Source organism: Canis aureus, chromosome 22 (genome assembly GCF_053574225.1).
Source record: "Canis aureus isolate CA01 chromosome 22, VMU_Caureus_v.1.0, whole genome shotgun sequence".
NCBI classification, from domain to species: domain Eukaryota; kingdom Metazoa; phylum Chordata; class Mammalia; order Carnivora; family Canidae; genus Canis; species Canis aureus.
The window spans coordinates 17,112,990-17,380,980 of record NC_135632.1 but is presented as its reverse complement, the minus strand read 5'-3'; the positions used below and the strand labels follow the sequence as shown (position 1 = coordinate 17,380,980).

The following is a 267,991-nucleotide window of genomic DNA, read 5'->3' as shown; positions in this document are numbered from 1 at the left end:
TTGCTGCATCCCAAAGGTTTTGAACAGCTGTATTTTCATTTTCATTTGTTTCCATGAATTTTTAAAATTATTCTTTAATTTCCTGATTGACCCATTCATCCTCAGTAGGATGCTCTTTAGCTTCCATGTATTTGAGTTCTTTCCAAATTTCCTTTTGTGATTGAATTCAAATTTCAAAGTATTATGGTCTGAAAATATTCAGGGAATGATCTTAATCTTTTGGTACCAGTTGAGATTGGTGACCCAGTATGTGATCTATTCTGGAGAATATTCTGTGTGCACTCAAGAAGAATGAGTTTTCTGTTACTTGAGGATGAAACACTCTGAATATATCTGTGAAGTCCATCTAGTCCAGTGTGTCATTCAAAGCCCTTGTTTCCTTTTGATCTTCTGTTTCAATAATCTGTCCATTGCAGTGAGTGGGATGTTAAAGTCCCCTACTGTGGAACCCTCTTGCACTGTTGGTGGGAATGTGAACTGGTACAGCCACTCTGGAAAACTGTGTGGAAGTTCCTCAAAGAGTTAAAAATAGAACAGCCCTATGACCTAGCAATTGCACTACTGGGGATTTACCCCAAAGATACAGATGCAGTGAAACACTGGAACACCTGCACCCCAATGTTTATAGCAGCAATGTCCACAATAGCCAAACTGTGGAAGGAGCCTCGGTGTCCATTGAAAGATGAATGGATAAAGAAGATGTGGTCTATGTATACAATGGACTATTACTCAGCCATTAGAAATGACGGATACCCACCATTTGCTTCGAGGTGGATGGAACTGGAGGGCATTATGCTGAGTGAAGTAAGTCAATTGGAGAAGGACAAACGTTATGTGGTCTCATTCATTTGGGGAATGTAAAAAATAGTGAAAGGGATTAAAGGGAAAAGGAGAGAAAATGAGTTGGAAAAATCAAAGAGGGTGACAGAACATGAGAGACACCTAACTCTGGGAAACGAACAAGGGTTAGTGGAAGGGGAGGTGGGCAGGGGGATGGGGTGACTGGGTGATGGGCACTGAGGGGGGCACTTGACAGGATGAGGACTGGGTGTTATACTATAAGTTGGCAAATCGAACTCCAATAAAAATATTTAAAAAAGAAAAAAATAAAGTCCCCTCTGTTACTGTGTTATTATCAATGTGCTTCTTTAATTTTGTTATTAATTGGCTTATATTTATTGGCTGCTTAATCCAAGTTAATTAACTGGCTCCCAAGTTAGGGGTATAAATATTTACAGGTGTGAGATCTTGTTGCATAGAGCCTTTAATTATGATAAAGTGTCCTTATTCATCTCTTATTACTATCTTTGATTTAAAATGTAATTTTGTCTGATATAGAGATTGGTACCCCAGCTTTCTTTTGATGGCCATTAGCACGATAAATCATTTTCCAGCCTCTCACATTCAATCTGGAGGTGTTTTTAGGTCTAAAATGAGTCTCTTGCAGACAGCATATCAATGGGTTTTGCTTTTTTTAAAAAATCCAATCTGATACCCTGTGTCTTTTGACTGGGATATTTAGCCTATTTATATTCAGAATTACTACTGATAGATATTAATTTAGTGCCATTATGTTATCTGTAAAGTCACTCTTTCTAAATATTGTCTCTGTTCCTTTCTGGTCTATGTTCCTTTTGGGCTCTCTCTTTACTTAAAGGATCCCTTTTAATAATTATTGCAGAGCTGGTTTAGTGATCACAAACTCTTAGTTCCTGTTTGCCCTGGAAGCTTTTTATCTCTCCTTTTATTTTGAATGACAGCCTAGCTGGATAAAGTATTGTCAGCTGCATATTTTTCTCATTTAGCACCCTGAATATGTCATGCCAGTCCTTTGTGGCCTGCCAGTCTCTGTGGATAGATGCTGCCAGTCTAATGTTTCTACCCTTGTAGGTTACAGACCTCTTGTCCTGAGCTACTTTCAGGATCTTCTGTTTTTCTCTGAGATTTACAAGTTTCACTATTATATGTCAGGGTGTTGATCTATTTTTATTGATTTTGAGGGAGGTTCCTTGTGCCTTCTGGGCTTGAATGCCTGTTTCCTTTTCCAGATTAGGGAGGTTCTCCACTATAATTTGCTCCAATGTATCTTTTACCTCCCCTTTCCTCTTCTGGGATCCCAATTATTCTAATATTGTCTTGCCTTATGGTGTCATTTATCTCTCTAATTCACTCCTTGTAATACAGTAGTTGTTTATCTCTTTTTCTCAGCTTCTTTATTTTCCATCATCTTGTCTTCTATATCACTAATTCTTTCTTCTGCGTCATTTATCCTAGCAGTTAAAGCCTCCATTTTTATTGCATCTCATTAATAGCTTTTTATTTTTGACTTGATTAGATTTTAGTTCCTCTATTTCTCCAGAAAAAGGATTCTATAAGTGTCTTTTTTATGTCTCTCTATGCTTTTTTTTTCTATCCCATCTAGTATATTTATAATCATTATTCTGAACTCTAGTTCTGACATCTTAGTTATATTCATACTGATAAAGTTCCTGACAGTCAATACTTCCTCCTGTTCTCTTTTTGAGTTTTTTCCATGTTCCATTCTTGTGAAAGTGGTCACTTTCTATTTGGAGAGTTGCAGCAGTTCTTTTCTTAGATCTCTAGTTGAGTTCACAGGTATTCAGAATGATTTGTCATTTATCTATCTAAGCTGAATTCTTGGGGCCAGAAAAAACTAAGATCTCCACTCTTCTGCTATCTTGGAAAGTCCCCAATTTCTATTTATTTTTTTATCTATTTCTTTTTTTACAGCTTTAAAAAAACATTTATTTATTTATTTTAGAGAGAAAGAGAGTGCACACAGCAGGGAGAGGGGCAAAAGGAGAGGGAGAAGGAGAGAAATCCTCAAGCAGGCTCCCCACGGAGCATCAAGCCTGACTTGGGGCTTGATCTAAGGAATCTGAGACCACGACCTGAGCTGAAATCAAGAGTCAGATGCTTAATAGACTGAGCCACCTAGGCACCCCTGAGATGATTATTTTTAATTCTTTGTGAAATAATTCATAGGTCTCCATTTCTTCAGGGTCAGTTACTGAAACTTTATGTTTCCTTTTTGTGGTTGTGTTTGCCTGATTCTTTATACTTCTAGCCTTGCATTAGTGTCTGTACATTTGGAAAATCAGAAACCTCTTTACAGATTGGTTTTGCCAGGTAAAGACCTTCTCCTACTAAGTCCAGACTGATGGAAATGAGTCTGAACTGTAGTCAAATAATGTTAGATCTGGGTCATAAGGCTGATTTTAAGGTCTGCAGTTTGGCTCACAGTCAGTGGGCCCATTCCTGGAGTCACTGATGGACATAGTTCCTCCTGGGCCTCTTGGTGGATGTGGTTGGTGGAAGCACTCTAAGCAAGTGGATTTGGAGCTGAGTGCCCAGAGGGCTGGAGCAGCTTTTGAATCTGCAGCTGGTACCACACTTTAGTCAGTGGGCCTCTAACTGGTGCTTGTCTTCTCAAAGAGGCCTTACTTGGTCTTGGACTCTACCAGGTTTCACAATCTCCTACCTGGTCCCAAGGCTCCCACAAAGGCCCTTTTGCTCATGAATGGCTGCCAAGCATTGTTTCTGTGGGGAGAAGACTGCTGGGGATTTCCTAGTCTGCCTTCTTGTTGGCATCACTCCTTAGCTGTTTGGTTCTAAAGACTGGCTGCATCTGGAGGATCTCTGAGAATCCTCAATTTGATGTGTCCTATTGGAATAGACTTTACATTTTATGGAATTCTGAATTGTTTTTTGGTTGTGAAATATGAACATAAGGATTGACTCCCTGGAGTTTCACTGCTGTATTTATTGTTGACAGTATCTGATAAAATTTCTTCCAAAGAGGTTCAAGAGTAGTTTTTCTTTGATATCTCTTCTGATAGATGAAGAAACTTTTTAGGAAGATATGGTTGGAATGTGGAATATTGGTGATTGGACTGGGTACACTATATAGTATCCTGCAATATTTTGCCATGTCTACATACAATAGTGCAGAATCTAGTATTGGAGCTAAAATACCTAAATGCATGGGCTTTCCAGTTATTCCTTCACAGGGGGATAACCAGTGTGTCTCCAAGGGATTGGAATGTATAGCCTCAGAAGTGTTAATAGGAGTATATTTGGCCAAGGAAATGTAAGAGTTTCTTAATGTTTGGCTAATTTTAATTTAAGGATGCCATTGGTGGTGTTAATCTTTCTAGGAGATTGTGGGTGGTAAGGACAGTATAGTTTTTGAGTAAGGGGTAATGCTCTTTTATAATGATTTCCATAAAGTATGTACCTTGGTCATTGATATAAAAGTTGGTATGTTCCAGGTTGGAAACACAACATCAAGCAGATTTTTAGTGACTATAAGGCTGTAGATTTTCAGCCTAGAAATGGGAACAACCCATCCTGAGAGGAAACATACAAAAACTAAAGCATATTCATATACAAGTGGAAGCAGAATAAAATCTATCTGAAGGTGTTCAAAGAGTACTTGAAACTTTGGTTCTTGGCTATGTGCCATCTTTAGTTTGTCCAGGATTATGTTATTGGCAGGTGACACATGAACTAGAAATAACCTCAGCTCTCTTTTAAATAAAATTGAGGTTAAATACACACAGCATCAAATTTACTACCCTAATCATTTTTAAGTGTACAGTTAAGTAGTATTAAGTATATTCACATTGTCATGCAACCAATCTCCAGAACTCTTTCATCTTGCCAAATGAAAAGCCTATATCCTTTAAACAACAAATCTCAGGAGGCCTGGGTGGCACAACGGTTGAGCATCCACCTTTGGCTCAGGGCATGATCCCCACATCTGGGATCAAGTCCCTCATCAGACTCCTTGCCAGGAGCCTGTTTCTCCCTCTGCCTGTGTCTCTGCTCTCTCTTTCTCTATGTCTCTAATGAATAAATAAATAAAATCTAAAAACAACAATAACAACAAATCTCCATTTCCTCCTCTCCCCAGCCCCTGGAGACCACTGTTCCACTTTCTGTTTTATGAGTTTGACTACTCTAGATACCCCATATCAGTAAAATCATACTGTATTTGTCTTTTGTGACTTGCTTATTTCATCTAACATAATGTCCTCAGTATTTATCTATGTTGTAGCATGTGTCAGAATTTTATTCCTTTTTTTAGGCTGAATAATAGTATTCCATTGTGTGCATCTACCACATTTTGTTTATTCATTCATGTTTCTGTGGACATTTGGGTTGCCCTCACTCTGGGTATTTTGAATAATGCTGCTATGAACATGGCTATACAAATACCTCTTCAAGATCCTGTTTTCAATTCTTTTTGTTATATACCCAAATGTAGAATTGCTGAATCATATGGTAGTTCTATTTTATTATTTTGAGGAACTGCCATGCTATTTTCCATAATGGCTGAACCATTTTATGTTATGATCAATAGTGCACATTGGTTTCAATTTTTCCACATCCTTGCCAACACTTCTTTTTAAAAAATTTTTAATTTATTTATGATAGTCACAGAGAGAGAGAGAGAGAGAGAGAGAGAGAGGCAGAGACACAGGCAGAGGGAGAAGCAGGCTCCCTGTGGGGAGCCTGATGCGGACTCGATCCCAGAACTCCAGGATCATCCCCTGAGCCAAAGGCAGATGCTCAACTACCGAGTCACCCAGGCATCCCTCTTTCTTTCTTTTTAAAAATAATAATAATCCTGGGATGCCATTTATAGATTTTACTTGGAAAAATGTCAATTCAAGTCTTCTGCCTATTTAAAAATCAGATCTTTTTTTTGATGTTGTGTTGTAGGAGTTCTTTATTATTTGGATATTAACCTCCTGTAAGATATGTAAATCTTTTGCAAAATTTCCTCTCATTCCATAGGTTGCCTTTTCACTCTATTGAGTGTGTCCTTTGATGCATAGAAGTTTTAAATTTTGATGTAGTCCAATTTACCTATTTTACTTTTGTTGCCTGATTTTGGTGTTATATTCAAGAAATCATTACCAAATCCAATGTTATGAAATTTTCCCCTTCTGTTTCATTCTCATAATTTTATATTCTTAGATCTTATATTTAGGTGTTTGATCAATTTTGAGTAAATTTCTGTATATGGTATAAGGTAAGGTTTAATTTCATTCTTTTACTTATGGATGTCCAATTTTCCCAATAAAGTTTGTTGAGGAGACTGTCCTTTCCTCATTGAATTGTCTTGGCACTCTTGCTGAAAATCATTATACATATCTGCAAAGGTTTATTTCTGGACTCTATTCTACTCTATTGGTCTTATGTCTGTCTTTATGCGAGTGCCACACAGTTTTTATTACTGTAGTTTTTTTGAAAGTTTTAAAGCTTTTATTGTAGACAAATCAAGATCACTGTAACTTTGTAAAAAGTTTTGAAATAAGGAAGTGTGAAAGCTCTAATTTTATTCTTCTTTTTTGAGATTCTTTTGGCTATTTGAGGTCATTTGTGATTCCATGTGCAATTTAGGATGGATTTTTGTATCTGAAAAAAAAAGTTGTTGGCATTTTGATAGGGATTGCATTAAATCTGTAGATCGCTTTCAGTAATATTGATATCTTAACAATATTAAGTCTTTCAATTTATGAATGTGGGATAGTTATTTCATTTGTCTTTAGTTTCTTTCAGCAATGTTTAGAAGATTTCAGTGTACAAATCTTTTGCCTCCTTGATAAGTTCATTCCTAAATATTTTATTCTTTTCTATGGTATTGTAATCATTTGTTTTTTAAAGAGGTTTCCCTACCAATGCTAATTTAAGATAGTAACCAATTTGTCTGTATCATCATCATGATTAGTTTCATAGACAGGTTTAACTAATATCCATGTGAAATAATCTGATGCCACCAAGTGTTGAGAGCATCAGAGATTATCTGAGTGAAATGGACAATCAGATTTTCATTCTTCCTTTTTAGGGCTTATTGTTTATATTCTATAATGGCATGTTTGAGCCCCTCCAGGGATTTATACCATCATGGCTTTGGTTAAGGCTGTTTATTTGACATAATGATCTGCTAGGGCATCTCCTTTAGCTTGCATGTTATCTATTTTTGCATGGACTTCAGCCTTTCTAGTAGCCACCTCTAGGCAGTAGGAGTACATTGAAAAGTCCTTTAACTTGTCCATTTTTGAGGGGATACCAGCAGAGATGAGAAGCTCCCTTTGTATCCAAACCATTCCAAAGTCATATACTACTACACAAGCATACCTGCTGTGTATGTTTACTTTCTGGCCTTTGGCTAATTATAGTAAGTGCAATAAGTTCTGCCCATCTAGGCTGACTTTACCTGAGGTAGAGGACTATATTCTAAAGGAGAATTTAGATTAGTGATAGTATATCCCGCTCAATAACCTATAGGCTCAGTTTTAAGGTATGATCCAATCAACAAATAATATTAGGTCAGGTTGTCGATAGGAGTCTCTAATAAATTTGAGTGAGGTACAGAGAATTCCCTGAGGTAAGATAATAATGAGGTTCCTCTTCTTTTGGTAGGGGAGGAGAGTGGCAGGATTCAGAGTATTGCAGTGGTGAATTGTGATGTGAGAAGGAAAGAGTAATAGCATCTCATAGGTTATTAATTGGCCAGTTGAAAAGCATGTGTTCTGTCTGTGGTAATATCTGTATTGAATGGGGAACCATAAAGTCATGTGGGTAGGTCAGAGCTAGTTCAGCAGAAGCTTCAAATTTTTCAGGGACGGTTATCACCCTAAGATAAGGGGGACAAACCTTTCCAGGTGGGTCAAGAGTGAGGCTATAATAAGCAATGTTTGTGGTTGATTGTATTTAGAGGTTGGGATAGTAGATAAAAATTGAGCTGGCTATTTTAGTGATATATAGAACTTGACTCTGATGGACTTCTAACAAAGTCCTCATTTACTGTACCTCAAGCAGTTTTCTACTTCCTTTATGTCATGAGGCTATCAACTTGTTTTTAAATGTATGTTCATCAAAAAAATCTTGTCCCTGAAGTTAACTTCTGTAATGGAGGTTTTCTTCCTTACTTTAAAAAAAAAAAAAGATTTTTGATTTCTTTATTTATTTGAGAGAGAGAGGAAGACAGCACGTGTGAGTGAGCATGAGCAGGTGGGAGGGACAGAGAGAGAAGGAGAAGCTGACTCCCTACTGAGCAGGGAGCCAACATGGGGCTTGATCCCAGGACTGCCAGATCATGACCTGAGCCAAAGGAAGACACTTAACCACCTGAACCACCCAGGCACCTCTTTCTTAGATAGCTAATATCTAATCTAATATCTAATATCTATATATATATTAGAACAGCTTTTTAAAAAGATTTTATTTTAGTTTATTATTTTAAAAAATATTTTGTTTATTTATTCATGAGAGATGAGAGACAGAGGGAGGCAGAGAGGGAGGCAGGCTCCCTGTGGATCAGGGAGCCTGATTCAGGGCTCTATTCCAGGACCCTGGGATCTGGACCTGGGCTGAAGGCAGACACCCAACTGACTGAGCCACTCAGGCACCCTTATTTATTTATTTTAGAGAGAGAGAGAGAGAGATAGAGAGGCAGAGACAGAGACAGAGAGAGGAAGAGAGCATGAGCAGGTGTGGAGGGGCAGAGGGAGAGGGAGAGAATCCCAAGCAGACTCTGCACTGAGTGCAGAGCTCATAGGGCTCAATCTCACATCCCTGAGACCATGACCTGAGCCAGAATCGAGAGTCAATGGCTTAACCCACTGAACCATCCAGGTGCCCCCTTTTTAGAACAGTTTTATATTTATGGAAAATTGAGCACATAGCACAGTGTTCCCATATACCACAGCTCTTCCATATAGTTTCCCCTATTACTAACCTCTTGTATTACTATGGTATGCTATTGCAATTAATAAAACAATTAATAAAACAATTAATAAAACAATATTAATACATTATAAACAACTAAAGTCCATAGTTTATGTTAAACTTCACTCTGTGTTGTTCTAGGAGTTCTATGAATTCTATGAGTTTTGACAATTGCATAATGTTGTGCATCCATGTAATATCATACTGAATAGTTTCACCACCCTACAGATCCCTTGTGTTCCACCTATTTACCTGCCTCCCTCTGAGCCTTGGCAACCACTCATCCTTCTACTGTCTCTATAGTTTTTCAGAATGTTACATGGTTGGATTCATATAGTATGTAGTCCTTTCAGATTGGCTTCTTTCAATTAGCAATATGCATTTAGAGTTCCTCCATGTTTTTTCGTGGCTTGTTAGCTCATTTCTTATTTTTTATCAGTGAATACTATTCCATTGCATGAATATATCACAGTTTGTTTACCTGTCTCCCTGTTGAAGAACATCTTAGTTGCTTCCAGTTTCTGGAACAATGGTGTTTTGATGGTTCTCATCAAGTTGAGTTAAAATTTCAAGGGTTTGCCTAGGTTGCTTATGCACAAATAGACACAAGAGGTTTTTGTAGTTAGAGATGCCTAGAGAAAGAGGCTGTTGAATGGCCTTCTTCAGGTTATAAAGCCCTGTTCGCATATGTGTTCCCCAGGTGAGGGTTTCTGTCTGAAGACTTAGTCAATTCAAAAAGAGGTGTTTCAATCTCAGAAAAATTTGGCACCAATTGTTTGGATGTTTGCCAACATCCAGTTAAAATAAAAAAATACTCTCAATTGTTCTTTTTTTTAAATTTTTATTTATTTATGATAGTCACAGAGAGAGAGAGAGAGAGGCAGAGACACAGGCAGAGGGAGAAGTAGGCTCCATGCACTGGGAGCCTGATGTGGGATTTGATCCTGGGTCTCCAGGATCGCGCCCTGGGCCAAAGGCAGGCGCCAAACCGCTGCGCCACCCAGGGATCCCACTCTCAATTGTTCTTTGTGAGGGGTTTAGGATATGTTTGGGTGGTCTTTAGTCTACCAGGACAGACCATTTTTCCTTTTTAAGATAAGCCATGTTCTAAATAAAGGGTAGTACTTGGGCAAAATTATAACTTATCTTTTAAAACTATGTTTCTTTTATGCTAAGGCTGGGGGCAAGTAAATGTAATCCTTTTTACACCTTTCCTTGTTCTCTGAACAAAGTAGGAGATTATCTACACATTGTATTTGGACTAAATCACAAAGGAAATTTAGATCTTTTAAGTCTTGATTGAGGACCTGGGAAAAGTAGGAGGGGGCACTAGTGATCTCTTGGGACATGACTGTCCAGGTAGATTGTTGTCCTCTCCAGGTGAAGGCAGAAAGGTATTCATTGTTTTGATCTAGAAGCACAATTGTTGCAATTATTGAGCTAATTGATACATAATTTAAAATAGGAACGCTTAAATTTTTCTAGAGATAAAGGAGGAGGTATTCATTAAAGAAGAAAAAAGTTTATATGACATTGATTAAAAGTTGTGAAATAAGGGCAGGTAGATATATTTTTTTATTGGAGTTCAATTTGCCAACATATAGCATAATACTCAGTGCTCATCCCATCCAGTGCCCCCCTCAGTGCCCATCACCCAGTCACCCCCCACTCCCCGCCCACCTCCCTTTCCACCACCCCTTGTTCGTTTCCCAGAGTTAGGAGTCTCTCATGTTCTGTCTCCCTTTCTGATATTTCCCACTCATTTTTTCTCCTTTCCCCATTATTCCCTTTCACTATTTTTTATATTCCCCAAATGAATGAGACCATATAATGTTTGTCCTTCTCTAATTGACTTATTTCACTCAGCATAATACCCTCCAGTTCCATCCACGTTGAAGCAAATGGTGGGTATTTGTTGTTTCTAATGGCTGAGTAATATTCCATTGTATACATAGACCACATCTTCTTTATCCTTTCATCTTTCGACACCGAGGCTCCTTCCACAGTTTGGCTATTGTGGACATTGCTGCTATAAACAGTGGGGTGCAGGTGTCCCGGTGTTTCACTGAATCTGTATCTTTGGGTAAATCCCCAGCAGTGCAATTGCTGGGTCGTAGGGCAGGTCTATTTTTAACTCTTTGAGGAACCTCCACACAGTTTTCCAGAGTGACTGCACCAGTTCACATTCCCACCAACAATGCAAGAGGGTTCCCCTTTCTCCACATCCTCTCCAACATTCGTTGTTTCCTGCCTTGTTAATTTTCCCCATTCTCACTGGTGTGAGGTGGTATCTCATTGTGGTTTTGATTTGTATTTCCCTGATGGCAAGTGATGCGGAGCATTTTCTCATGTGCTTGTTGGCCATGTTATGTCTTCCTCTGTGAGATTTCTGTTCATGTCTTTAAGGGCAGGTAGATATTAAAAAAAACAATCAGAAGTCTTGAAAAGGAAAAAATGCAGCATATGAAATGTATACTCTCTTATAAAGAACATAAACAGAATTTTGAAAATATAAAAGGACAGAATCAGTGAATTTTAAGAGAGAAAGTGGGTTATCATAAAGGTCACAAAAACAGAATATGGATACTAAGAGACATGAGGATAAGAGCACTGATTAAGTAGCATGACCATTTGTCTGTTAGAAGTTCCAGATAATGGAGACGGATCCAATGGCCCAAGAGATGATGACTCATTCCTTTTTGAGATTTTTTTAAAAAAGTTAATTCTCCAGATTTAAAAAGCTCATTGAGTTGCAGCAGGCAAAATTTCTCCCACTAAGCACATCACATTGAAGCTGTAGAATATCAAGGTTAAGAAAAATGCTAAAGTAAATCCTAAACAGAATCCCTACAAAGGAGTGGCAATACAAATGACAGAAGGCTTCTCACCTGCAACAATACATGGCAAGGCAAATAATAGAGCAATATCTTTAAAGTAATGAGAAAGTATAGGCCTTATTTTATTTTATTTTTTTAAGTAGGCTCTATGCCTAATATGTAGCCCATCAGGGTTATGTAGCTTAAACATGGGTCTTAAACTCACAACCCCAAGATCAAGAACTGAGATGAGATCAATAGTTGATTGCCCAATAGACTGAGCCACCTAGGAGCCTCAAATTTTAGAATTCCACTTCTCACTAGAATATTACACAGGATTGAGGGTGTAATTGAAATATTTGCAGACATGCAAAACTAAGATTTATACACAGGCCACAACTGAAAGAATTTTATTTTTTAAATAATTTATTTATTTATTCATTCATTCATTCAATTATTCATGAGAGACACAGAGAGAGTGGCAGAGACAGAGTCAGAGGGAGAAGCAGGCTCCCTGCAGGGAGACTAATGCAGGATTCTATCCCAGGACCCCAGGACTCCAGGATCAGGACCTGGGCCAAAGGCAAGGCTCAACTGCTGAGCAACCCAGGCATCCCCTGAAAGAATTTTAAAGAGGGTACCTTGGTAAGAAAAAACACCAGGACAGAATAAAGTAGTGGAATGCAAGAACAGAAGGTGAGCAAAGACACTGGCAAAGCATGTTGGCTAATCTAAATTGTAGTTATTAATGTTCAACAGAAAAAGGAACATCTTGTTGACATCAAGTTTATCATGAATAATTTATTTTGTTATCAGGTAAGCCTGCAGAAATATGATATTTTAAAATTAGAAGTTGTATGTATATGGTTGTTTGTAAAAACAAAACAAAACCAAAAACAAAGAAAAAGTACCCAGTGTAGAATTAGAATTGTATCAAATAATATGGAATAGCAGAAAGGCAAAGATATTATATTGTTAGGAGGTGCATATCACCCCATTAATAGGTTAAACAAAGAAGTACAAAAGTCATCTATGCATACGGAAGAGTTTGCATTAAAATTCAACTTAAAAAACCCTTAAAGTGACCCAGCAGTTACTGTTTTTCCCTTTCTACCTTCTTTTCTCAAGTACTCAGGAGGGCATCCAGGTTTTAAAATCCTTGAAGCCCCAAGTCTGGTCCCATTTGCTCTGTTGGTAGGTTTCTGTATGTACCCAATGACCCAAAGGTTCCATGTAGATATTTTATGTATACATACAATTAACTGCCAACATTTATAATAATTTGAGAAAGCCTTTGTAGTCAGTCCAAATAGACAAAACAGAAGTCCAACATTTTTTTCATGATTAGAAAGACTAAAAACTAATCTTCAACAGCATAAGGGCTATCTACCAATCATGCACAGGAAAAATATCATGCTTTCTGGTAAAATTTAGAAACACTTGCATTAATACAAGCCATGAAATAGGGATGCCCCCATCAACCATACTATTGAACCTGGAATTGGAGTAATAGCCAATTAAAAAACCAAGGAAAAATAAAATATAAGAGGCTTGTCAAAAAAAGAGATAATATTCTCATTATTTTGGAAGTATTATTGTCTTTATTAATTAAGCAAGATACTCTACAGATAAGCCATTAAATAAATTAAATAATTTTTCTGGATACCAGATCAACATCACAAAGTATTTCTATATGCCAGTAACAATGTACAAAATATATTTAGGATCTTAGACTATCAAAACACAGAGTCTTTAGAATTACAAACTTTTCCAGCACAGGAGAATTATCTTAAAAATATTTTGGAAGCAAATAATGGAAAAAAGTTGGTTCTTTTGGGGAAAATCCCCCCAACCTAGCAATATAGTTAAAATATTTCATAACATTCTCATTAAAGAAAGGAAGGCACACAATCACTGCTTCTCATTCTGTGTTTGTTTTGTAACCAACAAACATCTGTCCACATATACTTATTTGTTAGGTTTCCCGAAAGCGTCTACAGCCACCATAAAAGTCAAAATGGCAAGCTTGTCATAAACCAGCACGGACACTTGGGCCAAAAGAGCATCAAATGAGCATCTGTCCGTTATTTATCCTTGATGATTCTTGCAAGTTGTGCAATGTACACACAGCCGCTGGTAGAAGGCTCTCTGAAGGTGCTCGCTGGGTGGCAAGAGGCTGCGGGAGCCGTTCATTCCTGGAACAGGCGTCTCCGGGCCTTGGGGGAGGGTCCTGGAGGGCGCTGGGGGCGCACGTGGGGACCCGGACTCGGAGAGGGCGGCAGAGGCTGGAGTGGCGAGCCGGGGAAGGGCTCCAGGAGGTGGGGGTCCAGGTCGAAGTAGCGGAGAGGAGAGAGCCTCTTTGGACCAGGGCCGGGGGCCCGCGGGCGCGGGCACGGGCGCGGCCCGGCCACCCCCCCAGCGCAGGCCCGCAGCTCAGGCGCCCAGCCGGCCGTGGGGCCCGCCCGCGGCGGCGGGAGCTCGGGGTCGGCGTCCTCCGCACAGGCCTCCTCCTGGGCGGCCACGTCCGGGACAGACGCGCAGAGGGCCTCGTGCGGGCCGGCGGCTTGGTGCCCGGGCGCGCTCGGGACGGCGCCCTGCTCCGGGCCGGCAGGCGGGTGGCCCTGGCCCCCCGCGCGCAGGAGGGCCTCGGGGACCAGCAGCAGGGTGAGGCCCCCGAGGGACACCTGCAGGACCGACGTGGGCTCGGGCTCGAGCACCAGGTCGACGTCGTCCAGGAGCAGCTGCAGGGCAGAGCCGGCGGCCAGGACCACCACGGAGGCGAGCGCGCCGGCGGCCGGGGGCCCCTCCATGCCTTGCGGGCCCTCGGGCTCCGGGGTGCGGCGGCGCTTGGCCGGGCCGGGTCCTCCGCGCGGCGGTCCCCAGCAGGGCTCGGGGTGGGCGCTGGGGCTGCGGGGCCGGCTGCCCATCCCCGGGCCGGCGCTGCGGGCGGCGCTCCCGGGGCCTGGGTCCCGCACGCGGTGCCGGGTCTGGACGCCAGGGGAGGCGGCGGGGGGCGCGGGGCGACGCGGCCCGAGTGCCCGGGACTCCGGGGGCGCCTCCCGGGAGGCCCGCGGGCCGGGGGCTGGTGGCGCGAGCAGCGGTGCAGGGCCTGGCCTCGGGCGGCGTTGGAATCGCAGGTTCTTCACACCGACGGGTCTGAGCCAATGGCATTTCAAAGGACGCGGCGGAACCAGAGTCGCAAAATGTCACGCGAGGCCCCGCCCCTTCCGAGGCCCCGCCCCTTCCGAGGCCCCGCCCTTCCGAGGCCCCGCCCCGCGCCCTCAGTGACCCAGGCTGTGGCGAGGGGAAGACTTCCGAGGGCCTCTAGGAGGCCGAGCGATGGGGCCGCCTAGGGCGTGGCTCCCAGTGTCAAGATCTCGGCCTTGCGCGAGTTGACCTCAGCTGGAAAAGTGATTACGTTTCATTTCCCATCAGTGGAAAGCTGCACCAGGATGGGGAGATGTACGGCCCTCCCCCCCGGAGCCCCGCCCCGGAAGTGACGAGCTCTTCTTTCGGTTGCGCAGCGAGAGGAGTTTTTGGTCCTTATCCTTACGTCAGCGCGCAAGTGGTGACCCCGGTCAGGACCTTTCAGAGGTGCTGGAGGGGAAGTAAGATTAGCGTTGCTTATGTTACTAGCTGGCCCGGCATGATCAATTTATTACTTAAAATATACATATCTGTTTTGTACAGTAGTAATTATTATACTGTCGTCATCAGTGGTCGGAGTTTATTTAGTTCGACGTAAAACACAATCACGAAGTCTATCTATCTTTAGCCCAATTTACAGATGATGAAAATGTCCTGCAGAGCGTTAATCCGCTTACTCAGAAGCCCAGAACTAGTAGAACTGGGTCTGACACGACAAGGCCCACTTAAGATGCAGCGTCAGTGACTTTGATCTGCGTGGTGCATTGTGGCTGCAAAGAACGAAGGTGTGGTCATCTCGTTTTCTAGTGTTAATAGAAAAAAACATCCACCACTGATTTCGGAATAAGTAATACCCCTAATATGGTTACAGAGGACGAGAAAACATTTCCTTCCACCCCTGTGCCTTATCCAAATGATTGCTCACTTTATACTTTTTTTACAAAGTGGCCTATTTATACTTTCATTTTTAGGGCTGTGTAGCATTCCTTTGTATGGAATTATTTTTAAGCCAGACCTCTCTTAATGGGCATTTAAGCTAGTGGTTTGTGACTTGGCGGCGTTGCCATTCCCTGGCAAATTCGTGGAAAATGCAGATGCTTTCCTCCATCCCCAAATTACTGGATCAGAATTCCTGGAGCATAGGACCTAGGAATTCTCTGTAAGCACCTCCAAAAACATTTTTTTTCTGTTTTACACTGAAGTTTAAGATCACTGTTTTTATTAGCGGTTGAGAAGTTTGGGTAGCAGGGTGGTTATGCCTGCTGTCAGGGCCCTGATTGTTGGTGACAGGGTTATGAAGAAAACTCAAACTTCTTGGGCTGCATTCAGGATTTTTCCTTGCACAGCTGGCCTACATCTTCTCTTAGGGCGGGGTTTCTGGCGTTGCTGGCTGCAGGAGGCACTGTCTTCCTGAACTAGCAAGGACTGTGCGGCAACGCAGCGGAGGTGCGATGAGGGGCAGGGGAGGAGAGAAATCGGGCTGCTGGGAAACTGCAGTCCCCATGGAGTGAATGTGGACGCCGCTGGAAGCTACTCCGAGGGTCCCAGGTGATAGGAGCCACTGCTGTGCTGCTGGTGTTCAGGTAGAAGATGGTGGTAGTGGTGTGGTTGGGGGGTCGGTGGGGAGGAGCTTGCAGGAATCACTGCGGTTGGCCCTTGAAATTTCTAGCGAGGGGAATAATGGGAGTTCCACTCAGTAGAGTGAAAGTGGACGTGCCCTGATGTAACGCACAGATGACGACTCTTGAGCTCACCAGGACACAGGGAGGGGTGTGGGGCTCCTGGCCTGCCCAGTAGTGGGGCTCTGAGCAAGGTGGATCCTGGCCTTGACTGGTATCACCTGGTATCTGCTGCTCACTTGACTTAAGCAGGTCCACTTCGCAGCTCATCATTGTCCCTGGTCCTGTGAATCCTCACTGTGAATTCCCCTTCCAAGGGAATATGGTCCTGTCCTGAGACAGAACAGTTAGCAGGGCTCCTGGAGTAGATGCGCACCTGATTTCCCCTTCTGGTCATCCATTTCCTACTTCGGTGATTGAGGGGCAAGTCATTTCACCTTCTCTGAGCCTCCATTTCCTTACCTGTAAAATGGGAGAATGCCATCTACTGCTGGGCAGTTATGAGATAATGTATGTAAAATGTTGTTGGAACAATTTTTTTTATAAGATCATGTCTGTGAACTGCCTAAGATTATGACAATGAGAGGCATCAGTTAAAATTGTAAGCATATATTGAAAGGAGAATTGGTCCCCAGGGACAAACATATCTGGAACACTATATGAAAATCATCAGTCGAGATAGCCCTTTGTTCTTGGTTCCTAAGCAGGGTTGGGGCAAAACTACTTGTTATAAAGGAAATTCCTAAGAACCTTAATTAGAGTTTCTTTTTTTTTTTTTTTTTGTGTGCTTTTCTTCTTTTTTTAAATAGAACGGGGGAGGGGCAAAAAAAACCCCAAAAACAAAAAACAAAAAACAAACTCCAAAACAAAACACAAAAAGAAATGGAAGCACCATCCATAGTGAGGGAAAGAAAAGATGCAAACACTTTGGAATGTTCACAGAGCATGAGGCTAACTCTCTACAGAGTGTGGCTAGGCAGCTTAGTGAATTAATTGCTTATGAATTAAAAATAAATTATTATAAAATAGATTTCTGTACATTTTACATACATATAATCTCTCTGGATATGTAAGCCAGGTTGGGAGGTCCCAGGGCCGCGGGGGCCATCAGTCCCAGCCGAAGTCCTGGCCGGTCATCTGGTAAAACTTCAAGTTGAAGGGCCTGTAGAAGTCGCGCAGCCTGCGCACCACGTCGCGGTGGATGTCGGGGTGGGTCCTGCCCTTGGTCTTGCCCAGGCAGTGGGGCTTGCTGCTGCCCTCGGCCTTCTTGAGGCACGGGAAGTTAATTAGAGTTTCTGAAATTCAAACTCAGAGCATGTACTGAGAATCTGTCTTCCTTAACATTTCACTTTATGAGGATCCAAAGGACCGTTGGGTCAATGTGTTGTATTTGTTCAAGATAGTATAATAATCATTGTTATTATTTGTTAAATAACGGGGACACATCCAAACGCTTTCCAATTCTTCCTAAATAAAAGCCCAAGGCTGCTTTTGTTGCTGTTGTTGTAAAAAAAAAATGTTGTTGGAACATAGTAAGTGCTTAGTAAATAGTAGCGGTTTACTGTTTATTATGTTAATAATCTGTCTCTCCCACTTTACAATGTCAGTGCTGTTTGCCAGCGTCTTGAGCCATGTGCTTGGCATGTAGCAGGCATTGTGCAAATGGTAAAAATATCATCATCATCATCATCATCATGATCCTCCTAAAAGGGGGTCTGATCTGTTAGAAAGTACTCCTCAAGATCTTTTTTAAATTTTTTAAAAAAGATTTTATCTATTTATTCATGATATGATTCAGGCTTGTTGATCAGATACCTTCCATACTGCCTGATTTTAGTTTCCTGCAAGAGTCCCAGGGACTGTCAGGGCCACTCATTGGGTTTCCTTGGGGTCATTCAATACGGTCTAACCAATCAGAAAATGCTTGCATCGCTCTGCGGGCGGAATTAGCTACTATAGCTTCAGGTTCCGGGCAGGGTACAGGGTGGCCACAGACAGGTCCTAGTCGAAAAAAAAAGTGGAGGTCACTTGGGTACTGGAAGTTAAGTGCAAGGTGGACATGAATGAGAGTCGAGTTTCCTCAGCATTGGGCGTCAGGGCACTCGACTCCTTCATTGTTGGACTGGAGACCGGGAGGCCCAAGCCCTATGCTCCGTGCCCTGCCACTGGTCTTGGCATCGGCTGTTACGTTACTTTCTAGAATGCATAACTGGCTTTAAGAAAATTTTATTTACATAAGTAATAATACCTGAATATATTCTCAAAAAAAATATAAACAGTGTAGCTCTCCCTTCCACTCCCCACCAATCCCTAATCCAGGACTGATGTGGTAAGATACTCTCTTTGTATTTACAAACAAAACATAGGGTATTTGTTTCCTTCCTGGAATGGCAAACTATTGTGGGTATTTTTCTGTAATAAGTTAGGGCTTACTGCTCCTTGGTATTGTTATCTGCAAAATACATGATCTCTTCTGTCTTTTATGAAGAGATCTTCGTCAACATGCCATCCCAGAGTCTATATCTTGTTTGAAAATTTTGTCTAAGTACAGGAAAAGGCGACTTCAGATATCTCTTGTACAGCAACTCCTCTGTCTTTTCCTGAAGAAGAATAATTATAGTGGCCCATTCACTTTCTGCTCATCTCAAAATAATTCTGGTAATTCTGGTATATCTTTACTTTCTGAACACATCACTGAGGGGTGAATGGCATTATACAATTACTGATGGTATTACAATGATTAGATATGATCATGGCCTAATGTTATCATAAAATCATTAATACCTTACTGTTTTAAAAATATTTTATTTATTTATTTGACAGAGAGAGATAGAGCATGCACACACAAGCAGAGGGAGTAGCAGAGGCATAGATGGAAACAGGCTCCTCACTGAGCAGGGAGCCCAACCTGGGGCTCCCATCCCAGGACCCTGGGATCATGACCTGAGCTGAAGGCAGATGCTTAACTGACTGAGCCATCCAGGTACCCCAATACCTTACTATTTTAAGAATGCCCAAATTGACAGTAGTTATTTGGATATATGGCCTTTTAAAGGCTAAAGCTGAAGCTAAATTGCAATTTTTTTTTAAACAAACACTTAGGTTTCTCTATTATATGATTTCTCTCTCTCCTTCTCTCTCTCTCTGTGTATGTATAATTTTAAAATTTATTTATTTTTTAAAAAGATTTATTTATTTATTTATTTATTTACTTACTTACTTACTTACTTATTTATTTCACAGGAGAGCATGCCCTCTCCCAAGTAAGGGGAAGGGCAGAGGCAAAGAATCTCCAGCAGACTCCCCCACTGAACCTGGAGGGGAGGGGAGCTCCATCTCAAGACCCATGAAACAATGACCTGAGCCCAAGTCACCAGTACCCCTTCAACTCACTGAGCCCCTTATTGATTTTATTTTTTTTAATCTTAAAGTGCAAACGCCTTTATTGTTTGTAAAGGGAAGTGGAAGAGGAGGGGACAATGGCAGCTCTGGCTCCAGGGACAGCTCCAGAGACTTCAGTCCACTGCTGTCCTTCTAGTGATTTCTGTATGTTAATTTTGCTTTCAGATTTCTTATGAAATTGTCTTTTTTTTCCCCGCTTTCTAGGTTTACAAAAATCATATGGTCTGCAAATGTCTTCTCTTCTCTTCTTTTTTATTTTTTAAGGCTTTTATTTATTTATTCATGAGAGACACAGAGGGGCAGAAACATAGGCAGAGGGAGAAGCAGGCTCCCTGTGGGGAGCCCGATGCGGGACTCGATCCCAGGACCCCAGGATCATGACCTGAGCCAAGGCAGACGCTCAACCACTGAGCCACCCAAGTGTCCTTCTTCTTGTCTTTTGAAATTTTATACATCTGATTTCTTTCTCCTTTTTAATTCTGTTGACTAGTACTTCCAGTACAATGTTAAATACTAGTGGGAAAGAGACTTCCTTTTTTTGTTCTAGACTTTGGAGGGAATGCTGCTGGTGTTTGCCTGTTAAGGATAATACTGGCTGTTGCTCAGAAATTAATGTCATGTCAAAGAAATATCAGTATCTTTTGTTTTGAAATATTTCCAAAAAACCACCATTTATCCTTCATTAACTTTTTACATTTTGCCACATTTGCTCTATATTTCCTGTCTCTCACAAAGACCACACGAGATACAGATATATATATATATATCTTTGAATCATTTGATAGTACATTGTATATATTAGGCCTCTTGACTCCATAATATTTCAGTGTGTGTGTGTATATATATATATATTTTTTTTTTTTAAAGATTTTACTTATTTATTTATGAGAGGCAGAGAGAGAGGCAGAGACATAGGGAGAGGGAGAAGCAGGCTCCCTGTGGGGCTCAATCCCAGGACTCTGGGATCACAACCTGAGCCAAAGGCAGATGCTCAACCACTGAGCCACCCAGGTGTCCCCTAACAAGAATATTCTTGTATATCTTTAGTATAGTTGTCAAATTAAGAAAAATTTAACATGGTTGCTATACTTTAAGAGTCCATTTTCCAATTTTGTGTGTTGTACCAATAATGTTTTTAAAATATATACCTCTATCTATCTCTACCTTTTAAAAATTTATTTTATTTATTTATGTATTTATTATGTATGTATTTATTATAATCAATCAATCAATTAATTACTTAATTATTTTGCCTGTAAGGTACAGGTGAGGATCATGTATTTCTTTCACATGTCATGTCTAAGGGGGAGAGGTGTGAGGAGGTGGAGAGAGAGAGGGAGAGGGAGAGAAGGTTAAGCAGGCTCCACTCCTGGCATGGAACCCACCTGGGGCTCCATCCCAGGACCCTGAGGTCATGACCTGAGCAGAAAGCAAGAGTTGTATGCTTAAATGACTGAGCCACCCAGGTACTTTCTATTTGGGTGTAGTCTCAGTAGTTTATTTTTGGTTTTGTTTCCCTTGCCTCAGGAGACCTATCTAGATAAACATTGCTACAACTCTTATAATAATAATTCTTAAAAACTACTTTTCCTCAATGTTAATATAGTTACTTAGCTCTCTTATGGTTACTGTTTGCGTGTTATATCTCCTACCGTTTCAACTCATTTGTTTCTTTGAATCTCAAGTGTGTGTCTTATAGACAACACATAGTTGGATCTTGCTTTTTTTTTTTTTTTTAAAATCCAGTCCAACAGTTTCTGCCTTTTGATTGGGATATTTGTATTTATGGTCAATTATTTTTGTGGTTGAATTTACACTTGTCATTTTGATATTTATTATCTAACTCCTTCTGTCTTTTTTTTTTTTTGTTCCTCTGCTATTCCTTGACTTCTTTTGTGTTAAGTAAATGGTATTTTTGTGTGTATCATTTTAAAATTTCTCTGTTGACTTTTTAGCCCTATTATTTTGAGCTCTTTGTGGTTGGGATCTAGGGATCACAATATGCATCTTAACTTGCTACAATCTGCTTGAGAGTAATACTAACTTAATTTCAATACTATATAAAAATGTTGCTCTAATATAACATCATTCCTTCTTTTTCATTCTACAGTCTCATCTATATTATATTCATATATGTTATGAATCTAATAATATAGTGTTATAATTATTGCATTTTACAGTCTTCTGTCTTTTAAGGAAGAGAGGAAATGAGAGAATATATTTATAACATTTCTTAATAATAGATTTTATTTTTTAGAGCAGTTGTAGGTTCACAGAAAAATTGAACAGAAAGTAAGAACAGTTCATGAATACCTCCCTTTACACATGTATAGCCTCCCCAACTATTAATATCCTGCACCAGTACTTATATTTGTTACAACTGATGAACCTACATTGACACATCATTATTACCCAAAGTCCATAGTGTACATTGGGGTTTATTCTTGTCATTGTCTGGTTCTGTGGGTTTTGACAAATGTATATTGACGTGTCTGTCATTGTGGTATCATACAGAATAATTGCCTTAACAATCCTTCTGGTAACCATCAGTTTGTTCTCTGTAGTTAAGAGTCTGTTTATTGGTTTGTCTCTATTTTTTTTTCTTCTTTGCTCATTTGTTTTGTTTCCTAATTTCCACATATGAGTGAAATCATATGGTATTTGTCTTTCTCTGACTTATTTCACTTAGCATTATACTCTTTTGTTCCATTTGTGTTGTTGCAAATGGCAAGATTTTATTCTTTTTCATGGCTGAATAATGTTTCATTATATATGTATACTATGTATGTATATATATTGATATATACACATATACATCTTTATCCATTCATCTATCCATGGACACTTAAGGCTGCTTTCATAATTTGGCTATTGTAAATAATCCTGCAATTAACATAAGAATGAATTAGGTTTTGTTTGTTTTTGTTTTTGTAAATACCCAGTAATGTGATTACTGGATTGTAGTTACTTTTAACTTTTGAGGAGCTTCCAAACTGTTTTCCACAGTGGCTGCACCAGTTTGCATTCTGACCAACAGTGCACGAGGGTTCTTTTTCTTCATGTCTTCATTAACACTTGTTTGTTGTGTTTTTGATTTTTTTAGGCATTTTGATAGGTGTGAGGGGATATTGCATTGTAGTTTTGATTTTCCTGATGATGTTGAGCATCTTTTTATGTGCCTGTTGGCTATTAGTATATCTTCTTTGGAGAAATTGCTATTCATGTCTTCTGCCCATGTTTTTTTTTTTTTTTTCTCTGCCCATGTTTTAATTGGATTATTTGTTTTTGGGTGTTGAGTTGTATAAGTTCTTTATATATATTGGATACTAACCTTTTATCGGATATGTCATTTGCAAATATCTTCTCCCATTCAATAGGTTGCCTTTTAGTTTTGTTGACTGTCTCCTTTGATGTGTAGGAGCTTTTTATTTTGATGTAGTCCCAATAGTTTATTTTTGCTTTTATTTCTCTTGCCTGGAAAAAGTCACTATAGCCAATATCAGAGAAGTTCTGCCTGTGATCTCTTCAAGGATTTTATGGTTTCAGGTCTCATTTTTAGGTGTTTAACCCATTTTTAGTTTATTTTTATGTATGGTGTTAAAAGGTAGTCCAGTTTCATTCTTTTGCATGTGGCTGTCCAGTTTTCCCAACACCATTTGTTGAAGAGACTCTTTTCCCACTGTATATTCATTCTTCCTTTGTTGAAAACTAATTGACCATATAATTGTGAGTTTATTTCTGGGTTTTCTATTCTGTTCCATTGATCTATTTGTCTATTTTTGTGCCAGTACTATATTGTTTTGATTACTACAGCTTTGTAATATAACTTGAAGTCCATAATTGTGATACCTTCAGTTGTGTTTTTCAATATTGTTTTGGCTATTTGGAGTCTTACGTGGTTGCACAAAGTTTAGGATTATTTGTTCTAGTTCTGTGAAAAATGGTTTTGGTATTTTGATATGGATTACACTAAATGTGTAGATTGTTTTGGGTAGTATAGGCATTGTAACATTATTTATTCTTCTAATCCATGAGCATGGAATATCTTTCCATTTGTTTATGTCATCTTCAATTTCTTTCGTCAGTGTTTTATAGTTTCCAGAGTACAGATATTTCCCCTCCTTGGTTAAGTTATTTCTAGGTGTTTTTTATTCTCCATGCAATTATAAATGGGATTATTTTTTAAATTTCCCTTTCTACTGCTTCATTATTAGTGTATAGATGTGCAACAGATTATCTGTATATTGATTTTGTATCCTATGACTTTACTCAATTCATTTATCAGTTCTAGGAGGTTTCTGGTGAAGTCTTTAGGGTTTTTTATATATAGTATGTTGTCTGCAAATAGTGGAAGTTTTGGTCAGCCCCGGTGGTGCAGCTGTTTAGCGCCGCCTGCAGCCTAGGGTGTGATGCTGGAGACCCGGGATCAAGTCCCACTTCGGGCTCCCTGCATGGAGCCTGCTTCTCCCTCTGCCTGTGTCTCTGCCTCTCTCTGTCTCTGTCTCTCTATGAATAAATAAATAAAAATCTTTAAAAAAATAGTGGAAGTTTTAAATCTTCCTTACCAATTTGGTTGCCTTTTATTTCTTTTCGTTGTCTGATTGCTGTAGCTAGGATTCCAATACTATGTTGAATAAGAGTGATGATAACTCAGCCATTAGAAATGACAAATACCCACCATTTGCTTTGACGTGGATGGAACTGGAGGGTATTATGCTGAGTGAAATAAGTTTGAGAAGGACATTTTATGGTCTCATTCATTTGGGGAATATAAATAATACTGAAAGGGAATAGAGGGGAAGGAAGAAGAAATGGGTAGGAACTATCAGAAAGGGAGACAGAACATGGAAGACTCCTAACTCTGGGAAACGAACTAGGGGTGGTGGAAGGGAAGGAGGGCGGGGGGTGGGTGTGACTGGGTGGCGAGCACTGAGGGGGGCACTTGACAAGATGAGCACTGGGTGTTATTCTGTATGTTGGCAAATTGAACACCAATAAAAAATAAATTTATTATTAAAAAAAGAGTGATGATAATGGGCATTTTAAAAAAGATTTAGGTATTCATTTGAGAAAGAGAAAATGAGAAGTGGGAAAGGCAGGAGGTGGGGGGAGAGAGAGAGAAAAAGAGAAAGAAAAGAGCAGACTCGCCTTGAACAGGAAGCCTGATGTGGAGCTCAGTCTGGGACTGAAGATCATGACCTGAACCAAGGGCAGACACTGAACTGACTGAGCCACCCAGGTGCCCTGACAGTGGGCATTCTTATCTTTAGGAAAAAAGGTCTAGTTTTTCCCCTATTGAGTATGATATTGCTGTGGGTTTTCATACAAGACCTTTATTATGTTGAGGTATCTTGTTGAGGGTTTTTATCATGAATGGATGTTGTACTTTGTCAGATGCTTTTCCTGTATCTATCAAAATGATCATATGATTTTTATTTTTTCTCTCTTTTTTTTCTTGAGCTTGACAATTTTTTTTCTCACTAAAGGTTTAAAACCAAAGTAGTTTCTCTTTGCAGCAAATGTACATTAGAATAGAGTCTGTATAGCCAAGGGCTCTGGGCCCTGCCTTGCCCTATGTCCCTGTATTTCCTGGGCCAAACCTGAAAATAAATATAGTGTTATTGCTCTGCAGGACATAGAGGCAATGTACTTCCTACCCCCTGAAGTGGCTGGGTGGGACTGATGGTCACTCTAAGGGTCCACAAGCTGATACCTGCTTAGGGTTATTGCTTCAAGGGGAGCAGTAATACCTAATGCAAATAATGAGAAGAGGAACAAAGTGGGGAGGGGCCTTTACTTTTTAAATCCCCCTCTGGAGAGGGGGTTGGATTAAGCAGCAGCAAAAGCATCACCCACTGGGACACTGTGGCCTCCACTCCCTTTTGCAAGGCCCCCTACACTCTGGGGGCATGTTATGGCTTGCAAGGGTCAGCACTGTGCTCTGAGCCTGAGCACACATGTCCCGGCTTCTAAGAACCCCTGGGAGGGGGAGAGGGAGGGCATAGGGCCTACTCCCAGGGACTGATGGTATTGCCCTGGCCCTGCCAGCAGTCTGGCACTGCCCAGCCCCCAGCTCTGCCCTGTTGGGGCTGACCATGTACTGGGCAGGTTCTGCCAGCATCCCCTCCCATACTCACCCCTTGCCTCTGTCCATCATGGTCTTGAGCATCTCCAAGAACAGCTTGTGCATGGGCACCTTGCCCTCCAGCTTCACCCCATAGAAATGGACCATCACTTTGCCCACTTTCTAGCAAAGGGGTGGTAGCATGAGCAGCCTGCCTGCCTGTCCTGCTCAGTACCCCTCCAGGGCCCAGCCTGCCTGCTTCATATTCCAGCAGGACTTCCTGTAGAGTTTCTCACAGCTGCTCCACAACCTTGGCATCCTCAAAGAGCACAGAGTCTGAATTGGCAAGGGTCATGGTCTTCAGCAGGACCTATATACCTTATGCTCCAGCCACAAAGCCTGTAGTTGCCTTACCAGTTACAGCAGGACAGTCCCTAGTTTCCCCCAAGCCAGCTGCTTGTGCCCCCTTTGCATCCAGGACCAGGTCTTCAGCAAAGGCCCACTCACCTTGTAGTGGCAGTGAGTGCTGGACCACACCCAACACCAGGACCTCCATCTATACCCTCTGTAGACATCTGGTCAGACAGTGACTGTGATGATAAGCCTAGGATGCTCTTAGCCCAGCTGATGGTGACCATGATCTCTCCATCAGAGAGGTCACAGAGGGTAGTCAGAGCTGGAAGTTTGGGGGCCCACTGGGTTGGGCATAAGGTTCTCAGGCTCAACCACAGGAGGTAGGACACCAGTGCATTTACTGGAGTGGTTCTCTGAGTGCTTCTAGCTACTTCCAGGGGTGTAGCAGGGCGGGAGCCTGGGAAGGGCACTGGGTCCACCTCTAGCTGCTGCTTATACTTCTGTCACCCACCCCAGATACTGTCCAGACATATCCCCTCCTTGAGCATGTCCACCCCCGGGCACTTGGTGAAGGGACAGGCCTGATAGGGCTGTGTCTCTGCTTGGTGAACTCATACTCATTGGAGGCTGGGCAGCTATACTCAATGTTCTCCTGGATGGTCCTCTTGAAGAATGCTTTGTAGGCCTTACAAGGTGCTACAATCATAGTGGTAGCTGGATGCCACATCCCCATAGAAGTGTTTGGGCATGGGGCTGAGCAGCAGCTTCCCACCACCTGCTCAGCAGGCTCACCCCTCTCCATATCCTCCTTTTTCTTGTGACCTGGGGTGCAGTGGGTGGGAGCTGGACTAGGAGCCGGGGGTGGAGATGAGGGATGGGAGGGGCTTGGTCTCTAAGGAACCCTTTGGGCTGTTGAGGCTGGCTGGCACTGCCATGATGTAAAGAGGCTCAATACCTACAACCTGGCTGGACATGGTGCTGGTCAGCTGGAGGCTCCACAGGGTGGGCGGGCAGGCATGGGGACCCAGGGCCAGAGCATGCAGGTGAGCCTGGGGCCATCAAAGGCCCCTCCTCTGCCCTACCCTGCCTTGTCCCCTCACTGGGCAGAGCTGCAGGCAGCTTGTAGGATACAAAAGGACATGCTTCCTACTTTGCTTCCTTCAGCTGACAGGAGGTTAGGCTTTTATTCTTTTATTGATGTAATGTATCATCTTGATAGTTTTATGAATATTGAACCACCCTTGCATCCTGGGAATAAATCCCTCTTAATCATGGTGAATTACTTTTTTCATGTATTGTTAGATTTGGTTTGCTAATATCTTGTTGAGAATTTTTGCATCTATGTTCATCAGAGCCTGCAGTTCCCTCTTTTGTAGTGTTTTTTTTTTTTTAATCTGATTTTGGTATCAGGGTAATGCTGGCCTCAGAATGAATTTGGAAGCTTTCCTTCCTTTTCTGTTTTTTGAAATAGTTTGAGAAGAGGTATAGGTATTAACTCTTCTTTAATGTTTGGTAGAATTTTCCTGTGAAGCCATCTGACCCTGAAATTTCTTGTTTGTTGGAAGTCTTTTTGATTATTGATTGATTCAGTCTCTGGTAATCAATCTGTTCAAATCTTTTATTTCTTCTTGCTTCAGTTTTGGTAGGTTGTACATTTTTAGGAATTTATCCATTTCTTCGAGGTTGTCCAATTTGTTGGCATACGGGTTTTTCATACTGTTCTCTTACAATTGTTTGTATTTCTGTGGTATCAGTGTTATTTGTCCTCTTTCATTTGTGATTCTGTTTGAGTCCTCTCTCTCTCTTTTAATGACTTGGGCTAGAAGTTTATCAGTTTTGTTGCTTTTTTCAAAGAATCAGCTCCTAGTTTCATTCTGTTTTATTTATTTATTTATTTATTTATTTATTTAATAAATTTATTTTTTATTGGTGTTCAATTTGCCAACATACAGAATAACACCCAGTGCTTATCCCGTCAAGTGCCCCACTCAGTGCCCGTCACCCATTCACCCCACCCCCCGCCCTCCTCCCCTTACACCACCCCCAGTTCGCTTCCCAGAGTTAGGAGTCTTCATGTTCTGTCTCCCTTTCTGACATTTCCCACCCATTTCTTCTCCCTTCCCTTCTATTCCCTTTCACTATTATTTATATCATTCTGTTTTATTGTTTTGTTTTTAGTTTTTAAACATTTATTTCTGCTCTCATGTTTGCTATTTCCTTACTTCTGCTGGTTTGAGGTTTTGTTCTTCTTTTGATAGTTCCTATAGGTATAAGTTTAGGTCATTTATTTGACATTTTTCTTGTTTCATGAAGTAGGACTGTATTTTTGTAAACTTCCCTATTAGAACTGCTTTGTTGCATCCCAAAGATTTTGTGTATTTTCATTTCATTTTTTTCACATAATTTTTTATTTCTTCTTTGATATATTCATTGTTCAGTAGCATGTTATTTAACTTCCATCTATTTGTGGTCTTTCTTGATTTTTTCTTGTGGTTGATTTATAGTTTCATAGTGTTGTGGTCAGAAGAGATGCATGGTATGACTTAAATCTTTTTGAATTTGTTGGGACTTGTTTTGTGGCCTAATATGTGATGTATTCTGGAGAATGTCCCATGTGCACTTGAAAAGAATGTGCATTCTGCTGTTTTAGGATGGAATGTCCTGAATATATCTGTTAAATCCCATCTGGTCCAGTGTGCCATTCAAAGCTACTGTTTACTTGTTGATTTTCTGTTTGGCTATACTGTCCATTGATGTCAGTGGAATGTTTAAGCCCCTTATTTTTTTTTAAATTTTTATTTATTTATGATAGTCACACACACACACACACACACACACACACACACACACACAGAGGCGGAGACACAGGCAGAGGGAGAAGCAGGCTCCATGCACCGGGAGCCCAACGTGGGATTTGATCCCGGGTCTCCAGGATCGCGCCCTGGGCCAAAGGCAGGTGCTAAACCGCTGCACCACCCAGGGATCCCAAGCCCCATATTGATTAGTTCCTTTATGTTTGTTATTAACTGTTTTATGTATTTGGGTGCTCCCATGTTGGATGTATAAGTATTTACAATTGTCATATCTTCATGTTGGATTGTCCCCTTTATTATTATACATTATTATACAGTGTACTTCATTGTTTCTTCTTGCAGTCTTTGTGTTAAAGCCTATTTTGTCTGATATGAATATTGCTACCCTGGCTTTCTTTTGACATCCATTTGCATGATAAATGTTTCTCTATCCCCTCAGTTTCAACCTGCAGGTGTCTTTAGGTCTGAAATGAATCTCTTGTAAGCAGCTTATAGATGGTTTTTCCATTCACTCTATCATCCTGTGTTTTTTGATTGGAGCATTTAGTCCATTTACATTCAAAGTAATTATTGATAGATATATATTTATTACCATTTTGTTATTTGTTTTGTGGTTGTTTTTGTAGTTTTTCTCTGATCCTTTCTTCTCCTGCTCTCTTTCCTGTTTTTTTTTTTTCACTTTCTTTAGTGATACTTGGATTCCTTTCTCTTTATTCTTTGCATACCTATTACTGGTTTCTGATTTGTGATTACCGTTAGGTTTGTATATACCATTTGCATATAACAGCCTATTTGAAGTTGATGGGTGTTTAAGTTTGGACCCATTCTTTACTCCTCTCCCCCCACATTTTTTGGTATATGGTATCATATTTTACATCCTTTTATTTTGTGAATTTCTTTACTGATTTTTACAGATATGCTTATTTTTACTGCTTTTGTGATTCCTACTTTTCATACTTTCACTTATGGTCTTTCCTGTCTTCTCAAAGAGTCCCCTTTAATATTTCTTGTAGAGCTGCTTTTGTGATCATGAATTCTTTTAGTTTTTGTTTGTCTGAGAAACTCTTTATTTCTACTTCTATTCTGGTCTTTTCTTTCTTTTTTTTTAAAGTAAACTTTCCCCCTAAAATGGGGCTCGAACTCATGACCCAGAGATCAAGGGTAGCATGCTCTACTGACTGAGCCAGCTGAGTGACCCTCCCTTTCTATTCTGAATGGTAGCCTTACTGGATAGAGTATTGTTGGCACCAATTATCTCCTTTCAGCACTTTAAATATTTCGTGTCACTCCTGCTTGGCCTGTAGAGTTTCTGCTGAAATATTTGCTGTTAGCCTTAAGGAGTTTCTCTTGTATGTAGCTGCCTTCTTTTCTCTTCCTGCTTTAAAATTTTTTCTTTATCACAACTTTTTTTGCCATTTTAATTACTATGTGTCTTGATGTGGATCTCCTGGGGTTGATTTTGTTTTGGTGGTGGTGGTGGGGGATTTCTGTGCTTCCTGGATCTGGGTATCTATTTCCTTCCCCAGATTAGAGAAGTTTTCAGGTATTATTTCTTCAAAAAATTTTCTTCCCCCTTTTCTCTATCTTCTTCTTTTGGAATCCCTATAATATGAATATTATTATTTTTTTTAATGTGAATATTATTATACTTGATGGGGTCACTGAGTTCCCTAAGTATTCTCAATTTGCATAATTTTTTTCCTCTGACTTGCTCAACTTGATTGCTTTTTATTACTCTGTCTTCCAGGTCACTAATTCATGCTAGGCTTCTTCTAGCCTGCTATTTATTCCTCAAGTGTATTTTAAAGTTAATTTATTGTGTTTTTCATCTCCGAATGATTATTTCTTTATCTCTTTGTTACAGGTATCACTGATGTCTTCCACGTCAGGCATATTACTTATATCCATTTCACTTAGGTCTCTTGCTATGGTTTTGCCCTGTTCTTTCATTTGGGACATATTCCTCTGGTTCCTCATTTTGCCTAACCCTCTGTGCCTGTTTCTATGTGTTAGGAAAGTGAGCTGTATCTCATGCTCTTGAAGATAATGTCTGATGAAGAAGAAGTCCTGTAATGCTCTGCAGTGCAGTGTCTCCTGTTATTCAGGACCTGGTACTTCAGAGGGTGTCTCCTATGTGTGTTGCTATGCCCTACTGTTGTGTCCTGGCCGCTCTTTCCTTCAGTCATTTGCAGAGGCTCTCTTTGCCTGTTACGGGCAGTGTTTTGTCTTACTGGGGGGTGGGGCACATTTTAACAAGGTGCATCCTAGTCTGCTTGTGAAATGAGACCTGCCTTGGCTGCCACCGGAACTGACAGCCTGTAAAATACATGGATTAGAGATGTGGTGTTAGTTGGGCTTGTGCCAGTCTTCTTGGGAAGGGAAACTGCAACACCTACACTGAGGCAAGTGTAACAAGGAAGCATGGATCTTGTGAAGCACAAGGTAGTAGGGCTTCATGTAAGCAAGTTAGATAGCTAGTGTTGGTGCAGTGCTGGTTCCTGCAGGTGGCCCTGTGTTTATGCTGAGTGTTGGGGAAGGGAAATATTGTGTGCCAGCTCCTTTGTTCTTAGAGGGTTCTTCCTGCGATTCCCGACTCTTCAAACACTCTCTGAGATGAGTAAATAACTCTCCCTCCTACATGCTCCAGTTGTTTTTCAAGCCGCTGTTTCTACACTGTATCTCTGTAGGTCATTTTCTGTACTATCTTTTCAAGGGCTGGAATTCAGCTGCCTATCACCTTCCAGACTCTCCTAGAACTGAGCCTCTGATTTTTAAAATTCCAGGCTTTAAGTCCCGCTGACTGTAGGAACTCATGAAATTTGTTGGCTCCTCTGACTTTGAAAGCCATAAGTTATGAGGATTTGTCTTCCCCATGAGGGTTCCCTGGAGTGCTAGTCTGTTTATTGCCCTTTACTGTGTCCCCTACTCACTCCCAAGCAGGGACAGCTATGATTTGTTTTGCTCCTAAACCACATTTCTGCCCTTCCTGCCTTCTTTGATGTGGTCTCTTTTCTATCTTTAGTTGTGGAGTTTATTCTGCCAGTTTTTGGGTCACTTTCTGGGTTATTTATGCTGATGTGAGTGTTATCTGGTTGTATCCATAAGACAAGATGAGCTTAAGGTTCTCCTACTTTGCCATCTTTCCAGCCTCTGTACTTAATTTCCTTTTTGTTTATTAGAGTTTCTGTCTCTCTACTTACGTTACTTATTTATTATTGTATGTTGTCTTCTTTTTCCATTGGATCCCTTAGTATGTTAGCTAGAGTTATTTTAAATTCCTGGTATAATAATGCCAACATCACTCTCATATTTGAATCTGGTTATAATGCTTGTCCTGTTTCTTTAAACTGTATTTTTGCCTTTTAGTATGTCTTGTAATTTTTTGTTGAAATCCAGGAATTATGTACTAGGTAAAAGGAACTATAGTAAATAGGCTGTTAGTGATGTGGTGGTAAGGGGTGTGTGTGTGTGTGTGTGTGTGTGTGTGTGTGTAGGGGATGGGAAGCATCTTATAGTCTATGATTAAGATCTCAGTCTTTTGGTGAGCTTGTATCCCTGGGCTGTGAACTCCACTTACATTTTTTGGTTTCTTTCAGTGTGGGACAAGATGGCTACAGGGGATGAGTTGGGCATTTCCCCTTGTCCAGGTTAGTCAAGCTCTGAGAGAAACCCAATAAGTTCTGGTAAAATAGTTTTTTTCAAGGTCATGCCTTGTTAAGAACAGAAAGCTCTGGCATATTTAAAAATGTTTGTTTTCCCCTCCCTCTGCTGAAAGCAGGAGGGGAATATTCTTTTTACTAGTAGAGCTCCTGGAAGTAAAACCCACAAAAATGTGGATTCCGTTTCCTAAGCTGTGATTTCTCTCCATCTTTCCAATTTTGGTGGCAGTTTCCCTGGGACTTCTCTGATGGATTTAAGAAGAGTTGATTTCCATTTTTTTCAGCTTCTTACTTGTTTTTAGGATGGAGTAATGAATTCCAAGCTCTTTCTATGCTGGACAGGGAATTGAAAGTCTCTTCGTAGTGTGTTAATATTAATGTAGATATTTACCATTTTCATGCTCTTCATTTCCTTCTTTGGATCTGAATTGTTGTCTAGTGTCATTTCCTTTTACTTGAAGGACGTTAGTAATTTTTTGGTACCCATTTAAAAAGTTTAAATTCAATTTAATTAATATATAATATATTATTAGTTTTATTTTTTATTTTTTTATTTTATTTTATTTTATTTTTAATTTATTTTTTATTGGTGTTTAATTTACTAACATACAGAATAACCCCCAGTGCCCGTCACCCATTCACTCCCACCCCCCGCCCTCCTCCCCTTCTACCACCCCTAGTTCGTTTCCCAGAGTTAGCAGTCTTTATGTTCTGTCTCCCTTTCTGATATTTCCCACACATTTCTTCTCCCTTCCCTTATATTCCCTTTCACTATTATTTATATTCCCCAAATGAATGAGAACATATAATGTTTGTCCTTCTCTGACTGACTTACTTCACTCAGCATAATACCCTCCAGTTCCATCCACGTTGAAGCAAATGGTGGGCATTTGTCATTTCTAATAGCTGAGTAATATTCCATTGTATACATAAACCACATCTTCTTTCCATTCTATCCATTCATCTTTCGTTGGACACCGAGGCTCCTTCCACAGTTTGGCTATCGTGGCCATTGCTGCTATAAACATCGGGGTGCAGGTGTCCCGGCGTTTCATTGCATTTGTATCTTTGGGGTAAATCCTCAACAGTGCAATTGCTGGGTCGTAGGGCAGGTATATTTTTAACTGTTTGAGGAACCTCCACACAATTTTCCAGAGTGGCTGCACCAGTTCACATTCCCACCAACAGTGTATGAGGGTTCCCTTTTCTCCGCATCCTCTCCAACATTTGTTGTTTCCTGCCTTGTTAATTTTCCCCATTCTCACTGGTGTGAGGTGGTATCTCATTGTGGTTTTGATTTGTATTTCCCTGATGGCAAGTGATGCAGAGCATTTTCTCATATGCATGTTGGCCATGTCTATATCTTCCTCTGTGAGATTTCTGTTCATGTCTTTTGCCCATTTCATGATTGGATTGTTTGTTTCTTTGGTGTTGAGTTTAATAAGTTCTTTATAGATCTTGGAAACTAGCCCTTTATCTGATATGTCATTTGCAAATATCTTCTCCCATTCTGTAGGTTGTCTTTGAGTTTTGTTGACTGTATCCTTTGCTGTGCAAAAGCTAGGAATAAACCTAACCAAAGATGTAAAGGATCTATACCCTCTAAACTATAGAACACTTCTGAAAGAAATTGAGGAAGACACAAAGAGATGGAAAAATATTCCATGCTCATGGATTGGCAGAATTAATATTGTGAAAATGTCAATGTTACCCAGGGCAATATACACGTTTAATGCAATCCCTATCAAAATACCATGGACTTTCTTCAGAGAGTTAGAACAAATTATTTTAAGATTTGTGTGGAATCAGAAAAGACCCCGAATAGCCAGGGGAATTTTAAAAAAGAAAACCATATCTGGGGGCATCACAATGCCAGATTTCAGGTTGTACTACAAAGCTGTGGTCATCAAGACAGTGTGGTACTGGCACAAAAACAGACACATAGATCAGTGGAACAGAATAGAGAATCCAGAAGTGGACCCTGAACTTTATGGGCAACTATTATTAGTTTTAGAAGTAGAGTTCAGTCATTCATCAGTCTTATAAAATATCCACTGCTCATTACATCATGTGCCCTCCTTAATGCCCATCACCCAGTTACCCCATTCCCCCCAACTAATTCCTGTTTAGCAACTCTCAGTTTGTTTCCTATAGTTAGGATTCTTTTATGGTTTGTCTAGTCTGTTTTCATCTTATTTTTCCTTCCCTTCCCCTATGCTGATCTGTTTTGTTTCTTAAATTTCACATGTGGGTGAATTTGTATGATATTTGTCTTTCTCTGACTGACATATTTTGCTTGGCATACTACCCTTTAGTTCTATCCACATCAATATAAATGGCAAGATTTCATTCTTTTTGATGGCTGAGTAGTATTCCATTGTGTGTGTGCATGTGTGTGTGTGTTTGTGCATGTGTGTATATTAAATCTTCTTTATCCATTAGTTTGTCAGTGGACATCTGGGCTCTTTATGTAATGTGGCTGTTATGGACATTGCTTCTATAAACACTGGGGTAGAGGTGCCCCTTCAGATCACCATATTTGTATCTTTAGGGTAAATACCCAGTAGTACAACTGCTGGGTTGTAGGGTAACTCTATTTTTAACTTTTTGAGGAACTTCCATATTGTTTTTCAGAATGGCTGCACCAACTTGCATTCCTAGTAACTGTGCAAGAGGGTTCCCCTTTCTCTGCATCCTCACCAACATCTGTTGTTTCCTGACTTATTAATTTTAGCCATTCTGACCGGTGTGAGGTGGTATCTCATTGTGGTTTTGATTTGTAATCCCCTGATAACAGGAGATGTAGAGCATTTTTTCATGTTTCTGTTCATGTTTGTATGTCCTCTTTGGAGAAATGTCTGTCTGTATGGTCATGTCATGTCTTCTGGCCATTTCTTGACTGGATTTTTTTTTTTTTTTGGATTTTGAGTTTGATAAGTTCTTTGTAGATTTTGGACAGTAGCCTTTATCTGATAAGACATTTGCAAATATCTTCCCCCATTTGATAGGTTGCCTTTTAGTTTTGTTTACCATTTTTTTTTCTGTGCAAAAGCTTTTTATCTTGGTGAAGTCTCAGTAGTTCATTTTTGCCTTTGTTTTCCTTGCCTCTGAAGACATGTGTAGCAAGAAGTTGCTGTGGCCACAGTCAAAGAAGTTGATGCCTCTGTTCTCCTTTAGGATTTTGATAGATTCCAGTCTCACATTTAGGTCTTTTATCCATTTTGCATTTATTTTTGTGTATAGTGTAAGAAAGTGGTCCAGTTTCATTCTGCATGTGGCTGTCCAATTTTCCCAACACCATTTGTTGAAGAGATTGTGTTTTTCCCATTGGATATTCTTGCCTCCTTTGTCAAAGATTAATTGACCATATAATTACGGGTTTATTTTTGTGTTTTCTCTTCTATTCCATTGATCTATGTGTTTGTTTTTATGTCAGTACCATACTGTCTTGATGATTACAACTTTGTAATACAGTGTAAGTCCAGAGTTGTGATGTCACCAGCTTTGTTTTTCTTTTTTTCAACATTTCTTAGGCTGTTTGGGGTCTTTTATGGTTCCATACAAATTTTAGGATGGTTTGTGTTTCAGCTCTGTGAAAAGTCGATGGTATTTTGATAGGGATTGCATTGAACGTATAGATTGCTCTAGGTAGCATAGACATTTTAACAATATTTGTTCTTCCAGTCCATGAGCATGAAATGTTTTTCCATTTCTTTGTGTCTTCCTCAATTTCTTTCCTAAGTGTTCTGTAGTTTTCAGAGTACAGATCCTTTACCTCTTTGGTTACATTTATTCCTAGGTATCTCATGGTTTTCGTTGCAATTGGAAATGGGATCAATTCCTTGATTTTTCTTTCTTATGTCTCATTGTTAGTATGTAGAAATGTGACTGACTTCTCTGCATTGATTTTATATCCTGTGACATTGCCAAATTCCTGTATCAGTTCTAGCAATTTTTTGTTGGAGTCATTTGGGTTTTCTACAGAGAGAATCATGTCATTTTTGAAGAGTGAGAGTTTGATTTCTTCTTTGCTGATTTGGATGCCTTTTATTTCTTTTTGTTATTTGATTGCTGAGGCTAGGACTTCCAGTACTGTTAAGTAACAATGGTGAGAGTGCACATCCCCATTTCATTCTTGACCTTAGAGGAAAAGCTCTGTATTTCCCCATTGAGAATGATATTTGCTGTGGGTTTTTCATATATGGCTTTTATGGTATTGAGTTATGTTCCTTCTACTGCTGCATTACAGAGAGTTTTTGTCAAGAAAGGATGCTCTACTTTGTCAAATGCTTTTCCTGCATCAATTGAGAGGATCATATGGTTGTTGTCTTTTCTTTTATTAATACTGTGTATCATGTTGATTGATTTGTGAATGTTGAACCACCCTTGCAGCCCAGGAATAAATCCCATTTGGTCATGGTGAATAATCCTTTTAATGTACTGTTGGATCCTATCAGCTATTATCCTGGTGAGAATTTTTACATTTATGTTCATCAGGGATATTGGTCCATAATTCCCCTTTTTGATGGGATCTTTGTCTGGTTTTGGGATCAAGGTAATGCTGGCCTCATAGAATGAGTTTGGAAGTTTTCCTTCCATTTCTATTTTTTGAAACAGCTTCAGAAGAATAATTATTAATTAAGAACCTATTAATTCTCCTTTAAATGTTTGGTAGAATTCTGGTGGGAGGCCATCTGGTCCAGGACTCTTGTTTGTTGGGAGATTTGTTAAAAATATTTTATTTATTTATGAGAGAGAGAGAAAGAAGAAGAAGAGGGAGAAGAAGAAGAAGAAGGAGGAGGAGGAGGAGGAGGAAAGAAGGAGAAGGAGAAGGAGAAGAAGAAGAAAAGAAGAAGAAGGAGAAGGAGAGAAGAAGAAGAAGAGAGGAGATAGCAATTGAGAGTGTGAACAGTGGTGGTGGGGAAGAGACAGGGAGAGGGACAAGCAGACTCAACTGCCAAGTGGGAGCAAAATGTGGGGCTCAATCCCAGGACCCTGGGATCATGACCTGAGCTGAAGGCAGATGCCTAACTGATGGAGCCACCTAGGCACCACCTCTTGGGAGATTTTTGATTACTGCTTCAATTTCTTTGCTGGTTATGGGTCTGTTCAGGTTTTCTATTTCTTCCTGTTTCAGTTTTGGTAGTTTATATATTTCTTGGAATGCATCCATTTCTTCCAGATTGTCTAATTTGTTGGCATATAATTGTTAAAATTGTAATTATTTGTATTTCTTATAATTGTATTTCTTTTTAAAAAAATTGTATTTCTTATAATTGCTTGCATTTCTTCAGTGGTGGTTGTAATCTCTCCTTTTTCATTCATGATTTTATTTATTTGGGCCCTTTCTCTTTTCTTTTTGATAAGTCTGGCTAGGGGTTTATCGATTTTATTAATTCTTTCAAAGAACCAGCTCCTAGTTTTATTGATCTTTTCTATTCTTTTGATATTTATGTCATTGATTTCTGCTCTAATCTTTATTATTTCTCTTCTCCTGCTGCATTTAGGCTTTATTTGCTGTTGCGTTTCCAGGTCCTTTAGGATCTAGGTTAGTTTGCAGATTGAGACTTTTCATATTTCTTGAGAAAGTCCTGTATTGCCATTTACTTCCCTCTTCGGACTGCCTTTGCTCATTCCAAAGGTTCTGAAGTATCATGTTTTAACTTTCACTTGTTTCCATGTATTTTAAAAATTCTTCTTTAATTTCCTGGTTGACCCATTAATTCTTTAGTAGGATGCTCTTTAACCTCCTAGGATTTGTGTTCCTTCCATATTTTCTCTTGTGATTTAGTTCAAGTTTTAAATCATTGTGGTCTGAAAATATGCACGGTAGAATCTCAATCTTTTGGTACATGTTGGACCTGATTTGTGACCCAGTATGTGATCTATTCTGGAGAATGTTCCATGTGCACTCAAGAAGAATGCATATTCTGTTGCTTTAGGATGAAATGTTCTAAATATATCTGTGAAGTCCATCTGGTTCAGTGTGTCATTCAAAGTCCTTGTTTTCTTGTTGAACTTCTGCTTCAAAGACCTGTCCTTTGCTGTGAATGGGGTGTCAAAGTCCCCTATTATTATTGTATTATTATCAGTGTGTTTCTTTAGTTTTGTTACTAATTGGTTTATATAATTGGCTGCTCCCACATTAGGGGCATAAATATTTATAATTGTTAGATCTTTTTGTTGGATAGACTCTTTAATTTTGATAGCCTGTCCTTCTTCATCTTTTATTACCATCTTTGGTTTAAAATCTAATTTGTCTGATATAAGGATTGCCACTCCAGCTTTTTTTTGATGTCCATTATTATGATAAATAGTGTTCCACCCCTCATGTTCTATCTGGAGGTGTCTTTGGGTCTAAGATGAGTCTCTTGCAGACAGCATATAATGGATCTTGCTTTTTTATCCAATCTGATACCCTGTGTCTTTTGACTGGGGCATTTAGCCAATTTATATTCAGAGTTACTACTGAAAGAACTTAGTGTCATTGTATTATCTGTAAAGTCACTGTTTCTGTATGTTGTCTCTGTTCCTTTCTGGTCTATGTTCCATTTGGGCTCTCTTTTTGCTTAAAGGATCCCTTTTAATAATTATTGCAGGGCTAGTTTAATGATCACAAATTCTTTTAGTTCCTGTTTGTCCTGGAAGCTTTTTATCTGACCTTTTATTTTGAATGACAGCCTAGCTGGATAAAGTATTGTTGGCTGCATATTTTTCTCCTTTGGCACCCTGAATGTATCATCCCAGTTCTTTCTGGCCTGCCAGGTCTCTGTGGATAGTTTTGCTGCCAGCCTTATGTTTCTACTCTTGTAGGTTAAAGACCTTTAATTCCAAGCTGCTTTCAGAATTTTCTCTTCATCTCTGAAATTTGTTAGCTTCATTATTATATGTTGGGGTGTTGACCTATTTTTATTGATTTTGAGGGGGGCTGTCTATGCCTCCTGGACTTGAAAGCCTATTTCCTTCCCCAGATTCGGGAAGCTCTCTGCTATAATTTGTTAAAATAAACCTTCTGCCTTCCTCTCTCTCTCTTCTCGTTTGCTGGGACCTCTATTATTTGAATCTTCTTGTGCTTTATGGTATCACTTATCTGTTGAAATCTTCCCTTGTGATCTAGTAGTTGTTCATCTCCCTTTTTCTCAGCTTCTTTATTCTCCATAATTTTGTCTTCAATATCAGTGACTTTTTCTTCTGCCTCATTTATCCTAGCAGTTAGAGCCTCCATTTTTGACCGCATCTCAGTAATAGCATTTTAAAATTTCAGCTTGATTAGATATTCTTTTATTTCTACAGGAAGTGACTCTCTAGTGTCTTCTATGCTTTTATCAAGCCCAACTAGTATCTTAATAATTGTTTTGAATTCTAGTTCCAACATCTTACTTATATCCATATTGATTAAATCCATGGCAGAGAGTACTGCCTCCTGTTCTTTCTTTTGTGATGAATTTCTCCTTCTAGTCGTGTCCAGAAAAGAAAGGAGAAAAGAAAAAGACCCAGTAGGAATGAACAAGGGGTAGTAGAAAGGGAGGTGGGCGGGGTGTTGGGGGTGACTGAGTGATGGGCACTGAGGGGGGCACTTGGCAGGATGAGCACTGGGTGTTATGCTAAATATTGGCAAATTGAACGACAATAAAAAAATAAAAAAAAGAAAAAGACCTAGTAAAAATAGCAATAATAATAATCATGACAACAACAACAACAAAGCCTCTGAAAGTGTTTCTGGTGTATGCTGTATATACTCTGCTGTTGTATTTTGGCTGCTCTTTCCCATTGGTCCTTCCTCCAAAGAGTTCCTCTTTCCTTGTGGTGGGGAGTGTTTGGACCTTTACATGGATGTGTTTTGATTTGTTTGTGAAGTTAAGCCTGTAAAGGAAAATAGGGGATCCCTGGGTGGCGCAGCGGTTTGGCGCCTGCCTTTGGCCCAGGGCGCGATCCTGGAGACCCGGGATCGAATCCCACATCAGGCTCTCGGTGCATGGAGCCTGCTTCTCCCTCTGCCTGTGTCTCTGCCTCTCTCTCTCTCTCTCTGTGACTATCATAAATAAATAAAAATTTAAAAAAAAAGAAAATAGAAAAGAGAAGGAGAAAAAAGAAAAGAAAAAAAAAAAAAAAAAAAAGCATGATCCAAAGCAAGAGAGAAGGAAATGGATCAAAAATTGATACCATCATACAGACAATGAACTTTAAGCCTGATTCTAAAAAATATGAAAGAAAGAGGGAAAGAAAAATAGGGAGAGAAGAGAAAAAAATTAAAAAGTAAAAAAAGCAGCCTGATCCAAAAACTAAGAGAAGGAAACAAATGAAGCAACAAATGCACAAAAGATCATAAGCCTGATAAAAAAAAGAAAAAGAAAAAATGTATAAAGTAAGGGATGAAGAATAAAGAATAAGAAATAGGAAAATAAATGATGTAAAAATTTTTTAAAATTAAGAAAAGGCGGGGGGTGGGGGGGGGGAGAAGTAAGCCTGGTCCTATTTCCACTGGATGCTGATGTTTAAGGAACTTTCTTTAGTCAGTAGATTTAGTAGATGCGGGGAGCCTGTGTAAGTTATTTGAGGGAGAGGCCTGCTGGGCTGGTGCACAAGCTGACTTGCCCTTGTACAAATGCCCCTGCCAGGCCAGGGGGCAGGGTTTAGGGTAGGGGGCTCCAGCCTCCACTAGAGATGCTGTGTTTCTCTCTGGAGTCTGACTGTGTGGGTGAATGAGAGGAGAGAGGGATGGTGGAAGAGATAGAATATGGAGTCACCCCTGCCCTCTTGTCCCTGGGGAGTGGAACTCCAGGCCACCCTGTTCAAGATGCCCTCTTAGAAAAGGGAACAATCTCTTGTGTCCTGGGCTTTAGTCATTTCCCTGTCCTAGCCTGGCACACCCAGAGCCACAGATCTGTATTTTATCTTTGCCTGGTACCTAGGACTCAAAACTCCACATTTTATAGGGCCTGGTAAGGTGCACATCCTGTCCCCCAAAAGCCATAGCACAGTGTGAGCAGAGACTAGAGTTTATTGTAACACTCGGTGAAAAGCTGGAACCAGGTTATCAGCCATCTGCACTAAGTCTCTTACTCCCTTTTGTCCCAGAAAAACCCTCACAGAGGCTTGGATCTGTTGTGGCAGGCAGCAAAAAGCTGCAGCCAGGTTATCTATGGTCTGCTCCAGTCTCTCGTGCTTTGCTCAGTTCAGCCTCAGAAAAGCAGCCCCTGTGTGAGCACGCAGAGGTTTAAGCCTACTGTGGCTCCTGGTGAAAAGTTGTTCAGAGGTTTTTTTTTTGCCCTCTCTGTGCACCTCTGACCCTGCTGCTGAGATCTGTTTAATGGTCCCCTGGCTGGCCTTTGGTCTTTAGAGAGGCAAAATACGCTCTTCCAAATGCCCTCTGGGAAGGGGAGCCTTCTCTCCCTGAGTGACCCAGGGGGTCTTCTCTTGGAGGTTTATAGTGTGGTCCCAACCCACTGTGCTCTTTCCCACTTTCTCCCTTTTCCTGACTTTGCTCTGCAAGATGGGTTTCCTCCCTTTTCTGGCTCCTGGCTTCCTCTCCCGGGGTTCATGGCTCCAAAACTCACATCTGCCTCGTTATCATGCTCCAGCTGTGCAGATTATTTCCTTAATCCACACAATCCTCTTCCTAGTTGTTCAAAATAGTTGAATGTTATATGTTCTCATTCATTTGGGGAATATAAATAATAGTGAAAGGGAATATAAGGGAAGGGAGAAGAAATGTGTGGGAAATATCAGAAAGGGAGACAGAATGTAAAGACTGCTAACTCTGGGAAACGAACTAGGGGTGGTAGAAGGGGAGGAGGGCGGGGGGTGGGAGTGAATGGGTGACGGGCACTGGGGGTTATTCTGTATGTTAGTAAATTGAACACCAATAAAGAATAAATTAAAAAAAAATAAAACAAAATAGTTGAATGTTGATCTAGCTGTATTCCAAGGGTAATACAAGTTCAGGGTTCCCCTACTACTTGCCATTTTAACTCCCATCCCCTTTAGTATTTCTTGTAAAGTAGGTCTTCCAGCAGTAAACTATCTTTGTTTAGGGGGGAATATCTTCATTTTGCTTTCATTTTTATTTTTATTTTATTTTAATTTTTAAATTTATTTTATTTTTTTATTGGGGTTCAATTTGCCAACATATGGCATAACACCCAGTGCTCATCCCATCAAGTGCCCCCCTCAGTGCCCGTCACACAGCCCCCCCCCAACCCCTGCCCACCTCCCTTTCCACTACCCCTTGTTCGTTTCCCAGAGTTAGGAGTCTCTCATGTTCTGTCTCCCTCTCTGATATTTCCCATTTTATTTTTAAAAAATATTTTATTTATTCATGAGACACACACACACACACACACACACACACACACACACACATACACAGAGGCAGAGACACAGGCAGAGGGAGAAGCAGGCTCTATGCAGGGAGCCCGAAGCGGGACTCAATCCGGGGACTCTAGGATCACACCCTGAGCTGAAGGCAGACGCTCAACCGCTGAGCCACCCAGGCATCCCTGCTTTCATTTTTATAGTATGATTTTCCCAGATATAAAATTCTTGTTTGACAATTTTTTTCATTCAACATGTTGAATATGTTATTCCACTGCCTTCTGGCCTCCTTGGTTAATATGAGCAATTAACTGTTAATAATATTTGTCTTCCATTTTACAAGTCATTTTTGTTTTGCTGCTTTCAAAATTTTCTCTTTGGGCATGGCTTTCAAGAATGTGACTATGATGTATCAAGGTGTGGACTTTTTGTATTTATCCTACTTGGAGTTCATTAAACTTATTGAATGTATAGGTTATTCTTTCCTTTTTTAAAAATCAAATTTGACAAGTTATTTTGTCTCCCTTTTCCTATCTCTCCTCTCCGGGGACTTCGATTACATGCAGTTTGGTACTTTTGCTATTTCTCACAGGTTTCTGTGATGCTGTCCATGTTTCTTTTAATCATTATTCTGTCTGTTTTTCAGGTGAGATAATCTCTCCTGATCTGTTTTCACACTCGATGATTCTGTCCTCTATCTTGACTCTGCTGTTGAGTCCCTCTAGTGAGTTTTTCACTTCAGTTATTGTACTTTTCAGTTCCAGAATTTCCATTTTGGTTCTTTTAGTTGAGAATATCTGCTTATTGGTTCATTGTTGTCACATTTTAGTTTATTTTTTAAAAGAATTTGTTTATTTTAGAGGGTGAGAGAGAGAGGGGCAAAGAGAGAGAGTGAGAGAGAGAGAGAGAGAGAGAGAGAATCTCAAGCAGATTCCCTGCTGAGCACAGAGCACAATATGCGGCTTGATTCCACGGGCCTGAGATTATGACCAGAACTAAAATCAAGAGTCAAATGCTTAACTGACTGAGCCACCTAGGTGCCACATATTTTAGTTTATTATTGAAGCATCATTTTCTTTTGCTTTCTGAACATATGTATAATAGTCTTTTTTGAAATATTTGTTTGCTAAGTCCAATGTCTAGGATCATACAGAGGCAGTTTCTATTGACTGGTCCCCACCTCCTCAACTCAAATATAGGTCATACATTCCTGTTTCTTTGAGTGTCTTATAATTTTTTGTTGAAAAGCAAACATTTAAATAATATATTATAGCCTCTCTGGATTCTGTCTTTTTTCCTCTGGAAGGTTTTTGTGGTTTCTATTTTGTGTGTTTGTTTGCTTTTTGTTTTAGAAACTTGCCTGGGATTAATCTGTGAAATTTTTCTCCCTTGCAGTGTGGCTACTGATGTGTCTGCTCTTTTTTAAGAAATCAGTATTTTAAAAATTTTTATTATTTGTTTTTAAGACTTGCTTCATAGGGGTTGCTCCTGTTTCTGAATAGCTTTGTTGTCTTCTTAGACAGAAATTATTCTCTAACACCCCAAGTCAATAAGGCCTCCATCTCCTCTTTATGAATGTGTGTGGGTAGGAGAGTAGATTCAATGTTCAGGGTGTTTTCACTTGCCTGGCATTTAATTCCACTGGATTCTTTCATATCTCTTCTGAGCATGTGCACAGCCTTAGGGTTAGCCAGGAGTATGTGGCAAAACTGGGCTCTCTTTAGTCTCTGCTGTACACATGTGCAAACTCAGCCAGGAATTTGCTTATTCCAACCATGAGTGGAGCCTTAGGCTAGTAGAGCATTTAGTCTTCCTTCTTGCTTATCTCTGAGATTATTACTTACACCAATAGCTTTTGGGCAGGGCTGTCACCTACCACTCCACATTTAGTGAGCCCCTTTGATTACAGTAGAAAAGCTGCAGGTTGTTTCAACCTGCACCACCCCAGACAGACCTCCATTAATTGAACTCCTAGGAGGAGGGAGAGAAGCCGTAGGCCAGAATGCCACAGATACCCATTGTTCTTACCCAAATTTCAGCGATTTAAAAACCATAAAAGCTTCTCATATTGTTGCACATGCCTTGTCAATTTTTAGAGTGCAATGATTGTTTTGTCAATGTTGTCTAACTTGGAAGGTGCTTTTTGGGAAGAGGAGAGGATTTGCCAATCTTATTCAGTCATAGCCAGAAGTCTGTTGATTATGTTAATTTTCATTGGTTGATTAAAATGTTGTCTTTAACCACAATGTCTTTTCACTGTACATTTACTGTTTTTCTTGTGTAATTAAGTTTTGAATATATAAATTTTGTTCCTCATCAAACCCCTCCTTCTATATTTAGCATTCATTGATATTTTCTGAGTGATACAACTTTACTGTTATGGTAGCAAAATGGTGACTTTTCTACTTGGCTTTGTGCTGTTAGGAAGAGTTTTCTCTCTCTCCCTTTCCATCCATCCATATATCCAGACATTCTTATTATAGATATGCACATTCTTATTCTATTCTTTGGGTATAACTTGTTATTACCTTTTTTGATGCTAAAATTGTTCAGATTTGGCTAGTGGGAGTGTCTTCAGATTGTCCCTTGTGTCTTTTTGTTATGTCTCCATCATTTTTTTTGAGCACTTTCTTCCTTTACTTTTTTTTTAATGGAAGTATAGTTAACATATAGTATTACATTAGTTTCAGGTGTACAATATAATGATTCAACAATAGTATACCTTCTCAGTGCTTATCAAGATAAGTATATTCTTGGGACACCTGGGTGGCTCAGTGGTTGAGTGTCTGCCTTCAGCTCAGGTCTTGATCCTGGGGTCCTGGGATTGAGTCATGCATCGGGCGCCCCTCAGGGAGCCTGCTTCTCCCTCTGCCTATGTCTCTGCCTCTTTCTCTGTGTCTCTCATGAATAAATAAATAAAATCTTGAAAAAAAAGATAAGTGTACTCTTAATCCCCTTTATGTATTTCATCCATTTCCCCACCCACCTCCCTACTGGCAACTACCAATTTGTTCTCTGCATTTAAGATCTGGGTTTTTTCTGGGTGGGGGGGTGTCTCTCTTTTTTCTTTATTTGATTATTTGCTTTGTTTCTTAAATTCCACATATGAGTGAAATCATATGGTATTTTTCTTTCTCTGAATGACTTATTTCACTTAGCATCATGCCCTTTAGGTTCATCCATGTTGTTACAAATGGCAGGATTTCATTGTTTTTTATGGCTGAGTAATATTCCAGTGTGTGTGTGTGTGTGTGTGTGTGTGTGTGTACCACATATATTTTATTCATTCATCTATGGATGGACACTTGGTTTGTTCCATAGCTTGACTATTGTAAATAATGCTGTTAGAAACATAGAGGTGCATGTATCCTTTTGTTTTTTTTTTAAATTTTTATTTATTTATGATAGTCACAGAGATAGAGATAGATAGAGAGAGAGAGAGAGAGAGAGGCAGAGACACAGGCAGAGGGAGAAGCAGGCTCCATGCACCGGGAGCCCGACGTGGGATTTGATCCCGGGTCTCCAGGATCACGCCCTGGGCCAAAGGCAGGCGCCAAACTGCTGCGCCACCCAGGGATCCCTGCATGTATCCTTTTGAATTAGTATTTTTATTTTCTTTGGGTAAGTACCCAATAGTGGTGTTCCTGGATCAGTTGATAATTCTATTTTTAAATTTTTAAAGAAACTTCATATTGTTTTCCATTGTGGCTGCATGGATTTGCATTCCCACCAAGAAGCACTTTCTTACTTTCTGACAACAAGATAACCTAGGCTCATCTTGTACATTACGTTCCCCAGGTCTGTACTTTGTGTAGTTTTCTATTATGTGGACTGTCTTCCAGTGATATGTAGAAATTTTTTTATTATTGGATGTTAGCTCTTGCTAATTATTTTCTCAAATCTGTTGTTTCACTTGTACCTTAGATTATGGTATCTTTTGTCATATGGAATCTAATGTCATGTCATTATCTTTTATATTTTGATCTTGCTTTATTATTTTTTAAATTTTTAAGATATTTTATTTACTCATGAGACACACACACAGAAACAGAGAGAGAGAGAGATAGAGAGAGAGAGTGTGTGTCAGAGACACAGGCAGAGGGAGAAGCAGGCTCCATGCAGGGAGCCCAACATGGCACTCAATCCTGGCTCTCCAGGATTACGCCCTGGGCCGAAGGCAGGTGCTAAACTGCTGAGCCACCCAGGGATCCCTGATCTTGCTTTATTTGATATGATTTTTCCCCTACCAATTTTATTAATATATGTTTAATTAATTTTTAATGGCTTTGTAAAATTTCCCCCCTTTTACCTTTAGGTGTTCTATTTGCTGAAAAAACTTTAAATTAATATTGTGCATGAAGATTTTGTCTTTATTTTTTAAAAAAAATGGATAGCAGTTGTCTCTACACCATTGTTGAATAGTGAAGTGTTTCTCTATTTATTTGAATCACTATCTCTATTTTATATGAAATTCTCCCCATATATTTTTGGCCTGCTTCTAAACTGTTATGTTCATTAGTCTGTGATATATTTTTCCCAATTACCAAACTATTTTTATTATTAACTTTTTGATGTCTCATAGGGCAAGTTTGCTCATTAGTCTTCTCTTTCAAAACTGCCTTGACTTTTATGCTTATGTTTACCTTGAGGTGAATATATAGTCAGTCATCTTATTAGCTTCTTTTTAAAGCCTATTATGGGGATCCCTGGGTAGCACAGCAGTTTGGCGCCTGCCTTTGGCCCTGGAGACCTGGGATCGAATCCCACGTCAGGCTCCTGGTGCATGGAGCCTGCTTCTCCCTCTGCCTATGTCTCTGCCTCTCTCTCTCTCTCTCTCTCTCTCTCTCTATCATAAATAAATAAAAATAAAAAAAAATAAAGCCTATTATGGTTTTGAGTGATGCTGTATTGTTAATAGATTAATTTGAGTATACTGATGTCCTTATAACTTCAGATCTTCCCATGTAAGAACAGTATATCTAAAAATTTATTTGGGTTTAAAAATTGTTTTTATTTTTATTTTTTTACTTTTTATAAATTTATTTTTTATTGGTGTTCAATTTGCCAACATATAGAATAACACCCCGTGCTCATCCCATCAAGTGCCCCCCTCAGTGCCCATCACCCAGTCACCCCCACCCCCCGCCCACCTCCCCTTCTACCACCCCTAGTTTGTTTCCCAGAGTTAGGAGTCTCTCATGTTCTGTCTCCCTCCCTGATATTTCCCACTCATTTTTTCTCCTTTCTCCTTTATTCCCTTTCACTATTTTTTATATTCCCCAAATGAATGAGACCATATAATGTTTGTCCTTCTCTGATTGACTTATTTCACTCAACATAATACCCTCCAGTTCCATCCATGTCGAAGCAAATGGTGGGTATTTGTCGTTTCTTTTTCTTTTTTTTTTAAATTTATTTATTTATGATAGTCACAGAGAGAGAGAGAGAGGCAGAGACACAGGCAGAGGGAGAAGCAGGCTCCATGCACCGGGAGCCCGATGTGGGATTCGATCCCGGGTCTCCAGGATCACGCCCTGGGCCAAAGGCAGGCGCCAAACCGCTGCGCCATCCAGGGATCCCTATTTGTCGTTTCTAATGGCTGAGTAATATTCTATTGTATACATAAACCACATCTTCTTTATCCACTCATCTTTCGATGGACACCGAGGCTCCTTCCACAGTTTGGCTATTGTGGCCATTGCTGCTATAAACATCGGGGTGCAGGTGTCCCGGCGTTTCATTGCATCTGTATCTTTGGGGTAAATACCCAACAGTGCAATTGCTGAGTCGTAGGGCAGGTCTATTTTTAACTCTTTGAGGAACCTCCACACAGTTTTCCAGAGTGGCTGCACCAGTTCACATTCCCACCAACAGTGTAAGAGGGTTCCCTTTTCTCCGCATCCTCTCCAACATTTGTTGTTTCCTGCCTTGTTAATTTTCCCCATTCTCACTGGTGTGAGGTGGTATCTCATTGTGGTTTTGATTTGTATTTCCCTGATGGCAAGTGATGCAGAGCATTTTCTCATGTGCATGTTGGCCATGTCTATGTCTTTCTCTGTGAGATTTCTGTTCATGTCTTTTGCCCATTTCATGATTGGATTGTTTCTTTGGTGTTGAGTTTAATAAGTTCTTTATAGATCTTGGAAACTAGCCCTTTATCTGATACGTCATTTGCAAATAACTTTTCCCATTCTGTAGGTTGTCTTTTAGTTTTGTTGACTGCATCTTTTGCTGTGCAAAAGCTTCTTATCTTGATGAAGTCCGGGTTTAAACATTTTTTTTGAAGATTTTTTAAAAACATTTTTAAATTCTTTATTTATTTATGATGGTCACACACACAGAGAGAGAGAGAGAGAGAGAGGCAGAGACATAGGCAGAGGGAGAAGCAGGCTCCATGCACCAGGAGCCCAACGTGGGATTTGATCCCGGGTCTCCAGGATCACGCCCTGGGCCAAAGGCAGGTGCCAAACCGCTGCGCCACCCAGGGGTCCCTGAAGATTTTATTTTTAAGTAACCTCTGCACCAATGTGAAGCTCAAACCTACAACCTTAAGATCAAGAGTTGCATGCTGTACTGACTGAGCCAGTCAGGTACCCCTGTTTAGTTTTTTAATATAAAAATACTGTAGCTTTCTTCATATAGGTCTTATGAATTGTTTCTTAGATCAATTCTTATTTATTTATTTATTTAATTTTTGCTTTTGTGAATAGGATATTTTCTTTTTCTATTACATTTTCTACTTTTTTTAAATAACAAATTTATTTTTTATTGGTGTTCAATTTGCCAACATACAGAATAACACCCAGTGCTCATCCCGTCAAGTGCCCACCTCAACATTTTCTAATTACTTATTGCAGGTGTCAAGGAAAGCTATCTTTTGCATTTCTTTCTTTTCTTTTCCCTTTTCCTTATCTAAAGTTAACTTGTGGATGCTGAGGTTATAACTGCACTTTTTGGTTATATGGGGGGAGGGTGCTCTTCAGGGGCTATGTCACTAGTCTCTGTGGGAACTTCCGATTTTTCCTAGGAGTCTCCAGACCCTCTGTGCTGTTGTCCTTTTGTGGTCTCCCTCACTGACTGCACTTGGGCCAGATATCATTACCTGGTACTAGCAGGTAATGATAAATTTTAAAATTTAAAAAGCCATTAAAAATTATTAAACATATATTAATAAAATTGGTAGGGGAAATCATATCAAATAAAACAAGATCATTGCTTTATTGGGCCAGATATCATTACCTGGTACTAGCAGGTTAAGAGATGGAGGAGAGAATGACCCATCTGGCTGCTCTTTCTTTGATCTCCCTGACCATTTACACAGATGATTGCTTCAAGGCCTCTGTGTCAAGAACTAGGAGGTTCCAAGATTTTACCTGTTTGCAAGCTCACAAGTGAGCCTGCCACACTCTCATGGATTCTGCAAAAGACACAAGACTCCTAAATCAGAGACAAATGACTTTACTACTTGGGACCTAGAAAGCAGTTTAAGCTTCCATTGTCATGTGAGTTGCCCTAACCTCTTCCTCCTCCCCCCAAGTCCCACAGGGGTGACGAAGCTGGTTCAGGTAGATGCTGCCGATGCAGTGGGTTGGTGTCAAAGCTAAAGGACCCTGTGCTTAGGGAGCCCCAATCTTTTATGATGGGCTGCAAGCAAATTTGCTCAGTCTTTGCCCCTAAGGGAGACACTATTTTTATCATACTAGATAGCAACAAAACTTGCTCTCTGTTCCTGGAAGGAGACACTATTTCTATCTTTTAAGGGTATTCTCTATTCAAGCATCCTTTGTTTCATTGGGATAGTCTGAAGCAAAAATTGTCAGTGACTGTTTATAAGGCATGCAGAGATGTGGGAGACTCATCTCTCCCAACACTCTCCTGCTTTTGGGGTTCACCATCTCTGAGGTTTGAGTTAGCCTTGCGGTCCTGACTGCTTTTATGCACCAAGTCCTTTCAAGCTTGAGTTTTCTCTTTCAAACCATATCTTCTCTGTCTTTTATTTTTCAGAGATTCCTGAAATTTCTGGTTGATAAAGCACTTTGTCCAATTTTCCTGTGGTTTTAAGGTGAGGAACAGTGATCCTGGGGGCCAGGGTTGTGGCACTAAGAATTACTGTGGGGCCTGATCTCACACTCCCTCCTGTTCCACATGGTCAGCTAGCCATGTTGATTATTGCTTTACAGCCTCCCTTAAATCCATCTACTTCTCTGCCATTAATTTATGATCTCTCATTAGGATTATTCTATTGAAGATTAGCTCCCTAAGGGCAGAAATTTGTGTCAGTTTTGTTCACTATTCCCTCACTGCCTAGAATAGTGCCTGGAGATTTATTTATTGAGTGAATGTTTTTTATTTTTTAATAACATCTTTGTTTTTTTTTGTTGTTGTTTTTTTTGAACATCTTTGATATATAATTCACATACCATAAAATTCACCCTTTTAGAATGTACAGTTCAGTGGTTTTAGTATATTCACAAAGTCATACATTAATTACCACTATCTAATTCTAGAACATTTTTATACACCCCCCACCAAAAAAATCCATTCCTATTAGCAGGCACTCCACATTTCTTCCTCCCTCAGTCATGGGCAACCACTAATCTACTTTCTGTCTACAAATAGATTTGTCTATTCTTTTTTTTTTTTTTTAGATTTGTCTATTCTTGACATTAATATACATCTTGACAATAATATAACTAATATACATTAAGATCATATAGTATGTGGTCTTTTATGACTGGCTTCTTTCAATTAGCATAATGTTTTCAATATTCATCCATGTTGTGGTATGTATCAATATTTCATTCTGTTTTATGGCTGAATACTATTCTACTGTATGGATCTATCACATGTTATTTGCTGTTCATCAGTATGATGCACATTGGTATTGTTTCCACTTTTTTGGCAATTATGAATAATGCTGCTATGAACAGTTTTGTATAGGTCTTTGTGTGAAAATATGCTTTCAATTATCTTAGGTGGAATGTAGTGGAATTACTGGATTATATGGTAACTCTTTGTTCAGCTTTTTTGAGGACCTGCTGATTTATTTTTCAAAGCAACTACACCATTTAACATCTCTACCAGGAACTTATGAGGGTTCCAATTACTCTGTATCCTCACCAATACTTGTCATTTTCCTTTTTATTATTGCCTCTTAGTGGGTATGAGGTACAATCCCATTATGATTTTGCTTTGCATTTCCCTAATGACCAATGATGTTCAGCATCTTTTCATGTGCTTATTGGTCATTTGTGTATCTTCTGAAGAGAAATGTCTATACAAATACTTTGCACAGTTTTTAATTGGGTTATTTGTCTTTTTATTGTTGAGTTATTGAGTTGCAAGAGTTCTTTTTATATTCTTGAGTAAAGTCTCTTATGAGGTACATGTGTACAAATATTTTCTTCCATTCTGTAATTTGTCTTTTCATTTTCTTCATATTGTTCTTTGAAGGACAAAAATTTTAAATTTTTATGAGGTTCAGTTTCCTTATTTTTCTTTTATCATTTGTATTTTTGCATCATATCTAAATTGAATAAATGTTTGAATAGTTTTTTTGTTTAAAAATTTATTATAAAATATTAGAAAATATTTTGAAAGCATGATCTGAAATACTTCATTTATGCAAACTTTTTTTAAAAAGATTTTATTATTTATTTATTCATGAGAGACAGAGAGAGAGAGTGAAGGAGGCACAGACACAGGGAGAAGCAGGCTCCATGCAGGGAGCCTGATATGGGACTCGATCACAGGACCCCAGGATCACGCCCTGGGCCAAAGGCGGCACCAAACCACTGAGCCACCCGGGCTGCCCTTATGCAAACTTTTAATTAAAATTTTTTTTCTTTCCAAAATTTTTTGGATAAATTTGACATGTAACATTGTGTAAATTTAAGGTATACAGTGTGTCACTTTATTTATGCATTGTTATATGATTGCCATTGTAACAATTTTTATCACATTATATGCTTAAAGGACAGTATTATTGTCTATTGAATAGTTTCTTTCTTTCTTTCTTTTTTCTTTTAGAGAGAGAGCCCACATACCTGGTGGAGAGGGGTAGAGGGAGAGAGAGAGAATCTTAAGCAGGCTCCACACCCAGCACAGAGCCTAACTTGGGGCTTGACCTCATAAACCCCAATATCATGACCTGAGATGAAATCAAGAGTTGGAGGCTCACCAACTGAGCCACCTAGGCACCCCTTTATTGAATAGTTTCTTAACTACTCTTCCTACCTTCCAACTCCATGTCTGTCTTTTTTACATTATAATGAAAGTGAGTGTTCTAAAAAGACAATTTATAATTCCTATTTTAAATCCCGATTTGGCTTCCGTGGCTTCCTGTTGCTTTCAGGAAAAATCTAAATACTGTTTTATGGCCAGCAGGCTCTCAATGATGTTGTCTGTCATATGTACTAGTACCCTGCTTTTAGCTCACGTTGGATCAATGACTCCTGCTCATTTTCCATCTTTTCCTTTCTCATTAAGGCCTATGGCTCTATATATGTGAAAGAGTAACATTGTGGAGAGATGAAATTACATAGGACCCTGACAGCATGAAAAAAATGTCTTCAAAATGGGCTTTGTGTAATAGAAATAATATTCAGTCCTGGAAATCCCAAGTGTGTACTAATAAGGAATGAGTTTATTTCAAAGGCTAAAGCTGCCTTAGATGGTGATCCGAATGACTTCTTATCAACTTGAATGCCTTTTCCTGTGCAGTGTGCAGTTACTCTCAGGGTGAACACTTCTGAACTCCCTGGGAGAGCTGAAGCCTTCTCTGATTTCAGCGTAATTCAATTTAAGCAACGCTGTCATAGCATCTGCAGCCCGAAGCTGTTTCCCACCCAGATATCACAGTTTAGGGTAGACGTGGAGGAGGCAGGGAGAGGGATCATGCAGCATGTGTCCCCAGTCTTTCTTCTTGGGAGGTGTGGGAATGGGAGGATGGGATTAAGAGCATCTACTATATGTCTGGTAAGGTGCTAGCTGCTTTCTATCTATTATAGCATTTAATCTTCATAATAATCTGCTGAGGTAGGTATTATACCCATTTATACAGAAGGCTGTTTTTTTTTTTTTTTTTTTTTCTGCCCAGATTCTGCTCATGAGTTGCTCCATCTGAGAGCAGGAGAACATTAAAAATGCTCCCATCTTGGCCTCACACTCCTCTGGCCTAAGATGCAGTCATAAATATGGGCTTGCAGATTGGGGGGGGGCGGAATGTTTGGCTGGGTCAGATATCCCCTCCTGGAGCTGACTTCCAGGGCTTCTCTCTACTCTCCTGGAATGTTTCTCTTTCCAGCTCTTAGTTCTCATCCCTGCTGTGTAACATTGCTTACCTCGTGACCACAGTGTCTGTATCTTTTTCTAGCTTCCCTTGGACTTCAGGAGAGTGGGGCTGCAGTGGGTGCAACCCCATGGTGATTTCTCACAATGTGGTAGGAGAGTCTTTGCCACCTTTCCCTCAACACCAAATCCTTGGTCTTGTCTGCTGTATGGGAGATGCTGGATCAGTGCTGGGGTATGGTGGTGAAGATGAGAAACACAGTTTTTGCCCTTATAGAGCTTACCTTCTTATGTGGGAGACCATTAACCAACAAGTAAACACACATAAGCAAACACACACAAGCAACGTCATTTTGATAGGAGCTAGGAATGAAACCATTGGGGGACTGTGTTTTAGATTAAGTGGCTGGCACAGATCCAGCTGAGATGAGAACGATGAACTGGATGCAGTCAGGGTTCCTTGGGCAGAAATGGCACAGAGGTCCTAAAGACAGAAAGCTTGGTGTGTCTGGGGAACTGAGAGAAGGCTTGTATCGGGTATGGTAAAGAGAATGCAAGGTGGGTGGGTGGAGGTGGGCAGGGACCAGTTCGTGTACAGCCAGTCAGCAAAGAGAGTTTGGGAATTTTTCAAGGTGTGTGGAAAGCTACTGAAAGCTTTTAAGCAGGGGAGTGTGTGATAAGACTTGTTCTTAAGAGATCTGTCTGGCACTGTATGGAGCTTGCACTGGAAGGAGCAGTGGTTCATAGGAGAGAAAACTGCCTGGGACCAGGTGGCAGAGAGAGATGGAAGATCTGAGAACATTCAGGAGGCAGCACATTCAAAGCATGCTGTTGGGTTGGATGAAGGGTTGAGGGAGAGACAAGGATGAAGGAGGAAGGGCAAGGGCACAGCTCTCCTGCTCTAGCTTCCTCCCACTTTTTTATCCTATTCCTCCCCCCACCCCAGCCCCCATCCCCCAGGTGCATGAATTTCTTCCTCCTTCCTACTGATTGGGGAAACCCCTTCCACAGCCCCAGCTTTAGGAATTTCAAATCCAACCCCCAGCTAGACATCCTGGCTTAGCCAAAGCATGGCAACTTTCTTTTTTTATATTGGAGTTCAATTTGCCAACATATAGCATAACACCCAGTGCTCATCCCATCAAGTGCGCCCCTCAGATGGCAACTTCTTTTTTCATTTAGGTTGGCCAAGGCAAGGTTTGTGTTTTTCTGTTAAAGGAAGTTTATATCATGAAAATAGGAAGAGGAAAGTTACCTTAGTAAGGAAAAGTTACCTTAGTAAGGAAAATTACCTTACTAACATCAATAAAAAAATGACAAAACTTTTGCAAAAGGAGGGTTTCAGAATGCAGATTCTTATGTGTAATGATAATTTGGCAAACATTAACTAATTCCTATGGCTGGGCTGGCTTCTGGGAATCAGGGTTGAATTCCAGTGGGTTTCTGCCGTTGGGAGCCCTCAGGCCCATGGGAGAGACTGAGGAGAAGGGTCAAACTCATGGTCAGGCTTTCTTAGGGGCACAATCAGGGGACCCTAGGTGAGGTGAGTGTTGAGAGAGATCATTTTCTTGTCCTTTTTGACACAGAGCCATGCCCTGGCACATCAGGCCTGCAGTGGATTTATTGGTCGGACTGATGTGAAAAGGCTGAAACTATAGGTACTGGAAGGCTAACTTGGGCTTTGCTCAACCAGTGTATGCCAGCTCTAAACTTATCATCCGGGTGTTCCTGGGCTGACAGGACTCCTTCATATGGCTAGCAAAGAGAGAACCATCTACTGTTGGGGCCTGGAGCAACAGTCAAAGATTTACTGTCTGGGCAGCCTCCTAAGCAGTCTGAATCCTCAGGCTGGACCCTCCTTGTCAGAATCAAGGCAGGTATTCACTCAGAGCAGAGGAAGGGGCAGTAGTATCCTGGCCTGGCCACTCAGCCTGAGGGACATGAGCAGGCCTGCAGAGCACTGGGGTGAGTGTAGGCCCAGGGGATTGCCATGAGCTCCTGAGCTCCTCAACAAGCTCTCAAGAGAGGAAGGTCACTAGGTGGGTGGCAGGTGGAAGTTTCATTCACCTGGGGCCCTGGGGAAAGGGGAGACAGGACCCTCTGCTGGCATGTTGAAATAGCTACTCTCCATCATGGCAGTCACAGTGGCCATCTCTCTCAATTTCCCAGGAAAGTCCCCATAGTTAGCTGTATTTGTGGAGAAAAATGTATTAAATTTGAATCCTAGATCTGACATGTGGCTATGCAGCCTCAACTTTCTTTTTTCTGGGCCCATTTTTACACCCATAAAGTGAGGGGTTGGGTCTGGAATCGATCACTGAGCAGTGTTCAGTCTGTAGAGCCCACCTCAGAGCCCACCTTCCCTCTCTGGCCTTTCCTTTCTTTTCCTCTTTCCCTCTGCTCCTATATACTCACCCATTCCAAGGGCCTCCAAAGCCCAGGCTCTTCCCTGGTCTACCCTGGAAGGCAATTTGTTCTGTTAGTCTTGTGAAACATTTTCAGGACAAACACACCTTCCCTGCTGATCCTGATCATTTTTCATGGCACAACTTTGATGTGTATTTGGAGATACTCCATTCCCTAGGGGTCCTTCTCCATCCTTTTTGGTGAGGGACAGGGTGGACTAGAGGGCCCTATCTCTCCCCCCCTTTCACTTACCCTCTTCTCTTCTCTAGTTTCCTTTTTTTCTTATTGATTTTATTTATTTATTTGAGAGAGAGAGAGAGAGAGAGAGAGAGAGCAAGCACACAGAAGAAGAGGGAGAAACAGATTCCATGCTGAACAGAGAGCCTGACATGGGGCTGATCTCAGGACTCTGAGATCAGGATCTGAGCTGAAGGCAGACACTTAACCTACTGAGCCACCTAGGAGCCCCTCTAGTTTCCTGTTTTGTTTGACACTATCTATATTGTGGGGTCCGGAGCTGGACAGACTCCCCTTCTGATTCCTGCTCTGTCTCTTCCTGGCTATATGATCTCTCCAGCACCAATTGTTGAAAAGATTTTCCTCCTCTATCCAATTGCTTTGGCATCTTTGTCAAATATCAGTTGGTCATTATAATACAAGTGCATCTATCTGTGGGATTTATAGTTACTGTATGTCCATATGCCAATGCCATTCTGTCTTGATTACTGTAGTTTCCAGTAAGTCTTGAAATCAGGGAGTATAAGTCCTCCAACTTTGTTCTTCTCTTTCAGAGTTATTTGATTCTTCTAGGTTATTCTGCAGTTCCTTATACATTTTATTTTATTTTATTTATTTTATTATTTTTAAAAGATTTTATTTATTTATTCATGAGAGACACACACTGAGAGAGAGAGAGGCACAAACACAGGCAGAGGGAGAAGCAGGCTCCATGCAGGGAGCCTGATGTGGGACTCGATCCCAGGACTCCAGGATCACACCCTAGGCTGAAGGCAGCGCTAAACTGCTGAGCCACCGGGGCTGCCCTCCTTATACATTCTAGAACTGGCTTGGTAAATTATTAAAAAACATCCTGCTGGTACTTTGATTGGGATTCTGTTGAATCTATAAGCCAATTTAGGAACAATTGCCATCTCAATAATGTTGAAACTTTCAATCCATGAACATGGAATATCTCTTCATTTATTTAGGTCTTATCTATTTTTGTTGTAAAGATCCATAGGTTTTTAATTTTGCTAACATAGCACTTCCTGTTTTAATAGGGGGATCTGGGAATATGGAAAAAGATATTCTCTCACCACTGCTATCTCCCCCAAATCCCTTTTGCTAACTTCTTGAGAACAAACTTAATTCCTTAATTTTCACTCTTGTTTTCATTACAAACGTGGGCATTTGTGGCTGTAAGTTTTCCTTTAAGCACTGCTTTATCTGTATCTGACAAATTTTGGTATATAGTATTTGTCAATTCTCTTCACTTCAAATGATTGTCTATTTTCTTTTGGGACTTCTTTGATCCACTGGTCATTTCAAAATATATCCCTTGATTTCTGGACATACAACTGTATTTTAGAGTTTGTTGTTGTTTTTACTGATTTTAACTTAATTGCATATAGTTAGAGAACATACTCTTAGGATTTCAGTACCTTTCAGTTCATTGAGATTTGTTTCATGGTCAATTATATGTTAATTTTGTCATTTTTTTGTGTGTACTTGGAAATAATTTTTATTCTGCAGGTGTTGGGTGCAGTATTCTATGATTGTCCCTTAGTTAAATGTTGTTAAACTGTTCTTTATGCTTATTGATTTTTTAAATCTGCTTCTCTTAACCAGCTACTAATTATTAAACCTCTTGTTTTGAGAATTTATTTATTTTCTTTGTAGTTTTGCCTATATTTGAGGGCATAATACAAGTTTTAGGGGCATATTATTGACTGCATATAAATTTAGAATTATTTTTTCTTCTTGATGAACCTAACCTATTGTCACCATGAACTGGCTCTCCTATTTTCTAGTAATGCTTTTTGCCTTAAGGTTTTCACTGACTGATAATAGTATAGTCATACTACTTTTTTAGGTTATTAAGTGGATGGTATCCTTTTCTATCCTTCAGCTTATAACTTTTCTATCTTAGTCCATGTGAGCTACAATGGCAAAATGCCATAGACTGCCTGGCTTGTAAACAACAGAAATTTATTTCTCACAGTTCTGGAGGCTGGAAGTCCAAGGTCATGGCACTGGCAGATTAGGTATTTGGTGAGGGCCTGCTTCTTCTCACTGTGATGACACATGATAGAAGGGGCAAGAGAGCCCTGGGGGGCCTCTTTCATAAGGGCACTAATTCCATTCTTGAAGGCCCTGCCTTCACAACCTAATCACCTTTCAACATATCAATTTTGGGGGAACACAAATAATCAGACTGTTACACCTTTCTATATACTTATATTTTATATGTTTCTTATTTATTATTTTAAATTGAAGTATAGTTGATATATGATGTTCTATTAGTTTCAGGTGTGTAATAGCAATTTGACAATTACAGACATTTTGAAATGTTTACCATGATAAGTGTAGTTACCATTCATCACCATAGAAATTGCAATCTTATTGACCATATTCCCCGTGCTGTACTTTTCATCCTTATGACTTATTTATTTTATAACTGGAAGTTTGTACCTCTTAATCCTCTTCACTTAATTTCATCTTCTCCCACTCCTCTCCCCTTTGGCAGCCATTATTTTTTTTTTTTTAAATTTTTATTTATTTATGATAGTCACACACAGAGAGAGAGAGAGAGAGAGGCAGAGACACAGGCAGAGGGAGAAGCAGGCTCCATGCACCGGGAGCCCGACGTGGGATTCGATCCCGGGTCTCCAGGATCGCGCCCTGGGCCAAAGGCAGGCGCCAAACTGCTGCGCCACCCAGGGATCCCTTTCTCTATATCTATGAGTGTTTCTCTTTGTTGTTATTGTTGTTTGTTCATTTTTTTCTTTAAAATTTTTTAATTTTTTATTTATTATTTATTTTATTTTATTTTTTATTTTTTTATATTCTTTAAAAATTTTTTAAAAAATATTTTATTTATTTATTTGACAGAAAGCATGAGCAGGGGGAGCAGGAGAGGGAGGCGGAAGCTCCCCACTGAGCAGAGAGCCTGATATGGAGCTCGGTCCCAGGACCCTGGGATCATGACTCCAGCCGAAGGCAGAGGCTTAACCAACTGAGCCACCCAGGTGCCCCTGTTTTGTTTTTTATGTTCCACATATGGATGAAATCATATGGTATTTGTTTTTCTCTGCCTGACTTATTTCCCTGAGCATAAAACCCTCTAGGTCCATCCATATTGTTGCAAATGGCAAGATTTGATTTTTTATGGCTGAGTAATATTCCACTGTGCATATACCACATCTTTTTAAAAATTGTGTTTTATTTTTATTATTTTGCTACTTTCTCTACTTTTACCAAATTTTTTATACCCCATTGTCTTTATACATTTATCTATTGATGGACACTTAAATTTGCTTCCATATTTTAGCTTCTATATATCTTAGCTTCCATATCTTAGCTATATATAGAATCATATATGTTTTCAAATTAATATTTTCTTTTTTTGGGTAAATACACAGAAGTGAAATTACTGTATTTTAATTTTTTTGTGGTGTATGTTATTTTCATTTTTTCTTTTTCTATTATTTTTAAAAACATTGTATGCCTGCTGCAAATGTAGCATTTATTATATTATGGTTAGTGGTCAGTGTGTGGATCTCTAGAATCCTTCCCCCCAATTTTTTTTTAAAAGTAAGCTCTATGCCCAGTGTGGCATCACGACTCTAAGATCAAGAGTCACATGCTCTGCTGATTGAGCCAGCTAGGTGCTTATGTTTCGCTTTTTAAACAGATATATTTAAGTACTTCTGATAGTCTTTCAGTTGGGTTTTTAAAATTGGAGTATTTAATTCATTTATATTCAATGTATTTAAGTCTACCATTTTTATTATATGCTACCGGTTTCGTCACACATGAGGTTTCTTTTCTTTTTTTTCTTCTTGTCTTCTTTTGGATTTGTTTAATTATTCCAGCTTTTCTCTGTTAAAGTGGAATCACATACTCTTTTACTGTCCTTTTAATGGTGTCCTATAGGTTATAATGTGCGGCGTATGTTTCTCTGGTGTCTAGTGCTTGCTATTCTATTTATTTATTTATTTATTTATTTATTTATTTATTTATTTATTTATTCTTGAGAGACACACAGAGAGGCAGGGACATAGGCAGAGGGAGAAACAGGCTCCCTGGGGGGAGCCTGATACGGGTCTCAATTCTGGAACCCTGGGATCATGCCCTGAACTGAAGGCAGATGCTCAACCACTGAGCTACCCAGGTGTCCCACTATGTTGAGTTCTTTTTTTTTTTTTTAATTTTTATTTATTTATGATAGTCACAGAGAGAGAGAGAGAGAGGCAGAGACATAGGCAGAGGGAGAAGCAGGCTCCATGCACCGGGAGCCCGATGTGGGATTCGATCCCAGGTCTCCAGGATCGCGCCCTGGTCCAAAGGCAGGCGCCAAACCGCTGCGCCACCCAGGGATCCCTATGTTGAGTTCTTAATTAGCTTTCTGCGTTTTGCTTGCTGTGTGTGTCTTGTGTACCTTTTCTTCTTCATATCTGTCTGCTGGACATCACCCCAACCATTTCACCCCTTACCATATGACCCACCCAACACTGTCTATGTGGCAGACTTTATTGTAGGGTTTGGCAGAGCAAACAGCTTAAAGTGGAATTTTAGACACCTTTATTCTTAAAAGTCCTGCAATCATTTGAACTTCCAGAGACTTCTGTGTGGATGCCTTAACTACTGTTTGAACTGTTTCTAGAAGGCCGCATCTCCAATGATCAAACATGCCAACCTGTGAGTATTCCTAAACAAATGGCAAATGTAACTATTATTACTGAGCACTTACTATGTGCAAATCATTCAATCAGCAAATATTTATTTGGTTCATACTTTATTCTTGGTACTTCCTAAGCACTAGGGAGGACTCTCCTTCGCGCTGTGCTTAGTGCATCTCTTGTAGTATCTAATTTCATCCTCATGGCAGCTTCACAAGATAGGTACGATAATGATCCCTTTTGTGCTGAGAAAATTGAGGAGATATGGCTTGGAGACGTTAGGTCACTTGGCCAACACAGTTCTCTTCCTGAAAGATATTCCGTTATGTGTTTTGAAGTAATATATATTTACACTATGTAGTGGAATCAAATAAGATATTGTATGTAAATCATCTAGTTTGTCAAATCAGAGTTGCTCAAGTAATGTTAGTTCAGTGTAAACTGAAATAACAACCACAACACTAAAAGAAACAAAACATGAAGGCCAGTAATCACCTGACCCTAAAAGGTATTGGCTTTAGTGGACTGTTTTTAGAACAAGGCAGGAAATAAACAAATGAACACCTTAGCAGGGAAGCCGAAGTGCTTCACTGATGCGTGATCTCCACACACATTCCTTGTGGTGGGGATGTGTGGGGGGTATGCAGCTCCGGGTCTGGAGGGAATGCACCTCCCAACTCAGTCCTATAATGAAAGCAGGGAACTTACTGGATGTTTGGCACTGAGCCAAGCTCTACCTGCAGGCTCTCATTTAATCCTTAGAACAACTTCATGGAACAGGTTTTCTTTCTTTTCAGATTAAGAATCCAAGAGTACCAAGGCCCAAGAGTACCAATCACTTGTTCATTTTCCCCTCCAGTAGGCCCTGTGGGGACAGTCTGATTGGTTTTTTCCAGATGCTCACCTAACCCTGTGCCTGCAGGCAGTGTGGAGGCTGGGGCTGGGTTGGTGTGGGTTGCTGTCCTGGCCACTGTCACATGAATGGGTATAGAGGTAGAGCGTCTTTTTTCTCTGACTCCACCATCCCAGAAATGGGTGTATCAGTGGATAGTCTGCCTTTTGTGGCTGCTTGGGGCCAGAATAAACCAGTTGTTTGAGTGCATCCTTGGCATCCTGCAAGCAAAGTCACTTATTACCTAGTGGACCTTGTCCATATCTAGAATTGCCCCATTGTCATGGTAGCTTTGGATTTGGAGATGAATTTCCCTGTGGAAGACAGGCTGGGGCATGTGTCTGCCACAGGCTCCCACAGCCTCCTGGGCTTCCTTCTCTCACAGCGCTGATTCTCCCAGGCTGCCAATATCAGACTAACCTCTGTGTCTTCCTTCGCTGTAGACATCTGGGGGCACAGACCAAGCTGTAGTCATCCTGGGATGGGACCGAGAGTGGGCAGGTAAATGCTTCTTGGATGGATGAAGTGGTATTTGAGCCCTGATCCCGTGTCCAGAAGACCAGCCTGGTCTCATATTTGTTGAGGTTTATGTAGCCTTCTGGGCTTCCTTGACTACTCAGCTCCTCAGAGCCTGGGGTCAGCACTGTCTGCCACTCTGCGTTTCTAAGCCCAGGCTTTTTCTGGTTTCTGCTGCCTCAGCTGTGTGTGGCTGTCAGGGCCTCTCTGGCCTCAACTCAGCCTTATGGCCCTTCTAGTCCACTTCACTTGCTTTGAAACTCCAGTTCTCTAAAGCCAGACTTTTTTTTTATAAAGATTTATTTATATGAGAGAGAGAACGAGAGGGTACGAGTGCAGGGGGCTGCTGTGGAAGGGGCAGAGGGAGAGGGAGAGGGAGAGAGAGAGAGAATTTCAAGCAAATCCCCATCAAGCATGGAGCTGGACTCAGGACTCACAGTCTCACGACCCTGAGATCATGAGCTAAGCTGAAATCAAGAGTCAGACACTTAACCAACTGAGCCACCCCGGCGACCCTAGGGCCAGACTATTCATGCCCTTTTTCATCTTTTCACTAGCTAGTCTACAAGTGGCCAGTGTCCATCCATCCTGGTCTGATGGGCGGGGACTCAGCTGGTGGAGTCACATGGCCCACACTCCAGGAACCCGGGCAGCAGAGGGTCTGCACTGGCAGAGTGCCCTGGAAGGGAGGTGGGCTCTGGTCCAGAGGGCCTGGGCCTTGGCAATTTTTAGCAGAGGCAGCAGTTCAGGAAAATCTCATTGCTTGTATATTGCATCAGTTCCCAACCTGCACGGCAACAGGATGTCTCCAAATAGGAAGGTTAAACAGGAGAGCTGCTCATGGAGCTCACCCCCCAGCCTGGGCTCACTGTAACATAGCATGCATGGGGAAAGCCTGCTGCCTTTCTCATGGACCTTCCCCCCGGGGCCTTGAGAGTGCTGCCCAGGAGCTGCTAATTTGCTGCCACTTGCAGGGAGAGGAAGGGAGTGGTGTCCTGCAGCCCGATGGGCAGCTTCTGGCAGACTCCTGCCCTCACCATCCCCACCGTCCCAGCCAGCACTTGGGAACTTTTCTGGGAGACCTTTCCTGGCACTTATATAGCTGCCCCTGGACCTGAGGGGAACTGGCCAGTCCTCCTCAGACCAGGAGGAAGAGACTATAGCTGGTGATTGCCTTGAGGTGAAGATTTATTATAACTCTTCCTGGGGAATTTAGAGGGATGGGGGTGGCATGGGGTAACAGAAAGGGTCAGAACAACCAGGGTTTGGATGTGGGCTCTGGGTTACTGGCATAGGACTGTGGGCAGAAGGAGAGGAGATACATATGTGAATTTAAGAAACAAAACAGATGAACATAGGAGAAAGAAAAAAAAGAGGGAAGCAACCTATGAGGGACTCTCTCGCTCTTTTTTTTTTTTTTTTAGTATATGTGGTGCCAAAGACTCTTAATGACAGAGAACAAACTGAGGGTTGATGGAGGGAAGCAGGTGGGGGATGGGCTAAATGGGGGAGGAGATTAAGGAGGCACGGGGTTGTGATGAGCACTAGGTATCACATGTAAGTGATGAATCACTAGATTCTGCTCCTGAATGAGTTATTACACCACATATTAACTAACTAGGATTTAAATAAAAACTTGAAGCTTTATTAAAGAAACAGTGGAGAGGGGAGAAGAAGCATGTGTTGTTCCTCAGGAGTGGATTTCAGGGGGGCACTTGGAAGTGGTGAAAAGCTAGAATGTGCAGGGTCAGGAGAGTGCTTGCGGTGACCCAGGGTTCAGGTGAGGAAAGTTGGCCCAGGCTGGCAACAAGGAGCAGGGAAGGTGAGAGGGAGACAGGGAATCTGAGAAGAGGAAACCCGTCATGGTGGCTTGAGCAGAGAGGAGCGGGGGGTGAGGACAGCCCCAGAGCAGATCCCCACATGCTGTGTCTGGGTGCAGTGAGGGCCAGAGCCCACAGGACCAGCTGGGTGGTGGTCCACCAGCCCACAGGAGGTGCTGAGTAGGCTGGTAGGAGGGTGTGCGGTTCACAGGAGTGCTGGTCATGGTGGATGAACGTAGATCCCCACTGGGGGGACTCTGGTGGCTTTAGTCTGGCCTCACCAAATACTTTCTTTTTAAAAGATTTTATTTATTTATTCATGAGAGACACACACAGAGAGAGAGAGAGGCAGAGACATAGGCTGAGGGAGAAGCAGGCTCCCTGCAAGGAGCCCGATATGGGACTCAATCCCGGATCCCGGGATCACACCCTGGGCCAAAGGCAGACGCTCAACCGCTGAGCCACCCAGGCGTCCCTCACCACATACTCTTGAAGCTATGTGACCTCAGGAGAAATCCCTAGCCGTTCTGAGCCCGAGCTCCCTCCCTGGACCTTGGGGCAGTAATTACAGCTCTTGCCCTCCGTTGTACCCAAAGAGGGCAGATAGAAAGGAGCCACAGATAAATGGGTAAAGGAACTATGGTATATATATATACAGTATATATACAGTGAAATATTATTCAGCCTTAGAAAAGAGGGAGATCTTTTTTTAAAAATTTCATTTATTTATTCATGAGAGAGACAGAGAGAGAGACAGAGACATTGGCAGAGGGAGAAGCAGGCTCCATGCAAGGAGCCCGATGGGGGACTTGATCCCAGGACCCTGGGATCACGACCTGAGCCGAAGGCAGACGCTCAACCGCTGAACCACTCAGGTGCCCTCAAGAGGGAGATCTTTTAAAAAAAGAAAAAAAAAAAAAGAAAAAAAACAGGGAGGTCTTATCATTTACAATAACATGGATGACCTGGAAAGACATTATGCTACGTGAAATAAGCCAGACACCGAAAGAAAACTGTATGATCTCACTTATACATAGAATCTAAAAGAGTCAAATTCACAGAAGCAGAGAGTAGTAGGCCAGGGGTTGCCAGGGGCTGCCAGGGGCTGGGAGGGTAGGGGAAATGGGCTGGCCAAAGGGTACCGAGTTGGCAGTTACGTAGAATAAATCACTCTGTAGAGATCTGACGTTCCATGTTCACTGCATTGAATCCTGGATATTTGTTAAGGGTAGATTTCAGTGGTTCTCATCTCACACACACGTAAGTCTGTGAGGAGCTGTGTTAATGAGCTTGCCTCTAGCGATCGTTCCACTATGTACGTATGTATCAAGTCAGCATATTGTATACCTTACTTAAGTACATACAACTTTTATTTAAAAAAGAAAAGAACGGAGCCCCAGCCAGGCTGAGTCCAGATTAGGCAGGTCCATTGCACAGGTGGAGAACCCGCCCTGGAGAGGCCTCCTTTGCCCAGCTGGCCTGCAGGGCCCACTAGTGGATCCTCACGCGGTGCTGTTGGCAGTGCCTGGTGGCCTTGTGGCGGCTGCTCCCACCCCTATTAGCTGTTGACATACAAATGCCCTGGTAAGGAAAATATTTTCATTCTTTTATTACAACATTCTCAGGCCTGCTTAATCATATTTTTCTTTGTCTTTAAAAACAAGCTTCCGTGTGGTTTTCTACCTTCTTGCTGCTCTTCTCAGGACATCCTACAACTGGGCCTCACTGGTGCTTGATGCCTTTTCATGTGTCACCGCCCTCTGGCTACTTCAGGGGGAGTTCACGGAGGGCAGCTGCTGAGCCCCTCCAAGTGCCTCACCCCACACTTGACACTGCTACATCCAGGGATCTTTGACCAGTCTCACTTCTCTGGGAGAAAGGTATCACCTCATTTCACAGAAGAAACTGAAACTCAGAGAGGTTAAGTATCCTGCCCAAGGTCACACAGCTGTAAGTGGTAAAGCCAGAGCTTGAAATGGGATTCCAGCCAATTCGATTTCCATGTCAGGGATGATTCTGTTAGTAGATCTGCTCTGCTAGTACTCAGATCTGACCTCTGGCACCAGCATGCTGTGGTGACCTAAAGCAGGTCCCCGACAATCTCTGTGCCCCATCACATCCTCTGGGTGTGACAGCTCATCGTGGAAATGGGGGAATGAGGATGATAGTTGGAACTCGAGCCCATACACCGCCGCCAAGTTGTGACGGAAGGAGGAATCAATCCATAGAGGTGTTTGCTGGAAGCCCAGGGATCGCATGGTTTGGGGGAAGGGGCAATGCCTTACAGAAAGGAGGAGGAACACGCCCTGGATGAAGCCTTGCCAGGTACTGCATGCTGCGTACGGGCCTGTCTAATCCTGCCAGCAGTCCTCTGAGGAAGGCACAGCACTGCCCCCATTTTACAGATGAGGAGACAGAGCTGAGATGGCATAAGGGCAGAGAGCTGGCAGGTATGGAACATAGATCCAGGCCTGGAAACCCAGCCTCTGAGCAGCCCTCCATCACTCTGTGGCCCAGAGCAAAGCCTCTCCCTATCTGGCCTCGGTTTCTTCAGCAGTAAAATGTGGGGTCGGGCCCCGCTGGCTGCATGGCCTAGCACCCAGGTTAATTTCACTGAGCTCCAGTTCCTTCTCTGAGCATCCCACCTGTTTCCCCTGCATGCTGACAGCCTCTCTGGGAACCCAGGCCTGGCCTTTCTCCTCTGTGTCAAACACTCCTATCTGGAGACAGTGCGGGGGCTGGGGGGTCGGGGAGGAGAATTGGGGTGTACACAAGACAGTAGAGGGTTACCCTGTCCTGCTGCTGCCCTGCCCACTGGAGCCCCCTATATGTGGCTAGTGGGATTTGGTGGAGCGGGGGCGAGTGTGCTGTGGAGGGAAAGGGGCTGTTATTTGTCACGTAGAGTTGCTCTAGGCTACCTTCCATCTCTGTCCAGAGGGCCTCCAGGCCCTGCATTCTTCTTTGGGATCTTCCTGCATCCCGGGGTCCTTTGGTGTTGACATGGCAGATGATGGGCTCTGGCCACTGTCCCAAGCTGGGTAGAGCAGTTGGGGGAAAGTGTGTGAACTTCCTACAATCTTCAGCTGTTCCTCTTTATTCTCAAGGTCTTTTGGTTGTGAGGCAAGGCCTGAGGCCTTGACTTGCAAGATTAGGGTGGGAGGTGGTGGTTCCCTTTTGCTCTCTGTGGTGAAAGCCGAGCATACTTTGCTTCAGCCGGTGGCAGAAAGGGTACTGTAGCCTATAATGACTGACAGGAAGATCCCCACATGCAGAGCATCTGGATGGGGCCTGCCGTGGAGGTAGCCTCGGGCCGAGGAAGGGTTGGAGTCCATAGGCCTGTGTTTGAATCCAGATTCTGCCTCTCAGTTATCTGTGGGTCCTGTGGCAGGTTACTTGCCCCTCTGGCCTCAGCTGCTTCCTCTGTAAAATGCGGTAACTGTTCACCTCTTGGAGTTGCTATGAGGGTTAATTAAGCGGATGTGTATAAACTATATAATAACACAGGGCCCATGCCAAGCAATGTCACGTCCAGGTGAAAGGGATCTTCTGTGCATGATCACATTCGTGTACCCAACCCAGCCTCTTGGCACCCTCCCATTCATTCCCCAGGCTCCCCGATGGCCACTTGTGCAGGCTTAGCTTCTCCCTCTATCCCCCCAGATCTGTAGTCCTCTTTCTGCCTTCTGCCAGCAGCCTCTTCCAAGCCCCTCTCGGAAAATTTAACTCTCCCATGGGTATTTGTATTATAAAAGATTATTGTTTCCTAAACCCCACTTTTTCCACCTTTGGGTTTGGCACACAGTAGATGCTTAGGAAAGGCTGGTTAATTGAAGAAGTGAGAGGACTTTGATAATGTTCTGAGAGTGGAATTTCAGCCATCTGTTCATATATTTAGGTTCTTTACAAATATTTATTTTGTGTGTTCAACTATGGGGATATCTGGATGGATCAAATAGCTGCAGTCCTACTCTTCTTTTTTTTTTTTTTTAAGATTTTATTTATTCATTCATGAGAGACACACAGAAAGGCAGAGACACAGGCAAAGGGAGAAGCAGGCTCCATGAAGGGAGCCCGATGTGGGACTCGATCCCAGGTCCCCAGGATCATGCCCTGGGCTAACGGCGGTGCTAAACTGCTGAGCCCCCCCGGGCTGCCCTGCAGTCCTACTCTTATGGAGCTTTTGGTGTGGTATTCCTGTGGTGGAGATAACCAGATAATAAACAAGGAAACAGACTTCTTTTTTTTTTAAAGGTTTATTTATTTATTTATTCATTCATTTATTCATGAGAGACACAGAGAGAGGCAGAGACATAGGCAGAGGGAGAAGTAGGCTCCCTGCGAGGAGCCTGACGCAGGACTTGATCCCAGGACCCTGGGATCATGCCCTGAGCCAAAGGCAGATGCTCAACCACTGAGCCACTCAGGCACCCCAAGGAAACACACTTCTGTTTACAAACTGTGATTAAATTCTTGACTGAAATCATATTGCAGATTCTCTGTGATACGGCATAACATGGGGTCCTAATTAAGCTGAAGTGATCCTTATCCCACTTTGGAAGAAGACTTGGGAAGATCTTCCAGAGGAGTTCAGCTTTAAGATGAGGAGAAGCAGGGCTAACAGGAGATGTCCGGGCTTGCAGGCCTTCCTGGGCTCTGTGACACCCCTTCCTGGGCCAAGGCCTCCAGCCTGTGCTCAGTCCTGCATGGGCGGTATCTCCACCTTGGAGGGCCCTCACAGTGGCCTGTGTCTGCAAGCCTCTGGGGGTTAATGCCCAAACTCCTGGTGATGCTTCTGCTATCACCGAGAGACCTCCCTAAATGCCCAGGCCACTTGTTCTGCCCTGGTTGGCCCGGGACCTGGTCCAGCAGATGTCCCTGCTGCTTCAGAGGAAGAATGAATTGTCCTGCATCTATCCAGGAGCATTTTAAGTACTTGTCTGACACCACATGCCTGGCTCTGATAGCTGTCCTAGAAATCCAGAATGCAGAGAGATCAAACCTTCATTCAAGCCAAAATGGAGGTATTTTAGACGACAGACCACTACTTGAGAATACAGGTCTTCATCCACAGCCCTATGAGTGCTGAGTCAGGGCTCACCAGCCAAGTCTCTGAGACTGAGAAGTTTCTCCCAGCCCTAGAGTCAGACCACCTGTCACCTCTGCACACACTCTTCCTTCTGTTTGTCTGTCACAGCCTGTGGCCACATCACCTCCTCCAGATCCTGCCAGGACCTTCCTCCTTGGTTGTGCTGCCTAGAGGCTACCCTATAAAAAAGCTCCCCCACCACCCCAGTCATTTACCATCTGTCCTCCAGGAGCCTCTGTTGGTCCTCCTGTCTGAGTGGATAAACTTGGTATTGGAAGCCAGGTCTGGGTTCGAATCTTGTCTCTACCACTCGTTAGCCCTGAAGGTGGCAAAACAATGCTAGCCAGGTAATTTATCATCTCATCTGGAAAACTTTTGCTAGTGAATTGCACGAGGACACCAGGTATGAACTAGGACTGTCACAGGCAGTGGGAACCTGTTCCCCCTTTGTCACACACCCAGAGGGGCGGCAGCTTTCCAGGACAGACCGTGTTGAGGGGAGGAGCTGGCTTGGGCCGGCCTAGCTCATGGCCACTTCCCACTTCCTGTGCTGGTCACCAGGGCTCTGAGTTGAGTAAGATGGGGCCCTAGTCATCTTCTCCTTCACCACATGCAGCAGGATGTGACAGTGTGTGCCTGGGGCTGAGGGGGAGAAGTGGAGTTGCTGGCCTGAACATTCTCCACTAGGAAGCCCTGCGTGTGAGGTAGCATGGGATGAACTCCCTAAGCATCTCCTGCTGAAAGGGGAGGAGGTAGGAAGGAGTGAGCAGAGGGACATGAGCTGTGTTCCCAAACATGCCAGTTGAGGCCAGTTAAGGGGGACAGATGCTGCAGAGAAGCAGCAGGAGGCCAGGTGGGGCCTAGAGCCTGGTGGCTGCTCTCCCTGCCCTGGGACACTTCAGACAAGAAGAGCCTGTGACCTTTTCCCTTTCCAGAGGTCAGCTGACAGCCAATCGGCCTGGCACCAGTCCCTTCCTCAGCTGCTCGGCCACCACCCTCTAACGCATTGAGGCTCCAGGTTTTTCTAGTTTTATGAAGTGATATTCCCAAGGCCGATGGCAGGCAGGGGGCCGGCCCCAGTCTGGATTTCAACCTGCCCCGCACTGGGGGCCGTGCCAAGGCCCAGAGCTCGCTCTGACCCCACGTCCCAAGGCAGGGCAGACTGAGCCTGTTCTTGGGGAGTTATCAATAGTAGAAGCTGCCACCCGAGATTGTGGGGGCCAGAAATGGGAGAGAGGGCAACAGGCTCGGCTGACCTGTCCTGTCTTTGGTTGCTGTGAAAGCCTTCAGCCTGGAGGCTGGGAGGCGGGGAGGCTGAAGGCCTAGGGGCTTGGCACTCCTCCAGGACGCCATGCCTGCTTGCTCTTTGTTGGGTGGCATTTCAGGTCCAAGGAGCCACTTCAGAGGACTCTTGGAGATGAGAACATACCGGGAATAAATTTGGGAGGATGAAACTTTGCATATTCCTGCTTCTCTGCAGAGTTTAATCTCTTGGTCCTGTGTTAGCCATCCCCAGACACTGTTTATCCCCACCTCCATGACTTAGCATTTAGTGTACCACCTGCCTTAAATGCCTGCCCCCTCTTTGCCAGGACTTCAAGGCCCAAATCCAGGTCTGTCTCTGGAAAGTCTTTATGCCTTTTCCAGCCCATGGAGACCTTTTTCCTCTGGGAGTTCATCCTGTAATGTGTGCCCGAGGAACACCATGCAGGTCCATGGCTTGTGCAGTCCCCCACCTTCCACGTGAAGGTCCTGTCTCTCCAACCAGGCAGCAACCTGAGTCACCAAGGTCACTTTCTCTTCACCAGCCCACAGTGGTGAGTAGGGACCTGATTGAGCACTGGGTGGAGGCGTGCAGGAAGCCCTGCATCAGAGGAGCCACGTGTTGACCTGTGGGCCGGGGTTGTCCTCAGATGAGGGCAAGGTGCCCCATGCAACCGTAGGCTCCAGAGCCTGAAGATGCCAGATGGTTTTTATTCTGCTTGGCATTTGTCACTCAACCAATTGGCTAGTGAGGGTGGAGAGAAAACACAGTCCCATCACTACCCCGCCATCCTTTCCCAGTTCTCCAAAGAGGTGATTTGTCCTCCTGGCCTTGCACTTGAATTGCCCCTACTGTGGTAACAGTGGCATCAAACTGGCTAGGTCTTCTGCTCTGGAGATGGCAGTGAGTTCACAGAGACAAAGCAGCCTCAGAGAGTGATGCTCTGGTTTTTAGATTTCAGGGTTTCTTGGCACAATTCAAGGAAGTTAGATTACCCCATATAGGACAAATACATGCATATTCTCAGGATTGTCTTATTTTTTTTCTGGCATTTATCAGCTGCCTCTTATTCACTGCCTTGATTTCTTTCCAAAAGACAACTACCTTCATTCCAAAGTTCTCTTTGGGCCCAAAATGTCAAGGGATTGGGCTCTGCCATTTGCCAAGCCATCCGCCTGAACCTTTGATCATTCAACAGGCCATCCTTGTGAGGTCCAGCGGAGGGTATGGCCAGAATGCAAAGGAGCTCCTGGAGCCCCTTATCTCAGAGTGTGAAATGTATTCAGCAGAGGAGTGCTCAGTGGAGGAGCTGTTCTTAGCAGGGCCGCCAGAAGCATTCTCTAGCTTACGTACTTTTGGGCCACCTGGTGCTCAGACCATCTGTGTCCTGGTAACTTACTCTCCCTTCTCTCATGAGAATGGTGCCTTAAAACTTGCCACAAATGTCTAAATATGCCAGGAAAGCTAGGAATTCAAGCCTCATCCATCTGGAGCACAGCCTTCTCTCCAGGCCTCAATTTACAACAGTAGACAGGGGTGATGGACATACCCATTTGAAAGGGCAGCCAGAGTGGTGAGTTTTTTCTGTCCATCTTTGTGGCTAGTCCTTCTGGGAATGTGCCCAGAGTATTGTTCCTTTCAACACTCACACACCCTAGACTAATTAGAGGACCATTGTTGACTGCTTTTGGAAAAGGGGGAGAAAACCACATTCCAGAGGACACATGCCACTCTTGATATTAAAGTTTCTCTAGTGGAAGGTTACCTTGGTTAGATTTCAGTTGCAGGCTGAAAACACTTCACTCTGCAATGTTGTTAAAAAGCTTCAAAAAAATCCTCCTGTGGTATGTTTCTAATTTAAGATTGAAAAAATATTTCTATTGTGCCATATATAGAGTAACCTAAAACCCAATAAAAACTCTGAATTAGGGCCGGACAGAATGGTTTGAATTAAGCTCAGGTAGAGGCAAGGACACCGTATCTGTTGGCTGGGGCTGCTGGCTCTCAGGCCAAAAGGCAGGTTCAAACTGGGAGAATGGACCTGCCAAGTCTGGAGAGGAACCAGCTCTTCTGGCAGATTCTGAAGCTCTTGGCCACTGGCCCATAGGGCTGTGATACTATTGTCATCTGCCCTCGCCCAAGATGGGCCTAACTAATGCTCTTCGTGTCATCCTAGTTGCTTTTCAGATTTTTTACTGGGGCGTAGTTTATTTGATTTGTTGGATATTTATTTTTATTTTTTTTCTTTTCTGGAACTATCTGCCAGCCTTTGCCTAGCACCTCCCTGTTGAGAAGCTGCTTACGGCTTAGTCCTCTATCCATGCCATGATTGCATAATTTTTTGAGCTGAGGCTAGACTTCCTTGCCTCTGTCTTGTGTTCCATTCAGAGTCTGGAAAGCAGCACATGCTCAGTGAATACATAGTGAATTAATAAATTTGGAACCAGTGAGTGAGAAGAATGATTTTTTTGTTATTATAAACAATGCTGCATGAAATATCTTTACACCCATTATCTACTTACCTGTCAATCATGTGTCTATATCTATCATACTCCTCCTGTTTCCACTCCCTTCTCACGTCATGCACTCTCCTTGCTCTGTTTGTGTCACATGACCCAATCCTAAGTACCCTCCCCATTCCAACCCCCTAGGGCCAGTCCATAGCTGATTCGATAAGGAAGGTCATCTGACTCCAGAGGAACCAAATCATAGGCTAGGTTAAAAAATCAGATTCTCTTGAGATTTGAACTAAGAAACAGAGAAAGGCTATGGTAGTGGTTAGGCTGGCAGGAGAGGAGTGTCAAGAGCCAAGACTAGATTCTGGTTGGCCATGTTGGGGCTATGTGCAAGCAGGTGATTGAGTAGAAAAAGTGGGGGTGGGGAGTGGGAGTGGAGGTGGGAGTGGGAAAGGGAGATAGCAACAGAGACATAGGCAGAGATGGAGAGACAGAGACATTTCCTTGGCCCCAGTGATATGGAAGATGTGACTTTAGTTCCTGTGAGGCCTGCCTATACTTTCTACCATCAGATGCCATGAAATATCCCTTGTATCCTTTCAAAAGCAAAACAAAATAATCCCTTTTGTGCTACCTCTTAACTACATTATGGGCTGCTTCCTTCCACTGGGCAGCTTCCCAGTGGCCCAGGTGATGCTGGGAGTCCTGACTTTCTTCTGGGGCCAGAGGTGGTCTGGTGTGAGCCAGTTGGAGGGGAAGATAGGAGGTGATCTGAACTGTAAACCTCCATCCTCCCCCAATCCTTGTCTCCATCTCACCCAACCTAAGAGATCAATGTAGACATCATTGTTTATTTTTTTTCTGCTTATTTCTGGGGCAGAGGAAAATCTCCAGGATCTGGAGATCATCTCTCTGGGCTCAGCAGGGGGACCTCTGAGGGCAGGACAGCCCCGGCCTCCACTAGATGGCACTGTTGCAGGTCATTTGTATCCAGAAGCTCTTCTCAGAGTGTGTGAGTGTGCACACATGAATACCTGAGCTGCGTGGGGAGTGTGTGTGTGTGTGTGTTGGACATTCCTGGCTTGGGTCTTGCAATGCCTCAGTCCACTCTTTGTTCCTTAGGATAGAAGTTACCTCTGAGACATCTTCCAGGGCTCCAATGGGCTCAGGACATGGGTACCTCACTCTAGGGAGTTATAGAGTGACTGGAGCAGGTCCAGTGCTCCTCATGGCCCACCCATCTGTGGGAGACTGGTTGGTTTTCCTGAAATCCCAGCCCAAAGGGTGCAGAACCCCAACAAGTTCCACACTCTGGGTGGGCAGTACTGGAGGATTTAGACTGGGGGCAAACTTGCAGAATCTTGAATGTTTCCAATGGAAATTTTATTTTGCGTATTAATGCTGGTTGGTAGTGGCGACTGGAGTGCCATGTTGAAAGGGCTTCTGAGGCTGGGTTTGGCTCAGGAGGAAAGAATGCTCTGGCCAGTCAATGATACTTGCCAGAGGCTTGGGGTAAGAGTAGCAGTCATGACAAAATTTTATGTTTTTTGTTTTTAATGTAAATTGTCACTTATGTATAAAGATATGAGGATACACCTATATGTCAAGAGAATCCTAGATATTTAAGACTTTAGAAATTATCCGGCTTACTCATTTATATCATAGATGGAGAAACTAAGGCACACATAGACAAAATGAGTTACCCCTGGATACATGGCTTGTGGCAGAGAGAAGACTAGAAGGAAGGTCTCTGACTACCCATACCAGTGTCTTTCTGACACATCCTATATTTCCAGTTGATCCAGTTCCCCAACATCACATTAACCTCTTTTGTCTGGTGTTTTGAGATCTTTAGACATGGCTGCCAAGAGAAAATTCCCGGTTAAATCTCTTCGTGTCCTTGTGCTACTCAATCTAAATAGATTCTGAGTAGGGCAGATTATAAGTCTGAATCTTGGAAAATAAGTCTTAGGAGGAAAGAAAAGAAAGAAATGGGAGTTCTGTATATTTGAAAGAGAACACAGGCAGCAAACTAGACATGGCTTTGGCCAAGGGTGGTAGCTCCTCTTTAGCCCAAAGAGGCAGTCTGAAAGAGAGCACAATGGTCTCAGGTGAGATGTAAGTGAGGAAAGATTCCCTCATGGTGGAGGGGCCTGCTAGGTCAGTATCTCAGGATTGTGTCTGCACAGGCTGCCTCACATGCTCATCTGCTAGAGTGGAACCAATAGGAACCAGCAGAGTCCTGGGGAGTATAGCAGGTGCTCAGGAGCTGGAGCCTGGAGCTGCAACTTCTAGGTCCAGCAGCATCACCAAATTAAGTGTATTGCATGCTGTACCTTTGCTTCACTTTTGTCACCTGGCATATGGGTTTAGCTATCCTGTATCCCAGGATATAGTGCAAACCAAAGAGATAATGGCTGTCAGTCTATGCATGTATAGGAGTTAGTTTGAAAGCAAGGGTGAAAAAAAAATGAAAGCAAGGGTGAACTCTCCTGAGAGTTCCATGAAGAAAACCACAAGCTCTGTTTATTTTTATTTTTATTTTTTTATTTTTAAAAATATTTTATTTATTCATGAGAGACACAGGGAGAGAGAGAGAGGCAGAGACACAGGCAGAGGGAGAAGCAGGCCCTATGCAGGGAGCCCAACGTGGGACTTGATCCCGGGTCTCCAGGATCGCGCCCTGGGCCGAAGGCAGGTGCCAAACTGCTGAGCCACCCGGGCTGCCCACAAGCTCTGTTTAATAGTCTTTGCGTGCATAAATGTGAGGATGGGAGTGTGTGTGCATACTGTAAGTGAGAACAATATTAAATTTTGGGGAGTAGTCAGGAGCTGTGCTAGGCACTCTATCTTGGTTAACTCTCCAGTAATCCTAGGGGATGGGTGCTATCATTATTCCCATTTTCCAGAAGAAGAAGAAGCTGAGGCCAGAGAGGTGAAATCACATGTTCAAGAAAATATACTCAGCAAGAGGCAGAATGCTTAATTAACTTCCTACCCATAATGAGGTTGGTGCCATCTGTAAATTAGTCTGAGAGAGGGCTGGCTTGGGGTACCCATTTCCAACTGTGTATATTATTTGGACTTATTGCAGGTGTCTTGGAGTGAATAAGGGCTTAAAGGTTACCCAGGTAGGGTGGGGGTATTATGTGTGTGTGTGTGTGTGTGTGTGTGTATGTACATGTACACACATACATTTTAGAAAATGATGCCTAAGGTAGAACCCAGAAGGTGATGGCCCTTCCATGAGAGCAACATCATCCCTGCATGGTACCCAAGCTGGAGGCCAGGCCTTCATCACCTGTGATAGGTTGTTTTCATCAGGATGCTCCAGAGAAGCCAGCAGGGGATGGATATGTATATATATATTTGTGAACACACACACGCTTATATACACACATACACAAACACATATATAAATATGTATATTTTAAGGAGTTGGCTCATGTAATTGTGAGGGCTGGCAAGTCCAAAATTTGTAGAGTAGGCTGGCAGACTAGAGACCCAGGGAAGAAGGATGTTTCAGTTCGAGGCTGCAGACTGTCTGCCAGCAGAATTCCTTTTTCTTTAGGGGAGGTCACTTTTTTCTTAAGATCTTCAACTGACTGGATAAGGCCCACTTGAATTATGAAAGGTAATCTGCTTTATTCAGAGTCTACTGATTTAAATGTTAACCTTACCTAAAATACATCTTCACAGCCTCATCCAGACATATGTTTGACCATATATCTGAGAACTGTCGCTCAGGCAATTTGACATAAAATTAATCATCACAGGGGCTCCATTTTGGTCATTGGAAGGCTTAGGAAACATCTTTGTGTGTGTGTGTGTGTGTGGGGGGTTCTTGCTACAGATAAAAACTTGGCAGGTAAAACAATATGGCTGACTTTCTCCTGTCCAGGGGAGGGCTAGGTCATACCCATGGGTCAGGAAGAAGAATCTCTTCTGAGGCATGTACACCATGGAACCCCCTGGAGCTAAGGCTACTGCCTTGGTGGTAGGTTGGGTAGGAGGTTTAGTAGAACTGTCCCTTTGGATCAGCTGAGTAGCTACTGTGTTCCTAGAGAGCCCTGCTGTATTAGAAGCCCAAGGAGATGACTTGGTGTTGGCGTGACCTGCAGCTTCTTCTTCTTCCCACAAATGGTTAATAGCACATGGGATTTCTAGCCCTGGAATGTCTTTCCAGAATATTCTCTGGCCTTTCCTATCAGTGGCTGTGAGTCTGCCAGGTTCTTGGTGGGCACTAATCTCTGGGCTCTGATTATACTCTCATAGGGACTGGCTGGAAACTCTACAGGAACTTGACCAGAGCCACTGTAGGCAGGAGGAAATGGCCTAAGGAGTGGTGAATAACTTTGGATATGGTGCCTAACTCCAAGAATAGGGAGCCCCTGTAACCTGGCCTGCCCACACTAGCCAGTACCTTTGGTTCTCTGAGCCTGATGAAGATAGACCTGGGCACACAGATACTATGCTTTTGACCATCTGTCATCTATGACAGCATAGCCTACCAGTCATCCATTCTGGGAAGGGGCCTACCCCTATGAGCTTGACTCTTGATGGCAGGGTTTTGTTGCATGGGTGACCCTGAGAGCAAAAATGGGAGCATCTAATGCAACCTGGGGACTCAGGAAGGACATTTGAGAAGAATACAGGGACAGAGGTAGTCCGGTGAAGTTGTGCATGTCTGGGTGTATGTGCATCCTTTGCAAAAGTCCCGATACAAGATTGAACATGGCTCAATGAAGGCCCTGGTTCAATGTAGTGGGAGGCTAGAGTTATAGAGAGGAGAAGTGGATGGAGGCAGGACAGAAAGGTAGGCTCTTAGAGATACAGGGTACAAGCCAAAGGAGTTTAGGCTCCATCTTATGGGCAACTTTCAGTTTTCAAGAACTCACAGTGTGGAGCAAATGGGGTGATAATGGAGGCCAGTGGCCACTAGGCCCCTGTGGTGGCCACCCAAGTGACTGAAAAGAGGACTATGGCCAGAGAGGTCTGGTTGAGGCTGCCACCCTTTTCAAGGATGTTGGGCTCCCCTTCCATGGGGTACCCATTCTGCTCTCATGAGTCCCCTTCTTTAATGGCCCATCTCATGAACCTGAGCTTGGCTGGGATTGTTGGATGCCACTGCCAGCTCCTTGGCACATATCCTCAGGATCTGTCTGAACTCAGGAGCCGGATTCAGTGGTGAGTGGTTTGGGACTTGGTGCTGGGCAAGTTCAGTTGCATTTCCACGGCTCTGCCATGTCACTGGGGCTAGGCTCCCGAGGCACTCAGAGCCCTTTCTTGACCCCTGGCTCTGGCACCAAAAAGCTGTTGCATCTCCCAGGAAGCAGCTGGGGTCCTGCTGGCGAGGCTGTTCTCAGAGATTTTCTAAATTGTTACATGGGTACTGAAAAGTGTTGGTATTTGGCAGTTAGATGTCAGGAAAATCTGCATGGAGTGCCTTACTATATGCCTGGCCCTGTGCTGGGCTCTGAGTGGGGAAGAGGAGGTACAACAAATTTAGAATAAATGTTGATGGGGCTCTCATGCTGGACACATTAGGAGACCAACAACTGGCATCAAGTTATCAGAAATTGGTTTGGTTGGCAGCTTAGGGAAGAGAGAGGGCAGTGTGGACTGGAGGGTAGGAGGGACAGCTTAGGCTAAGTCTTGTCCTGCACTCACAGCAAGGAAAGGTGTTGTCTGTGTTGGAGGAAGGGTAAGAACAAAGGTCAGAAGTGAGCGATTGGGAAAGACTGGCTTTTGGAGTGTGTATGTGTGTGTGCAAATTGCACAGACCAGGCACTGTTTCTTATATGTTCTCTAATGTCTACAGTGTACAAATTATACATTTCTGCTTCTAAAGGGGTGTACGTGAGGGGGACAATTGAGCACATTTTCCTTTTGAATCATAAGTTGAGGCAGACAGCTTTGGTTTCACACAGGCCATGGTATAGCCCTTTCCACAGCACTGCGGTTGAGAGCAGGGTTGGAGAGTGTGAGGAGCTGCCTCCACCCCAGCTCCATCTCCATCAGGGCTCAGTAACCTGACACTTTCCCCAAGGCCTCTCAGTCCTGGCCAGTAGCACTCCCTGTCACTATGGCAACCTTCCTGGATCTGGGTATGGTTAGGGGCACTCATGGGGACCTCTGTCCAAGAGGGGCTGAAGTCATTTGGTGGCCAGTCATGAAGATTGACACAAGGGAACTGGTTTCCAGTACCGAGGCCACAGGTGGCCAGTGGACAGCCTGGATGGCTAGCAGTGGCAGTTCTGTCATCAGGCACGAGCGGTCCTGACACCTACATCCATAGTAGTGGCATGTGTGGGGAAAGCAAGGAGGACCTTGTGTCGTTTGGAGGCGGGAGAAGCTGTGGTCTGGCCCTGACAGGGTAGATGGCCCAGCCACCTGAGAGGTTGTGTTGGATCAGATGCAGCCCACCCTGTGCTGTTTCCCATCTGTTTCCTCAGGCCCAACTCCACCTGTCGCCCAGTGTGATAGGCTGCAGCCTGGACTTATGTCGTGGGCCCAGCCAGGGCTGAGCTCGTGGGGCCTCAGAGAGAACCTGCCTTAGGAGAGAGGCCAGAGGAAGGGCTGTGGCATATCCAACTTGCCTCAGAGGTAACATGATTCCTGGATATGAGACTTTTTCCATTTGTCAAATTGGTTTTCACTTCTGGTTCCAGAGTGAAGATAAGCTGGGCCAGCTGTCAGTAGGCCACCAGGCTGCCTTCCTCCCTTGAATGGCTGTCTCTGCCTTCCCCCTGGCCACCAGATCCTGAGTCTCACCTGTGCAGTCCCTCTCTCTCACTGTGGCTTGAGTCATCTTCCTAAACACACACTTGAAGCATGAGCCCTTTAATGCTGTAGCTGGACACCTGGTCCTGTGCGTGCTCCTACGTCCTGGACCTAGAAGCTATCCTTGGTGCCTCTTCTGTGCTCCCCAAAGCATCAATACACACATCTCTCATTGCCCTGATCAGAAAGTGCTGGGATTACCTGTCTATGCCTCCCTTCAGAGTAAGCACCTTAAAAGCAGGGGCTTCGGTGCAGTTTTCTGAACCAAACTCCATCATGAATGGGACTAAGGAAGCGTGGGAGGTGCCTTCTATAGCTGGTAATTGCTCAGTGGTCTGAAGAGAGGAATGGTCTACATCTCAGCCTTCTGCCTGACCTGAGACCCCTGGGCAGACCATGCCATTGAGGGGCCAGTAGCCTCAAAACTCACGCTGGAGTAGGAAAGCAGATGGTAATGGCACTAAGCTTCCACATAGAGAACCTACTATGTACCAGCACTGATTCCCAATGTTTATGCGTCCTGTCTCTAACCCTCACACAGCCCTGGGAGGTATGGGTTATAAAAAACATCCCTCTGATGAAGAAATTGAGGTCTAGAGGGGTTGACTTGCCTAGAGTCCCACAGCTGGTAACTATCGGGGTAGGGATCAGAATTCATGCTGGTCTCATCTCAAAGTCCATTTTTTTTTCCATGACTCCACCCAGGCCCTTTGTAAGTGTGGCCTGTGGGAACAAGGCTGCTCCAGAAAGGGCCATTCCAGCCCAAAGAGCATGTGCTGTTTGTTTCTTACCCAGCATTCTGTCAGGGTCCCTGGCATGAGAATCTGACAAGTCATGTAAACTCTTACAGCCGTGAGCCCTGACGTCAGGGCCAGCTCCTTTTCTGTTAGTGTTTCCTAATTGGTATTATCTCAGCAGTTGCTTTAGAGATTTGACTTTGATGAAAAAAAATTAATTACATAATGAATTACTCTCCGAAGACCAGGCTGTTGTGTCATGGCTCAGCCACGTGTGGGGCAGGGAGCCGGCTGAAGGGGGGTGTTTGGGATGAGTTGACGTGCATCCCCCCACCGTGTGCCTCTGCATTTTTTTGTGGTGACTACAAGATGAATTGGGACTTGAATGGCCTGCGGGGATAACACACCAGGGTATGGGCCACAGGGAAACATCTGCGCCATTTTGCTCCTAACGGACCAGAGAAAGCTGAGTGCGTAAGAAGCCTTGTTTTGAAATGTGTTTTCAAAATAAAGGGTTTCATAACAACCATGATTGCAGAAACAACTGCTGATGGGAATAACTTCCTGGAAAGCAGAGGCCTCCATGAGAGCCGGGATTTAAAAGGCCCAGCCGAGTTCCAAATCTAATTGAAGTTGAGCCCTGCTTTTTTGTGCGCGTGTGCACACATGTACACACACACACACACACACACACACACTCATGCATATGTGGGTGCCTCCCTCAGGCTCAGGCTTTGTTGTTAGCTTCTGATACTCCACCCAGGACCACTGAGCTTTTGTTTCAAGGCCTGGGGTAAAATAGGAGGCTCATGGGTACTCCCCATTCTTCCCCATTCTGAAGTCCCTGGTCTAAACAGAGTGGCTGGAGGGAACTCCTGCACAGGTTGCCTAGAGCTGAACTATGTGTCTCTGTCCTCTGGTCACATGATTGGACCAGAGATGGAGGCTCAGCCAAAGGCGGCATCTCATAGGCTAATGAGTGGTCTGTGGGATGGATGGTCTGTTGTAGGATGCTGTCCAATAGAGACTCAACATTTGTTATTGCGGCTATGGGACCCAATCAGATCCTCTCGTTTGTGGATTCCAGAAAGGAGAATAGCTGCCGGAAAGCAGGCAGAGAAAAGGTGGAAGTCAAGAGATTCTTAGAAACTGTGAGACAGCAGGATACTTGGTGGCAAGAGCTATTGAAAGAACAGCTTGGCAACAGGAGGAGACAGAAGAAGACTGGGTCATAAGACTGTCAGAACTTTGGAGCTGCAGAGGCCTCCAGAAGGTAACAGCTATTCCTCATGGCTGAGCACCTACATGTCTCTGCACGGCCTTACCAACAAGCATGCATTCCTGGAGGTCCTTTTGAACTTATTTAGCTTCTTGCTCCCTAATGGAATCTAGCCAGCCAAGGGTCCACCATGTTTTTGCCTGTGGAGATGGTTGTGTTGGGTACCACAGATGAGCAAAAAGAGAAGATTTTTGCAAGGGGAATTTCCAGTCTTGGCACGGTCTTCTTTGCACCCTTCCTTGGGCTTTTGGGAGGGGGAAGGTGGCTGTGAGACCCTCTGCTTCCCAGGGGGAGGTTGATGGGGGTGCTGTGCTGAGACTGGGGACCCTTGGAAGTCCAGGGAGACCAGAAGAGAGTCCCACAGAGATGGAAGGACATGGTTCTGCTTTGGATTTGGAAGGGGTCTTGCTGCATTTTTCCAATGTGCGGTCAAAAAAACTCAAAACTTTTTCCTAACGCTTTCCTCTCTTCATTTTAAAGTCACTCTGTATGCACAAAAAGACAGTACATGTGCTTTTGATTTCTTTACCCTGAGATCATCACCCTTTCTCTCTAGAGAAATCCCAGGTCTCAGAAACCTTTGGAGACATTTAAGCCCTCCACCCCCTCTTAAAACCAGGACCCTGCATGCTGCTAAACACAAATGGGTGTGGAAGGTCTCAACCAAGACAGAAAGCATTCTTCCCTGCTTGATCCAGTGTGATTAGGGCCAACCTAAGTAGCAGCCACATTCCCAGGAAACCAGGCCTTGGAGAAATCAGCACCTGGTATGAAGACACCGAAGACTGAAAGGAATAGCAGTGGGTGTCAAGTTGTAAATGATAGTCAAAAGCTGACTTGCATATTGCATCACCTAGTTGCCACACTCTGTCTTCTCTTCCCTCAGCCCTGGGGATTGGAGGCTCACATCCTGTACACTGGCCAGTATTCTGCTCTTGGCAGAGGCTCAGGGGGTGTGGGTGTGGGTCCTCAGGGTCCACCCTTCCTGCCTCTTGTCTCCAGGAGAGCAGTGCCTTCCAGGTAACCTGATGTTGATGGTGATGAGGCAGGCCAGTAGAGGTGACAGGTTCTGTGCATGAACTGCCAGGAACTCATTCTGGGCCAGTTCTGTGGGGGAGAGGACCATGTTGCATTCACTCAGGCCTAGAAATGGCTGTGCTCTCCTGAGATGCTAAGTGCATGGACCACCTGGCCTCAAGCGCTAGCTTTGCTGCTTACCAGGTTGGAGGCCCTGGACCAGTTGCTTTTGTACCTGTGCCTCAGTTTCACCATCTATAAGATGGAGATAATAATAGGTCTCCTGTGATTGTGTCTCCCATGATCAAAGATGTAGGAGTGTTTGTCATGCTGTACCTACCTGACATCCAGCAAATGCTCTTCAAATGTTTGCTGTTATCAAAAATGACATGTTTATGAATGAAATGATAATGGTGTCTTTGATTTGCTTTAAAATAATATGGGAATTGGAAGTGGGTTGGTATACACATGAAATGGGCCAGCCATGAGCTGACAGTTGTTGAAGCTGGGTGATGGGTACACAGGGGTTCATTATATCATTCTTTCTATTTTTGTTTTTGAAACTTTCCATAATAAAAAGAAAAAACTCATAATGAAAAGTTATATGCATATGTATATGTATATTAATGGATGTATATATGTATATTAATATGAGAAATAATGTTTATAGCAGAACGTAATAAGGTATTACAGTGTACAAGCTGATTTTAAGTGCTATGCTGATGAACTTTTATTGATTGATTGACTGTAGGGAGAGAGGGTACATATGCATGAGTGAAGGGGAGGGACAGAGGAAAAGGGAGAGAACCTTAAGCAGGCTCCACACCCAGCATGGAACCCAACACTGGGCTCCATCTCATGACCCTGAGACCAATCAAGAGTCGGACGCCTAACCTCACCAGCACTCAGGTGCCCCTGCTAATGAACTTTTAAATTTTAATACTTATGTATTTAAAATGTAATTAATTATAGCAAGTGGTATGAAATATTTCCTTTAAAAATAAGGTTAAGTAGGAAGATTGAATTGATTTGATGAGAGGGAATTAAGATAATGAGAGAAGAAGAGGTTATCTGGATATGGCAAACATGATGGCAGTAGAAATTGAATTCTGGAAGTTTTGGGAATATTAAAATTCTAATGAGGAAGGGCTCATGTTCATTTCTCTGAGTGCATGCTGTGTTGGCCTTATGGAACCATTTATTTGGAAGGTTCAGCGTGGGAGTCACAGCAGCAAGAGACAGGTGGGAGACTGGGCTTTGGAGATGTACAGACCTCGATTAGTTCTTGAGTCTACAACTTAATTGCTGTGTGACATTGGCCAAATGACCTACCTGCTCTGCGCCTTGTTTCTTCATCTGCAAAACTGAGGTGTTACTATGTATCTTAAAATACCCTTGTGAGAATTAAATGATATGATACCTGTGGTGTGCCTGGCATAGTGCGTGGTATGTAATAAGTGCTTAAAAAATGGTAGTGCACTAGTAGTCCCCAAAATGGGAAAGAAGTAGAACAGGCAAAGTACATGTCTGAGGTCTGGGCACAGTTCTTGCAGGTTGAGACTTTATTTTTTATTTTTTAAGATTTTATTTATTTATTCATGATAGATACACAGAGAGAGGAAGAGACATAGGCAGAGGGAGAAGCAGGCTCCCTGTGAGGAGCCTGATGTGGGACTCAATCCCAGGACCTGGGGATCACGACCTGACCCAAAGGGAGACCTCAACCACTAAACCACACAAGCACCCTATGGGTTCAGACTTTAATTCAGAACAAGTTTACTCCTACCTGAGACACAGTTGTAAATGAGTGTGTTTTTTGTTTGCTTTGCTGTTCTCCTAGTCTGTGCCTCCTGAGAAGTGGACAAGAGGCAAGTGGGGACATGCTGGGCAGACGGAAGGGGGAGCCTGTCGATTGACACAATTGGCAGGTCCTTAGGTACAGGACATATCCTGCAGTTCTTTGCCTTGTTCTGAAAACACCATTGGTTTCAGTTGCTTGAAACGGCTCCCACCCCAGCCAAGCCAAGTTTTGCTGTCTATAATTCACAAATAACAGTCTTTACTGAGTATCTGCTGTGCTCCAGGAATTAGCCTCCACATTCATTTTCTGACTCAACTGCCCTGACAGCCCTCCAAACAGGGAGTCACTGTTCCCATCACAGCTGATGACACTGAGGCTGAAAGAATGCGGTGACTGCCTGATGACCCCACAGCAGGTGAATGGCGAGGTCAGAACAGACTGGCTGTAATTTCAGAGCCCATGTGCTTGGTCACAGGACTCCACCAGCATTCTATCTGAGGGCTCCCGGACTCCTCAAGAACTGGACATCCCCTCTTCCTAGGGTATGGTCCAGGTCCTGGCCTAGGGGCATAAGGCCTCACCAAGTCAGCTTTTGGGGGCAGCTGCCTGGTGGCCAGGGGCCAACTGAATGTGGCTGCAGCCTGGCATATATGTGGTTCTCCTCAGTCTAAAGACCCTTTAGCCATTTACACTTAAAAGTGCAAACTCTGCCTATCTTCAGAAGACAGGTTTTGAATATTTGCAGATTGTATTTGTAGGTCACAAGAACCTTATCTTTTTATGTGTGATGGAAGGGTAAGGAAGGAAAACATATGCCTTGGTTTCTGCCACTTGTACCCAGAATCCCAGAGATAATGATTGTTTGAGATTCCCAGTAGTATGTTCATGGATTTTCAAAAACTTCCCACAAATCCGGCAGTTCTCTGTAGATACCCATAGGCATCTAGCATTTCCAAAGAGAAAAACAGTAGCCCATGGTTTAGAAATGGTAACATCCATTAACTGAATTCACATAACTTCTAAATGGAACCATCCCCATCCAGAAATGTACAGTCACTTCCAGCACCCACACTAGGAAACTCTCAGAAGATACAAGATAGGACCACAGGTAAAGGGGAAAATATGCCAGCACTTACATTGCTTTTTAAAAGATAATTCCCCCGAGGGCTCTATAGTTACTCCAAAAAATGTTTCCATTGCTCCATGATTTTGGGGGGTTTCTTCTATGTGACTGCCTTCAGAACCCAATACATGTTCATTTCATTGTCTCTAAGGCAAATCTTTGTCTTTAAGGGCAGATTTGGATTTTAGAAAGTCCCAGTGTCAATTCAAGCTCAGCAAAATGAAGTGTATGTGTGAGTGTAGTTGTGTCAGTTACCAGTTGCCACAGTATTGCTGCAAAAGAAACAACCAGGAAAACCTCAGGCCCACAACAAATATCATTTAGCTCATGACCCTGCAGGGATTCAGGTGATCTGGGCTGGGTCTGGATAATCGTGGCAGGTCTTGCTCGTGTGTCTGTAGTCAGCTGATCTTGGCTGAGCTTGCTCAGATATCTAGGGAAGAGCTGGATGACAGTTGATCAAGAATGGCCTCACCTGAATATCTGGGGGACACAGCTGTGTTTGACTTGTCTTTCATCCTCCGTCAGGCTAGCTGGGGGCATATTTTCATGGTGATGGTAGGGTATAAAGAAAAAGAAACCTCAGTGCACAAGTCCATTTCAAGCCTGTGCATTATTTCTGCTAACATCTCATTGGCCAAAGCAAGTCAGAGGGCAAAAGATACGAATACAAGGAGAAGTGAAGAACTGTGAAGTTTTTTGGTCATCTATCACAGTGATTAAATTAAAGTTGCCATGCTATTGCAGTGACTAAATTGGAACGTGTTTTTGTTCCCAAGGGAGTTGTGGCCTCAAAATTCTGATCGTGATCTTACGGGTAGTCAGTGAATTGTCCCAAAGAAGTGTTCCAGACGATTGTCTGAGGGGACGATTCCAAATGATCCCTGACAACAGCAGATCTTTGAAGGAAGGGTATGGCCTATGAGGTGACTGTGGGGAGGATAGTGACTGCTCCCCTTTTCTCAAAGGAAGAAAAGTTTTTGTCTCTTTTTTTATACTTAGAAAAGGAGAAATATCTAATACCTTTTTCAGCAAATTGTAAAACCTTTCTTTAATCCTGTGCCAAAACTTGACCAGCCAAAGTTTTTCAAAGGCTAGTTGTCATGTGGAACCTGAAACCGTGTAACTGTACTTTCCTTTGTACACTATTGTACTAAAATATATTGGTTCATTGTGTATATTTTGTTAATCTTTATCCATGCATGATTTCATAATATTATCCACTGGTCATTTAGAACACATTGGTTCATTGAATCATGTAGATCTTCCAAATATTAAATATATCTTTTTTGGGGGAATATTTTTAAATTGAAGTATAGTTGACACGCACAATGTTACATTAGTTTCAGGTGTGCAACATAGTGATTCAACAAGTCTCTACATCATGCTCCAGATCACTGCAAGTATGGCTGCCATCTGTCCCCATACAAGGTTTTTACAGTACCACTGACTGGATTCCCTGTGCTGCACCTTTCATCCCTGTGACTTATTTATTCCATACTGGAAGTCTGTACCTTCCACTCCCCTTCATTCATTTTCTGCCATCCCCCACCTCTCTGGCAATCATTTATTGGTCTGTTTTCTGCTTTTTGTTTGTTTATTCATTTGTTTTGTTTTTAGATTCCACATGTAAGTGAAATCATATGGTATTTGTCTTTCTCTCTGATTTATTTCACTTAGTTTAATACCCTCTAGGTCTATCCTGTTGTGGCAAATGGCAAGATCTCATTCATTTTTTTTTAAAGATTTTATTTATTTATTTGGGAGAGATAGAGAGTGCACAAACTGGGGGGAGGGTCAGAGAGAGAGGGAGAAGCAGGACCCCCGCAGAGCAGGGAGCTGGCTGCAGGGCCTGATCCCAGGACCCTGAGATCATTACCTGAGCCTCAGGCAGACACTTAACTAACTGGGCCACTCAGGTGCCCCCTCATTCTTTTTTTATGGCTGAGTAATATTCTGTTACATATTCCATATATATCCCACATCTTTTTTGTTCATTTATCTATTGATGGACCTTGGGTTGCTTCCATATCTTGGCCATTATAAATAATGCTGCAATAAACACAGGAGTGCATATATCTTTTTGAATTAGTATTTTTGCTTTCTTTGGGTAAATATTCAGTAGTGGAATTACTGGATCATATAGTATTTCTATTTTTAATTTTATTTGAGGAAACCCCAAACTTTTCCACAGTGGCTGCACCAATTGGCATTCCCACCAAAAGTGCATGAGGGTTCCCTTTTCTCCAAATCCTTCCTAACAAGCGTTATCTCTTATCTTTTTGATTCTAGCCATTCTGACTGGTGTGAGATGATATCTTGTTGTGGTTTTGATTTGCATTTCCCTGATGATAAGTGATGATGAGCATCTTTTCATGTGTCTGTTGGCCATCTGTGTATCTTCTTTGGAGAAATGTCTGTTCATGTCTTCTGACTATTTTAATCAGGTTATTGTTATTATTTTGGCATTGAGTTGTATAAGTTCTTTATGTATTTTGGATATTAACACCTTATTGAATATATCATTTGTAAATATCTTCACCCATTCAGTAGGTTGCCTTTTTGCTTTGTTGATGGTTTCCTTTGCTTTTTATTTTGGTATAGTCTCAATAGTTTATTTTACTTTTGTTTCCCTTGCCTGAGGAGACATATCTAGTAAAATGTTACAACAGCTGATGTCAAAGAAATTACTGCCTATGTTTTCTTTTAGGAGTTTTATGATTTCATGTCTCACATTTAGGTCTTTAATCCATTTATTTTTGTGTATGGTGTAAGAAAGTTGCTCATTTTCATGTCACTGTCTAATTTTCCCAGCACCATTTACTGAAGAGACTTTCTCCCATTGTATATTCTTGCCTCCTTTGCTGTAGATTCATTGACCATAGAAGTACAGGTAGGATGATGCTCTTTTGGATGAAGGGCTGAGAGATCCATTTTGGCTTGTTAAGAGTGAACTAAATTTGCATTGAGAATCTTACCTTGCAGTCTCCAAATGATAAACTGGTCTCTAATGTGTATATTGCCTTTTATTTCTCTCTGCAATAGCCAAGCCCTCAATAGGGAAGATGTAATCTTTTGGTAACTCTAATTTTCTTGGCAAGTTGAGGTTTCTAGGCCGTAGCTACTAACCCCTATCCTTTTTCACTTTGGCCAATGAAACCATCAAGGAGTGGAATTAAGTGGGATGCACAATTACTTTGTCACCCATCTCCCATACCCAGAGACATTTGCTGAGCATCCTTTGTGCTTTGTGTCAGGCACTAGGCATACAGAGACACACAGGAGTTAGGGAGGAGGGTGGGGTTGGAGATAAAAGAGAGGAGGAGGCCTTCATGGACCAGTGATAATGAATTACTATGAAACTGAGAAGCATTTTAATCCAGTCCTCTGCACCTGAGGTTAAACACACACGCGCGCGCGCGCGCACACACACACACACACACACACACACACACTCATATGCCTGCACACAAGACAAAATACCAAAGACAGATAAGAGAGAGTGCCTGCTTTCAGAAAGCTCAGAGAGTGGTGGGAGAGACACATGTACACACTAAACTATTGCATTAGTAAGTGACAAAGGTCATAAAAGAGGGCTAAGTATAGGATACTTTAAGGGGTCAAAGGAGGAGCATCTCTCCCTGTATGGGAGGGCTTCTCAGCAGAGGTGACATTTGAATTGGGTCTCCAAGAATAACTAGGAATTTGCAGGCAGCACAGTTGTCATATGCAGAGGTGTGACACAGCAAATCTTACTTGGAAAGGGGTAGGGCATGACAGAGAAGCAGAAAGTTTGGAATTTTGTAGGGAGTGGATACAAGATTGGAAGGTTGGAGGAGGGCAGATTGGGATGGGAACCCTGTGATGGTGAGGACTCCCAGGCAGGGGCACTGGGAATGGAGTGAAGGGACTGATTGGAGGGGGCTGGAGGGGTACTGGGAAGGGCTCAGGGGCTGACAAGGTGAGGGAGAGGTCAAGGTCAAGACTGTCATCTGGCTTTGGTAACTGAGGGGGAGTAAAGAGGTATGTAGAAGAAGGCTGTGCACAAGAAGGCAGTGTTGGTCAGTTATGTAATTAGTGTACCAGAGAGAGTGAGGCTGAAGTCAGGAGGACCTGGGTTTAGAATCCTGGGTTCACCACTGTGTGCATTTGGGCAAGTTGTTTACTCTCAATAAGGCTCAATTTTCTCATCTGTAAAACAGAGTTAATACATAGACTCATTTGAGTGCTAAATTATATTGTGGGTTTAAAATCCCTGGCATAGAGCCTGGTACATGTCAGGTGCTCCAGTTAACCCAGACAAGGCAGGCAGGCAAGGGAGGAGCCATTTGGGGGGACAGAGATTACTCTTGGGAATGATAGGCACTGCTGCACGATCCCCTGTGAACACCCCTGAACTGCACCCTTGGCTTGGGCTGAGCAAGTAGGCACTTGTGAGGGGTGCCAAAATCTGGGTGAAGAAGATAGGTCAGAGGAGTTTGAAGGCAGGTGTGTGTGTGTGTGTGTGTTTCCTATGAAATATAGAGCCTACAGGTATAGGCAAGGGTGGCTACAACATTCTGCTGCTTCTAGTAGTCCTTCTTGATCTAGGCTCTTAACTCTGTCTTTGAATCCCACTCTCAAACCAGGGAGGTGCGTGGGGCAGACATTGGTCCTAAGGATCCACACTGAGGTCAGTGAAAACCAGGAGGATCAGTGAGTCCAGTGGGCTGTGAGCGCCTCTTGGCTCAGTTGAGCACACTCATGAATAGTCACTGTCCCTCCTTTAAAACCTCATGCCCTGGGTACAGAAGGGCAGCTCAACTGGCTTTGTCTTTGTAAATATGAATAGAGCCTGGTGCCTACAGTGGGTCAGCAGGATGGGTTGACAGGGGAGTGGGTATAAGGGCTGGAGATGCCCCAGGGCAGACAGACAGACAGACACACACACACACACACCAGATTCAGGATGCAAGGTCTCAGGTCATTTAAAGAGGAGCAGCACAAATACCAGGAGCCAGCATCTCCAGATAGAAGTCGCATCCCTGGTCAGGGCGAACACAACATGAACTCCTGAGGCCTGGCACTGCTCTTTTGCCACCACCTCTTCCATCAGGCACGGCTCTGACCTGCAGAGAAGCAGCCGGGCTGGGTACCTGTGCTCAAAGCATCCACCGATGCAAAGATCAAGATGTGAGGCATTTTATTTTATTTTATTTTATTTTATTTTATTTTATTTTATTTTATTTTATTTATTTTATTTTTTCATTTATTTACTTACTTATTTACTTATTTATTTGATGTGAGGCATTTTAAAAGCAGTAGCCATCTCTGCTGTGCCCTGGGAAGCCTGAGCACATTTTCTGAATGCGGGAGGTGTCCTTAAGTATTTCTCCAAAGGCTGTCGAGCATGTAGTGGGTGCCCTCCTTCATGCATGTGCTCAGTACTTTGGGGAAGGCCTGAAGAAAGACCCAACCTCTGTTTTCAGTGAGCTGGTGGTCAGCAACCACCATGCCAATTACTAGGTAGGGAACAGAGAACCTTAAAGGAGGGATTACACATTTTCCTACCCGTTCACTCAGCAAGTGTCCTGGAGCCCCTCTCTCTCCTGGCCAGGAGCTACAAGCTACTTTTGTAGCTCACAGCCTGGTTTAGGGGTAGAAGTATGATTCGGGCTGGAGTAGAGAGAAGCCCAAGTGCTTTGTGGGCATAGATGACACAGCCTCTGAGGATGGTGATCCTGGAGTTGAACCTCAAAGGCTGAGCAGGATTTGGGGCAGGCCAGGTGAAGACTGGGGGGCCAAGAGAGAACAGTGTAGGGGTCAGATGGACTGACGGTGGTCACCCCGGCAGGGCCCCTGGGCTCCTAAACCAGGCTCCAGTGTTCTGCAGAACTCTTCCCAAGCCTGGCTGGTGGCGAGGCAGGATCCGACAGAGAAGGAAGGTGACAATGGCTGTCCCAGGGGCTCCTGCTGACCAGATGGTTTTCATCGTGGGGAGAGGGGGGTAGAGAGCGGAGAGTTAAATGCTGGTTCTGCTGTGCACGGCCTCGAGAGCTGCAGCCGTGACACCCTGCTTCTTTGAATCTCAGTTTTGTTATTAGAAGTGACTCTTTTTAGAGTTCTCTGAAAAGGCTATTGCAAGAGCTGAATGAGGTGGTATATAGGGCACTCAGCCAGGGCCCGTGGTGAGGTGGATGCACATGCTTGGTGGCTAGCAGAGCGTCATGTGCCATATGAAGGGCAGGACCTGTGCCGCCACAGGAGACAGTGAAGGAAGAGCCCGGATGATGTCACTCATGGGCAGTGGAGGAGGGGTCCTTAGCCTGAATCTTCACATCCTGTATTGCTAGCTCTGCAGGGAGGGTTAGTGGAGGCAGCTTCTGTTCACCCTTAGGTGTGGTGAGAGGGGACACTGAGACCCACAGTCCTGTCCCTCATTCCTGTTCTACACAGGATTTGACTCAGAGCAGGGGATGCTCATATCCCCATCTGAGTGGTGGTTGCTTAGTCCCACCTGTCCCCAATGCCATGCAGGCAGTTATCCTGTGGTAGGTTGGCCAAGGCCTCTGGTGCCAGGAGTCCACAGTGAGGGTGGGGCCTTTTGGGAATGGACTGAAGGAAGCTGAAAACTGGGATGAGCCTGGAGCCATGATAACAAGCCATCCCACCGTGGGCACCATGGTGCTCTGCTCAGATTGCTTCTCCAGGGAGTGTCAACTCCCATCACCCAACTGCTGGAAGTATCACTGCTGATGGCCCACAGCTTTGTCCCGACTGAACCCTGCTCTCTACTCCTGAAAACTGCCCTACCTAAAGGTTACAGCCCCTCCTAGGGACAGCCTGTGGGCCAATACCTGGCTGATGTGGGGACACCAAGGCCCAGCCAACAGGATCACCTGAGGCCTCAGTTGCAGATTGAACTGTGTGTGGGCCAGCTTCTCCCTCTGCCCAGTCCTGCATTCTTCACTTCCTACTCGTATCTTATTCAGGGGCACCCCCAGTAGGACTTCTGGACACAGTTCTCTGTCTCAGAGTGATTTTGGGGAGTCCAATCTATGAGAGTTGGTACCCAGAATGGTTCTGAGAATCAGGCTCTAAAATGTGATCACTCACCAGGTGGCTGGCCATTGGGATCCCACTGTGGATGAGAGGTGAGCACGCGCAGCTCCTGGTGTGTCGTACAGGTGTAGTTGCTACGGCTCCTACCTTGGTGAACTGGGACGAGATGCTGATGGGAGCAGCTACGGGCTGCTGTGTCATCTCTGGCATTTGAGGGAAAGAAAGAAATGGCAACAACTATGAACACTGCAGAATTAGGTGGCTGCTGCTGAGCTCGTTGATTTGTTGAGGACAGATGATGGTGGGCTCTGGGTAACAAATCACCAATTTAAGGCAGAATGGGAGGACAAGAGTGCCTGGCTGGTTTTGTTTAAGGAAACACTGATCTTATACAGCCAAGGCAGAAAACTGGACTTAAATATGAAAGTAGCAAGACTTCAGGGGCTGCATTCCCAGCTCCAGTGAGCCTTGCGCACAAGTCTAAGGCACTTGAGATGGGAGTGTCTGGGTACATGCAACTGAGAATCTTGAACTCCCAGAGTCCTCCAAACATGCCTGGCAGAGGTAGCCCAATCTCCATTATTGGAAGACAGCAGTCTTCTCCCCACCCCACTACCTGTTTGAAGATCACACAAAGACCTCAAATAAAGCAAGGCAGGTACTTTATAAGACAGTGTTTATGCTGAGTAGTATTCCTTTGTGTAGATAATCATAATTTGTTTGTCCAGTGACATTTGGGTTGATGGACATTTGGGTTGTTTCTGGGTTTTGTTTTTTTATATTACAAATAAAGCTGCTTTGAACACTTACATACACACACACACAAAAAGACAATGCTCAACTCCCTTGGGTTTTATCCCCATTTCTCTTCCTGGCAACTAGACCAATAGCAAGGATCAAATCCCAGAGGAGCAGACTGGGGAGGTGCTGGCCTGCTGAGGAGGGCAGGCTCTGCCTAACTTGTTATATGAATGGAAGGAGTTGGGAGGGTGTGCATGAGGTTGGATCAAGGTGCTATATCAGGGGAGGAAGAATATAAAGCTGGAGAGATGAGAGTTTATTTTTATTTTATTTTTTTTATTGGAGTCCAATTGGCCAACACATAGCATAACACCCAGTGCTCATCCCGTCAAGTGCCCCCCTCAGTGCCCATCACCCATCACCCCAATCCCCCGCCCACCTTCCTTTCCACTACCCCTTGTTCATTTCCCAGAGTTAGGTGTCTCTCATGTTCTGTTATCCTCACTGATATTTTCACTTATTTTCTCTCCCTTCCCCTTTATTCCCTTTCACTACTATTTATATTCCCCAAATGAACGAGACAGATGAGAGTTTATTGATATGATAGTGCATACAGGATTTAGCATCCTGGCAAGAACCCCAGGAGACTGTGCTAATATGCTACTGGGGTAGCTTTTGGAAACTTGGCAAAAGTGATGGCCTACACAGTGAAATAGACACGACAGATGGCTGTGGCAGACAGGGTGGAAGGGGTCAAAAGACCTAGAGAGGAGGGTGGATGTACTATGTAAGGTTGGGAAAAGTCAGCTATGTTCCATAGGAGGGCCAAGAGGACATTTTGTTTACTCAAGTGATAAGGAATGTGTTGAGTCAGCATCACTGAGAGGCTCAGTGGACCAGGACTAATGTTAGTAAGAGCTGCTGTTACAGTACCAGACTCCCTTGTAGCGATGAGAAGTGAGAGGATCTCAAACGTAGAGGCCAAATAGCAGTTCTTAAGTCTCAGAAGCAAGGTAGGCACAACTAGTGAGACTAGAGGCAAAATCTCAGCAGAGCGGGAGGGTTCCACCTGTGTAATACTACATACGGAGATGGTTAAAGGACCACGGTCTTCCTTACAAGACAGATGGGCAGCTCGCAAGGAGAGGTTTCTTTGAGGAAGGAAGCAACTCAGAAGCAACTGTACTTAGTGAGAATTATTCTGGACCATTTCCAAAGTTGTGTAAGCTCATCTGCTCAGGTAACCATGCCAGGTGCACTGGAGAGAATACTCAGATTTTTCCAGAACCTGAAAATTTTTTTAGACTTTTCACTGAGTCTTAATTGACACTGAAACCCAGAGACCCAAAGAGCCATCGTGGCTTCCCTAGAATGGAAGCATATAAAGTCCATGGATAAATGGGTCTTGGCCCAGATCTAACTCATAGGGGGTCCACTGAACCCATGGATCACCAGAAGGTCATTGCCCCAGGTGCCAAATATGCAATTAGAATGGGCTTGCTGGGCAGTTTGCAGAACCCCCACATTAATTTCTTAACCTGAGGGGTAAGAATGATTATAGTAGGAAAAGCCAAGTGGAAGGTTCTGAAACTGCCTTCCTCCCCTGTCAAGACAGGACATAAAATGCCTCATCCCCTGGGAGGGGTGGCATTTGTGTTACCCTCAAAGACTTAAAGGACATAATATCCCTATTTAATTCATCAGTCTGGTATCTACAGCATCTTGTTGTATTCTGATGGACAACAGTGGACTACCCATACTTAACCAATGGTAAACTGACCTGCCCAACTAGCTGGTCAGCCTAGCCTGTTGATATTGGACAGACCTGACCAGGTAACATAAACCTGACTCAGACAGCAAGACGCCATAATCCTGAGGTAGTGACAGCAGATACTCAGCAGAGGCACCTGGATGTTAAAATCTAGAAACATGTACTGCATATATACCTACAGCAGACCATTTTTGATGCTTACATAACAGAAAATCCTAATTATCTTCACTGAGATGTTGATTTCTTAAAAAGGGACAGAATCAACTCAGTCTGTTGGCTTTGACAGAGCTTCCCTTATTTCTTTCCTTGTACTTCCTTTCTAAGAGTTTTTACCTATGATTTGTGCTGGATCACATTACCTGTTTGACAGTAACACCTTTGCACTCAGCCACCAAATTTTGGTCTTGAATAGTCTTTATTTTAACACCAAGAAGTAGCCCCACTGCAGTTGCTGAGCCAGCAGGTGAAAAATGCACATCCATCTGGCACTCATGTTCTTTTCCATACCCATCGTGAAGCAGGAGGAGAATCAATTTGGATTCACATGGGACAGACAGCAGTATGCATTTACAATCTTGCCCCAGGATGATGTCATTTCTCTTACTTTATGTTACAATATCGTACAAAGGACTTGGACTCTCTGGACATTCTGATGAATGTCACATTTGCTCACTAGATTGATGACATGTTAATTGAACTGGATGAGCAAGAAATGGCAGGCACATTGGAGGTGCTGGCATGATGCGTCTTCTCTGTGTATTTGGAGATAAATCCTATGAAGACCGACTTACTCTTTCTCTCTCTCTTTCTTCTTTCTTTCTCTCTTTCTTTTCTTTTCTTTCTTTCTTTCTTTCTTTCTTTCTTTCTTTCTTTCTTTCTTTCTTTCTTCTTTCTTTCTTTCTCTTTCTTTTTATTTAAATTCAATTAATTAGCATATAGTGTATTATTAGTTTCAGAGGTAGAGTTCAGTGATTCATCAGTTGCATATAGCACCCAGTGCCCATTATATTACATGCCCTCCTTAATGCCCATAACCCAGTTACCGCATCCCTCCCACCTGTCTTCACTCCAGCAACTCTCAGTTTGTTTCCTTGTGGTTTGTCTCCCTCTCTGATTTTGCCTGACACAAGGACTTCTATATCTGTGAAATGTTTACAGGTTCAGTGGTCAGAGGCTTGTCCTTTGGAATGACCCTACCAAAGGATAATTATTGTATCTCTCACCTTCCAGCAAAAACAATACAGTGCTTGGTAGGCTTCTGTAGGTTCTGGAGGTAGCAAACACTGCATTTGGGAACCCTAGCCTGACCCATTTATGGGGGATAAGGAGAGTCAACAGCTTTTGGCGGGGGGTTAGAGTATGAAAATGCTTACAGCACTTCTGGGCTGTGGTTTAGGCAGCCTGCTGGTTGGAGCACATCAACTGGTAGGACCCTCTGGGGCTAGCAGTTGGGCAGCCAGCGACAATGGCCACCCAACTGCTGAGGCACAATGGCCAAATGACTCTGCCACTTTGTTGTTTAGCGCCTCTTTGGTGACACCCTGAGCCTGACAGGGATAATGAGCCAGGGTGCATGGCTTGGTAGGCAGAGCTCAAGGCTGATCCTAGATCCCATCGTGTTTTTGTTCAGATACTTGAGACATTCACCTAAGTGAAAGCAAACTGTTCGCAGCCCTTTGTTGGTGGTTCACAAATACCTCTGTAAGGGAGGCACAACAGGGACTTGCATTCCCACTTAACTGATAAGAGAACTGAGGCATAACTGACTTGTAACATAAACACGTTAAGGGTCTTGTTAAGAGTCACCCAGTTATTTATTGAGCAATGTTGGGAACCAGCACTGTCCAACACCAAGTATCTCCGCAAAGAAGACCTGTCCCTGTTCTCAAAGAATGTGATTGGGACCAGATGTAAGAGGAATGGAAAGTTAACTGGTAGATCTAGACTGATAAATCCATCTACCATGATGAGCACAGGTAGAAAGTACAGGGTTCTGCGTGAATGGGCATTTGGGGGGTGGGGATGGATAAAGAGAAGAAAGAGAGAAACTGAGCAGATCAGGGAACCTTGATATTGTTCAGAATGGCTGGAGCCAGGGTGAGGGGTCTAGGAGGGGTTGTGAGGACAGCCCTTCAGGTTCCAGACTCCTTCCCTGTCACTAGCTCCTGTTCCCAGGGCAGCTGTCCCCAGAGCTATCACAGAGGGTGAGGCCCCAGGCCATTTCATTAGGGAGGTTTGTTTCCAGATTCATCCCCTAAGCCCTATTAAGTCTCTTACTTAGTGGGGAAGCAGCAAATCAAGATGACATTTGAAAAGTAGTGGCCCAGCCTGTTCCTGGAGGAACAGCTAAATCCTCACCCATATTAAATACCTTCTCCTCAGCAGCAGTGGCTGGGCCATTTAGGAAAATTAAAAGGAGAAAGATGAACAGAGAATGGGGAGATTAGAAACAAGTGTAATAGTGTTTCCAGTCCTATGACAATTAAGAGACCTCACATATGGCCTTTACACTTTATCCTTCTCTTGGCTTATTCAGAGGGCTGGTCATTATGAAAGTGGTTTTGTAAAGAGGTACTCGGGTTTCTAGCTCTCAGCCCAAGCCTGTGTGTCTCACAGCACACGTGCTGGAGACTTGGCACTGCAAAAAATCACCCTGTAGAGAGATTTCTATAAGTCAGCAGAATTCAGGGTTTGTCTTTCCTCGAGTAAAGCCAATGCACAGCAAAGGAACTGGCTTGCAGGCCTGGGAAGAAGGGTTTACCATCGCTGTTTAAACAGTGGCAAATTAAAAGAACAATGACATACCATTTTAACCCATTGCCTTAACACAGGTTAAGAAAAGAGAAACTTAAACACTGCTGAGACTATAGTGAAAAGAGTGTGCTTTTGTCTTGCTGGTAGAAGTATAAAATGATGCCAGTTTTAAAAAAAATATTTGGGCTCATTCATTTGGGGAATATAAAAAATAGTGAAAGGGAATAAAGGGGAAAGGAGAAAAATGAGTGGGAAATATCAGAAAGGGAGACAGAACATGAGAGACTCCTAACTCTGGGAAACGAACTAGGGGTGGTGGAAGGGGAGGTGGGCGGGGGGTGGGGTGGGGATGACTGGGTGATGGGCACTTGATGGGATGAGCACTGGGTGTTATTCTATATGTTGGCAAATTGAACACCAATAAAAAATAAATTTATATAAAAAATATTTGGGCTAAATGTGTCAAGATTTTAAATATAAAGAATTCAAAACATGTTGAGGTAGCTGATATAATAATTCTACTTGTAAAAGCACGTCTTAAGGAGATATCAGAAATGTGGACTGAATACGAGGCAGGAATGTGTTCTTTGCAATGTAATTTCTAGCATTAAAAAAGAGAAGCCTGAATGCCTCACAATAACAGATTACTTAGTCAAAAGTGGTAGATCCATAAGAAGTGGTGGTCAGTTTTTTCAAATGATCTTTATGAAAGATAAGGTTATATGAAAATATTAAGTTCAAAATGATACAAAATGCTTTATATCCTGTGAGCTCTATCAAATGTCTTTCACAGACACCCACACCTCCCCCACCACACATAGGCATGTGTGCATGCACACATGCGTGCACACACACACACACACACTGTCTTCATAGACCTCTGCTTATCTTACCATTCAGTTGAACTAGCTACTTGGATTAATTGACACTCTATTTTTTGTGTAAACAAAGCAGATGACACCCAGGGAGCTGGGAAAGATAGTGGTAAACCATGTTCTCATTTCTATTTCCCCAGCTCAGCTCTTTGCTTACAAGAGTCCTCTGTTTATTATTCTTGCAATACTCTGCTAAATTTGATTTGATCATATATTATTGAGGATTTCTGCTTTTTATATTCAAAAGTGTGCTTGACTCATTTGTGTGGGGGAGGCAGTTGGATATATGGGTTAAAGCTGGACTTTTAAAAGGAGCTCAGAAGCTTTTTTACTCTGCTCTGATTGGATAGTCTGAAAATAATTTATTTGCTGAAGACTGGGCATAATTTGCCTATACATACCATGTTAACATAGGCTTTCTTTGCGGGGGCGGGGAGGGGTAGATGCATCATTGACAATTTTTTCTCTACTTTTTTAAAAAATAAATTAATTTTTTATTGGTGTTCAATTTACCAACATACAGAATAACACCCAGTGCTCATCCCGTCAAGTGTCCCCCCTCAGTGCCCGTCACCCATTCACCCTTTCTCTATCTTCTGTGGTTATTTGTCTCTTAATGACTTACATTTTCTTGAGCAAACTTTGCAGTTATAACTTACTAGGAAAACATCACTTAATTCACTTAATTTTTATTTTATATTATTTTGTATCTTCTCCTATGGTAGAGTGTATTCATTGGTAGAATATGTGATTTTAAATTCTAATAATAAAATATCTATTTTCAATAAGCACATACTGTGTGTCAGTCACCATGCATTTTCTTATCTATTCTGTATGAGAGCCCAGTGGTGTAAGGACTATTATCATCCCTACTTTGCAGACAAAAAAACTAGGGACAATAAGTGTTCAAGACCATGCAATTTATAAGTGGTGGAGCTGGGATTGAACCTTCTTTTGTCAGATTCTGAGCCTCCGTTCTTATCCACTAGGCTATGCTTGAAAAAAATGTGGATAAATGGACAACAGACAAACCCAATCATGTGCCACAGTCCTGCAGTTTAAGTAATTTGCTCCTGCTCAAGCTCAGGCTCTGGATATTTTTGCATAGTCTTTCTTAGCCTGTTTTTTGAGCAAGAGCTGCTTGGGGGGTCTGTGCTAGCCTCAATGTTACGTGGACACTTCATGTTTTCCATTGCTTTTTCTTTCTTTTTTTTTTTGCTTTTTCTTTTTTTTTAATTTAAATTCAATTAGCCAACATATAGTACATCATTTGTTTCAGATGTAGAGTTCACTAATTCATCAGTTGCATATAGTATCCAGTGTTCATCACATCATGTGTCCTCCTTAATGCTCATTACCCAATTACCCCATCGCCCTCTCCCCCTCCCCTCCAGCAATCTTCAGTTTGTTTCGTATAGTTAAAAGTCTTTTATGGTTTTTCTCCTTCTCTGATTACTTCTTATTCAGTTTTCCCTCCCTTCCTGTGTGATCTTCTGCACTGTTTCTTATATTCCACATATGAAAATTGTTTCTCTGATTGACTTATTTCACTCAGCATAATACCCTCAGGTTCCATCTATGTCAATGTAAATGGTAAGTATTCATCCTTTCTGATGGCTGAGTAATATTCCATCATATATATATATATATATATATATATATATATATATATATGTACATCCTCTTTATCCATTCGTCTGTCAATGGGCATCTTGGCTCATTCCACAGTTTGGCTATTGTGGACATTGCTGCTATAAACAATTGGGATGAATGTGTCCCTTTGAATCATTATGTTTGTATCCTTTGGATAAAGATCTAAATAGTGCAATTGCTGGGTTATAGGGTAGCCCCATTTTTAACTTTGAGGAATCTCCATACTGTTTTCCAGAGTGGCTGCACTAGTTTGCATTCCGACCAACAGTGTAAGAGGGTTCCTCTTTCTGTGAATCCTGTTGTTTCCTGAGTTGTTAATTTTAGCCATTCTTTCTGTCTCTATGAATTTGTCTATTCTGAATATTTCATATGCATGGGATTAGATAATTAAGAAAAAAGAAATAATATGGAGCAGTCGCTTGGATATTTTGTCCAATTTCCCCTAGTGATAACATTTTGGAAAACTATACTATAGTATCAGACAGGATATTCACATTTATACAATCCATCAATATTATTCAGAGTTCCAAAAAATATTATTCAGAGTTCCCAGGTTTATTTATATTCATTTATGCGTATTAAGTTCTATACAATGTATCACCTGAATAGGTTTGTGTTTCCACCTGAATAATACTCAGAAGCAAAATTAAGTTATGAAAACAGTGTTTTTATAAAGTGTTGGGCCAAATATTTGCAGAGTACATGTTATTTTCAAGAACACACAAGAAAAATATAAAAATATTATACACTGAGATTTAAAGCAAGTCTGAAAAATTTTAAAGAATTGAATTTTTTTAACTACAATGCAATTGAGCTAGAAATAAAGAAGGATAACTGTATTTGGAAATAACCAATATTATTCTACACAAAGTGAAATACACAACGGAAATTAAAATATCATGAACCAAATGATAAAAATACTTCATTAAAAACTTGTGGAAGGCAGTTAAACACATAATTATAGAGAAATTATATACTTAGGAGTATATAAAAATTGAAATTAGTACACTTAGTATCTATCTCAAGAAATTAGGAACAGAGCATCATCAACAGCAATGACAAAATCAGCCCAAGCAAATAGAAAGAAAAGCTTGTATAGTAAGGATAAGGGTAGAAATTTATGAAAGAAAAGTCAACTATAAAATAGAAGAGATCAGCAAAGTCAAATTTGGTTTATTGAAGAGACTGACTAATTGATAATGCCCCAGTTTTAAGGAGTTGTAAATAAGCAATGTTAGGAATGTAAAAGAGGGCCTCAACTTCAGAGCTACAGACATTGGGGAACAAAAAGATAGAGGATGTCATGAACATCTGTGGGATAAAGTATTTGGAAGTTTAAATAGATGAACAAATTTTTATAAAAACACAACTTTTCTAAATGGATATAAGAAATAGAAATTCTAATACTTCTATAATTATTTTAAAAATTGAATCAAAAGTTATATGAATGAAAAAATAAGTCCACAAAGAAAACATCATAGGCAACTTCCACCAAATATTTATGTAATTACACTAATCTTACATAAGTTCTTCCAGAAAACAGAAGAAGGGATTCTTCAAATTGTTTTAACGAGCCTATCATAACCTTGACACAGCAGGAAATGAAAACAGTAGCCTGATTCCACTAATAAACATAAGTTTAAAAATATAAAACATACTATTAGCAAAATGAATCCAGTAACAGAGCAAGCATCTTGATGGAGTTGGGTTTACTCCAAGTTCAAAATTTGAAAATCAGTCAACGTAATTCATCAAATTAACAGAAAGGAGAAAAATTATATGATAATCTCAATAAAAACAGAAAAGCATTTGATAAAGTTTCACCTATAACACGAAAAAAAACTATCAGCAAACTAGGGATAGTCAGGAGCTCAATCTGATATGAGGCATATACACAAACTCTACAATCAACACCATACTTAGTGGAGAAATATTGAAGCCTTTTATCCTTCTACAAAGTTCAGGAATGAGGCAATGGTGTCCACTGTCCTCACTTCTATTCAGCATTGTCCTGGATGTCCTAGCAGAGCAGCAGGGTAAGAAAAGAAATAGAACTAATGAAAAGAATAAACAAAACTCTCAGTATCGAAAGAGGATAAGATTGTATATGTAGAATATCCCAAAGAATCTGCAGATAAAATATTAGACTTAGTAAGAATTTAGCATCAGTCACAAACACAATGCACAAAAATCAATCCTGTTTCTAGATACCAACAACAAACAGAAAATAAAAATGTAAAAAGATGCCACTTTAAATATACCAACAAATATAAAATACATAGAAGTAAATCTAACAAAACTTGTGCAAAACCTCTATGGAGAAAACTATAGAATATTATTGGTAGAAATTAGAAAGGTAAAATTAAAGACTGAATAGAGACATACAATGTTCATAGATTGGAAGACTCAATGTTGTAATGATAGCAGCTCTCAAAGTGATCTGTAGATTCAGTGCAATCCACACGAAAGTCTCCACAGTTCTGTGGACTTTTACAAGGTGATTCTAAGATTTATGTGGAAATGCAAAGGGATAAGAGCAGCAAAGATAATTTTGGAGAAAGAAACAAGTAGGTAATGCTTCCTTCACATTATTATAGAGCTACAGATATTAAGACAATATGGATTGGCAGAAGGATAGATAAATATAGTGATGGAAAAGATTTGAGAATCCAGAAATAGATTATGCATATGTGGACATTGATTTATGACAAATGTGGTACTGCAGAACAGTGGAGAAAGGTCTCTATAATAAATGGTGCAGGGAAAATTGGGCATCTATATATAAAAAAAAGAAGAAACTTGGCCTTTACCTCACATCATACACAAAAATCAAATCCAGATGTGTTGCTTATTGAAAGGAGAAATGTAAAGCAGGCTTTGGGAAGATAAAATGGGACAATATCTTCATGACTTTGGGGACAGGGAGAGTTCTCTATACAGTCCACAAAAATCACTAAACATAGAGGAGAAAGGCTTCATTAAAATGAAGGACTTCAGTCCATCAAAAGATACCATAAAGAGGGAAAGAAAACTGAAGTGACAGAATGAAAGAAGATATTTGAAACACATATAACAAATGAAGAATTCATATCTAAAATTGATATAGGACTTCTACGAATCAACAAGAAAAAGACAACCCAATAGAAAATTGAGCAGAAGTCTTAAACAGGCACCTCACAGATGATGACATCCAAATGTCTAATAAACATATTAAAAGCCAATCAACCTCATTAGTCATAAGGGAAATGGCAGTTTAAACCACAATAAGATACCCATCAGAATGCCTAAAGTTAAAACATCTGGGAACATCAAGTCTTGGTGAGGATGTGGAATGATGGGAGCTCTTCTGCATTAGTGGTGCAAGTGCTATATTGTACAACTGCAGTGGAAAAGAATGAGGAATAACCTAGTATAGTGGAAGATATTCAGCCTATGACCCAGCTCCTTTTCCAGAGATATACCCCATATAAATGTATACCTGTATGTGATATTGTGATATGATAAATACATATATTGTGTATATATTGGTCTTTTTCCCAGCTTCTGGCCAGTTCTCCTAAAACCTTTATAATTCCTAAGCAATAAAGGTGCTAGGAACATCTTTTGTTCTATATTTAGTCTTTGATAGCTGTTCCTGATACAGAGCTTTAGTTCTCTGGGAATTTCCTGGGTGATAGGAGCATCTTTTGTTCTAATGAGGTGACTCTTGGTGGGCTCCCAGATAGCGGATGGTCACCAGAAAGACCAAGCTGTGACTAGAAGCTTATAATGTTCATTTCTAACCCTCTCATTCTCTGGGGAGGGGAGAGAGGCTGGAGATGGAATTAATAGTCAATATTGTCTACATGATGACACCTCAATAAAAATACCTGAACTGTGGGTTTGGAGATCTTCCAGGTTGGTGAACACATGTACATGAGAGGAGGGCAGCATACTCCAGTACCATGGGGACAGAAGATCCTGCATGTGACCCATCTGGATCTCATCCTATATGCTTCTTCTCTGGCTTTTCATCTGTATTATTTATCATATCCTTTATTGTATGATAAACTAGTAAGCAAAAGTGTTTCTCTGAGTTCTGTGTTATAGTGAATTATTGAACCTGAGGAGGGAGTCCTGGGAACCTTTGATTTGTAGCCAAGTTGGACCTAAGTGTGGGGAACTTGGGGACCCACTATGTGCAACTGGCATCTGAAGGGGGATGCAGTCTTGTGGGACTGAGTCCTTGAGCTGTGGGATCTGATGCTAACCAGGTAAATAGTGTCAGAATTAAATTGAGTCATAGGACACTTAGCTGTTGTTGTAAAACTGGTTGGTGTGAGAAGAACACCTGCACATATGGTGGAGGCAGAAATGTGCTGTGAGTGTGCAGAGGAAAAAGTTTTTCCTTTCACTGTGTCCTGGGATAGGAATAAGAATGTTTATTAACAATTGCATAAGCAAATTATGGTATATTCATATACTGGAATGTTATGCAACAAAGAAAATGAATTAAGTTATGCAAAACAACCAGAATAAATTCAAAACACATAAGGTGATTTTTAGAAGCCATACGTACTGTATGATTCCATATATTTATTCTGTTAGGGTGAAAGAGAGGGCTAAGATTGTGAAGTGATCTATGGCAGCTTCTGGAGTCCCAATTTTTCACTTGGTAAGGAGCACATATTCATTTTATAGTAATTTCTTAAGTCATATATTGATATTTTAAGCATTTTCTGAATGTGAATTGTATTTAACAATAAAAATGTTTTAAAATACAGAGAACTGATGGTTGCCAGAGAGGAGGTGAGTTGGGAGGATGGGCAAAATGGGTGAAGGGGAATGAGAGGTACAGGCTTCCAGTTACAGAATGAAAAAGTCATGGAGATGAAAGTGACAGCAAAGAGAATATAGTCAATTGTATTATAATAGCATTGTATGGTGACAGGTATTAGGTACACTAGGGGTGTATAGAGTTGTCAAATCACTATGTTGCACAGCTGAAACTAATGTAACATTGTATGGCAACTATACTCAAATAAATAAAAATGTTTTAAAAGTCCCAGTATTTTAGAAACACCAATTTGATAGACTGAGTAAGGTGGATGATAGGAAGTGAGAGGTTGGAGATGGGGCCAGGGGATTTTGCACAAATTTGATCCTCACAACATCCCTACAAGCTGGCAATTGGCATGCCTATTTTATAGGTGAATTAACTGAGACTCAGGTTAAGTCACTTGTCTGAGGTTAGACAGCTAGTGTGTAGCTGAATCAGAATCAGAATCTAGGTGTAGGTCTGTGCCTATTCTGCTAAGTAATACAAATTCTCTTGAAACCTCCATTCGCAAATACTAGTCTAATTGTCAGTAGCACACCGACACTTGCCAGAAATGTCATGACTGCAGGGGGCCAGTCCTGCTAATAGCAGGTGGTCTGATGATGCTGTCACTGTCTGCAGCTTCTGGGCTCTACGAGGACCCTGCTAGCTCTTTCTTGCATGCCTGGCCTTAGCTTCTGTTCTGTGGCAGGGATGTATGTGCCTCTCCTTCCTCTCCTCCTACTCCACAGGCTCAGTGAGAGGAAGCTGCCCTCTGACATGGAGACATCTGCCAATCCCTGTAGAGCCCCCTCACTTCCAGAGCCTCTTGTTTTGGAGATCTGACCTGGTTATGTGTTTATAAACAACTTTGTGTCAGGTGGAGCCCTGCTGGCTGGTGGGACCTGCCTGGCGTGGATTATACCTGTACTTGCAATGACAGCTTCCCTGCCCAGCAAAGCCTCCAAACAAACCCCTGCCCCTTAGCCCTTCTGTTTGTTTGGCTTTGCGCTGACTTGAAATGAATACCTTCACAGGTCCCTGCAGCAGGACGGACAGCACTTGGGACCTGTGGGGACAATGGCTGTGCCCACCTGCAGGTCAAGGGTCAGGCTCAGTAGGGCAGCCCTGTCAGTGCTTCAAAAGCTGAGGCGTCAGTCCTATTGGGCTCCGCCTATGGATCAGTGGCTGGCTGGCCCACAGGTGCACCTGGCTATTCAAGTCCCTGTGACCAGGATAGGGAGTGGTCCTAGGCTGTGTGCCTGCGGCTTACGTAGGATTATAGCCCAGTCACAGGTGTCCACTCAACGCCAAGGAAGGGAGGCTGGGCTGGGGCCTCATATGCATGGAGTGGGGGAGCAAGGAGGGGCACCTGGGTCTCCTTGGAAAGAACATCTGATCATGGACTGTCCTTGGGTGGCATTTCATGGGACCATTTGCCAATTCTTGATCAGTGTTTTTGTGGACTTCTGGAAACTTTACAAATTTGAATATATTCTTTTAAGTTTAATAAGTCAATACTTATCAAGTTGTTTTTTAGAACCAGTGAGTGAGAGGAGAAAAATGAAAGAAGTGTGTGTGTGTGTGTGTGTGTGTGTGTGTGTGTGTGTGTGTGTTGGGAAGAGCTGGTGCTGAAAAAAGTCAGCATAGAAGGCCTACTAGGTTTCAGAGATCCTGCCATTCATTCACTCATTCATTTTGCCAGTGGAGCAGTCAATCAACCAACATTTTCTGTGCGACTATTCCGTCCCACATCCTGGGCCAAGGCCCTGGGGATACAAAAAGAAACAGACAGTTCCTGCCCTCAGGGCCTCTCAGTCCTGTGGTAGAGACAGAAATACAAACAGGTATAAGTAGCTATAAAACGGATTTCTCAAGTGATAGCAGCGTGTCTCGGGGGGATACTATAGTGTAGACCATAATTAAAGCAGGTCTTATGGAAATAAGAGTTTTTCAGGGGCCTGAGGCAAAGGGAGCTGGAGGCAGAGTTATAGAGATTGGAGCATTTGGGGGACCTGCAAGCTAGTGGTCAAGGTGGGAAGGGGACTGTGGGAGATGAGGCAGTTGGAAGGAGGATAGGAATATGGGTCTAGGGCTGACCATGTAGGGTTTGCTGAGTAGCTGTGCTTGAGTTTGGACTTTATCTTAAGGACAAGTGAAAGCAGGGCTGGGTTTTAAGCATGGAAGTGATTTGACCAGATGTGAATGTGGAAGGCTACCTTGGCAAAGATGGACAGGGTGGGCTATTACCCCAGTAACAGGGAAGCATATTCTCAGGTGGTGGCCCAGCCTGAGCCAGGAGAGCTCTGAGCATCCACCCTGCCTCTCCTCCTGCCTAACACCAACTCACCCATGGACTCCCTCCACTGCCACCCCAGGAGGCTCTCTCTGACCTCTTCAGCCTTCCCAAAGTCACAATGCTACCTTCCATCCAGGGAAACCTCTGCTTTTCCCTGTAATCCAGGGAAACCTTTGATTTTCTGGTGTTCAGTCAAGCTGGCAATTCTTAATCCCTTTGCAGTGAAATCCCATTCATCCCACCCTCCAGACCTCTGCCCAAGTGAGCTTTCCAACATAAAAATGATCTTCTCAAAACAAATAGTTCATTTATCCCCTCCACCTCAAGTTTTTGAGCACATACTGCATGTCAGAGAACGGCTGGCCTCCTAAGAACCGGAGATGCTTCAAAAGTAAAGGAGATAAGCGGTGCAATACCAACCGTCTCATCTAATCCTTGTAATTTTTTGGCAAGCACAATTATCCCCATTTTACCAATAAGGGACTTGGAATTCTAGAAGGGATAGCAGCTTCCTCAAGGTCACACAGCTAGGGAGCGGTGGGAATGGGACAGTTTAGTCCCGCTCCCGTCAAATCCCATGTTCATTTACCAGCCCACCATATTTGTTCCATTTTGTGGGAAGCTGGTTTTCCTATTATTTGTCCTAAATCCCCCTCTTTTGAGCTCCTCCCACCCCAGAGTCCTCACCTTAAGAGCAGTCCCCCTTTTTATAGTACTGCCATTGGCCCCTCCTACAGTGGCTTTATCCACGTGTTGACCAGGGATTGAATGGAGTGTTGTTTTCACTACTTTATGTGTCTATGGTTGTTTTGTCCTTTTTCTACGTCATTATTGGTCATAGGTTTCTTGTCTTTAGTTCCTGGTTCTAGCCCAGGAACCCACCCTATTTTAAACATTGTTCCTGGCAGGAATGCCATTGCCACTGCAATAGTCCATTTTGCACTGAGTTTCCAGGGATGCTGCATGGACAAATGAAGGGCATAGAGGTATATAGAATCTCCTAAAGAGGAGCCATCCTCTGGGAGAATTGGTTGATTCTGGGTCTGGGGCAGAAAATGCACAGGATGATCCAGGATGATTTTACCATATCAGAAAGAAGGAAGGCATCAAAGATGAATGGGGTCATGTCAAAAGTATAAATTAGTATTTTAAATTATTGCCATTAGTAGCAAAAAAACAACCCCTATATGTACCATTGGCTAATGGGTAGGATGCTGTTGCGAAAAATCTAATAGTTTTGAAAACATCAACTGAATGGCAAGAGAACTGATATATGAAAATAAATGAAGAGGTTCAATTATACTTAGGTCCCTTGACCAGTTCTCTTCAACCAACTCTGTATCTGCATTTTTATGGCAGTGATCATGGCAGTAGAATAATCTTTCAGCTTTGCCTTGCAGTTGTTGATAAAAGTATTGAGCCTTGAAAACATATTCTAAAGAAAGCATCTCTGAGAGCCACTTACTGACATTTCAGTGAACAAAGACTTTATTCACCGTAGTGAATTTTTGCCCTTAGTCATGGCACGATTGATATTTTGCTCTCTGAAAAAACATCACCCTCAAGTCTGAAAACCTAGACCAGCATCTTCTTCCCATTAAGCCTGTACACATATGTGGGGTAAAGCAGGCTTTCAAAACAACTTTTCTTTTATTATAAAGTGGCCCTAAGAGAGAATGATTCAAACTGCTAAGTTTTCTATACTGAATTTTGATTAAAAGTTTTTACTACTTAGAACTCAAGAGCAGACCTCTTAAAAATGTGTTTCAGGGGTTCCCCAGGTGGCTCAGCAGTTTAGCACCTGCCTTCAGTCCGGGGTGTGATCCTGGAGTCCTGGGATCGAGTCCCAGGATTGAGTCCCACATCAGGCTCCCTGCATGGAGCATGCTTCTCCCTCTGCCTGTCTCTCTCTGTCCTCTCTGTGTCTCTCATGAATAAATAAATAAAATCTTAAAAAAATGTGCTTCATGTGTGATGCAGGTTCCAGGAACACTCATGGTGTGTGATAGATCATGGAGCCTCCATTTTCTTCCATTTTGCCCATCAGAGATTTGAGTCACCTCTGCGGGGGTCTGAGTTGCTTACTTACATTTGATACTAATCTTTTCAGACTTAGACATCTTGTTGAAACTATATTTCCTTGTCATTTTACCATCAACCACTTTAGAAATTGACTTGTCTTCACAGACATTTGTTAGAGTTATGGCGAACAAAGATTGATATAAGAGCCAGATCATTAATATCTGCATTTTCATAATCCCTATTCCCTCAAAGTCAGTTGTTCAAGTCTGTCTTTTTGAACCCACTGAAGTGGATTGGTAGACAGTACAGTTCTGATACTTTTTTCAAATCAGCTGCCTCTTTCTGATACAGATAGAGATGTCATCCTACCTCCAGTGAAGCATTTAACCAACTTTGATCAACTACTCAACTACAACTTCAGAGGCATTTCTCAGACTAAAGAAATCTTTAAGAGACCCTTTAATTTGCTTTGTTTGATTTTATTTTTAATCATATTGTTCTTGGTCTTCTTTATTTTATGTTTTTGAACTATTTTGTGATTTTTTTTTCTTTGAAATTGCATACTTGACCTTTTCAGTGTCATTGTATTAGAGATGGCTTTCATACCATCATTTCATGTGCTTTTCTGTGACTCCACTAAAATAATATTCCACTAAAGTAAAACCCACCTCAGCTCACTGTCCAGTATTTTAGGGAGTTGCTTATTGGATGTGGTTGGGGTAGAGCTCTGGTCCTGGTGTCTGTCATGGTCACATGGTGGGCCTTAAGGTCAACAGCACATCTGTCATGACTATGTGACTCATTGCCATTCTGATTTTGCCTCAATAACTTCATATTTTCACTGGTTACAAGCTTATGTTTTAGATCTTCTATTTTAAACCACTGATCTGTGTTCTAAGTTGAAAACATAATTTTAAAATTACTATATTTTAAAAAGACAAATGAAGAATAACCAAAATTCCAGAACTTCTGGTTTCTTTGTGTTTGTGGAAAATTCACTATGGTAGGAAGTGGAAAGATGCCCAGTGATATTTGTAAACAGAATATGTGATGAAGAGGAACAATAGCAGGCAACTGAACAGATTTGGGAAGTCAGCTTAAGTAGTCAAAGTGAAAATAAAACTGGTTTCTAAGTTGGCGAACTCCTTTCTCGGAACGTTTTAGGGAATTGTTAAGAAAACACATGCCCTGCCCAGCCTTAGCTTGTGGCTGAGACTTTGGCCAAATCTGTTTTTTGCTGCAGTAGTTTTTTGCTGATTTGCTCTAATTAGAAGGCATTGGCTTTCTTCATAATCAGGAAAACTGACTTATTCCACCTCTTACTGTACATTCTACTTTTCTGCTACCTAGCCTTTGGAAAAAATGACATGGATCAACAGAGATCAGTAGGACTTTGCTGATTTTATTCGTGTATATATGATATTTTGTGGGAGAGGATTTACTTAATTAAAACACATTTAAAAATTTTAAGAATAATACATACTCAAAAATAAAAGAGGGGTCATGGAGCATGACAAAAAAAAAGAATAATGCATGCTCACCGTTAAAACTCAAATAATACAGAACTCTATAAAGCACAAAATTGAAACTCTTTTCTCCCTGTTAGTTCTCTCATCCTTCATCTCCTTTCTTATAATTAACCATGATCAGTAATTTGCTATTTATTTTTCACATCTTTTTTTCTTTCTCTCTCTTTTTAAGTGGCACACACAAACATGCGAAAATGTCATTTTAACTTAAAAATTAATATAAGATTGTATTATTTTGCAACTTGCTTTTTTTTATGCAGCTGTATATTTTGGCAACTCTTTTTGTTGTCTGCTTTATATCAATGTACCACAATTTAACCATTTCTTTACTCATTTACACTCGTTTCCAAATTTTCTCTATTATAAAAAAGCCCTCAGGGAACGTCCTTTGTATGCACGTCCTTTGCACTGTTATGCGTAGTTTTGTGGGACTAGAGTTCAAAAGTGAGGTCAGGTCAGTGGGTTTACAGATCTAAAAAAATGGATAGATGCTACCAGATTGTCTTCTAAAATTGTTGTATCTACTTATGTTCCCACCAACAAAGAATGAGACCATCGTTCTTCCCAAATCCTTGCCATATGTAGTTACTATCAATTTTTAAAATCTTCCCAATCTGATAAGAGAAGATGACATTTCATTGTTTTTTTTTAAATTTATTTTTTATTGGTGTTCAATTTACCAACATACAGAATAACCCCCAGTGCCCATCACCCATTCACTCCCACCCCCCGCCCTCCTCCCCTTCCACCACCCCTAGTTCGTTTCCCAGAGTTAGCAGTCTTTACGTTCTGTCTCCCTTTCTGATATTTCCCACACATTTCTTCTCCCCTCCCTTATATTCCCTTTCACTATTTATATTCCCCAAATGAATGAGAACATATAATGTTTGTCCTTCTCCGATTGACTTACTTCACTCAGCATAATACCCTCCAGTTCCATCCACGTCGAAGCAAATGGTGGGTATTTGTCGTTTCTTTTTTTTCTTTTTTTTATTGGTGTTCAATTTACTAACATACAGAATAACCCCCAGTGCCCGTCACCCATTCACTCCCACCCCCCGCCCTCCTCCCCTTCCAACACCCCTAGTTCGTTTCCCAGAGTTAGCAGTCTTTACGTTCTGTCTCCCTTTCTGATATTTCCCACACATTTCGTTTCTAATGGCTGAGGAATATTCCATTGTATACATAAACCACATCTTCTTTATCCACTCATCTTTCGATGGACACCGAGGCTCCTTCCACAGTTTGGCTATTGTGGCCATTGCTGCTATAAACATTGGGGTGCAGGTGTCCCTGCGTTTCATTGCATCTGTATCTTTGGGGTAAATCCCCAACATTGTTAATTGGCAATAATCTGTTCATTCGGAAGGCTGAGGCTGCCTTCCTGTGTTTAGCAATGGTTCTAAACTGGGGATGATTTGCCTCCGGTTCCCCCCGCCACCCCCCCCCCCTGCCTCCACCCCAAGACATTTGACAGTGTCTGGAGACATTTTTGACTGCTTCAAGGGAGCGGAGGTTGGGGTTGGGGGTACTATTGACATCTACATAGACATCATCTATGTAGAATAACTAGCTCCAAATGTTAATAGTGCTGAGGTTCAGAAATTCTGGTTTATTTGCCATTTGTGTTTTTTTCCATGAATTGCTTTTTGTTGGGAACTCTTTCTGTTTTGGAGATCTTAGTCCTCTGTTTATTATATATATCACAAACACTCGCCCCCTCCGACATTTATATTTAATTCTATTTTTGATGCCTTTGCATTAGGGAATTTAAAATTTTTATGTAGACCTATCTACCTGTTTTTTAAATTTTTGGCATCTTCATTTTGTACCATGCTTAGAAAATTTTCTTATCCCTAGTAGATATAAATATACTCCTGTATGTTATTCTAGCATTTTCTTAGTTTTATTTATTTCAACATTTAGTTCTTAATCTACCTGAAACTTATTTCTGTTTAGGTTAGATAACACTTCTAAGAACTCTTTAATGAAAAACTTTTCCATTTCAAATCTGTGAGATTGATGCTATAGGAAGATAAGCCAGGTTTATCCAGTGGTACCCTCTGACTCTGCCTTCGTAGGGTACAGGTGAAGAGCCAAGGGACAAATGTAAAAGTGCCAAGCAGTGCCTTGAAAGCCCTTTCAGATCTATCTCCACACCTTTCCAAAACCTTCCTAACCTGCTTCTCCTTCAGAAAGCCTTCCCAGATTCCACTGCTTGCTTTTTTGCCTTTAATGTCTCAGAGCACTTTACTTAAGGTATGCCTCCTAGTCTGTCTCATTGTTTTGCTTTGTTATTATTATTTTTAAAGGAAGCCTTTTCCATCTAACTAGCCAGCCAGCTAGCCAACCAACTTCTGGGGGGCAGTTTCTTTGTGCCTCCGTTCAGTGCTCCTGTATATGATAGGTGTTCAAAAGCATTTCTTCAAGTGAATGAGAATGTGCTGCTATTCTCAGAGTCTCGGGGTGGGTGGGTACATGAGAAGTTGGCAGAGCATCTTTGTGTTTTGGGGAGAATGGGAGCTGGATCCTTTGGCTGTTCCTTTGAGAGAAAGAGGGCCTGAGAATGGAGCAGGGAAAGGGCTCTCCAGCTGGTTTTGCCACTGAACCTCAGCATGGGTTTGGGGAGCCCCTTCCCTCTTTCAGTTTCCTCTTCTGTAAAGGAACAGGACTTGGAGATGGCAAATATAAAGTCTATGAGAGCTGGAACCATGACTCTTTTTGTTCCACACAGTCTCCCCAGCCCCTTGCATAGCACTTGACACTCATTAATCATTTGCAGAATAAATGAATAAATGAAGAAAGGAATGCCCACATGTCCCCCTTGTGCCTTCACGCCCTATCCTATGACCTGGCAAGCATTGCTAATCAATTAGGACTTTTTCCTCTCAATTCAGATATGGCTTTTTCTTTTTTTTCTTCTTCTTTTTCTATGGCTACAAGAGACAATGGTCATCAGTTGGTGTTGGTGCTGGTGCCAGAGGGGAAACCAGTGTGTTAGCTCTGCCTTAGGAGTTTTGGAATTCCCTTGGGGCCCTGCCTGGGAGGCAGTGGGTTGTTTTGTGCGATCTGGTCCCTGCGCTCCCAAAGGACAGAGGTGTGGGTTGGGCTTATGCTGTCCCAGAGCCACTGCAGGTGGATGCTGCTCATCCTACCAGGGACCTGTTTCTTTTTATGAGCTTGGATTTCTCATAAAATCAACTTACTGCGAGGGGCCCCTGGCCGGGGGTTTTTTGTAAGGAAATGGGAACAATTAATGGGCTTATCTGATGAAAAGTATGCTGCTAATGATTTATTAATTATCATGAGGCTTATCTTTCTGCTTCTTATTAATCAAAGATGTCCTGAAGCTCTGGGGCTTCCCATGAGGGGAGCAGACCCAGACACAGCCTTGGGGGAGGGGTGTGGGCTGGAGCTTTCCTTGATCCCAGTCTGGACCACTCCATCCTGGTTATTAAGCCCCATCAGACTATAGGCAAGGAGAGTTGAGGGGCAGTAGAGAAGGGCATCATGTTGGTTTGAGCACCTACCCTCTGCCAACCATTGTGCAGAGTACTTTATATCCACATCCTCATTCCAGACCTACAAGGAAGGAATTAATGTTCTCATTTCTGTAGAGGAGAAACAGAGACCAAAAGATGTTAGGGAGGTTGCACAAGTTACACTGTTAGATAGTTGGAGCTGGGATTTGAACCCAGGTATGTCTGACCCCAGAATTGATTCCATTCAACTGAGAAAGCCTAAATGAGAATAGAATGAGTTTGGGGCAACACCCTGGGCAGTGTTGAGCTAAGGGCCGAGCTCTCACTGTGTTTGGGTGCCACAAGGGATGGGGCATGACTTTTTCCTTGGACCTTGAGGCTTTTGTTACCCCATGGATGAGACAAGATTCATACCCAGGAATCAGATAGGGACCCTGGGCTCAGGGCACACCTGCATGGGTGGCCATTCCTCCCAGGGTGCAGGATTGTTCCTAGGTTAGTGTTGATGACAACACTTCATGGGGATGGGGATGTGTTGGGGATCTTGCAGGTTGGGTAAGATTGGATACACAGGACATTATAGGGGAGAACATTGAGACAAGGGAAGCAGCTTGACAGAGGTGACAAGGGTCAGAAATGACCATGCTTACTCAGTGGAATAGCAAAGAGGAGCCAGACTAAGTATATGGGGGGGAGGGGAAAGTCTGGGGGAGGCAGCCATGGAAGGATGAGAGGAAGGACCAAATTGAGGCTCAGGAGCTGGTGGCTCTTGCTTTCTGATTCCAGTGAAGCCAGCTTCAGATACTTGAGTGGTCAAATGCTAATATATGAGGATGTGAGTGTGTGTAGGTTCATGAGTGAATATGAATGTTTATGGGTGTGAATATGTATATGCATGACAGCATGTGTTCACATGCAACTCTCTGCAAGCATTTGAATAACTGTTGGTGGCAATGTTTTATGTGTTTGTGTGAGAGCGTGTAAAACTTGTGTATTCTTGGTTCTGGGATTGAGCCCTGGGCCCCGAGTTGGGCTCCCTGCTCAGTGCAGAGTCTTTCTCCTTTTGCTCTGCCTCCCTCCTCGCTTCTGCTTGTTCTCACTCTCTCAAATAAATAAATAAAATATTGAAAAAAAAACCTCTTATGTATTCTTACATGAATGTGCAATGGCATGAATCTATTTGGGTGTGAAAATTTGTGTTAGAACAAGAGAGGGCTCTATGAATGTATATGAGAGAGTGTAAGTGGAAATGTTGGTGTGTCTGTCCTTCTGCTAGTACTCTGTGGGGCTTTGGGCAATGCGAGTTCTTGCCTGGTGTGGCAGAAGGGGCAGGTGGAGCTGTGGATGGGCAGAGAGGAAGGACAGAGGGTTCTGCAGGACCTGGGGAGAGGAGCTGAGGGTCCTGCCTTTCTGCTGCGTAGCTGAGGCGCTGCCCTGGGGCTGGAGCCAGGACAGGGCTGCTTGTCCAGGGAAAGCCATCAAGTGAACCCCCTTTTCTTTCTGTGAACTGGAAGACTCTGCAGTCTTGGCCTTTTAGGTGACTGGTGGGCATCCTAGAGGGTGCCAGGGAAGGGAGAGAAGCCAGCCTAGGAACTCAGAGCCATCGTCCTTGGGCTGTGACCCAAAGCAGCCCTATCTCCTTCCTTGCCAGCCCTGCTAGCTATGAGGCTGCCTCCTCCCTGCCTCTGGTGTGGTATGAGCCACCAAATGGTCTTTGTGGTAGAGGGCTGCTGGCACCACCATGTGGTGGTGTGACATGAGAGCCATGGGGTCTTGGTGTCAGGGCCCCTGCACAGCGAGGGCAGCCATGCAGCTTTAGTTGAGTGATGTCTCAACAACTCACTTTAGTCCACCCATGCTGGGTGAAGGTCCTTGGCTCCTCATCTACTCTGACAGAAAATTTCTGCCTGCACAGAGGTCCGCTGGGCCAAAGACCCACACAGCTGAATCTTGCTTTCTGAAGAACACCACTTCCCGTAATACCCAGCCATCCAAAACATTTCCTAGGACAATAATCCCCTTTTATTCAGCAGAGTGCTTAAAAACTTCATGAGAGTTCATCCTGCAGAGAAGTAGAAGATGGGGTTGGATAGGCATTGGGAGCAGGAACATGGGGCTCTTACTTGTGTTCCTGGGCAGGGCTGCTCTATCAAGGGCCTGCTGGGTGTCTAGTACTTTCTCATCCTATCTGTCTCCCTGCTGCCTGTGGGACTGGCCACCACACCTCCTGCATCCTACTCTCAGCCAGCCTTATTGACTCAGGATCTGGGTCAGCTCCTGTTGGCATGGGGTGTCCTGCATGGAGTGGCTCCATATCCACCACAGCCCCCCTCCCAGGTCGGGTTCCCTTCCTTGAGATGCTATGTCTGGCGGGGCTCCACACACTGCCCTGCTCCTGGCCTGGAGGTGGGAGTGAGAAGGGCTGCTGCCCTGCCTGCGTCCGGGTGGGCCTGGCTCTCTTCAAGCAGTCCAGCTCCAGCTGCAAACTCCCAAACACATACTTTGGGAGGTCAGCCTGGCCTGCGGCTGGGGCATTCCATTATTTTGGTGACATATCTTTGAACATGCTGCAATTCCTGCACTCCCCGCTCAGGCCCCAGTCCCAGCCCCAGAGCTGTCTAGATACCAGAGGAGTGTTGGCAGAGTGCTTAGCCCCAGACCAAGTCCAAGGCAGAAACAGGAGGCACTGATGCAGGGGACCGTGCCCAGAAGCCCCTACAACCTGCATTTGGCCTAAGCACTGCCTTCAGCTCTTCTTTTCAGATTCAGATTTCCTGGGGGAGTAACATAGAAGATTCTTAATACCTGAACATGGATGGGAGACATTTTCTAACATTTCTTCTAAGAGTGGGAGGATGAGGGAGCCCTGGACAGGGAGAAACTAGTATTGGCTCACTCTATGCTTTTTATTTTGATTTTTCCTTGATCCATCTCTGTCTCTACTTCTGATTCCAATATCTCTATCTGTAAAGAGTCCTGTCCAGAGTCTACTGTGAAGTATTGAAAATGGTACCCCAGACAGGTGGCCAGGGAAAAGCATCCTAGATAAGTCCGTTTTTAGCCCTGCCTAGCTAGTATTTGCTGGGTAACAATCAACAAGGTCCTTAATCTCTCTGAGCCCCAGTTCCTCAAGCTACCATATCTCATGACCAAGACCTTCTCTTCTCTGTGCCTTATAGCCTTTATATGCCATCTGTATGCACTCATGGGCACCGGGCACTTTTGCCTGTGATTGGGAACCCTGCTGCCGACTGGGCGAGAGGACAGGTGTGCAGCCGGATGAATGCAATGTGAGAACGGTGGTGAGCACCAGCTCCAGCTGTGAGCCCCTGGCCAGCCTGGCTGCTCCCACATCCATGGGATACGCAGAGCTGGTCCTGGGCCAACTCCTTCCCCAACAACCCATAATTTGTTGTATAATAAAAGGGCTAGTATTCTGGAGATGACTTATTACAGTAGAGCTGGTTGCTTTCTTCTTTTGAGCAAAGGGAACTAATTTATTAGACACTTGCTATCCACTGGGTACTGTACATGCTCATTAAATCCTCATCACTGATCAGGTGTTTGTATTTTTATTTTACAAGTGAGGAAATTGAGGCTCAGAGAGATTACATAATATGTCTGGCATTAGCCGGGAGTTGGCTTGAATAGGACTTGAACCCACGTCCATCTCACTGTCCCTTGCTGCTTCTTTGGGCTTATCTGATACCCTATAAAGCTGTCAGTTGAGAAGAGAGAGAAATTCTGTTTTTTCCTGTGGTGGCTTTGCCATCTCTGTTGGGCTTTATGAACACATTGCAGCACCTCTTTCCCTCAACACATTGGATCTCAGGTTTCCCTAGGGACCCCTGATCTGGGAGAAGGGTGTTGGTCAGCTTCTTCCCAGTTGGAGTTGGGGCTATAGGATGTTGCTCCTGCCCAGAGGGGTAGCATTTTACAAAAGTTTTTATTTAAATTTCAGTTAGCTAATGTACAGCGTTATATTAGTCTCAGATGTACAATATAGTGATTCAACACTTCCGTACATCTCCCAGTGCTCATCGGGACAAGTGCACCCCTTAATCTCCATGACCTATTTCACCCATCCTCCCACCTACCTCCCTTCTGGTAACCACCAGTTTGTTCTCTATAGTTAAGAATCCATTTCTTGGTTTCTCTCTCTCTCTCTCTCTCTCAGTCTCTCTCTCTCTCTTTTTCCCCCCTTTTGCTCATTTATTCCTTAATTTCTACATATGAGTGAAATTGTAAAGTGTTTGTCTTTCTCTAACTTATTTTGCTTAGCATATTACTCTTGAAATCTATCCATGTCATTGCAATTGGCAATATTTAATCCTTTTCTCTGGTTGAATAATATTCTATTGTATACATATACCTTATCTTCTTTATCCATTCATTTGTTGATGGACAGTTGGGCTGTTTCCATAATTTAGCTATTGTACATAATGCTGCTATAAACATTGAGGTGTATGTATCCCTTTGAATTAGTATTTTTGGGGGCACCTGGGTGGCTCAGCGGTTGAGCATTTGTCATTGGCTCAGGTCGTGATCCCAGGGTTCTGAGATCAAGCCTCACATCGGGCTCCCCACAGGGAGCCTGCTTCTTCCTCTGCCTATGTCTCTACTTCTCTCTGTGTCTCTCATGAATAAATAAATCTTAAAAAAAAAGAATTAGTATTTTTGTATTCTTTGGGTAAATACCTAGTAGTACAATTGGTGGTTCTATTTTTAAGTTTTTGAGGAACCTCCATACTGTCTTCCACAGTGGCTACACCATTTTGCATTCCCACTAACAGGGCATGAGGGTTTCTTTTTCTCCATCCTCACCAACACTTGTTTCTTGTGTTAATTAAGCTATTCTGACAGATGTGAGGTGATACCTCATTGTAGTTTTGATTTGTAATTCCTTGATGATAAGTGATATTGAGCATCTTTTCATATATCTTTTGGCCATCTGTCTGTCTTCTTTGGAGATATCTCTATGCATGTCTTCTGCACATTTTAAAATTGGATTATTTATTTTTTGGGTGTTGAGTTGTGTAAGTTCTTTATATATTTCGGATACTAACCTTTTTTTTTTTCTTTTTTGAAGCTACACAGTTTCGCTATACTTTATTCAAGGTTGGCCCTACTTTCTAATTATTTGAGGGAACTCAAAATCCAGTGTCCAAATGTAAATATCCATCATATATTGAAAAATAATTTTTATATTTGTGCTGTGACCCGAAATTGGCACACTTAAATCATATATGAGTCAGACACAAATGGTCAACCCTTGATAACAGAACAAAATCCTGGAAGTGGCATGGCAAGTCAGCTATGCTCTCATTTATTAAACTCTCAAACTGAATTATAATCTTCAGAAATTACACACACCACAATACACCTTTGCACAAGTAATTTTATTACCTTTGTGGGTGTAACAATAACTGACAGATTGTGATTTGAAACATTCAGAAAGCACATACCTGAATATTATCACATTTCTTTACATCATGATTCAGTAACTATTAAACAGTTATGTCTACTAAATACAGTGAACAAAATGGTATGAATGTTTACCATTCCCTTGTAAACAAGGCTTTTTTTTTAACCCTTTATCAGGTGTGTCATTTGCAAATATCTTTTCCCATTTTGTAGGTTGCCTTTTAGTTTTGTTGATTATTTCTTTTGCTGTGTAGAATCTTTATTTTGATGTAGTCCCAATAGTTTAGTTTTGCTTTTGTTTCCCTTGCCTCAGGAGGAGACATTTCTAGAAAGAAGTTGATACGCCTTTTATTTCTTTTTGTTTTCTGATTGCTGTGGATAGGACTTTCAGTACTATGTTGAATAAAAGTGGTGAGAGTAGACATCCCTGTGTTGTTCAGAAGGGTAGCATTTTCCTTCTTTCTTTCTTTCTTTCTTTCTTTCTTTCTTTCTTTCTTTCTTTCTTTCTTTTCTTCTTTCTTTCTTTCTTATTTCTTTCTTTCTTTCTTTTTTCTTTCTTCTTTCTTTCTTTCTTTCTTTCTTTCTTTCTTTCTTTCTTTCTTTCTTTCTTTCTTTCCTTCCTTCCTTCCTTCCTTCCTTCCTTCCTTCCTTCCTTCCTTCCTTCCTTCTTTTCCTCCTTCCATTCCCTCTCTCTTTCTTTTTTTCTTGAGGGGTAGCATTTTAAAGAAAAATCCAAAGAAGAAGGCAATGCTTAATTTAGGAGAAATATACTGTATTGGTGGAATTTTAGGCAGCAGAAAAGGTAGAAGAGAGTGATTTGGACAGTGTAAGAGCCCCCTTACCCCCCACCCCCGCCCAGACTCTCAGATAATACCAAAGCACTCCATAATTATGGAAAATTAGTCTATTCCTGAGTGTGGGCTGGTTTCCTTTGGCTGAGTTTCAGTAAACTTTTTTCTACTGTTTCTTTTTTCTGCCTAGAATTCTCATTCACACACAGAATCATAGTCAGTCTTAGCAAATGAAAAAGGATATGGAGAAGTTAAAATATGCACAATCATCATCTCTGTGAAGAGCTGGGATCCTGAGTGGGATCCTAGTGGCCTTGGACAGTGCTTGTCCTCTCTCTGGGCATTAGTATCTTCATATGCAAAAGGTGTGGGTTGGATCAGTCCAGACTGTCTTGTGGTGCATGATAAAAGTCCAGCCAAAATGGCCTGGGTTGAGAAGGAAATAGTATTGGTTCATGTAAATTGGAAGTCCAGGGTAACTTCAGATTCATCCATGGATTCTCAGTCTCTGTCTCTACTTCCCTCTGACTGCCTATGCTCTTAGAAGACCTACCATGAAAGACCACACTCTACCTGCAGAAGTCCTAGTTCAGCTTACTATGGTCACCTTTTGCCTCTGAACTAATAACTGTGGCTGCAGTTGGAATGTACTGATTGGCCAGGCCTGGGTCATATGTCCTATATTGATTGAGGAGTGGGAGATATGGAGGCCTGCTGCATCCCAACCACATAGCCTGAGGGAAGGGAGGGCTGTTAGCAAAAAGGGGAGAATGGATGTTGGGCAGGCCTTAACCACTGCCACCCACCACTGCTACGTATTACGCTTCTTCTCTGGGGACCTCAGACATCTAAGGAGGAACTTCATTGATATCTATAAGTAGTAAAATATTTTCTGAAAGTCAGTAAGGATTTAAATGAATGTAGGAAGCTGTTTATCACTTTGGTTGCTTTAATATTGGGATTTCATTTAAGTTTTCATTTTGATAAATCTTTTTTTATTTTGCTGTTTTAAAAAAAGGCTGGAAACCATTGGACTAGATTGCTTAAGTTTCTGTTCAGAACATTCTAGTGGAGTATATGCCAACGTGAATACTTTTCTTCAATGAGGGACACATTGAAATGGTGAATTATCGGCCCTGCTTTGCCCACTTTCTTGACTCTGCCTTGTTCCTTCTTTCCCCTGATCCTGTTGGTTTTGACATCTCTGCTAGGGTAGGGCCAAGCCTGCCATCCCTCAATCTCAAGGACCCATTTGCTTCATGCTTTGCAAATATTCTTACAGATGGAAATGAAAAACACTTTTAGTGCAAGCATAGACCAGGTGCTGGTTCTTGCCTTTATCAGCCTGAACGACATAGGGCTAAAAGTAAGGAGATCTCAGGGGTGGGCTGTTCCTAACATTTGGAGGCCTCTGGCAAGAGTACAAGTGGAGGTCCTTATACCATATGTCTTTGTATTTGTAAGCTATAAATCAAGCTAACAAAGTCAAATAAAATATGTTTTTTTCCTCTACCTTGACAAATGCCTCTTTGTAATGATCTAGATTAGAATGCTGGATTTAAATTTAGAATTTTAAGACTCCTTAGAATTCTGCATTGGAATTCAGCAGGAAAAGGCAAACTAGCCCCCAACCCATGGCCCACTCCTATTCTCTTCCCACTCTGGCTTGACCCTGTTCTTTGAGGGGTCCTGCATATGGGCATATGGATACTACTGTCACTGTTCAGGCAAAATTGTCCCCTGAATCAGTCATCAGTTTTACCATTCAGTGTTATCAGTTATGACCACAGTTTGGCTTGAGTATTGACAACTGTTCACAGTAGTGAGGTCTCAGTGAGCTGCTAACAATAACAGCAGAGCAGGATGGTAGATTGGCAGTGTCAGTTGAGGTGCCAAAATCAAGAGCCGATCAAATACCAAAGTGAGTGGTGAGGCAGTCTAGGATATGTACCTGAGTTTCAAAAAGAGCTGGGGTTATGGTTTCATCAAACCAAATGGCTATTGAGTCTGTCACAACAGTGCAGACTTTAATTTTTTTTTTTTTTTAATTTATGATAGTCATACAGAGAGAGAGAGGCAGAGACACAGGTAGAGGGAGAAGCAGGCTCCATGTACCGGGAGCCCGACGTGGGATTCGATCCCGGGTCTCCAGGATCACGCCCTGGGCCAAAGGCAGATGCCAAACCACTGCGCCACCCAGGGATCCCTTTTTTTATTTTTATTTTTATTTTTTTTAATTTATGATAGTCATACAGAGAGAGAGAGGCAGAGACACAGGTAGAGGGAGACAGACTTTAGAAATTATTAGGTAATATGAAAAATTTAGGGCAATGTAAAGTTCAGTAAAAAAAAAACTGGACACAAACTGTAGCTACAATATTATTCCAATTTTTGGTTTGTATTTCCCTGATGCTGAATGATGTTGAACTTTTTTCATGTGTCTATTGGCTATTTGTATGTCTCCTTTGGAGAAATGTCTGTTCATGTCTTTTGCCCATTTCTTGACTGGATTTTTTGTTTTTTGGGTGTTGAATTTGATAAGTTCTTTATAGATTTTGGATACTAGACCTTTATCTAACAAGACATTTGCAAATCTTCTCCCATTCCGAAGGCTGCCTTTTAGTTTTGTCAATTGTTTCCTTTGCTGTACAGAAGCTTTTTATGTTGGTGAAGTCCCAATAGTTCATTTTTGCTTTTGTTTCCCTTGCCTTTGGAGACCTGTCTAGCAAGAACTTGCTGTGGCTGAGGTCAAAGATGTTGGTGCCTGTGTTCTCCTCAAGGATTTTGATGGATTTCTGTCTCACATTTAGGTCTTTCATCTATTTTGAATATATTTTTGTGTATGATATAACTTCATTCTTCTGCATGTGGCTGTCCAGTTTTCTCAACACTATTTGTTGAAGAGACTGTTTTTTTTCCATTGGATATTCATTCTTGCTTTGTCAACAATTAGTTGGACATAGAGTTGATCATAGAATTGAGGGTCCATTTCTGGGTTGTCTATTCTGTTCCATTGATCTATGTGTCCCATGAGATATCCCCTGCACTGGTCAAAATGGCTAAAATTAACAAGTCAGGAAACAACAGGTGTTGGTGAGGATGCAGAGAAAGGGGAACCCTCTCACCCTGTTGGCGGGAATGCAAAATGGTGCAGCCACTCTGGAAACAGTATGGAGGTTGCTCAGAAAGTTAAAAATGGAGCTATCCTATGACCCAGCAATTGCACTACTAGGTATTTATTCAAAGATACATAGTGATTCAAAGGGGCACATGCACCCCAATGTTTATTGCAGTACTGTTCACAATAGGCAAAGTAGAAAGAGTTCAGATGTCAATTGATAGATGAATAGATAAAGAAGATGTGGTATATATATGTAATTTAAGAAATAAAATTTATTTAAAAAATTAAATAAAAAATTTAAATATTTGTATTTAAGAAATAAAAATAAAATAAATATAAAATTTATTTTATATTTAAGAATAAAATAAAATAAAAGGATGGAAGGAGATAATAAAATAAGAGGAAAACAGAGAGTAAGGCACACCATAAGAGACTCTTAAATATGGGGAAAAAACTGAGGGTTACTGGAGGGGAGGGTGGGTAGGGGATGTGGTAACTGGGTGATGGACTTTAAGGAGGGCATGCGTGATATAATGAGCACTGGGTATTATATGCAACTGATAAATCACTAAATTTTACCTCTATTTTTTAAAAAAGATTTTATTCATTTATTCATGAGAGACATAGGGAAAGAGAGGCAGAGCCATAAGCAGAGGGAGGAGAAGCAGGCTCCATGCAAGAAGCCCGATGCGGGACTCAATCCTGTGACTCCAGGATCACACCCTGAGCTGAAGGCAGATGCTCAACCACTCACCCACCCAGGCACCTCTAAATTCTACCTCTTAAACTAATAATATACTGCATGTTAATTAAATTGAGTTTAAAGAAAAAATTTTAAAAATTCAGTTTTTAAAACAAAATGTATCTATCCCCCTGCCCCAGTTTTATTGAGATATAATTAACATACAACATTGTATTAGTTTAATATGTACAACATAATGATTTGGTATGTATATTACAATATGGTTGCCACAGTAAGTTTGGTTAACATCTATCACCTCATACAGTTAATTTTTGTGTGTGTGTGTGATGAGAACTCTTAAGATTTACTCTAGTAGCAACTTTCAAATAAACAATACAGAATTATTATTATTATTATTATTTTTTACAATACAGAATTATTAACTAGAGTCACTATGCTGTACATTGCATCCCTGGGCTTATTTATCTTAAAACTGGAAGTTTGTACCTTTTGACCACCTTTACTTCTTTTGCCACTTCTAACTTCCACCTCTGACAATGACCAATCTCTGTTTCGATGAGTTCAGTTTTTTAGATTCCACATACAAGTGATATCATACAGTATTTGCCTTTCTCTGTTTGACTTATTTCCCTTAGCATAATGCTCAGCTTCATCCATGTTGTTGCATATGGAAGGATTTCCATTTTTTATGGTAGAATAATATTCAATCGCCATACACATCTCCTTAACTTAACAATGGAGTCAGGCCCCAATAAACCTACCATAAGTTGAAATATTGAGGTTGAGAATGCATTTAATACATTTTACCTACAGAATGTCATAGCTTAGCCTAGGCTATGTTAAACTCACATAGCCTAAAGTTGGGCAAATCTTATAACACAAAGCCTATTTTATAATTAAGTACCGAATGTCTCATGTAGTTTATTGAGAATTGTACTGAAAGTGAGAAACAGAATGGTCGTAGGGGTGCAGAATGCATGTAAGTGTATCAGTTGCTCACCCTTGCAATGGTGTGCCTGCCTGGGAGCTGTGCCTCATCGCTGCTGCTCAGCACCACAGGAGAGGACTGCACCATACATGGCTAGTCTGGGAGAAGATCCAAGTTCAAAATTCAAAATATGGTTTCTACTGAATGTGTATTGCTTTTGCACCATCATAAAGTTGAAAAACCATAAGTTGAACCATCATAAGCTGGGGACTGTCTGTATACACCATACTTTCTTTATCCATTTATCTGTTAGTGAACATTTGGATTGTTTCCGTGTCTTGGCTATTGTAAATAATGATGCAATGACCATCATTGTAGTTATCTTTTCAAGATAGTGATTTTATTTCCTCCAGATAAATACTCAGAAGTGGAATTGCTGGATCATATGGTAGTTTTATTTTTAATTTTTTGAGATTTACTTTTTCATCATAGAACAAATCTGGGGGAATATACATGGAAACATTATGGGATGATTATGGTGATTTTAAAGTGCCCTCTCCTCTCTCTCTCTCTCTCTCTCTCTCTCTATGTATACACACACACACACACACACACACACATGCAAAAGCTTTACAACAAAAGGAGTTTTTTCTTTAAATCTCAAACTGGCAAACTGTCATCTAATAAAAACCCTGAGGCCATCTACTTTCCTAGACTCATGGACTGCTGGGTTTTGAGGCGGTGGCCTGTAATCAACACTCCCAGGAGCTGGGGCTGGTCTGGGGGATTCCCAGAAGACTCTCTCCACCACCTCTACCTCTGGGATGCTCCCAGGAGCCATCTTTTAGAACTGCACCCCTGTGTCCTGTCCACAGGACTGATATGCCCCTACAAAAAGGCATCACAGAAAGCTGTGATCAGTCACCAAACCAGAGAGAATGATACATCTGTGTCTCTCTGGGAGATAGGGGCCTTGAACCCTGGGGAGAAGGAGTGAGCCCAGAGATGATCTCCAAGGCCAGTGGAGAAATTTGAAGATTAGAAATGAGGAAAGCAGGAAGACAATGGGTCACCCTTCTGGCCTTGGCTGGGGCTATCTCAAGCTGAATGAATGCAGGGAACAGCAGACAGGGGAGATGGGGTGGTCACTGCTCTCAGGGGTGGAGGTCAGAGTTTCTGAGCCTCAGGAGAAAAGGGAAAACAGTAATAGTCAGATAAAGAGGTCATACTCACTGAGCATGTCTCTATGTTGCATAATGCTCTCTGTCTCTCATCCAGTGCTTATAGCATCAGGTCCCTGAGAAGAGTGCTCTTATTATATCCACACTACATATAGACCATGCAAAGCAGGAGAAATGTGGCCTGCATGCTTTGGAACAGCACCACCTGGATCCAAGATCCCTACCTATCAGCAGTATGGCTTGGAAAGTTGCTGAAGTGCTCTGTGCCTCAGTTTCCTCTCTATAAAATGAGGGTGATAATAGGATCTATATCATAGGATTGCTATGAGGATCAAATGAATTTATACATGTAAAAAGTGCACACCAGGTGTGGCTAGTAGTAAAACCTCAATAAAATGTCAACTTCTAGTAATATTAAGTTTCTGTACAGATCCCAAGGAGTAATGTATGTAAATAACAGGATGTATCCAATAAATGTGCTTACTTCAATAAGGTATAATACCTGCTTCATTCACTCTTGTATTGGATACTTGAGGGCACAGAGGCCTGGAGAGTAAGAAGGGAATTTTCAAAAGTCACACAGAGTAGGACAAATTTAGGACCTGAGTGCAGGTTTCTTGGTTTCTAGCAAAGGCCAGTATATACACAGTAAACTTCCTTGGAAAACTTAAAGCAGGTAAAAGGGAACTTAGCACAGTATCTGGGGGCAAGCGCCCCCTCCCCCCCCACGACTCCCAGAGGAGGAAATGGGCCTCAGGAAAGGCTGAGAAGGCACTTGCCAGCATGCAAACCCTTCCTTTCATGAGGCCTCCCCTCAGTGCCCCTTTAGCCTCTGGTGGCCTTTCCCTGGGGACAGACCAGGTGTCCCTGAGCCATCCCAGAGAGAACAGAGCTGTTCTCTCCTGGAACGAAAGGAATGCTCCTTGCTACACTTGGGTCCCCTGAGCAGTCACTGACTTTTGTTCTCCATATCCTGTTGTCTTGGGCTCAGCCCTGGCTGCTGGGCATTGGCTCAGATGACAGTCCCAGAGCCCCACCACCTGGCCTTTCTCAGTGGCCTGCCTAGGAAGCCAGCTGGAAAGTGAAATTCAGCAGCCATAGGCATCAAAGACACCAAACTGATGTCGAGCAAGATAGCGCTGGGGAAGCCAGGGTCTGCCCTCAGCCCTGGCTCCAGTGCCTGTGCCTGCCCAAGGCCGATGGCAAGACCAACCTTCTCTTGTGGGGCACACAGCCACATGCTGTGTGGTTTCAGGGCTGTGATACACAGTCTCCATCTGCTCCAGGGTTGCTGGGCAGTCTCTGAGGTTGGTTAGGCCAGGCCCAAGATGCTTTTGGGTTGAGGAATAAAAATAAATATGGCATGAAACTGTTTTTAGCACTTTGACAAGCTGATCAGAGAGCCAATGTTTAACCAGAATGAGGAATACCAGATTATCTGAGGCAGTTTGGCATGCAGCTGAACTTATACCAACTTTGTGTGGTCCCAGGGATTAGTCCATGCTAGCCAGTGCTGATTGGCATTGATATCATCATCAGAATTCCCAGGATGTTGGGCCAAATAGTAAGAGAGGCCTCTTATGATGACAAGGTGATGACCCCAAGATTGAGTGACCCCTGATTCTGAGATTCTAGTACTAAAATTGGCTCTGAACTCTTGCTGTTCAACCTGAAGCACACACATGAGTGTGGAGGGGTTCTAGAAGCCACGAGGTTAACATGACTCATCTACCTAAAGTATCACATATAAGCTGGAGATGATTAGTTGAAAGTTAATTAATGGGTAGGTAATTAAAAACATGGTTTTTTTTTTTGATTAAAACTTAACCTAAGTTCTACCTTGGAATGTGTGAAAATACATCCCTTGAAAATACTCTGGCCCTTCACCTTTTCCCTCACCCCTTCAATATCACCCTAAAGAAAAGATCTAGCTAATTTACATAGGATTTAACCTAAAGGAAATAATTTCATGTAGTGGAATTTCATGTTTCCATCCCCTCCTCTCTGTAGACCAAGAAGATGTGGTTACCTCTAGCTGGGGAAGAGGTTGAATGTCCCTCTCTTCCCACGGTTGTCCCTGCATCTAGCTCTGGATGGGGAGGGTTCTAGATGTTTGCTGAACCACTTTGCATCCTGAAATTCAGCCTCCCCTAGCCCTCCTTTTGGGCAATGAGAGGGAGATCCATTTCCCTGAAGGGGCTTTGTGGCCTGGTTGGTGTACCTTCTAATGGGCACTCTATAGGGAGCCCTATAGGGGCATCCTACAAGGAGCTCCTCAGCTCGGCTGTGCTCAGTTATCAGCAAAAGGCCAAGATTCATGCCCAGAATTGCATCAACCCTGCAGGCACCTCCCTGATGTAGCTACCGACTGTCCCTGTGTCCCTCACAAAGAGCAGCCAGGACCTGTCTTGAAAAGGCAGTGTGGAATTAAAAAAGAAAAGGCAGAGGGAGACAAGGAAAGGGTTCTGGACCTGTTATAGATCATTCAGGTGTGACTGGCAGGGACCCCTCATTCCTATCTGAGCCTCAAGCTCTTCTCTGAGAAACAGAGTGGCACGGTGGGCAGGAGAGGAGGACTGGGAGGCTGCCAAAGCTCTCCCTAGGTCTACTATGCTGTACATCCATAATCTGAGGTCTCTTCTGAGGGTTCGGATTATGAAGGTACTTCTTGCACATGGGAAGTCTGGAGCTTTCTCAGGGCAGAGGGGTACAGTGGTTTAGAACACAAGCTCTGAGGCCAACGGCCAAGGTTCAGATCCCATAGTGCTGCTTGCTACACATGTGACATTGAGTAGGTTATTTAATGCTGCGTGCCTCAGTTTCCCCATCTGGGAATAAAAAGTGTCCTGTTTCACTGTAAGCACCGATTAAAATAATTCAGCTGAAATATAACATTTCATGTTATATGTTATATCCATGTTAGATTCATGGGCCCATGAATGTTGGCCCCAATAGATTGAGCACTGGGAGCTGCATAAAAAGGCCCAGGACTGCAGCACTCACAGCTTCCATTGTCCTCTGTGTGTAGACAGCCTCCTGGAGTCATGCATTTAAGTGGCCCCAAGTGGGTGCTAACAGTAACCCAATCTGGTTGGGCATCACAGTCCTCTGTTTTCCAGATAAGGTCCTTAGAGTCTATTATAAGCCAAACAGCATGCTAGATTGTGGGCAGATATGTATGTTCCTCTACCCTCTGCAGTGTACCTGGGGAGTCCAGAACATATTGTGAATAGTGAAGGTGTTAGATGAGGCATGACAGCAGTGGGACAGATTCTCACTGTTGGCACAGGAGCCCTGGTTAGAGCTAGGCTCCTTCTCCCTGCCAGTGCCTCTTCCTTCAAACTGGCTTCCATTCCCATCACTGGCAAGGACCCCTGGGCTCTTCTGCAGTAGCTCCTGGACACAAAGGAAGAGAAAATCTCTTCTGCTTCTGGTCAAGGTTGGGTTTGGTGATGATGCCTGGGATAATGGCAACCATTTTTCAAGTCAATGTGGGGACAAGGTGATATGGAGAATGGATGAGCAGAGAGTGGGAGGCACCTGGTCCTTGATGGTGTGTTTTCTCACTTCCCCATATTTGCTCAGGCTTTTCTTTCACTTGGAATGCCATCTCCCAGTCTCAGTTTGTTTAAAGCCTAGTTGTGGTTCAGGGCCTAGTTCAGCACTTCCTCTTCCATGTTGCCTTCCCTGATCCCCTCCCAGAGGGAATCTCTGGACTCCTAGAGCATCCCAAACCGTCTATGCGGATATTCTCAGTCTGCAGTCAGATCTGACATGACATCTTCCAGTGTGCAATGAGACATCCTGAAGGGCAGGGGCTTTCTAGCCCATCTTCCACCCTTCCCATGGGACTGTATTTTATCTGGTAATCCTTACAGGGAGGGGAGGGTGAGAGTGGCTGTCCCACAGCAGAAAAGGTTTGTACTTTCACTCATGTTATTTGCCAAAAGATCAACTTAAGAGTGCTGGCCACCATTTTACTGTGGGCCAATGGGTATAGCCTGGATGCCTGAGAAAATGTCTTACTAGAGAATGTCTATTCCTATTCCCAGGCCGCTCTCCTGCCCCAGACTCTGCCCAGGGGCCCCAGGCAGGGGCATTGAGGTGTGTCCCAGCCTCCTCTGCAGCCCCCGCCGTAGCTGATGGGAGCTGACAGGCTGCCTAAAAACACGCAGCAGCCTGACGCCCCACTAATCTCCGCATCATCTGTGGGTGAACGTTTCCAACAGAGGTGGAGGAGACAATAAAAGGAGCAGTGTTCCTGCATGCAGCACTTCTAGTGAAGCGTGCTTGCATGGTGATTCACATCAGCACATTTTTAATATCCATAAACCCATGCCGGCAAGGATGGGAGCAGCTTTGTGCCAAAGCTCCTGGCTTTGCTAATGTTCTGGACTTAGGAGAGAGCAGCCAGTGAACAGGCAGGCAGGCAGGCAGGCTGGCTGGCTGGATTTCTCCTGCATGCTGGGTGCCAAATGCAGTGTCCATGCTGCATGCTCCTGTGGGGTTTCCTGAAGCCTCTGGCCCAGATCTTGGAGTTGCCACATGTAGGCAAAGTCTTATCCAAATAACCACTCTTGGAGTTTGCTCCCAGGGAAGAGTTATTCCTCACTCAGAGTTGTACTAATAGTTTCCCCCTCCTTGATTGATAGGTCTGACAGTCAGAGGATCCTGCCATCTAATGATAGTGGATGTCCAAGGTGCTGGCCCACAGAACATCTCAGGCATGGTCGGGGGGGGGGGCAGGGATGATCCAGGAGGCAGCATTTGTTCTATCAATTTTCCCATGATGTTCCCAGAAATGTTCAAAGAGCAGAAGTTGCTACCATGGAGCAACTTGGTGTCAAGGAGCACTAACACCAGTTGAGAAAATAAAGGACACAACAAATAGGACAGTTATAGGGACAATGTCTGATATGGGAAGAGAATGGCATGGACCCTGAATTGAAGAAGTGGGTTGCCATTCTCACTTATGTTATCAGAACTTTGTGATATTTATCATAATGTGAATTGTGGTACCACTCATCTTCAGTAGATGTAGAAGAAGTGTTTGATAAAATTCAGCATCCATTCATGATAATAACCTTCAGCGAACTAGGAATAGGAATGAATTTCTTTGATCTGATAAAGGATATAAACAGAAAAAACTTATAGCTAACATGAAAACTCTGTGACATCAAACTTTTTAGTGAAATACTGGATACTTTGTTCCTGAGGTTGAAAGCAAGACAGGGGTGTCCACTGCCACCACTTCTTTTACCACTGTACTGAGTGGCCTAGCCAGTGCAAGAAGACATAAGGATTAGAAAGCAAGTAGACAGGTCTTTATTTGTAGATGAAATGTTTGTATATAGAAAATCCAAAAGAATCTATAAACTCTTAATAATCATTAATATAATTAGTAACTACCTTTAGTAAGACCATTGGCTATAAAGACAATATATACAAATCATTTGTATTTCTATAACTAGTAACCAACAATGGGAAAATGAAATTTAAAAAGTGGTACTATTTATAATTGCATCAAGAATTAAATATTTTATAAGTCTAATTAAAGCTATGTAATACTTTTACATTGAAAACAATAGAATGGTGTTGGGAAAACTTAAAGAAGACCTAATTGAATTAAGAGGTGTTTCATGTTCATGGGTTAGAAAATTCAATGCTGTTAAGATACAGTTCTTTCCAAAGTGATCTATAGATTCAGTTCCACCCTAATCAACTTTCCAACAAATTTCTTTTTCAAAAATATTATCAAATTGCTTTAGACTTTATACAGTAAAGCAAAAGATCTAGAGTAGCCAAGCAATCTTGAAGAATAGGAAGAAAATTGGAGAATTTTCACTACCAGATATCAAGACTTACTAAAAACATGCAGTAATTAGGACAGTCTAGTATTGGCAAAATAGAAAAGTAAGCTAATATATCAGAATAGAAAGATTCAGTATGTGGTTCCTTGACTTATAATAAAGGTGCCACTGCAATTTGGTGGGGGAAAGGATCATGTTTGCCAAAATGATGTTAAAGCAATTGGATAACTGTATAAATAAAAAAAAAATCTTGATTCCTACCTCACACCATATGACATTAATTTAAGATAGAGCACAAACTAAATGTGAAAAGTTAGTCAATAAAGCTTCTAGAAGAAAACAGAAGATTTTCATGATCCTGGGATAGGAAAAGATTTCTTAAACAGGACACAAAAAGCACAAAAAACCACATATTTCCAAAAAAATCGACATTTAAAAAGCAAATAAAGACTAAGATTGGAAGAAGGTATTCACAATACATATATAATAGAATGAAGGACATATCTAGAACATGTAAAGAATTCTTTTAAATCAATAACAAAAAAATTAAAAATGAGCAAGACTTGGAGAGGTATTCCTCAAAAGAAGATCTCCACATGGCCATAAACATATGAAAAATTCTCAACATCATTACTCATGAGGAGAATGTAAATTAAAACCAAGATGAGGGCACCCAGGTGGCTCAGCGGTTTAGCACCGCCTTCAGCCCAGGGCCTGATCCTGGAATCCCAGGATCGAGTCCCATGTCAGGCTCCCTGCATGGACTCTGCTTCTCCCTCTGCCTGTGTCTCTATACATCCCCTATGTTGGCTAACAAACAGATGGACAAATGAACAATAAAAGCTTGATCATTCCAAGTGTTGACAAGATTGTGGAGCAATTGGAAACCTCCTATGTTGGTTGATAGGAGTATTAATTGATACAAACACTTTGGAAAACTATCTGGCATTATCTGCAACAGCTAAACATATGCATACTCCAAGTTATATACCCAAGATAAAGATAAGTGTAACAATGTTCATAACAACTTTGTTCATAATAGTGGAAAACAAAAACCAAAAAAAAAAATCCCTGAATTTTAATCTGCAAAGAAGATGACAAAGAAATCAGACTATATACATAAAATGGAATACCGCACATCAATACAAAGAGAATGAACTATTGATACACACAGCAACATGGCCGTGTGTTGTCACAGACATTATTTTGAGCCAAAGAAGCAGACATAGAGGAGGATATGCAGCATGATTTATATGAGAATCAAAGAATAAGAAAAGCTGCTGCATGGTGATAGAAATATAATAGGTAGCCCAGTGGGATGAGGAGTATCAACTGAGATGGGGCACGAGAGAACTTTCTAGGATGCTGCTGGAAATGTTTTATATCTTGGTCTGCATGGTTCCAGTGTGTAGAGAAAAGTAAAAATTCAAGAATAATGAACAAATCCCAAGACTTGAATTTCCAATGATGACACTTGAGAACGACCACCGTGGGGGTGGTCCTCATGCTTTGATCATTTTTCCAGGTGGATGATCCCATACTTTACTGAGAAGTTAGATTGTTTCTCATTATTATAGAAGTTAATTTTCTTGATTCATAGACGTATACTTCTTTAAAAACTGTTTTAATTTAAATTCAATTTAAATAACATATTGTGCATTATTAGTTTCATAGATAATTTAGTGATTCATCATTTGCAAATAACACCCAGTGCTCCTTCCATCAAGGGCCCTCCAAAATGCCCATCACCCAGTTACTCCATCCCCCCACCCACTGGCCCTCCAGCAGTCCTCAGTTTGTTTCCTACAGTTAAGAGTCTATTATGGTTTGTCTCCCTCTCTGTTTTTGTCTTATTTTTTCCTTCCCTTCCCCTATGTTCATCTGTTTTGTTCATAGAAGTGTACTTCTAGGATATTAATAGATGATGTCCAATTACCCCCAAAAGATATGCAAATTCATGCTTCCACCTCTTTTTTGAGAATGGGTGGCTCCAGGTAGAATTGAAAATGCTGGATTTGGGGTGAGCTGCCCACAGGCCGGCCTCTTCATAGTATTCCTAATGGTGTCATCTCCATGCATGACCAACCTCTGAGTGGGAATGAGGAGGCAGGACAGGAATCAGACTGAATTGGCTAAAAATGCATCTCTTATAGTAGTTTCAGATACGTGAAAACTATCCAACCCCTAACAAGAAAGTGAGGGCTAGGCATCTGAGCAACATGCCTCATTGGGAAAGAAAAGCATTTTCTTTTTTTTTTTTTTTTTAAATTTTTTATTTATTTATGATAGTCACAGAGAGAGAGAGAGAGGCAGAGACACAGGCAGAGGGAGAAGCAGGCTCCATGCACCGGGAGCCCGATGTGGGATTCGATCCCGGGTCTCCAGGATCACGCCCTGGGCCAAAGGCAGGCGCCAAACCGCTGCGCCACCCAGGGATCCCAGAAAAGCATTTTCTAAAAGGGGAAGAATGGAGAATGAGGGGCCACATTTGGAACTGACACAGACTTAAGAAAATTAAGAGTTTTGTTTATGAGTTTATGAAAAGTAAGGTTTACTTGTTATCTTTTCAAAGAGGCCCTCAGCAATTTGACAAGATTTATTACGTTGAAAACTGCCTTATCCTTCAATTCAGGACTTCTGTTTCTAAAAATACTCACTCAAGGATGTAAAATATATGCACAGGTATGTAGTGTTTGTTGGAAAAATGAAAAGCCCAAATGCCCAACAATAGGGGAATGAATAAATAAATTTCAATACATGTATATATTGGAATACAATGCAACTATAAAAATAGTGGTATTGATAAATATTTGTAGTCATAGAAGAATGTCTGCAATTTATTGTGAATGAGAAAGCAAGTTGCTGAGCAATTTTCGAGAATATCTCTATTTGTATCTGTCTATGATATCTACATATCTATAGAGTTTTCACATTTGAAGTATTCTCCAATATTGCTCAGCAACTTGCTTTCTCACTCATAATACATAAAACATTACGCACTGAAAATATCTAGTGTTAATGGTGATTGTCTTTGAGGGGACTCTGTGCACGACCTGTTTCTACATCCTATGGATGTTTTAGATAGAGTATGCATTATCAGACTTTTGTCATGAAAAATAAAAAAAAAATTGAATTCGGTAGATGTGATGTCTCTAGGTTTGGTCTTTCTCAAGATTGACTTAGCTCTTCATGGTCTTTTGTGGTTCCATATGAATTGCAGACTTGTTTTTTCTACTTTTTAAAGAAATGGCATTGGTATTTTGATAGGGAGTACACTGAATCTGTAGATTGCTTTGAGTAGTATGGACATTTTAACAGTATTAAGTCTTCCAATCCATGAACATGAGATGTCTTTTCATTGGTTTGTGTCTTATTTAATTACTTAACATTTTATTAAAACAAAACAAGGTTTTAGTATATAAGTCTTTCACTTCTTAGCTAAGTTTATTCCTAAGTGTTTTATTCTTTTTGGCACCATTGTAAGTGAGATTGTTTTCCTAATTTCCTTTTCTCAGATAGTTTGCTGTTAGTGTATGGAAACATTAGTGTATGTTGATTTGTATTGCAGTCTTACTGAATTCATGTACTAGTTCTAACAGTTTTTTGGTGGAATCTTTAGGGTTTTTTATATATGAAATCATGTAATCTTCAAACAGGGACAGTTTTACTTTTTTTTTTCCTGTTTGGATGCCTTTTATTTCTCTTTCTTGGCAAATTGCTCTAGTAAGACTTCCAGTACTATGATGGAAAGAAGTGATTAGAAGAAATGGCAAAAGTGTGGCCATACTTACTTTGTTCCTGATCTTAGGGGAAAATCTTTTAGTTTTACACCACAGTGACTATGATGTTATATGTAGGCTTTGCATATATAGCCTTTATTATATTGAGGATATAATGCAAAGCCACAGTAATCAAGATTGTATGGTACTGGCATAAAGACAGACATGTAGACCAATGGAGCAGAATAGAGAGCCCACAAATAAATGCACACATTTACAGTCAACTGGTCTTCAACTGATCTGCCAAGAATATACAATAGAGGAGGGATTATCTCTTCAACAAATGGTGTTGGGAAAACTGGATATCCACATGCAAAAGGATGAAATTGGACCCTTATCTTACACATACACAAAAATCAACTCAAAATGGATTAAAGACTTAAATGTAAGACCCAAAGCTAAAACTCCTAGATTAAAACATAGAGGAAAGTCTTTATGAATTTGGTCTCAACAATGATTTCATGGATATAACACCAAAAGCAAAGGCAATAGAAAGAAAATAAACAAGTGATACTAAGTCAAACTGAAAAGCTTCTGCAGAGCAAAGGAACTAACAGAGTGTAAGGGCAACCTGCAGAATGGGAGAAAATATTTTCTTTTAAAGTTTTAATTTAAATTCTATTTTCTATATGTTAACATATAGTGTAATATTAGTTTCAGTAGTAAAATTTTGTGATTCATCACTTACATACTACACCCAGGAAAATATTTTCAAACTATACATTTGACGAAGGGTTAATCTCCAAAATACAAAACTCCTACAACTCAGTAGCAACAAAACTAATAACTACATTGAAAAATGAGTTAAAGATTTGAATATATAGTTCTTCAAAGGAGACGTGTAAATGGCCAACAGACACATGAAAAGATACTCAAAATCACTCAGAATCAGGGAAATGCAAATCAAAACCACAATGAGATATCACTTCACACGTGTCAAGGTGGTTATTATTTAAAAAGAAAAAAAACAAAACAGCAAGTTGGTGAGAATGTGGAGAAATTGGAACCCTTGCACACTGTTGGTGGAAATGCAAAATGGTGCAGCCACTAAGGAAAGCAGTGTTCCCCAACATTTAAAAAATAGACTCAGTAATCCCACTTCTGAGTATTTATTCAAAATAATTGAAATTGGGATCTTTATAAGATATTAGCACTTTCATGTTTGCTGTAGCACTATTCACAATAGCTAAGATTAGGAAACAATCTAAATGTCCATTGACAGGTAAATGGATAAAGAAAATATGGTATATATGTACAATGGAATATTATTCAGCCTTAAAAAAGAAATTCTGCAATATGCTATAACATGGGTGACCCTTGAGGATGTTATGCTAAGTGAAATAAGTCAGTCATAGAAAGACAAATACTACATTTGTCTTTTACACGAGGTATCTAAAATAGTCAAATTCATAGAAACAAAGAGTGGAATGGCAGTTGACTGGGGCTGGGGAGAGGGGAAATGAGGAGTTACTAATCAACAGGCATAAAGTTTCAATTCAGCAAAATGAGTAAGTTCTAGAGAGCTGCTGTACAACACTGTAGCAATGCTATATTATACACTGAAAGCTTTGTTCAGAGGATAGATCTCAGGTTTTGTGTTCTTACCACAATAAAAAAAATACAACTTTTGTTTTAAGGGAACCTCAAGGAAAAACAGTGTTAGGTGGCCCCTGATTCTCCTCATTTGAGGTCTCTGGGAGTTGGGAATGCGGAGACCCTGAGCTGATGACATCTGATTGGGAGTGTCTGGTTGGGTGGGGGAGAGGATGATGGCTTCCACCTACAAAGGGAAAAATAAGAACCAGAGGCCCCAGGCACTCCTGGGAGGTCTGATCCTGACAGCTTCCTCCCGGAACAATGAGCTGACACTGGATAGTCTGCAATCACCCACCAGTTGCTCTTCCTGTCCTGGCTCAATCAGCTTGTCAGGGTCTGGGAAATGAGGTGGGGTCTCTGGATGTACAGGTTCCGGTTGGACAACCTCAGAGTGCCTAAATGCATTCCAGCTCCTCAGGTTCTGAACCAATTGCTTTGCCTGCCTATTTTTAGAAGGATGTTAAAAAAAAAAAAAAAAAGGTGGCCAACTGAGTTAGTTGGTTTCAATTTTCTTTGCCTAAAGATGTCATGAGTTGTGTTTATGCTGGTGGTCTCCAGTGCTGGGTGGCTGCTTGTTGGGAGAGAAGGGGTGACACTTAGAGAATGTCTGCCCTGCGCTGCAATTTAACTTTTGCTTCCCAAGGCTGATTTAAGCTTTTATGTCATACTTCTCATGTCTCTGTCTGCCCCATGCTTGCTACGAGACAGCAGTGAAAGGACACAGTCCTTACCCTCCAAGGGCTCAAAGCTGAGTGCAGAAGAGCATGCTTCTATCACAGGCAACAGTAGGGGTATGGGATAATGGGATGGGATGGGGGAAGGCACTGCTGCCTCTTTGGTAGTGGGACAGAGCTCTGGCTGGGGCATAGGACTCCTGGGTGGTAAGACCTACAACTGGGACTTTTTTGTATATCACTGTGCAAAATGAAATCAACCCCTTATTTTTAAAGGCCTCAGTTTTTATCTTTGTAAAGTGGGAGAAAAGATGATCTGTCCTAGCAATCCTATTGAACCATTATGAGAGACAGAAATCAGCTGTGAAGGTGCCTGGGGCAAGGCAGTATAAACATGGTATAAGTGCTGATATTTGTTTGTTCTGTTTGCTCTTGCTAGTGAACAAAGGGCTATGACTTTGATATTGTACTTGCAGAAACTGTACCTTGAATTTCTTTGTCTCTCTGAGTACCCAGAGTCCTCCCAGGACCCAAAGACCATTCTGAACACTAGCACATCCCCATTGCACCTCAAGATGAAGATGTGGTTGCGCAGTGCTGGCTGGTGGTCCTGCTGTGCAGATGGGGGAGCCCTGCTGGGAGCAACTGGGAGCAAGTCCATGTGCGTTCAGGCTCCATGATGCCCACCCCATGGATGGAAGTTGAGAGTGGGGATGGGAAGGGGCTTTGCAGTGGTATCGAATGAGTCCTATTTTATAACTATTCTAATTCATAGCAGAGCCTGCATTTGTTCCCTGTTTCTCTCCTGCACCTTGGAGGAATGTTAGACTGTCCCTGCCTAGATGTAGTGGTATTAAAGGAAGCTGGGATTGGAGGGTTCCACGGTGAGCAGTGCAGAGTGACAGGGTGGGTGAGGACAGAGGCACTCTGACAAGGGGTGGGTCTCAGGTTATAGGGCCAGGAGACAGAGTGGGCTGTTCCTTCCATGCACCATGCACTTGCTGTTCCACACTTTTCTCTCGTCTCCATACTCCTCTTTCCTTTGCTTTCCTTTTCTTCTGTTTCTTTTCCCTCTCTTTCCTCTCTTTCTTTACCCTCAATCCCAGCTCTGCACAGATATCTCATCTTCTCCAGGTCCAGAGGCAACAACACAAACATCTATTTCCATCTTCATTTATTACTAGCTGATTTTATACTGTTTTCAAGCTAAAAGCCATACAAATGGGAAATGGCCAATGTCCCATCCCTTCCTCCAAATGTCAGCTCTCCTCCAGGATCTGCCTGGTTTTGTGCACTCCCCAGTGCCTTTAGATAGTTGTATTTTTTATTTTTTCCAGAGGTAATAGTTATTATCACTGGAAGTTTTGATCCAATAGGAGCTTACTTGGCTATATCAAAAATGGAACTCCTTCTATTTTTCCATTTCACCATTATTAGAGTATATGACCTTCTTTATCAAAAGTGTCTCATGGTTGCAAGGTAACTATTGCAGCCCAAGCCACCAAGTTAACATGATGGAAGGAATGGAAGATGGATGAAAGATTAAGGGCAGGGTGTGCTTTCCACCTGCACTGGCCACCCTTTAAAAGGCTTTCCTGTAATTGTCCACTAACAATTTCTGCACATTGCATTGGTCTGAATTTAATTGTAAGGTTATGGAATGTTTGAATGAATGAAATGTATAAGTGAAATGTAATTAAATTGGGCACATGCTATTCCCAACAGAATTGAGTTAAGTTAGTAAGGAGAGAGAATGACTCTCAGGAAGGCAGCTAGGAGCTATCCCATTTCACAGGGATATTACGAATATTAAAAATGTTAATACTTGTTTGCTGCTCAGTACACTCCTGTAACATGGGAAGCACCCCATAAATGTTGGTTTGAGTATTACTGTAAGTTTCACAACAGACATAGCCCAGTGCATGACGGAAATCCCAAAGAGAGGCACCAAACCCAACTAGGAATAGAGGGGCAACAGGGAAGACTTCCAGGAGGCAGTGATACCTGACCCAAATCTGAAACCGTAAAAGATAAACATTAAACCAGGTAAGAGAGGAGAGGAGACCCAGGCAGGAGGAATAGCAGTGAGAGAAGGTTTGGCAGTAAGAAACAGCCTATTGTGTATACATACATAGCAATTCATTTTCAGTGTCCAAAAAAGTCGAAACTTATAGAGACAATTTTATATGTGGTCAAGTAGCAGCCTAGTGGAAGCATGCACACACACACACACACACACACACACACACACACACACTGGTGAGTTTTACCCAATCTTGCAGGCTTCCTGTGGGAGAGAAGCCCAGTAGGAGGCAAGCCCTGGGACCCAAACACTGCAGACTCTCCCCTCTCTGGGAGGTCAGGACAGGGTGCAGAGCTGTGGGCTGGGTGGTCACTGTGGCCCCCTGAGAGGTCTGTCCCCGACCCCCATAACTCTTCTCAAGGATAGGGGCTTTCAAAAACACACTTGACAAGTTTGGTCAAACAGGAAGTCAAAAGCTGATAGTGTGGGAGAGAAGCGAGAGTGGGGGCTTGCTGCCTGGTCTTTTCCAGCCTTCCTTTACCACCCTTACCCCAGTCTGGGTCTGGTCCCCAATACCTAGATACCCTCAGGTGTGGGCTTGTGGGGAGTATAAGCACCCAGGCACCAGATGTGTTTGTGTCTCTGGGTTTCCTCTTAGTTTCTTCCCCTTCCCTTGTGGAGGAAACATCCAGAGTGTCAGCCAGGGACTTTTTCCTCATTGCATTCTCTTTCTGCTAGAAGCTCTTCCTGGCTCATAATCTCTCTGTGTGTCCTGACCCCTCACTGCAGTAGTTTGCTCAGTTCAGGTCAGTTTGTATTTCCTGCATACCTGTGAGATGTCAGGGCTCTGTCCTGGGCCTGGAGGAGTTCGGCCTGGGATGTTCTATGTGTGTGCCTGTTTCTGGGGCTGTGGGGTTTCTGAGGCAGTTCACAAAATGCTGCCTGAGCATGCCTGTGGGTGCCCCCTCTGCACACACCTGTACATGAGTGAATGGCTCAAAGGGCCCACAGTGAGAAGGGATACCAGGGAAGCCAGTGGCAAGATGCCCTCCAGAGCAACTGTACCAACTTATACTCATGTGAGCTGTGACCATAACCCATTTTCTCAGATTCTCATCAACATTTGGCCTTATTGCACATTTAAAATGTAAGGAGAATTATGTCCTTATTTGCTTGACACTGCACTCAGAGTTCCCTTAAGGAGACTCTGAGCGCCTCAACGTCAGGGACTCTCATGTCTTGCTTAAATTTAAGATTTTTTAAAAATTCCATTTTCCTTCTGAATTGATTTAGAAAGCTTAATTCTCATTTTAGTGGTTACTTTCAAAATTTTAGTAAGTACCTTTAATGCCTGATTGTGATCACCCTCTTCTCATCTTCCATGTCTTACTTGTTATCATTGTCCAATAATTTGGTTCCAAGTTATTTTATATCCTAATATGAGCCATTATTATCATTTAATAAAACCAATGATTGCTTAGCTTTGCATACATGTTTACTGTTTTCTTTGTCCTCGATTCCTTTTTGTATACAAGATATTTTCTCTGGAACCATGTTCCTCTTTTTTTGTTTTATAGTGAAGACAGTTCTTTTAAAGGCTCTGGTCCTTTTATTCTTACTTCTCCTCCCCAGCTTTACTGAGGTATAATTGACAATTAGAAATTGTATATATTTAAAATGTACAACTTGATGATTTGATATACATGTTCATTCCAAAATATTCACCACGATGAAGCTAATTAACATCTATCACCTCACATAGTTACTATTTGTGTGTGTGTGTGTGTGTGTTCACGTGTGCATGTGTGTGTGATGGGAACACTTAAGGTCTACCCTCTTAGCAAATCTCAAGTATGCAATACCCTATTATTAACTATAGTCTCATTGTTTTATATTAAATCCCAAGAACTTATTTTGCATAACTGGAACTTTATACCTTTTTTTAAAAAAAGATTTTATTTTATTTATTTTATTTTATTTTATTTATTTTATTTTTATTTTTTTCTTTTATTTTTTTATTTTTTTTAATTTATTTTTTATTGGTGTTCAATTTACCAACATACAGAATAACCGCCAGTGCCCGTCACACAATCACTCCCACCCCCCGCCCTCCTCCCCTTCTACCACCCCTAGTTCGTTTCCCAGAGTTAGCAGTCTTTACGTAAAAAGATTTTATTTTTAAGTAATCTCTACACCCAACATGGGGCTTGGACTCACCACCCCGAGATCAAGAGTCATGCTGTCTACTGACCGACCTAGCAAGGTGCCCCAAAACTTTGTACCCCTTGATCAACATCTCCTCATTTCTCCCTTTATCCTAGCCCCTGGTAAGTAAGCACAACTATGCTTTCCATTTTTATGGATTTCATAATTTTAGATTCTGTATATAAGTGAAATTGTACAGTATTTGTCTTCATTCATATGAGTTATTTCGCTGAGCATAATGTCCTCTAGGTTCATCCATGCTGTTGTAAATGGCAAGATTTCCTACACTTTAAGGGCGGAATAGTACATACTGGGGTGCCTGGGTGCCTCAGGCAGTTAAGTGTCTGCCTTCAGCTCAGGTCATGATCTCGAGGTCCTGGGATGGAGCCTCGCATTGGGCTCCTAGCTGAGAGGGGAGTCTGCTTCTCCCTCTTCCTCTGCCTGCTGCTTCCCCTGCTTGTGCACTCTCTATCAAACAAATAAAATCTTTAAAAAAAAAATACATACACATGCACAGAGTTAAGCTGAGTTTAGAATTCTAGGTAAATAGTTATTTTCCCTCAGCACCCTGAAGAAGTTATTTCATTGCCTTCTGGCTTCCATTATTATGGTTGTTGGTCTGCTTGCTATTTTTTTTATAAATAATCTGTCTTTTCCCTTTGGCATTTTAAAAAGATTTTTTTCTATGTGTCCTGCAATTTCATTATGATCAGTCTACATGTGAATTCATTTTTAGTTATCCTGCTTGGATTTCTTGTGATTCCTGAATCTGATGATTCATGTATTTTATCGATTTAGAAAAATTCTTAGTCACTATTTCTTCAAGGATTGCCTGTCACTAAGTTGTGTCTTCAGGAACTCCAATTAGATACAATTTAGGCATTCTCATTTTATCTTCCATGTCTCTTAGTATCTCCTATATTTTTCATCTCTTTATCTGTGTGCTGTACAATGAGTAATTTCTTTAGATCTGTCTTCTAGTTCATGAATTCTCTTATTCCAATGTTTAATCAATTTTATTAGGTTTTAAATTTCAAAGATCCAAGTTTCTGTTTCAAGACTTATTAAATTAATTAATTAAATAGACCTGTTCATTTTTATTAGTTTTTGTTTCTTGCTTGAGTTTTTAGTACCCTGTTTAGCTTTCTTTTTTTTTTTTAAGATTTTGTTTATTTATGAGAGACACACAGAGAGAGCCAGAGACATAGGCAGAGGGAGAAGCAAGCTCCTGCCAGGACCCCGGGATCACGACCTGAGCTGAAGGCAGATGCTCAACCACTGAGCCACCCAGGTGTCCTCCTCCCTGTTTTGCTTTTAAAAATATTTTAAATGTATTTATTTTATGTATTGTACCTAAACAATCCAGTGTCTCAAGTCCTTATAGGTATAACTCAACTATTGGTTATTTCTGATAATTCCCACTTACTGATTTTCATGTGTTATTTATTTATTTATTTATTTATTTATTTATTTATTTATTTATTTGATTGTGAGCTCTATCTGACTGCTCTGAATTTTTAGAATGCCTAAGGATACCTGGGTTGATGGTATGCTTCTGCAGGGGGGATTTGCTTTTGCCTCTGCCAGGTGTTGCAAAGGACTACAGGCCTGGGATTTCTTGGCTTTGGCTTTCCTAGACCAAGCAACTAGTATAAATTTGAACCCAGATCTGCAGATTGCTTGGCTATGGTTGTGGATTGTCAGATTGTCAGCAGAGTCTTAATTCTTTTATTTTCCTTTTCTCCACTTGGACCTGAGCCTAAGGTCAAATCTTGAATCTAAGATGGTTGAATTATCTTGTCTCCCTTTGATCGTGAGCCGATTTTTTCCACCTAATGTATTCTTTCACTGAGGGTATAGTCCTTTAAAGGCCCCAATTTCTGTGTATGGGAGAGGAGCAGGTAGGGGATCCAATCACATATATGCTTAAGGACTGTATCCTCTGTTGCGAGTAAACCCGGAGAACCCAGTTTCTTGGTCTCAGCAAATGGCTGGGAGCTGGCTTGGTGCAGTACTGGCTCTCCAGGTTGGAGGCCTGTCTGCTTGTTGCCTGTGACATTGGCAGAGTCCTTGTCTTACTCTCAGTTCATCTCTACTTTTATTTATTTTTATTTTGTATATGTATACTTTTTATTGGAGTTAGATTTGCCAACATACAGTATAACACCCAGTGCTCATCCCGTCAAGTGCCCCCCTCAGTGCCCATCACCCAGTCACCCCATCCCCCTGCCCACCTCCCCTTCTGCTACCCCTTGCTCGTTTTCCAGAGTTAGGAGTCTCTTATGTTTTATCACCCTCTCTGATTTTTCTCACTAATTTTCTCTCCTTTCCCCTATGATCCCTTTCACTATTTTTTATATTCCCTGTATGAGTGAAACCATATAATGATTGTCCTTCTCCGATTGACTTACGTCATCTCTACTTTTAAAAAGATCATTTGATTGTGTGTGTGTGTGTGTGTGTGTGTGTGTGTGTGTGTGTGTTTGCATGTAATTTAGAATATTGAATCCACAATACTGTCAGGAACAGAATTCTTATTAGGATTTTGAAGTATGAGTATGAATATAAGTATACCAGAATCTAGCACTCAACTATTGCATCTGTAAATGTTTCATATTGCAGATACATTGCTCAGCCTGTTTTAGCTCTTTACAAATTCCTCAGACTTGGTGCCTGGTTCTAGCTTAAGCATGGTTTCCTGCTACAGAGTGTTTTCATGGCTCAGCCCATGCTGACCCCATCCTAGATTTCTCTTCCTGCGTTTCTGCTATTGGCACTATTACCATAACTTTTACAGGTGGCCTTCAGCACAGGGATGTGTCCTTATAGCCTGCTCAACCGGCAAGTTTCCGCCCTCAGTCTGCCTCCTCTGTCTTTCTGAGACAAGGACCTTAGTCTTAAGACCCTGTGTACTTGCTGGAACACCTGCCCTACCTCCTGCCCATAGCTGGGAGCCAAGCTATAGCCTGCTGTAGTACTTGAGGTGCCATGCTTAGAGATTTGTTCTCTGGGGTTTTCCCTTCTAGAAAAACTTTCTGTTAACTATTAAGATTTCAGTGTATATGAGCTTCTCTGATGCTATCATGATGGTAGTAACCAGTGTTTATTGAGTTCCTACAGTGCACTCAGCAATTTTTATTGAGATTCCACACTGAAAAAAGGGATTGGGAAAGATCTCTCTATAGATCAAGAGGTGGCCTGGAGTTTGCGGTTGCCAAGGAGGTACTGAGATGAGTTCAAAGGTATGGTAGGGTTCATGAGGGCCCTGAGGGGTTGGAAAGGGAAGTCATCACCGGCAGGAGAGGGGGACAGAGAGCCATCCATCATTCATTTGGTTGAAAAGCTCTCCTTAAGCACCTACTGAGTGCCAGGCATTGTGTTGGGTGCTGGAGATGCAGGTAAGGATTGGGACTGTCACCCAAGATCATCTACCCTAGTCTTTCACTGTATAAATGAAGTAACTGAGGTCCAGAGAGGGGAGGGAACTGACTAAGGGTTGCACAGCAAGTACTTTCATCTCAGAGATAGTAAGGATGGCCAGGAGGAAAGAGAGTCTGAAGTGAGGGATGCCCTGTATCTCTCTACTTCCCTGGAAGCCACCTGCCCACCAAGTGGCCTGGGCTGAAGTGTGGAGGCCTGGGGCCAACCTGAGACTGCTCCTGCAGGGTCCTATGGTGGGCACCTCGGCAGTGCCCATAGGCTACTGCAGTGGGATGAGTGATCCCTCCACTGCCCTCAGTCCCTAGGCAGGGGGTCTCTGGCTGAGAAGGTTTTGCTTCAGTGTGGAGCAGGGGGTCCTTTCTCTCCCACCCTATCATGGGTGAAACCCATGGGACAGAGTTGGCTTTATCAGACTCCAGCTGTGGCTGCCTTGGGCTTTCTGGGAGGTGCTGGAGCTGGGAGTGAGGCTCAGGACAGGCTGACACAGCGAGAGGAGATAATTTCAATCTGCAGCCTCCAGATTGAGGGAGAAATGTAAACACAGGCTGCTGAGCCAGCAACCATGGGGGCGGGGAGGGTGGGCACTGGGCACCCTGCTCACTAGCCCTCCTCACCAAGCCCTCTTTGAGGGGAGTTCTGGTTGATTTCCCATGACCTGGCTCTTTGCAAGCATGGGAGAGAGCAGCTGCTTTGACTGTGGAGGTCCCTACAGGCTGGTCTCGCCGTTAGTGAGTCTCAGTGAGTAGAGTCCTGGCTTGACCTCGACACGGTCCGCCAAATCTAGCTCTGTTGCATAGTAGCTGTGGGGCATCCTTCAGTGAGGTGCCTGATTTTTCTCACCTTAGTTTCCTCATCATAAAATGGGAATCTTGTTAGAACCAGTCTCATTCTACTAGTATTTATTGAGCACAGCCTGTGTTCCAAGTGCCATTCTGGCATTGAGGATACAGCCATGAACAAAAGCCAAGGCAGAGGCTGTCCTCCTCAGAGCTGAGAGGGAGGCTTCAATGCAATAATGTGGCTAAAATGTTTGAGAGTGGACTCAACACAGAGAAAAGCTCAATAGATCATAGTTATCGGTTGTGATGGTTGTCACGATTAATTAGTTAATTAGAGCCAGTGTGGCCTGGGTCCATCTCTCAGCCTCCTCACCTTCACAAGGCTAACTCACATTCAGCCTTCAATACTTAGATGTTCCCTCCTACAAGAAGCCTTCCCTGACTTTTCAAGCCTAGGTTATCCCCCTCCCTTCACTCTCTACCCCTCCCCTTCCCATGCTTCATTATGGCACTTATCACAGACAGTTGTCACCTCTTTGAGCTCCAGCACAGCTATGTGCTCCTCAAGGTTAGACTGGGCCTTGACTGTCTCTGCTCAGAGCATCACATTGCAAATGCTCATTAGATGTCTGCTGAATGAATGACTGATTATGAGTCCAAACCATACCCCTGACTCTCAAGACGCTTTGGGTTGCTCCTCAGAGTCTGGAAAAGGAACTTCTTAGTCCATGTCTGGGGGTTAACTGGGGGAAATCACAGGTCAGTGATGCAGTTTTCCATCTGTGTGGGTATGTTATAGTGATTGCTCAGTGCTTACCATAGATGGACGCTGTTAGGAGCTCTTTTAGGTAGATTTAATCTTCAGTTCCCTCCTATGAGATAAGAAATGTTATTTTTTTCCATTTTAAAGATGAGGGGATAGAGGGCTAGAGGGGTTCCATTTCTTGTCCAAACTCCTCCAGCTGGTAAATGTGTATGGAGTCAGTATTTGAACCTGTGTGGAGAACCTCCAGGACTGATGTTCACCTGCCCCTCACCGTAGGATCTCTTAGACCTGTGTGTGGTATGTGGCCATGTGGACTGGTGAGCATGCCCATACGTGGCTTGTGCCAAGCCTAGGTAGCTTCTGTCATCGTGGTTCTGAGCAAGCCTTGTATCTGGGGGCAGCAGAAAGGAAGAGGATGTTATTTTAGGTCCAAGTAATGGAAAAGGGTAGGCTAGAAGTATGTGCTGTCAGGGAAATGAATAATAACCAATGTGGTCTGAGAAGCCATCTATCTACCTGCTTATGGGGGCACCAAGTGAAGTGGGCTGGGCACTCTCAAGCTTGGAGGGATGGGGCCTGCTATGGGTCTGAGAAATCAGACTTGGCACAGGATATTTATTTGCTGGCTAATTTTAACATTTTTCAGGTCATGTATCTCTGGGGACCCCAATGACATGGCTGGGAGACACAGTGGCTTTTACCAGTTCTTCAAGATTTTGATCTCGTTTGTTTCTTTCTCCCCAGCTATGGTCAGAGTGATTATTAGGAAACTGGCCAGTGACCGTGTGGTCAGAGGAGAGGAACTCATCTGCCTCAGCGGGTGCCTCTGTTTGGGTGTACGTGTGTGTGTGTGTGTGTGTGTGTGTGTGTGTGTGTCTGGCTCCACACACTCATGGCAGGGGCTCTCCATTCATTATTCAGAAAGGAAGAAGCTTCCATGATGCAGATTGTTATTTGTTCATTTAACCAACACTCCTCAAGAACCTACTGTGTACCAAGCCTTGTGCGGGGCATTCGGGATGAAATGAAGATTGAGGGCCAGGTCCTGTCCTCAGGAGCTGACGGTTTAGTGGGAGAGTCAGGCCAGGAAACAGGTGATGGTGGGCCAGGATGAGGAGGGCTCTGCTGGAGGGGCAGAGAGAGGGCATGCCGTAGGACAACTCTCAATGTAGCCTTGAGAAAGGGAGCCTATGGAAAGCTTCCTGGAGAAGGTGACAACTGGGCTGGGTTTTGAAGGATGCATTTAAGATAATTAGGGAGACAAAGTGGGGGTAATGCTTCAATGGACTGTAGGTAGTATAAATGCCCAGTAAGGAAAGGGGGTCTAGGGGGTTTAGGAAATGCTAAGTCGTTTGGTTTGGATGGGGGAGTCTTGTGTATATGTGTGTGTGCATATGTGTGTTTATGTGTGTCTGTGTTGTGTGTGTGTGTGTGTGTGTGTGTAGTGGGGAAAGGTAGTGACTAAAGAGTTGTATTGAAATTTTCTATTTACATGTTTTTCGTGAAAAACTTCTATGCATTGTACTGCACGAAAAACATTTAATCATTCACATTTTAGTGTGAACAAGTTCCTGTATCTCTTTGCAGAGAGGTTTGGATCCTTGAATTAGAATGTGTGCTGAAAGACAGGGCAGGCCACCCCAGCCACAATTAGTCATGCTCCCTACTCTGTCACATTCCATGCAACTCTTAAAACCCTCCTGAAACCTGTTGATACTTTCAGCCTTATCCCCTCTGAGGTGTAATAATCTTGTCATCTGCCCTGCACTGCAGGAAGCTGAGAAACCTGATATTTGTCCTACACTCACCTCTGGCTAACCCTGTGGGGAGGAAGGGACCCTCCTCATACAGGGGCATAGTTTGGGCAGGCCCCAAGGGCCTGGGGTCTGGCTCTGAGGGAGCAAAGGGGAGGCTGGGAAAGCTGCTGGTAAGACCACCAGGGCCCAGCCCCTGCTTGCTGCCCCTGTGCCCAGACCTTGCCAACTCCCAGCGGCGGTACCTTCTCACTGACAGATTAAAACAATAGTTCACCCTATTCAGAGGGAGTTCCATTAACCCAAACCACGTGGTCTCCATGGTAGGGGTATATGGGAGATGAAAAGCATACTTTTGAGGGCACCAGGAAGGGCATTTGTCTCAGTGGTGTGGGTCCTGTCTACAGAGGGCCTCAGGGTGGATGGATGTTCCGTGGGCTTGTGGCTGAGCTGTGGTGCCCCAGGCCTCTCTGCCATTGGCCACTTGCCCTGCAGCCCTAGCTTTGGACAACACTGGTGGGCCTGCTGCAGGTATGTTTCTGGGGTGGGGACTTGGAGGGGTACAGCCCCAGGGAAATAGCAGAAATCAAACCTCTCCCAAAGGGGCTGCCTCTGTCAGAACCTGAAAGTTTGAAACCCCTGGGGTGGCAGGATCCTCTCTCAGAGCACAGCTGCTTTCTGAGGGAGCTGGGGTCCAGGGTCAGGCCCTGAGCCACTGAGGGCAGGGCCCCAAGGCCAAGGACTGTGGATGGCATGTTCTAGGTAGGATGGCCACTTGCTGGGGGGCACAGTAGAGGACTCACTGTCACGTTGGGGTGTGTAACAGATCCAATAAGAAACTCCTTTGGGCCCCATACCTTGTAGGATACCTGTGCATATATTGTCCCTTTTGATCCTAGAATAATCCTCAGTCGAATTAAGTCATTCCTTAAGGGAACTTCCCCAGGTCACCGCTAGGAACTGGTGAAGGCAGATTTTGAATCTAGGTGTAAGCCCATTCCCACCCCATACATTGTGAGTCTTTGCTTCCAAGAGTCATCTGCTAGGGTTCAAAGCTTGGCTGGACCACTTTGATGCGCGGTGAACTTGAGCAAATTACTTAACCGCTCTAGTTTCCTCATCTATCAGCATTGATTGTTGCACTTACCAAGAGAATCCCATTGAGGCTCCAATGAGGTAACCCCAGTGAGGCTCTGAGCAAGGACCAGGTGATTGTAATTGCTCACCAAGTGGTGGCTGCCAAGGCTGTCAGTTGAGTTGCTAAGGTCGACCTGCGTGGTGGAAAAGCATGTTGGGGCAGCTGTAGTCTGGGTACCCAAGGCCTTGGACTGAGGGGTGCTGTGAGCTTCTTGGGCCTCCCAAGGGTCCCCCCTGCTCTTTAAGTCCCAGGAGATGACTTAGACACCGGGCCCCACCAGCCGCTTCTCTAGATTCACTCACCTTTAGGAGCAGTGAAGGGAAATGGAAAACACTAAGTAATTGAGGCATGGCTGGAAGCTGGGTGTGGTTGTTCAGAGGCCTGCCAGATAACCTGGCCTTGAGAGGCCAGGGGTCACCAGGGAAGGTCATTTTGAAGTGATGGACTTAGTGTAGTTTATATTAAAGGAATGTTCTTATACATCTTGTGATGGGGAGCGGGGTCTCAGACCTAGAATAATCCAAGTATGAGTAATCATATATCCTGAGGGCCAACACTGTCCTGGTTATGTGTATTTTCTCAAAGCTAGTATTATCGGTGCCCCTTTTCACTGTTGAAAGTGTCCTGATTTGCATAGTAAATTATACAGTCACCTTGTCCTGAGCCACAGGCTAGACTCTATCCACTAGAGCCAGCTGCCCCCTGAATGTGAGGGTGTGTCAGAGAACACACCCTTCTTCAGGGGCTTGGCCTGCTCCCCAGGACCTGCCGGGACCTGGGCTGGGTAGGGCTGGTCTGAGAAACTCCCATTGATGATGGGATGGTCACAGCATTTGGGAGCCTGGGCAGCACATCCCCTGAACCTAGAGAGGATGGACAGAGTGTGGCTTTGAGTTCAGTCCAGCTGGCAGCCTGGAGACCTGGGACGACAGCCAGAGACCGCAGTGCTTTGTCACCTGGGTACTAGCTGGGGAGATTTTAGCTGGGAGAGGTAGGAAATACTGGTCTGGCTTAACTTTTTCATTTTCCTATTAATAATGACAATGGTAAACATGACGGCCTTTAAAAAAACACCAACTAAGTGCTAGGTGTATGTGTGTGTGCATGTGTGTGTACATTCACATGTGTACAGAGTATTGATGTATTCTGTATAGTATATATAATGTGTAGTATGCATACACAAACACACGTCTTTAAATAGTCCATTGATACAGAATGAACAAAAGGGGAAAAGAAGGGACTGTCTTCATGTGACACCACTGTTAAGTGGCAGAAGCGGGATTCATCCCCAGGTGCATTTGACCTGAGAGCTGGTGTCCTGTGCCGTCTACCCCCCTGTCCTCTGTGCATCAGGATCTGGTGTGCTGCTTGCACAGCCCTGCAGCCCAGGCTGCGCCTGGAAGACTGAGAGGCAGGGAAAGATGGGATTGCTGAGGACCTTTCTGTCCCTGTCTGTCCCTTGCCCTCCCGGGGGCCAGCTCCGGCAAGGAAAGGCCAAGCTCCAGGCCATGTGAGGAGTTCCCAAGCTGTCTTTCATCCGGTCCCGCGGTTATTTGTTCAGCATGCAGTGCAAATTTCCCCGTCTCAAAACATGGAATCTGGTACAGCTTTGCCTGGATCAATGTCCAACCCCTTTTAAGTTCTGGAGAAAGTTACTCCTCTCCAAAGTTCAGACCTGCCAGACTCAATAACTCCACAAAAATGCTTGGATGAAAATTGCTCCAAGCAATCCCAGCGGAAAGCCAGCACCTCACCCCTCGTTTAAAGTTATGATCCTTATCATAATTAATTCAATAAAGAAGTAATGTGCTTCAACCTAGGCAGAGAGAATAATTTTCTGTCCTGACTGGTATAAACTTTCAACTAGGGACATTTAAACTCTGGGTCTGAGCTCTCGCAGCAAGTAATAAATTGCAGACCCAGGCAGGGCTGCAGAACCCCGTTTAAACTGCGGTAAATAGGCTGCTATTGAAGAGAGGAAGATTTGGATTCGGGTGGGCAGCTCCAATAAATAGCAGAGTGTTGTTTATAAACCCTGCAGTCCCCGCTGGCCTCCGCCTTGAGACAGGCAGTAGCATTTGCTTGTTGAAAGCGCCAGAGTGTTTGATCCTCACGCTCGCTCGGTGGACCCACCTTGAGTCTTGAATCTAAAATCCATTTCCTTCCATAATTGAAAGGTAGGATTAGCCTGGCTTCTAAACAGACTAACACGTTCTCAAGTGGAGATATTGACTTAGAGACCAAGCCAACCCATCCCGGAGCTGCATTTCCTACTCATTCCTCGGAGGTTCGGTGATTAAAGTTCATTCTGGATTTGTTTTGAACACGTTTAGAGTAATGAGGCTCCTGGATGGTCCCAGAAGCCCATTAGGGTTGCAGAAATTACAAGTTTAGTAATCAAAAATCTTTGGAAACAAGTGAAAACAAAACAAAAAGAAGAAGAAGAAGAAGAAAAGTCAGTTTTAATCAAAACAGCTTTCAGATTGCGTATTATGGGAAGAGATGAATTCAACATCCATTGTTTTCTGAAAAGAATTCAGTGATGGGGAGGCAGGGTTCTTTAAAGTGATTAAATTTGGGAACATCAAGGCGATTGTCTGACTCGGTTTCTTTGGTTCCTGGCTAAAGATTTTGGATACCTCCTTTGTGAACCGACAGCAAGCATGCATTCCAAAACTCAAGAGGGCCTTTCTCATCAATTTTGTGGGGTTGAAAACAATTGTGTTATCGGCCCACATTCCGCTCCACCGGCCTCCAGTTCAGGCAGAGATGCACTGCGACAAGGCTCACTGCCCCGGTAACCGTTCCAAACCTCGCTGCGATTGCAGAGCGCTAGATCCAAGATGAAGAGCCGGTTCTGGAGAAGTGACTGAGCACACTCATGGATGTTATCTATCAAAACACACGAAGTACACGCACTAGACAGCCTAGACTTTTTATCTCACCAAAAATGTGAAGGGCCACCCTGGGGGAGGGGAGAGAAGCAGCCCTTTGAAACCTAGATGGAGAGGCCCGGTGAGAGGAGGGGTGCCTGATTTAGTATGTCGGGCCTGGGTACCACCCCCTTGAGACCTTTCTGGAACATGGAGAAATGTAAATGAGTAACAATGTATCGATAATAGCAATAATTACATGCCACACACATGGATCATTTCCTGTGCACCTGCAAAAGAAAAAAAATCTAATTTTCTGTGCTTGTCTTACCTATATTTGTGTCACTTGTTCTAGGTACAGAGTGTAAAACATGAAGCTGATACTACTTCAGCTCTTGATATGGCCAAGTATTTCTGGTGCTGGTGACGCTGGTTTTTTTTTCTTGCCAGTATCAATGTTTTTTACGAGAGGCAAACCTCTAGTTTGTGATTTGTAATGCCGGATATCCACTTAAAAAAAAGGGGGGGGGGAGGACAACTCAACAACAGTAACTTAAGTAGTAAACTAAGATAAGCACTCAAGCGGCTTAGTGGCTGGGTGCTGTTTCGAAGCATCCCACCCTGACTGCTCCTGGCCCGGCCGGCTGTCGGCCACCCGGTCTGGGGTGAGAGAGCCTGGAGGACTCTCCAGGTCCCCCGATGGCTCACATGTCAATAGTGTCTGGGTTCTGCATCCCTGACGTCGTCGTCTCCCCAGTGAGAAGTGGCCTTAAAGACTTTTGGGGGGCACGTTCTCTTAAACCTGGGCCAGCACTACCCAGTGATTTCAAGCAAACCCAGTAAGGAGGCTGAGACCAGCACAGGAGGGTACCCCGGGAGGCGCGTGCCTATTAGAGGAGCAGTGGAAATCCCCAAAGCCGAGGCTCGATTGCTTTCACGACACTCGCATTTGAGCCAGCACGTTTGACCAACGCTCACAACCCCTGCCCGCGCCCCCTTCTACCCCCCAATCCCTCTTGGATTGATTAAATTGGCTCAAGATGACACCAATAATTGGCTCAAGATGGGGCTTCGACAGGCCCAATGATCCATATCTTCGCATTCCCTAAAATCAGTCCTTTCAGCTCTGTGTTGGATTTAGGATGGTTTACATTGGCTCCGTCACAAACATTTTAATAAAGTCCCAGAGAAACCGCAAACGGGTGACATCATTGGATGGTGTTAAAAAAAAAAAAAAAAGAGTCCCATTTTGTAAGAGAGAGGCTGGGCCTCCCGAGTGTGATCACGCTCTGTCCGCCTGTTTGGTCATTCAACAATCATCCGCTGTAATTAGGACCATAATATTTAAAACGAGGTGCAGCGGTTGGGGGGCGGGTGGCCGGCAAAGGACATTAGCTAATAAGTCAAAAACAAATATGAATATTTTGACATAAAGTAGCCAAGAAGATGAACGACTGTAGGGCGGGAGTGGAGCCCCAGGGCTGAGGGGGTTGCAGCCTTGACTCGGGTGGAGGCGCCTGGAGCTTTAATTGTAAGGACAGCCCCCTTGTCCCCTATCCCTGGAGTCCTGGACCCAACCTGGACCTGAGGGCTGGAGAGGGAAGCAGTTCAGAGCCTAGGGATTCGTGTTAGAAGGGCTTTTTGCTGAATGATGAGATATAGAGAGTTTTCATTTTCTTCTCTCTTACTCTTCTGTTTACTTACCCTAAACTTTCTCGAAGGGGGTATATTAGTTTTATAATCAGGAAAAAAAAATCAACTGTGCTTTTTCAAAAATTAATATAGCAACTTTGATCATGTCCAATGACTCTAATTATATATGAGACTGGATATGTCTGGAATAAAATGCTCCATTAGTGTTATGATGGTTCTCTCTGGGTGGCAGGACTAGGAGAGTCTTTTGTCTTTTACTCTTTTGTGAATTATTTTTCTAGTAGATAAAAAATTTAAAAGGAGAGTGAAATACCGAAGCCTGAAGAAAATGAATTCGATTCATTTGGACATGGATTAAAAAATATATATGTGTCCAACACTCCTGCAAAAAATACAAGCTGCTGTGTTGGTTTTAGCATTGTATCCTATTTTAGAAATACATTTCACTCACAAGATTATGAATTTAGAAGAAACAGGATATTTTTTTTAAACGGCAGCACCCAGCTTCCCAGCTGAGGAGGGGACATATGCCAATCTCCCTGCATGCGTGTCAGGACCACCACACTGTCTGAGGTGAGTTGGTGTGCTGGCGGGTCCCCTCACCCCCTGTCGTTGCTCCCTCTGAAAGGACTGACGCATTTGATGTGCGCCTCCCTGTCAGCGTGCTGGGCTGAAGTCATGTTGTAGATTTCCCAGAATAATCGATCCATTATGGCCATCACAATTAATTGACTTTTCTGTGACTCAGGGTCAATCTGATGCCAGAACCTACCTTGATCACTTCTTCTAGCGAGAGATTTCAGGATTGTTTTGTTTCATTTCCTTTGTAAACATATCCATAGCTTTATGGTTCACACTAGAAGGGGGATCTGGGGACCTTAGAGTCCACTTAAAAAATAAAAGAGAAGAGTGAAACACAGACTACGTGATGTGTCTGTGTGTGCACACGTGCATGCCTATGTGGCTATGACTGTATTTTTTTTTTTTTTAAGTGCGTCTTTTAAAGGCTGGAACTGGCCATGACCGTTTGTTAATGCAGGCCTCATTTTTCTCATAGGGGATCGAGCACATGGAAAATACCTGTTGCTTTAACTAAATACATCTAATATGAAGATTGGACCCTGTTACTTGTGCTAAACAAATGCATTACATTTGCACAATGTAAACTCGCTGCTTTAACTCCTGTTTGACCCCAAAATATTTCAGGGGTTATTCTTTCCATCTTTCCTCCCCTCCTTTTTTTTTTTTTTTTTTCTCAGAGAGAAAGGGCAAAATAGAGTGGACTCTGAAATGAGACAGACAGGAGATCAAGTCTCTTTTCTGTTTCTTGCTGTGTGGCCATGGCAGGTCACCTGCTGTCTCCAAGAGTACAGCCTCTCTCATCTATAAAATGAAAATAATATTCAGCTCATGGCGCGATGGCTGTAGAGCATCGACACTCTGTTTTGTCCAGGTTGGTGGAGGAAGGTGACGTTTGGAGACAGAGACTTTGTGGTGTGGGAGAAGAGCTTTGGATGAGAAATACGAAAGATCATCATTTGAGTCACAGCTGAACCACTTCGGGGAGTCCTGTCTTCTCTCTGGGATTCAGTTTTCCTGACTTAATTCTGGCGAAGCAGAGAAGCGTGGAGCATGTAGAGGGGATCAGGAGCTCCGCTGCCTGGGTTCAAATCCTGGCCGCACGACCGCGGGTCGCCCCACTGTAGTGTGTGACTTTCCTGCTCCGTACAACAGAGTCATCATGAGGATTAATGTGTGACAGTCCTGCGGCAGTGCTTCGCGTGCGGCGAGTGCCACGGGAGACTCAGCCTTGCCGTTACTCCTACACTGATGGGTTCTCAGGTCCCTCCTGGCTCTGTCGATTTTTGATTTCTGCTTCCTTTGCCCTCGTAGTTTCAGGGAAGGCTGATTTTTTTAAATTTTATTCTTCAACATTAAGGTAACTGCAAACATATTGGTGAAAGAAAATAAAAGGTACTTTTCAGTCTGCAATAACTTAAAGAAAAAGACCCAGAAAAAAAAAAAATCAAGGACCCAGCACTGTCTTGATTCTGCACAAATGTTCGCCTCCTTCAAAGAGGCAAGAAGGCAAACGCTGCCAGATCTGATTGTGCAAACCCAGAGGATCTGATCGCCCGTCACTAAGGCTACTAATCAAATTTCCATCCAATATGCTCACGCAGGATTTCCTGATCAAACACTTAAGCCTGCCCCTCTGCACCCCCATTAGCTAACATGTTTTATATGCAGAGAGGTCATCAAAAGTGTAATTGCCTTAAAGAAACTTAATCCTGCATTCTTGTCAACTCGAAGATAGCTAATAATGCTCGCTAGCTGATGTTTCCCCAACATCCAGAGTGCACCAGAAATTAGGATCTTGTTCTTAATCTTCCTCGCAGCAGATGTTGAAACCTAGGTGTACAGATATCTCTCATGGGCCAGGTAAAAAAAAAAAAAAAAAAGATGAGTTTTCTCTAAAATTTAGCTGGCTTTCCTGAGAAAACACATCATTACCCCACGATGCTGGAAGACTAGAATAGGCCAAGAAGAGTCAAGCCCCGTGGTTTCCCAGAGTCGATGTAACGTTATTCTGGTGTCCAAGTTCAAACCTTACGTATGAATGTTTATGAGGATGTTGCATCTATTTTAGGTCTGTCTTAAGTTGATCAGATCCCATTTTGGGGTGCCTGTGGAAGAGGTTTGCTAGACGCCTGTTGAGAAAGTGCCTCACAAAGTGAAAGTACTGCACTTTGAAAGAAAAGGATTACGTGATTATTGATTTTAATGTTAGCTATTGTATTTAATAAGGGTAAATAAAAACATTATGTGATTGACATTGGAGTATTATGTGAATATTTTCCAAACATATGATATGCCTACCATATCAGCATATTGCCATGTTTTATGGCTTTTGATACTCTTGTTTGGTCAGTTGATCAGGGAATTATTTTCCTAAAAATCGAGGTTTTTTTTTTTTTTTAAGCTCTTATTTCACAAAGGTGTTTCTCATATTTGAAGCGGATTTTGATTCCGTTTCAAATAATCACTAAGTGCAAATGTGTTTCAGGTTTTCTCCGCTGTGTGTTCTCCCCTTTTGTTAATAGGTTGAAACTGGCTTTGGCCTGAGAAGCTGTCATGTTTGTCATATCCATGTGCCGACATGTACGTGTGTCTGCGTGCACACGTGTGCTTACACACACACGTACTAGCGTGGACACAGTAGTGATGCCTCTCTGGGACTTGTGGTTTGAAAGAGAAAAGGCCCCAGTCAGGCTGGGACAAGCAGGTCAGGAAATTTAACCTGACTCTCCCAACCCCAGTCATCATCGGCAGGGTCTGGAAAGGCCAGCTTTGTCAGGACTCAGGATCCTTGGTGTCTGAGTGGCAAAACCGATTTGAGGTCCTGTCTGTTCCGCCCTAACATTTGCCCCAGCCTCCTCCACCCAGTACCGACTCTCCCCTGCTTCTGTGCACAAGGGCCCCAGTTTCTCTTGACGGGGGTATCAACTCAGTGTGATTACCCCTGACTCCACTCTGGGGTAAGGTCAGGGGTCACCTGCATGGGCTGCTTCGGAGGGACAAGGAAAATGTGTTCCTTGTGTTTGTGGGGGAGAACAGAGCCTGCCACGGGGATCTGGAGAGGCCAGGGTAAAAAGAACCATATAACAAAGACACGAATGAATGGTACAAGTTTCAGTTGTTTGAGGAGGTCCAGGTACAAGCCCGTGAGGGAGGAAGGGATCTCCCCTCTTTATAGATAAGAGATTAAGTGGCCCCTCAATGTCATAAAGTCCTTTGGCAACCTCACTTTTCTCCTGCCCCAGATGAAACTCAAGCCCTGTCCCCTCCACGCTCATGCTCTGTCCCCTACTCTGCCCTGCCCCCTCCAGATATATTATGCACCAGCATCCTGCAACAAACACACATGCATACGGTCATATCCAGGACGTGGTGCCCCACATGGCTCCAGTGACCGTGTGGCCTGGGGCTGTGCAGATAGAGAAAGAATATTTCCCCTCCATCCCAGATACTCCTGAATGGGACATCCTGGGAGGAGGTCCTCAGACATCGCGACATCAGTCGTCCTAGGTGTCATCAGAGGGTATCTTGAGAAGAGGGCTTGGGAATTCCCGTCAGCATCTCCCTGCGAACCAGCAGAAGTACACACGAAGTAGATAAATAAGTAATAAGTGAATAAAATACAGCCTAAATCAATTTGGTGTTCTTGCTGAGCAACTTCAGCTCTAAGACAAATCTCCTGGTGGCCTCCCTGTCTTCTTAACAAATTCTGCCCCTGATCTTCTGTATAAACATTGACACGACCTTTGCCAACAAGTGTCTATGTTGGGTGTCTCAACATATCTCGTTTATTCAGTACAGTTAGCCTGCGATTTGTCAGGCCCTGATTTAGGAGCTGGGCACACAGGTGAACAGAACATGTCTTGGAGCCCACCGGCTGTCCAGGGAGGTCAAGTGCTCAGGCCCACCCTTGGATGGAAAGGTGCTGAAAGCGCTCCGAACGTTTGTGCTTGCTGCAAGGACATGCCAGGCCCCCAGCTCCTGAGAGACAGCAATTCTTAGCCCCCTTGCCTTACAGGAGAGCATTTATTTATTCTTCAACATCATCAGGGCTTCAAGCTGGGCTCGTTTTAGGGTGGGTGGCACAGAGGCAGAGAAACAATTCCTTTCAGGGCAATTTGGGCTGCTTGTGGAACACTGGTTGTTACTTGGTTGCACTGGATGATCCATGTCCGATTTGACAAATTACTTGGCAATTTGATATTTTGCTAGTAAAAAAATAAAAATCCCCTAACAGCTGCATGGAAAACTCATTCGATATGTTAATATGCCATAAACTCAGAGCATGCTGATGCTTGGTATGCCCTGAAAGGCTGTGGACCAGCTTCCCATTTGACAGATGGGAATACTGAGGGCTGGTGGGTAAAGGACTTGCTCAGAGAAGCTTGTGAATCATCACGCGGCAGGGATGGGTGTTTCTGTTACTGGGGGCACATTTCCAATGAGTTTATTGCCATAGATAGAATGCTCTTAGTTACCCCAGGCAGCCACATAACTTGACATAGCTCAGGAAGTAATTCCAATGTCAAGAGTTTCACATATTTTTCAACTTTGTTTTACCAAAACGCATCTGCTGTTCAGAAACATCCTCACGTCTTTTAGGAGAAACATCTCGAAAGGACAATGGGAATATTTTCTATTTTTATAATGATGTCTGATCTTTTACCTTTGGGAGATTTGTATTTAAACCAACTCAGCTTGCCAACTTCCCTTAAAGAAAAAGTCATTAAATCTCCAATTGGAAATCTGAGCATAAATGAGAGATTTCAAATGAAAACAGCAAGGAATTCTGCAAAGGCATCTGATCCTGCATCATAGTTCCAAATCTTCTTTAAATTAGCTCTATGTCAAAAGGCTACGTGGAAAGACCTTTTCTTTTGTCTGATAAAGGAAAAATTGGAACAATATCGCTTCACTTTAGGATCCAGGCGATCATTTGGTTTCATTCCAAGGAGAGTTTTTTTTTTTTTCTTTTTAAACTTTGGTCCATAGCCGCACATGTGTGTGACTTTAATCAGTTTCTCCCATAGCTTTCTTGCCATTTAAGCTATTCTATACTTAACTGAACTTTTCTCAAATTGGATGGGTGGATCTTGTTTGTGATAGGGCATCAGCAGAGAAATATTTTACCTGAATGTGTATAATAACATTGCCCCGATAGAAGAAAATAAAGGTTCTCCTAAAAAGGCAGCTGGGGAGCAAGATGAGTTCATTGCTCTAGTGGCTCCTGGGGCTGTTCCTTATCAAAGCATGTGATTCCGTATCAAAAAAACGTGACCATGGAGAAACACTTAAAGACCCGCGACTCCATTAGAATTTCCTCCAGTTTCACCCATTGCTTTTTTCTAGGATCTCAGTGACCAAGATAACTCCTCACTAAGACTTAGAGCCTGCATTTGTCCTCAAGAGGAGTCTTCCCAGAGACGCTCTGTCCCTAGTGGCCCAATTCCATCTTCAGTCTCGAGGTCAACTGGGCCCTGTGGTCCTGCCAGTGCTGGGATTGTCTCTGATGCAGGGCTCAATCAGAGGGGCAGAGGTCTTGGTGTCACAGACCTCCCCGGACCCAGGGTGTGGTGGGTGGTTAGGCCACGTCAGAGACTGTTGCTCCGGGAGTGTGTGCTTCATTGCTTCATTGCTTCCTCCACTTGTTCTATCAGCAGACATTTTATGAATACCTCGTCTGTGTCCAGTCCATGCCAGGGAACTGGGCACCAAATTGTGGACCCTCCTGGTTTGTTAGCAAACTCAATTATGATGTCACAGAATTGAGGCAATGGGCTCCTGGAAGTCCAGAAATCACCCAGTGTCCTTCACCATGAAGTGATGTTCTTCTCAGAATCTTAGATTCTGAAGTGATGCTCAGAATCTTAGAACACAGTGAACACAGTGAGATTCTTGAAGCAGCCAAGAAGTAATGAGCAAAGACTTCAGACATTTAGACCTTTAGAGCAGAACCAAAACCATTAGCTAATTATAGGTATATTTTTCCAGAACATTCTCCCAAATGAGAAAAGATGTGGGAGGTGGGGAGCCTGATCTAGATCTTTATGTTTCTTTCCTGTCAGTGTATCAATAAGTCTTCCTTTCCCTTCCCTTCCCTTCCCTTCCCTTCCCTTCCCTTCCCTTCCCTTCCCTTCCCTTCCCTTCCCTTCCCTTCCCTCTTCCTTCCTTCCTTCCTTCCTTCCTTCCTTCCTTCCTTCCTTCCTTCCTTCCTTCCTTCCTTTCTTTTCCTATTGTACACCAGGGGTAGAACAACCACTTCTGGAAGATATACACTGAAGCTGTTTTTCCAGAATGATGTTAAGCTTGCACTCCAAACAAGACCAGCCTGGGGTAACTGTGGCTCTTGAGTTTTGGCTTTTTTTTTTTTTTTTTAGATTTTATTTATTCATGACAGACACACAGAGAGAGGCGGAGACATAGGCAGAGGGAGAAGCAGGCTCTCTGTGGACTTGATCCCAGGACCCCGGGATCATGACCTGAGCCAAAGGCAGATGCGCAACCACTGAGCCACCCAGGTGCCCCGGGTTTTGGCTTTGTATCCTTCACAGTCCTTTCTGGTCTTTTCTCTCTGTCCCATTGCCTTCCTCCTCCTTGCTCGTCTTCCTCCAGCTTCACTCTTCCTTCAAAACCCTTCCCTTAGAAACCTGATTTTCATCAAGAGTTTAGGAATGTTTTTGTCTTCCTCCAGGAGGCATTTGGATTTTGAATAGGAACTGAGGGAACAGTGTTCAGGCAACAAGCTCCTGGTATTTATTTTGGAGCTGTTGGGTAGGGACAAAAACAGCACCCAGGGAATGGTGGGTGAGGTGGGGGGAGGCTACTTCCTAGCTACCCTAAGGCAAGTGGGGCGTTGCCTTCTCCTGCTCTAGATTGTGGATTCTCTAAGGCCAGGGACTGTTTATGCTTGTGTCTTGAGAACCCAGCACCTAGTTGGTGCTTAGAGAGGACTCCTCAGGAGGAAGAATGAATTTGTGTACAGGATCAGCCTTCCTCCCTGGGACTTGTAGGCACCCATGGTAACTTACAGCACCACTGCTTCCTATTCTTTTTTCTCTCCTCCTCTATCTCCTGTTTTTCTTCACTTTGCTTTTCCAGCAACTAATCAACCAGCACATGACATCCATATGATTTTTTTTTTTTTAGAATTTAGATTTTTTTTCTGTAGCATGATGAATTTTTCTTAATGGTTCATGTATGTTTGGGAAAAATGGGTAGTGTTATTTTGTTGAGTATTCAGTTCTACTTATAGCTTTCTTTTTAAAATTTTTATTTTTTAAAAGATTTTCTTTATTTATTTATGAGAGACATACACACACACAGAGAGAGGCAGAGACATAGGCAGAGGGAGAAGCAGGCTCCATGCAGGGAGCCTGACGTGGGACTTGATCCTGGGTCTCCAGGATCACGCCCTGGGCTGAAGGCGGCGCTAAACCGCTGAGCCACCCGGGCTGCCCTACTTATAGCTCTTAGAGCAAGATTATTATTCATCTATATGCCTACTTATTCTTTTTCTATTCAATTTGTTGGTTTCTGAGCAAGAAGTGTTAAACTTTCCCATTTTGATTATAGATTTGTCTGTTTCTTCTTTTGGCTTCTGTTTTTTGCTTTATCTATTTTTAAGGTCTGAGTCAGGTACATTAAAATTCATGTTCTATATCTTCTAGGTGTTTATCAGGATAAAACATTCTTTGCCATTTAATATTTTTCCTTTTTGGTCAAGCATTTTATGTTTTCTGATATTAATACTGTTAACATCTGTTTTCTTTATCATTTGCCTTAAACGTGTTTTTCTTTTGAGAAGGTGTTTTTAAGTAGAAGAGAACAGATATAAAGAGCACATATATTCACTCACCAAGAATTAATAACTATTGACATTTTCTTCCTCCTTCTCTCTTGTTAAAAAATGAAATATCACAGTTAGAGATAACCAGAGCTCCCTATCTCCCCCAGATTTCCCTGAAACACCCACTATCTTGCATTTGGTGTGTGCCATTTCCATGTATCGCTTGTGCTTTTACACACATGCATGTCATTTCTAATCAGTATACAAGTGAATTTTGGGGTTTTAAATCTACATAAGTGATGTCATGCTTTATGTAGGATTCTGCTTCTTTCTTTCTTTCTTTCTTTCTTTCTTTCTTTCTTTCTTTCTTTCTTTCTTTCTTTCTTTCTTTCTTTCTTTCCTTCCTTCCTTCCTTCCTTCCTTCCTTCCTTCCTTCCTTCCTTCCTTTCTTTCTTTCTTTCTTTCTTTCTTTCTTTCTTTCTTTCTTTCTTTCTTTCTTTCTTTTCCAGGAGATGGTGAGTTTTATTGTCTTGTCTGGATAGAGGTTTGATTTGCTCTCGAATGTTCCAGGGTGGAGAGACTAGGAGAAAGCACAGGATGCAGAGGTCTATTTGGTGTAATCTTCTCCCTCGTTCTCATCTTCACCATCAATGGAGAGAGCAGCATACTTGCTTGCAGAACTGAACTTGGAAGCTTGATTTTCGGCCACAACTGGCAGAAGTAAGTCAGACCAGGATGCACGAAGGAGAGAGAGTGAGAAGTCTCTAGAAAATGAAACACCGAATAAGGAGGAAGACTATCACTCTCCAACTTCTAAGCCACCCAAATCTGAACAGCCTCTGAAGGTAATGCCAGCCCCTCCACCAAAGGAGAATGCTTGGGTGAAGTGAAGTTCTAACCCTTCTGCCCGATCTCAGAGCTCGGACGCGGAACCACAGTCCCCCACGAGTGGTGGGGGGAAAGCAGTCCCGGCTCAGCCCCGGGAGGAAGTACCAGCAAGGAGAACAGATGAAAACAAAGTAGATGGGGTGAGTGTCCCAAGAGGCTACAGTGGGAACTCCAGCCGTGGTCCAAGAGACAGAGGGAACAAAGACCACTGGAAGGAGCTGGATAGGAAAGACGGCAAAAAGGATCAAGACTCCCGATCTGCACCTGAGCCAAAGAAACCTGAAGATTCTGCACTTTTCATTTTAAACGTACACTGTGTTTTAAAAAATCCACCTTGTTGAGATGCCTGGGTGGCTCAGTGGTTGAGCGTCTGCCTTCGGCTCAGGGCATGATCCGGGGGTTCCAGGATCGAGTCCTGCATCAGGCTCCCTGCGTGGAGCCTGCTTCTCTCTCTGCCTGGGTCTCTGCCTCTCTCTCTGTGTCTCTCACGAATAAATAAATTTTAAAAATCTTTTTAAAAAATCCACCTTGTTGGTGTATGTAGATTTGTTATTTTAACTCTTACGTAGAATTCTATCATATAATAGACCCCATTTTATTAATACATTTACTTACTGATGGACATTTATGTAGATTCCCATTTCCCACTCTTATAAACAATGCTGCGAGCACATCCTTGTACAAGTCCTGTATATGACTAAATATTGCTAGATCTCTCTCTAGACTGGTGCACTATTTCACATCCCTGATGACATTGGCGAGCTCATCTCAGTAAGCAGATTCTCTGAATTGTGGAATATGTACATTTGCACACTTACTGGATACTGCCAGAGGCTCCCTAGTTTGGCTGTGCCTTCATAGTCCGACCCCCAGGAACATAGGAGAGGACCCTTCTTTCTAGTTCCTCATTAGTATTTGATATTGTTGATGCTTTTAAATATTTGCTTATCTGTCAAACAGAAAACAAAATATTGTTTGTTGCTTCAATTTGCATTCCCATGGGATCGCACATGTTTATTGGCCTTGAAACGTTCCTCCTTTTGGTTGGGGTATCATTTTTCCATTCTTTATATACTTTTCTATTTTTTTTTTTCAGTCCAATCTGTGACTCATTGATTCTGAAGAGGAGACTTTTAATGTAGTAAATTATTTTAATTTCTGAGATATTTGAATGTATTATTTTTTAAGCTTCATTTATTTATTTGAGAGAGATAGAGTGAGTGAGTGAGACAGAGACAGAATGAGCAGAGGGAAGGGGAGGGAGGGGGAGAAGCAGACTCTCCACTGGGCAGGCAGCCTGATGCAGAACTCGATCCCCGGACTCTGGGATCATGACCTGAGCCGAAGACAGATGCTTAATCAACTGAGCCACTCAGGCACCCCTTGAATGTATTATTGACATCTTATTTTATGTTTTCATTTACAATATTATTTATTGTTTCTATTTCCTATTCTTTATTGTATTGATACAAGTCTACTTAATTCCATTTTCATTCTATGTTTGCCACCAAATTTTTATTATCAATATGTAAAGATATTATTCCATTCATATTTGGAATAGTCACACCTACCTTTTGATCTGGAGTCCATCTTCAGGCCATCATTTAGAGAAAGGTTGTAGATGGGATGTTTTCTGAATTCTTGAATATCTGAAGGTGACTTTAGTCTGTTTTCCTATTGAAATGATTTTTTGGCTGGGTATAAAACTTTAGGTTCAAAATATTTTATTTGATTTTAACCCTCAAAACAATAGTTATATCTCCATTATTTTCTTGCATTTAATGTTGCTCAGAGAAGTGTCTATTTATGATTCTTATTGCCCTATATATCTATTTTTCTCCTCTCTGAAATATCTAGGAATAAGAAGAATCCTTTGTAAGACTGAGGTATGAGTTATTTACCATTTATTTATAATCTATCATAGAGTTTATTGATATTCATTTCCAGCTGACTTAGTATTTGGCTCATCTTTTGAATTTTGGAGACAACAACTTTGGGAAATTGTCTTCTGTTTATTTTTTCCTTTTTTTTGAGCTTCTGGTGCAGAGTTGATTTTATTATTCTCAATTCATTACCCATTCACTAGTCTGTGTATAACTTCTCAGGTTTAATTTCACCATTTCTTTTCTCTCTTATCATTAATCTATACTTCCATTCCCCCTCCCTCTTCAGCGGTATCCTTTCTAATTCTTTTGGTGTATACCTTTGCCCTATGTAGGGTTTTTGTTTATGTATATATTTCTCCTTCCTTCCTTCCTTCCTTCCTCCCTCTCTCCCTGCCTCCCTCCCTGCCTTTCCTTTCTTTTTAAAAAAGATTTTATTTATTTGAGAGAGAGAGAGGGAGAGAGTGTGAGAGTGAGCAAGCAAACAGGGTGAGGAGCAGGAGAGGAACAAGCAGATTTGACACTTAGCATAGAGTCTGAAGTGATTCAGAAGTGAATTCCTTGATGGAATCAAGGACTTGATTCCATGACCCTGAGATCATGACCTGAGCTGAAATCAAGAGTCGGACCCTTAACTGACTGAGCCACCCAGGCACCCCTTTCTTTTTCTTTTTTCTAGACCTCTGGTATGGAGGGTTGAGTTTATTAAACTCCTCAGTTCATGAACACTGTTATATTTATCTATTTAGAGCCCCTTTCTTATCTTATTTATTCCATTTTGTTCCCTCAACTACTCCAACCCCCTTCCTCAACTACCCCAACCCCCTTTCTCCTCATCTTTGGACATTTGTATGTGCACTTATAAAATGTGTAGGGTTATTTATCTGTGAAGACTTTTTCAATTTACACAAATGACACTTCACTACAGAGCTTATAAGTCTTATGTTTTTCATTGAGCCCTCATTTTTAAAGACCTGTCCATGTTGCTATGTGAACACACAGTCCTTGGATGTGGTAACAGTACTATTGCTTTACTTGCTGCATAGCAAGTGCCCATCCCTCTGTAATGGGCAGCTAGGTGGCCTCTCCACCCCCTCTCCACCTCCAACACCATAATGATGAACATCCTCACAATGTCCCCTTGTGGACTTACGTGGGATTTTCTTGAAATATGTATCCAAGAGTCCAATTTCTGAATCATGGGGTGTATACTATCTTAGTTTAATTACTTTCAGATTTATCCTCCAAATGTGTGTATACTACTGGATACTCCCATCACCAGTTAACAGAAGTCACTGTATCCTAACATTTTTGCCAATGTTGGCATTATTGAGTTTTCTAATTTTGGTTCATCTAATAAGAATATAAGAATCTCTTGTTTTAATCTGCATTTCTCTAATTAAACTTTTTAGTGATTACAGTTTTCTCTTCTTGATTGCAGTTCTTATCATTTTCCCCATATATTTTCCTGTTGGGTTTCTTCACATCTAATTGGTTGTTGATTTTTTAGGAGTTCCTCTTATACTAGAAATTAGACTGCTGTCAATTTAATACATTGCAAATATATTCTTCCACTCTTCTGCCTATAGTTTTGTTTGTGTTGTCTGTCAGTCAAGAAAAATCCTTAGATTTTATTTAATCAAATTCATTTTTATTTATTTCCTAATTTATTTATTGCTTGTGATTTGTGGTTCTGGGATTTTATTTAAGAAGTCCTTTCCCACCTCTAGAATATAGAGGTTTATTATCTACTGCCAACTTTATAGTTTACATTATGGTCTTAAGGTTTCAATCTATCTGAATTCCATCGCCATGCATTACAGCAGGTATGGATACAGTTTAAAATGTTCTCTAAGGTGAGCCATTTTCCCCAAGATGATCTTCTAAAGAGGCCATCTTTTCCACGTTCATTCGTGATGTCACCTTTATCTTATCAAATTCTCATATACACAAGGGCAGTTCTCTGAGCTCTTTCATCTGTAACCATTGTCCGTTTGCCTGTCCTTGTACCAGCAACAGACCATTGTTATTGTTATGGCTTTGTGTAGTATGTCTTAATAGCTAGTCGAGCAATTTCAAAATAGTTTAACTATTTCTAGTCTTTTATCACTCCCTATGTATTTCCAAGTTAGTTTACTAAGCTTAAAAAATCCTCTTGGAATAAAAATTGTGATCACATGGCATATGAGATTTTTTTTGGAGCAGCAGCGATATCTTTATAATAATAGATGTTGCCATCTAAAAGTGTAGGATGTCTATTCAACAATTCTTTATGCCCTTCAATAGTGGTACTGGACATTCTTTGCCAAGATAATTCTTAGATGATGGTTTTTGTTGCAATCCTGAGTGACATTTTTTTGGGTTACATTTTCTAGTTATTTCTCATTTTGAGAATGCTGCTGAATTTTGTAACTTGATATTATACCCAACAACTTGACAAACTCTCTTTTAGTTTTAATATTTGTCTATTGATTCTGTTGGTTCTTCTTGTCTAGGGCTTTTTGAAGGACCTGCCTCTGAAATATTTAGCAGTTGTATGTTTTTAAATTTACATGAATGACATGGTGAGACCTCTTTCTATTCCTTTCTTTCTTTTTTTTTTTTTTTGGTCACTCAACACAATGTTTCCAAACACTGTCCATGTAACTATATGTATCTCAACATGATGCCTTTTGCTATCTGCATTGTGTGTGCCACTACCATTTATTAATCTATCTTCTTAGTAACTAAGTTCTAGGTTGCCCCCACTCTCTGCTGTGAGAAATGATGCTGTGATAAACAGCCCTATATATGTTTTGTTCTTTTTTTTTAAGATTTTATTTATTTATTCATGACAGTGAGAGAGAGAGAGAGAGAGAAAGAGAGAGAGAGAGAGAGTCAGAGACAGGCAGAGGGAGAAGCAGGCTCCATGCAGGGAGCCCGATATGGGACTCAATCCCGGACCCCAAGAACATGCCCTGAGCCAAAGGCAAGACACTCAACTGCTGAGCGACCCAGGCATCCCTCTATATATGTTTCTTTATGGGGCTGTGCACTAGTTTCTCCAGAGCAGTATCAGGAATGGAACTGATAGGTTGTAGAGAATATGCATTCTGCATTTCACTAATTGCTTCCAGATTGCTCTCCAGCATTACTATACCACTCTACATACCCACTGGTGTGGAAACAGAGCTTCTTCCCTTGTGTTCACCATTGCTGTCATTTGTTATTATTTGATTTTATAATCTCTCTACTCTAATGGCTCCCTTGTGTCTTGTTTGCTCTTTTTCTAATTACTAATGAAGCTAAGTATCTTTTCATAAAATTGTTAGTTGTTCTGGTTTGAACTGCTTGATTTGTGAGAGTTTATTTAAAGTTCTGATGTTAATTCTTGCAAATATCTACTCCTGACCTGCCATTGGCCTATTTACCTTGTCTAGGGCATCTTTGGTGCTATATTGTTTGCCAGGATAATTCCTGGATACTGTGTTCTTTCTGCTGCTACTCTGAATGGCATCTTGTTTTCTGCTATAGCTTGGGTTGTTGCTGCCATGGAGAATATATTGATTTTTGGAAATTGATCTTGTCTCTGGCAACCTGGCTAAATTCTCATTATTTCTATTGTTTGCTTGATTTGGTTGCATTTTCTATGTAGGTAATCAAATTATATGCAAATAATGAGAGTGTTGTTTCTTCCCTGCCTATCTAGTACCCTTCATTTCTTTTTCTTGTTTTACCCCGCAGGCTGGGGCTGCTAGTACTAGGTTGAATGAACCTAGTTAAAGCAGTGATAGTGGGCATCTTTAATTGGTTGCTGATATTAGAGAGAACACGTCTAAAGGTTTCCATGGAGTATGTTTACACCATGTTTTAATCTATAGTTGTCAAGATAAGGAAGTTCCAGCATTTCCTACTCTTCTGGGACCTTTTGTTTTTTAAGTAGTTAGACTTTTATCAGAAATAATTAGTCTGTGTTTTTCATACTTAGTGACACCCTTGTATAATTTTATTTTTTAGTTCATTAATATGTGAGTACAGTAATTTCAAAGATTTAACTTCAATATAACCCATACTTGTAAGTACACTTTTGGATTCAGATAACTAGCTATTATTAAGGGTCTTGTTTTCTTTCCTTATAAGGTCCTTATCTGGCTTTGGAATCATGGATAAATGATTCCAGCCTTGCAAAATGAGTTGGATAGCCTTCTTTCTTTCTATTTCCTAGAACAGCTTGTATAATACAGACTTTAACAATCTCTTAATTGTGTTGGCCTCTCCTTAAAGCTATCTAAGCCTCAGATTTTTCTTGGTAGTTAAAGAGGGCAGTAGCAACAAGAGTAGTCTTTCATTATATATAATTTCTATTTCTTTAATGGTTATTTTATTTCCAGTTTGTCTTTTACCACATTTGGCACTGTAGATTTTTTCCAAAGCTTTATCTCTTATTGTTGTATGGACTTTTTTATAATTTAAGTAATTATTTTAATCTCAGTTACAACTGAGATTATTTCTTCTTTTCCATCCTGCATTTTGCCTATAATTTTCTCTGTTTCCCTTTTGTAAGTTTTATTAATGTCTTTAATATTTTGATATTTTCTATTGCTTTAATATGTTCTATTAAACCTTTAATATTTTCTATTGCTTTGATTTTTCTCTATTAATCAACTTCTGCTCTTATTTTTTTCTTATATTTTTTCATCTTTCTTATTTTTCTTTTGGAGATACATTATTTTGTGTGTTGCTATTCCCCATACTTCTTAATTGACATGCCTATTTTATCTGTAATCTGATAAATGTATTTAAAGCTGTATATTTTTCTCTAAGTACCATTTTAGCTGTCCTGTGTGAGTCTTACATGTAGTATAATTCAGATAAAAGTATTTCATAATTTTCAACTGTAAATTTTAACCTTAGTTGCACTAATATTTTTTTCTCTTGATAAATCAGTCTCTGAGAAGGGTGTGTCAAAATCTCCAACTAAAATTGTTGACTTAATTATTTTATCTAGTTTATTGGCTGTTACTTTATGTATTTTGAGTGTGTATCTTTAGCTACATGTATGTATATAATCTTTATGTCTTATATCTATAGTAGTCCTTTTACTAAGGCATGATGGTTTTTTTTGTCTCTTTATGAATTTTTTTTTGCCTTAAAAATCTATTTAATCTCATTAAAATTACCACTCTGGTTTTCTTTTGATTCATATTTTCCTGTAGCATCTTCTTCAATCCTTTAATTTTTAAACAGTCTATATTCTTCTGTTTGAGATGTTTCTTTCTGGGCAATATATTATTTAATTTTTTTAAAAGCCCCATTCTGATGGTTTGCTTTTTGATTGGTAAATATAATCTGAGTACCAGGCTTACTGTAATTACTATTATATTGGGACTTATTTAAAGCTTTTTATTTCTTGTTTTTATTTAGTATCCTTTTGTATTATTTTTGTTTTCTCCTTTCCTGAATTCCATTAGATAGGTCAAATTTTTGTCTACTGATATGAAAGTTGTGTGCCTTGTATTTATTCTCATGTGGTTGCCTCTAACTTACCAACTGTTCTTATTGTCACTTTCTTCTACATCTTTCTACATTTTTCTCCTGGATATGACAATTTCCTTTGCCTTCTCTTACTTCCTCTGGCTTTCTGCCTCTACTTCCATCATATATGTTATCTAGAATTTTAGTTCTGGAGTTTCACATATATCCCTTTTGTTTCATCAGTGTTTTTCTTATTTAGACTATAATTAACTTGATTCATTTATTTACCCATCCTTATATCCTTTAGCTAGGGTTGCCAGATGAAATATAGGATGTCCAGGCAAACTTGAATATCGTATAGGACATACTTATACCAAAAAGCATTCATTGTTAATCTGAAATCCATATTTAACCAGATGTGTTATTGTTGTTGCTGGTCCCTCCCCTCCCCTGCCCCATCCCTATATCTGACAACTCTATCCATGTTTCATAGAATCTTCTGGTATCTGTTTCTCTGAGTGTGTCTTCCAGGAGTTGTTTCTTGTAGGGGCTTGTGTGCAATAAAGCATATGGGTCTCATATGACTGAAAGGGTCTTTATTTCACCCTTAATGTTTCAATGATACTTTTGCTGGATCTAGTATTCTGGATCCAAGTTCTTTTATTTCAGCACTTCAAAAGTAGCAGTCTCTATCTTTATGCATGCAGTATTGTTGTTGAGAAGACTCATGGCAATTTGGTGCCTCTTTCTTTCTTTTTTAAGATTGATTGATTTGATTTATTTATTTATTTATTTATTTATTTATTTATTTATTTAAAACAAAGAAAGAGTGAGAATATAGGCAGAGGGGCAGAAGGGGTAGGAGAGAGAGAGAATCCCAAACAGACTCCCCACTGAGTGGGGATCCCCATGAGGGCCTTGATCTCACAACCCTGAGATCATGACCTGAGCTGAAACCAAGAGACAGTCACCTAACTGATTGAACCACCCAGGTGCCCCGATACTTATGTCTCTGTAGGTGAATTATTTTTGATTTTTGGTGACTTTAACATTTCCCTTGTCTTTTATGGCCTTTATTCTCACTATTGTGAAGAGATTTTTTTTCTTGTTTACGCTGTTTTTACGGGTCCTTTCCATCTGAGGTCTTATCTTTCTCTAATTCTGTGAAATTATCAGCCATTCTTTCTTCAAGTATTTCTTCCTTTTTTTTTTCTCTATTTCTGGGAGCTCACTTGTTCTGCAGTTGACAATTATTCTTCTTACCCTTATTATCTCTGAATTTTCTTTCGTATTTGCCAATCCCTTCATGATGCCATTTGGGAGAGCTCATCGACCTGATCATTGAATGTGCAGATTCTTTCTTCAGCTGTAACCAGTCTGCTACTCCACTTGTCCACTGGGTCCGTGATTCCAATTATTATATGTGTTGTATCTAGGATTTCTCTTCTGTGGCATCTGGTTCTTGCTTTTTGTTTTCCAGTATCCTCTATGTGTCTTAGAGGAAATTTAACATGCTTATTTTAAGTTATTTGCCCATGGGTTTTGTTTCACCAGGTAGAGATTGTTCAGTCTGCCTTTCCCTTATAGTGGTCACACTCCTAAGGTTTCTCTGTATTTGTCCTAGGGATCCCTGGGGGATTCAGTTGCCTACTCTGGTGATGTGAGGAGATAATAACTGAGGAGAGAGTCTTCTGTCCCTCCTCCTAAAGTGTTTGCAAAACAGGGAGATGTGGTGGGTGTGTCTCAAAGCGAGAGAAGTTTGGAGTTACCCTGGCACTGCTGATCTGCTAGGACCTGACCTCCTTAACCATAGCTGGCTGGCCACTGGGCTGGCAAGGGTGGTGGTGAGAGGACGGGAGGGTGCAGAAGTCAGCCAGTATCTCTTCACTTGCTGTTAACTACTCCACATCCCAATGGGACTTGAAAGCCATCTGATATTACCTGGTTGCTGTCTTTCTGCCTCACAGAAGTCAAGGGAAAGCCATTGCTATACCCAGAGCAATGTGTGTATGTTAGTGAGGAGAAGATGACAGTCAAATCTCTCCCCGACCTTGTCTCTCATTCATGGTGCTGGGTCCTTTTATGCTCTGAGCTGCCATTTCCTGTCTTCCTTCTTCCTTCTCTGACACACACACACACACATACACACACACACACACACACACACACACACACCATGATAGAACTCCCTTATGTGGCCTTGGAGTTGTGCAGTCATCTCCAAGTTTATAAATCAGCTTGGAAGTCTAACCACCCTCACTTTGACTTCTGGGGTGTCTCCAGGGATGGGTTCCAGAGAATGAGCCTGCATCTGTGTTGGCTTGCCTCCTTGGAAGGATGCTATTTCTTCAGCCTTCTGCATAATTCCTTTAGGCCCTTTTCCGCCTCTGTTCTCTTCTACAATTCCTATTAAATATTGGAATCTACACATATCTCTTAATTATTATTTTTTAAATTGAGGTATAATTCATATATAACATTATATTTTTTTCAGGTGTATGACCTAATGATTCAGTATTTGTATACACTACAGAATGATCACCACAGTAAGTCTACTTAACATCTGTCACCATAGAGTGTGACAAAATTTTTTTTCTTGTGATGAGAACTTTTAAATCTCCCTTCACAACTTTCCAATATGTAGTACAGTGTATTAGCTATAATAATTAACCATTAATTACTCTTTTTGTACTTTCTGGTCATTTATACTTCTGTCCTAAATTGTGAAATTAGAACAATCTTTTACACACTAATTTTCTCCTCAGCTTTGCCTTTTGTAGATTTAGTGTATTTAATTGAGTTTTTTAAGTTCTGACAATCATATCTTTCATTTCCAATACCTTTACCACTCTTGAAAAAAATGGCAGCTTCTTTGTTTATTTATTTCATGGTTATGGTATCCTCTTTAATCCTTCTGAGGACATTAATATATTTTTAAAGCTGCTTCAGATTATCTGTTAATTCTGTTTCCTCAGATGTTCTGTTTGTTGAGTCTGGTGCCTTCCTTTCCTATATTGGTGATTCTTCGGTGTATACTTTTCTGTTTTGAGATTCCCTATCTACTGATAGGTGCTGTTTGTACTTACCATATGCTCATCAGTCTGCTTTCTAGTAATTTCTTTTTTGGAGGGAGGGATAAGAGTGGGTATGAGGGAGAGAGGTGTGTAAAAATGGCATGCAATACAGACAGGAATCAGACAGGAAAATGGACTCATCTTTTTATGTTGTTTAAGCTCCTGGCTTCAGCTTACAGGCTGATGCTTCTTCTGCCTGATGCCCTGCTCGAGGTCCAGGGAAGGGATCTCTCACTTGTCTTCTCCAAATGCTATGCCCTAAACACGATTCTGATAGTCACTTTTTTCCACCACTTGTCCCAGCAACCTGTGAATGTGGAGCACTCTGGAAGTTGCACCATATTTCATAGTGGCCTCAGTTGCAGGTCTTTGATTGATTGGCGTTACTATCATTGGTCCAATCTTATCTGTGTTTTCCCTTTCAATAATACTACTTATTTCCTGGTCATAACTAGAATCACTTTTTGTTTTCCATTAGTCTGATGTGTGTGTGTGTGTGTGTGTATCATTTTTAAAATTAGTTTCAGAGGTAGAGTTTAGTGATACATCAGTTGCATATAATACTCAGTGCTCATTACATCATGTGGTGTCCTTAATGCCCATTACCCAGTAACCCTCTCCTCCCTCCCCTCACCCACTCCACTCTAGCAGCTCTCAGTTTGTTTCCTAGAGATCAGCATCTCTTATGGTTTGCCTCCCTCTCAATTTTTATCTTATTTTATTTTTCTTTTCCTTCCTCTAGGTTTATCTGTTTTGTTTCTTAAATTCCACTATGAGTGAAATCACATGGTATTTGTTTTTCTCTGACATTTCACTTAGCATAATACCCTCTAGTTCTATCCACGTCATTGCAAATGGCAAGATTTCATTCTTTTTGATGGCTGAGTAATATTCCATTGTATACACACATCTTTATCCATTCATCTGTCAATGAACATCTGGGCTCTTCCCATATTTTGGCTATTGTGGACATTGCTGCTAGAAACATGGGGGTGCATGTGTCCCTTTGAACACTATGTTCGTATCCTTTGGGACAAATACCTAGTAACACAATTGATGGGTTGGGAGGGTAGTTCTATTTTTAACTTTTTGAGGAACTTCCATTCTGTTTTCCAGAGTGGCTGCACCAGTTTGCATTCCCACCAGCAGAGCGAGAGGGTTCCCCTTTCTCTGCATTCTTGCTAACATCTTTTGTTTCCTGAGTTGTTAATTTTAACCATTCTGACCAGTGTGAGGTGGCATCTCATTGTGGTTTTGATTTGTATCTCCCTGATGCCGAGTGATGTGGAACATTTTTTCACGTATCTGTTGGCCATTTGTAGGTCTTCTTTGGAGAAAAGTCTATTTACGTCTTCTGCCCATTTCTTGATTGGATTATTTATTTTTTGCATGTTCAGTTTGATAAATTCTTTATAGATTTTGGATCTTAACCCTTTATCTGATAAGACATTTGCAAAATAGCTTCTCCCATTTTGTAGGTTGCCTTTGGGTTTTGTCGACTATTTCTTTTGCTGTACAGAAACTTTTTATCTTGATATGTGTATCATTTCTAAGGATTTCTGGAGGGACAAGCAGACACATGTATTCAATGTGACATCTCGATATAATCTCTACAGGCTATTTATGTTATTATTTTTAATTAATTTGTTATTATATATTGTATTCATTGTTCTATGTTATATTAAATATCAAGTAGATAGAAATTGCACAGAATAGCAACCCAGTAACCATTAAGTATTAAACAGCTGTGAATTGATCTACCAACTTGAGTCCCAAGAGAGGTCACTTTTTGGGAGTTGAGACTCCTTCTTTCTTCTCTGAGAGCAGCAGGATCCCAGGGCTCTGATAGCCCTAGATGCTCACATCAGCAAGGCCTCTTGACTGCAGTCCCCATGGCAGCTGCTCAGAACACCTCTGGGGAGACCTGCTAGGTCTGTTCAAAGGCAGCAGCTCTGCTAACTCTGTCAACAGCCTCCCATCCCTTCATAGCAAGCTTGGCCACAGAGACCTTCTCTGTGATTGGAAAGGACATAGGACTTAGAACTCAATGTCTGGGCCACTCTATGGCCACCCCATGGCTTGTCACTTTCAGGGATTTATGCATTAGTGGATGTGAGTCCTCTTGCCCATAAAACTCTGACCTCTCAGTCTCAGGGTCTTTCCTCTCGTCCCCTCTTCCCCTCTCACTTCCAGTCCTCTTCCTTCCCTCCTCCTTTTGCTCATCTTCCCCTCCTCTGTGTCCCTTAACACAGAGGGACTCTTCCCCTCTGTGTCTCTATAAATGGAGACCTTTAGAAACAAAGCTCATTTGATGCTGACTCCAGGCAACTTCTCTCTCTTTATTTTTCCAACCACACAACTCTAAAATCCCCATGGGAGAGGAAGTCCAGTGCTCAAAAGCCTAAGGCCTGGCTACCTGCCCACAAGAGGCAAAGGTGAATGTCTATTAGTTCATTTGCTGATGGTTTCACCACATCCAAGACAGAGACATATACCTTTGGTTTCTCTGTTACTTCCTTGCTACACTACAAGTGCCCTGGCCTACCCCTTGGTCTGTTGTCTGTCCCCTGTCCAGTGATTCAAGAGCAGGTTTGCTCCTCAATCTCCCTCCTGGGATGCTGAGGTGTTCATCCCACCTTAAAAGAATAAGTAGATAGTGTCCAGGTGTGCAGGAAAGGGAAGAGAAGAAGATAAGAGATACAAGCCTGAAGTTATAAGGAAAACGTGGGAATATCCCTAGGCCTTGGGATCTTCTGGCCTTTCCTTCTAAGATAGCCCCTGAGGAAAGGTCTGTCCTCTTTTCAGATATAGCCTCCTGAGAAGGAGAAGCCTTCTGAGAAGCCTCCCTTTAACCTTTAAGGGGAAGAAATATGACAGTTCTGACATTTCCACTGGGTTGGGGCACTGATGGAATTAATGAACAGGTGAAAGGAGCCTGGGTCAAAACCTTCCACTTCAGCTCTCTTTCTATCACCCAGGCAGGTGGGAAGAAATGGCCAGAGATGACAGTTGCTGGGACTGCCCTGGCCGAGTCTTTAGAGACCTGAAGGTCAGCAGTGGGCCCCTGACTATCCATCTCCACAAACAACCATCTGATTATGTGGGTTCCAGGGGTTTGCTCTGTGCCTCCCCTCCTGCTGAGACTCAAGTCTCAGGGATCCTTCTGACCATGGGTCCTTGAACCCTTGTCAGCACAGGCACACTGTTGGTCCTTCCTACCCTACTTCACAAGGACACAGGGACTCTTCAGGGAACTCCAAGGCTGTGGCTTCTGGTCTCCCCAAGCCTGATGCAGGCTCTGGTTCCAGGTAGGCCTTGGCAGGTGTTTGTGGGTGAGGGAGTCTAGCTACACTAAGTGTTTGCTGAGCTCAGTGGAGCATGAAGCACTGGGTTGTGGGAACAGAGCAGAAGCCCAAAGAGTGGCCCCTGGGGCCAGAACGGGTGCCAGACATATCGTCTCACAGGTGTGGCCTCTGCAGTACCCCCAGTCTTCTTTCACCTGCTGCTGCCCAGCCCCTCTCCTGAGGACAGCCCAGGCAGGGTCCATGGGAACGTGAGGCTCTCCTGGCTCTTGTTTGCCTCAGCTAATCTCAAGAATGTTCTTGTTTTCCCTTTTGGTTTGGGAAGTCCTCAACAGCTCCCCTTTATGTCGATAGAGTTGGGGACGGAGGCCGTGGGAGCCAGAGGGCAATGATCCCTGGCTTGTTCTCTTGCTGGCTTCATTTCTGTCTTTGCAATTGTTTAGGTTACCTCCCACCTTCATTTCAGCTTCTCCTCAAAGTTCCCAGAAATTGTGGAAAAAAATATCCTCATTTTTGGATACTTTAACCATCTCTCCTTCCTGTGAATCTCCTCGCAGTGGATAGCACCTGGGAGGTACAAATGAATCTGGAGCTCAGAAAGGCTAAGTTATTGCTCATGGTTACATAGTAAGCAAGAGCAGAGCTGGAGTGAGTTGAGGGCCCTTCTACCTCTGCTCCAAATTTCAGCCCCAGGGTGCTAACCTCATGGCAGCCATGTCTGTTATTTGATGTTTCCTTCATTGGACTGTTAGTTTCTTGAGACAAACAATTCTGCAGTATTCATCTTTGTATTCCCAGGCTTGGCCATGTGTCTGGAAACAGAAAACTTAGTGGATGCTTATTTAAAAAAATTAATAATAGAAGTGAAACCAGGTGCTTTCTCAGATGCATTTTACACATAATCCATGATTTTCTAAACAATTCTAAGAGGTAGTTGCTGTTCTCATTTCACAGATGGGATTATTAGGACTCCGAGAAGTCAAGTAAATTGCCAAAGGTCACAGAGCTTATAAGGGGCTGAGATGAGATTCAGGCCCATGCAGTCTCACTCTAGAACATGTGCTGCCTCTCCACGCAGATGGAATAAATGGACTGGAAAGCAAGGACAGAAAGACTGTAAGGACTCCATTCCTGCTGGGTTTGGAGTGAGCTCTGACCAAGGGAGGCTCCATGGGTGACCAAGCTCCCTAAGTAGGGAAATAATTCTCAGCCCTTCTCTTCCATATCACCCCTTCCAATCACAAGACACACATTTGTCAAATGACTGAATGACCAACCCTGCAGGTGGCTGTGCAAACTCTCACTCCCAGAACTGGTGTTTCTGGCAGGTTTTTCTTCATCAACTTTGGGGTGTGTATCTCTACCCAACCTTGAATGCTGGGGTTCTTTGGGGCTGCTCCCTGAGCTTTCTTCTCATTGCTCCACCTTCTCTGGGTGATCACATCTCTGCGATCTTATTACCCTCTGTGTGTAGGTGTCTGTTTTTCAAGCTCAGACTCCCCTCTGAGCTTCAGAACTTCATAGGTCTCCACCTGAATGTCCAACAGACATCTCACTTCAGCACTTCACAAGTGTTGGCATCATTTCTTCCCACATCAAATGCAGAGACTGGAGTTCCTGCTCACCCAGCTACCCAAGCCTCAACCTTAGGCTCGTCCTTGACAGTCCCTCACCTTCACTTCCTCACAGCTAAGTTCTCCTTGGCTAATCTCCAAGTTCTGTGCCACCCTCACTTATTCTCTGGATTACTCAGTGACTCCCAACTGATTCCATAAGCTCCAGCCCCATCCCCCCTCCATTCAGTCTCCATGGGGCAGTAGGAAAAATCTTCTAAGTCCCAAATCTGACCTTAATGCACCCCAGCTCAAAACTCTAGACTCAAGGAGAAAGCCCAAATCTTCAACATGACACCCAATGTCCCCCAGGATGTAGGCCCCCCTGACCTCCTTGATCCCAGCATTCTTTCGTTCCTAGCTGCCAGACAGCCAGCCACCAAGCTTTCACTCCTCTTGAAGTGCTTGTGAAGCCTCTGGACGTGCCATCCCCCAGGCTAGGATTCTTATCCCTTTCCTCAACACTTGCAAAATTGTCATTATACTTTCAGGACCCAGCCTGGATGGTGTCCCCTTCTAGAAGTCATTCCTGAGCCTGGAGGATGAGCAAGGAGCTCCTTCTTTGGGCTCCCATAGCCCCCTCAAGCCTCTCTTTTATGTAATAGCCTCCATGCCTGGGCAGTAGACTCTGCCAGGATGGGGACAATATTTGATGCACTGGTAGTGGCCACAGTACTTAGGTTAGGACCTGGCATAAGTGGGCTCATGAATGTCCATCAATCAGGCATGAATCCTGGGCCATCAGAAGGAAAACATGTCCTCTTCCCTTTGTATCTTGGCTTTAGCCAGCTGAGTTCATGATCTCCTCTCCACCCCTCCCCCATATCCTGGGGTCTCATCCAGCTTGTTCTGGGACAGGAACTCCCTCTTTGCACACCCCCTCCAGTTCATGGTGATCACCTCTTCCCTGAAGGCCCTCAGGACTATACCAGACACAGAGCTCCCCCAGGGTCCCATTTTCAGGCCCTGGGGAAGGTCTCCACATACAGTTCTTTCCCTGACCACACCACACTTGAAGCCTCATATTCACTGCTTAGGATATAAGAAACTTCACTGAAAAGTTAAATAGTAGATATGAAATCCCTTGGGGGAGAAGGAACATTTAAGTTAACTTCACATTAAGACATAAATGGCCAGCATAATATACTTACCTGGGATCAGGTGTGACTAGGTGGGGCAGGGACAGGAGCAGGAAATTTCTGGCTGTCTTAAAAGTGATAAGAACTCATGGGAGGGACTGTGGGTTGCTCAGTGGTTAAGCGGCTGTCTTTGGCTCAGGTCATGATCCTGGGGTCCTGGGATACAGTCCCACCTCAGGCTCCCCTACAGGGAGCCTGCTTCTCCCTCTGCCTGTGTTCTCTGCCTCTCTCTGTCTCTCATAAATAAATAAATAAAATCTTAAAAAAAAAAAGAACTCATGAGAGAGGGAAGTGTCAGGCTGCACAACCTATATTGTACAACACTCAGTTCTCACCTACATTACCTACTAGGGTGTGTGCATGGGTGTGTGTGTGTGTGTGTGTGTGTCCATCCTCAGGTACAATTCTTAAAAGCTGAACAATTCTCCTGGGGGTTACATAACTTCAGCAAAGAGCTGGACAACAGTGGGTGCCCATTAAGTGCTTGTAGCTGTCTTATTGGCCCAAAGCTTGGCCTGTCAGTTGCCCTTGCTGGGCGCACTCCTATCAGCCACTTCCCTCAGGAGACTGGGCAGTGTTTGCAGAAGGAGGGGAATCCTTCCTGGTTTCTTTTATGGATCTGATGAAGTTCTTTCCCATGAACTCCTTGCCCTTCCAGCAGCCACACTAATAACCTACTAGAGCAGCTCCCTGGGCGCTAAGGGAAGCGGAAGCCTGGAAACGCCTCCAGGGTCTTGGCCCCTTTCTAGGGTCAGAGTCCATCTAGGGAACTGTGAATTTGCTTGAGATGGCCTGAGGCATCTTCTTCTTGGCCCCCAACACCCCTTGGTGACTTACATTCATTCAACAAATGTTTATATAGGTGCCAAAACCCATCTTGGTGCTGGAGATGCATTGGCAAACAGACAAAAATCTCTACCCATATGGAGCTTATATTCTAGCATTTTTTCCCATGGGAGGGAGGAAGCAATAAACAACAAAAAAGTAAGATATAGTAATGTATTAAATAGTCATAAGCACTAAGAAGAAAAAAATAAAGCAAGGAAAAGAGATATGAATCATCTTGTGAGAAGAGAGTAAGAATTTTAGAGAGTGGCATAAATTTTTAAAATTTATTTGTTTTTATTGGGGTAAAACATACCTAACATAAAATTTACCGTTTTAACCATTTTTCAGTGTACAGTTCAGTGGCATTTGGTACCTTCATATTGTTGTGCGACCATCACCACCATCCATCTCCAGAACTTCATCATGTCATATTGAAACTCTCTACCCATTGAACACTAACTCTCCATATTCCATTGTATGGATACACCACATTTCTTTTTCTTTTTCTCTTTCTTTCTTTCTTTCTTTCTTTCTTTCTTTCTTTCTTTCTTTCTTCTTTCTTTCTTTCTTTCTTTCTTTCTCTTCCTTCCTTCCTTCCTTCTTTCTTTCTTTCTTTCTTTCTTTCTTTCTTTCTTTCTTTCTTTCTTTCCTTCCTTCCTTCCTTCTTTCTTTCTTTCTTTCTTTCTTTCTTTCTTTCTTTCTTTCTTCTTTCTTTCTTTTTTTCTTTCTTTTTCTTTCTTTGTACCACATTTTCTTTGTCTATTCATCTGACAGTTGTTTCCATCTTTGGCTATTGAGAATAATGCTGCTATGAACATGGGTGTACTATGGTCACTGCTTTTCATTCTTTTGTGTATATGCCCAGAGGTGGAATTGCTGGATCATATGGTGATTCTATGTTTAATTTTTTGAGAAACTGCCATACTGTTTTCCACAGCAGCTGTATCATTTTGCATTCCCACCAGCAAATGCACAAAAGTTACAATTTCTCCACATCCTCATCAACACTTATTTTTCATTATATATAATACACATACATACACATACATACATGCCATCCTAATGAGTAAGGAGTAGGTTTTGTAGTGAAGAGTAGTTTTGATTTGCATTTCTCTAATGTTTAGTGATATTGATCATCTTTTCATGTGCTCACTGGCCATTGATATATCTTTGGAGAATTGTCTATTCAAGCCCTTTACCCATTTTTTAGTTGAGTAGTTTGCTATTTTGTTGCTGAGTTTTAGAAGTTCTTTATAAATGCAGGATATTAATCCCTTATGAGATACATGATTTGCAAATATTTTCTCCCATTCCGTGGCTGCTTTTCATTCTTCCAGTAGTGTTCTTTCATGAACAAAAGTTTTCATTTTAAGTCCAGTTTATCTATTTTTCCATTGGTTACCTATGCCTTTGTTGTCATATCCAAGAGATCATCACTACATCTAATATCATGAAGCTATTCTCCTATGTTTTATTCTATGAGTTTTATAGTTTTAGTTATTATGCTTAGGTCTTTGATTAATTTTGAGTTAATTTTGGTAAATGGTGTTAGGTAAGGGTCTAATTCCATTCTTTTGCAGGTGGATGTCTGACCTTTCTGGTATCATTTGTTGAAAAGACTGTTCTTAACCTATTGAGTTGCCTTGGGACCTTTATTGAAAATCATATGACTATATATATGAGGGAGAAGATGAATTTTGAATAAAGACTGAGAGGAGTTGAGAAAACTAGCTATGTGGATATTAAGGGAAGAATGTTTGGTGCAAAAGCCCTGGGGTAAGTAGGGTGACATCAAGAAGGACAGATTTGGCTTCAGTGGAGTACGTAAAGGGGAGAAGGGTAAAGATGAGGTCAGAGAGGTGGGAGATGGGGGAAACAAATCATGGAAGGCCTGTAGGTCGCAGAGAGGACTTTGCTATTACTCTGAGCAAAATTGGAAGCCACTGGAAGTCTACTTTATGTTTCCATTCAGGCTCCCATGATGAGAATAGACTTAGGGGCCTAGGGCAAAAGCATGAGGACCAGTAAAGAGACCACCCAGGCAAGGGAAGATGGTTGTCTGATCCAGGGGATGACAAGTGGTGAAAATCTGGATGATAGAATTTTGTGATAGACCAAATATGGTAGTGGGGGTGGGGGGGAAGGGTGAGGTAGAGGGAGAGAGTAAGAGAGACAGAGGGATGGAGAGAGAGACAGAGACAGAGATAGAGACAAATGCTGAGAAGAAGAGGGAGAGAAATAGATAACTAAGGATGATGCCCAAATTTTCAATTTTAGTAATTGGTGGTAAGCATGGATTTGGAGAGAAATCAGGATTTCAGTTTTAGATGTGCTAAATTTGAGGCATCCGTCAGACCTTCACCTGGAGGTATTAGGTGGACAGTTGGAGATGTGTCTGGCTTCAAAACAATGGTCTTGGCTGGGGTCATGGAACAGACAAGGAAGCTGTGTGACATTGCTGTGTGACCATAGTACAATCCCTTTCCCTCTCTGGGTCTCAATTTCCCCATAGGCAAATTAAGGTGGGCTGGACCAGATGTGTCCTAAGCAACACCTTCCAGCTCTGGTGTTTTTTTTTTTTTTTTTATTCTAATAGGAGAGAAATGGAGCCAGGAGCTCTAGGACGCCCACATCTCCTCCACAGACCTGTCTTGCTCCCTAGATAATGTTCTCTTAAGATCACCTCCCCCAACAGATTGCCTTGCCACTAACACTGAAGGTTCAAATCTTGGAGAACATTGTAGAAAAGGAGCCAAGCCGGTCCCAACTCCACCCATTTCCAGGGCACTCTAGGTTCCTTCAGAAAGATGATATGTGAGACACATAGTGGAGGCATATGGGTGAGCAGAGGCCAGCCAGCCAGTTGAGTGATTAGAGCGTGGGTTAAATTCTAACCACTCTCAGCTCCTGATCTTTGCTTGTGACCAAAGACAACATAGAAGAATTATTCCCAAATCAGTGACTGTAACTTTAATTTTATTTGTCTCCATAATAAAAGTAATAACAGCTAATAATTAGGAGTGGCAACTGGGCTCTAGGCATTGTGCCACATGGTTAGCCCTCAATTTCTTATTTAACCCTGACACCAGCGCTATGAAGTTATATGTGTCCCTCTCCTTACTTTAGCATTCAGGAAGCAGAGGCTCAGAGAGGTTACTTAACTTTCTTCAGGTCACACAGCAGGAAAGTGTTAGATTTGAGGTTTGGATTAAAATATACTTAATCCAAGAGAATTAATAGAAATACATGAAAAAAAAACATAAGCTAAGGGAAAATGGACTAAGGGAAAATTCTAGAGGTACAGAAAATCAGTCCCTGTAACCTAAGGTCCTATACAGTTGCTGAGAGAAATGAATATTGACGGAGTTTCTTAGCAACCAAAGCAAAAAGGGAAATATGATCAGATGTAAATTTCATAATATCCACAATATTAAAAACTTGAGTGTTCCTGGTGTTAGGACTGAGATGACTTTTGGAAGTCAATGGCATGAGGATGAGCTGTGATATGAGAGATGATGCTGTCAGCAATAAGACCTCTTAACAGTGACAAAAGGGAATTTTATGAAGAGGCCTGGTACAGTGCCCCTTGATGAAGGCCAATCAGTAAAGGCAACTGCAGGGAGGAATACACAGAGTGGTCAGAATCAGACCCTTGGGAAACGGCTGTCTGTGCCCCAAGGCACCTCGGGCACTAAGAAGAACCCCACCAGGCCTGGAATAGTGGGTGGAGGGGTCTTTTATTGCCTTCACAACTCTGTCGAAACCCCCAAAAGGCCAATCCACCCTCCCTTTTAGGGCAGGGCTAGCATCATTTTCTGAGGACAGATATTATTGTGAGAATCCAGGTCTACGTTCCTTCATTCAGCTCCGGGGGTAGAGAACCCCAAGTCAGGACTCTGCTTCCAGCCCTGCCACTGGTGCACAGCTTCTGGGATGTCAGCGCCCACCACTGCCTCTGAGACGCAACTTCCCCAGAAGGCTCTTGGCTGGGAGACAGGCAGTGACTTTGTCCTAAAGCATGGAGGGACGCAGAGCCAGGTACTGCTCCATAAATAGTTGTGGAAGAAAGGAAGGAATGGATAGCCCCTTGGAAGAGAGTTTACATTTTGTCATACTCTCTGGACTCTTCACCATGAGTATGGGCCTTTTGTTTTTTAAAAAAGATTTTATTTATTCATGAGAGACAGAGAGAGAGAGAGGCAGAGACACAGGCAGAGGGAGGAGCAGGCTCCATGCAGGGAGCCCAAAGTGGGACTTGATCTGGGACCCTGGGATCATGCCCTGAACTGAAGGCAGACGCTCAACAGCTGAGCCACCCAGACGTCCTGAGTACGGGCTTTTAACCTTCCTCCTCAGGCTCATGGCTCCGAGCAGGTGCACTGTGTCTGGGAAGGTGGGCCAATACCTTGGGAAGTGGGGCTGTTCCCTAGTGTGGGGACAAGACAGCTACACTTTCGGGACTGTGTGTGGGTGGGGTGAAGGGTAACAGGAGTAGGTCTGTGGAGTCAATAGCTCTGGCTTAGAATCTTACTCCACGTGTCAGCTGAGAAACTGCGGATGGAGATGCCACTTCTCTGGTCCTGTGTGTCCTCTAGGGATAGCACTACTTACTGCGTGGGCTGTTGTGGGGATTCAAAGATGTCCTGCCCTTGCCTGACACAGCATAGGGTCAATACAAGATCCTATGCGTAGGTGCGTAGGTGGCTCAGTTGGTTAAGCCTCTGCCTTCAGCTCAACCCATGATCCCAGGGTCCTGGGATAGAGTCCCCAGAGGGTTCCCTGGTCATCGAGGAGTTGGCTTCTCCCTCTGTCCCTCCCTCTGCTTATGCCCCCACTTGCTCTCTCCCAAGTAAGTAAACACAATTAAAAAAAAAATCCAGACTTTAAATTCTGGCTCAGCCATTATGAGTTGTGTGAGCTCGAGATGTCACTTCTCTGAGCCTCAGTTTCCTCATCTGTAAGATAGGAATAATAACAGTGTAATTATTGTGGGGAGGACTGAAAGAAAAACCACTTACAGCCCCTGCCTGGCATATAGTAGGTGCTCAGTAAAAGGTGGTTATAGTTATTATTATCAGAGACTAAAGTGTGTCTCATAGGGTGGATGTCCACAAAAGAGATAGGAAACCGAGGGCTAAGGCAGTCACGAAGCACTTCCTAGAGGAAGTGACCCTGGTGCCCTGCCAGATCACGGTGGGGTCATGTGGGTCTCAAGGAGAGGGCTATCACCCCAGGGCAGGGCCTAATGTGAGCCAGGGCAGAGGGCACGGGAAGGGGCTAGGGTCTGATCTGAAAGGGAAGGAGGAGTTTTGGAAGAGAAGCAACAACACAAGTCTAGTCAGCTGTGGGAGTTCAGGAGGGCCCAGAAAGGCCAGCAGAGAATAGGGGCCCCTCTGGTGAGGCAAGAATCAACCCCATTCTACAGATGTCAAAACTGAGGCCCATGGAGGACAGATAGAATAACTTACTCAAAATGAGTGAAGAACTTGGCATTGGAACGTAAATCTAGGAGGGCTGGGGCTCAGACTGTGTCCTTTCTAGGTTTTTAATGAACACAGAGACGTCCCTGCCAGGGGGTGGGGAGGGGGCGTAGCTGACTGCTGAAGAGCAGCAGGGAGAAATAAGGAGGGGCATGGCGTGGAGCTCAGCTGGGCTGTTTGGAAATGAACACAGATGAGACTGAGTCTCTCTTGGGCTGTTATGGAGATTAATGGCCACAGACAAGGGCCCTCACGCATCACTAGGGAGAAGATTTCAAAGACCCTTAAAAATCATTGGGAAACATTTCAAAAGGAAACTGCTCGCAAAGCAGCCAGAGGCCCGCCAAATGCGCTGGCGTATAGCTCACCAGGCGATGCTTGTAATCTAATTGCCTATGAGCAAGAGTTTAAAACAATATTTACGATGTGGAAAAATAGCCCATGATTTGATTTGTACAGAAGAAACACGCCTAATGAGTAAATTAGATTTTGATCTTGCTGGCTCTGGTCCTGTGGGTGGAGCCTAACCCTTTGGAAGGGCGAGGCTCTCCTACCCTCCACCTCCCTCCCCACCCCTCGTCCCCCTAGCGTGGTCCTGTGACAGCTGGGTGCCCTCCTACGACGTGTGAGACCAGCACCGCTTTCCCTGACACTTGAGCATAGCAGCCCAGAAAACACATCGTCCCTTTTTCTTGGGCCTGCCAGTCCTTCAAACCCTACCTCCTCCTCCAGGAAGCCTTCTGGACTGCCCTAGCCTGCCTTCTTCATCTCCAACAGCCCTGAGGGTCTGTGACACCCAGTTGAGCTTCAATGAGAGGGAGCTGGCTCTTGTTGAGACGTTCACTAGCTTGGATGGTTTTGCTTAAGTGTGCTATCTCACGAAGGCTGCTAGATGTTTCTTTGCAATCTGGACTTGTTCCATTTCTTGCCCTATTTAATGAAGGCTCTCAGGTGAGTATGAATTGCTGTTGCTGACCAGTGTCGAATCTCCTTCTCAGGGAAAGAGTACGAGGAGGAAAGTGCCCCGCCTCCCCCAGGCTCAGTCTAAGGTCCATGTGGTCCGGGCAGGGCTGGCCAGACTCCTCCCAGCGCTAGGCACCTGCGGAGCTGTGGTCAGGGACCAGCAGGTGACTCACACCAGGCCAATGAGAGACCTACTTGGGAAGGCTTTTGAAGCTACCCGTAGAGATGCATGTCTGTGCTCGGAATTGCTGAACTAGGAGAATCAAAGGGCAGAGCTCCTGGTGGTCATCTGGTCACTTCATGGGGGAAGCGCCTTTGAAAGCGACGCCAGTTCCTGGGAAGTGGAACTGAGCAACATAGAGGGGTTCTTAGGTCCATGGTCAAGCACCTGAATCCAGATGTGGGTGATTCTTGCGCATTTTAATCCAGTATTTTACTGGGTCTCATCTGAACCAGTATGAGTTGGGTTTCAGTCTTTGCATGCAGAGACCAGTGGTTCTGATACATGCAGAAGGCGCAGGGCTAGTTCCAAGAGTGATGTGTAGATTCTTCTAGAACTGAGTGAAATGTAGAGACTATCAGATTCAGGGGTGCGTAGGTGGCTCAGTTGGTTAAGCCTCTGCCTTCAGCCCAACTCATGATCCCAGGGTCCTGGGATAGAGTCCCCTATAGGGTTCCCTGGTCAACGAGGAGTTGGCTTCTCCCTCTGTCCCTCCCTCTGCTGATGCCCCCACCTGCTCTCTCCCAAGTAAGTAAACACAATTTAAAAAAAAAAATCCAAATGGTCATAATTCTGTGACTGAAACCAGTTTTACAGACTTCTCCTGATTCCCTTGCTCTGTGTTGGCTCTTTGTCTAGGTACTGGGGACATAGAAGAATGAGAGCAGACCCAGCCCTGGAAGCCCACAGTCTTGGAGGGGAGGTAAGAGAAGCAGCTGCCAGCTGCAGCCTGGGGCTGAGAGGAGGAAGTGCCATGTGTGCTGTAGAGAATCACTCCAACCGCAGGGCTCTGGGAGCACCTCGATGAAAGAGACAAGAGCTTGGGAGGGTGTGAGGGGCTTCACCAGGGAGGTGAGAAAGTCACCCAAGGGAGGAGGAGAGGCTTGATTATGAAATTGAAGATCCTTGCCCCAGACCCCTGGAAAAGAGGCCCCTAAACTGCTGTTTAGCACCTGACAGGGTCTCCGGGCTCTCTCTCTTCCTGCCCACTCCTTAGCAGCCCCCTCAGCTGGGAGGTGAAGTGGAAAAGTTGTGGTGGTTGTCTTGGGACATGTGTGGGCATTGTGGGCCAGCTGAAGGAGATGGGGCTGTCCAACCACATGGTGAGGCAGGGATGCAGGTGCCAATACTTCTGGGTGAGCCAGTCACGTTCGTCATGGCATTCATTATCCAAGGCCTCTGTGGCATCAACAACAGTTCTGTGACATTTGCTGGGTATTTCCTTGTGGTAGATGCTATGCTGGGGGCTTTACAGACAAACTTCTGTGTCCTCACTTAACAGTGAATCACCTGCTTTGGCTCCCACTTTTCTGAATGTGCTTAGAAAGGCTTATAGAGGCAGTGCAGGCCTGTCTCGCCTGGGTCTGCTTGCCAACTAGGGTGATACTATTACTCTGAAGTAAATTGAGCTGAACTCAACTGTTTCAGTCACTAAGTGCCTACTATTTGCTGAGCCTGCCTCCCTCTCCACTCAGCTGCCAAAAATAGAATAAGAAGCAGGCCACAGAAGGCCATAGTGTGGGATGCATGCATCCTTCCATGACAATGTACAGAAACATGCAAAGAAGAGTGGGATTAATTCAGTGTTGGCGATCGGGAAAGCATACTGACGTGCTGACGGCCAAGCAGGACTTGGAGGCTGGGAAGAATTGTCCTTCAAACAGCAAGTGTTTTGTGCAGTGAGATCCTAATAGAGGGCTGGCACTGAATATAGCTCCCATATGCCATCTCCTGAGAGGTAGATGCCATTGCCCCATTTTATAGAGGAGGCAGTTGAGGCTTAACGTGCTTGAGTAACTTGCCAAGGCAGAGCAGGGCCAGGATTCAAACCTGTGCTCTGTAATGCAAAGTTTGGGCTGCTTTCTCTATGCCTTGCTCCCTTTGGGGTACCCATGGCTTTTGTTACTCCATCACTGAGTCTGCAGACTGGAACCACCCCCCTCTGCTGGGCTAACACCAACCAGTCCTCAGTAGATGCAGATGTCACAGTGCTGGGAGTGGGGGGTGGAGATACTTTCACACACCCCACCTCTGCTTCACAGGTATAAGGAGGCAGACTTCGGGGAGAGCTGGGTTCCTGCCTCTCAGGCCTGGCTCCCCACACTGTCCCACTTCCCTGGTTGTGGGGATGGATGTCAGACTTCAAAGGCAGCAGTGCACTGCTTCTCCAACCTCCAGTCCATGAGAAAGCGCCTAAGTCCCAGAACAAAGGCCCTTCCAGACTCACGTCACCTGCTTGGCACTTAGCATGGGGCTTAATTAAAGGAAACAGAGCTTCTTGGAGTGAGAGTGAGGAGTGAGTGAGAAAGTCGATAACACTAAAGACACCGCCATTAATAAAGCCAGACTCACTGCTAATATCCCACTTGAATTCAAAACAGGACAAATAATTGGAAACCTGAGTAGGGTGGGTGGTGGGGCCAGTGGTAGAGATGACAGAGGTCTGGCAGCTGTGGGAGACCTTCTGGATGGGGCAGTATGGACAGGCAAAAGCTCCTGGACAGAGTAATTTAGTCTTGAGGCCCAGTGCCCTCTTGTTGGTGGACAGCCATAGGCTGACACCTGAATATGGCAGGAGCTCACACTGAATAGCACTTGAAATGTGCCAAGCCCCTTTTTTCAGTTCTTTATAGGTATTAGCTTAATCCTTTAAAAAAAAATATATATCCTTTGTACCTATCTACACCTACCTATCTTATTAATTAGGTGCTATTATTGTTCCCATTTTACAGATGGGGAAACTAGCGCACAGAGGGGTTAGGTAATTTGTCTGGACTGAACTAAGATTTTGATCCTATGTGCTATGATCTCAAGGTACCTGTGCCTAACCACCAGACTACACTACCTCCTTTGAGAGAACTGGTCTCGCATCCCTGGTTTGCTGGATAACTGGGCAAGGACTGCCATCCGTTCAGTCAGCAAACATTTGTCAGGTATAGTGCAATCTTAGCAATGATAGTAACCACTACTATATATGGTTCCTGTATGCTGGGCACTAAACACTACATGCATTGTCTCCCAAGCCTCCTGATCAACCCCATACGGTGAGTGCTTTTACTACCTCAATTTTACAGAGAGCAAAAGTGAGCCTCAGAGAGGTTATGTGACTCCCTGTGGTCCCATGTCTAGTTAGTTCCAGAGCCAAGAGTCAGCCCTACGTCTTTTGGTTCAAAGTATGGGCCCTAAACCACTGCTGGTATCTGTGCTTATTCCCAAGTGGTGCTAGTGTAGAGCCTGGGCAGGAGTACTCACAGGCAGTTATGACCCTGGCTGGTGGATGCTGCACACACCTACACGTGATCCCTAGCGATGGGCAGGGACCAGGTATGGCCCACTGAGTACCATGCACTTAATGTCCTCAGGCCATAACCCTGGGACACTGGTGTATCCTCACCTAACCCCTTCTATTCCTTGTCTTTATCCTGCCTGCTATCCTGTGTGTTCAACCCACAGCCCTAAAGCGAAGGATGGCCACCTGGGGAATTTTGTGTGTTCTGGACCCTGTGTAGGGGATTGGGATGCATTCTTCCTAGGAACCTGGCTCCCTGCTGGTGGGTGATGGAAGCCATACTGATTCAAGGGGTGACGTAATGGAATGAAAAGAGCATGGACATTGGAGTCAGGCAGGCCCCTGTGAGACTGCTGATTTATGAGCCTTAGTTTCTCTATCTATGAAATGGGCTTGCAGTTCCAGAGAATAGGTGGAGAAGGCTGGCTTCTCCACTAAAACCTGAGGCAGCTTCACCTTGGAGGGGGGAGGGAGAGTAAGAAGAGGTCAAAGCCTGTGAATTCTGAAGAGTACAGGGAGAGGAACACAGACCCCTGCCCTTAGCTCATCATGTTGGAATGAAGGGTTCCTTAGGACTGGAGGTGAGCATATGTAGGGGAAATGAGAGGGGATGTATGCGTGGGGGACTCACTGTTCTGAGAGTGCTAAAGGCCAGAAATATCACCTAATCCAGGAGACTCAGATCACCTCATGCATGCAGCCAGTGGATCATTGAGATGGCTCAGGGAGTGGCTTCATCTTTAGGGTTGTTATCCTGAAGGACTTCAAGGTGTGAGGCTGAGAGAGCCTTCCTTGTGAGCCTGTCTTGCATCTACTAGGCTAGGAAAGGCTCACACTCAATGCTGATCTGAAATGTCATCTCAGCTGCATGGCAGTGCTGACAGGGCTGCTTTTGTGAGGGAAGGACAGACAAGGTGAGAGTGGCCAGTGCACAAATGGAAGGCTCTGAGACCACTGCCCTAGAGAGACCCCTCCTGATTTGATCCTGAGTCTAATGATTTTGACCTCTGAATAGTCCAGCTGTGATAGCCAATGACAGGGACTTTGTGCCAAGGACCAGAACTGAATAAGTAGAAGTGAATTCAATGTTCTACTGACAAATGGTGAACAACCAGATTTCTAGGGTTGAACAAAGCCTTAATTTGTATCATTTGACAATTTCTGTGGTGTAAATATTTCCACCATGGCTGATCTTAAGCTACCAGCATGACATCACTGAACATTAAGTTGGGAAGAGGTATTAATAATTGGTTCTTATGAGTCCATACACACTGCCTCCAGCACACTTGTGGACAGATTCACCACGAGTCAGAGGAGGCTCAAACTTCAGGGCTGAGCATTCGTAGGGATCCTTCCAAGGCCTGTACAACGTGCTCACATGGGCATAATGTTTTCGTACAGTTTGGAAAAGTAAAATGTGATACTAGATTAAGATTCTTGCTTCTTTCTACTCCTTGTATTGAAGGAGTTGGAGTAGCTATGGGCACTTTGTCATTTGTTGTGATTTCTTTTTCATTCAAAATATATGTTATTTTTGTACATAATTTTGATTTGTAATTTTATTTTCTTTTTCTTAAAGTGGTCCTCAAAACCTATATATACTTCTAGCTGGAAAGCATGGATCTCTCCTGGGAGTAAATTAGATTGAAACTCACTCTCCAGAAAATTTAGGATATTGTTGCTCTGTACCTTAGAGACACATTGGAGTATATAAGTTCATTACTGGATAATTTTATCCAGATTAGCTTCTGAGAATGTGGCTTTCATAATGTCGGAGCTCTCCTCAAAATTCTCATAGCTCTGCCTTAATCTTTTAAACTGGCATTCAAGGATCTCTATAGATGGACCCCTTGCCATCATCGCTGTCTGAAAATATCTTCTTTATTCCCTGTTTATCTCCCCAAATTAAACTTTTTTACTTGTGACTTTGGTTAGGTTGTTTTCTCTGTCTGGAGCACCTTGTATGTATCCTCTCTTTTGGATTTGCGTAATGCTTTTTCTATATCTATTGAGATGATCATGATGGGGTGTGTGTGTGTGTGTGTGTGTGTGTGTGTGATATCTATATCTATATATCTATATCTATATATCTATATCTATATCTATATCTATATCTATATCTATATGGTGTATTATGTTGATTTTCAGTTGTTAAACCAACCTTGCATTCCTGGGATAAATCCCACTAGGTGATAATGTAATAATCCCTTTTTATATTTTGCTAAATTCAGTTTGCTAGTATTTTGTTGAGGATTTTTGCATGTATATTCATAATGGATATTGATCTTTAGCTTTTTAATGATACCTTTGTCTGGTTTCAGTATCAAGGTAATTCTGGTTTTACATAATGAGTTGGAAGGTGTTCCCTTCTGCTTTTTTGGATAGTTGTGATGGTTTGGTATTAATTTTTCTTAATGTTTTGGTATAGTTCAGTGAAATGCTCTGACATTGGGCTTTTCTTTGTGGAAAGTTTTTAAATTACTGTTCTCTTGTTATAGGTCTGTTCAGATTTTCTATTTCTTCTTGAGTCAGTTTGGGTAGTTTGCATCTCTCTAGGAATTTGTCCATTTCAACTAAGTTATCTAATTTATTGGCATATGATTGCCTGAAGTATTCCCTGATACAGGCTTACCTGGGAGATATTGTGAGTTTTATTCCAACTAGTGCCTTAAGTGAATATCACAGTTGGGTGAGTCAAATGAACATTTTGGTTTCCCAGGGCATATAAAAATTATGTTTATACTATATATTAAGTGTGCAATAGCATTATGTCTAAAAAACCAATGCACAGAACTTAATTAAAAAATACTTTATTACTTAAAAATGCTAACTGTCATCTGAGCTTTCAGCAACTTGTATCACCGGTCACAGGTCACCATAACAAATATAATAATAATGAAGAAGTTTGAAATTTTGCAAGAATTACCAAAATGTGACACAGAGACACAAAGTGAGCAAATGCTTTGGAAAAATGGTACCTGTAGATGCTCAGTGCATCTACAAACTTTCAATTTTTAAAAAATACAATGTCTATTAAGCTCAATAAAGTGAAGCCCAGTAAAATGAGTATGCCTGTAAGCCTTTTTGTTCTATTATTACTGATGTCTTCTCGCTCATTTCTGATTTTAGTTATTTGAGCCTTCTCTCTTTTTGTTTTGACCAGTCTAGCTCAAACTTAGTCAATTTTTTTGGTCTTTACAAAGAATGGCTTTCGGTTTTGTTGATTTTATCTATTATTTCTAGTCTTTATATCATTTTGTCCTACTCTAGTCTTTATTTCCTTTCTTCTGCTTACTCTGGGTTTAGTTCGCTCTTCTTTTTTCTGGGAAAGACCCTAAAAATTGTGTAACCCAATATTGATGTTTTAGGATATCGACTGAAGCTCCCAAATTAAAAAAAATACATTATAAAAATGCCAGCCACATCTATGCAGATTACTAAAAGGTAGCAGAAATGGTCCAGTGACTACTCACCCTCATCTATCTCCAGCCTACATAGAAGAAAATAGAGATTTGAGAGGAATTCAGTTGTCTTTGCATCCTCCCATATCCCCTACTCCATGAGTAAGAAACAGATGCTTCCCCTAAATAGATTAATAGGACTTCAGAAGTACTTCTAGAGATTGGGAGTAGGCTGTCAGAAGAGGAATCTGGTACTAGCCTTAGGCATATTTGCAGAACTTCAGAAAGCCATGGGCTGTTTTGCTACATGAAGAGAGGAAAGGGCAGTGAGAGTGGTTGCATCACCTGGAGTTTGGGAGTGGTTGTGAACATGGAGACTGCTGCCTGCTTCTTTCCAGCGGCTTGGAGGGCTGGCTGGAGTGACCTGTTGTGGAAGGGGGAAGGGGCAAGGAGAGGGACAGTAGAGCAGCCTCACATATGAGCGTTTCCTATATGTCATGTGGACAGACTAGGGCTCTGGCTTTTTTTCCCCAAAGATTTTATTTGTTTATTCATTAGAGACACACAGAGAGAGGCAGAGACATAGGCAGAGGGAGAAGCAGGCTCCCTGCAAGGAGCCTGATGCGGGACTTGATCCCAGGACCCCGGGATCATGCCCTGAGCCAAAGGCAGCAGCTCAACCACTGAGCTACCCAGGTGCCCTGAGCTCAGGCTGTCTTGACAAGACCTGCCTACTGGAAAGAGGGAACCTGAGCAGTAAAAGCCTGTGAGGTGGACCACTTAGGAGGGTGCCAGAAAGGGCTCAAAGAGCCAGAGAGTGCACAGCCATCAACAGGAAGCTGTCTGTGTGGTGAGTAGGTGTCTATAGGAGCCTACAAATGCATTCCCAGTGGATGGGGTGGTCAGCATTTTGGCATCTGATGTTATAAGAGGACAAAACAGCCAGCCAGTAATATCTTAGAGAACTATGATCAGGAGCTTCCTCCTCCTTTGTCCTATGTGCATCCCTTTCAGTATCTAGGTAGGTCATATGGCCTGATAATCAGCAAGTCCTCTTAGGAGCTCTGTGTGACAAAGAACATCACACACATGGAACTTGATTCCTGCCTTGCCCCATTTTATGCCCCTACTCAACTGACTGGCAGCAATAAATAGGAAATCCCCAGGGCCAGGATCCCATTGCAGAGAGGGTAATTAGGGCCCAGAGAGGGAAAGACTTTGCCCAAGATAATACATGCAGGCTGTGTGAGAGTCCAACTCCTGGAAGCTATGGGCCTTTTCTATCCATTCAACACAGATCCTCTAATTATAGAAGGACACAAGTTGGGGTGGGAGAAGCAGGGAGGGAGAGAATAAAATGTAGATTCTTTGAATTTTATTTTCATCATCAGAGGTTTCTCAAGAAAAATGAGAATTCCATCCTAGACAAGGAAGTGGAAATGGCCTATGCTTAAGTGTGCAAGTTGTGGAAAATGCTTTATTTTAACTCTGTTCCCCCAGAAGTCATATTCATCTATTTGAAACTGCCAATCAACCTTCCAGCAAAGGAAAACACACACACACCTCTGCACAAATGGCTTTGATTAGGCTTAGCTGTAGGTTTAAGAAAATTTAATCATCTTAACCTGTTTAGTCTTTTCCCTGATGAAAATCATCAGTCAGATTCCAGCATGAGCCCGTTAGAACTGAGCTGCTGTCAGCACCGTTGTTTATGTTAATACGTTATAGGCATGAAATGGAGGAGAGTGGAGTTATGAGAAGAAGTCCTGAGTGAATTAGGAGAGTAGGGGTCTGTGGCAGGCCCCTGAGGCTGACAGGCGGGGCTCTGAAAGGACTGTTTATTTATGTGTCTCAAACCACAGAGGTAGCTGTAGCTCCTCTACCTGTTGGAAGGGATGTTGAGCAACTCTAAAGTGATTTCTCTCTGTGGTCAGAAAAGACGTTCAGCAGAACTGCAGGTCTGGAACCCTGTAGATGCCAATTGCTAGCTGTGTGACTTCAGATAAGTTAATTAACCTCTCTCAATGTCAATTTTCTCATCTGAGAAATGGGACTAACAGGAGTAACTAGCCCACTAGATAGCTTTACAGATTACTGGCACATTGGGTAAAGGTTTGGTACTTAGCAAATGCTCAGTCACATGCTCCATGGCATCAGCATTATCCCTCTTTCCTGATGCCAGTCAGCTACTTCATGGTGCTCTCCTAGTACCCTAGACTCTATGGACATCGGCCAGTGGGTGATTCTTACTCAATGTGAAGTGGTCTGCTGGGCACAGATTAGAAAGGCCCTAAATCTGGAGCCTTGACCCATCTCTGTTATGAGGACCTAGGTGACTTTAGGGAAATCACTGCTTCTTTGGACTTTGGTTTCTCAGTCCACCACATGAGACCTCTATTTGTGCCCATCATCCAGTGTTTACTTCCTCCTAGAGGAAAATCTCAGCTGCCATCGAACTAAAGGGCTACATTTCTCAGCTTCCTTATAGTTAGATGTGGGCGGGTAACCATATTTTGGCCATTGAAATCCAAGAAGTAGTATTATGTGAAACTTCTAGAAAGTGTTCTAAGAGAGAATAAGTGAATGTCTATCAATATGTGAATAAACAATGGCCCATCCATACTATAGAGTGTTATTCAATAAAATTCCACTTATAGACATAACACAGATATGTCTCAGAAGTGTTATGCTGAGTGACAGCATCCAGATACAGAAGAGTAAGTTCTAAATTATTGCATTCTATATGAAGTTCTAGAACAGGAAAGCTAATCTATAGTAATGCCAAAGGAGGGCTTTAATGGTAAAGGAACATGAGAGAACTTTCAGGGAGGTGGAAATGTGCTTATCTCAAAAGTGGGTGTTAAAATTGGTCAAAATTCATCAAACTCTGTACTTAAAATGTGTATATTTTATTTTAGGTAAATTGTACCTCATTAAAACTTAAAACTTTTTAAAACAAAATGACAAAGAACTTTCTTTTCCACAGATGTGATGGCTGGAGCTCTAGCAGCCATCTTGGCATGAAGATGGGGACTAGGGTTCACTAATGGAAGAGCAGTGAACTAGAGGGAGCCAGAGTCCCTGAAGACTTTGTGGAGTCACCATACCAGGCCTAGACTGCCTGTCTCTGGATTTTTTTTTTTTTTTTATGTGAGAGAGAAACATTTATCTTGTTAAAGCCATTATTAGCCATTGCTGTTGCTCTTGATTGTGTGCAGTCGAACCAAGTCCTGACAGAAGGAGGATGACTGTAGGGCAACAGAAGGGCCAGGAGAGAATGATTAGAATAGTCCTGAAACTATTATTACTTCTATGATGATTATTTGTCTTTTTTCTTTCTCCCTGGTAGGCTGCTGAGGAGCATACCAGCAGATGGCGGTGAGATAGAGACGTGGTGCTAGGACAGCTTTTCCTTGGGGCCATGTGACGGATAGCCCAGGGCAGGCCCAGCTTTATTCCTTACCTCCCCACCTCTTCTCCCTAATCCTTCTACCCTTAACACCCCCTTTCATGGAGAAATGGACTGGAAACTAGAGTGGCACTTAGCTTTATGCACATATCCTTGGGGTGGGGTTGCCTGGGTCCCCTTCTCACATCAGAGAATTCTCAAGCCCAGAGATGGGCAAGGCTGGTCCAGGCTGCATTTGGCAGTCCAGTCCCGTCGGTGATGGGGCCCCCTCCCATACCCTTCCCCCTGTGTTACCCTGACCTTGGGTTATATGCAGCTCCAGCAGGGGAGGCAGGCGGTCCCAAGGATGCCCAGCAGGCCTTAGGTGGAAGTGGACTGACTGCCCTGAAGCTGGGCCTGGAGCTTGCCTCCTCTTCTCAGTGCTATACACTAGTCATGGGCCATGCCAACATGCACTTTCATGGGGAGCCAGTGGTGTGTGTCTGCTTCAGGCCAGAATGCAAAAAGGGATGAGTCATAGGGTACCCTTGAGAAGTGAGGCAGCAGGGGTGGGGGTGCTGTTCCCCTCATCTCTGGATTGCAGAGTAGGGACACTCTATCAGTTTAGGCCTGGTGACGGTGAGGAGGTCCTGGTGTTTCTATAACATGTGCTCGCATATACACACTCACATGTGCATGCACACATACAGACTTGCACATACTTCCAACAGGCACATACATGGTTGTACACACACAGATACATGAACACATACGCACATGCAAGCATGCACCACACTAAACATCTAAGAGCACACTTGCTTCCTCCGCTTCATCTGCACAAACTCTTACTACAGGTTTCTGCTTAAGTACCTCTTTTCCAGGGAAACTTTGTCACATCTGTCTGCCAGAGACCCTCCCAGTCCCATGGAGCCCATTACCACATTCTTTGTAATAATAGCTTTGATGTCTTTTCTGACAAACTGTGAACTTCATAAGGACAGGGCCTGTCCGCTTGGTTCCCCTATGCCCCGCGCTGGGCCTGGCACTTACTGGGTGCTCAAACAATGTGTGTCGAATGGATTCATCCCTCTGTGTCTGCTTCCCCCACATGACTGGGAGCTCCTTGAGAGTGGGGTCTTGTCTTGAATGACTCTGTGAAGGTGTTCAAAAGTGTTTGTTGAATGGTTGAATGAGTGGATAAATGACTGCCCAACACATGCGTGCACACACACATACACACACACACAGAGTGAAATTCTGAAACCTTCCTGTGTAGTAAATTAAAGATGGCCATACCTTTTGTGTTACTATGCTAATTGAGAGTGTCATCTAATCACCTTTCCTTGCCTCTGGTTTGACATTAGTGACTTAGCGTGCAGCAGAAATGAAGCACCTGGCTGGCGCAGTCAGAAGAGCGTGTGACTTGATCTTGGGGTTGTGAGTTCAAGCCCCATGTTGGGTGCAGAGATTACTTAAAAATGAATAAATAAATAAATCTTAGATTGTAGCAGAAATGATGTCCTGGACTTCTGAGGCTAAATCATAAGAAGCTGTGTAGCCTCTCCTTACATATGTTGGAACGTTTACTCTTGGGACCCAAGTGCTACGCTATGCAGAAGCCCAAGTCAACAGATACACCAACTTTCCAGCCATATAGGTTATCTTGGGATATTGCCTCAGCTGATAAGCAAAAATGAGCTCCCCTTGCCCAATAAGCTCTATCCAAGGTGCATATTCATAAACAAAATTAATGGGGTGGCTTATTGTGGAGCAATACATAACTAGAACACCATCTGGTTACATGTATGTGTGAGAAGAAATGTTACTTGAGGTCCTTCAAGGGATTGCTGGAAGTCTGCCTGGGTTACATCCCCGGACTCCTTCTCAGTGGAAGGGGGAGATAGGGCAACTCTCCAGGACTCTGAGTTTGCTTGGGATAGGGAGGCAGGATGGAAGAGAGGGCAGTACCCCAAATGATAGGCAGAAGGTGTTTGGGGCTCTCATCATTGTCTGGGCCACAGGCTGTGTGAGGGTCTTCTATACTCTCTAGGGGTCTCACATACACACGTGTACTTAAAGCATTACTCAGAAGCTAGTGTTAAATCTCTCCTAAGAACACTAGAACCCTTTTCTTCCTGTATCCGTCAGTGACCCCTCCTCCTCAAAGCCCCTCCCTTCCTGGAGCAAGAGAATAGGACATGCTAGTGGAGAGCTGGAGGTGGACAGTAAGCCATGGGGGCTTGTAAAGAGCCATCTGTTGTGAGAAGCCATATCTAATGTGCTAATGTGTACAAGTCTGTGGTGGATCTGCTGGTAAGGGGTTTGGATCCACACGTGTAGTGTGGCTGGCCAGCTCACAACTGAGCTTTCAAACTCCTTGGCCCACCTTCTACTTCAGGGTCTCTAGAGTCTCACAAAGGAGTGGTCTCTATGCATCTAGCCTGTGGGCAATGGGAGGGATCTCTGACTGACAGACAGATTCCTGGAATTTAAAATCAAAGAGTCACTCACTCCTTCCATCAAACTCTGTCATCTCCAGGATCCCTTCAAAATGTAGTTTTTAAAAAAGGTTTTATTTATTTATTCATGACAGACACAGAGAGGCAGAGACGTAGGCAGAGGGAGAAGCAGACTTCCTGTGGGGAGCCTAATGGAGGACTCAATCCCAGGACCGTGGGGTCAGGACCTGAGCCAAAGGCAGCCGCTCAACCACTGAGCCACCCAGGCATCCCTCAAAATGTAAATTTTTAAGGAAGAGAAAAATCTAAGAAGTTTCCTAATATTTAATATACTAAGTATGATATGTAACCTACCAGGGGAAGGGGGTAAGCTGTTGTTAGTCATTAATACTTTAACATGAATTGGTTTAGTCATTTCTTTGTATTGAGGGGAGAGTGCAACAATGAGAATTAAGTACATTCAAGGATGGAGGAGAATCACTGAAAAGAAGAAAGAGGAGGGAGAATGATAGTTTAGAAGAATATTTTCCAGCAGCCCAGATTTGCTTAAGTCTAGCTTTGAGATGGGAAAAGCCTAATATTTTTGCCCTAGATGTCTGTGGAAGGACTCCCATTTTTGAAGCAGAGATGCCTTCAATACCCTGGGCAACCTTCCAAATGAAAACAGTGATAGAGCAGATAAAATATTTCCAAAATTATAATAGGCCACGGAGTTGACAAAAAAGTGGGGAATCCCAGAGCCTGAAACTGGATGGAGACTGTGGACAGTGGGATGGAGCACAGTGCCCGCTTTAATCCAGGACTTGCCAAACACTGTGCTGGGCTGTATAGCTTGAAATCCTAAAGCGAAGAATCTAATTAAAAAGGGTCCCTAGTTGGTGCTTCCTTAAAAATTCACCTTGTTGGTGTCACCTTTAGGTGACTGGCAGAAACAAAGACACGTTATTTCTATAGGAAGCCAAGGTCAGCACGGTCCCAGAGAATTTTTTTTATAGACGTAGGGTTCCAAGAAACATTTCAGTTCATGTCAAAAATCATAAAATCATACCAGGACATAAGACACCATTAATGAGAATTAGCAGAAACAACGGGCTACAGAACCAGACCTATAACTTCAGATATTGAAATGATCAGATGTGGGAAGTAGCTGTGCCTAATCGTGTTTTCAGAAACAAAGGTTTGATAGTGTGAGCACAGCAAAAGGACACTATTTTCAAATTAATTATTTATTTTTAATTAAAAAAATGTAATCCCAGTATAGTTAACATACAGTGTTATGTTAGTTTCAGGTGTATAATATTCAGCAATTCTATACATGAGTCAGTGCTCGTCATAAGTGTACTCTTAATCCCCTTCACCTGTTGCACCTATCCCTCCGCCGACCTTCTCTGGTAGCCATCAGTTTTGTTCTCTATAGTTAATAGTCTGGTTGGTTTTTCTTTTTTGGTTTGTTTCTTTTATTCTTTATTCCTTTGTTTTGTTTTTAAAATTCTACTTATTAGTGAAATCATATGGTATTTGTCTTTCTCTGGCTCAGCATTATACCGTCCAGCTCCATCCATGTTGTTTCAAATGGCAAGATTTCACTCTCTTTCATGGATGAGTAATAATTTCATTAATTATAGCCTGTTCTCTCTTCTAGGATTTTTATGGCTTCAGGTCACGCATTTAGGTCCTCAGTCCATTTTGAGTTTATTTTTGTGTATGGTGTAATGAAGTGGTTCAGTTTCATTCTTTTGCATGTTGCTGTCCAGTTTTACCAGCACCATATGTTGAAGAGATTATCTTTTCCCATTGCATTCTTGTTGAAGATTGATTGATGGCCATATAATTATGTGTTTATTTCTGGGTTTTCCATTCTATTCCATTGATCCATTGATCCATGTGTCTATTTTGTGCTAATACCATACTATTTGATTACTACAGCTTGTAGTATATCTTGAAATCTGCTATTGTGATACCTCCAGTTTTGTTGTTCTTCTTCAAGATAGATTTGGCTATTTGAGGTCTTTTGTGGTTCCATACAAGTTCTAGGGTTATTTGTTCTAGTTCAATGAAAAGCACTGTTGGTATTTTGGTAGGGATTGCATTAAATGCATGGATTGCTTTTGAGTTGTATAGAAATTTTAACAATATTTGTTCTTCCAATCCATGTCTTTCTATTTCTTTGTCTTTCAAGTTCTTTCATCAGTTTTTTATAGTTTTCAGAGTACAGGTCTTCAACACCCTTGGTTAAGTTTATTCCTATATATTTTATTATTTTGGGTATAATTATAAATGGGATTGTTTTCTTAATTTCTCTTTCTGCAACTTCATTATTAGTGTATAGAAATGTAATGGATTTCTATATATTGATTTTATATCCTAAAGCTTTACTGAATTCATTTATCAGTTCTAGTAGTTTTTTTGCTGTAATTTTTTGCTATCATCTGTCATGTCATCTGTCAATATTGAAAGTTTTAATTTTTCCTTACCAATTTGGATGCCTTTTATTTCTTTTTGTTTTCTGATTGCTATGGCTAGGACTTCTAGCACTATGTTGAATAAAAGTGGTGAGAGTGGACATCCCTCTTTGTTCCTGACCTTAGGGGAAAACCTCTCAGTTTTTCACCACTGAGTAGGATGTTAGCTGTAGATTTTTCGTATGTGGCCTTTATTATGTTGAGATATGTTCCCTCAAAACCTACTTTGTTAAGGGTTCTTATCATGAATGGATGTTGTACTTTGTTATATCCTTTTACTGCACCTTCTGAAATGATCATATGGTTTTTATCTTTTATCTTGTTAATGTGATCATGCTGATTGATTTGCAAATGTTGAACCATCCTTGGAATCCAGGGATAAATTTCTCTTGATCATGATAAGTGACTTTTCCAATATATGATTGGATTCAGTTTGCTATTGTATTGAGGGTTTTTGATCTATTACTCATCAGAGATATTGGCCTGTATCATTTCTCCTTCTCCTTCTCTTCATCCTCCTCCTGCTCCTTCTTCTTCAAGTTTTAAATTTATTTATTCATGAGAGACACAGAGAGGGAGGCAGAGACATAGGGGGAGAGAGAAGCATGCTCCCTGCAGGGAGCCTGATGCGGAACCCAGGATCATGACCTGAGTCAAAGGCAGTTGCTCAACCACTGAGCCAACAACAGTCCCAATTTTATTGATCTTTTTAAGAACTAGCTCCTGATCTCATTGATCAGTTCTATTGGTTTTTTTTCTTTTAGTTTTATTTCCACTCATATCTTTATTATTTCCTCCTTTCTACTTGTTTTGGGTTTTGTTTGTTCTTCTTTTCTAGCTCCCTTAGGTGTAAGGTTAGGCTGTTTGTTTGATATTTTTCTTGCTTCTTGAGGTAGGCTTGTTTTGCTATAAACTTCCCTCTTAGAACTGCTTTTGCTGCATTCCAAAGATTTTGGACTGTTTTGTTTTCATTTTCATTTGTCTCCATGTATTTTTTAATTTCCTCTTTGATTTCTTAGTTGACCCATTCATTGTTTAGTAGCGTACTATTTAACCTCCAAGTATTGTATTTGTTCCAGATTTTTTCTTGTGGTTGCTGTGTAGTGTGATAGCATTGTGGTTAGAAAAGATACATGGTATGGTTTCGATCTTTGAATTTGTTGAGGCTTGTTTTGTGTCCTAATATTTGATTTATTCTGGGGAATGTTCCATGTGCACTTGAAAAGAATGTGTACTCTGCTGTTTTAGGATGGAATGTTCTGAATATATCTGTTAAGCCCATCTAGTCCAGTGTGTCATTTGAAGCCACTGTTTGCTTGTTGATTTTCTGTTTGGCTGATCTATCCATTGATGTAAGTAGAATGTTGAAGCTCTCTACTGTTATTATTATTACTATTGATTACCTTCTTTTTTTTCCTTTTTTTTTTAATTGGAGTTCAATTTGCCAACATATAGCATATCACCCAGTGCTCATCCCATCAAGTGCCCCCTCAGTGCCCATCACCCAGTCACCCCAACCTTCCACCCACCTCCCTTTCTACTACCCCTTGTTCGTTTCCCAGAGTTAGGAGTCTCATGTTCTGTCATCCTCACTGATATTTCCCACTCATTATCTCTTCTTTCCCCTTTATTCCCTTTCACTATTTTTTATATTCCCCAAATGAATGAAACCATATAATGTTTGTCCTTCTCCAATTGACTTATTTCACTCAGCATAATACCCTCCAGTTCCATCCACGTCGAAGCAAATGGTGGGTATTTGTCATTTCTAATGGCTGAGGAATATTTCATTGATTACCTTTTTTATGTTGTGATTAGCTGCTCTATATATTTGAGTACTTCCCATGTTGGGTGTATAAATATGTACAATTGTTATATCTTCTTATTGGATTGTCTCTTTTTTATGATTATATAATGTCCTTCTTTATCTCTTATTATAATCTTTGTTTTAAAGTCTATTTTGTCTGATACAAATATTGTTACTCTGGCTTTGTTTTGACATTCATTTGCATAATAAATGTTTCTCCATCCTTTCACTTTTCAATCTGTATGTGTCTTTAGGTCTGAAATAAGTCTTTTATAGGCAGCACATATAAATGGATCTTGGTTTTTGTTTTGTTTTTTGAGAGAGACTGTGTGTGTGAGTGGAGAGCCAGGGCGGGGCAGAGGGAGAGGTGAAAGAGAAACCCAAGTAGGCTCCAAGCCTACCCCAGAGCCTGTTGTGGGGTTTGATCCCATGACCTTGTGATCAGAACCTGAGCTGAAATCTCAAGTTGGATACTTAATTAAATGGGCCAACCAGGTGCCCCAGGTCTTTTTTTTTTTTAATCCACTCTGTCACCTTATGTCTTTTGGTTAAAGTGCTTAGTCTGTTTACATTCAAGTTATTATTGATAGATATATATTTATTGCTATTTTGGTACTTGTTTTGTAGTTTTTCTCTGGTCCTTTCTTCTTTTGCTCTCCTTCAGGTGCTCTCTTTCAATCCAAGTGATATACTTAGATTTCTTTCTCTTTATTCTTTGCATATTTATTACTGGTTTTTGATTTATGGTTACCATTAGGTTTGTATATAATATTTTATGCATATAGCAGTGTGTATTAAGTTGATGGTCACTTAAGTATGAATCCATCCTTTACTCCTCTCCCATCATGTTTTAGGTATATGTTGTCATAGTTTACATCTCTTATTTTGTGAATCCCTTGACTGATTTCTGCCAATCTTCAGGTTGTTTCTGGGTTATTTACACTGATGTAGGTTTCATCTAGTTGTATCCATGGCATGAGGTGAACTTAGGGGCTTCCTACTCTGCCATCTTCCTGGGAAGTCAGGACACGATTTTTTAAAATGCAGATTTGTACAAGAACAAGAAAGAACTTTTAGGGGAAAATATGTAATCATTTAAATGGAAAATTCACTGGGCGAATTTACAATGGGTTAGATACAGCTGAAGAGAAAATTAACAAACTGATAAATCTTTTTTTGTTTGTTTGTTTGGTTTTGGGTTTTTTTTTTTTTGATAAGATAATTCTTAAAAATCGATCTAGCATCCAAAGATATGGACAACAAAAAGGAAGATTAAGAGACAAGAAATAGGATATGAAGGTCTAATATATATTTACTTGGAGTTCCAGAAGGAGATGATTATAGTAATAATAGAGGAGTAACAACCTTCAAAAAAAAAATGGCTGGCACCTTCCAAGAAATTTTTTTTTTTAATTTTTATTTATTTATGATAGTCTCACAGAGAGAGAGAGAGAGAGAGAGAGAGGCAGAGACACAGGCAGAGAGAGAAGCAGGCTCCATGCACCGGGAGCCTGACGTGGGATTCGATCCCGGGTCTCCAGGATTGCGCCCTAGGCCAAAGGCAGGTGCCAAACCGCTGCGCCACCCAGGGATCCCCTTCCAAGAAATTTTTAAAGACCCCCAAAACTCATATTTAAGAAGCACAACAAATTTCAACTAAGATAAATAGAAATTCACAGCCATATATATTTTAGTAAAGTTGTAGAACATCAATGACACTTTTAAGTATATGTATTTTTTATTGTTATTCCTTTTTGGTATATACTTACTTAAACACACTCTTCTGTATGTTGAGTTGACTCTTGAACAGCATGAGTTTGAACTTTAAGGTCCCCATATACACAGATTTTATTTTTTTTTTTGGTAAATACAGACAATACTATAAATGTAGTTTCTATTTTTATGATTTTTAAAATATTTTCTTTTCTCTAGCTTACTTTATTGTAAGAATACAATACAATATATATGTGTATATATACATACATATATATATATGTATATATATATATATATATATATATATATATATTATACAAAACAATGTTTTTTGACTGCTTATGTTATTGGTAAGGCTTGTGGTGAACCATAGGCTATTAGTAAAGTTTTTGGGGAGTCCAAAGTTAAATGCAGAGTTTTGACCATGTGTGGGGTTGGTACCCCTGATCTCATGTATTGTTCAAGGGCCGATTGTATATTTCATAATAAAATTTTTTTTCAGTGGCACTGAGCTTCTGAAAAGAACAGAGGTGGTTAAACCCAGGTGGCTGGAAGGTGTCTCTGAATGTAGCTCTGCAGCACCAGCTATAATTGATATGTAACTTTGTATTAGTTTCAAGTGTACCACATAATGATTCTATATGTGTTTATTTTGCAAAATGATCACCACAGTAAATTTGGTTAATATCCATCATCTCACATAGTTACAGGTTTTTCTTGTGATGGGAACTTTTGAGATATCTTGTGTGAGTCCTTTCTATATTTTGGATATTAACCTCTATTGAAATATACTCTCTTAATTTTCAATGATACAATACATTATTTCTAACTATTGTCACCATGCTGTATATTACATGCCCAGAACTTACTAATCTTGTAACTAGAAGTTTGTGCTTTTTGACCATCACCCATTTCCCCCACCTCTACCTCCTGTTCCTGGCAACTGACTGCCTCTGTTCTCTTTATCAATGAGGGTTTGTTTTGTTTTGTTTTTTAGGTTCCACAGCTAAATAAGATAATACAGTATTTGTCTTTTTCTGTCTGACTTATTTCACTTACCGTAATGCCCCCAGGGCCCATCCATATTGTGGCAAATGACAGGATTTCCTCTTTCTTTTATGGCTGAATAAAATTCCATTGCATGTGTATAATACCATGTCTTCTTTATCCATTTGTCTGTTGATGGATACTTAGGTTATTTTGTTGTCTTGGCTAATGCCATAATGAACATGGTGGGTAGGTATCTCTGAGGTGATGGTTTCATTTCCTTCAGCTACACACTCAAAAGTGGAATTTCTGGTCATATGGTAGTTCTATATTTAATTTTTTGAGGAACCACCATACTGTTTTCCAAATAGGCCACACCAATTTACATTCCCACCAACAGTGCACAAGGGTTCTTTTTTCTCCACACCCTCATCAACACTCATTATTTCTGGTCTTTTTGATAGTAGCCATTCTAACAGGTGTAAGGTGATAATCTCATGGTGGGTTTGACTTGTATTTCCCTAATGATTAGTGATGTGGGACACCTTTTCATGTACCTGTTTGGCCATTGGTATGTCTTGGAAAAATATCTATTCTGTTACTTTTACTATTTTTTAATCAGATATTTTTGCTATTGAATTGTGTGAGTTCTTTCTATATTTTAGATATTAACCTCTATTGAGATATATAATTTGTGAATATTTTCTCTCATTTATAGATTACCTTTTCATTTTGCTGATGGTTTCATTTGCTGTGCAACTTTTTAGTTTGATTTGGTCCTCTTGTTTATCTTTGCTTTTGTTGCCTTTATTTAGTGCAAAAAAAAAAAAAAATCATCACCCAGACTGATGTCAGTAAGCTTACTGCCTATGTTTTCTCCTAGAAGTTTTATGGCTTCAGGTCTTACATTCATCTTTAATCCATTTTGAATTTTTTTTTTACATGATGTGGGATAGAAACTATCATTTCTCTTGTATGTTCTTGGCACCTTTGTCATAAATTAATTGATCATATAAGTATGGGTTCATTTCTGGGCTTTCCATCCTGTTCCATTGATCTATGTTTCCGTTTTTATGCCAGTAAAAACCATACTATTTTGATTACTGTAGATTTGTAATGTGGTTTGAAATCAGGAAATGTGATATCTCCAGCTTTGTTCTTTTTTTGCAAGATTGTTTTGACTGTTGGGGGTCTTCTTGGTTCCATACAAATTTAGGGATTGTTTGTTCTATTTCTATAAAATGGAATTTGAATTTCAGTGCCATTGAATCTGTAGATTGCTTTGGGTAATATGGACATTTTAACGGTATTAATTTTTCCAGTGTATGAGCATGGAATAGCTTCTCATTTATTTGTGTCTTCAACAGTTTCTTTCATCACTATCTATAATTTTCAGTGTACAGGTATTTCACAACTTGGTTAAATTTATTCCTAGGTATTTTTTAAGTATAGTTGACACAAAATGTTGCATTAGTTTTGGGTGTACAACTCAATGATTTGACAAGTTTATACCTTCCTAGGTATTTTTCTGATGCAGTAATAAATGGGACTGGTTTCTTAATTTCTCTTTTTGAAGTTCATTGTTAGTGGATAGAAATTCGAATGATTTTTTAAATTTTATTTTGTATCACACAACTTTACTGAATTATTTATTAGTTCTAATAGTTTTTGGTGGGATCTTTAGGGTATTTTAAAAATATATAATATCATGTTATCTATAATTAGAAACAGTTTTATTCTTCCTTTCCAATTTGGATGCCTTTTATTTTTTTTTTTCCTTGCCTAATTACTCTGGCTAGGACTTCCAGACTATGTTGAATAAAACTGGCAAGAGTGGACATCCTTGTATTATTTCTGATTTTAAAGGAAAAGCTTTTAGCTTTTCACCATTGATTCTGATGTTAGCTGTGGCTTTGTCATACATGGCTCTAATTATTTTGAGGCACATTCCCTCTATACTCAATTTGTTGACAGTCTTTATCTTTAAATGGATGTTGAATTTTGTCAAATGCTTTTTCTGCATCTGTTGAGATAATCTTATGATTTTCATCCTTCATTTTGTAAGTGTGGTGTATATCATTGACTGACTTATAGATGGTGAAGCATCCTTGCATCCCTGAAGTAAATCTCTTAATCATGTGTAAGAATACTTTCAATGTATTGTTGAATTCAGTTTGCTAATATTTTGTTGAGGGTTTTGTATCAGTGTTCAGCAAGGGTATTGGCCCATACTTTTCTTTTCTTAATGTCCTTTTCTCATTTTGGTATTGGCCTCTTAAAATGAGTTTGGAAGTATTTCCTCCTATTTTGTTTTTTGAAAGAGTTTGAGAAAGATTGTATTCTTTAAATGTTTGGTAGAATCCACCAGTGAAGCTATATGGTCCTGGACTTTTGTTTGTTGGGAGTTTACTGATTACTGTTCCAATCTCCTTGTTAATAATCGGTCTGTTTAGATTTTCTATTTCTTGATAGGTTGTATGTTCCTGGGAATTTATCCATTTCTTCTAGGTTGCCCGATTTATTGGTATATAATTGTTCATTGTAGTCTCATGATCCTTTATATATCTGTGGTATTGGTTGTAATGTCTCCTCTTTCATTTCTGATTTTTATTGATGTGAGCCCTCTCTTTTTTTTTCTTGGTAGGTGTAACTAAGGTTTGTCTATTTTATTTATCTCTTCAAAAGATAAGTTCTTAGTTTCATTGATATTTTCAGTTGTCTTTTTAGTCTCGATGTCATTTATCTCTGCTCTAATCTTTGTTATTTCCTTAATTCTACTAACTTTGATAAGAGCTCCCATTTTTTTTTAAGATTTTACTTATTTATTAGAGACAGAAAGAGAGAGGCAGAGACACAGGCAGAGGGAGAAGCAGGCTCCATGCAGGGAGTCCGAGGTGGAACTCGATGCTGGGTCTTCAGGACCACGCCCCAGGCCAAAGGCAACGCCAAACTGCTAAGCCACTGGGGCTGCCTAAGAGCTCCCATTTTTAATCATTCCTCAATCCTGCCTTTCTAGCCAGGAGGCAGGAGGGCAGCTATTTTTCAAAGACTTATTTCTTTATCCTTAAGAAAAATCAGAAATACATTTTTAATTGAAAAAGGGTTATTTGAAAAAAAAAAAAAGAAAAAGGGTTATTTGTGTTGATTATATAAACCTCAGAGAACCCCAGAAAGCATGAAGAAGGTCATAAAAAGGATGCTTGCCTCACCACATGGGGAGCATAGTTTGCATAGGGAAAGCCTAACTGAGGACCTAACCTTGGCAGGTTATAGGAGAGGACTGTGGTTACCACTGAGGAGTTCCCAGCAGGGACCAGGCTCCATCAGTCTGAGATTTAAGACATGTTCAGATGACCCAAGTCCTGTACTTGATGCATTGTCCAAGTGGGGCCTGCTGATTGGGATGCTACAGAGAAGGGACATTGGTTGGAGTAAATTTGGAGAGAGGGTATGAGGGATGAGGGTTGGCAGGGTAGTGAGGATGAGAAGGAAGAAATGTTGAGCAGGGGACACCAAAAACTGCCCTATGTGGTGCATGGGAGTGACTGTGAATTTACTGCCTTGCTTCCCCACCCTGACGATGAGGGAGAGGCTGAGGGCACGGCAGACAGATCCAGAGATGTCTTGTATCAGAATAGGAAGAAAACCGAGTGACCACATGCACTTGATGAGCAGAGAACGGGAAGCATTCAGACATGGGAACAGCAGTCACAGTGTGGCCAGAGGCCAATAGACAAAGGCCAGATAAGGGGCATCTAGGACCAGTCACTGGGCAGAGGCCACTAGAAGGAGAAATGGAGTCCCTTTCTCTAATGCCTGCAGCTTCCATCTCCCCTCTGGGGACAAAGAAGGTGGAGAAAGGGAAGGAGTGCTAGACTGAGTGGGAGTTGACTGAGAAATTCTGGTAGAGACTGGGTCTCCTATGAAATTAATTCTAGCAGTGGACACAAGGTTCAAGAGCTAAACAAGGTGGGGAAATAAAGAAAGGCATAAGTTTGTCTGATAGGGTCTGGATGTGTAAAATCATACCCTCCTCTTCAGTGTGTTTAGCTTTGCTGCTCTGAGGTCTTCTCTCTGTTGCAAACAAGGAGCTGCTCTGAGGTCTTCTCTCTGTTGCAAACAAGGAGCTGAGGCACAAGGGGTGAAATTGCTTATCCAAGGCCACAGCAAGTGGCTGGGCCGGGACTTGAGCTCCCATCTTTGTGACTTCAAAGCTCCCATCTATTCCTTTGGTTTCATTGTGGTCTGCTTCATGGGGATCCTGGGACAGCATATCCACTGTATCCCCAGCAAAAAGACCCTCAAATCCAAAGAAGTACCCCTAGCCATGCCTGAGGCCTGGTTTCCCAGCTGCTCAGCACCACGCCCTGTGGACAGAGCTGGATAACATGGGTACAGGAAGCAAGACTGCCTGGGCCCTTTCCTCCCCTTTCAGCATAGCTCTGAGCACTGATTGGAGGATATTTCTGGAGGCTGTTCAAGAGCCAGGCCCCATGCACAAAACACCAAAATGACTTGTCATCTGAAGACCTGAAAACATGGTGGAGAAATCTTGATGAGCTGATCACGGAAGATGATGCAAATCTCCCAGCCTTTGGTGCAGACATCTCCAGCCGAAAGATACCACCTCCAGATGTGGCACCCTCTAAAAATAGCAGGTAGAGTCATCTCCCCTGGCTAATTGTTCTAAGTGGTCCCTCAGTGCCATCTGGAAGTGGGTCTCGTCAATGTACCAGGACGTCACCCCAATTATGTGTGCGACGGCTCTTCAACGCCGGCCCCACAACAGAGGGGCGGCAGCTGTCTCCACTCAGCCCCCTCTCCTGCCGGCACCCGCTCTGCCTCCGATGTGCACTGCACACCCTCACCCCAGAGGTCCTGCCAGAAGAAGCCGTTCCCCCCTAGAGGAAGATCCTAGAAGCCTCCAGGAGGCAAGATTCTGGCAGAACGAGGCAGTTTCTCTCTCCCAGGCTGCAGGAAGGCAATTAGAGTGGGTGAGAATGAAGTCTGCTTTCTCTTTTCTTCACTTGGAGAAATGTGGGCCAGGTCACGCCACTGGCAGATGCTGCTGCTCTGAGTGTGCAGCATCCGCTCTGGATAGCTTTCCTGCCAGCACCTCTGGCAGCCAGGATAGGAGATGTGTGTGTGGCTCCATCTCTCCCATGGGTGTGGGCACCTTAAGGGCAGGGCCCACTCCAGGCAGGTCTGGGAGAGGTACTTGGTTAGGTACCTAGGCCTAGCTGGTTTAGGGCTTTGAATGGATCCTCTCCCCACCTCAGCCTCTGAGCCAATTAGCTGGTCTCCTTGCTCTGTCCACTGGTCAGTTGTGAAGAGTGAGAGATGGCAAAGTCCTCAGAGGTCACCTGGCTCGTGATGAAGTGCTGGGAGTGTAAGTGCCTTCTTGGAAAGGGCATGGTCAGCCAGGGTAAGATCCAAGTCAATGACTTGGAGCAGCATGGAAGAGAAGAGAGGAAAGGGAGCCCAGCACCTGGCTTGGGGCCCTTTAGCCTTCTGCCTACCTGCCCAGCCCTGCCTTGCAGAGACAATGAGGGACAATGAGAGCAGGACATCTTCCAGGGAAGGATCCTAAGGATGGACCGTGGAATTAGAATCACAGGGTGTCCGATGTTTCTAGCAGCAATGTCCACAATAGCCAAACTGTGGAAGGAGCCTCGGTGTCCATCGAAAGATGAATGGATAAAGAAGATGTGGTTTATGTATACAATGGAATATTCCTCAGCCATTAGAAACGACAAATACCCACCATTTGCTTCGACGTGGGTGGAACTGGAGGGTATTATGCTGAGTGAAGTAAGTCAGTTGGAGAAGGACAAACATTATATGGTCTCATTCATTTGGGGAATATAAACATAGTGAAAGGGAATAAAGGGGAAAGGAGAAAAAGTGAGTGGGAAATATCAGAAAGGGAGACAGAACATGAAAGACTCCTAACTCTGGGAAACGAACTAAGGGTGGTGGAAGGGGAGGTGGGCGGGGGGCGGGGGTGACTGGGTGATAGGCACTGAGGTGGACACTTGACGGGATAAGCACTGGGTGTTATCCTATATGTTGGCAAATTGAACACCAATAAAAAATAAATCTATTAAAAAAAAAAGAATCACAGGGTGTTAGTGCTAGACGTGTTCTCTCAAAGTACCAGGTCATTGTACCAATTGTATCTGGGAGAGTCTTTGATCAGAGAGGGCTTCATTGTGATTTTTCACCCAGAAAACTAGAAGAAGAGCTGAACATAGACTAAAGGACTTGAGATACCCAGCCCTGGCTGTTTTCCCTGCCCTCCCCCCAACTGCTTCCCCTCTTCTCTGAAGGCCTGAGTTTCCAAGTAGAGACAAGCTATGGGCATGGTCTCGCCTGGAGATGAGCCCTCCTGCCCTGCCGAGAAGAGCTGGCAGTAATGAAGCAGCCAGGACCCCTCTGTTCAGCTTACTGCAGCAAATATCCCTGGGTGATGTGCATGGGCCAAGCCTGTTGCAGGTCTCAGGTGGTCCCTGTCCTCGGCGGACTGTGGTCTGACAGGGGAGACAGTCACAGCACAGCAGGTAGTGCTCTGGCAGAGGGAGGCTCCCTATACAGTTCTACATTGTCTCTGCGACTTTGTATGTATTGTTCCCTTACCTTCATCTCGTCTCTTCCTAGAGAACTTCTGTTCAGTCTATAGAACTCAGCTCTGGCTTCACCTCCTCCAGGAAGTCTTCCTTACTTCTCTTTCTGCTGGGCCCTCATTACCCCTTCTCAACACACAGGGGTTCACACACCTTCCTGTTCACCAACTTCCCTCCGTCAGGTCATACTGTCTGCCTCTTGACTAGGCTTTGGGAGCTCCTTGAAGTGAATAGTCATTTGACCAGTATGATGTTTGTGTGATGTAGCTACTTAGTAAATGTTTGTTGAACAAATATATAGGAGCCAAAGGGGGAATCAACACAGAGTAGCTACCCTGACCTTCCCCCCCCCTCATGATCTGACAATCTTAAGCCATTACACAAGACACTCCCTGTGTTTCAAGGAGAGGCTTCCTCTCAGTGAAGGAGTGGAAGTGACCCTGTGGTCACCTGGCCAAGAAACCACAAGGAGCATGCTCTGTGCCAGACCCATCTGGGCTTTGGGGTGGAAAGTGAGTACAATCTGGTTCCTAACCTTAGGGAACATGCAGTCTGGTGGGGTGGATAGGAGCTGGGCTGACAGGGCCACTGGGCATGAATGGTGACCATCAGAGATGGCTTTAAATGTCAGAGCAGCCTGAGGAGGGAGGGCTGCTGATGGCTGTTGGGCCAGAGAAAGGGGCACTAGTAGAGTTTCAACAGGCTTGATGAAAGGGAAGGATAGTTCAAGTGGAGGGAACAGCAGAAGGATAGTTCAAGTGGAGGGAACAGCAGACAGAGGCAGAGAAGCAGAGTCCACAGGGCACATTAAGGTCAGGGAAGATGTGTATGGGGGAGCCCAGCTATATGATCCCAGAATCAGGTGGGAGAAAGGTGAAGAGGTAAGCCTGGTGTCTGCAGCTGCCACAGCTGGAGGGCCCCTCACATCCAGACTGTCATCTGTAGAGGGGACCATGAGAGAGGCTAGCCCTCCTGCCAGAAGCCTGGGCCAGACTGGGGGTGCTTTGAGTATCCCCATCCAATAAGCTTAAGCCCTACCCAGGGGATAGCAGCCATCTTCATACAGGGCAGGAGCCCAGGCTGGATAAGCATGAAGGCAAGTCCCCAGTGCAGTACCACTTACAGTTGGCCTCTGTCCCCACATGTCTCTGTCACTTACCTGTCATGGTACCTTGAACTTCCACTCGGGCGTTGTTTCTTTGGGTTAAGGCCTTCTCTCACAGTGCCAACACTCCCAGAAAGGGTAGAGCATTCAGTCCCAAGTACTTGAGCAGGGGTCGGTGGAACTGGACTGGAGAGATCCTAGCTCGAGGGCCCTGGGAGACTGAGGAAGGGGGGTGGGGTGGGGCCATATGGGAGGACACCAGAACCAGCTTGGCTCCCAGGAAAGCCTGGGCTTCTGGTCTTACCTGAGGTGTAGGATAGCCCTATTATAAGCAGCTAGACCAGCAGGCACTCCATCAACCCACAGGTGGATGGGACCTGGCACTGGCCTGGGGCTGGCCTCCGTGGGTGAACTGACCACAGAACTTTGGTGCCTAGAGAGCCTCTGCAACCCTAAAAAAAATTTTTGTATATTGTATGTCCTGACATGGAACTCTTTCTAAGAAATGTTAAGTTAAAAAAGCAAGTCATAGAAAAACAACATGTATAATATGAAACATTTCTGTAAAAAACAACACATACATCAAATAAGTGTAGAGGTGCTTGTAGATGTCTATAAGTGCATAGAAAATCTCTGGAAGGAGCCACAGGCCACCTGATGACAGTGGTTACTTCTGGGGAGAAAGTAGAATTGGCTGGGGGCGAGGAGAGGAGGGGACATGCTATCTTATGCTGTATGATGTACCATGAAGTTTGCAATTTATTTAAAATAACATTGGCTGGGGTACCTGGGTGGCTCAGTGGGTTAAGTGTCTGTCCTTGGCTCAGGTCATGATCCCAGGGTCCTGGGATCAAGTCCCACATCGGGCTCCCTGCTTAGCGGGGCACCTGCTCCTCCTTCCTCTGTTCCTCCCCGCTGCTCATTCTCTGTCTCTTGCTTTCTCTCTCTCAAATAAATAAATAAAATCTTTTTTAAAAAATGAAATAACGTTGGCTAACACCCTTAGGACAGAAGCATGCTCCCCACCCTACCTTCTCACATCTTGGCACGTGTGAACCCAGGGCACTGTCTGCTGGAGGTGGGCTCCCAGGCCAGCTAACCCACTCGCCAGGGGGGCCGAGCTAGGCAGGACAGCTCCCTGAACCTGCTTTCTCGTCTGAAAGTCAGAACAGTGGTGATGACAAGCTCTCCTCACTGGCTCATCTTGGACATGAGGCTTTGGGGTCAGATCTGGCTTCCATTCCTGCCGCTGTTGCTTCCTAGTCATGGCATGTTGGGCCCCATATGGCCTCATGTTCTTTATGAACAAAAGAAAGCAACACCTCTCTTGACAGAAGACCTTGTGGGTTAAATGAGCAAGATAATATATGTGGACACGCTCAGCACACAGTGGCATCAATACCTGGTTGTGCCCTGCCTCCCTCTCCACTGATAGTTGAGGGGCAGGCCTATTTCTCATGGTAGCCCCACCCAGCAGGCCCACCAGCCATCATCACACGTGATGGTTTTGGGGGATAACCCTGCCATGTTCTTCCCCCATGCTACCCACTGTGCCCCTGCTCTAGTATAACGGGGCTCGCAAACTACACCCCCACTCACGTGCTCCTGAGGGGCGCCCCTGTGGCATAAACAGGAGGGGGGGCCTGGAGTCTTAGCGTGGCCACGGTGACTCAGGGACCTGTGGAATGCTCAGGAAATGCAGATGCAGACCTCTCCTGAAGCCCAGGAGGGCAGGCGGTAGCATGGGCAGCCCCACACACTATAGACAGCAGCACCGGCACCGGACTCCTGCGTCCCAGCTGGACTCAGTTCCACTCCCATCCAGCTGTGTTACCTCCATCAAGTTGTCCATGGGTCAAGTTCAACATTGGTCCAGCTCTGATGGCATGTGACTATTGAGAGGAAATGCATGCAATTAGAACAGATGGAGTGCAAACTCATGCAGAGGTGGGGTGGGACGAGATCCGCTGGGGCCGTACCTCCCTCAGGTCGCCTAACCAAAGTGTGGTGCTGAGCCATGGGGAGGGCGTCTCCAGAAATGTCTGCAGAGACAAGCCCCAGTCCCCTCTCCTCCCTTGGCGCTCCAGGCAGCCTCCCCCCACGCACGTTTTCTGGCCAAATTGTTCCTTGGTTTATCTCTGACCTCCACTGCAAACCAGGCTCACTCTGACAAGGCTTTGAAGTCAAGTGCCTGAGTCTCTCCCTGTGAGGCTGGGCCTAGCCCAGCTGGACACGGGCTGAGCACAGGGCAGAGGTTGGGGTCCACGTGGCTGGAAGCAGGAGCAGGGAAGGCCCCAGAGTGTGGGCTGTGGAGGTGGATTGGGAAGGGAAGCACTAGGAGGGGAGAGTGTGTGTGGGGGGGTGCTGGGGCTGGTGGAATGGGGGTTGGTGTCATGGAGGAGAGGGCCTGGGGCGGGGTGGGAGGTGGGTGTCAGATGGCTTCAGGGTTTGGCAACCAGTAGCTGGTGCCCAGGGCCTACCCTTGAGCCAAGTGCTGGGTATTTCTGGGCAGCAGTCCTAAAAGGCTAACATAAGGCAAGTGTTGGATCTACTGCTTAAGTGGCATGTACTGAGCTTCCCCGGGGTTCTCAAACTCTCAGCCTGCGTCGGGATCACCGGGAAGGCCTATTAAAGCACATACTACCAGAACCCACCCCAGAGTATCTGCTTCGGTGGGGCCCAGGATTTGCATTTCTAACAGTTCCCTGGGGATGCTGCTAGTCTAGGGACCACACTCTAGAACCACTGCCTGAAGTCTGTGCTTCCCCACTGTCTGGGAAATAAGGGTGAACCAGAGCCAGAGCCAGGGAGGCTGTGTACACTACAGGGAGGCAAAGGGGACCTCGAAATTCATCTTTTCAGAGTTAACTGTTGGAGTAACATTTGTTGAGGTTTTATTGGGTCTCATCTGCCTACATTATCTTATCGAATCCTTATAAGGACCTTGCCAAGTGGGATGAGCACTCCCATTTTAGAGAAGGATAAACTGAGACAGAGTTGAGTCACTTCTGACCAGCAGCAGAATTAGGATGTGAAGACGGGCAAGCAGGCCGGCCCCAGAGGCCACGTGCTGGGATATAATACTTTGGCCCTTCAAGACAGACCATGGGATCAGTTCAGAGCCTGGAGAAACCCCTGTTCATGGAAGGCTCAGGGTAGGCCTGGGCATGCCCCAGGGCAGTGCTCCCTCTGCCCCCTGATGCTGCCGACCCAGGCTGGAGCCTCCCTAAGGCCAGCCAGATTGGCCTAAAATGGGGGATACACTAGTCAGGGGGGAAATGGAGGGTGAGCAGTGAGGAGGCCTGATTTACCCTTGGAACAGCTGCTGACCTGCTGGGCTCCACTGACGGGCGCTGTGCCTCTCTGGGCTGGTCTCTGCATTATATAATGGGGGACCAGAGAGGGCCCTGTTGTGCCTTAGTACCTAAAGAGACTTCACACAGAGAGCAGCTCCCCCTTAAACCTGGCCAGGTTCACAGTCCCCTGTGGGTCTTCTCCTGAAGCCTTCAAGGAAGTGGGGACAGAGACCAGGCCCTGACTTTCACAGGATGCCCCCTGTGTCCCACACTGCTGGGCCCTGCCAGAGAAGAACAGCTCTCCGTGGAACAGGGCTGAGCCCGTTGTTAGCTCAGTCCTATCTGATAGCATCAGGAGTGCTAAGATGTTGGCTTAGCTCCTTCTTTTTTTTTTTTTTTTTCTTTTAAAGCTGTTTCTGAACCTCCTTAGCCTATATTTTATTTTTCAGTTGAAAGCACTCCTCCTGCCTCCCTCCAATCTACTTGGCTGTATAATTCCTGGACTGAACGTGCTCTCGGTGATGTGAGAGTGTATATGTGTATCTGGGTGTGCACGGGCCCTGTGGACGCATGTGGGTGGCTGTCTCTGCAGAGGAGGGTGGTGGCACGGTGCGGCTGGGTGCACAGGCATGAGGGTCTGAGCGCACACTGCCTCTGCGCTTCCTGGATGGGCACCGACTCCTAACTGTGAACAGATGTGCCTCGCAGGGCAGGCAGGGATTGCAGCTGTTTGGCTGCCAGAAGGCGGCTAGTTCTGGGGGTCTAGAAAGGAGCCTGGAGCACCTTGACCCAGCAGAGGAGCACCTTACCCTTGGTGGTGCTGCTGCTGGCCAGGAGGCTTCCTCTCTCCGCCTGTGCTGCCGCGCATCGTGTGGGGGAGACAAGGCCGCCAAGCTATTTATCAAGCCCTTTGAAATGGTTGGGGGCTGCTGGCCAGGCCCGCAGCTGGGGGTGGGGGCGTGGAGAGTAAAGCAGTGCTTTCTGGGCCTGACTTGGTGCTGACCCAGCCTCTTGCTCCTCATGCTCTTCTCTGGCCATTCAGTTCCCTAGGCCCACAAGGCAGTTTTCTGAGAAAGGGGGGTCCCCTCCTCCTCATTCATTCCCCACCCTCTGGGGGAAGGAATAGTTGCTGGAGGATGGAGGGGGGAGGAGGGCCTCTGCATCCCAGGGCAGGCCTGAGAGCCAGGAAAAGATGGTCTTTCAAGGGCCTGGCTTTGTCTGGTCCCCTGTGTGGGTTATAAGGCAACCCTGATCTCCCTCTTATCCCAGAAAGACCCCTAAAGGAAGACAGAGTGGAATGGCATCCACTAGAACATCCCTATGTCTGCCAACCCTTTCCATGCCCAGTGCTTGGCATAGCCCTTGATACATAACAGGCACTTACAAAATGTTTATGGACTGTTTCATAAATATTGCTGAATGAAGAGGGAAAGAGCTAGAAGCTTGGGGGTAAGGGTTGGTAGAGAAAATGAAGATGAAGCGGCCAGAGAAATGCCAAAGAGAGAAGTGGGGAGCCCAGCTGGCTGTGAGGTGCTACACAGGGAGGGATGAGAGAGGAAAGAGGGAGAGAAGAGGAGAGAGGTGCAAGAAGCAGCTGGCAGTGAGGGCAGGGAGGAGAGATTTGCCCCCATATTCCCCAGCTGTAAGAGCCTGGGAACCCAGTGCCCACCCCATGCCTGCCCAAGTGCCGGCACCAGCAGGATCACCCCCAGCCAGCAGGCTTTCTCTCTGCCTTCCCTCGGCAGTGGGTAGCTTGGGAATGGATGGTGGGAACTTCGAGGCTGGTCTGGATTCTTTTTTTTTTGGGGGGGGGGTGGAAATGCAGGTTCCTCCTCTGTAGCTTCAGAGAGGTGCATCAAAATCAAATCTGGTGGGGTGAGGGTGAAGTAGGGCATGGGGCAGAGCGGCCATCTGGACATGAAGGCCGGGCTTGCTCTTAGAAGGGATGTGCTTTCCTGAACAAGGTGCCCAATCACCGTGTCACCTCATCACTGTCACCACACAGTTGCTCTGGAGGATCAGTCTGTCCATACTGCAGCTGAAGAAACTGAGTCTGAGAGAGGCTAAGAGGTTTGTGGGGGGAGGCAGGGAGAGACTGGGGGGGGAAGGGACCGAGATGTGCCTGATGCCAGAGCCCAGGGGTCAGGACGGGGCAGGAAAGCTTCTTGGAGGAGGTGGAATTTGATCGGCTGAGACTTCGGTGACAGTAAATTGCATTATCTGTAAGAGCCAGTTGGAGAGAAGAAACCCCCTGTGTTTTCTTAGTCAGGAGAGATGTCCTGTCTCGGGCTGCCACGGCTGCCACCCTGCATTAGGCTGCCCCTGGGGCCCCCTGCATGGAGCAGGGGAAATTAGAGCCAATCAAGGCGATTTCAAGGCAGCAGCTTCCTTCCCAGCAGCCCGTGGCCATGCCTGTTAACCAGCCTGCAGCCCCACTAGCCTGATACCACGAGCAAATGGCCCCTAATGGGGACCAGACCTCCTCTGCCCTCCCACCTGCCTGCCTGTGTGTCCGCATCCTGTGCGCTGAGCTGAAAAAGTTGCCCTGGGGGCCCCTGTCTTGCCTGCAGGCCCGGAGTCCTCTCACCCGTATGGGGCCAGAATGGGGCGGGAGAAGGAGGGAGCTCCATCTCTATGCGTGGCCCCTACTCTGGATCAGGGAAGCTCCAGCCTGTGGGGTGGGCAGGGCAGGGCTCAGCTCCACGTCAGGCTGTTGTAACCGGTCATCTGGTGACTCCAACCTCTGGGCCTCCCTCTGCGCACCAGAGGGTCCAGGAGTGCTGTTCCCGCTCTACCAAAGGGAACCCGAGGAGGCTGGGTGCCAGGGCTGCTGGAGAGATTTCTGCAATGTGTATTGCTCTCGTCCAGGTCCTCCTCTCAGACCCCATCTCCCTAGACTTGGTTGGAGTCCTTATCAGTCCTCCTCTGGGATTCTTGGACTCACTCTTTATGGGTCCTCCTGCTGCTGATCCCTCTGCCTCCTGGTTCCCTTCCACCCTGCTGTTGTTGGGAGATTTTCTAAAATACATTTGATGCCATTACTTCCCGTCTCTACGGTCCTCTGTGGCTCCACTGCCTTCAGGGGGGGGAAAAACAAAGTTCTGAGCTGAGAGGACCGCTCCTGGGGCCCCTGTCTTGCCTACTTCCCAAGCCTCTTGTCTTGAACGAGTGGCGACTATGAGTGAGGCACTCTCCCGGTGCAAAGTAAAAAAGGGTGCCCCAAAGCTCAAACTCACAACCCTGAGATTCAGAGAGCTGAGATCAAGAGTTGAGCACTTAACCGACTGAGCCACCCAGGTGTCCCCAGATAAGCCATGTCTTCATGTAGTCTGTTTTCGAATCAAAATTAACGCCAAAAAAAAAAAAAAAAATCCGTGATAAAATATCCAAATTTTGAATGAAGAATTGGACCAACAGGGCCAGGATTCATGAGGGAAGTGGTGAGTTGTGCAAGGCAGGACCAGATGCTGCCTTTCTGTGGGCCTTGTGCTGGTCCTGTGTCTGGATGCACTCATTCTCCACCATCCAGCTGGACCGGAGTTGACCGCTCAGCATCCCCCAAGCAACACCTTGCACTGCTGTCCCCTCCTCCTGGAATTCTCTCCCAGCTCCCTCTCTGTTCTTCACCTGGATCTTTTACAATACCTCTGAAACTCAGCTCTGGCAGTCCCTCCCCTATCCCCAGGTTAGGAGACCTTCCACGTACCCCCCTACCTGGCTCCCCTCCCTCCCCCAGCACTGCCCATTATTTGGCCTCTGCTCCTTCAGAGTGGAATGTTGACTTGGTCATCTCTGCATTCTGAAAGCCCATCATGGGGGCTGACGCAGATTAGGCTTTGATGGTTTTTGGCTGACTGATGAATGAATGGACAAATGAAAGAATAACAGGGCTATGGGTCATACGCATTGCAACTAAAACTTTAATGACCAAAACCAAACAAAACCCCTGAAGTTCCTCAGACCCAGATGGGTCCACATGCTGCCAGCACCATAGAATAAGTGCTGCAATGTTTTGGCCCAATAAAGAGATCCTAGCAGTCTCTGAAACTCTCGGCAATGGAATTTGACCTATACTTTTTAAAAACACTTTTTTTTTTTTCCCGTGAATAAAGCTCTTCAACTAAAAGATAACATAAGAAGAGGGAGATCTTGCTGGCCAATCCTCTCCAAATAAGGCAAAACCCAACTTTCTTTTATTTTTAGCAATGATTTTCTCAACTGTAAGAAGGCACAGTTCCATGAACCAGCCTTGCATTTTGGTCCAACAGACCCACCAATTCCAGAAAAGTTTCAACAACTCATGAAGATTTGAATGCCCACGATAACCCAATTGCCCCCTTTAGAGATGGGGCCCCCAGACAAAGCCTGAAGCATGAGTTGGCGCCCAGTTGCCCTGTCCCCAGGACTACTCCCCAGCCAGAGTGGACAGTTTGAGGCGAGGTGGGGTGTCCCAGAGCAAGCCTGGATTCTCTCCTCAAACTTCTGGAGAAATTCAGTTTTGCATTTCCCTGAAGTTTGGTGGATCGGACACCAGAACATCCTTGAAAATTCATATTTTCTGGATAGTCTGACTGAACCCCCACTAAGAAAAAAAAGACTGTCAGTTAACTTCCTGGAGACCCCTGGAGAGCCCAGCCCGCAGCAGAAATGCTGGAAGAAGTTAAAGCACCTCATTATTACTATCCATTCCCTCACTGTCCTCATCTCAACAGACTGGCCTGGTTCACTCTAACCTGAGCATGAGCCACCTATAAACTGGACGGCTGGAGGGAAATGCCTGGGCCCTCCTGTGGTCAAGTCAGGAGCGCGGTGTGCAAGGACTCATCTGGAAAATGGGGGTAACGTCAGGATGAGCTAATCAATGTGAAAGCCAGAGAGCCTGCTGTCTTGCCATCCCTGTTTCCAATATGATTTTTATGGCCTCCAAGCTGGTGTCTCCTTGTATTCTTTCTCTGCCACAGGCTCCTTTTACTCCTCAAATTCCTCCGTGTTTGGCTAAGAACAATGTGTTTTTCCTACATTTGTCAAGTTGCTCAAAATTCCTAATGCTCATTCATGTTCTTTCCAAGGATTAGCAGAACACCCCTTGCTCGTCTTTCACCACACTCCCTTCGCACGTGGGGTAAAAAATCATACTTGGGTAGAACCCTGGCTATCAATGCCCATAAAATGGAGACTTTGGCGAGACTCACTTGCATGGGGCAGAGTGGGAATGAGGCTGAAAAGCAGGCCTGAGCATCTTTAATGACGTGCAGAAAGAGAGGGGCCTCTGCCTGCATGGGCAGATGTGCACAGCTGTTAATGGAGAAGCCCCTAATACTGCGACCAGCGCAGAGTAACGGATACCCTCAAATGCTTCCTAGTGGAGTTAAGAATTTTTTGTTGATCGTGCCTTTGAACTAAGGTCATTTAAGTATACAACAGATGTTCCTCTGAGGGAAACAGACTTATAAAGTCAGGAACACAGAAGGGACCTAATGGTTTACTGGGGGTGGCGCATTAAGTTCATAGCAGTTTAACTCCTTTCAATGTTAAACAAAACAATGACGCAATTTTATGCACAATAAAAACCTGTCAAAACAATCATCCTGGGCAGTGGAGGTCCTTTCAGTCATTCTCCTTCTAAAGATGAACTGAGGGCACAAGTGACGGACATTTCTGGCTTCTCCGTGTGGTTAAAGCAGTTGGTTGGCAGCCTCAGCAGTTCAAGGCTGAATCATCTGGGATGGTCAGAGTTGGAAGCGTGAGGGGAGCGGGAGAGGGCAGGCGTAACATTAAAAGGCAGAAAATTCATGGTCTGTGTGGCTCACAGGCCTTGCTAGCCTTCGCAGGTGGTATCTGCACTCACCTGGGAGACGAGGTTGGTGGGGAGCTAGGTGAATCCCATTCCTGTACCTGCTTCCACATGTCACACTCCATCATTAGAGCTTTATCATTCAGACCACAAACAGTTTTTTGAGTGCCTGTGAAGCATCAGGCCCGTCCAGCGGGGTGTAGCATTGACCCCCTCAGGGTCCTCAATGGCAGTGTGGTTCTCCCTGAGAGAAGTCCTGGAGCAGAGCAAGAGAAAACTGGATTTGAATTCAGATCAGAGACTGAATCCTAGCCCTGGTCTTTATTAGCTGTATGACCTTGGGCAAGTTGCTTAGTAACTCTGAGCCTTTCTAGCTCATTTGTGAAATAGAGGTGGTCATACCCACATCACGAGATTATTACCAGGCTTGAGCGAAAGAAATAGATAAAAATTCCCAGTATGGTTCCTGGAATGGAGTGGATATTTCACTTCCCTTCTCAAGGAAGAGCTAGGCAGCGTCCTGTCATTAGGCCACTGCGCCACCCAGGGATCCCTTTTTTTAAAATTTTTTTTTAATTTTTATTTATTTATTTATGATAGTCACAGAGAGAGAGAGAGGCAGAGACACAGGCAGAGGGAGAAGCAGGCTCCATGCACCGGGAGCCCGATGTGGGATTCGATCCCGGGTCTCCAGGATCGCGCCCTGGGTCAAAGGCAGGCGCCAAACCGCTGCGCCACCCAGGGATGCGTCCTGTCATTAGGGAGCGTATAGTTTAGATGGGCAAACTCCGTGTGCATAAAAGGCATGGATTCCACTGGGCCTTAAGAACGCTGGTGCTTTAGAAGCTGAGCAGAAGGCAGGCCACTTGGGCTGGGGGACCAGGCATGGGTTCCTGGAGGCATAGGCCCTGAGCTGGGGCTGGTAGACTGTGGAAAGGAGAGGAGACATATAGGTCAGATGGGGCCCAGTGAATACAGGTTCTCTGCCTCCCTGCTCCACCGCTGGAGCAGGGAGGCCCACAGTGAGGGCGCTGGGCCTGACAGCATGTTGGAGGCCCACAGTGAGGCGGCCCGTCTGGCTGAAGCATATGGTTCAGTGGATTACTGGTAGGAATTAAGGTTACTGGGGATGTGGGGTACAGACTGAGAAGGGCTTTGAATGCCAAGCTTGGCTTTTTCTCCACAGCCCAGAGCACTGTGGCTCTTTGAACTAGTGGACACTAATGACATTTGTATTCCAAGATTGTTGAGTTCACAAATGGGAAAAACCCAGCACACTCCCCTGTGTCCTGTGTCCACAGCAGACATTGCTAATCAATCTCAGCCTGGAGGCCTGGAGACAACCGGGGAGCTGCTATAATAGTCTATGTGGGGGTGGAGGTGTGCCCTGGGTGAACTTGTTCAGTTACTCGAGAGCGTGGGGAGAAAGGGCTCACTGGGAGTGTAGGATGATTTTCATCTTTGCTGCTCCTAGGATCAGACTCGGGTCTGGAACCTTCTCAGCAGCTTCCTGGCTGCTCAGCGCGCACCATCCTGAGCAGTCTCTGGTGCCCCCTGTTGGATCCCAGATCAGAGTCTCCGGCTGCAGCTGGCCTCCAGCCGCAGAGCCCTGGCCTGCAAGGAGAGAAGGCCTGGGCTTGGGGCCGGCAGCCTGGTCCATGGACCCCTGGGTCGGAGATTCAGCAATAAGCAGTGAGTTGTGGTTTCCCATCTGCGCCCTCTTTGGCAACAACGCACATCTGAAACGTCTGACTATTTGGGCAGGAGCTTGGCAGGCTTGGCCTCACTTCGGAAGGGGGGTAGAATTTTCCCAAAATGACAAACCATTTAAATCTTTCAGGACTTTCTACAGTTACCAAGGTGCCAGAAATAGAAGGCAAATCTGCTTCACATTGTGGTAATTTCCTTCTTGATTTGCATTTCGAGCCAATTTTGATCTACGGAGATGGCAGCTCCCAGAGCTGAGTCCTGCCTTGAAGGGAAGGGAGAAGCGTGGAGGCTGCTGGAGAGGAGAGGCCACCCTTCAGCCAGCCAGGGCCCCCCACCCCCAGGCATCTGTGTGGGGCTTGCCTCCATTCCACCCGGCCCCTTCAGAAGGGAAGGGCAGCTCCCTCTGCTACCAGAGAAGCCTTGAGCAGCCTGGGGAGGTTTCATTCGGCTGCTTTCACCCCTCCCTGAGCGTCACCTCCAGCCACACTCCAGCCACTCTTCACCAACGTGGTCACTGTAATCTCTTCCGGGAGACTGGAAGATTCTCTGCCTCCCTGCTCCACCGTGTTATACGGCAGCCGGGTGGTCTATTTAAAGAGCAATGCCAGTAATAGCAGAGGCTGACCCCGATGCTCTTCTAGGTGCCTTGCGCACCAGGACCCAGTGGGGGTGGCATTATCACTTTCCTCATGCCCATTTTATAGAGAAAGAAACTCAGTCTGCTCACCCGTTCTCTATTCTTACTATCCTTTTAATTTGGTTCATTCACTGTTACTGATGAGCCTAGGTGTGTCTGGAGCCAGACTAGGTGGGTCCTCCGGAGCTCAGTTCTGGCCCACAGGGAGCTCATGTGAGTGAAGGGGACACATGGGGACAGTGAGCCCTGGTGCAGTGTGCTAAGTGCAGAGATGGTGCCCTGGGTGATGGGTTGTCAGGGGAGTGCCCTCCTGGCAGGCTTCCGTGCTGACTGCCTCCACCCTTACCCTGGGAAGAGCCAGTCCTCCCGGCCTGTCGCAGGAGAGCTTTGTATAGCCCTCGGCCAGGGGGGTCCTGGTGACCTACACCTTAGAATGCTTTGGGCTGCAGGATCCCTGGGTAGCTCAGGAGCTGAGCATCTGCCTTTGGCTCAGGGCATGATCCCGGAGTCCCGGGATCGAGTCCCACATCGGGCTCCCCACAGGGAGCCTGCTTCTCCCTCTGCTTGTGTCTCTGCCTCCCTCTCTGTGTCTCTCATGAATAAATAAATAAAATCTTTTTTTTTTTTAAAAAAAGAATGCTTTGGGCTGCAAGTGACAGAATTTATGACTCAAACTACTTTTTAGTCAGTCTTGTTTCACACTACAAGGAAGGCCAGAGGCAGGGTGGACAGATCCAGCAGCTCACTGATTGCTTCAGGGACCCAGGTATCCCTGTCCCTCTTCTCTGTTGTCCTCAGTGTGGGTGCCATGCTAAGGACGGTCCCCTGAGGTTGAGGTGGCCACCAGTGGCACTCGGGACTGTGTGAGAGAACCAACCAACCATGGCACATATATCCTCAGGGACAGTGGCACAGTCTGGACCATGAACAGGTATCAGGGGTCTTATTAGCTTAGGGCAGAGTTTTCCAAACTTTCTCAGTGACAGCACCCATAGTGCCTCAGAAATTTTCATGGCATCCTAGACTAAAAGAAAATATCTAACAGTTTTCCTTACTAATTACTTAGGCACCAACTAGTGAGGTGCAAAATTAGTAGCAATTTAAAAAATTAATGCCCGTAAATTGGAAAAAGTCCTCTTTTAAAAAAAAAAAGATTTTATTTATTTATTTGACAGAAAGAGAGAGAACAAGCAGGGAGAGTGAGACAAAGGGAGAGCGAGAAGCAAGCTCCCCACTGAGCAGAGAGCCGGATACAGGGCTCGATCCCAGGACCCTGAGATCATGACTTGAGCTGAAGGCAGATGCTTAACTCCTCTTTTTACAGCATTCTTAATTAACCATAGCTGTTTACTAAAGGGATGTGTGTGTCTGTTGGGCACTACACAGCTTCCCCAACCTGGGAGTTAGACTGGAGCCCACCATTCTTTTTTCCCCCTACATTGATTTTTGTGCAATTCTTGCTTTTTATGATAGCAGCGCAAAAAACCTGACTTTACAGAGATACGAGGTCATTAATGAGCTCAAAAGTACCTTGAGCTAGTAGTTTCTGTGATTCTGACAGATGTCACTGTGTTTCCCTCGAAGCTAAAATATCGCTTGGTGCTACAGTAAATTCACTGACACACCTTGGGGCACCTTCGTGCATGGTTTGGGAACCATGCGCGGAGGATAATTATTGTGCCTCTAGGATGCTGGCCTGAGAGAGATAAATACCTGAATAAAATTAGGGTTCTGTTTTGAAAGAAAGGGAGCAGCTGGGTGCCGGATTGGTAACAGAATCCACTGAAGGGGACTTTACACCTGTTGCCTGAATGTGGAATTTCAGCCATCAAGGAAAGAGAACTACCTTCTTCTAGCAGCTACTTCCTGACGCTGCCCACTGCAGATGCTTAATTCCTGTTACACAAAGTCATTTCACTTGATTTCAGTAGGTGACTCTGTTAACACATCAGTAACTGGCTCAGATTCTTCACCTCTTTTTGTCACAGGCTAGTGAAGCCTCTGAGCCCTTCCCAGAAAAATGAGATGGAGGAAACTAATGTTCACGTGCTGCTTGGGCCCTAATTCACTTTGCCATTTTAGGTACATTTTCTGACCACCCTCAACCTCAGTTTCTGGTTGAGGTCTATGAAATGCTGAGAGGCACTCCCGCACGGCCTCCTCCAGGGCCTCCTCCTGCCCTGGAGTCAGGGCTTCTTCTCGCTGCTGAGAGAACTGGGGTGCTGAGGACACCTGTTGACTAGAGCCTAAGTGTCCCCTGAGCCAACCACCTGTTCATCCTGGCAGGTTCTGGCTTGAACAGGTGGCTGCCCCTGGTAACAGGGCACATCTCTGATCCTGGCCTTTTTCTCTCTCTCCGTTAGGATTCTGTCCTGATCTCACTGCCAGCCTCCACCACCTGGAGCCAGATCCCTGCTCCAGGCTCCCCAGAACCCAGAGGAAATGTCTGCACGCTGAGTCAGCGAAGCCCGCAGGTACAGTTTCTCTTGGCCACTCCACGGGCTTATCAGAGTGCAGTGTCCTTGTTCCCCAGTGAGTGAGTTCAGACAATCTCTTTCCGGAGATTAGGTTCCCAAGCCTCTGTGCAGCCTGGGGCTTTGATAACCACCTGGTGAAGCGGCCTTCAACTCCCCTCCTGGGGAAGCTTCGTGTCATGTTTCGGAGCTGACTGCCTGAGGGGCACTGCATGGCCAGACCTGGGGGTCAGATGTCAGATGAGCAAGTGCTGGTCACTGCCTGGGCCAGACAGGGACAGGGTCAGGCAACTGCCAGGTAACTCATGCCCTGTGGGCTGGGAGCATTTGCTCTCTCTCCTTGCTGGATGTGTCAACCTTAGAGGACCTCCTTTGATTGCGTTGGGGTTTATGCTCTACAGCAAGCAAGAGTGATCCACCTGTCAGACTTTTTGTGTGCTATTCACTTTGTGTCAGGCACTGTTTTAAAAGGTTTCAGTATATAATTATATCTAATCCTCATGATAACTTGATATAGGTCATTTAATTTCCTTCATTCCCATTTTATAGAGTATAGGATTGAGACAGGCCAGTTACATAACTTCCCAAGAGCATGCTATTGGCAAGTGGGAGGGCTGGGCTATGAGATGAGACAATTTGGGAGCCGAGTGCGGATCCCTGCTTCCTCTACTGCCAGCCTCTGCCAAGGGCTGGGGGCCCTTGTAGACCACCCAATTCCAGCGTCCTGCCTGACCAGTGAAGACCCTAAGGCCTGTGTTCATCCAGCTCACAGTGGCAGAGATTCTGAGACTTGCTCTTTTGATCTCCTGGGCCCAGAGCTCTTTCCAAAGATGTTTATAGTTTTCTTTATTTCGTGGGGAAGGTGGCCTTTGAGTGGTGGGGAAGACGGGGTAATGTTTGGTGCTTGGAAACCCCAGAATTGATAGTGGTGGCAAAATAACTGGATTCACAGCAACAAGGTCTGTGGGTTGAGGGCTCCTCTATCATTGGCACCGAGCACAGAGTGGTGAATTCTCTGTTTATCAAGTGTAAACTGGTTCAGTCCTCTCAGAGAAGGTTGGGTAACAGAGACCAAGACCCCTAGAAATGTTCCTACACTTTCCCCACCAGTGCCACTCTTAGGAATCCGTCTCAGGGCAATCTTTTGAAATACAGGCAAAGCTTTTCATGTCATCACTTTTGCAATACCACAAAACAAACTAGGGGAGTGCTCATATAAACCCTGGCTCAGTCCAGTGAAGGAAGACCATGCAGCCTTTAAAAATGGTGTTTACAAAGAGAGTCTGATGGAACAAGAGAAAGCCTGCAGATTTAAGCCTGCAGAGCAGAGGATGTTGCTCCAGCTTACCCTCGCTGGAAGAAGAAGTGTGCATACCTGGGTGGGTTGGGGTGGCTCCTTCCTGCAGCCAGCTGAGCTGACTTTGCCTGTTGCTTGGGGTGGGCCCAGGAAGGAACAGGCACATTGAAAGGGCGCCCCAGCTGGCTGGCCAAGACTTGACCTGTAGTTGGGCTTCCCTTCATCCCTTCTGTAAAGCCAAACAAAGTCCATGTTGCCCTGGGAAGTGCTGCACTTTGAGTGGGTGGGAAGAAGCAGAGGCTCCAGGCCAGATGCATTCTGGTTTAAAGTACAGAGAGATGGCTGGAGAGTCAAGGGCAACCTCCTACATGGTCCAGGACTCCCAGTGGGTCCAAAGCTCCGGGCTTTGGACCACCAAATCCAAGCCACGACTCTCCCTGGATACCCACCTCCTGTGGAACTGAGGGTCCAAATGGCTTGCGCCCCAGGCAGGCCACTGGCTTAGAGAGTGAGGGGACAGGGCCCACACATAGGAGATGTAGCCTTCAGCAGAGTGGACTCCAAAGGCCCTGCTGCACCATTCATAATCATATCTTCTGTCTATTGCGTGCTTGTCTTGCTGTGGTGCGCCCTGTCCTGGGAACTACTCAGATGTCTACACAGAGGTCAGTTGGATGAACAGTTGGAGCAGCCTGGGACCCGCCCCAACCCTTGGTCTGCTGCCTGGGGGAATCAACCATGACCAGCAGGGAAGGGTGGGGAGTAGGAGCTGGCCTCCAGAAGAGCCACAGGGTGCTGAGGAAGGCCCCTGAGGAGCCAGCGGAGGGACTCTCCACGTGGCAGGGTTGACAGTGAGGCTCCACTGGGTGGAAACCTGAGCTGTCCATGGCTCTCCTCTGTTCATGTGATTCCTGTGTTCTGCTCATTCCTGAGCCTCCTCTCCACCCACCCACAGACTCACGGCCAGATTGGTGTCTTTGGCACTGTGCAGATGTGCACATGGGCCCCACGCTGCCCCCCACTCGCCCTGGCTGCCTTGGTCTCCACGCTGGAGTCTGACTCACCCCCCCAGGAGCAGTCTCGGGTTTCTTCTGCTGGATCTCGCCAGGACTGTTCTCTCTCCGTGGTGGCTGGACTGGCCCGCAAAGCTATGCCTGGCATGTGTGTGGTCACGGGACAGTTACGGAGTTACTTGGTGCTGGTTATTTTGGTTTTGCGTTTTGTTTGTTACTGTTTCTTAATGCTGCTTAGATGAGGCAGAGATGTGGTTATGTAAAAAGAGTAAGGACTTTAGGCCGTCAGTGGCAAGAAAACTCCCAGTGCAGGGCCTCAGTCCTTCTACCTATTTTATCGTAGTAGCTACTGTGTACTGAGTGCTTACTGTGTACCCCGCCCACCCTCATCATGTTTCCCCTGATTCTCAAAACAACCCTAGGAAGTATGCATTTTTTGGGTCACTCATTCACCACACAACTCTTGGACTAGTTGTCACCACCCGCCCGGCATTCTTACCACCCCTACTATAAGGTGAGTGACCTAGGCTCAGAGAGGCTCAGCAACTTGCCAAAGCACTCAAGGCAAGGAATGAAGGGAGGTGAGGGAGGATTGAGGGGTGTGGGCTCAGATCTAGGGAGGCCGGTGTTTGTCAGGCTGGCGAGGTTGGGGATTGCTGCTGAGTATGAGACCCTCAGGAACACGACTTAGAACAAGCAGGGATATATGTGTGTCTGATGATTTATTGGGAAGGGACATGGCTCTGGAAGTATCCACGCGCCCTGAGTAATGAGCCTGGGGTCTGCTGCAGATGAGCCCAGTTCATTCTAAAGGCTCCCCAGACTTGCACTGAATGAACACTGAGGCTGAATTTGAAATCATGAAATTTGTTTTATTGGATTTGACTTTCTAAAAAGCTCCCTGTAAGGCTCAGATTACTCCCAGCCCCCATTTCCATCCAACGTTCTTAGCGGACACGTACCAGGTGCTTGAGCCTGGGCCTGCCGCTCTGGGGAGGGAGGGAGAGAGAAAGAGCAAGTGTGGGGCCTGCACACAGGCAGAGGGGACGAGACCAGCATGTGTTTCCATGCACCATGGGCTGGAGAGCTCACGGGTGACTTCATGGAGGAGGTGGCCCCTGACTTGGGCCTTAAAAGTAGGGTAGGAGCCAGACTGGTGAGACAGAGGTAAGGACATGCAGGGAGAAAACACAGCAGGACTAACGGAGGGGACAGTTTTACGCGCAGTTGTTGTGGGCCAGGAACTAACTTGAATGGCGTGGAGGACAGTGGGTGTACTTTTTTCCTTTCCAGTTATTGAGCTGTGATTGACAGATACCCCTGTATAGTTTAAGCATAATGACTTGACTTTCATATATTGTGAAATTATGACAACAATAAATTTAATGTTCATCATCTCATACAGACACAAAAAAGAAATAAAAGAAAAAATGCTTCTTTCTTAGTGATGAGAACTCTTAAGATCGACGCTCTTAACGACTTTCAAATATGCCATAGAGCAGGGCTAGCCATATGGTCATCTTATGCTTGACCACCGGTGGTGCTTATTCATCTTCTACGTGGAAGTTTGTCCATTTTGGCCACCTTCCTGCAGTGCCTCTCTCACTGCTCCTGCCTCCCTCCAAGTCTGAGTTCCTTTCCTATGACTTTGATTTTTTTTCTTTTTTTCAGATTCCACATGTAAGTGAGATCAATACAGTAACTGTCTTTTTCTGTCTGACTTATTTCAGTGAACATAATGCCCTCAAAGTCCATTCATGTTGTCACAAATGGTAGGATTTCCTTCTTGCATACAGCTGAATAATATTCCATTGTATATATCTACCTCAACTTCATTATCCATTTGTCCATGGACACGTAGTGGTTTCCATAGCTTAGCTGTTATAAATAACACTGCCGTGAGCATGGGGGTGCAGATATCTCTTCGACATAGTTGATTTCATTTCCTTTGGATGTCTTTCCAGAAGTGGAATTTCAGTTGAATTTGTAAATTTTTTAAGATTTTATTTATTTATTCAGGAGAGACAGAGAGAGGCAGACATAGGCAAAGGGAGAAGCAGACTCCATGTGAGGAGCCTGATGTGGGACTCGATCCCAGGACCCCCAAAGGCAGATGCTGAACCACTGAGCCACCCAGGCATCCCTATTTGTAAATTTTTGAAGTACCTCTGTACTGTTTTCTATAGTGGCTGCACCAGTTTACATTCCCACAAGTGATGCACGAGGATTCCCTTTTTCCCCACATCCTCACCAACATTTGTTATCTCCTGTCGTTTTTGTGGTAGCCATTCTCAATAGGCAGGAGGTTTTGATTTACATTTTCCTAATAGTGGTGTTGAGCACCTTTTCATGTGCCTCTTAGCCTTTCATATATCTTTTTTTGAGGGGAAATATCTATTTAGTTCTTTCCCCTTTTATTTTTTCTTGATTTAAATTTATTTTTTATTAGCGTTCAATTTGCCAACATATAGAATAACACCGAGTGCTCATCCCATCAAGTGTCACCCAGTCACCCCCACCCCCCGCCCACCTCCCCTTCCACCACCCCTAGTTTGTTTCCCAGAGTTAGGAGTCTTTCATGTTCTGTCTCCCTTTCTGATATTTCCCACTCATTTTTTCTCCTTTCCCCTTTATTCCATTTCACTATTTTTCATATTCCCCAAATGAATTCATTCTTTTCCCTTTTAAAAATTTGATTACCTGGGGTATGTGTTCTTTGAAAGCTTAATCTAAGATGTTCCTGCTGAGAAGGAAAAGCAGAGTCCCAGATCTCATATGAAGAGTAGAAAAAAACCTGTCTTGAATTTCTTGCCACCCACTCCCACCTGAAAAATCATACCTGGAATCCCTTTCGGGTGAACTGCCCATTCTCTTTCAATTACCCACAAAGATTAAGAGGTAGTATGACAGGGTGTGAGGTCAGCCTCCAGATCAGAGAGTTCTAGTCCTGCCTGAGCCATTTCTCAGTGCTGTACCGTAGGCATATTGTTTAGACTCCCTGCATCTTATTTTACTTAGCTATTTAAAGGAGATGATGATAACTTCTATTTCACCCAGTTGTTGTGAGGATTGAGTGAGATATAACACTAGAGGTCCCAGTGTCTCTGCAGCTCAGATTGTGCAGAGCATATTCAAGGAAGCCTGGTCCGCAAGCCAAAAGTAATTTAAAAAATATTTCAGTCTTCATGCATGTCTTGAAGAACTTAACAGGAGAGCCATTCTGTAGCTCTCAGAGTGATTCTCAAAGTCACTCTCCTTTTCCCTCAATTCTCCTGCACCTGCCACAAAAATCCTCACTCACCAAAGGGCTTTTCTGTTCTTTCCCTAGTGATTATAGCTGAATTGCATCATAATGTGGCAAGTGGAGTGACCCAGTGAATGCTCATACATTGGTTGTGTGTGTGTGTGTGTTTGTGTTGTTACAGAAATAGTGCTTATAAAGCACTTAGCACAGAATCTGGCTCTTTAAGACCTCAATGCATTCTGTTATTAATAGGAAATACTGTGGGGGCGCCTGGGTGGCTCAGTCACTTAAGCATCCAACTCTTTATTTCAGCTGAGGTCAGGATCTCAGGGTCCTGAGATCGAGTCCAACATTGGGCTCCCTGCTCTGCAAGGGAGCCTGCTTGTCCCTCTCCCTCTGCCTGCTGCTCCCTCTGCTTGTGCACTCTCTCTCCCTCTGTCAAATAAATAAATAAATAAAATCTTTTTAAAAATAGGAAGCATTGTGAAAGCACATAGTAACCGTTCAAAAATTGGAGCTCAAAAATATAATTATCTAATACAAATAAATAGTACTTTTTCTCCTAAAAATATTAAATAACTGAAAACTGTTATTTAAACCTTGAAAACTTGAAAAAAGTAACTCCCCTAATGTTTTAGTTCCATCGATCTGCTTCCTGAAATAGTGTCTGTGGATTGGCAAGGGAAGTTCTCTCCCCTGGCCAGCTCTGGCAGCCTTTCTGGTTCCGTTTGCCACTCCTTGTCCCCCAAACCTCAGTGAGCACTGCTCCAGGCACAATTCAGGGAGCTCTGAAGCTGGAAGGGACTTCTGGGATCCTTGGCTTCCAGAACAGGGGCCACCAGAAAGGAATTCCAGGTGGGAGTGGACAGGCAAGAAGTCCCAAGTCACTTGCCACTTGTGTTTATTGGAGTTGGTTGGAATCTTAGCTGAGAATTGTGTGAGGACAGAGGAGAGATGGACAGTACAGAACAAGAGCCATTCATTCATTCATTTATTCATGAGTACCTGCTAATTATGGCAGACTGTCATTTCCAAAGATAGCCACACGTCTATATTTCATGCTTTTCAAGCATGCCTACATGCTTTTCTTACAGTGTGACTGCCACTCTTCCCCCTGAGAAGCGGGTACCTACGTTTATTCCCCTTCAATCTGAAAGGGTGTATGTGGCTACCTTAAGCAACAGAGTACAGCAGAAGTAATGCTATGTGACATAATATTAAGTTATAAAAATGGTACAGATATTTCTTGTGTTTGTCTGACTCTCTGTCTCTTCTTGGATGCTTGCCCTTGGCACCCAACCACCCAGAGGAAGCCTAGACCACATGGAGGGACCCAGCTAGTACTTGGTCAATAAGCAGCATCAACTACCAGCCGTTGTGAATAGTCCTTCAGATGGTTCTAGAGTTTAGTATAAGGCCCTAGATGCTGTGGGTATGATGTCCCTGCTGTGGTAAATTCCTGGCCTCTGGAGATGTTGGATACAATAAATAATTGCTGTTTTGAGGCACTGATTTTTGGGATAGTTTGTTATGCAGCGATAGATTGCTGATACATAGGCTCTGTGGGAAGGCTGGGCCCACAGAGTGGAAGCGTCGTCAGGGTCTCTGGGGAGATCTCTAAGTAAGCAGACAGCAGTTCTCTTGCTCGATAAGGCAGGATAGAGAGAAATGCTGAGGATGTATGTCAAATTCCCCTGGGGCAGTGGGGTGAGGACTCAGAAAGGCTTTTTGGAAGAGGTGACACTTTAGTTTGCTCTGGAAGGGCGGGTGAGAGTTAGGCAGGGAGAGGATGGAAAATGGGGAAGAGTGTGGGGAGAACCTGAACGAGGGCCAGATCCCTGGGAGATGGCTTTCAGGGAGTTATCTGGCTTTTCTCACTTGCGCCATGAGTGATGGGTCTCTTGAAGAAATGACCATAGTGTGGGGCCTCACACCTGGCACAGGGCCTGGCATCTGCCAGGGCACATCAGGACTGTGGCCTCAAAACCCAGTGCCCAGCCAGGTTCTGGGCCCAGGCAAGGTGCGGGGCAGTGGCCCCACTGACAACAGTGGGAATCTCTCCTGGACCCTGAAGGGTCAGCTTCTGAAGGGACTGGCAGCCGGCAGTGGTGAGCGGAGGGTCAGCAACCACAGCCAACGCACTGGGCTGGCACTGGGAACTTTCAAAATGGTGCCCTGCTCAGGGGGCAAAGGTATTTTTAAGATGAATCACAGCATCAGTGATCTGACCTCCTTAAGATGCTTCTGGTCACTCCTCGTGATCCAGCGGCACTGCATGAACTACCCTTCTCTGAACATAGCTTCTCCCCAGTTTTCTTGGGTTTTGTCCTTCTCCATTTTCACCTCATTCCTCACTTTAGGCGTCTCCTCCTCTGGGAGGACCTCAGAGATGCCCCCAGGCTCCTTAGGACTGACACCCCCCCCTCTGTCACAGCCCGGAGATGAGGGGATGTCCTGGCCTGCTTACTCGTGTGCCTCCCCGACTAGGCTTGGAACAGTGGGGTATTAGAGTAGGTGGGCTTGGGGTGTCTGTGCCTTTGTGTATCTATGAGTATCCTGCATTTTGGGTCTGTGTGTCCTCTCTAGGTACGTGTGCTTGCATATGTCTCCGGGTGTCCATGTGTGTCTAATCCTGGATGTGTCCATATGTAACTTCTGTGACTGCGTGCCTGTGTGGGTTGCGTGCCTGTGTAGAGATGCTCCCTCTGGGCTGAGAGCGGGGGGTAGAGGCAGTCACCAGTCAGGAGCCAGCCAGCTATGTCTTCGTGGAGTCTTTTGCCTGCCAGCCTCCCAGGACAGCCAGCCCCAGCCCAGCAAGACACTCTGTGCCCTCTCTTCCAAGTTAGGACGTGTGACACAGACACAGCCACGGCCCTGCCCACCCTCCATCCCCCCCCTGCCTGGGTGGTGTGCATGTAGACATGGCCAGCATCTCCCTGGTCTCCGTGCTGCTCAGTAAGGAATGGATTATAATTCCTGGGCAGGCTGCATCTGCAACCAACTTGAGGGAAATAATTGTTGAGCGAGTTGAAAGAAAAAAAATCGTAGCAAGGAACTTCAATCCAGCCAGCCATCCGTGTCATTAAATTAGGCTAATCTAAATCCTCAGAGCCTAATTTAGCAGCCTCCAAGGCCAGCTGAAGCCTTACCCTACATGGCTCTCTGGAGTTCCCAAGACAGTGTCCCCAGCAGAGGTGAGCTTCGGGGGACACGGTGGGCAGTGGCTTCGTGGCCTGAGGACACGCAAAGCTCTGATGGACACCAGCTGCTCCTAAGGACCTGGCTGTGCAGGACTGAGCTGGGGGACAGGCGGGGTTCTTGCTGGCTCTGCCCCTGCGCCAGTCTCCAGCAGCCCCCGGGGCCTCATCTGTGCTGGCCCAGCGCACAGGGCTGTTAGCAACATCAGCAGGGAGGGGCTGGCATGGGGCTGAAGCTGAATTCCCTCAAAGTCACCTTAGCCTTGCTCCTCTGAGCTACATTTCTTGTCAACACCAATCAGTGGGTGAATGGAAGAAAGAATGCAAGAGCAGTCTGTGCTATAAAATACTACTTTTGTAATGACTACAGTGAATCATTCATTCCTTCGCCCGTTTAGACACTTTGGGATTCATTAATTCAACCATTGGTCCCCTCTGTTATTCATTTTTTTCTTAGACCCTCTCCCTCCCTCATTCCCTCTGATTTATTCATTCATTCACTGGCTCTTCCTATCCCCCTGCTTCCCTTTCTCCCTCCCTCCATCCCTCCCTCTTCCCCTCCCTTCCCTTCTTTCTTCCCTCCCTCCCTCCTTTTATTCCTAGCTTTGAGGAATTGCCTGGTAGGTGCTCATCCCAGTGGCTGGCCAGAAATGAAAAGCACTTGAGGCCTCTTGCCTCAAGGATCAGTGTCTAGGCCAGGCCCCTGAACTTGTTCCTCTTCTTCCATCCTTGCCCCTGGCTCCCCACTGCTCCCTTACTGGCATTTCTTCCCTGCTTCCCTCCCTAGGAGTAGGGGGGGGGGGGAGCTGATGGTGGGCTGTTGGGTGCGCCTTTGCCAGGGGCACTCAGGAGGAAAGGTGCCGAACTGACCTGATAAATGAACCAACAGGGATGTGTGGCCTGGCCCCCCTCCCCCTTTGATCAAAAGCCTCTGAACCCCTGATGACATCCCATGGCGTATTCCTCTATTAATCAGAAAAGCCTTGACAGATGTAAGCAATTTGTCTTTGGAGAGGACTGGGGGGGGGGGGGGGGCAAGGGGAGGGAGCCCGCTCCAGCCCCGTCAGCGTGGAGAAGATGCTGAGGGTAAGTCTTGAAATGGGGGCTGAATTCATGCATACTAAGAAGGCAGGAGAACCAAGAGCCAGGCAGATCAGAAAGAGAAGCGTTTTCATTTCAAAGCATATTTCTTCCTTGATTGAATAGGGCCCCCCCACTTCCACCACCAAACCGGGATGCTGGAATGAGGCTGGGATCCAGGGGTTAATCCCACCCAGACCCCTTCAGGGCTCAGATGCTCAGAGCAACAGGGCCTGGCAGGTGGGGTTCAGGTGTGGATTCTCTGCCAGAACAGCAGTCAGCATTCTCCGAGTGCCCTGTGGCTGCTTGGGTTCCTGCCTGCTGCTGATGGTGAAGCTGAGCCTAAAAACACCGCCAGCCAGCCAGCGAAGCCACCATGGAGCAGGTCCAGAGTTGGCCCTGGAGACGCAGAGAGGAAGTAATGTCCACTGTCCAGAACACCCAGCCTAGACCACCAGGCAGATACAGAACCCAGGAGATGAGTCTTGGCACTGGGTAGGTAAGGGAGGGAGTGGACCTGGTACAGTGGGGACAGAGAGGGGACACCAGATCGACAAGCTGGGGACACTTCGCAGTGGAGGAAACATAAGCTGGGTCTTCCAGGATGAGTAGATGTGCTCACATGGGAAGGGCCTTCCCTTCTTTGTCAGTTTGGAGAACTCCTCCTCATCCTTCAAGACCCACTGGGCCGCCTCCTCTCTCAGCCTCTTCTCTTAATTCTTGAGTCAGAAACTATGTCCCACTCCTCTCTGTGTCCTAGTGGCCAGCCCAGGGCCTGCGTAAAGTAACAACAAATGTTCCCTGAAGTGAGTGGAACAGAGTTGCAGACAGTGGGAACAGCACGCACAAAGGCATGGAGGCAGGCAGGAATCAGCGTGGGGGGAGGAGACACCTCCGGCCTGTGTTCACTCGGTGGGGCTGTGGCCACACGGGGTTGTGTATCAATAGGGAACCTGAACATTGAATTGCACATCTCAGTTTTTATTCAGATATCTGGCGCCCTACAAAGGCAGCCCAAAGATTCGGCTGCCACTAAGGAGTATATACAATCTTATTCTCATTGTGGTTTTTTTTTTTAAAAAAAAAAAAAGAGAGAGAGAGAGAGAGAGAGCTCCACAAATCCATTTAGATGCTTCAAACATAGATTTTAAATCTCGCTCTTGCAAATTTCAGAGACCAGAGCCACAGCCAGTGTTTTGATCATTTGCCTCCTTCCCTTTCCAATAAACACCTAACATACTTTGCCAAGCTTTCTGTGGTCGGGATTTACAGATCTGTGACTCACCCAAGTGAGCCAGGGAACATGAAAAGATGTCGCTGGGGAGAAATATGCAGGAAGGATGGGAGAGGTCAGCGCCTCCACCAAGCAGGACAGACTCCCACAGCTTTTCCTAATAAACAAGTTTCCAGGGCCCTTTGAATTCTTCCGGAGAGGAGAGGAACGTTAGCATTCACATGGAGGGGAGGAACATCATGGACAGTGACCACGTGGGCCTGAGCCTTAGAGGGGGTGTAAGCTCGGGCAGGAAGCAGAACTGGGAGGTGGGCTGATACCCGTGTGGTTGCTGACAGCCATCATTGAGCACCTACTGCTTGCCCATCCCGCAGAGGAGGTGCACTGTCCTGTCTGGGGTCTTGTGGCCAGTAAGCGGGGAGCTGGGATCAAAGCTGGGGTTTGTTGGTTCCAAAGAGCCTATCGTTTCGTGTTCCATGATTTGGACAGTGTTGGGTCTTTCAGGAGGGCTGTGACCTGGGGCCTCACCGGCGGACCGCTCATTGAAACATGAGCAGGACGCTCATTGATACCAAGGCTCTCAAATCAGTTCCAAAGGAGTTTGGGGTAAGAGGATTTTAAATAGGATTCACCCCAGGCTTAGGGTATCCTCTGAATGCTCTCCAACCTGCAGGGCAAATGCTCTTCAACCAGGCCCGCGCACGTGTAAGTTCCATTGCCCGTGTCCACACTGTTTCCACCACCTGCCTGAACCCCTGCGAGGCCAGCGCAGCCTCCCCCACCCCTGCACACAGCCCACTTTGGCTCCTCTGGCCTCCGTTTATGCCTTGGTCTCTAAGTGCCTGAGCATGATAATAAAAAGCTGTCCTGCTTACTCAGTGCTTTCTGGGTTAGCTCCTCAATCCTGCCAAGAGGTGGGTCCCGCTGTCTTCGTTTCTCCGATGAGACAGTGGAAACTCCAGGAGGTTAAGTAACTGGCCAGAGGTCACACAGCCAGGAAGTGATGGCAGCGATCCGAATGTCTCGTCTGTAGGACTGGAGAGCCAGTGTCCCCAGCGCCTATGCTCTTCTGTCTGCAGGCTGCCTCACACAGGCTCACTGCCCTCCTCTGGGCTGCCACTGACAGGGGTCCATCTGGCTAACCCTGGCTTCCCGAGTGAGGGGACCAGCCCCTTCATCTCCTACTGTGATTTAAACCCAGCTTTTGTAAGGCATTTTTATCATGGTCAGACCTCAGCATGTGGCTTCTGGAAGGTCATTCTTTGCATGAGGAGGCCTATGGTCATGTGCATCTGTGCACATATGTGACACCACCTGTGCATGTGACTGTGTGAGCATATGTGTGCATGTGAGTGTGTCGGTGGGCAGGGATGGGAGGCAAGAACAGAGAGGAGTGGAACAGAGCTGAGGACGAAACAGGAGATGAGAGGAGGTCTAGTGTTCCCAGGGCTCTCTGCTGCACCCAGCATGGGGCAAAAGCAGAGTGAGCACCCTGGCAGGGGTACAGAGACTGCAGGCGCTGGGATGGGCAGGCCTCTGTGAGGCAGACGCACTCTTCTATGATACACTTGGCCATGGCTTCCAGGCAGCCTGGCACAGGTTGTATAGACCCATAGGGAAAAAAGACAAGCTTCCTACCAAAGCAGGACCTGCCTTAATGATGAGGTGTGAAGAAATATAGTAAAAACTGCCATTAGCTGAGCACTTCTTATGTGCTAAGTGTGTTGTGTGCATGAATGAATGTAATCCTTATACCCTTGCAAGGGGTACATTATGAATGAGGAAACTGACCCAGAGAGGTTAAGAGACTTGCCAAGCAAGTCACAGCACACCGATGTATATGGCAATATGAATCAGATAAAGGACAGGTCTGACTTCCAGTGACCGAAGCTGAGTGCCCTCCTGGGAGTCATCAAGTCTAAGCTGGTAGGGGTGCCCCATGCCTCTGATCAAGGAGGACCCATGGGTTTCTCACTATTGGCAGAGTATGTATCAGCAATGTTGACAGAACTTTGGAGAGCTTTGTATCTGAGTCTTAAAGGTCGAGTAAAGGAGACCCCTGGGCAAGTGCACATTCTCAGCAAGCTCATCCTGCCTCTGGGTCACTGAGCTGGCCTTCCCCTTCCTTTCCTCAGTGTGATTCTTACCAAATTATTGGGGCTGAGTTCCAGGCCCACCTCATCCAGGAAGCCTTGTCTAGTTCAGCCATGTTGATCATACCCCCCAGGCATCCCCACCCTGGCCCATATGCAGGATGCTTGTGACCCAACCTGGATGATCCAACTTGGTGGAAACACCACAGCCTGGAGGCCCAGCAGAAAGCTGGCTGGAGAAAATGGAGAGGGAAGGGAGACAATGAGCCACTGTCATCTGCTGAACAAACGCAGTGGTGGGAAGCTATCAATGGCCTCTCATTTGGAAATGAATTCTAGTCAAAGAGATGTTACTAAGCAGGTCCTTGAAGAGTGTGCAGATGTGAATATAACCCACATACTGTTTTTAAAATGCCTCTGAACATGCATTCTAAAATGAGTGAGCTGACTTTTTTTCTCTGAAATCCCACCTACCCACTAAGGCAAAGCCACGGGGTTTGTGCTCTAGGGGAGGAGCCTAGAAGATGGTGCTCCATAGGGCAGGGAAGGAGGAAATGTCAAGGGGAGCCTCTCAGACTCCAAGGGGGAAGAAAGCCTCTCTTAGGCTTGGAAGGGAGAAGGAAAGAGAAAGAAGGCAGGAGGAGTGGTCCTGACTATATAGGTCCTCCAGTTTCCCCTACAAGCCCTCCACCCCTCCCCATGAGACCCAAGAGAAATGTGGCATAAGCTGCAGAGAAGTCTGAGGGTATTTCTGACTTCAGGGCTTATTTATGGTTCCCATGGAAGTAGACAGAAGGTTTTGATCCCTCTTAGAGAAGTCCACCATCCAGCATGGTGCCACTGCCCACAAGACAGAGTCAGCCATGGCTGGACAGGGAACTATGTGGATAGTGGATGGTCTTCTTTGGTCTTCCTCTAGAGGACTTGGGAGGTGTCCACAAGTTCCCACTGGAAGATATAGGAAGAAGAGAGCAGAACAGCTGAGGGACTACCATGGTGAGGGTCAAGGGGTCCCAGAATGGAGACTGGGATGGGGGAGGCTGAGACACAGGGCATGCAGTACTGAGGACAGAGCTGGGCAGTGAGGTGGGGGAGCCGGGTGGCCATGGGCCATGCTGAAGGAGACCATGACTTCTCAGCCTTGAGCTCCATCAGAGGAGGTCAGGGGGAGTGGGTTGAGGGAACAATTCCAATGCTTGTCTTTCACTTTCCCGAGACTCCTCCACCTACCAAAAAGGGCCACATAAGCTTTCCCTACTCTTAAAGGCTATCTTGGGAAGAAAAAGAGAAAAGCAGGAGAAAGACAGCCTTTTTACCTGAAAGGAACTGGGATTCCTTTTTTTTTATATAATAAATTTATTTCTAATTTGTGTTCAATTTGCCAGCTTACAGAATAACACCCAGTGCTCATCCCGTCAAGTGCCCCCCTCAGTGCCCATCACCCAGTCACCCCCACCCCCCCGCCCTCCTCCCCTTCCACTACCCCTAGTTCGTTTCCCAGAGTTAGGAGTCTTTATGTTCTGTCTCCCTTTCTGATATTTCCTACCCATTTCTTCTCCCTTCCCTTCTATTCCCTTTCACTATTATTTATATTCCCCAAATGAATGAGAACGTATAATGTTTGTCCTTCTCCGACTGACTTACTTCACTCAGCATAATACCCTCCAGTTCCATCCACGTTGAAGCAAATGGTGGGTATTTGTCATTTCTAATGGCTGAGGAATATTCCATCGTATACATAAACCACATCTTCTTTATCCATTCATCTTTCGATGGACACTGAGGCTCCTTCCACATTTGGCTATTGTGGACATTGCTGCTATAATTCCTTTCGTTGTTAAGCTCAGTGGCCGCCTGCTTCCCTCGGCTATCCTGAGAGAGGAGGTCATTTACAGAAAATAAAAAGAAGTTTTTTATTGGGCCTTAGCACAGTGTGTTAAATTTTTATTTTTTATCATGAAACCAGATTAATCTCAGGTTTGGCCATAAGTTAATGCTGAGGGCACAGTATGTCACATGTGAGAAATCTTCTCTCTCTCAGATCATTTACCACTTATCATTTTAAATCATATCATCATTTATTACTTGAAATGTCCAGAACCAGAGACCTTCGAAGACCCACTCCTTCTTTCCTTCAAATGGGAAAGTTCTTGCTGTACTCCCTCCTCTTCCATCCTGGTTCCTACGTGCTTCCATCCTGCTCCACTGTGCTTCCTTTCTGCAGGCAACAGGAGCGAGGGCGGGGATGGGTTCTCTAGGGGCCCAGCTTAGCGGCTACCCCATAGGGAGGGGACCTGACCAGCTAGAGTGCAGATTGCTGGGCGGAGTAACAGATCTAAGCTTTGTAGCCTGAAACCACATTTGCTATCTTAGCTTTTGGCTGCAATTAACAACTCAACCGAGGGTGACTTAGAAAATACAGATACTTAGCAGGAAAACTGAAAAAAGGTGGCTCCAGAGTTAGTTCAGTGGCTTGAGGATGTCATCAAGTACCAAGGCTCTTTCCAGCTACTTTCCTATCCTTAGCACATCAGCATTTTGGCACCCATGTATGATGCTTCGCAGTCACAATGTAGCTGCAATAACTCCAGACATCACATTCTCATACTACAAGTGTATTCAATTTTAGCTCATCTACCTCTCTTTTCTGGTAGGAGGACTTCCTGACCAGGGGAGCGGGCTCATGTGCCCACTCCCCAGACTAGGTCCTACACCCACGTGCCCTAGATCAAAGACATCTATTATCAGATAATCAACATTCTCTTAGCAGAGAGAAAGGTTGGGATGTGTTTGGACCAGAAAGCCAGCAGTGTTGCCGGTGGTTCAAGTAAGGCCAGGCAAGGAGAAGAGCCAGGGTAGGAAGCCTCCTGAGGCAAAAGCTAAGAGGAGACAAAAAAGAGAATTTAGAGTGGGTCACTGCTGAACCACCCTGTAGATGATGATGGTGGCAGTAGGGATCGAGCTACAAGTGCTGGAGCACTTACCTTGTGTCACACTTGCTCACAGCAATGCTGTTGTTTTACTCACAGGGGAACTAAGGCCCACTCCATGTGCTAGCATGGGGGGCATCATTATTGCCCACCACTTTGGCTGCTGGTGTGGGATGCTGGGAGCATTTCAAAGTAGCTGCAGTACATAGATTCCTTCTTCCCTCTCCCATCACTATTTATTTTATTTATAGGATTTTATTTACTTATTCATGGGAGACACACAGAGAGAGGCAGAAACATAGGTAGAGGGAGAAGCAGGCTCCCTGCAGGTAGCCTGATGTGGGACTCGATCCCAGGATCACACCCTGAGCCGGAGGCAGATGCTCAACCACTGAGCCACCCATGTGCCTCTCACGTCACATATTTAAAAATACTTAATGAGTCTCCTGAGTCTCCTCCATTAGACTCCTCAAAGGTCCTCACGTTCTGGAGAACAAAATTGGCAAGGTCCCTGCTCTCATGGAGCTACATTCTGGTGGGAAGTACAAGAGATTGTCTCAGTCAACAAGAAAGACACTGTGGTCAGGACATTGTGACAAGTTGGTGCCACCAAGAGTTCCTGCAGGGAGAGCCCTGTGTGTACTGGGCGGTTTGAGAAGGGCTCTCTGAGGAGAAGGTGGTTGGGTTGAAACTTTAGTATGAGATGGTACAGCCGTGTGATAATCTGAGGGAAGGGAATTCCAAGCAAAGGGACAGCAAGAGGCAGGCTTGGGAGTTTTTGGTGGCATTTAAAGAACAAAAGAAAATCGTCCTGGCTGGAGCCTGGCTGGAGCCTGGTTGAAGGTTGGCTGGGCAAAGATGAGAGTGTTGTGGTGAGGAGTCTGGATTTTTTTTCCCCAAGAGATAGGAGACACAGGAGAGCATCAGCAGCGGGGGCATGCCTAATCTGAGTTATGCTTTTGGATATGTACTCCTGCACACAGAGCTCTCCCTTTGCTGTGGGGCACACTGACCCTCGTTGTTCTGTGGGCATTGGTCATGTGTCCCTAGGAGGACTGCAAGTTCTGGGAGATGAGAACAGAATGGTGCCTCCTCTTGCACCTGCATGAAGCCATCAGAAGTAAACTAGTGACAGAGAAGCCAGTGTCATGAGTAGATACTGGAAGATCCTGTCTTCACCTGAGGGAACCTGATGGCAGCTGTCCTGGGTGGAGAGGTGTCTGCTTCTCTGAAGTGCTGGGTCCACCACTTCACACAGTGCAAAGCAGGCTTGGAAGGGAACATCCTTCTTCCCTGGGAGAGGTTTCTCCAGGGTGTTGGGGGTCCTTCTCCATCCGGCCTCCCCACACAAGCTTGGGAGCAGCCCTGGGTCTCATTAGGAGGAGACTGTCAGATGATCTCAGCGTCCGGCAGATCATTCCCCCAATGAGATCTGATAGGTAGCAGACATGTGTGCTGGGGGTGACCTGGTGAGCAGCTACCCCTCCGCCCCCGCCCGCCAGCCAGGGGGCTTCCCCCACCCTCGCAAGGTGCTCTCAGAACTCGACTCTGAATACACGAAACATGAGGCCATCCCCCTTAATCAGAGCTGACTTATGGGAAAATTAAACACAGAAGGGACACGCCAGCTCCAGGGAAGTTTCCTTCCCTGGCTTCCTGAGGCTCAGCCCTGACTCGGAGCACCATCAGGGGGAAAGGCCAACCCTGCTGTCGGCCGGAGAGCTGTGACCCCACGGTGGCAGCTGCATCTAGGTGATGTGTTCCTATTGACTGGAACAGGGAGACTAGTAACGAAAGACGGGAGAGAAATCTTTTTGTTTAATGTTGTATCTGCTGTCTAAGTCCTCATGGCTGGATATCATTGATCTTTCAGAAGTACTGAACTGAAGTCTCATTAAGTTTTTCCAGGTGTATCAGGTACAAATTATCTAACTCCTTCTGAAGCCATTGGAAGGAATGCAGGTTCTGCTTGAGGCAGTTTACAATAGAGGGTTTAGGGGGCCAGGGCAGAGGGACTGTCAGGAGGCCAGGCTGGGAAACCTGGAGAAATGGCTCAGGATGTTGAACTCTGTGGAGGGGAGACTGAGCTAGACTGTGACTCGACTCCGCTGTCCCCACTTGGATTGAAGGACAGGCCAAGAGTCTTCTCCTTTGAGCCGTAGTGAACTTGCACATGGGGCAGCAGGGTGATCCAGAGCCAGGGGTCTTCTGCACACACCCTCATTTGTCCAGAGAGCCCTTTGAAGGCCTGCTGTGGGCTCCCTCTCCACTTAAAAAGACCCTTTCTCATGAGGATTTAAAGCATATGCTTGCTTGGCCAAGGCTGTCAAAATGCATCACAGAGATGGTCCCAAACCAACCGCTGAGCACCCCCCTGTCCTGATCAAAGCAGAAAAAGCAGACGTCCCGCTGCCCATGGATGCTGGAGCAGAACATGGGGAGAGCCAGCTGGGACTACAGGCTGACAGCCCTGCTAGTCATGGGTTTGGGGGTGGGGGAGCTGCCATCTATGTGCTGCTGACCAGTTAGGCACCTGGCTGGGCCCTATATCCAAGGTATCCGAGATGGATCAGTGATTACTCATGTCCAAAGCTAGATCACAGCAGCTTAGGCTAGACCAGGGAATCAGAGTCTGGCAGGGCTGGATGGGGAGGGGCCCTCCCTGCAGGAGCTAAGTGAAAAGTTAGAATGCACAGATGGTACTTGTTCCCTGGAGGTGGGTGGAGGACCAGAGGAGATCCTGGAAGCCCCAAATCTGAAGCTAACTCTACAACAGCCACCTCGCTTGAGCACCCGCCATACACCTGGCATTATGCCAGAATCGTCATGCTAAGCCTTGTGCAATCCTCCTACTGGGCCTTGGGGGTGGGCATACTGATGCCTCCCAATTTGACAGATAACACAGTGGAGCACAGAGAGACTGAGTGCTGTGACCAACTTCACCCAGCCAGCTTATGGCAGAGTTAGGATTTGAACCCATGGCTGTGTGAGCCCCAAGTTGGAGCCCCTGATCCCCAGCTGTATCGCTGCCCAGAGATCAGACCAGACATAGCTTCATCACAGAGGAAAGGTGATAGGGGGCTGAGACGGTGGGGTACAAGGGCTTTCCAGTGGGAGGCTGGAAACAGAAGAAGTCTATGCATGGAGAACCCCAGCTTAGCAGTTGTACACTCAGGGGAAGATTGAAAGAGGAGGATTAGAGCAATTTGGGAGAGTGGGGGCATGGGTCTCCTGCTGGTGACCACCCAGCCTGGATCTGCTTAGGGATGGCCAGGACATTTGGCAGGGCCAGTGAAGAGCAACCCATATTCTCCGTCTCATAGCAATTCTTGACACCCTTGACAGAGAATGGGGTCTGGAGTGTGGCCCCATTCTCTGTAAACTCCTCTTTAGAGGAGAAATGAGTGGTGGCTGGCTTATGGTCATTACAACAAAGAGGCCATTTTCAGAAGAAAGCTCCAAATCAGCTTAGGAGATGATCCACTTGGGATCCCAACGGCCTTGCCTTGAGATGACTTCTGTTGAAGAAGATTACTGTGTCTAGGAGACAGGCAAGATCGCCCAGCTTCCTGGACTCTGTTGTACTGGTTCCCCGGCTCAGACAGCCCGGATGTCTCAGGACATCAGACCACTCTGGTCCTATATTTCCTTGGAAGTGTCTATTAAAACCATCTGCCTATTTAAAAGGATTTGATTGCTTTCTTATTATTGAACTATAAAAGTTCTTCACATTCTCCTGCTGTCACTACATCTGTGGTATCTCAGGGTTCCCTTTTCCCTTTTCAGTTTTGTGATCCCCTGGTTAATTCTGTGAAATGGGCTCTGCCAAGCAGATGCTTTCCCTCTCCTGATGGAGACACCTGTTCACACCTGGCTCCCCACCTGTCCAACAGGGAAAATGACTCCGCGTCCAGGTGGTTGTGAGGACTCAGTGAGGAGGTACCAGTGAAGAGCATAATGGTCTGAGACCTGCACCCAGGGAGTGGCCCCGGCCGGGGCTCCCAGTGCAGCACCTTGTTTCTATCATAAGCTGAGGGGAGAAGCAGAGTAGTTGAGTTTAAGTGGGCCCTACTGAGAAATCAAAAACTTCTGACCTCCCAAATGTGTTCTTAAGAAGCAGAAACAAGAGCCCCAGACTGGCAGATACTAATTCAATACTTAAGTATACAAACAACTGAAAAAGGGCAAAAGATTTTAATAGCTGCTCTGCAAAAAAAGACATCTGAATGGTCATCAGGCACATGAAAAAATGCGAGTGTCATTTGCCATAGAGCAATGCAGATTAAACCACAGTGAGATATCACGACACCTCCACTAGGATGGCTGAAGCTAAGAGACTGACCCACACCAAGGGTCGAGGAGGGTGAAGGGCAACCAGAGCCCTACTGCTTTGCTGGTAGGCTGCAAAAAAGATATAACCACTTTAGAAAACAGTTTTTCAGTTTCTTATAAAGGTGGGCAACACCCGCACCATGATATAGCCACCCCGCCCACAGGTGTTTACCTGAGAGAAACAAAAACCGATCTCTCTACAAAGACTCGTATGCAAATACTCACAGAAGCTTTGTTCCTAATAGCAAAAACCTAAAAAACAACCTAAATGCGCATCAGCAAGGGAAGGAATGAATAAATTGTGACATATTAGTGCAATGGAATACTAATTTCACTCAGCAATGAAATCGGCCAACACCTGGTGTACACAGTAGCGTGGATAAATGTCAAAATTCTACAGAGGGAAAGACATCAGGCACGGAAGAGTACACACTGTATTTTTCCATGTATATGAATCTCTAGAAAAGCCAAGTGGAATATATAATGATGGAAAACAGATTGGTGGTTGCTTAGAGCCAGAGGTAGAAGGGAGTATTGACTAGGAGGGGGCCCGGAGTGCTTCAGAGGGATGAGGATGTTCTATATGTTGATTGTGCTGATGGTTACATGGGTATGCAAATTGTCAAGAATCATCAAAACATAGACTTAACATGGGTGTAGTTTACTGAGTGGCGTTATACCTCAATAAAGTTGACTTCAGGGGTATCACTGAGACATGAGGCAGAGGGTCTTGACAAGACTGGCGTATGAGGCCGGGACACACCACCGGAGCCCCCTGTGGATTACATCCCCTTCACATCCCCCTGTGCTGGGCATCTGTGTTTGCTCCCCCACCCCTCCATCCTGTCTCTGAGGCTGACTGGAATGGACTGCGTGGATGGCCCCTTGCCCACGGTCTTCCTGTTAAGATCTGCCAGCAGCAGGCACCAGCAGGAGATCTGAGGGCAGAGGAAAGGGAGTTGCTGCAGGCCGCTCCTGCCCCTGGACCTTCAGGTCACAGCCCCCCTCAAGACAGCCCTGCTGGATCCCTCTCCCTTCTGGGTTCTGGGAGCCTTCCCGTCGTCCCACCCTTTCTGAGTCTGCACCGTCCCACAGCGCCCTATACTTGCACACACACACTGAGCAGTCCATTGGTTAAACCCTCTTCAAAATATCCTAATTCAAATGTGCCACCTTGAGGCAGCCCAGGTAGCTCAGCAGTTTACCGCCGCCTTCAGCCCAGGGCATGATCCTGGAGACCCGGGATCGAATCCCACATCGGGCTCCCTGCATGGAGCCTGCTTCTCCCTCTGCCTGTGTCTCTGCCTCTCTCTGTGTGTGTCTCTCTGTCTCTCATGAATAAATAAAATTTTTTAAAAAATGGGCCACCTCTTGCTTGCAGGGATCCCAATGGATAGAGCACACCATCTTTTTGGTGAAATAAAACAGAGGCTCTGACCCTGGTGGGAGAACCTGGGATGCAGGTGGAAGTGGCAGAGGAAGGGCCAAGGGGTCCCACATTTCCCATTAATGTGCGAGCTCCGATGCCATGGCCCACTGGAGCGGGCCCCAGGGGGCACAGTCCTCTTCCAGAGCCTTGACCCAGGCCTGGGTGGCAGACAGGACGGCCGCAAGAGGCCGGGGCCATGCAGGTGGCACACAACAGCCACTGCCTGCTGTACCACGGCCTGCTCAGTCTGCCGCGGCGGCTGCCACTTAACGGCTGCTACTGTGCGCTCGCTGTTAGTGTGGCCACCTTTCCTACGTGATTTCATCTTTTCCTCATGCCAGCACTTGGCTGAGACACTACCGTTTCCATTTTTTATACGTGATGAAATGGAGGTTCAACCAAAGCAGGTAACCTGTCCAAGGTCACACCGCTTACAGCTGGCAAGCCCAGCTTCGAACCCAGGTCTGACTCCTAGGACACCTTGCTGCTGCTGCCCTTCCTTGCTAATCTTGGGATTTAAAAAAGCTCACAGCTTGTTTGGTGGTACCTCCACATGTAAAACCCAAGGACCCAAAGGATCGATTTTCTGGCACCCTCCAAAATGCTTCAACGAAGTCCCAGACCCCAGGCCTTGCTGAGCTGAGAGGAGAGGAGGCAGTTGGCCAGGCCATTTCTCCACCCGCATCCCCCCCACACCCCAGGTCCCCATCATAACCCACAATGGAACAGAGCCCAGAGAACTCACCTCGTTGCAAAGGACACTCATCCTTGACATGGGGAGCTCCTCTGTGTTCCGATGCCATGGCGGGGCATTGATAACACGGGTTGGGCTGCCCACGGCTCTGAAACACCTTGTAAGTGTGTCCCAGCAACAGCGCTGGTCCCCGGGTTCCCCTTCAGCTGGTGGTGACCAAGGCTGATCTTGTCTCATGGGCCTCCCTGCTGATCCCCCAAACACCCAACTGCACATGCTGTAATTATTTTTGGAGCGTATAAAACATTTATGTAGAGGTTAGAGGATGTGTATATATAATGACCACCCTGTCATTGCCAGGATCTTAGAAGCCCTATGTGAGCATCCCCCCATTGTCCCTTAGACTAGGGTGCCTTAAGAGCAGCACTATGACACTTGGGGCAGGATAATTCTCTGGGGAGTGTGCGTGGGGCTGTCTGTGCATCGTAGGCTATTCAGCAGCATCCCTGGCCAGTAGCACTCCCACCCCCCACATTTGTGGCAATCAAATATTTCTTCAGACACTGTCAAATATCTCTTGGTGGGGGGCAAAATCACCCCAGTAGAGAAGCTCTCCCATGGAGAAAACCACCATTGTGACTTGGTGACAGTCAGGACTTTGATTTTTAGATTTGTAACACCCATGCACACATCCCTAAAGCAACATGGCTTTGTTTTGCTTGTTCTGAAACTTGGTAGAAATGGACTCACACATTTCGTACTCTTGAGTCTGGATGGGATGGCTCCTACCGCTGCGTGTAGCTGCCTGCCGAGCGTTTTCATCGCTGTGCAGCATTTTGTCGTGTGAACACGCCACACTTTGCTCTTCTACATTCTAGCACTGATGGCCCCCGGGCTGTTTCAGTCCAGCTGTGGTGAGCAGGGCCTCTGGGCACTTTCGGCTGCTGCTCTCCTGTTGCACACGTGTGTGTGTGTGTGTGTGTGTGTGTGTGTTTCTCCAGAGCACATACCTGGGAGTGGAATTTCTCCAAGGGGTCATAAGGAATGGACATTGTTTTTTGACTAGTTGTATTCAATTATCCTCCTGCTGGCAGGGTGTGAACATTCCTATTGTTTCACATCTTTGCCAACCTTTGAGATGACCAATTTTTCAACATTCGTCAACTTTTGCGTGCGTGTATGTTCTGTTCCTCTTCACACTCATTAGTCTGCACACTGTGGGGAGCCTGTCCGTGTGCTCTCCCCAGTGATCAGAGACTTCCTCTGACTCAGCTCTCCCTGCCTGCGTTGTATCTGCCTCATTTCTGTTCCCCCTTTCTCTTGACTGGGTGCCCCACAAAGAGGGATGTGTCTGTGTCCTCCAATCTCACCAGCAGACCATGTGTTGGATGAATGAATGGATAATTCTATTGTGGGGGGGATCTACATATGTGTTAGCCTCTCCTTCTGACAAGGGGAGAAACTGCAGCCCCACCCAGTGGGGTAAGGCACAGGCTCAGAGCTCCATGGCGAGGCAAGCAGAGGCTCTGGACTCTCAACCCAGTGTTTCCCAATGGGACCCACACCCCAGCCCTCCCCCATTACCCCACTGCTGCTTGGGCTGAAAGAACAAAAAGACCCTAGAGTCCTCCTCCTTCTTATTGTTCCCTATCCACCCCCATTCCCAAATACACTTTGTCCTGGAAGCCACTTGGGGTCCGAACAGGGGAGCAGTGGGTAGGTTGGGGGGACCTACCCTACTTCCCTGAGGTAGCTGGCTTTTTGGAAGGCCTTGCTTGGGGAGGGAGGGCATATGCCTGTGGGGTGACCAAGACACAGCTGCAGTGTGAGCCGTGTTTGTCTGTTTCTCTGCCACATTTGGGCAACAATGACAATGACTGTCATTTCCCATCCAGGGAGGCTTGGGGAGGGGCAGACAGATGGGCACTAGGGAGACAGAAGCTACGGAGGCCAGTAGCCTGAAATCCTGAGTGTGGGAACAAGGGGAGAGGCAGCAGTGAGGGAGAGCCTTCCCCCCAGACAGAATGCATGGGTGATGGCCACTGGGCCGGCCTGGCCTGGTGGAGGGAGGAGCCAACAGGTGGTAATGAGCAGGTGCACTATTTAGTGCCCACTGTATGCCTAGCATCCTATTAAGTGCTTTACTGCATCATCCTATTTTCCTATCTTAAAGCGAGGGTTGGCATCCTGTCCTCCATTATACAGATCAGGACTTTGAGGCTCAGAGACTAGGAGCAGCTTGTCTTGCGGGCTCTGCTTCTGCAGGCACACACTCCAGCCAGGGCTGTTGAGTGGACTTAAGACCCTTGCACTGCAGCACATGCTCCTTGAAGGCAAAGCTACAACAAACCTAAGCCTCGTGAACCATGGAGGGCAGGACCCAGAACAGAGAGTGGCTCCAGCAGCCTCCAAGAACCAAGCAAACCTCTCCAGAGCTTGGAGGTAGGTGGTGTGTGTGTGGGGGGACAGGTGTGAATGCAGCGGGTGGGGTTGGAAGAGCAGGGGAGCCCTTGAGAGATGAGAAGACTCTATGAGAGTGGGGGACATTTGGGGGTTCAAAGTGAAAGACCATTTTGGTTGCTAAGGCTACTGTCCACCATCTTTCTAGAATACCTTCCAGTCTTTTTCAAAGTATGGACCATTTTGAAGCCCTTTCACCCAGACGACCCCTCATAAAGTCTGAGGGAGTAGAGTTGCCACATAAAACACAAGATGCCCGTTAAATTTGAATTTCAGATAAGCGTCAAATAATGTTTTAGTAGAAATGTGTCCCAAGTATTGCCTGGAATATACGTGTAGGAAAAGACTCTTTGCTGATGATCTGAAATTCAAATCGATCTGGGCATCCTGTATTTTCATTTTGCTAAGTTTGGCAACCTTAAGAAGGAGGCCTGGACTGGTATCCCCATTTCACCTGGAAAGGAAGGGAGGCACAGATAAGTTGGGTGGGGCATGGCTGGGACCCGCACCGTGCACCCCGATCCCAAGCCCAGGCCCTTTCCACTGCACGCAGCTGCCACCTCTGAGAGCTAATTGCTGAACAGAGTTGCAACCTGACATCTGGGGCATGTGTCAGACCACAACAGAGCCTGTCTTCCCTTTCATCAGGCCGGGCCGGGGGAGCTGCCGGAGCCCTTGGAGGGAGGGAGAGCTGGAACTTCAAAGGCCGTGTCGCTGAGGATTCCAGCTACAGCCTTCCAGGTTTGCATTTGGCTTCATTTCTTGGACTCACTTGGCTCTGGGGACTGAGGTTGTACTTGTATGTACCGAGAAGAGATTGCTGCTTCTTTTTTTTTTTTTTTTCCACTGGGGGGGAAATACCACCTTCACTAAATGGTACGTGGCCATTTTCCAAATCCTTTTACAGGGATCCATTAATCCTCACGTCAACCCTATGAAGTGCCTTCATGGACTGTTGTCCCCATATTACAGATGGGGTAATTGAACAGGAAGCACTCTGGGGGCTGTCCAGGACACACAGAACAGGGCTGGCTCTGGTTCAAAGGTCTTGTGAGGCCACCACAGGGAGGGGAAAATTATGTGATAGGCGGACTTGCTCCCGGGTCTCAGAATGTAAATCTCACTGAGCCAGAACCCAACAAACCAAGTCATCCCAGATTTTGCCTTCTTCTTCTGCCTTTTCTGGGAAGGAGGCGGTCTCAGGAGGCATGGAAATAAACTAAGATTTGAATGTTCCTCCGAAGAAGTGGTCCCCACATAGGTCTTCAGGACAGGTCAACCCCCACTAATGTCTGGCTCTTCTCCTCCTCCTGTGGGCTTTCTGTTGCTGGGGTTCAGAGTTAACATTCAAAGCCACCAACAGTGGTGGGAACTGTGTACACTGATATTTCAGAGAGATTATCAGCCACAGGCAGAGAAAGGGAAGCAATTTTGGGTGCTACTTTATTCCCTAACAGAAGCACCCCCTGCCCCACCCTCTGGCCGACCAGAGTCTCCTGGCAGACAGTCCCAACCAAGGCTTGGTGATCAGATTGCTGTGGGGGGAGGCACCATGCTGTATGGGAGGGGCCCCCCAGCTGCAGCACCTTCTCTTCTGGTGTGTGGCAGAGGGGATAAACCCCATCAGCATCCCACGTGGTCATGTGTCACAACCTGTGGCTAGAGCAGAGGTGGGTCCTGACTTCCACACATTTCATTCCTCAAGTATATCTGTGTGTGTGTTGGGGGTGGTGCTGCCGTGGGTGCTGTAACCAGCTTCTCTCCTTGAGACGGGCCTCAGCTGGGCTCCTTGCCTTCCTGGGAAGTGGGAAGTGAAGCCTCAGAAACACAATTTGTGGTATCAGTGCAGATGGGAACACATCTGTGTGTGTGTCTGTGAGCGCGTGCACGCGTGCATGCAGTGACCTAGACAGTCCTGTCCCCCTGAGACAGAAAGGACAAGTGAGCCTCTGCTCTTGGGCCCATTTCAGTAGTCAGGAAAAGTTAGAGAAGGAGCAGCCATCCAGAGTCACCATTAAGAACCACCACAATGACAAGGCCGCCTGTAGGTGTGTTGATCGACAGCTAAGCCCACTGCCTGGACATCACCTCCAAGGTGCCAGCATGTAAGGAAAGTCACCGTATATCCCTCAGACCCAGCTTATGCACCAGCTGAATACCACAAGGAATCTCAACTGATGCCATATAGAAAAGAAGGATCACCCAGCTGAGCCCTACTTGAATTCCTAACTTACAAAATTGTGAGAAGTAATAAAATAGTTGCTGTTTAAACATCTTAGAAAAAATAAACCAGGGTAAAATGCACGTTGATTACAACAGCCTCCAGGCTGGATTCTCACTGTTTCATTCTCACTGCTACTAGAGGGATCTCTCCAAGGGCTGCCCCTTGTGGGTGGAATTTCTCTGATGGCTGGGGTACCAAGTTCAGATTCAGCAGCCAGGCACTAAAACCATCCTACTGCCCCGTCCTCCCCACCCCCCTCTGCCTATGTCCTCTCATTCCAGCCTGTGCTCCCGGCTCCGCTCACCCGACACTTTCCAGTCCCTGTGTGCCTGTGAAACCCACTCCCCCTCCACCCTTAATCCTGTTGGCCTGGCTCAAGGTCCCTCTCCCTTCCACCCCCTTCTGGCTTCCCTGACCCTGCCCATAACAGCCATTTTGTACATGTCCCAAGGCTGTCCAAGTTTATTATCTTTTTGTGATAATCACATCTCACAGGTGCCTAGAACTTTCCAACAGACAAAGCACTTTCACAAGATACACTCATGTATTCTTCATGGCAACCCTCTAAAGCGGGGATCGTTCACCCTGCTTTGCAAATAAGCCTCAGAAAAGTTACCTGCGAACTCTGATTCTAAATCTGTTTGTGAAAAATGGGCTTGCTTTCCAGGCCTGATTCTTCCTGACTCGTGCTCTCTCCTCTGCACACGTTGAAAATTCCACAGCAAAGGACTGTGGGCAAAAAATGGGGCTCCTCAGTACCAGATGGGAGGAGGACTCGGCTTTCTGGCTCTATTAATCCCTTTTATTAAAGCAAGTCTCCCCAAAGACAGGGTTTACAGAACTTTATCATCAAGCTTCCAGAATGAGAGGGGTTTGTGTGCCTGGATGTGGGTTATTGGCAGTTACAAGGTAGATGGGGTCTTTGCAGCAAGGTCGCTCTCTCTCCCCCTATTGTCAGCCTTCTGCTCCCCACTGCCCCTGCATCCTGGGAGATCCCCTGTCTCTTTGGTTCTCTGTCCTTTTTAAGGAACCAAAAGGCTGCATGAAAGGGGAGGACACACTCTCCCTTTCCAGTGATGTTGACCATGGAGGGTTGGGGGGGAGGCAGGGGAGGGGAAAGGCACCCCAGGACTACATCATCTGGGAGGACTAGGTCCAGGCGCTAGTGTCTGGGTCCCGACGGCGGTCCCACAGCGCCATCTAGTGGCAGCCAGTGAGTACACGCGTGTCCTCACACAGAGTGGGGCTCTATGCAGGAACCCAGAACACCTCCTAAGTGCCACAACCTGGGCTAGGAAATTTTGCACAGTAAGTGGCTGGATCACCTTGTTAATCCTCCCATCAACTCTGCCTGGCAGGAGAAAGGGACGAGGCTCAGAGAGAGTAGGTGGCCCTAGAAAAACTTGGTTTCTTGCTGGGACAAGTCAGAGCTACTTCCAGCAGTGGCTCATGTCCCCCTCCAGTGCCCTTAGCCTGCAACCGCCTGTGTCCCACCTGTGCCCCGAATTCTCTCTTGCCTCCTGGATGATTGATTATCTGCACCCTTCTCCCACCAAGTCATTTTGGGGGCAAATATAAAATGTCTTAAGAGAAGTAGTGTCACTCATTGAGTACCTGCCCTGTGCCTGAGGCTGCTTATACTTTTTTGAGTATTCTCACTAAGTCCCATAGCCATACTGAAAGGCAGGGATTATCAATCCTATTTTATAGAAGAGAGACTGAATCTCAGCGTAGCAGAGTAATGCACACAAATTCATCCTGCTGTACAAAACAAAACTGAGACTTACACCTTTAAGCCCTTAGATCCCTGGTTCCCTGGAAGGACCTCTTGCTCTTATCATCATTGTCTTACAAAATTGGTGGAATTTGCTGTGGTGGAAGAAAAAATTGGCAACAAGAAAAAAAAATAAAACAGTAGTGATTTTTCTACAAATTCAGATCCATTTTCTCTTCATGGCTTAATAAAAATGAGCACCATTATTGTCACCATCATCGACATCACATATTCCACAAACATAATGAATGCTGTCACTGTCACTGCAGGAGGCCAGCGTGAATCATGACCCTTATGTGCCCTCAAAGTCACCATGATTGCCATTCTCTGGTTCTGATTGGGGTGGGCTCTTCTCATAACTGCCTGGAGGCCTGGACTCTTCTCTTCAATTCTGCTTATTGTTATTCATGTGCTTATTCATTCATATATTTAATGAGATCCTATTATGTGTTAGGCGTTGTGATGAATACTGAAGAAATAGTGCCAAAAGGCCCTGCCCTCACAAAGCCTGCAGTCTGGAAGATAAATAGATAATAACCAAGTAAACTAACAAGCATTTGACCACAATCTTCATAAATGCTCTGAAGGCAGGACTGGGATACTATGACAGCATGTCATGGAACCCTGCCTTAGTCTAGAGGCTCCCTTCCCTGCAGCCAGCCTCATATGCTCCAGCCCACACTAACTGCACTAGAGGAAATCCTCCAGCCTCAGGGCCCTGCATCCTGGATACTCAGTGACATTTCTAGTTCCATGGGATTTCATTGCTTTCTTTGAGTTGCCTCAGAGTTTGTATTACCTTGTGAGTCTTCATGAATTATAATTTTTAAATCAGAAGAAAAATGTTCCTTGAAAGTCCAGGTTTAGAAAATTCATGTTCTAATTACTCCCTAATGGTATCATATATGCGTTCGTGTCCTTCAAATTCCATTGAGGGGGACCTCCCCTTCCACTGGAGATAGAGGAACAAGGACTAAGATATACCTGAAGGAAATAAACAAAAAATATATAAAATATATAAAATGATGATTTTCAGAATACTAGACACCAGGCTCTGAAGGGCAATGATGCCTGAGATAGGAAGCAAATGAGGTGAGTCCTACAATTTTTACGTTACTAAGTTGAGAAGTTCTTCAGGCTATAGCACAGAGAAGGGGAACCCAGCCAGAGACCAGAAAACTCCCTGAGCTCAGGAGATGGAGTTGAAAGTCCAGGGAGACCAAGGTGGCTAGAGTTTGCCAAGTATAGTACCAAAGAAGCAGAGGGATACATGTGGACCTCTGAAGATCCACAAAGTGTTCCCTTCAGCAGAGTACTAGTCAGAGAATGTATATGGAGATACTACCTGAAGCTTAGGCAAAGGCGACATCAGAAAGGAATAGAGAACAGTGGACAGCACACACAAAGGGCTGGAAATAGTGAGTTTCCACCAGCAAGAAAAATTCATAAATTATGGGATATCATGTAGAATATTTGGAAAGGTCTTGTCTGAGTAATGGAAATAATTAGCCTTATGTGGAGCACTGTTCCCGACCCACCTAACAAATCATAAAAGAATATCCAAAAAGATAGGATGTTTTCAACTCACTTAACAGAATCCCAGACCAAGGCACAAGAATATGTATAGGAATACTGAAATATCCAGCACCCAACAAAGTAAAATTCACAAACTGTAGCAATCTAACAAATATTAACTGTCATAAAAAAGCATGAAAACATGATTAATAACAAGAATAATAAATCTAAACTGATGCAGAACTGACACAAATATTAGAATTAGTAGAAAAAAGACATTAACAGTGATGATAACTAGTTCATCTATTCAAAAAGTTAAGTGGAGACATAGAACATAACCAAAAAAGGCCTGAATCAAACTTCTGGAGATGAAGTGTACAATGTCTGAAATTAAAAGTAGACTAAAAAAAATAGACTGAGTTAGATTAACAGCAGATTAGACTCAGCAGAAGAAAAGATTAGTGAACTTGTAGTCACATCAATAGAAATTATTCATAATGAAACAGAGAAAAAGATTTTTTTAAAAGGATAGAGGATTTTTTAAAAGGATAGAGTAAACTGAGTGACAACTTTAAGTGGCCTTATAAATATGTAAATGGAGTCCCTGAAGGAGAGTGAGGGGTTAGGGAGTGGACAGGAAAATATTTGTAGAAGTTATGGACAAAAATTTTCCACATTCACTGAGAACTATACACCTACTGATCCAAGAAGTTCAATAGAGCTAGAGCATAAGATATGGGAATAAAATTACACTAAAGCACATCATAAAGTATTCAAAACCTAAGATAATGAGAAAAATCTTAACTGCCAGAGATAAAAAGACACATTATGTGCAGAGGTACAAAAAAATGAGTGAAGATTTCTTGTCATAAAAACATAATATGGAATACATTAGAGCCACATCTTTAAATACCAAAAGAAAAAATTGACAATTTAGGATTTTATACCTTGCAAAAAATATCTTTCAAAAAATGAAAGCAAAATAAATATTTTTTTCAGACAAAAAAAAAGATGTAAAAATTTGACATCAAGAGAATGAAGAATGCCTTTGATGGGCTCATTAGTAGTCTAGACATGATTGAGGATAGTATCTCTGAGTATAGGAAGACACATACATATTAAAAGTAAAAGGATGGAGAAAAACGTACAATACCATTACTAATCAAAAGAAAGAGAGTTACTGTATTCAGACAGAGCAGACCTTAGAGCAGGGATGTTATCAGTGATAAAGGCACATTACACAATAACAAAGAGGTCAGTTCTCCAGGAAGACATAACAATCCTTATGTGTATGTACCTAACAAGCACATCAAATATGTGAAGCAAAACATCTTAGAACTCCAAGGAGACTAGATGAATCTGTGATTATAGTTGAAGAATTCAGCAGCCCTTTAACAGAAATGGACAGATTTATCAGGCAAAAAAAATCAGTAAGGAGACAGTTGAACTCAATACCATCATCAATCAGCTAGTACGATTGACATCTGTCAACCACTTCATCCCATAACATCAGAGTATATATTCTTCTCAAGCTCACATGGAACATTCACCAAGATAGACTATGTTCTGGATTATAAAACAGACATTAGCAAATTTGAAAGAACAGAACTCATACAGTGTCTGCCCTCAGATCATAGTGGAATTAAGCTAGAAAACAATAACAGGAAGATATCCAAGTGCACACTGAACATTTACTAAGGTAGACTATACTTTGGCCCATAATACAAGTCTCATTTAAGTTATGCAAAGTATGTCTCTGACTGAAATGGAATTAAATTAGAGGTGATTAACAAAGATGTCTGGAAAACCCTCAAATATGGAGGAATTAAATAGCCCATGGGTTAAAAAAAGGAGTAACAAAGAAAATTTGAAAGTATTATGATCTGAATGAAAATGAGAACACAACATGTGAAAATTTGTGGGATGTTGCTAAAGCAAATCTTAAGGGGAAATTTATACCATGAAACACCTATACTGGAGAAACAAAAGATCCCAAAACAATAACCTCAGCTTTCACCTTAAGAAACTAGAAAAAGGGCAGCCCCGGTGGCCCAGTGGTCTAGCGCTGCCTTCAGCCCAGGGTGTGATCCTAGAGACCCAGGATCAAGTCCCACGTCGGGCTCCCTGCATGGAGCCTGCTTCTCCCTCTGCCTGTGCCTCTGCCTCTCTCTCTCTCTTTCTTTCATGAATAAATAAATAAAATCTTAAAAAAAAGAAACTAGAAAAATAAGCAGAATAAAGGGAATAAATAATAAAGATCAAAACAGAAATCAATAGAAAACACAAGAACAGAGAAAAAAACTGGTTCTTTGAGATGATCAATCAAATTGATAAACCTCTAGTTAGACTCATTAGAAAGAAAAGAGAATATACAGATTATTAATATCAGGAATAAGAGAAGTGATATATTTATAGAATATACAGATTTAAAAGGCTAATTAGTTAATATTATAAACAATGTGCCAATAAATTTAATAACTTAGATTAAATGGACAAATTCCTTAGAAGATACTATGAAAGGTCACTTAAAAATAAAAATAAAAAGGTAATCTGAATAGCCCTATATCTATTAAAGAAATCGAACTTCAGTTAAAAACTATCCCACAGTGAAAACCCAAGGCTCAGATGGCTTGATGGGTGAATTCTTCCAAACATTTATGGGAGAAGCAATACCAGTTTTACATAAACTCTTTCAGAAAATGGAAGAGGATGAAAGATTTCCCAACTGACTCTATGTAGCAACAATACTCTGATTCTAAAACCGGACAAAGACTACAGAAAAAGTAACTACAGATAAATCCTTCATGAAGATAGAGTAAAATTTCTAAAAATGTTACCAAATCAATCCAACAATATGTATTTTAAAAAGAGACATGCTTATCAGATGGGGTTTATTACAGGCATATGGGATTGGTTAAACATATGAAAAGCAATCAGTGTAATTCACTATATTAACAAACTGCAAAAGAAAAACCCTATCATCATCTCAACAGATTCTTAGAAAGCATTTGATGAAAATCAAACATCCATTCCTGAGAGAAATTTCTCAGGAAACTAGGAATAAAATGAATTTCTGCAACCTGATAAAGGACATCTATGAAAAATCTACAGCCAGCATCACAGTGTGAAAGACTGAATGCCTCTCCTCTAAGATCAGGAACAAGACACTGCTCTCCAACATTGTACTGGAGGTTCTAGCAAGTATAATTAGGCAAGAAAAAAAGGGGGGAAAAGTCATCCAGATTGAAGAACTAAAAGCTATCTTTATTCACAATGTGATTATTTATGTAAAACATCTGATAGAATCTACAAAGAAGCTACTAGAACTAAAAAGCCAGTATAACAAGTTTATAGGATACAAGAGCAATACACAAAAATCAGTTCTATCTCTAAACTAGCAACAATCATACATTAAAACTAAAATAACATTTATAATAGCATCAAGAATATGAAACACTTAGGAATAAATATGACCAAAGATATGATCTGTACATTGAAATATACCAAACATTGCTTAGGGAAGCTAAAGTAGACCTAAATAAATGGACAGATTCATGGGTTCATGGGTCAGAAGACTCAGTATTGTAAAGATATCTATTCTCTCCAAATAAATCCATTTGATTTGGTCAGAGATCTTAGATTTCATCTGAGATTTGACATAATTTTAATCAAAACTCCAAAAGAATTTTTTAAAAAGATTATTTATTTGAGAGAGAAAGAGAGCACAAGTAAACATGCATGCACACAAGTACCAGTGTGGGGAGGGGCAGAGAAAGAGAATCCCTGCTGAGTGGGAAGCCCAACATGGGGAGGAGGCACTCACGAAGGCTGATCCCACAATCTGTGAGATCATGACCTGAGTGGAAACCAAGAGTCAGATGCTTAACCAACTAAGCCACCCAGCATGCTGGACATGCCCCTCCAGCAGGATTTTTTTTTAATTTTTATTTATTTATGATAGTCACAGAGAGAGAGAGAGAGAGAGAGAGAGAGAGAGAGAGGCAGAGACATAGGCAGAGGGAGAAGCAGGCTCCCTGCACCGGGAGCCTGATGTGGGATTCGATCCCGGGTCTCCAGGATCACGCCCTGGGCCAAAGGCAGGCGCCAAACCGCTGCGCCACCCAGGGATCCCCTCCAGCAGGATTTTTATAGAAACTGAAAACCAGATTCTAAAATTTAAATGGAAATGCAAAGAACATAAAATAGCCAAAACAACTTTGAAAAAAAAGGAAAAGAGAACTAAATTGGAGAACTAACACTACTTGATTTCAAGATTTATTATAAAACCACATAATAAAACAAGCAATCTAGTATTGGCATAAACATATAAAAATAGGTCACTAGAATAGAATAGAGACTTCAAAAGTGTGCCCACACAGATATAGATGGCTGATTCTGGAACGATTGGCATAAATTTGCAAAAGTATAAAAAAAAATTTGCAAAAATATACTTCAATCCATACCTCACAGTAATATACTGTTAATATAAAAAATTAACTCAAAATGTACCATATACCTAAATGTGCAATGTAAAACTGTGAAACTTCTAGAAGAGAACATAGAAGAAAGCTGTTACCTTGGGTTAGGCAAAGCACGGCCCATGAAAGAACACACTGATAAATTGAACATCAAAATTAAAAACTTCCCTTAAAGATGTTTTTAAAAGAATACAATGCCAAGCTGCAAGCACGGAGAAAATATTTGCTTATGTGCATGTCCATATATATTTGAATACATATGCACATTCATGGCCACCCATGCATATACACGTGCACACATATAGATCCCCTGAAGACACATACACATTTGCGCGTACGCATACACATAGGCACACACGCTTAGAACACCCTAAGAATTTATATTCTGGTCTTTGGTTCTGGTCCAGCCTCTCCCAGTATCTTCAGGACGCTGCAGTTCTGAATCAAAAGTGAAATTATGTTCAGGTCCCTGATCTGGCGACTGCCTGCAAGTCAGGGCAATCAGATGCGTCACATTTTCTCATAAAAGAAATTTCTGACAGGCTTATTAACCTTTGAAAATACCAGCTCTCTGTCCAAAGGACTTCCGGAGTCCAGATCGAACTGAAAAATAATCTTGTGACAGACCACCCGGTTCTGAGCTGATGGGAATTACTTTCAACCCAGGCCAGCATGTCCCTCTGACAAAATGTTCCACATACCAAACCTGACAGCAGCCGGCTCTCGGGAGCAAGGGAGCCAAGTGTCAGCTATTATAGATCATATCCATGATGGCTGTGACATGGGGTGATTGCTCTGGGCCTCCGTCATTGTGGGGGCACCTGGGATAGTGGGGAGGAGCCAGTCTAAGTGCCTTTAACACTTATGTCCCTGTGCTATCGGACGGAGAGTCTGCCTGTCATCAGAGATAGATGTAGCCTTGGCCTCTGGCTATCATTTTCTGTTTCTAGTGTTCAGTTTGGGGTAGAACTATAGTTCAGTGGGTGCTGTCAGAAATAAAGAGACCAGAGTGTCATGCGGAAAATTGGAGATAAACAGATTAACTCCAGGGTTGGAGGACGTGACTCATCCGCCCCCACTGTCTCACGGTGGAGGACAATCCTCTTGCTTGCTCTTTTTGGGCCCCTTTCTGGGCTCAGAAGACAGTCTGTATCATTTCTGGAAGTCTCAGTGTTTTTCCTTACCCCATGAAACACATGTGAAACAGCTTTTCCACCATAATGTTGCCAGGGACCCCAGAGTGTAGCCCCGCCTTTGCTTTGAATAAATTGGATGGCCTTGGGTAACACCTTTAACTTCGGAGCCCCAGCTGACACTAGAGAAGATGGTCATATTGATGCCTCTCCTGTCTGCTTCACCAATTTGCCATGACCAGCAGGACTGATGAAAAGAGTGTACTCCAAGGGACAGGGACAGTGGCTGTGCTTTGTCACATCTTTCAACATGCTCACCATTGCTCAGGGTATCTCTGCTCAGATCTAGACTTGCACAGGCTTCCAGGCAAATGTTTTCCATCTTCCTCTAGAACTATCAAGAATAACTTCCTGGCTTCCAGATCCTGGTTCCTTTTCTCCTGCACTGCTGTGAGTGCCCTACCACTAGAGGGGTGCTGTTTCTTCAGGTTCTGGCATCACAGCCACGTGCATAACCCCATCCCACCCCCCAGCAGCACCATCAGACTTCGTGTTCCTGCAGCTGCCAACACAACCCTGCTTCTTCTCGGCCAATGGCTTTGCTTTCTGTTGCTTGGAGAAAAGAGGCAGAGAGGCAGGAAGGTCTTCTGATTCCTTCCTCAAAACCCATCCACACTCAGGCACTTGGGTGGCTCAGTTGGTTAAGGATCTGCCTTCCGCTCCAGTCCTGGAATTGAGCCCCACATTGGGCTCCCTGCTGGATGTGGAGTCTGCTTCTCCCTCTGCTCCTCTTGTGTGCTCTCTCTCTTTCTCTTTTCATAAGATTAAATAAAATCTAAAAAAAAAAAAAAAACCTATACATACTCAACCCATTTTTCACTTCTTGCTTCCTAGTACAAAGACTGCTTTTCATCAGTGGCCAGTGTTCCCACTTAGGGCCTCTTACTCTGCAGCTTCCTTGGGAACCTCCCATCATTACTTGTCCCTTCTCATTTTACTATTTGCCTCGTTACCCATCTCTTCTCAGTGCACAAAGAGGCTTTGGCCATGGAATTTGTGTCTGTGGGAACATGTTGGGAATTTGGAGCTAAAACAGGCATGGAAAAACCACTCTGGGTGAAGACAAAAATGGGGCACATGTGGTCCTTGGGGAAGATGGTGTTTTGAAAACTATGTAGAAGTTTCAAGGGTGTTGCTGGAGGTTAAATTTTCCAGACTGTCACTCTTCTTTCTCAGGCCCTGTCTTTGTTCTCTCCATCCCTCTTCCTGACCTCTGCCCCCAGATCCTCATCTTGAAGAATTCTTAAAATCCCAGGGCAAAATCCCAATCCCTTTAGGAAAACAATGAAAAGTTTAGACCCTATAAAACCACTGATAGTTGAGTCTTTGAAATGTTGCTACACTTTTGTTTTACAAATCATAAGAATGGGCAGCCCTGGTGGCGGTGGCGAAGCGGTTTAGTGCCACCTGCAGCCCAGGGTGTGATCCTGGGGACCCGGGATCAAGTCCCACATCAGGCTCCTTGCATGGAGCCTGCTTCTCCCTCTGCCTGTGTCTCAGCTTCTCTTCTCTCTGTGTGTCT

General features: G+C 43.7%; 2 protein-coding genes and 1 pseudogene across 3 annotated transcripts; 1 reads left to right on the top strand and 2 right to left on the bottom strand.

Moving 5' to 3' along the window:
- Positions 1 to 12,495: 12,495 nt before the first annotated feature.
- LOC144294313 (proline-rich protein 23A-like) lies at positions 12,496 to 14,506 on the bottom strand. Its single transcript, XM_077866079.1, has one exon. It carries the CDS (start codon positions 14,504 to 14,506, stop codon positions 13,769 to 13,771), a length of 738 nt encoding a protein of 245 aa, XP_077722205.1. The 3' UTR covers positions 12,496 to 13,768.
- Positions 14,507 to 17,452: 2,946 nt separating this feature from the next.
- On the bottom strand, positions 17,453 to 54,373 carry LOC144294237 (steroid hormone receptor ERR1-like; annotated as a pseudogene).
- Positions 54,374 to 81,852: 27,479 nt separating this feature from the next.
- Positions 81,853 to 256,131, top strand: LOC144293815 (uncharacterized). Of its 2 annotated transcripts, XM_077864959.1 has the most exons (6): positions 162,291 to 162,481; positions 162,749 to 162,837; positions 189,774 to 189,837; positions 230,172 to 230,282; positions 255,143 to 255,267; positions 255,934 to 256,131. In XM_077864959.1, exons 3-6 carry the CDS (start codon positions 189,793 to 189,795, stop codon positions 256,001 to 256,003), a joined length of 351 nt encoding a protein of 116 aa, XP_077721085.1. In that variant the 5' UTR covers positions 162,291 to 162,481; positions 162,749 to 162,837; positions 189,774 to 189,792; the 3' UTR covers positions 256,004 to 256,131. The 2 variants fall into 2 exon arrangements, with proteins under 2 accessions (XP_077721086.1, XP_077721085.1); XM_077864960.1 differs by lacking the exons at positions 162,291 to 162,481; positions 162,749 to 162,837 and adding an exon at positions 81,853 to 82,374.
- Positions 256,132 to 267,991: the final 11,860 nt, after the last annotated feature.

Coding starts and splice junctions, on each gene's coding strand:
- LOC144293815 (XM_077864960.1), top strand. CDS start 189,793: ATGAGAGCAGACCCAGCCCTGGAAGCCCACAGTCTTGGAGGGGAG. Junction 230,283..255,142: donor TGAGTCAGCGAAGCCCGCAG/GTACAGTTTCTC, acceptor CTTGCACTGCAG/CACATGCTCCTTGAAGGCAA. Junction 255,268..255,933: donor AACCTCTCCAGAGCTTGGAG/GTAGGTGGTGTG, acceptor CCCTTTCATCAG/GCCGGGCCGGGGGAGCTGCC.
- LOC144294313 (XM_077866079.1), bottom strand. CDS start 14,506: ATGGGCAGCCGGCCCCGCAGCCCCAGCGCCCACCCCGAGCCCTGCTGG.